Source organism: Pogona vitticeps, chromosome 5, assembly GCF_051106095.1.
Source record: "Pogona vitticeps strain Pit_001003342236 chromosome 5, PviZW2.1, whole genome shotgun sequence".
NCBI lineage: Eukaryota > Metazoa > Chordata > Lepidosauria > Squamata > Agamidae > Pogona > Pogona vitticeps.
In genome coordinates this window covers 75,833,763-76,078,003 of record NC_135787.1, presented here as the reverse complement: position 1 = coordinate 76,078,003, position 244,241 = coordinate 75,833,763, and the positions used below count along the sequence as shown (strand labels likewise).

General features: G+C 41.1%; 1 protein-coding gene and 4 long non-coding RNA genes across 19 annotated transcripts; 2 read left to right on the top strand and 3 right to left on the bottom strand.

Annotated features, from left to right (window-relative positions):
- Positions 1 to 6,652: 6,652 nt before the first annotated feature.
- Positions 6,653 to 120,953, top strand: TBC1D1 (TBC1 domain family member 1). Of its 15 annotated transcripts, none has more exons than XM_073001130.2 (22): positions 6,653 to 6,706; positions 23,754 to 24,222; positions 55,979 to 56,509; positions 58,556 to 58,645; positions 64,280 to 64,384; positions 66,538 to 66,670; positions 68,478 to 68,569; positions 70,142 to 70,252; positions 70,645 to 70,773; positions 73,079 to 73,165; positions 78,861 to 79,138; positions 81,404 to 81,556; positions 82,561 to 82,680; positions 91,365 to 91,504; positions 99,621 to 99,806; positions 102,443 to 102,604; positions 104,657 to 104,818; positions 107,059 to 107,303; positions 108,777 to 108,936; positions 114,568 to 114,737; positions 116,276 to 116,446; positions 118,250 to 120,953. In XM_073001130.2, exons 2-22 carry the CDS (start codon positions 23,806 to 23,808, stop codon positions 118,451 to 118,453), a joined length of 3,846 nt encoding a protein of 1,281 aa, XP_072857231.2. In that variant the 5' UTR covers positions 6,653 to 6,706; positions 23,754 to 23,805; the 3' UTR covers positions 118,454 to 120,953. The 15 variants fall into 15 exon arrangements, with proteins under 15 accessions (XP_072857231.2, XP_072857240.2, XP_078250140.1 ...); XM_078394014.1 differs by lacking the exon at positions 6,653 to 6,706 and adding an exon at positions 6,872 to 7,302 and having other exon boundaries at positions 78,861 to 79,099; positions 81,407 to 81,556; XM_078394013.1 differs by lacking the exon at positions 6,653 to 6,706 and adding an exon at positions 6,872 to 7,302 and having other exon boundaries at positions 78,861 to 79,099.
- Positions 40,771 to 47,337, bottom strand: LOC144589421 (uncharacterized). The gene is made up of 2 exons (XR_013545512.1): positions 47,089 to 47,337; positions 40,771 to 45,165 (listed from the first exon to the last, which is right to left on the bottom strand). It is a non-coding gene; the product is annotated as an uncharacterized LOC144589421 (long non-coding RNA).
- LOC144589420 (uncharacterized) lies at positions 81,541 to 90,223 on the bottom strand. Its single transcript, XR_013545510.1, has 2 exons — positions 90,055 to 90,223; positions 81,541 to 84,830 (listed from the first exon to the last, which is right to left on the bottom strand). It is a non-coding gene; the product is annotated as an uncharacterized LOC144589420 (long non-coding RNA).
- Positions 120,954 to 128,563: 7,610 nt separating the features above from the next.
- LOC144589422 (uncharacterized) lies at positions 128,564 to 181,842 on the bottom strand. Its single transcript, XR_013545513.1, has 2 exons — positions 181,735 to 181,842; positions 128,564 to 129,116 (listed from the first exon to the last, which is right to left on the bottom strand). It is a non-coding gene; the product is annotated as an uncharacterized LOC144589422 (long non-coding RNA).
- On the top strand, positions 153,901 to 156,898 carry LOC140707758 (uncharacterized). The gene is made up of 3 exons (XR_012087932.2): positions 153,901 to 153,988; positions 154,152 to 154,201; positions 156,814 to 156,898. It is a non-coding gene; the product is annotated as an uncharacterized LOC140707758 (long non-coding RNA).
- Positions 181,843 to 244,241: the final 62,399 nt, after the last annotated feature.

Sequence of the window (244,241 nt, the reverse complement as noted above, 5' to 3'; positions counted from 1 at the left end):
AATAAATCAATGTTGATTTATAAATATATGTTGATTTATTAAGTTGCATAAGAGTAGAATTACTAAAACAGACATTCTTGACCACATGAAAAAGCAATAGTTGTTAGTTTTCATTTCAACCACAGATGTGTGTGTGTGTGTGTGTGTGTGTGTGTGTGCAGAAATTATCTGAGATCTACATCTAGAAATAAAAGAACTATTGGACTTGTTTCTATGTGTTGAACAGCTGATATATTTACTACATAGACACAAGAGGTGTTCCCTCAAGTGTCTGTCTTGGCATTTTCGTCACCTGTGTATCTTGCAGTTAGTGTCCTTAGTATTCTATGATTTGTCATTTCAAGGTAAACACCAGCTTCATTTGAAAGTTTGATTGTTGAGACATACATTTCTGAGAAAATCTCAGTTGGGGAAGAGAAAAGGGATTAGTTGGCTGATCAGATTAATCACATGGAATACACATCCCTTTAAAATTTAGTTTATTAATGGTATAATGAAATATGGAATACAGCTATAAATGATAAACTAACTTGTAATTTAAAGGTTAGGAAAGGAGAGTTGGAAAAGAATAATTTTTATGAAATATGGGGCAGAGTTTTGGAATATGTGTTAACAAGAGGAAAAGGGAAAGGTCCAAATCAAGAATCAACACAGTTCTGGAGAAGAGGACAATAAAAGAAGAAGAATATAGATGGAGGAAGAAGAAGATTATAGCAAGAGGTCCCATATATGGCAGTGGGGAGCATGATTAAATTGTATTTTGTTTTGTGTATTTTATGTTTATGTTATAGTTATAAAAATAAAAAAAATCTAGTTTAACCTTGTAAGAACTTTGTAATATGTGTGCCAGGGTATTCTAGTTTTCCTTTTTCCCTTCTCTTCCCCTTTTTTTCATACCATCTCTTTTAGACCCTAAGCCAAAGAGAAGAAACTATCTTGTATTGATCTTGAAGCTGTTGTAGGTGTTTCTTCCAATGATGAAAGGAACAATACATTTTATGATATTGAAATATCTGGCAAGGAAAACTGCTATTAAAGTTGGACACTATCATGCATATGTATTTTTCCTTTTACTCATAGTTAACTTACATAAAGAAGCAATAAAGCAACAAGCAAACAAAATGTGGAATGAAGAATGGGACCACCTTGTTCTGCATAATCAGAATATGAAAATCCTGCCTTTGTAATAATCGTATCTATGGATCTAAAGTTGCAATATTTTGACAGAAAATTGTGTTTCAGTAAATCTGTTAATTAATCTGGCAACACATATGTGTGATGCATCTCTTAAACGTATATTGTGATTATATATAGTTATACTTTCTTTTGAGGTTGGGGAGGTTCCTATTTGTATGAACTCTACTGATCAGCCTCTGAATTTTGTATATTTACATATCTACCTTTTGCTTGGAAATGTATCTATGGTAATCAAATATGGTGTGGGACGTGATGGCGCTGCGGGTTAAACCACAGAAGCCTCTGTCCTGCAAGGTCAGAAGACCAGGAGTCGTAAGATCCAATCCACGTGACAGAGTGAGTTCCCATCGCTTGTCCCAGTTCCTGCCAACCTAGCAGTTCGAAAGCATGTAAAAATGCAAGTAGATAAATAGGTAACACCATGGTGGGAAGGTAATGGCGTTCCATGTCTAGTCGCACTGGCCACATGACCACAGAAACTGTCTATGGACAAATGCTGGCTTTACGGCTTGGAGATGGGGATGAGCACCGAGCCCTAGAGTCGGACATGACTGGACTAAATGTCAAGGGAAACCTTTACCATCAAATATGGATTCTTTGTGCCCTTATGGTGAGAGAATAGCTGATACTGCAACATTGGAAGGGAAAATGTCCACTTTTAACATCCTCAGTAGATTCAGGATTTCATTTCCTTAAACATTCAAGTGTATGCTATACAAATGGCAAGTGTGTACGAATGTGTACCTGGACCTGCTTGTAATATTCTTTGCCTAATATAGGTTGAAGTTAACCACCTTGGCACTTCAGGGTGACTGTAAAGAAATGCAGAAGCAGTTATAGAGTCCAAACCTATGTCTTTGGTTAAATTGTCGGACCAATTTTACTTTGCTCCTTTTGTGACAATCAAATAAACATCAATGTACTTGAACACATGACACAGAGGTACTATATTATTATAATGGGCATTTCCAGTTTCAGCTTAGTTTCTGTCACCAGCTGCTGGAGAAATACGTCTTGTGTAACATAAGAACTTGCATCATTCAAAACAATCTCGACAAGGATTTGCCCTTTCCTGGTAGCTGAGGAATGGAAATGTCTGTACTGTACTGGCAATTCTTATTGTGCCAGCTATTGTACCTTCTTTCTGTTGACCCAAACAATTGTAAAACAAAGGAAAAGTACTCACTGAATCAGTTTTCTTAGTTTGAGCCTATCATTAAGTACAGTAAAAGGTGCTGGGGCAACAGAATGGTAGCAGCAGATTCTGTCTGCAGCCTTTGTCTTTTTCCCTGAGGTGATGCCCATGTGGCTGCAGTGCAGGCCAGGCATGGTGGGATAGAGTAGTCATATCCTCCCAGCCCATCAAAGAAAGCACTAGTTGGATAGGCCCCAACCAGGTGAACAGTTCATAACCTGAACTATAGTAGAGGATGCACTCTGTATATGAATGTTGAAGTCCAGTTGAACTGCATGGCTAAGGATCAAACTATACATATTAATAAATATTTGGCAGCCATGCCCGGGATGCAACTATACTAGTTGAATGTGTGCAGTAGGAGATTGTTATTGGTTCTTCATAAATGCAGAGGGATACTTTAGCTCTGTCCTCCCCAGCCACAATTGCAGCAAAAGTCCTTCCAACCTGCAGCAGTTTCAGCAAAAATAAAACACCCTTTGGTGCCACGGGAACTTTCTTCTATGCTTGCAAATTGTACCTGTGCAAGGAAGGGTTTGTCACACCTTGCTACACTTTATGGTCCCAGTGAACACTCAGTCTTATGGCTAGTATGAAATCTGTTGAAATCCTCTCATGCACTTGATCACTACATGGTTAATGTATCTAATCTGACCCTATTTTCTGGATGTTGAGAAATGCAGCACAGCCACCTCTAACATTATGTAGAATGAAGCAACCATCTCAAGAAGCAGATTTCAAACATAATGAAAGGACAGTAAATTATTACTTCTTAAATTCATTATGATTTTGTTTGTACCACCAAGGTGAGCAGAGTTGCTTGTGATTTTTTCTGCCTCTGCCAAAATAATATAGCTAATCTCAGCGGCCTTTGATACCGTCGACCGCGGTATCCTCCTGGGGAGGCTCTCTGAGTTGGGAATCGGTGGCTTGGCACTTGCCTGGCTCCGTTCCTTCTTGGGGAACCTTCCCCAGAGAGTGCAGCTTGGGGAGAGTGTGTCGGCCCCATGGAGCCCCAATTGCGGGGTTCCGCAGGGGTTGATCCTCTCCCCAATGGTGTTGAACATCTATATGAGGCCGCTGGGCGGGATCATCAGGGGGTGTGGGGCATCGTGTCATCAGTATGCGGATGACACCCAGCTCTACGTCTCCTTTTCAACAACTGCAGGTGATGCCGTCCTGTCCCTTCAGCGCTGCCTGGGGGCCGTACTGCAATGGATGCAGGAGAATGGGCTGAGGTTGAACCCGGACAAGACGTAAGTTCTGAGGGTGGGTGGCCCCGTGGCTAGTGGCCTGGGTGACTCTCTCACATTTGGGGGGGGTGACCCTGGCTGCAAAGAGTGGGGTCCGCAGCTTGGGCATACATTTGGACCCGATGCTCACCATGGAAACACAAGTGGCGTCGGTAGTCCACTTCGCCTTTTTCTATTTTTTGTGGATTGCCCAGCTGTGGCCCTACCTCGACACGGGGGCACTCACCACCTTGGTACATGCGCTCGTAATCTCAAGATTAGACCACTGTAATGCGCTCTACATGGGGCTGCCTTTGAGGCTAATGCGGAAAATTCAGGTGGTGCAGAATGCGGCGGCCAGACTCCTTACTGGAGTGAGAAAGTTTCATCATATTTCTCCAACTCTGGCCGCATTGCATTGGCTGCCCATCCGTTTCTGCGTCGACTTCAAAGTTTTAATGCTTACTTATAAGGCCCTAAATGGTTTAGGACCTCGATATTTGGCGGAACGTCTACTCCCACCTAGGTCTACCCGGATCACCCGTGCGAGTCAGGAGGTGAGGCTGAGGAGCCTGACGCCGAGAGAGGCCCGGAAGGAGAAGACACAAAACCGGGCCTTCTCGGCAGTGGCTCCTCGCCTTTGGAACAATCTCCCTCCAGTGATTTGTGCGGCCCCTACGCTGGGCATCTTTAAAACCCAATTAAAAACCTGGTTGTATACCCAGGCCTTCCTTCCAGTTAATACCTGATTTTCTTTTTATTTGTTTCTCTTAATTTTCTCTCTTTTATTATTATAATTGTTATTGAAGACTTATGTATATTTTTGTATTTTACTGTTTTAATTTATATTGGAAGCCGCCTAGAGTGGATGAGTAGTCCAGACAGGCGGGGTATAAATCAAATCAAATCAATCAATCAATCAATCGACCTGTTTTTGTTGTGAGCCTTTCACCTAGTCTTGGCCCTTCGGTGGCTGATGTTCTCTCCAGCCCAGCCTCACCCCATTCTAGCCCTGCATCTTCAGGGCAGGCAACAATGGTTCAACTTTCCAACTCGGAGTCTTCTCCACATCGATCTCCTCCTCGCAGACATATATTGAGAGACGTCACCTTTCACCTGACTTCCAAGATCCTCCACATGGGGAGTTCTACTATATCCAAGAACCATATGCCAGTTCATCCTATTATGATGAACCAAAGAGAGTTTGATACGCATTCACCTACGCTATCACCATCACCACCCCAACATCAACATCGAGTTCATATATCCAAACCTCAACCCATACTGCCAGTTCGACTCCATTCTAAGTCAGCTCTTAAACGCAACTCCTTGTGTTCCGCCAATCAACCTATTTCCAAGAGCTCCCACACATCTTCTACTTCTCTTTCTCAACTTAGTGGTACTCTCCCAGGTCCATGCTTCATCCCTTCAAGTCACTACCACCTACAAGGGACCCCCCCCCCAGCTGACACCAACAGGGGTTTATCAGCACTCACTGCCATGACAACCTGAACCTCTGCATCTAGACCTTGACACCGGTCACCCTCTTCAGATTCAGCAGCTTTGGACACTCACAAGCCTCCTTTGGAAATCTCTCAAAAGTCTTCCTCTCACATGCCCACCCCTGATTCTGATGTGACAGATAATCACCCTCCTTCATGTTCTGAAGGCTTTACATTAGTGCTTCATATGGCAAAATCCCTCAAGGTCGAGCAACCTCCACCTCCAAAACAAGATGGGGTGTTTGATGACATCAACCAAGATAAAACCCCACCTCTCGACCTGGCCTTCATACCAGCCATACTCGACTTGGTTAAAGAATCTTGGGATAAGCCATAGTCCTCCCTTCAAATATCTAGACAGGTAGAGAACCATTATAAAACTCAGGGTTCAGATACATCGTTTCTTGTGAAGCATCCAGCACCCAATTCGATCATTGTGGAATCGAATCAATCCTAACTTTTAAATAGCATCTTGACATCCACAGGTCTGCCCCCTGTGAAGAATGACAGATAGGAGCTGTATGTCAGCCTTCGATCCTTCCGAGGTCGGTAAAATGAATAATGTGTAGCCTGCATAATTAACTTGTAAACCGCCCAGAGAGTGCTTGAAGCATTATGGGGCGGTATATAAGCAGCACGCTTTGCTTTATGTTGTCTTGAACATACAAATTTTGTAACGTGTACAAAGACTCAGTTGTATCTGTTTCCGTGGCTTGCATCAGTTTTTTTTTAATGCAAGCAGAACTGAAAAATACCGAGTCCCGCTGAACCAGGAAGGAGAGAGAGCTATTCGAAATCAGCACTGTGCCAGTTTATATCTATAGATGAGATCTGCCACCATTTGGTGGTTGCTACCTGATGAATGTCACAACAAGGGAACCCATTCCAAAAAATTGTGTTTACGGGTTGGTAAGTGTCATGAAATCCCTCGGAGCAACGTCCAAGTCGTAAAGTTTAAAGGTAACCCGAGAGCTCTTTGAGCGTGACTTCCGTGTCAACCCTGTACTTCAGGACTGCTAAGTCACCTCAGAATTGCTTTTAAAGGTATAGCAATTTTAAAGCAAGAGTATAGCTATCTCGTGAGCGACACCAGAGCGCCTGTCACACTTCGCAGCGTGTTCGGCTTGGAGCGGGGAGAGGAGGGGGGGGCGCGCACAGGGCCCCTGCACTGCAGCTGTTTTTCTCGCACATGACCGGCCGCCGCAGGAACCCCCTTCTTGAGTTCCCTGGTGCCGCGCCACATCCCGCCGGGGCATGCCTGTGCTGCTGGGGGGGGGGGGGGGAGGCGGCAAAAAAAAGCTGCCTCCCTGTCCCACAGCAACGAGAGAGTGCCCGGTCACTCTTTCCACAGCCTGGCTCGCACAGCCTCCTTCAGGCGACTCGGCCCGTCGGCTCTTCTATTTTTACCGCTGCCCTCTCCACCACCCTGCTTCTTCCCGACGCCCGCGTCCCGTCCCTCAGAGAAAGGGCGCGCAATCACGGCCCCCTCCGAGACCGTCCCTTCCCCCCCCCCCGCTTGGCTCTGCCCTCTTGCCTCCCCCTCCCTCCCTCTCCAGAGAGGCGGAAAACAGCGGCAGCAGGTAAGTAAGGCGGGTGCCGGCGAGTGCATGTGCCGGCTTGTTGCAGTTCTTTGGCTGGCTCGGTGAGGGTGTTGCGTTTTGGGCTGGATCCCCTCCCCCCGGTCCCCTCCTCCGCCTTCTGGGCACCGCACGCGGTGGGGGGGGAAGGGGGAGGAGCGCGCGAGCGAGCCGGATGGCCCGGAAAGCCGTCGAAGAAAAGAGCGGCGTCCCCTCAGCTTGTCGTCGTCGCTGCCCCGCGCTCTCTTGCTCTGCCTTGGGCAGTCCCTTTTAGGGCGAGCCGAGGTGGTCACGTACGAAACGAAGCAGCCAGAGCTCCGGAGGCAGACGAGTCGCTTTTCTCCCGCCCCCTCGCCCCGCGCCCTTGTCCCCGGGCTGCTAACTTCCTAGTCTGGGCTTCTTGCGATGGGTTGACCCGAGGTGGGTCTCATGTCGTGGGGTGGAGAGCCTTCCTGCGCCTCCTCTGCCTTTCTCCTCTTCTTCCTCATCCACCCACTCGGCTGACAGCCCGCTCCCTCTCAGGGAGACCACGCCGAGCACTTCCTTTCAGGGAAGCGCCGCCGCCGCCGCCGCCGCAGTCATCATCCTGTGCTGCTCGGGTAAGCAAGTGCGCGCCTTCATCTCTGTAACCACCGGGGAGCGTGGAGAGAGGGCAGGTTGTTTCGCTCTTGCGCTGAGCGCCGCGCCTGTGGGTGTGATCGGGCGGCGGGCTCGCAGGCGGCTGGGGACAGGCAGGCAGCGGGGAAAGAATACGTGCAAGGAAGCACTGAAGTTCTGGGGATTTTCGCCCTGGGATCCGGCGAGCATCGGTCACTCTCGGTGCGCATGCGATGCTCTGCAGAGTGTCGCCGGTTTCTCTGTGGAGGAGCCTCGCATCGCAGCCTTAACAGGGCATGGAGACAACAGGGGCTGGAACGGAGGTGGATGATGGAAAGAGAGAAGCCAAAGCAAAACACACACACACACACACACACACACACACAGGATGAGTATAGAAAGGCTCAGGTATACATACACAAAAGGGTGGCCTGGAATGGTAGAAGGGTGACCATATGTCCTCCTTTAGGGAGGGCAGACCTCCATTTGAAGAGCTGCCTTCTTTTTTTAGGGACACATGTCCTCCTTTCTGTAAGGACTATCTATTAGATTCTGGCACAGAACTGAAATGTGGTATTTTCAGCTTGTGTAAGTGGCTACCCTATCCCTCAGTGAGTTTCCCTGGCCTAGTTTAGAAAGTGGTGGCTTTGATTGGTAAATGTATCTAATCAACCCTCTCTCATTTCTTTAGTAAAATGATTCAGGTGGGGGTAGGGGAATAATTCTGTGAGAAAAGATGCAAACCAAACACATTAATATGATAAATGACAGAAAGCCAATGGCATGGTATGCCAATGCTGTGTGAACCTCAGATGTGGACTCAGCACCCTGCCCCCCCCCTATTGGACATTAATGATTCAGATACTTCAACCAAAGTGCAGTGACCTCTGTTTATTTTCTCGCTCTATAGGCTTATTTTCGATAAGCTGCAGAAAATATAAGGCATTTCAGAGAGTTATTAAACACTATGCCTTATTTATTTGTTTGATTTATATCCCATCTTTATATCCCAACCAAGGTTACCTAGTCATAATCTTGTGCAGTATAGTGAGCAGTAGTGCATTAAATTACCGAAATTAAAGCAATAATGACTCACTGTGATGATATTTGCTGAAACTATATTAGGTTAGTATATTCAAAGGATATCAATATGACTGCCATGTCATATTGATATCCTTTGCATAATGCAACTAAAATTAGAAAGTTGTGAGAACTAGGTCAGTTATATTTAAAATGAAACAATGTTTTATATATTTAGAACATAATTGAGAAGGCTGTTTTAAACAAGTGTTTAATTATAGTTGTATTTTAAAAGCCTGTAAAGTTCTCATTATGGCTGCTGTTACTCAAAAGTAAGTGGGCTCCACTTTGCTGTCACCTCAATATCTCAGTTGGCCAAGCACAGCATATGAAGTATATGGAATTTTTTTCTTTTACATTTTGTGAGTTTATACCCTTTTAACTAGTTAATTTAAAAGTTACCATTATCTTAAACAGAAAGAAGTTACACTAATAATATATATATATTCCTTTACTATTGCAAAAGGGGGTGGGGTTAAGTGCAAGTAACCAGTTACTTTGAAGATTTGATTAAACATCAGTGCACGTCTGAATTGGCTAATCTTCTGACACTTTTTCTTAAGCCCTATTTCCCTGTTGGTGTGAGCAGCTGGCTGTTGATATCTGGTTGGATTCTATACAAATCCCATAGATAATTGGTTCAATTTTTTTTTTTTGATACAATTTCTGATAAATGTGGTCCCCGTCACTTTCTTTCACAAACCCACTGCTCTGCTTTTGAACAAAAACAAAACCCTGGTACCCAAAGCTGCTTACAGATCCATCATTAATGTAATATGCTATGCAAAAATAGCACATGTTTTGTTTATTTTTATCATATAGGCATGTCAACTTTTGGATTAAACTCAAATGGCATTGTAGGCTTTCCACTTCAATCCTCCAATTTCTACAAGACAGATACATAGATTAAAGTGGTACTTCAGCTATTTATTGAGATTAAAATCCTGCTTCAAACTTTGCGGTTGTAACTTGTGCCAGCAATAAATTATAGAACTAGGGTTGCCCAGTTAGTTCATAACTCCACACGTTCCACCTACATCTTGTTTATATGTGATGTTCTGTTCTGTTCTGGGATCAAGCGAGAAGGATAAAATTTCAGCCTCAGGCCATACTGCAGGTTTGAAATCCCAGTGAAAGTTTGCTTGTATAAGTGATGATGGAAGCAGTGATGATGGAAGCAGAAGAAACCTAGAGTAGTGTTGTGATGTGTAGGCCAATTTAAACTGGATTATGATTATTATTTGTTTATCCTTTGCCCCTTCCGTCCCTCTTTTAAGAGGCTGCTGAAGATGCTTCTCTTTCAGGAGACTTTTGAAGTCAGCCTGTTTTGAATGTTCCTGCCCCTGATCCACTGCTCTAATTTTAAGCACCATTAATAAAAATACTGTGCACTAATGGGGCGGTAAATAAGCCCTAAACGGTTTAGGGCCTCGATACCTGGCGGAACGCCTATTCCCACCAAGTTCTACCCGGATCACACGGGCGAGCCAGGAGGTGAGGCTGAGGAGCTTAACGCCGAGGGAGGCCCGGAAAGAGAAAACAAGAAATAGGGCCTTCTCGGCAGTGGCTCCTCGCTTGTGGAACAACTTACCTCCTGGTATTCGCGGAGCTCCCTCACTGGGCACCTTTAAGAATCTATTAAAGACCTGGATGTTTCGGCAGGCCTTCTCACCAGATTATCTTTGATTTTCTTTTCCCTTTTATTGTTTCTTTATTCTAATTCTTCTGTAATCTGTTGTTTTATTTTATTGTATTTTATATTTGTTGTTGGCCGCCTAGAGTAGTCCATTGGACTAGATAGGCGGGATATAAATTAAATAAATAATAATAATATAATATAAAAGTACTGTAAAACAAACAAACAAACAAATAATCCTTAAACAACAAATGCTGTAACTATTTTTAGCAACACATTATTGCTACATGTTATGCAAGATGTGCTGGTTGGTCATGTTTACATGGACAACAGCATATTCCTTTGTAGTTGCACTGTACCTAAGGTGTGTGTTTGAAACACTATGGGTAAAAATAATGTCTTGAAATTTTTGTTTCCTTATTTTTCTCCTTAAAGACATACCATCAAAGCAATAAATTTCAATATGTGCTTAAAATAAACCATGAAAAGTAATTTAATGCATAGCACAGTATTTTTATGCCTTTCAAGCATGATGTTTTAAAGAAGTTTTGAATGTTTTTGGCAAGACTATTACAAGAAAGAAAAAAGGGGAAGTCATTATAACAGACCAGATGGGCATGATACAAATGAAATAAATAAATAAATAAATAAATAAATAAATAAATAAATAAATAAATAAATAAATAAATAAATAAATAAATAAATAAATAAATAAATAAATAAATAATAACCTGTATATTTTGAGGATTAGTAACCACGAGTCAAGGAATAGTAGCTGTTTAGTTTAGTTAACAGCTGTTTTCTGTTTCTTCAATAACACAAAACAATAGAATTTTGAGTTTTGTTAGGAAATTAAACTTGAGATTAATAGCATGCCCAGATACAGTGGTGCCCCGTATAGCGACGTTAATCCATTCCAGGATTAACGTCGCTATACGGAAACATCGTAAAGCGAAATAAAAAAGCCCATTGAAACGCATTTAAACCTGGTTAATGCGTTCCAATGGACTAAAAACTGGCAGGGACAGGGTGGATGGGGGATCCCGAAGGCTTCCAGGCAAAAGCCTGGAAGCCTTCGGGACCCCTCCACCCTGTCCGCGCCGCCCCGCGCTGCCTTCCCTAGCCGAGATCGGACTCCCAGGAGCCCGATCCAGGCTGGGGAAAACGGCGGGGGTGGCTGCCAGCGAAGGGGACAGGGTGGGTGGGGGGACCCCTCCACCCTGTCCCCGCCGCCCCGCGCTGCCGATCCCAGGATGCCTGACAGGCATCGGGTCTCCCCACCTTCCCCCCACGGCTTGGATCCGGCTTGGATCTGACCCGCGGGGGCTACCCTGGGCATGGCTGGACTCGTGGGAGTCCAGCCATGGCAGGGCTAGCCCCCGCGGGTCCGATCCAAGCCGCGGGGGGAGGGTGGGAGAGCGGGGGGATCCAAATGCCTTTCAGGCATCCGGGGCTCGGATCCCACCCGCCGCCGGTTACCCAAGGCTGGGTAACTGGCGGCGGGTGGGATCCGAGCCCGGGATGGCTGACAGGCATCCAATCTCCCCACCTTCCCCCGTGGCTTGGATTGGACCCGCGGGGGCTAGCCCTGCCATGGCTGGACTCTTGGGAGTCCAGCCATGGCAGGGCTAGCCCCCGCGGGTCCAAGCCAAGCCGCGGGGGGAGGGTGGGAGAGCGGGGGGATCCGGATGCCTTTCAGGCATCCCGGGCTCGGATCCCACCCGCCGCCGGTTACCCAAGGCTGGGTAACCGGCGGCGGGTGGGATCCGAGCCCAGGATGCCTGACAGGCATGGATCCCCCCACCCTCCGCCCGCGGTGGCCTCAGAAGGACCCTTCGGAAGGGTCCTTCGAGTGCCCCTTCGGAAGGGTCCTTCGAAGGCCACCGCAGGCATTTTCCCCCAGCTGAGTGGCGGGAGCGCTCCTTTGGAGGCTCCCGCCGCTCAGCTGGGGGAAAATGGTGCCTATGGGGAAAACATCGCAAAGCGATTTTTCCCCATAGGCACCTTCGTTATACGATCGCAAAAGCGATGGCATTTTTGCCATCGCTATGCGAATTCGTCGTTAAACGGGGCACTCGTTATACGAGGCACAACTGTACCAGATTTTATCTTTTATCTAGAACCCCTGGGTTTTTTAAAGGATATTAAGGGATTTTTCTGTTGCATAAGCCATTCTGTCTGTCTGTCTGTCTGTCTATCTATCTATCGACCAGTGTTGAAAGACTGAAAATAGTTAGTTAACAATTAATAAAACAATAAACACCTGGCTTCTAAGTTGATTGGAATGTGATCTAATCATTCTTAAATGCCTGGGTAACAATTAGGCTTGCAGCCTGGCATCATAATATCACTATCATATCACTAAATATCAGCCATACTTCTTCAGAGAGGGTATTCAGATACTAAGGTATTACAGTGGGGACAGCTCTATTTCATGGCATCCACTGTATCTCCCAGTGATGGGGAAACCTACCATCTCAATCTGAGAACACAGCAGAAGAGCACAAATGGATAGCATTTAAAGCAGGCTTGTCCAACCTGCGGCCCGAGGACCACATGAGGCCCAGGTCAGACCGTAATGCGGCCCAGTGCAATTTTTTATTTTTTTTTTAAATTCCAAAGTTTCAAGTATACTGCCGGCGCCTGCGGCCAGACTGTGGCCGGGGCATGACACAACAGTAGAGGGGGAGAGAGGGAAGGAAGGAAGGAGTGGGAGGGGAGGGGACAGGGGGACTGTGTGACTGCATTGCGCCATCCCCGTCAATAGGTGGACCCCTTCCCGGCCCCATAAAGCCGCTGGAGTCGAAGCTGGCAGCCTCTGAAGTCTGAGATCGCAGCTGCTGGTAAGCGCGCTTGGAGTGGGGCTGCGGAGGACGGCTAGGGCTGCCCCTCCATGCGGCCCAAACCAAATGTATGTGCGGCCCAAACCAAATTTTCATCTTCTAATGTGGCCCAGTGAAGGTGAAAGGTTGGACACCCTTGATTTAAAGCAAAGAATTTTTTCATGTACATAGCTCCTATATACTTTAGGGCATTGTAGGCTAGCAGGAGTACCTTTTTTTAGCTCAGAAGGAGAGTGGCTACCAATGCAACTCCTTCAAGATTAGTATTACATATTTTATTTCAGCTGTTCTTGTCAGCACCTTTCCACGACATTTTCCACATGCTATAGTTTCTGCTTCATGGCAATCCCACATAAAATACATTACAATAATATAAAAGTACAAAATACGTGTCGATCAGTGTGTCTTTTGTTGTTGTTTAGTCATTAAGTCATGTCCAGCTCTTCGTGGCCCCATGGACCAGAGCATGCCAGGCCCTCCTGTCTTCCACTGCCTCCCGGAGTTGGGTCAAAATCATGTTGATAGCTTCAATGACACCGTCCAACCATCTCATGACATCCCCTTCTCCTCTTGCCTTCACTCTTTCCCAATATCAGCGTCTTTTCCAGGTAGATTTCTCTTCTCGTGAAATGGCCAAGGTATTGGAGCCGTAGCTTCAGCATCAGTCCTTCCAGTGAGCACTCAGTGTTGATTTCTGATAGGTTTAATCTACTTGCAGTCCAGGGGACTCTCAAGAGTGTCCTCCTGCACCACAATTCCAAAGCATAAATTCTTCGGCAGTCAGCCTTCTTCATGGTCCAGCTCTCACTTCCATACATCGCTACTGGAAAAACCATAGCTTTGACCATGCAGACCTTTGTCAGCAAGCTGATGACTCTGCTTTTTAAGATGCTGTCTAGGTTTCTCATCGCTTTTCTCCCAAGAAGCAGGCGTCTTTTAATTTTGTGGCTGCTGTCACCATCTGCAGTGATCATGGGGCCCAAGAAAGTAAAATCTGTCACTGCCTGCATATCTTCCCCTTCTATTTGCCAGGAGGTGATGGGGCCAGTGGCCATGATCTTAGTTTTTTTTTTTTATGTTGAGCTTCAGACCGTTTTTGCACTCTTCTCTTTCACCCTCATTTAAAAGTTCTTTAATTCCTCCTCACTTTCTGCCATCAGAGTGGTATCATCTGCATATCTGAGGTTGTTGATATTTCTTCTGGCAATCTTAATTCCGGTTTGGGATTCCTCCAGTCCAGCCTTTTGCATGATGTATTCTGCACATAAGTTAAATAAGCCGGGGGACAATATACAGCCTTGTCATACTCCTTTCCCAATTTTGAACCAATCAGTTGTTCCATGTCCAGTTCTAACTGTTGCTTCCTGTCCTACATATAGATATCTCAGGAGATAGATAAGGTGGTCAGGCACTCTCATTTCTTGAAGAATTTACCATAGTTTATCTCTAGTCCACACAGTCAAAGGCTTTTGCGTAGTCAATGAAGCAGAAGTAGATGTTTTTCTGGAACTCTCTGGCTTTCTCCATAATCTAGTTCCTTAAATCTGTTCTTTACTTCCATTGTGTATTCATAAGATATTTGGTTTAAATTATACCTGACTAGCCCAGTGGTTTTTCCTACTTTCTTCAGTTTAGGCTTGAGCTTTGCTATAAGAAGCTGATGATCAGAGCCACAGTCAGCTCCAGGTCTTGTTTTTGCTGACTGTATAGAGCTTCTCCATCTTTGGCTGCAGAGAATACAATCAATCTGATTTCGGTATAGCCCATAGCCTCTTGTGTTGTTGGAAAAGAGTGTTTGTGATGACCAGCTTGTTTTCTTGACAAAAGTCTGTTAGGCTTTGCCCTGCTTTGGTTTGAACTCCAAGGCCCAACTTACCTGTTGTTCCTTTTATCTCTTGACTCCCTACTTTAGCATTCCCCCATAATGAGAAAAACACCTTTCTTTGGTGTCAGTTCTAGAAGCTGTTGGAAGTTTTCATAAAATTGGTCAATTTCAGCCTCTTCAGCATTGGTGGTTGGTGCATAAATGTGGATTATTGTGATGTTGAAAGGCCTGCCTTGGATACGTATTGAAATCATTCTATCATTTTTGAGATTGTATCCCAGTGCATCTTTTCCTACTCTTTTGTTGACTATGAGGGCTACTCCATTTCTTCTATGGGATTCTTGCCCACAATAGCAGATATTGTAATCGTCTGCATTGAATTCGCCCATTCCCGTCCGTTTTAGTTCACTGACGGCCAGGATGTCAATGTTGATTCTTGCCATCTCCTGTTTGACCACATCCAGCTTACCAAAGTTCATAGATCTTACATTCCAGGTTCCTATGCAGTATTTTTCTTTGCACCATTGGACTTTCCTTTTACTTCCAGGCACGTCCACAGCTGAGCATCCTTTCAGCTTTGGCCCAACCACTTCATTAGCTCTGGAGCTACTTCTCCTTGTTTTCTGCTCTTCCTCAGTAGCATGTTGGACGCCTTCCGACTGGAGGGGCTCATCTTCCAGCATCATACCTTTTAGCCTTTTGTTTCTGTCCATGGAGTTTTCTTGGCAAAGGTACTGGACTGGCTTGCCAGTTCATGCTCCAGGTGGATCGTGTTTAATAAGAACTCTCCATTGTGACCTGTCTGTTTTGGGTGTCCCTGCATGGCATAGCCCATAGCTTCTCTGAATCACTCAAGCCCGTTCGCCACGACAAGGCATCAATCAGTGAAGGGGTCAGTGTATCTTACATGTCTATAAGTTTTTCTGTACTGTTGGAAGCTGGAAAAGCAAACTGGAGGCTTAGTATTTTGGAGGTTATTCTCATAGCCATCTAGGTTCAATTTCAGATTAGTTTACACAATAGTTGCATTTGTTTATGAATTTTTACACAGTCAAAAAATGAAACCAAAAAAGTGGAAGCACAAACTGAAGAGAGTGGTAAGCGCATGGAAACAAAACAAAACAAAACAAAAAACCCCAACAACACCTGCTTGTATAGCCATGGGCTGTTTGATAAAGCTGTGGTTTATCACCTCTGGATGAAATGATAAAGCACAGCTTTAGCTATATCATCCTATCAGGGTGGCAGCTTAGTTAACACCAAGGCCCATGTAGTGTGCGCATTGTAGACCAGAGTTCTATAAGTAATTTGCACATTAGTTGCATGTACTTTGTAGGCAGATCTATAAGCAGCTTTTTAAAAAAACCTTAAACAAAAATGTAAGAGCAGGAGAACATAATTCAGTTTTGAAAATATGTAGGATCAAGCTGGAAACAAAGATTTTTTGTTCTTATTTACCTGTTTCTCTCCTTGGCATATTTGTCCTTTTTTCCAAAAGATGTATGCAGCTGAACAGAGACAGAAATATAAGTTTAGGAAAAGAAAAGCTAGATTCTTAGAATTGTAAGAAGCACCTGCACCGTGTCCACTCCTTGGGTCTTGCACTATTCAGGATACTTAGCCGCATAGTCATCCCAATGCTGGACACAATCCTTCTGTTCTGGTTACAAGAATGTTTATCCTTTGTGTGAAGGTGGGCAGGACTGTGAGACCTAAAAGTGTTTCAGAAAGAAAATACATTCTGGTACCAAAACATGAATATTGGATGTTCTTCCCCCCTCAAGCCTTTTAAAATGTTAAAAATCTGAACTGGTATGTTCTATTCTAGTCTAATTGTAAGAGACTGTTTATGTACTATATGTTATTTATGAAAAAAGGGTTAATACATTTGTGCCAGTGCTTAGGAAGACTCACTGCAGTACAGATGGAGGGATTTGTGATTGCAGCTAAGCTCGGATATTGAAAGGAACATTACTGTGCAAAATGAAAAAAAAAATACACTCTTTGCAATCTCTGAGTTCAAAAGGCTGTGAACTGTTGACAGTTGCTCTCAGTAATATTAATGATTTACTGCACACATTTTGATTTTTTGAAGTACAGAAACTCCCCTTGTATCACAGGTGAGCACTTGAACAGAAAGCTGTTGTAAAATTGGTAGATTAAATGACTCACCACCTTTGCATTTCCTAGATAAGTGAGTTGCTAGTGGTCCAATTTGGTTGTGAAGGAAAGAATGATCCCTAGGGAGACCAAAAGGGCAGTTCCAATTAACATTTTCCTCAGCCTAGTGCACATGCATTGGATGCCTTCATAAAGATGGCCAGGAATATTATAGAATGAGAAGTCATATTTCTTAGAATTTCCAGTCACTTTCTCTCTTTTCTGCCTTTCAGATTAGCCAGATGTTTAATGCAAAACAGACAATGCAATGTAGTAATACATTTAATTTGGCCTAGTGAGCTAAACCGCAGAAGCCTGTGCTGAAGGGTCAGAAGACCAGCAGTCGTAAGATCGAATCCACGTGATGGAGCGCCCGTCACTTGTCCCAGCTCCCGCCAACCTAGCGGTTCGAAAGCATGCAAATGCAAGTAGATAAATAGGGACCACCTCGGTGGGAAGGTAACAGCGTTCCGTGTCTAAGTCGCACTGGCCATGTGACCACGGAAGATTGTCTTCGGACAAAACGCTGGCTCTATGGCTTGGAAACGGGGATGAGCACCTCCACCGCCCCCTAGAGTCGAACACGACTGGACAAAAATTGTCAAGGGGAACCTTTACCTTTACCTTTACCTAAGGCTTCCACATAGCCCTTATTTTTGGTGTATATATCATCCTTAGCATTTTAATTATTTTCCTCCTCTTTAGTTCCTAGATACTCTCCTCTCCTTTCTGCTAGTTTTATGCTGATTATTCAATCTGTTTCATTATATGCCCCAAATAACAAAATGCACTGCTTGTTATTTCTTCTCCTAGGAGCAAAGTCAGAATCATGGGTTGGCCCTGTTGAGCACCTGTTGTTATTTATAGCTCTCAGCTGATGTGCTCATCATTTTGTCAAAATCAACTGCTGGGTTTACTCCTTGTTCTCCCACTTTTGCCTTGCACATTTTACTCACTTTTAAAATGCCTCCCCCCAAATGAACACATTAACTCCTCTTCCCTTCCCTGCTTATCTTTCATTCAGATATAATATCCTAGTCATTTTGGTTCTTCCTCATCAAGGGCTCAAAGATTTCCACTTTAAAAGAAAGATTGCAACTATAGGTAAAGCCATTTTGTATCTTCAGGCTTTATTGTTCTGCAGGATAGATTGCGTTTTGCAGGATAGACTGCGTAGGTTTCATGCTTTCCTCTAGTTGTCTCTTTCTGCTTCAGTTAATTTGCTCTCTACTACAGTGATCTTTCTCTGTGTTTGATATGATCATGCAACTGGTTCCGCTGCTGACTGTAGATTACCGGAGCCTAGACAAGCTGTTCCCATGTCCTTCTCCCATATGGCTGACAAATGCAAGGCCAAAGGGGCCGGAGTGTTGTTTCCATACAGCTGAACTAGCTGATGTTATCAATGTAATCATACAGGCCCTGTCCTGCATCTGCTTAAATTCTGTCTGCTTTTAATTCTTGTTATGAGCTGCCTCAGATATTACACTGGAACAAGAATAGAATATAAATAAATAAACTTCCACATTTAAAAATAGCCATTTGCTGTCAGTGCTAGATATTTTAAAGGTATTAAAAACCTTTCCACCTGCATACTGTAGAATAAATTTTATTATTTATTTATTATTAATATTTATTTTATTTATTTGGCTTCTTTACCACTCTTCTGGCTACTAAGCCACTCTGGGCAGTTTACATATTAAACATATAAAACAAACAATGAACATAATAATATAAAATCAAAATAAAGATAAAACAGCCAACAATTTAAATAATAATAAAAATAATATAAAATAATATAAAAGAAGACAACAGGACTGATAGTATAAATGTTGAGAACACTGAATGTGATTAGGTGTTGTAATTAAGACTGGATGTTTTCATTAAACATCTGGGAAGGCCTGTCAGAAAAGCCACGCTTTTAACAGTCTGTGGCAATCACCCTGCTTTAGTTCATGTAGATTATTTGCATGCACCAATGGGAGCTGTTGGGAGGCGGAACCAGAAAAACCAGAAGGGAGGGGTGAGGCAGAGAAGGAGCGTTTTATCAGTGATGGAGACAGCTAGTCAGTTGCAGTCAGAGATGAGAGTCTGAAGTGAGAAGTTAGTCTGTGGAAGTTAGAGAGTGTGGTAGAGTAAGGAGTTAAGGGAGGCAGTTAAGAATATGGAACTTATAGAGAGTTAAGAGTGAAACAAGTTATTACAAACTACTGAATACCTTAATGTTTTTGAAGAACCTGTTCATGAACTGTATCCAATAAACCTTTTTTGTTGTTGTTAAACTTTACAGTCAGCATGGACCTCAATCTTTCTAATTGAACATTGTTGATAGTTATCAACTGGTGGCAGCGTAAAGGAGGAAATGTGGGCCTCAGGCTAGCGAAATAATCTGGGGACATGCTGGGGCATGTCACATAGTTGCTTAAAATTCCCAGTGAAGGAGGCCAGGTGGATTTCAGTTGTTCCAAAGCTGAGGAGTGACTGCTGAAAAGACCTAGTTTCTGGTTCTCTATTTCTGGGCCTCTCTCGGGGTCAGTACTCTCAACCACCTGGCATGGGACGATTGTATGGGGCGGGCAAATATCATCGGGAGGAGGCATTCTGTCAGATACTGAGGTCCTAAACTGTTTAGCACTTTATAAGTTAACATCATCACCTTGAAGCTGGCACAGAAATAGATGGGTAATCAGTGCAGGGCAAGCAAGGTGGGATAAATATGTTGATGTTTATTGACACCACTCAGTAGTCTGGCCAACATGCTCTGAACCTGCTGAAGTTTCTTTAACAGCCTCGTGGGCAGCCCCACATAGAGAGCATTACAGTAGTGTATTCTCAAGACTACTTGTGCATGAACCAGCGTAGTGAGGGACCTGGTGTCAAGGTAGGGACACAGCTGGGCAATCCATCTTCGGTGGGATTACAGTGGGGTCTTGACTTGAGAACTTAATCCATATTGGAAGGCGGTTCTCAAGTCAAAATGTTCTCAAGTCAAATCTGCATTTCCCATAGGAATGCATTGAAAACCATTTGATCCGTATCTGCTCTTTTCCGTCCATAGAAACTAATGGGAAGCTGCTATTCCGCCTTCGACCACTAGAGGGGGGTATTTTGTTTCTTTTTTTCTTAGGTCAAGAAAGGTTCAGGGAAGGCAGGGAAAATACAGTCCAGGCAGTACAGTACCAGGCCGTCCGAAGACTGTCTCCCAATCTACTCTCTAAATGCTGGGAGGAGTGAGGGAGCAGACAGGCACCCTTTTCACTGGCCAACAGTTAACTGAAAGTTCACATTTTGCACTTTCCCTGCCTCCCACGTGGCTTTTTTCAGTTCTTAACTCAAATCTAAGTACTTAAGTCAAGTCAATATTTTCCTATGAGAGTGGTTCTTAAGTCAAAAAGTTCTTAAGTCGTTCTTAAGTCAAGACCCCACTGTATGTGGAACAGACCACAGATGCTACCTATAGCTCCATTGACAGCCCTGGGTCTAGTAGTACACCCAAGCTGCAAACCTCATCTTTAGTGGAGAGAGCAGCTCCCCCAAAGGAAAGGAAGGCACCCAATCCACAAACACTAGAGCACCCACCCGCAGGATCTCTGTCTTGCCCGGGTTCAGCCTCAGTCTATTATCCCTTACAATAGGGTGGAAGGAGAGATAGAGCTGGGTGTCATCTGCATATTGGTGACATGAAGCTCCAAAACTCCTGATGACCTCCCCCATAGGCCTCATATAGATATTAAACAGCATTGGGGAGATGATTGACCCCTAAGGAACTCCACAGTTAAGGGTCCAAGGGGTGGACATCACTTCCCCAAGCTGTACTCTCTGAGGATGGCCCTCGGGGATTGCCTCCACTTTATGTTTTTAAAAGGCTGCAAATTGGTCACAGGAGATATTACTGGAAGGGTTGTCACTATGACTAACCCCAAATAAAACACGTACTATATGAAAGAGTTCGTTTGAGCTTCACATATCCGGGTAGCGAAGTACAGTATGTTCTCCTAGTGGCCTTCACCTTAGCTAAGTAGATGCTTGATGTGTTTTAGAGTAGATTCTGTTGGGGTCTGTCTCCAGATGCTTTACAGCCTCCTCCTATTCTGCTTCTCCACCTACAGGTGTTGGTTATACCAGAGAGCTGGGTGGGCTCAGTGGTGGAGGGGGCATTTAGGTTTGATTGTGTCAACAGCCCTGGTAGTGGCAGCATACCATCCATCAACCAGAGCCTCAACAGCAGCACCAACCAGATCAGCTGGTATTCCCCGCATTGCATCTTGGAAACCAATTGGATCCAATAGCCTGTGGGGGCGGGCCATCTTAATGGGTCCCTGCTCCCTGGGGGGAGTGCCGCTGAGAGGCTGCATTTTATCAGGTGGTTATCCTGAATGCTATCATTTAGTTAATTTTTCTTTCATACAATGCCATGTGCTTATATACCGTATATACTTGAGTATAAGCCAACCCAAATATAAGCCGAGGCACCCAATTTTACCACAAAAAACTGGGAAAACTTAATTGATTTAAGTATAAGCCGAGGGGGGGGGGAAATGCAGCAGCTACTGGTAAATTTCAAAAATAAAAATAGATACCAATAAAATTACATTAATTGAGGCATCAGTAGGTTAAGTGTTTTTGAAGATACTGCCCTTCTGAGCTGCGAGACACACTTCACTGCCTGCGGAGGGAGGACTCATATCAGATGCTGCACTTATCTGCTGCTCTACTGCTGCGTAACAAGATGGAAGGAGATGGAGGAGGAAGGTAGGAGGAGGAAGTTGGGTACATAGAATATGCAGAAGGAGGAGGATGGGAGTGTCCTGGAAGCGGAAATGCAGTGTACTTAACCTGGGTCATCGGACCACCCACAGAGGCCGCAGGAGCCCGTAGATGAGCGGGGGAGTCCAGAGAACACCCGCACTGCAGGGGAAAACATGTAATTTTGACACTGACTTGAGTATAAGCCAAGGGGGGTGCTTTTTCAGCAAAAAAAAATTGTGCCAAAAAACTAGGCTTATACTCGAGCATATACGGTATACGATTCTGGACCAAAACAACAACCAAAGAAAAAGATGTAATATTTGTCCTCTCCCTGCTTATTATATTTTAAAACAGATGCAGCTAAAAAAATAATGTATGATATTAAAATACTAAATTTGTGTACCCTATTAGGACAAATTACAAACTACAGACTGAATCAGCCTGATTTGGACCAATTTGTAGGAGGTCTAGATCAAAGCAGAATGCCAGGTTTGATTCCTGGGTGAAGCAAAGCAAAACTGCATGTTTATTTGGAGCACAAATTGAATCCCATGGGGAACAAATCACTTCAGGTTCTTTCTTTTTCTCTCTTTAGACAAAAAAGCAAATTTTAAAAATTGTATGCAAAGTCCTGATGGTTTAAGATCTGTTATGCCTCCATATTTTACATCAATGTAAAGAAATTTGTAAGAATTTCACCAGTATTTCCATATTTAATCCCTGGTAAGTGTTCATGGGATTGCAGCTGGACAAATTTAATTATAATAAGCTATAATCCACTTTTATATTATAATAAACTATAATCCACTTTATTACAACAAACAAACCTATATGCATAAGCTTTCCAGTCTCTAAAAGTGTCAGAGGATTCTGTTCTTGCTGGAACAATACTAATGTGATACAAGAATTGTCTCTTCGGAAGCTTTTGTATTGCTAGCTCTTTCTAGGGGAGTGACCATGTGAATCATCCCAGTTTAAATATCTTCTTGAGGTCAGAGGATGATTCTGCTCCAGAGGCAAATGTGTTCAAATTAAATTATCTTCTTCAAATTAAATTATCCATGGGAGAGTGGAAGCCAGTAGGTTTCAGTTGTGTGAATATTCTGTGGGAGTGGTGGGGTGGTGTCCGTGACCTCAATAACATGCAGGGGAGTGAAGCTGATAAATGAGGAGCACACCTATAGTGTCTTACTAAAGAACATATGAAAATCATGTTAAAAATAGAAGCTCTATAAAGACCTAGTGTTTCTGTTATCCACTGTCATAATTAAATACCGAACAGTTGTAATTTAATTATTACTTCATGTTAGGTTTTAAATCACCAAATGTGGTTTATAATGCTCTGAGGATCACCTGGGCTTTAATAGGATTTGTCATATGTTTCCCCCAGAGCTGAATCACTGCTGTCAGTGCTAAGTAAATAACATTTTAAAACACTGGACTGAAGCAACGATGAATTAATAGAAATGTTATTGTGCATACCATTTCCTAATACTTTTCAATTTTTCCTTGTGTTCCTTGCCACATCGTCTTCGAAGAAGACTTCTTATTGTGTACAAGAGAATGGAGATAGCGTCTTTTCAGAAGGGGTGCTTTTCCAATTTTAAATATAATGATTTAAATTAATTAAAGACAAAAACTGTCCAATTAATTGAGAACAACTTTTAAGGTACTTTCTTCATTGGTTAACATAACCATTCAGTTGATTCAGCCCTCACTGAGAGGTTGAAAACAATTTCTTTTTGGAAATAATTTTCTTGAATTGTTGCATATCTTCATTGTACTCACATTCTCTTTGTCATTTCCTTTTTTCTCTCTGCTCGTTTGGCCTTTTCAGCAGTGCCAGCACTGATTTTCATGTATTGCTTGGCAATGTTCCCTCCTTGCTTTTATCTCTGTATCTTTCCTGTAATTAGAATGTGCTGAGTTACTTTGCTCTAAGTTCCAACTATTCCTAAAGGACATATAGAAATTCTCATGTGCTGGTTCTTTTGCTTGCACAGTACCTATTGTAATTTAGTGCATTAGTCATGCAGATATGTAAAGAAGGCATTATTTCAGGAATACAATTAATCTCTTGTATGATTCTTAAAGATTAGTTGAAGAAAGAGACGGTATTGGTTCATTATGTTAACTGCATGGAAATATCTCTCGTTTCAGGATTCCACTTCTCTGTAATTTATCTGGTTGACTTCCCCTTGATGACTCAAAAATGGATGCCATATCATTCAAAGTTAAAAATCCTGAAGCAGCCAATGATGGCTCAGTAGACTTCAGTCTTCAGCTAGTAGGTTCTCTATCAGTGCACTCACTAACCACCATGCCAGTGCTTCCTTGGATCGTGACAGAGATTAGACGACTCAGCACTCAGTCCTCGAAGGAAGAGAATAGCAGCAGCCAAATCCGGCTTTATGTCTCACCTGTGATGCTGCGATGTGAGGCAGACACGGGGAAAAATCAGCAGTGGGACCCGTTGATTTGTTCCAGCGTGTTTGAGTGTAGACCTCAGCATGTCCACAAACTGATTCACAACAGCCATGACCCAAGCTATTTTGCCTGCTTAATAAAAGATGGAGCATTAAATCAGCAAAGTACCTGCTATGTGTTTAAAGCTGATGATCAAACAAAAGTAAGTGGAGTATTTTTGTTCGTATTCAACACAGAATAGAGTTATACTGTTTTACAGAACATGCAGATCATGAAAAGATTTGTTTACATTCTGAGTAGATACTGCTCTTGCTATCTCTGTTGATCAGAGCTTGGAACTCTTACTCTTTCTGGACAACAGTTCCCAGAATCTCTTTGTTAGCATAATCATTGACCGTGCTGGCTGGGGAGGGGGGAATTCTGGGAGTTGCAGTCCAAAAATAACTTTTCCAAGCTCTGAAACTGACCATTTGATACATACTCATTATAAATCCCAATTTTGAGTATATGTATGGTTGTAGAGGTTCTTTTATGTCTGATCAATTTGCTCATGAATGTGATGTCGGTATGTAAAAGCAGCCATCAGTTCTTATATCAAGGGCTCCCCCTATTTCAAAGATATTAAGATTTTCAAGTAAAATCAAATTAGCACTCTGAAGCTGAGAATTCAATCAGTACCAGTATCCAAAAAAAAACAAATGCTTCCAAGGAATTAGTGCAAACAGGACATTAATAAAGGGAACCTTCACTTGTCTTTCACTTTAGCCTCTGCCATCAAGGGAATAACTTCTAATACTATTGCCATCATCCATTCACATGCCAGAGCATTATAACACCTATTTTAGCTTTTGGCCACTATCTTATCATAATCTCTTCTCAAAGGAGGATTCTGCAAACTGTAGTTTTAGGATGGAGGTGGTGCCAGGATCACTATCAGAAAGTTCTCAGTAAAGTCATCAAGTTACATCTCTTATGATTTATGGGAATGGTTTACTTCATATGCCCTTGTATATTAACCTGCTAGAGAACATGAGAATGATTGCGATTGCCAACATGTTTCCCCTTATGACTTCATCTGATGACTAAAATATGTAATGCTATAGCAATCTACAGCACCAAAAAATAAACAAATACTGTACTTTTTATGCTCTACTTGGATGCTTCTATAGTATAAATCTATATTTGTTTGGTTAATATTAATCTAATATGTACCATGCTTGATCAGAACAGTGGCTTAGCCAGTCCAGCATGTCTTTCAAAGAATGGCCAACCAGATCCGGAACAGAAGAATCCCAGTTATACCGACTCATTTAATCCCTCTGTTGTACCAATGCTATTTTCTGCGTTCACATGGTATATGTATTGGCAGGAGTGTTTACATTGTTTTTAACTGTATTTTAATTTATTCCTATTTGAACCATTATAGCAGGCTACACTGCTCCTTAATTTTGTGTGGATTCATTTTCTCGACTGTTTCTTGGGGCAATCAGGTCCCTCGTCCTTTTTAAAAAAAAAATACCAAAGGTGATATATCGATTAAGTGGTACAAGCTTTCTCTTCTCCTCTCCTTTTCTCTTCCCTCCTTTATTCACTTATTTTCCTTTCCTTATTTTCCTTCATATCGCTCCCTCTCAGTTCTTGGCATTCCTTTTTCTTTTCCTTTTTGCACAGCATTAGAGAAGGGGAAGGGAAGGAAGAAAGAGAGAAGGGAAGGAGTTTGTGGTTTTTTGGGGTATTTTTTGTTTGTTTGTTCCACACTCCATTTTCTTTAGCTTTTTCCACCCACTGGTACCTCTGTCAAGAATCTCCTCTTTTCCATGTTCTGGACTTTTGTAAGGAAGCAGCAGGGGTGCTTCTTCAGTAAGAAGAGGAGGAAGAGACACAAACCTCTTGTAAATGATTCGCTAAGGGCTGTGCGTCATGTAACTGCCAAGCTATGATATGAACTTAATGGAGGATAGGAAGGCAACATTTGGTTCATGTGTCTGCAGCTTGAGTTGGCGTATGTCCTCTTTTGTACTGGAGACTATGTGTTGCCTTTCATTGTTAAAATGGACTTCTTGTTTGGAGATATTGCCAAAAACAACTGGTAGCAAACATAGGCCATAATTTGAAAAACCCGAACAACGTGCCTGACGTGAAGGGTGGCTACGTGACCAGAAAAGTACAAAATAGGGCACTTGTTTGCATATGTTAGTTTTTATTAGCATATTAGGATTTTTTTTTTTAAAAAAAGTTTAAACAGAATCATACTATGTCTCACTGAAGTAGGGAAGATAGTGATCAGGTGGCTTCTGTGTTTGCTACATCTGCTGTCCAGGAGCTAAGTGTGAATGACTGACTTCAAAGTTCTTGATTTCCTTCCTTATACATCTCTGTCTTTAAGTCAAACCTGGACAATGGAGAACACCTTCTAGAGTAGGATTGTTAACTGGCAGCCCTTCAAATGGACGACAGTCTTTCCTGAAAGATGGTATGTGGCCACTCTACTGAAGGGGTTGTTGGCTTGTGTTATTTTGAATAGTCGTCCCTTATGCCTTTTGGTCGTGAAGGGAACATCTGATGGAGTGTGTGAAGAAGAAAGTGGTCTGCTGTTTAACAAAAGAGAATGAAACGATCCCCTTGGCCAAGTGCAACCACTGAAATACACTTAGCCTTAATAAGAAGCTGATAGCATATACCAAAGTCCAGATCTATAGAGCCTGTGTCCTGAGTGCACTCCTGTACTGCAGTGAGTCTTGGACCCTTTGTGCATGGCAGGAGAGGTAGCTGAACACATTCCATATGTGTTGTCTCCGATGCATTTTCTGTATCACCTGGCAGGTGGTACCGAAATAGAGTAGTCCTAGAACGAGCTGGAATTTTTAACATGTAGACATTATTGAAACAGTGACATCTACATTGGAAAGGCAGAGAAGAGAAAGAGGAGTCCTTCTTCACCTGCAGAATCAGCCTTAGGATCAGGTATACCAAAGTAGTACCTCCCACTAACCGCATTTCCATTATGAAGGAAATTCATTACTGGGAACCTTGTTATTTCCCTAGGAACATCAAGTTTGACTCTTGAAGCCCAACGTTTTGTATTTTAAATGAGGATGTAGAAGGTTGAAAGCTGAGAATAAAAACTATTTTTATTTTAATATGTACAAATACATCTTATTGCTTCTACAGATAGTATAAATTTAGTTAAGTGGGGGATTGGAATGGTTCATACATAAGCATGGGTGAAATGCTTGGGAATAAGCATCTCTCCTTTCCATCTAATGATTGCTAGTGATCTAGTATCCTTTTTGTACATCCTCTGTTGCCTCTTTAAATGTGAGGTTACGCTACATGTGTTTGCAGATGGTCTTATTATGCTGCAATTTCTAATAATAGCCACATGATGGGGCTTGTCATATATGAAAGAGCTCAACAAGAGTTCACGCAGAAAAGAGATTATCATGTTACCATTAATATAGCTGTTGTAAAGAATTATAATTTAGAAATGTTCACATTAGAACAGCATAATTTGAATGTCACTTTTCAAAAAATATACCTTAGTAACTGTACTGTATCTCTGGTAGCTGTCCCCATCTACATAAAACTCAGTGTGGAATAATCATTGAAATATCTGTCTCCCAGAGAACAGTAATGGCAAAAACTAAAGTGGATGTTGTTGCTAGGCATCACACATGCTGCTTGCTTCTTTGCTAATTTTTGGAAATGGAACTAAAAATGTATTATGCAGAATTTGAAAAGAAGGGTATTTGCAAGTAGTTACCTTATCCACAAACATGGACACTCAAATATGTACAGAAGGGGCACCGAGACTGTGGAGGTTATAGAAACAAAACTAGAGCAGTACCAAGCTGTGGGCTCTTCTAGAGGAGTACAAGTGCTATCCCAACTGGTTGCAGTCCATCATTATTCATTGTGAACAAAGGAGTGCTTACAGGGATCAGTCTCCAAACTTTTAAAAGCAACTTATTAGAAAGCCAGTTCTCTGTAATCATTACAATCCTTGCAAAAAACAAAAGCAAAGAAGCAAACCCTCAAACCCCATAGGAGTCTACTCCTTTCCTGTAGCTTCTCTTTTTGTGCGGGGGTGGGTGGGAGCTAATTTAAAAGCTGAAGAAGACTACTTACCCATCTTCACAGTCCCAAGGGTTTCTGGATGAGATGGATTGCCTAGATCCTAGGTTTTTAACCTGTATCCATGGACCCCCCTGGGGGCGGGGTTCGCAATGTCTTGACAGGGAGTCTACAAAGGCTTGAAGAAATGTTATGATCTTTTGTAGTTAATACAGAAAGGAAGGAAGGAAGGAAGGGAGGGAGGGAGGGAGGGAGGGAGGGAGGGAGAGAGAGAGAGAGAGAGAGAGAGAGAAAGAAAGAAAGAAAGAAAGAAAGAAAGAAAGAAAGAAAGAAAGAAAGAAAGAAAGAAAGAAAGAAAGAAAGAAAGAAAGAAAGAAAGAAAGAAAAGGAAATGAATAAAATCTGAATTTCCCTTTCTTGTTTGTATAAAACTTGGCTTTTCTAACCTACTGCCTCCATTAAAAATAAACAGAAGTTAAAATTGGTTATGAAAAGAACTGTTTGATAGCAAATAACTGTGTGGCTATTTCTCCACATGGTGAGAACATGCAAGTGAATGATGCTGAGTGGCTGAGAGAAGGTACATGGCATTTTTTTGTTACTGCACAGAGAGTCAGAAGCCACGGGAAGAGAGAGTTGGAGTCAGTCGGTGTCGGTGTCAGTGTGTTTAGACAGGCTTCATGACTGAGTTTCTTCTTCAATTTCTGCTAATGAAACCATTTTATTATAACCAGTATAAGTTTATTCTTCGTGGAAAAGCAATTTCACCTCAGTGATTGTTCGATAAATTTTTCCTGGTAAGTCAAATTAGCATATCTGTCAGATAAATTCACCCATTTAAATATGTTCAACTTAAATCTTCAAGGAGAAAAGGTTACCATTTTCAATTTGCAGACAAGATCAAAGTACAGTGGTGCCCCCCATGACGATGATAATCCGTTCCATAGAAATCACTATTTAGTGAAATCATTGTCATGCAAAATCCGTTTCCCCATTGGAATGCATTGAAACCCATTTAATGCGTTCCAATGGGGAAAATACATAGTTGTCCTGTGAAGATTGCCCATAGGGAAGCCATTTTGCATGCGCCGATCAGCTGTTAAAATGGCTGTCCAGCAAAGCATGGGTCCCAAAAACACAGGGAAGCAATTTTGCATAGCGGCAAAGGGGCTAGAGTAATTCAGAGAAGCTATGGGCTATGCCATGCAGGGACACCCAAGATGGACAGGTCATAGTGGAGAGTTCTGATTAAACACGATCAACCTGGAGCAGGAACTGGCAAGCCACTCCAGTATCTTTGCCAAGAAAACTCCATGAACAGAAACAAAAGGCTAAAAGATAGGATGCTGAAAGATGAGCCCCTCAGGTCAGAAGGTGTCCAAGATGCTACTGAGGAAGAGCAGAGGACAAGTACAAGTAGCTCCAGAGCTAACAAAGTAGTTGGGCCAAAGCCGAAAGGATGCTCAGCTGTGGACGTGCGTGGAAGTAAAAGGAAAGTCCAATGCTGCAAAGAAAAATACTGCATAGGAACCGGGAATGTAAGATCTATGAACTTTGGTAAGCTAGATGTGGTCAAACATGAGATGGCAAGAATAAACATTGACATCCTGGGCGTCAGTGAAATAAAACGGATGGGAATGGGCGTGGGCAAGAATCCCATAGAAGAAATATAATAGCCCTCATAGTCAACAAAAGAGTAGGAAAAGATGCACTGGGATACAATCTCAAAATGATAAAATGATTTCAATACGACTCCAAGGCAGACCTTTCAACATCACAGTAATCCAGGTTTATGCACCAACCACCAATGCTGAAGAGGCTGAAATTGACCATTCTATGAATTTATTTATTTGTTTGTTTATTGTATTTATATCCCTCCCATCTGATCAATTGATCGCTCTGGGCGTCTAACAAAACTTAAAATAAAACAATTTAAATATACATCAATATATAGCATCAATAATTAATTGTTCAAAATGGAAAGGAAAAAGAAAAAATATAAATAGTAGCTGGAGGGAAGGCCTGCTTAAACAGCCAAGTTTTCAATTGGCTTTTGAAAATGCCCAGGATAGGGGCCATACGAATCTCAGGAGGGAGTTTATTCCAAAGGTGAGGAGCCACTGCCAAGAAGGCCCGGTTTCTTGTTTTTTCCTTCCGGGCCTCCCTTGGCATTAGGCTCCTCAACCTCACCTCCTGGCTAGATCGATTGATACGGTTACATTTTGGTGGGAGTAGGAGACTTACACTTTCTAGAACTGACACCAAAAAAAGATGTTCTTCTCATTATGGGAGATTGGAATGCTAAAGTAGGGAGTCAAGGGATAAAAGGAACAACAGGTAAGTTTGGCCTTGGAGTTCAAAACGAAGCGGGGCAAAGGCAAATAGACTTTTGTCAAGAGAACGAGCTGGTCATCACAAACACTCTTTTCCAACAACACAAGAGGCGACTCTACACATGGACATTACCAGATGGGCAATACCGAAATCAGATTGATTATACTTTATTCTCTGCAGCCAAAGATGGAGAAGTTTGATACAGTCAGCAAAAACAAGACCAGGAGCTGATTGTGGCTCTGATCACCAGCTTCTTATAGCAAAATTCAAGCTTAAACTGGAGAAAGTAGGAAAAACCACTAGGCTAGTCATGTATAATCTAAACCAAATCCCCCCTTATGAATACAGAGTGGAAGTGAAGAACAGATTTCAGGAACCAGATTTTGTGGACAGAGTGCCTGAAGAACTATGGATGGATGTAACATTGTACAGGAGGCAGCAACAAAAAACCATCCCAAAGAAAAAGAAATGGAAGAAAGCAAAGTGGTTGTCCAATGAGGCCTTACAAATAGCAGAGAGGAGAAGGGAAACAAAATTCAATGGTAGGGACCTAACAGAAGCAGAAGACATCAAGAAGAGATAACAGAATAGACAGAGGAATTATACCAGAAAGATCTGGATGTCCCAGACAACCCAGATAGTGTGGTCACTGACCTTGAGCCAGACATCCTGAAGGGTGAAGTCAAGTGGGCCTTAGAAAGCATGGCTAACAACAAGGCCAGTGGAGGTGAAGGCATTCCAGTTGAACTATTTAAAATCTTAAAAGATGATGCTGTCAAGGTGCCACACTCAATATGCCAGCAAGTTTGGAAAACTCAGGCGTGGCCAGAGGATGAGATGCCTGGACAGAGGACTGGAAAAGATCAGACTACATCCCAATCCCAAAGAAAGGCAGTGCCAAAGAATGTTCCAACTACCGTACATCTGCACTAATTTCACACGCTAGCAAGGTTATGCTCAAAATCCTACAAGGTAGGTTTCAGCAGTATGTTGACTGAGAACTCCCAGAAGTACAAACTGGATTTTGAAGGGGCAGAGGAACTTGAGACCAAATTGCTAACATGCACTGGATTATGGAGAAAGCCAGAGAGTTCCAGAAAAACATATACTTCTGCTTCATTGACTATGCAAAAGCCTTTGACTGTGTGGACCACAGCAAACTATGGCAAATTCTTAAAGAAATGGGAGTGCCTGACGTTATCTATCTCCTGAGAAATCTTTATGTGGGACAGGAAGCAACAGCTAGAACTGGATATGGAACAACTGATTGGTTCAAAATAGGGAAAGGAGTACAAGGCTGTATATTGTCTCCCTGCTTATTGAACTTCTGTGCAGAATACATCACGTGAAAAGCTGGACTGGAGGAATCCCAAACAGGAATTAAGATTGCCGGAAGAAATATCAACAACCTCAGATATGCAGATGATACCACTCTGGTGGCAAAAAGTGAGGAGGAATTAAAGAACTTTTTAATGAGGGTGAAAGAGGAGAGCACAAAAATGGTCTGAAGCTCAACATCAAAAAAACTAAGATCACGGCCACTGGTCCCATCACCTCCTGGCAAATAGAAGGAGAAGATATGGAGGCAGTGACAGACTTTATTTTCTTGGGCTCCATGATCACTGCAGATGGGGACGGCAGCCACGAAATTAAAAGACGCCTGCTTCTTGGGAGGAAAGCGATGACAAACCTAGACAGCATCTTAAAAAGCAGAGATATCACCTTGTCGACAAAGATCCGCATAGTCAAGGCTATGGTTTTTCCAGTAATGTTGTATGGAAGTGAGAGCTGGACCATAAAGAAGGCTGACTGCTTAAGAATTTACGCTTTGGAATTGTGGTGCTGGAGGAGACTCTTGAGAGTCCCCTGAACTGCAAGGAGATTAAACATATCCATTCTGAAGGAAATCAACCCTGAGTGTTCACTGGAAGGACACATCCTGAAGCTGAGGCTCCAATACTTTGGCCATCTCATGAGAACAGAAGACTCCCTGGAAAAGACCCTGATGTTGAGAAAGAGTGATGGCAAGAAGAGAAGGGGACGCCAGAGGACGAGATGCCTGGACAGTGTCATTGAAGTGACCAACATGAATTTGTCCCAAATCCTGGAGGCAGTGGAAGACAGGAGGGCCTGGTGTGCTCTGGTCTATGGGGTCACAAAGAGTCAGACACAACTTAACAACTGAACAACAACAAAATGCTACACTGTTGACCAAAAGACACGATTGTTGCTATTTCTGTAGAGGTGCCTTTTTAAAATCTACAGTTTTGTTAATTTCCTGTTAAAATTATTTGGATAAAATATATTGGAGCAGCCAGAAAAAATGTAGTAGTAAACAAAAACTATTACCGGTATTTTTTAGATTGTGGACATGGGTCAGAAAATGAGCTACAAAGTAAAATAAAAAATGTGAAACCACACTAGTAAGCATGTATGGCATTGTAGCCTCAGGGAAGTCCTTTAATTAAACATGAAAATACCAGTATGACATAATCTTTCACACTGCGTAATCCAGGATCTAAAGAGTTTGGCTTCATTCATCATTTTTACTTCTGCGATGATTACTAAGAATTTCTCCTGCCAGTAAAAATAGTGTTGCTTTCTTCATGGGTCTCCAATTGCGATCCAAGTCTGAGATATTTCTAGAAGTCATGTCAGGAAATCAGAGCCTGTTTATTTTGTCTTCACAAAAACAGCTCCACACTTGTAGAGCAGTTTAGCATAGCTGTATAAGTCAAAATTGTTGACAAGGTTAATGACTGGGCAACCTCCAGTTATAATTACAAGAGCTTTTAAGTGGGTGTGTTCCAAGTGTTAAAGTCCCTCCTCCAGTGATATCTGGCATTCATAGCAACAGTCAATTTCTATACAAGTTTTACACTAAAATAAATGAAACAAAATGTATATTTCTATATAAGCAGCACGCTTTGGTTTTTTTTGCTTTTTTATTGTTCCAGTCATGTACAACCATTTCTCAGCTTTATTTGAGGAAATGGTAAAGTATCATTTTGTGGCTCAGAACAAATGCAAGAGGCAGATACGGACTAACACGACTACCTATTCCAAACCTGCAAGAGGCAAGGTCACTAGAGGAATTGAAATAAATCTTGCCATAGGAAGATCAAACACTAGGCAGAACCTGCACTACTGAATAATCTGGTTTAAAGGTCAAATCCTCCCCCTCAGACAAGTGTGGGATGATTGTGACAGTGAGGACCATAGAATCTCTCGTGGATATAGAATTCCAGGGATTCTTTGTATAAAGTCATAGCAGTAAAAATTGATATAAAACTCATAAAAGTATATCAGGCAAAAACGAAAATAAAATGAACAAATTAAGACAAAACATTGTGTCACCTCAGTCTGAAGAAATGGACTTGTCTATGAAAGCTTACATTAAAATATAACAGTCTTTGAGTTGCCACAATGTTTTTGTCTTCTTTATTTTTTTTTCATTTTTCTTTTCTTTTTGCCTGACATGCTAACTCAGACTAATATGGCTACCTCTTCTAAAACTACAATCATAGAAGTATGTAACCCTAATCAAATAAAATTATTTTAAAATCTCTTCTCAGTATGATAAACAAGCTAAAATTAATGTCTTAAATCTATAATTATACAAGAAAGAATACACCTGCTGAAGGAATGTGTATGAATTTCATAGGTAATGAATGCTACAAGTTTGGGGATTTTGAAAATGAGTCAGATAGGACAGTAATGCTAGCAGGTCTCCTATGTTTCCACCATCCCAGTACATAGTGAAGTTTTCTGGTGTTTCATGTGGAAGAGAACATGCTTTTTGCTCCAGTAACTGTACCATAATTGCTGTACCATCACTGTACCATAATTGGTACATAAGAAAAGTGTTTTCCCTTCTATTGCCTCAGACTTGCTTTCTTGTTAATGTTTGTAGAAGGATGGGCAAAGGAGATAGTGTGTTCTGCAAGCATGCTCATACTAGTTAGTCACATCAGCAACTTCATGGGCTGTGCTGAGGTCATGGCTGAAGCAGTTCAAGGCAGGCATCCTTGGTATGTGCTTCCATGTGGGATGGTAGACATAGTTGCTAGGAACTGTATGGTTGCTTGAGTTTGGAGTTTGTGTGTGTGTGTTTTTTTTAAAAAAATCTGACTTCGAATGATTTGTTTTAAAATACAGCAGAGAAGAAACTGAAACACATCTAACAATTCAAGGATGACATTGTCATTCAAAGTGACTTCTGCCCAGAAATAACATCAGGAGCACCCCCTAACTTCTCCTAGGTGAACATAAGGTCACAAGTATAATTCTCACCAGCTGAGAATGATTTACTATCTTCTTCCACAAAATGGGTTGTCACCTAGGATCTTCCCTAACCCAACTTCTTAAGGACTGGTCAACCTGTAGTGGTTGCTGCATAGTAGCTCATGATCGAAATCTAATCCCTGAATAACTGTCAGTGGGCCCACTGTTCACTTCTAACCTCCTTAGGGACTAAAACATATTGGCTAAAGGAAACTTCGAGATGCACTAGGAAAAAGGGAACTACCAAAAGGATGAAGACCGAAAGGGTCATGTGTGTTACAGAAAGTCTTGGCTAGCCAGTGTTTATATTGGCAAGTGAGGAAAAGGAATAGGTAGCTTCTTAATCCTTTGCCTGTTTTGCCCTCAGTGGCCCCACACAGACAACCAACTCCCCATAAAATTAAATGGGTTCTGGATATAGGGTAGTGGCATACCTATCTTCCCTTCATGTGCCCAAATCCTGCCTCGAATGTCGGAAAGTGAAGACTTCTTGATTGTTCTTTCTTCTTATCTGTCCACTCTGTTTTAAGTTTGCAGAATGATCCAAATCATGGAAGTTAATTAATCTGGAAACCCTGGCTATGTGAACAGACAAAAGAAGAGAGTTAAAACAAAGTTCATGTGCACTGCTTCAGGCCTTGCATGTTTGTTGTAGTAGGAAGTCCTGTGAGTCTGTCTTGAGAGGAGTAAAAGGAGCAGAAGTCCTGTGATGTGGTATTTGAAAGAGTGACAAAATATATCTAGCAACTATAGTAGCTGTTCCCCCATCTCTGTTAGAATTCTCATTTTGCACAGATTTACATACACCTGTAGATGATACTGGAAGGGTTTTGTATGACCTGCAATGCTGCTGGAACTTGCAATAGCCTGACTACCAGCCCACAGGGAACTCCCCCCCCTCCAGACTCATCTTTGCTATCTCCAAGGCTTATGCAACAAGAGTGTTCCACTCCTTGCCTTGCTCTAAAGGGCATAGTGGGCTTCAGTGTGACCACCCACCACATCTCTCCTCAGTGCCATCCTCACTGTTCCTGGCTTTTTCTTGTGCACACACAGAACAAAATATAAATACATTTTACTTTTTGCAATCAGCCATTGAGCCCTGACATCAGCCCAGAATGTATGGAGACAAGTGTCTAGGCTTTAAAGCCACCCCCCCCAAAAAAAAACTTCTTAATGTTCCAGTATTACTTGTCCTGAGATTTGTCTCTCCACATGAGGACTTGGTGAAACATAGTAAATTCTGTGAGGTTTTAGCCGTGGTGACCTGGCAACCCTATCTGTAAGATATGTATCATCTGGAATGCCTCTGCCCCATACAAATCTATACTGAAGGCAGTTGCAAAATGAAAAACTTGTCTAGAAGAACCCATATCTTGTATGTTTGCTGGTTGTCAAGATGATGTACGTAAAGTGCTTTCGAACTTATGAGTTTTTGTTGGGTAAAATGGTTTTTGACTTCTGCCTTTACTAACCCCTTGGAAAGAGAGCCTTTTAACTTAATTTCAGAGACTAGGCTTACAAACTTGAATTGAGGGCGGTTCTGTACCATAACACACACCCATACAGGTACATGAGTCCTCTCTTCATAGAACTTAATTCAATAGAAATCTTGTCAGTGTGTGATGTTTTTCAGTGGTCTACCACAAATCACTGCTTAACTGATAACAGTACAGTACCTCTCTATTTTATGTGTGAGTGTATGAGAGAGAGAGAGAGAGAGAGAGAGAGAGAGAGAGAGAGAGAGAGAGGTGAGTCTTTAGTTAATTGGTCACACACAGAATTAATTGTGATTTCTCTTGTGATTCCTTTTGTTGTTTTCTTTTATTGCAAGATTGTTGAGAAAAATGAGCATCCCAAAACTGCCGCTTCAGATTCAAATGTGTTTTGTTCACAAAAGGGATGCTATAATTTAAACAGAAGTGAAGTTCTACAGCATCCATACAATTTTTTTCCACATGAGTTGTTGCTGTTATGTTGCCTTCTCAGTTTCTTGCAGGTAACTGTTCTTGCTTTGAAACATGAAAAGAAGGCAGTACTGAGAGAAGGATTAATGCACACTGATATACATATACAAAAGTTGGAAAAGTAACTTTTTAGTGTTGGCTGAGAGATTCTAGCATTTGTAGTCCAAGAAAGAAAGAAAAACATTTTCTAAGCTCTGTATGCACAGTGTAAACACCATCTTATAAAAAGTTTTTGAATACCATTCCCACATAGCTGTAAGACCATCCTATTTGCCTGATATCACATTATGTTCTAGTTAATTTAAGAAATCAGTGTTAATTAATTTAATGGTAATTGGTAGGATGATTTTTAGAAACCTCACCACTTGCCATAGATCTGATGATGGAACATTTTGTATTGCTCATAGAGGTTACCTGTTCTGATTTCTTCATCCAGTTTTATCCAGTAGTTATGTATGGTGGTGGTGGTTGGGGGTGGCATGCTGGCAATTTAACAAGAAAGTATTCATGTGTGCTATTTATGAAGAAAAAAGCCAGTATCTCTTCAATTTTAAAACCACGGAAATTAATTATAGATATTTTACAGCATACACTTAAAAATAAGGTAGAGGAATTACAAAAGTCCATTTTGTATTTCATGTTTATATTAGAAAAGTTACTGCTGCTGTAATATTATATTCTCAGTCTTTAACAAAGGGACAAACATAGTTTAACTGAATTTCGTGTTTTGTTTTCATTTTCGATCAGCAGAGACATTATTTATTTGAATGTTGGAATATTTCTAGAAAACCCTATTAACGGCTTGGACTTTTTAAAAAAAGTTGTGCTTATGAATACTCTCTTTTATTCAGAACGCCTTACAAGTTGTTAGTATATGTTCGTTTTCCCCCCCTCTCTCTTGGCATGTTATTGCAGTTCTCTTATACATAAGCGGCTGCATTTCACAACTTCCTGAGTAATCTACAGAGCAGCACTTTGTTGGTACTTTCTTCTCTCCCCCTCTCCCTTAGAGGAGGTGGAGTCTTCTTTTGAAAGCAGCCTATAGAAGAATCCCTTCTGCTCTTAACCTACCCAGCCTTTTCCTTTCTTGCATTGAATATCTGTGATAGACCTTGGAATTGTGTCTGAGACGAATGACCTCATAGCTGCTCCCGGACCTAGAAACGAGCATGTTTCTTTGCAGCATGAAGGGAATGCTCTGAAATAAGCAGTTTCATGTCTCCCGGTAAAAGGAGCTTCCTGCTTGAGGCAGATGTAGGAAAGGCTGTTTTTATGAGAGAACAAACACTGGAAGAGGATAAAGGAAAGTGTCTAGAATTACAAACTGCCACACACTGCTTTATCTGTCTTTCTGAGGATGTCACCATTGTTCAACTGGGTGGCAAAGGTAGGAAGAGATTGTAACTAATTTATTATTTTTCATATTTCTCTAACTGATGTAAATAGCACTGTTTTGATTTGGGGGAGTGGCTGAAGACAAATCAAGATCAGAGGCTAAATTCATTTCAAAAACAATCCATATACTAAGTGATATGTGAAATTGAACCTCAGCAGTAAAATCTTCCTTTTATTGAGTTGGGCTTTCCTCCTGGTAGGTATGCTTAGGTTTGCAGCCTACGATACACCTCTTCCTTCACAGCAGATTTTGGAAAGGGGGGATTTTTTTAAGTAACAAGTAGTAGATTAAGTTTTGCTTTAATTTACATTTGTTTGTTCCGGATGATATGATACCCGTCTCTGCTTTGTTTGATTCAGAAATGTGAAGAGACTTGAGTGACAGCTCTATAGAGTGTAGAAGCATGCATGAAGACAGCCCCAGAGCAAAAGTGGAAGGCATTGTTTATATTTTAGCTATTTGGCTTGATAGCAGCTTCTACTGAAATTCTGTGTTCATCTAAGTGCTGGCACTGTGTAGTACAGGAGGTTAAATGATACAAGAATACAGTAACGTACTCATGTGGTGGTGGCTTTTCCCCCCACTGAGAGATTAAGAAACCTAAAACAAATTCCCAATTGTGATTCAGGATGGTTGAACCTGAAATTTAAAATTAGAAAGAGCTCATTATGGCCAGGCAATATGTGAAGAGTCAGCCCATGTTTGTAATTTCCTTTATCTTTCCTTATGTTTATATTCCTTTTCTGGTTATTCCCCAGATAAGCTAGAATCTTGTTGATGATCACATGTTATCTGCATAACTTGCAATAGCTTATTTCAGCTAATTGGTGTGGTGCCAGAATTTATGTCAGTTGGGTGCTTTGGTCATGCACCTGACTGCCTAACCACAAATGCACCCTGCCACCTCATCAATTAGACATAGTTAGCCTCTATGAGTTAGACTGTATGAGAACACCAATAGAATTTCAGCCAGTAACAATAATATTGTAAAACTCTTTATGGCAATGGGGAAGGGAGGACCCAATCACTGGTTGAGGTTCATGCTATTTGCCTCCTTATACATACTTATTTTATCATAGAACATGTAGGTGGAATATATGAGTAATGTAATTCATGTATACTAATTTACTTCCGTTCCTTCTTAAAGCCAGGATGTTCCTCCTATACTGTATGTAGACTATTTTGGTACAAAAATACATAATCCTCCCCAAGAAATAGCAGCGATTAGGGCAACTATTTATTATTGTCCTCCTCAGTACAGTATCTCACTGCTGTGTCTAATGTAAGGGGTATGTTGGGTGATTTAGAGTAAGCAATAGCTTATTCTTCTTCTTAGTTTTATCCTGCACTCATATTTCCTGTCCTGGATGGGACTGAAAAGTCTGAACATTTCTGTTGCCCACAGAACTTTCCCTGTTTCTAACCGAGCAATGAAATCTACCCACTTGCATCCTTTTTTGTCTGGCACATGGACTTAGTTGGTTAGCTGTGGTTGTCTCAGAGGGAACAGGAACGTTTCTAAATATAATGTCATGATTGTGTTCTTTTTGCCAGAAATAGATTACACAATTTATAGAGTGCAATGGCATTTTAGAATAACAAAGTGGGATTAGTGTGTTATCTTGATTACCTGAACATATTAAGCTTGTTAAAATCTAGACTAGGAACATTACAAAATAGGAATAAGAAAATGTAAACACATACTTGTGTAATTATGTGTAGTGCTATATAAAAGTATCCTTATAGGTTTTTGCTTCTAATAGCTACAATATTAGTTAATAGCCCTGTGGTACACTAATTAAACTGCAGTTCTGTAGCCAGGCAGTCATGACTTGAGTTTGATCCTGATGGATTAAGGTAGCCAGCTCAAGGTTGACTCAGCCTTCCATCCTTCCGAGGTTGGCAAAATGAGTACCCAGCTTACCGGGTGGGGTGGGGGTGGGGGCAAAGTGTTGTTTGGATAATCATGTTGTAAACTTCCCAAAGATTGGTTCAATACTATGGGACAGTATATAAGTCAAAACAGCAACAACATTACTGTTCCAATTTATAGGTAAGATCTTATAATGAAAATCAGGAATTTAACCAAGGCTGCCCATTGAGTCATCATGCAGTTCGAGGTCCGCAGTCCGACATCAATGTCCTTATCTTTGTTCAGTCTTTTCATCACTATAATCATAAGGGCCCATTTCTAACGTTTTAATATTATAGTAGCTTTTACAAAAAAGTGCTGACATCACACATACATGTTGACTAGACATGGGGGCTTCGTATTTGTCTATGACTAGCCCGATTACAACCTACCCATAGAACCTGCTGGACCATTTACTGCATGGTGTGAGGTGCACATGACTGGCGTCATCTCCTGCACCCCAATTGTAGCAGTAGCCGGGCTGCCACAGCCCCACCTCCCTGCTGGCCTGGCCACTCCAGCAAGGGGATAGGAGGATGAGCCTCCCTGCTCAGCTGCAGGGTGGCTGGGTGAGCAGGGAGGTGGGGCTGCGGCAGCTGGCCTACCGCTGTGATAGGGGCAAAGGAGATGATGCTGACCACGTGCACCTCGCACCGCACAGTAAGTGGTCCAGCAGGTTCTGGGGAGTGGGTGGTAATCAGGCCGACCACCTATGCTCAAAGAGTTGTAGACAGATACAAAGTCCCCAAATCTAATGTTGGCTGTTTCAAAATGTTTTCCTGATTTATTTTTTATTTTATTTTATTTCCCCTCCTATTCCTTATTTGGCCAGAAACTTGTTGGTATTGTACAAATAATGTGCGTTATCTTGCCTGGCTGGCCAGTGTGTAGTACAGATTCTGTGGCACATCCCTGGGAAACATTGACGGAAGTGCTGATGTAGTAAATTGTAATTAGAGTAGGCTTATTGAATCAGTGGGAATTTGATGAATGAACTCCTCTGTATGTTCCACTGATTCAATAGTCCAGTTGTGATTTGTTATACTAAATAACAGGATTCCAACCACTGTATGGAGAAGGATGTAAGTGACTCATTGTTAGAGATGAGTGCACATCTCTGCTGTTCAAAACTGCAAGAAGCTTTCACCCTGATGTCATCTCTCTCTCAGAAGTCCTTCATCCTCAATATATCAGTTCTCTTCTCTTTTGACAACATACTTTTTGACCTTTGTTCATATGTAAGTTTGTCAGTTGCTGCATCCTGTTACCTACTGGCTAGTACAGCCATAAACACAATATGAAAGAAAGGCTGAATCAGGATTGTATAAGTCACATAATGAATCTTATAAAATGGTGTGTGGAGAATTGTTTCCAGTCTGCGGCCCCTTCAAATGTGTTACGGCCTCCCAGGAGGTATTATGACCCCCGTTGAGAATGGAAGATAGATTTTTGTTACATCTTTTTTCATATACAGTAAAGATGGTTTTGGAAACAAATGTTGCTGAGGAAACCAAACAATTGTTACAGTCACAACAGGGATTTTTAGCTTTTATGTTGTCTCGTTTTAAAATGCACATATTCAGATGTATACATCACTTCTGCTGGTTCTGATTTTGGTCTTGTAGCTTGGTTGGTGTGGAAGTGTTCTTCCCTGTCTACCCCTGTGCCTCCCATTCACAATAATGACACATATCAACAAGATCTGGATTTAATAATCATGGTTGGGACAAGTATCCCTCTGAGGTTATTGTTTGTCAAGGTAAACTGGTCTGTAACTCTAACATGGAATTTATTGAGCACTTTCGTGCTTAACGTGTCTCCGTGTATGTTCTGTATCAGAGAAAGTAGAAGATGCTTGATTCGGTTACATCCTCGAACTAGCAGCGATAGAACTCCAGTGCCATTATGGCAGACTCCAGGTGAATGATCCCTCTCTTTTACCACTGGACATTTCTAATTGGGTTTTATCTAATCAATTATTTTACACATAAGGATGCAGATAAGGTGTCTACAGTATAATATGTGATATAGATTAGTAGAGCATGGCCAAGTATGAGAAAACTGTAGTCCATGGTAGTGATGCTAACCAGGTATTAGTTTGTTCATTTGGGGTTCAATACAGATATAAAAGCTGCTCCATTGAAGAACTCACTCTGCTATACTTAAATGAAAGAAAGATCTTGAAGATAGGAGCATGCCTTGTTGAAATGGACTGTCTTAAAAGCTTCCTAATTAGAACGTTACTGGAAAGAAGCAGTCCATATGGTAAGAGAGGTAGTGGATGGTAAGAGCAGTAATGAGCAAGAGCCATAACTGCAGAGTGCCCTTAAAGATGATTTAAGATCTAGCAAAAGATTTCTCATCAGGAGGAGAACTCAGTTCTAATCTAGCACACACTACTTGTGTATGGCAATTACTTTGGTGAGTAAGTTTTACTGAGCTCAGGCTTATGTTTATATAGACGTGTATGTATAAGCTATACTTTTGGAAGGTGTTTAGCATTTCCTTTATTCAGATGAGTCTGCTTCACTTTTAATCTTATGGGTGTGATTCACATCCTTAGGCAACTGTCTCACATTTTTTAAAAAATCGCTCTAATAGTCTGGTGAAAATAGTTTTTATTGAAGCTATATTTACAAAAAAGCACAAACATAAAGGTAGAAGGTCTTTGAGGCAGAATGTGATCTATTTGAATAATTAGTAAAGAAACCTGTGAAAGGAGATATTAGAAATAGTGTAGTAGAGGCAAGGATAACAAGCCCAGAGACTTTCTCAGTATCAGGAAGTATGACGTCATCTGCTACCACCATCAGTGTCCAGTTCCTTGTGACCTTAGCTGCAATCCTCACAGTATCAGAGAGAGAAATAGATTGCCCCAAATATATATATATATATACCTTTGAAACTGGACGTTTGATTGGCACCCACTTTATCAAGAATGAAACAGACAGTTTGCTCTTGTTCTGTGCTAACTTTGGGGAAATTTGGGCAAAAGGTTTTTGAATTATGATCTTTTGAAAAGTAAAACTGTTTCCCTCCTCCCTGTGCAAAACCAAGCAACTGTAAATGTCCCCATATTTAAAATAGTTCATACAAATTGAAAAGACCAATCTTGCTTATCTTGAAAGAGAATGGTTGTTCCACCTCCTTTTTTTTATTTGGGAAGAATACAGCCAAAAAAGAGAGAGGCCTTTCAAAAGGATAAAATAGTGACTTTCTTATAAGCTGAGCATGTGTGGAACAGGCAAAAACTTTCCAAAGTAGATACATTGTTGTCCATCACAAAGGAAAGACAGGGGCTGAGAAGGGAGATGTTTGGAGGTCAATTAAAAACCACAGAAATATTTGGCATGTCTGAGGAAGTGGATTTAATCCATGAAGGTTCATATTAAAATATAGCAATTAGTCTGTAAAGTGCCACAATGCTTTTGTTTTCTTTAATTTTTTTAAAAAATTCTTTTGTTTTTGCCTGATAGTCAAAAGATGTGTTTTCTTTGAAGAGTTAAAAACACCCAAAAAACCTCCTTGCTTTAAAGGAAGTAATGGAATGACAGACCTCCAGAAAGGGATATTTTGCCATATACCTCCAGGGAATTAACATACAGTTTCATAAGACATATGTAAAGTATTTCTGCATTACAAAGGCACAGAGCAGTTGTGTTTGTCCACGTTCTGGATGTTTTCAGTAAACATAATCTGAAGATTTCTGACACAAGTTTTCAAAGGGGAAATCAGCTTCATGCTGAGACAATCCAAACTTTTGACCCTGTCAGTCAACACTCAGTTAGCTGACTCTCAGAAGGAGAACTTATTAACTCAATCCTGGCCAAACAGGCATTTCTCCAGGCAAAGGAATTCTGTGTCTGGTTATAAACATATTTTTAAAAGAATAGAATAGAGAACAAATATTTAGAAACTCACTTGTTTAAGCTGTGAAATTATGTTTTTTTCCCCTTTGTGGCTATGGATGGTCTTACTCAATGTTAGCAGAGCTTTGGTGCCTATATCCTGTCATAGTTTTCAGCTATTCCACCTGTCTTGTCACTATATTTGCCTGGTAATTAAGAAAAAAAATATCCGAAGATGTTATGTGCCATCAAGCTAATTCTGATGTGTGGTTACTATATGGTCAAGTGACCTCCAAAACGTCCTGTCACTAACAGCTCTGCTCAGATCTTCCAAAACAACATCATCTCATGTTAGGTTGTTCTCTCTTCCTAGCAGTCCCCCTCCTTTCTAGCAATATTGTCTTCTCTTGTAAGATCTGTTTAGGTCTTGACACCAAGCAAGGGAAAATCCCAGAACTGGATTCCCTTTTTTTATCAGTTAACCACTCCTCACAGAAACACAAAGCAGTATTCTGTTTATTTTCAAGTGGGGGAAGCCAGACTTTTTAACTCCATATGAAACTATCCTTTAAGAGAAATCACACAGAGAACACCTGTTGTCAAGTATTTAGACTGGGACACGTGCATCCTCTCCAACACTAGGGGCATTTCCTGTTCTAACTATAGAACTAGAACTGCAAAAGAAGCTGCATGGTGCAACTGAACATTAAAAAACTGTTTCTGTTAAATGGCACAGCAAGATTATTGTATGTCATTCTATCACACACACACCAATATCACTGGAAAACATGGGTAACAGATTTACTACTGGGACTAAATTTGTCCTATACAACAAATTATTTAATGTTTCCTCAATATAATGAGTTCTGGTGGCTGGAAGAGATTTTTTGTTTGTTTGTTTGAGTTAATGAATTAGAACACACAGTTTTCTAGCTTGTAACCATCCTAATCCTCAAAAGGGCAACACTTTCTAATGGGTTTCAGGACACACGTTAAGTTCCTAGCTTCGTTATTTGCTGGAAGCAACTCTTTAGTATTTAATGTGCTTTGCTATGCAGGTTCTCCGGAATTTTAGTCTAAGGGTATGATAAGATGGCGAGAAAGGATCATGTCTGAGCATACTAGAAAGAGTTGTTTCTCTGGGCACAATCTCCCTTAAAGTGACTCTTCCATCTGTACAGGAATCACAAAATAGAGTGCAGTAGGGATGTGGTGGCGCTGCAGGTTAAACTGCAGAAGGCTCTGTGCTGCAAGGTCAGAAGACCGGCAGTCCTAAGATCGAATCCATGTGACGTAGTGAGCTCCCGTCGCTTGTCCCAGCTCCACCAACCTAGAAGTTCGAAAGCATATAAATTTGAGTAGATAAATAAATATCACCATGGTGGGAAGGTAATGGCATTCCATGTCTAGTTGCGCTGGCCACGTGACCACAGAAACTGTCTATGAACAAACGCTGGCTCTATGGCTTGGAAATGGGGATGAGCACCGCCCCCTAGCATCGGACATGACTGGACTAAATGTCAAGAGGAACCTTTACCTAGGTCTACTGATGCAGCATAAAGGTCCCCCTTAGGTGCAGAGCAGGATCTGGCTGGTTCACAATCTTCTGTGTGCTATATGCTCCTGGGAACCTGGGAAATACCTCACACCAGATTGTGTCACAAATGGTCCAGAATGCAAGCTGTTTCCCTGTCTGACCATACCCTCATACTTAGAAAAAAGAGATGCCCCTGTATTGCAAAGGATGTACCTTCTTCATTCTAAATGTACGGATGTATCTGAATAACTTAGCTAAAAGGGCAAAAGTGTTAGTATGATGTGAGATAATTTTGACACTACAATTTCAACACTACTCAGACTACAGTTTTATTTAAGGTTAGGATTTATTGTTTGGCATACTCAAAAAACATACAGTAGTTGCTCTTGCTATTTAGGGTAATTGTTTGCCATGCATGACATAACAAGCAGGCTGTTGTGGATTTTTGGTTTCAGTTTATCCTTGTAATGAAGCAGTCTTTCCTAACTGAGAAATCTAAGACTCTCTTCCCACTTAGGAGAAAAGTGCAGTGTCTGTACCACATTAGCTCCTCCTAAATAAGGAACTCCATGACTAGGTCCACGATTTAGGAGTCCGTAGTCATAACTTTGACCACATTCTTATAGGGGAGTACAGCTGGGAAACTATTCCTATGGTAAAATGTGATACAGTGAAGGGGACAACAGGTCAGAGGACAGAGATGTTTCTCTGTACAGAATAGAAAGCAGAGCAAGTTTCTGCTTGTCCTTTCAGGAAACTGTACACCTAGTACTTTCTGGAGTTCAGAATACCTGTTTGGATTATTTTGATACTGGATTTGAGATGGTAAACACGCAAGAATAGGACATTGATCAATACAAGCACAAACTTAAAATGCCATTGTTATTGACTCTGGGAACTTAATGCATTGTATTAGTGCATTAAAGCATACTGAATATTCAAACTTTCTTCCGGGAAATTGAAAATAAAGTTAAGAACAGAATGCATTACCTGTTGCTAATGCATTTTTGAGAGCTACAGACATAGGGCAGTAGCAAGTGTGTGAATAGGTTTTCAGGTTGGGAGAACATTAAAAGAGATTTCTTGAAAGCTGCTCTCCCGGGGGTTGGGTACATACCTTCTGTGCATCTGTGCTAAACCTATACTTGGCATGGGTTTTACTGGGCACTTTAATATAGTGGTGCTGTGCATCTGACCTGATATTTCTCAGTTCCCACAATAAATGATTGCATGATTTCAAATCTGATTTCTCACAGCAATTAAATCTAAGAAAAATGATATGTTTTGAACAGAGCAGAGTTTTTTAAATGTGGAGGGCAACGGATGAGGCAGCTGCCCTAGGGTTCATATATGAGGGAGGCTGACACCATTAAAGCGACCATATCAACATCAGTATCTACATGCATTATTGCTAGCTCTTTTCTTTCTGAACTTGAAGTTTGTAAACTTAAAGGAAAAAATCATGAAACAAACTCTGATAGCATACTTTCATAATGGCAACATAAGCAACATGGTAGCAGTCCCTTGCTGAGCTAGTACAGTAATAGCAATTTAGTCTCAGTCCAAACACAGTCAGACTTTCTAGTCTTTTTTATATATATATCCATCTGTTTTCTACTCCAAATAACCCAAAACTGTTCCAATCTTCCTCAAAGTCCCCATTTTCCCCCAATGATGTACTGGAAAGAAAGTGCAGTAGTTTTAGAGAGAGCTTACCGAAATAATCTGCAAATTTCTCCAATCTCTGAAACATTTATTCATTTCTTAAATACTGCAGAGCACTGGTTCCCAAAATGGAGTTCATGAAGAAATTCTGAGGGTTGTATGTGAAAGTCTGGACATGATTAAGAAAAGGTGGCTGAGAGAACAGAGGCATGGTGGAGATCAGAAGCGACAAGGTTCCCTCTAATCCGGGCGCGCATGTGTACACTTGCACCTCTTTCTTCCTGCATGCAGTTGTCTTCCTCCTCTGTGCAGCGATTGCATTACGTTCTGGTCACGATGCATACGAGGGGGCAGAGTCGCATGCGTGCGCATAGGGGGGCAAAGTCACGTGCGAGAGAGGGGCACAGCCCCACCCAATTGACAGGTTTTGGGCAACCTGAGGAAATTGTTGAATGCAATTCTATAAGTATTTAACAGGATCGGAGCAGCAGACACATGTATAATCAGAGCTAATACAGCTGGGCTGATTAGAACAGCTGAGAGAAGAATCTCTGGATTGGTAGATCCAGGAATAAAGCTGGCAGAGCCAGCACACACAATCTGTTGGTTGGTGGTGTGGGATGGTGAATACTGTGTCTTGTTGCTATCGTCAGAGTGCTGTTGGAGAGATCCTGAGAGAAGCCTGTCTCCGTGTTCCTGCATATTGGTGAAGAAATCTTGGCTTCGGGACTGCTTAACTGGTAAACGAACTCTGGACAGATTTATATGGACTTTGACTGTGATTTGTGAACTGAATCCTGTAGAACTGCTGTGTATGACCAAGGACTGGAAACCAAGACTAAGGCTGTATATATGTATATAACTACTGTAAATAATACACGTAATTCTTCTAGCAACACTACAAGTTGTTTTGGTGTATTCATCTCGGGGAAGTTTCTCTACAGCTAGCATCACCTTGTGTAACCTGGTAAAACTGCACCTCTGTCACCAGTGGAACTGAACGTTAGAGGGTACATTGGTGGTGACAGAAACAACAGTTAGACTAGAGATTTCATGGAGGTTAGAAGTGTGAGCAACAGAGGAAGGGCATGGCCCTCTCCAAAGGGCAGCAGAGTTTACAGCAAGCAGAGGCAGGCATTTGAGGAATGGAGATCTGCTGTTTCCTGTTGCTGCTGTGTCTTTGGGTGAGGCATGTGGAGGAGAAAAGCAGCAATGGAGAAGAGCCACTTCCTGCTCAGGTACTGATGCATGTGTTGCCCGTTCATTCCACCACCAGAGATGATCTCTGAAGTTACCCTTTAGCATTGTGCACTGACAGGGAAGACTCCCCTCTTGGAGATAAGTATTGGGACATGCACAAGAGCGAAAAGGAAAGAGTGCAGCATCTGGCCACTGTCATAACTCATTGTTGCCTCCCATTGCTGTTTGTTTTCATTTCTCACTCCTTGTTTTACTCATTCCAAACATTGGAATATGTTTCTCTCTCTTCCCCCCACTCCGTCCTCTGGTGCTGTGAAAGATAGAATAGGAACCTAGGTGTCTAGTTGTGTCTCTGGAGTGCCTCTTTTCACGCCGTGGAAATATATTGCAAGTCTGCATGGCCAGTGAGGGTGGCATTAATGTCACTGTCCTGTGCATATTAATATGGGAGTAAGTCCATGCAGCCATCCTGGGAGAGAAGCCCCTTTACCCACTCATTATTTTTGCACCACCATCTAACCTTGGAAAAGTTCCCTTTTTGGGACTCTAAATTCCACAACTGCCAGCCAGCATGGTCTGTATATTTTTATGTATAGCAGGCAACACAGCAGATAAAGAAAAACAAGATGGTGATGCAGGAGGAAGACAAAAAGAAATTTCTGTCCTTCAAAAATCCCCTCAGTTTTATGAATATGGGATATTGTGCTTTTGTACCTATGATTCAAAAAATCAGGAAATGGCCTGATATTGCTGCACAATATCATGCCCACGTTGCCAACAGGAAAAAGGATGCAAAGCTTTATATAGCAAAGGGCAGCCTGAATGTTGACTACACCAATGGCAGCAGTCAAGATGGTCTACAGCAGTGATCCCCAACCTTTTCTGAACCACAGACCCGTATAGAGTCTGGGCAGCCAATTTCAAATCATATAAGATAATGAGTGTCCTCTAAGTTATCCTTTATGTTACATTCAACAGTGTTTCAGTCAAGACAGCCAGTATTATCTGTTTTGTCTATTGAATGGGGTCTGTATCTTTGCATAATCCCATCTCTGACTTTGCTGATAAAGTAAAAAAAAAAAAACATGAGATAGCTTCTAAAATATTCTGAATATGGTTTATCATTATGTTTAAATATTTTCATTGTCTAGTATCCTGTTCCTTATTTAGGGACAAGGAGTTCCAACTCCAGAATCTGCCACAGCAATCTGAAGCGCTGAAAGCTGCTTATGGGTTTCATGCCTGATCAGCATGACCTGGGTGTGGGCCTGGCATGCCACTTGCACCGTCTCAGGTTGCTGTAACAATTTCCAGAACTGGAACTCTATGCACATAAATATAGAACAAGATACTAGCATTTAATCTCAATCATCAAGTCATAACATTCTGATTGCATTTTAAAATGTGTATAGCTGCATTTTAAAATGTGTATTTTATATGTTTATTTACTGTTTCCCTGTGACGGAAAAAAATGATAAAAAGCAATATGCTTTAAAAAAAGTGGTGGCAGGGAGTGGCCTGAAATTACTGTTCTGCTTTGGGCCTCATAGGGTGCAACTACCACTGTGATATGATTTGCAGCTTTATTATGTTCAACATTGCAGTCAGTGGGCTGCAGATTGATTTGGGAGTTCATTATTCATACTGGGCGTGATGTAATCTGTATTCCAGCCCACAGCTCCCACTTCTTTCCTTCCTTCTTTTGGGCCCACCTCTGCTGATCTGATGGGGAACTGACAAGGGCATAAATAGAGGAGATAATAATGATGATCCAGGAATAAGGTGATAGGGTGATCTAGCACTAATTTCATGCATGTAAGAAATGTTAAAAAAAAAAAAAAAGAAGGAAGACAATCAGGAAAAGGAAAGAAGGTGGGGTCATGTTCTCCCATCCTAAACATCACACCCCAATGGCCCATATCATTTAGATAGAGCCTACACACACCCCTCCCCATCTTTACAAGAACAGATCACAACTAACCATGTGAGAAAAAGCCAATTTCAGCAATCCCATATGGAAAAAGTAGAAGTTCCCCAGCAGCAAAGAAAACATCTATTTTGGGAGCAGAAAGGGCTTGACTGAATAAAATCAGCCTTTGCATCATGTAGTCAGTAAAAAACTATTTCATATTCACCCATTCTATATAGGCAAAGCAAATCCTGCAGTATTTGACTGTGTCATTGCTCACTATCTTAAAAAATACCCAATCTCTGTTCTCTTTTTGAGAGTAACATAGAGACCACTGTGCCACTCATCTATGTTGTGCTTTCCCTGTATATATAGATGAATTAATTGGAGGAGTGGCACAATCCTTTGTGTTTTCTTCAGCCTTCTCATGCTGTGGTCCCTATTCTTTGTGGTCTATTTATCTTGGATGTGCAATAAGCAAGATTAATTCTCCTCTACCCTTGGCAACCAGTTTTGTGTAGGGCTCAGCTGGCTATCAAATCAAGCAGTGACTTGGCATTGATTCCATCTTTCACCCTAATGGAGCCTGTCTCTTGCGACACTTTCTTGCTGAAGAACCAGTGGGAGCCTGGTCAGGGAGACTTCACAGGCTGTGGACCAGATTCACCCTACAGGCCAGGGGTTCTTGTCTCCCACTGTACTGCTTCCAACCTAGACATTCCTATCCCGTATGCTATCATTTATCTAGCCACCTAACCACACTGTGCAGTAGCTGGTTAACCACATGAAATCTTGTTGCGCTGCTGCGACTGTTCTGCACAACCGGAATGACTTGATGGTACATACAGTACACCATCTTCCCAATTCTTTCAGTTCAAATGTATGGTATGTGTGGAGAGGGATCATGTGATAGAAAACGTCTTAGTGTTAAAACCTCCATGCCTATGGAGAGCTAGAATAACCAGCACAAAATATTCCAGCTTGTGCAAAGTGTTGCATGTTGGTCTTCTATCAGCAGTGGAGGAGCTCCCAAATACTACCTGTTTTGTGTTAGTGGAATGATACATGTTGCATTGCTTCTTAACATAACCCCAGATCAGCACCCACTGTAGCTTGAATCTTGTTAGTGCTCTGATTTTTAGCCAATAAAAGAGAGGAACAGACTATAAACATGCACTGGCCACAGGAGACTTGTGCTTTTCCCTTTTAATAAAAACAAAGATAACTCTCTAGAGAAGATGGTCTGAGCAACACAGAAAGCTGCTAAATTGTAGAAGGTCATTTTATGCTAATATATCTTGCAATCCTTCTGAATTTCTCCTTGTTTTTAGAATAAGGTATTTTGTGTTACTTGGTGTGAACATGCTGGAATGAAAAAGCCAAGGGCTAACTAACACCTCCAAATTCAGGAATGTTCCATAATTCATTGAAGTAATAGATGGGTAAATTGAACATAGTGTCTATGTTTTTTACAGTGTTTTAAAGATGACAGCACAAAAGACTCACCGTACCAATGAGAGGTTTAAAACACAAATCAAGTTGTACTTCTCCAGAAGAACACTGAGTGCAGAGCTTTGTTCTGTTTCTATTTTGCTTATGATAGGCTCTAAACTGTAACATGGGAATGCTGTTTGTTTTAGAAACAATAGAAACCATTGTTTAAGTTTTAAAATCAGGTCGCAAATGCCCAATTGACTAAGTAGAGAAGATCTATTTTGCAGGGATATATGCACAGGAGCAGTAATATGAAACATACTTACATTTCAGATGTTCAATATTAGTGATCTTGTTTGAACGATCTTATTTAGATACAACTGAAGATACAGTAGTTCAAAATTTGATTCCTCTTATGTATATGGTTATAAAATGCTTAGTTTGAATTGTGGATCTTATGCCTAGATATGCATTTTTTTCCTTTTGGCCTGGTGATACTTCTTAAAGATGTTCACCTAAAAATGTAATAGGGAAATGGATCAAGAAGGTCATTGGGAAAAAAGGCCAACATTCTCTTGTGCAATTTATGTCACTTTGAGGTGAAAGATGTAGCCTTCAACATCAAATTGCCGGTAATTAAAATATTGCTGCTTGAATTCCTCATAATTTAAACCTAATCTCATTGTGCACAAACTGGGTGGTTTCACTTGCATCCTAGAATTGAAGTTGGAGGCTTTTTAATTAGATAGTCACTAATTAAAGAATACTTGCTTTTATTTCAGGTTGTCTGTGAGGCCAGCTACTCATGTGCAGTGATACTGAGTTTAAAGAAAGAGGAATCAAAGCAGAGACTCTTTAATTAGTGTCAATTTGCTTAGCAATTTCAAATAAATAAATAAATAAATAAATAAATAAATAAATAAATAAATAAATAAATAAATAAATAAATAGCACAGCTGCACAGCGAGCAGAATCACTTCAGTAACCTGAAATTACCTACAACAGCATAAATGATTCATCTTGTTAGCACCTAAAGAAACAAACAGTGGCCTGGACCAGATCAGTATCACTGTACATAGAAAAGAGTGGATTAAAGGTTTCTTCTGGCAGTTTTGCCTCTTAAATTTGTAGTTTCCCCACATATATGGGTCAGTCCCAACTCCACTCATGTTAATGGAATTTTAAAATTAAAATATATACATATCTTTTAGGCCTGAGCCTGGTGGCCCTAATCCAGATTGGACTCCTTGAAATTACTTGGAAGTAAGGAGGAGGAGAAACATGAATTTCACACTAAGTATTTAAAGTATCATGTAGTTTGCCCCAAGTAACAAATCCAGGTTTGTTACTTAATGCGTAAATCCTTTCTTTTTATAATACTTATATACTGAAATATAAACATTTTAAGCATTTTACATTAAAATACACCTGTAATGTATAAAACACTGTAAAGCCAATGTACAAGAAGTAAAAACATAAAACATCCCAACAAGAATGGCAGAGAGTATCAGAAGAATTATAATCAACTATGGAAAGTCTAAATAGACATGTACATTTCAGTATTATTACTATTTTTATTTATATGCCACATCTCTCCCAACAAGGGACCCAAAGCAGCTCACAACATTAAAATTCACACAATTAAAATACAGTAAGTTAAATATTAAAAGACAAATTTAACAATATATGATTTAAAATTAAATTAAAAGATCAAAACATTAAAACATGGAAAAGATTAAAATTCAGTTGTAATTGTTAAAAGTCAGTAGGCATTAAAAACTTAGTAGTTTCAGTTCCCAGACCAGTCAATGGAAGATTTTCCAAGGATGGGTATAGTTATTAGCCCAGCTTTTACGAAGCTTTGCATTGCATTCCAATGGATGAAGAACAGTCAATATGGCCTCTCCTGAGGTTTTGGTCAACTGTGAACATATAAGAAAAGTCAGTGGCTTAAACATGTTGGCTATTACATGTTTCAGCATTTGTATACCTGTAACAAAACCATGAATGTTGCCTAATCAATGAAAGGGAGAGAGAGAGAGAGAGAGAGAGAGAGAGAGAGAGAGAGAGAGAGAGAGAGAGAGAGAGAGAGAGCTGGGACAGAATATATCTGTGCCTATAAGATATATTCCATGTGCCAGCTCTTCAGTTCTCTGAATATGGCCATCATAATGCCCTTCAGTCTTCTGCAGGCTAAACATACCTGACTTCCTCAACCATTCCTCATAGTTTTTGGTGTGTACAAAGTACAAGGCAGCAGGGACTATCATACTTATTTTTTAACCTTCTTAATACTAGTTCAAAGTACAACTGAGCAATATGAGTCATACACTATGCTCAGAAAATGAAGTAATTCTTCCTGTCTCACTTTTAGATCATTCTTATTTCCTTATTGTAACCCTTTGACTAATGGTATTGTGATATGTCCGGTGTAAAAATGGCTTTACTGAGGACTTCGTCAAATTGTAAAGTAAATTTTTTCTTCTGCAATTAAATTGAAATATGTTTGGGGGGTGGGGGTGGGAAAGCCAGCAAAAGAAGTATACAAAGGCAGACAACTTTCCAGAAAGAGTTAATTTTATGCTCTCTGCAGTACCATTTCTCTACTTTTGAGGGGTGATGGCTTTCTAAAAGTAGAAGGTTTGCATTTTATGCCTGAAATGCTTGCTTCATCTATGACCCATCACATATTTATTCTTTCTCAGTTTTGGTTGAAATAAGCCTCGATTTTATGAGATGGGAAGTAAATCTGCACAAAGAATTTCTTTTTATTTCATTGGTCAGTACCATCATGTATTGGTTCTGGAAAAATAAATTTTTTAAATACGAAGTTTGACCCAATTTCACTTTTTACCTATGTGGTGTGAGAACGTCGTCATATCAGTAACATGGCTACACTGGAGTCATATGGGTGACTGAACTTCCCATACCATCCTGTCATCACCCTGCCTTCTCATATTGTTCTTCATTATATCAGTTATTCGACTGGCAGTCCCAGCATTTTTCATTAAATTGGGTCCAATACTGGAAGAGTAATCTTTGAATTGACCCTTTTTATACAGAAAGGAGCTGCCTGGATAGCTCAGTGAACTGGAACACCTGGGATTTTGATTCCCTGCTCTGCCTTGTAGGAAAAAAATCAGCCAGCATGGTTCTGCATGAACTCCACAGTCCCCAAGTGTTCCCAGAAAAGGAGAATGCTAAACTTCAGTTTCTGAGGGCTGTTTCCCTAGAAACCCCTGTAAAAAGTCTTTAGTGGGAATCCACATGATAGCATCATATTGTTGTTGTGCTTCATGTTGTTGTTGCTGCTGCTGTTACTGTTGCTGCTGTTGTTATATAGAAAGTTAAAATAGACTACATTTTACCTGCATAGGGTCTTATACTGGCAAAATAATATTTTGAGTTGGAAAGGTAGAATATTTGTATTTGCTAATCTGTATTATGGTTTTAGCACATATGTTCCTAAAGCTCAATTTTTCCAGCATATGCAGTTACTTATATTTATCCAACCATTGTCTCATGTGCATGCCAAAAAAATGGCTTGCTTATGCCTGTACCCCTATGTATGCCCTTAAATGGTGCTCAAAATGATTCCCTAACCACCACTAGCAGCTTTTTGGGAAGGGGCTGCCTTGGCCACAGAGGGAATGAAAGCCCTGTTTGTGTACGTAGAATACTGCACAAGATCTTTTAGAGCCTAGCCTTTGTATTCCACCTACAAGTCACTTCATATTTCTTCAGTAATTGGTTAATGATGTGGGTAACAGGCAGCTGAATGTGCCATTTGACTGAACTGAAAAGACATAGGTTTTAAGGTATTGTGAACATTGTTTCTATACTTTTATATATAATTGTACCTATATCACTATAATCACCTGAATATGAGTGATCAAATAGTGTGAACAGGTTTGAGTAAACAAAATCACTACAGCTAATTTGTACAAAGGATTTTCAGAAGCAAAATACAGCAGAACCCTGATATCTGCTGTGGATTGGTTCCATGTCCCCCTGTGGATACTGAAAACCATGGATAATAGTGAATGCTATATACATAGAATGGCAGAAGAAAAACCAGAATATAATTTCCCCATGCATTACCAGAACTGCCCACTAGAGGGCATCAGAGATAATGCTATGTATTCTTCACTAATAAGTATTCATAGCATGGTCTCTGGCTCCCTCTATTGGCTGGTTCTGGTAATACATGTGGAAATGTTTTTTTTTCAGGATTTATTTTCCTTTAATATTTTTAATATTTTCAATCTATGGATAAGTGAATCAGTGGATACTGAACCTGAGTATGAGGGGGTCCTACTGTAATGCATTGTAACATACTGCATCACATTTTTATCCCAGATTTCTTCCTTAGCACTGATACTCATCATTTTCTTACAGGTGCCTGAGATCATAAGCACCATCAGACAAGCTGGGAAGATTGCAAGGCAGGAAGAGGTTCAGAATAATCTTTCAGATGTTGAAGATCCTTTTCGTAAAAAATTTGAGGTGCTGTTCTGTGGCCGAATAACAGTAGCGCACAAAAATGCACCCCCAGCACTTATAGATGAATGTATCGAAAAATTTAATGATGTTAGTTATACCAAAAATTTGGACTCTGGTTCATTTTCCCAACAACATGAAACTGCCAACCAATCTGGAGGATTTTCCATACGTGATAAATTCCGCTCTGTCTTCCAACCCTTGATTAACGAAGAACAGGAGAAAAGGCCAATGAGGAAATCCTACTCTCAGCCTGGACTGCGTTCTTATGCTTTCAAGAAAGATTTGCAAGCCAGCAGCACAAGGAGTAACAGCTTTGGCAGATCTTTTGATGATGATGTTGTTTCTTTAAACTTAAAAACTCGATTTATCCAAGGGCAAAATGTGCAGCCTACAGATATCGCTGCAAACCGGATTATGTTGTTTACGGTAACAATTTGCTTTTGCTAATATTTCTGACTACTGATGAGTTTATAGAAACATACTCACTGGGGACATTACTACTACAGTGGTGTCCAGCTAGACGCTTACCCCGGTAAACAAAGAAATTGCTTGACAATGACTTTTTTGCGATCGCTATTGCGATCGCAAAATGATGGTTCCTATGGGGGAAATCCACTTTATGTTGATTAGGTCCTTGCTTCACGAACCGTTTGTTCACAAAACGATGTTTTTTCCGGCTCCGTAAAATGGCTGTCCTTCGCAAAATGGCTTCCCTCCCTTTGCAAAATGACTGTATTCCGGACAGAAGCTTCGGAAGACAACAATTTTAAACAGCTGATCAGCGGTTCTCTATGGGCGATCTTTGCTGGACGATGAGGTACTTCCTCATTGGAATGCATTAACCGGTTTTCAACGCATTCCAATGGGGTTTTTTCGCATGACAACAATTTCGCTATACAGCAATTTTAACGGAACGGATTATCGTCGTCATGCGGGGCACCACTGTACTACAATTAATTGAGATCTCTCTGTATATGCTAGATGTATGCACATATATACAGTGGCTGAAATCCTATTTGGTAACTTTGGTGAATTGTGGTAAGTTAATAAATCTTCAGAAAGGTTATCTGTTGCATACTATATCATGTGACTCATTGTGCAACATATATGATCTGTAGAGATTTCTTAACATACAGCCACTCACTTCTAAAACTCACGTCATTTGCATAGCTGTGCAGCATGTTTTCAGCCAGTGAGTGATGAAATAAATACTGTGTAGAGTAAAATAGACCTAGTAAACCTGGACAGTAGATATGGGCTATTCTTATTCGTATCCCTGGAGATACAAATACCTACACCACAGGTGCCAGGAAGGCCCATTCCCTATCCCCAAAACCAACCAGTCCACTTCACCGCCTCCCCGCACAGCTGACCACTCATCACTGAACAGGCAGACACCCTGTCCTGCCTCCTCACCAGAGTGGTTGGCTGTGCTGGGAGGCAGGGAAGCACTGGCTGGGTTTCTTCCCAGTGTCACAATGACAATGAAGGACCCCAGAACTGCACAGCAACTGATGCACCTTAAAGCTGAACATAGCCTACAAGCCAGTTATGACTGTGGCTAGTAGCTTGCTTGCACTCCACCCAACTGTGGGTGGGTACATGCAAAAGAATAAGCTTCTTCCTCCTCTCAGGTGACTGAGATTTGATTGTACAGGAGCTCCCTGTATTTACTCAACATGTGGGAGAAGAATGATAATTCGGTAGGAAAATATGTGTTTTGCATGCAGAAACTGAGAAAAAGATCAAATATGAATTGATGGGCCTATGAGTGGACAGTAGTGGGCCAGAACCAGGATGCAATGAATACTCACTTTTCCCCCCTTTGGTGGAAAAGAGTATATTGGTACATCAAGATACCCCTTTTGAAAAAGAAGTCATCTAATGTGAAAATTTTTGCTCCTGCACAAAAGTAAAAAGACCATGATTTTTTCTAAGCAGCATCATAACCAAAATCAAACAAACCAAAAAATCCTCTTGTTTACACAAATTACATGCATTTTGCAATGAAAACATGTATTTTACATTAAAAACCCCTTATATACAACTTTATGCAAAAACCACTTTTGTGGATTTTTTTAATTGCAAAAAGGGCCCAAAATGCAAAAAATGAACAAAAGTTTTTGGAAACTTGCCCTACATGGCCTTTTTATTCTCATTTGCAGAAACAAAATAAGTAAAGATTTATACTCAAATATAAGGCAGCTTTGTATGTTCTGTATGGGCAAGGGCTTGCTGGACTGAGCTAAGCTCCTACACAAGTATCCTATGCTTTTATCAACAAGACACCCTTAGTAAAAAATTTGCAGCATTATAAAATTAATAGCAAAATGTAAATCCTACTTAAGTCCTTTTTCTGCAAACTAGCAATGCGCTGTAGATAATCTCGAGATGCAGAAAGTACAGGTTAATATTTTTGTCTATGAACTATTGGTAGGGCAGGTAACTAATGATCTCTTTGTTCTTTTTCAGATTGGGCAATCTGAAGTTTACATCATCAGTCCTGACACCAAAAAAGTAGCCATTGAGAAAAGCTTTAAGGAAATTTCCTTTTGCTCTCAGGTAGCAAAATTTTGATTCCTTCTTGGTTTTATGTCACTGATTGACAGATGTTGGTTTTCACATAATTTCTGTGTTAGTAAGAATGCACCAAAGATATGTGCACAATTTAATCCAAGATGTGTGTGCAGGTTAATTGTATAACTGCATTATTGTATCTTTGGATATAATTGGTAGTTCATAGAAATTTCCTCCTGATCATAAATTTATAAGAAATTGTAAGGAGCACAAAATAACAATCCCTAAGAGTTTCTGTAATTAGAATGATTTCGTTTTATTTCTGTTAGCTCAGAACTTGTTGGTAGCAAATACATCAGACCAAATTTAAAACAAATTCTCTACTTTTTGTACAGAATACATTGGCTAATATCTTGTTGGCCTAAATTGGAGTGGAAGGGAAATCATAAGTGTCCTCCCCTGCTTCAGCAAATGCCTCATCTCATGCCCGTTCTTGTGCATGTTGCAACATCAACCATGCAGCTGGTCATGCAGTGGGAGTCTACCAAGGTAGATAAGATTCTTATATGATTTCCCTCCCACTTGGCATTTAGGTGACAGGCATAGCAACTCACACTTAGAGTAGGGCCCTTTGAATCGTTAGACCTTATAGAGAAGTCTAGTCACAAAATCCCCATTGAGTCAGTGGGGCGACTTTAGTGTAATTTGCTATGCTAAGCAATGGGATTTTGGCCACTGTGTTGTAGAACTATATTCTTTGTTCACTGTGTGACAGTGCAGGTCTAACTAGAAATATAGCATTCATATAAATTATTTTCCATTTTACTTTCAATTCTGTACTGACATGATTCTGGTTCATTTTCCTGCTTAAGTAACATAAAGCCAGAGTTTCACAGTTTGAATTTAACAGATAATTCTGGCTTAACGCTAACGAGATAAAGTCAATGCAGAAAGAAATTAGGAAAGGAGTAAAGAAGGAAACAGCCATGGGGCTGAACCATTGGTTAATTTAAAAATTGTTGCCTTACAGTTCCATCTTAGATTGTGCTGAAACCATTTTATTATTAAACCTCATGGTTGATTAAAAAAAAAAAAATTCCCCAACAAGTCATGGTGACATCTGCAGTCAGTGCATACCTATTATGGGTCAGCACATACCTATTATTTCTGTGAAATGTCATTCGGTTTCTTTGTTTTTGCTTTCAACAAGTAGAGTCTTGTTTTGCAGATTCTCCAAAGCAGAGGTAAACATCCAGGTTTTGTAGGAATTGTGTTTTATATAGGAATTTTAGGTCCTTATGGGTGAAATCTAAATGAGTACAGCTGTGGTGAATTATAAATGGGGCTACAAAATAAGCTAGCACAAATCCCAGAAATCCCTTTTGTAAAGGAAATTTGTCAAACTTAAAAATGATCTCCTTGGAACTTTTCTGAGTCAGCACTTACTAACTTGCCCTTAAGGTCAAATTCTATCTTTCTCAGACTAACAGGAAATAAATTCCAATGTAATAGTCCAGCTCCCTTTCCCAGTCAGTGTAAATGCTTAGCTCATGGTGTAGCAGTTGGAAGAAAGCTGTACACATGCTGCTTTTCACTGTTTCGGGAGAAAGAAGGGCTTTTGCTACCACTCCTTGGGGACCAGCCACAGAATCTATATCCATGGTGCTTATTGGCACTGATCCCTTACTCTGTTTAATGCTGCAGCATTGAAAAATCATTCTGTTTTGTTTCTGTCCTTAGTAGCCAAAACAGTATTCTCATTCAACATACGGTATTGTGCTTTAAAAGGAAAAAAGGAAAGGAAAAAAGAAAAGAAAAGAAAATTAAAAATGCACTGCAGATAAAAATTGTGTTATCTGGCAAGCCAAATGAATATTAAGGCCTAAGCAGCTCGGCATCCTTTATGGATATTAAAATATCCTTTCTAGTTATTAAAATGGAACATTTTGGGCATATGAAATTATCTTCTGACTCTTTATTAGTATTGTTTATTTTTTTAAAAAAAAATCACTCTGTATTTCTTACTGTTGACTCCAACTTCCAAGACCGTGTGGAAACAGCATTTGTCCATAAGCACCAAATTATAGCTAGGAAGATAGTGATAGCTGTGTTTATTGCTGAATTTTCGGCAATTTCATCAGCCTTTATTTACCTTATCTTGTGTGTAGGTACATAATATATTATGGGTTTTCACAGAATCCTCATTATGTACATATTATTATTTGTTGCTTTATACTCATTCATATTTGGCTCATGATCATTGCTTTTTGATGGACAATAATATTCCCCACAATGCTGCCCCATTTAGTGCTGTTTCAGTTAGCATTCCTTTTTGCTAGGGTCATATCCTGAGCAGTAAGTGGGGTATTACTGTATGTTTCGATTGTTCTAGTTGCTCTTCTTACCAACTGTGTTGTGTTTTGTTCAGTTCATGGATATCTTGGAATTAAAGCCACAAAGTGGCTAGAACCACAGTGATCCTGTTTAATCCTTTTATCCCATCTTCAGTCTAACCTGGTATTTGATTGGTTTTTCTCAAGAAAAGTACAGGCAGGGAATTTTTGTCGCTCACTTAAAAATTAGACATGGAGATTACACCAGCACTTGTTGAAAAGGAAACCCCCATTCAAGTATTCCCTTTGAATTAAACAACCTTTGCTCAAGCACATTGTAAAATGTTCTCCAAACATTAGTAGAGGGTTTAGTTTAGTTATTTTCTTCATTATTCTTTTTTTTTTCTATTTCTGTTTTTGTATGTTTGAATTCAAATTCAAATTTTAAATTTAATTTAAAAAAAAACTCAGCCACTTTGCCAGCACTGTAAACACCTAGCTTAATTTGTGGTTGAGGACATTAATATATGTGCTTTCTCTATTATTTAAAAATGATTGGATGACTGCTTTCTTTTTAATACTTTGCAACTCATAAGAATGGTTGCTGAAATAGGCACTGGGGCTCACACCAAATAACAGAATGTGGGCTTGTAAACATTCAGTTATTCCTAAAGCACACATAATATACATAAATATAACTGATTTTATCTGTCTGTCTGTCTGTCTGTCTATTTTAGGAAGGTATCAGTGTTAATGTGTTGCTGCAAAAACAACTTCTGCCATTTCTAAGGCTAAGAAATTTTATTTGGCATGTGCTTTCATGGATATACAGTAGTCCACTTTCTGCGATACCTTGGGCACAGTATTCAAGCCACAGGTTTATATGCACATTGATGCAGATGTGACAGAATTAGATGAGATATAGGAAATAATGTTTTCATTATTATTAGTGGTTACGATGACCAGTATTCAGAATACAGTTAATATTTTTGATACCGGATGTCGGTACTGGATCAGAAATGCAAACTGCCAACTTCTTGGACTCTTATGTTTTTGAAAAGTATTAAAGTTAATCGAAAGTGACAACTCTGAAACAGTGGGGTCTTGACTTGAGAACTTAATCCGTATTGGAAGGCAGTTCTCAAGTCAAAAAGTCTGTAAGTCAAGTCTCCATTGACCTACAGTGCATTGAAAACCGATTAATCCCGTAACAGGCCGTTTTTGTTCCATTTTGGTTTTTTTCTGGTCTGTAAGTCAAATCTCAGTCTGCAAGTCAAACCTAAATTTTGCGGCCAGAGAAGTCTGTAACTCAAAAAGTCTGTAAGTCAAGCTGTCTGTAAGTCAAGGGTCCACTGTATTTGATTGATTCTTAGTCTTTTCAATCAAATGTGTAGAACAGGAATGATTCCTGAAATTTGATTGAGGTCAACCATTATGATGTTATCTGAAAAGGAAAATGCCAAAGCTTGCACAGGATATGAAATGATGAGCTTAATGAGCAAGATGCAAAATGTTTCTCAGATAATACATGGTAGAAATGTGAAGAAAGGGCAGAAGCCATACAATTTCCATTGAGAGGCAGATTTGGAACTATTCTGCTTACATGTGCTTGTGAAGATATGTCATGTCATGAGTGGAAATATATACTTGCTTTATTGACTACAAGTAAGTAGAGATGGACATGATTTAAGTCACACTGCATTGTATGACTTGCACCACATGGCACCACAGCTACCATGCATTCCGTCCGACTACCCCCTGGCCGGCTGCCCCACTTGCAAGCCTCAGTGTGGCATCTGGTTTGTCCTCCATCACCAGCTGCTCAGCCCAGGAGGGAGCTCAAGCTTCCCTTTCCCACCTCCTCTGGAAGGTGATAACTCTACCGCCATTATTTTATTTATTTATTTGATTTATACCCCGCCTATCTGGACCACGAGTCCACTCTAGGCGGCCATGCAGAGAGACTCCCAGTCCTGCCTTCTTGCCTGAATGGTCAGCTGCTGGAGAAGGTACTGTATATGATGCACTTACATCATGTCCAACTCTACAAGAAAGCCTTTGACAACGTTCAGCATGGGAAGTTGATGGAATTGTTGGTAAATACAGGTCTTGATTCAAGATATATTTATAGAATAGCCTGGATTTTGGCTGAAACAAAAAATAGTCATAGAAAAAAAAACCCAACCTGCAGTAAAAGTTGAAGATCAGATGACAAGAGGACATAGAGGTATGAAGACAAACATGATGAGGATGTAAATTGTCACCACTGCTTTTTAATTTGTATTTGAAGAAAATCTTCAGAGCAGAACCTGTTGTTGTTCTCTATCGTTGTCAATAGAGAACAACAACATCCAGTATGCTGGTGATGCTGACAACCTGGGAGCAGCCACAGGAAGACCCTCTCTATCTTCCTACAAATGGGCCTGTCAGGGCATGGGGCTTGAGAGAAGGGCATCCCCTAAAGATCTTAGGTGCCAAGAAGACTTAAACAATCCTCCAGATAGCCTAGACCCCCTTGTGTAGGGGCATCTCAAGTCTGCTGCACAACTGGATCCTTTGATGCAACTGGTTTACTGAGATCAGCCAGCAGAAGAGCCAAAATGGAGAGGGGGAAGTGGAAGCAAAGAGGAAGAATGTGGAATATTTAAATTACTCTAAATTTAGACTCCCCTCAGCCCGTATAATAGCCACAATACTGGCTCAAAGTTAAGCCAGGGTCAGAATGGTGCTAAGTAGTTTCCAACTTCTTTGTGCTGGGAGGGGTTTAAATCCACCCCAGCCAGCTTGGTGTCAGCTGAGCCTGCCCTAGGCCATCCTGGTTAGTTAGATTTGTGGCTGAAGTCTTCAGCCAGTCACACTGGTGCAGAAAATGGAGAAAGAAGGGCAGAAGAGTCTTGGCACTTCAAAATTTGAACTGTTTAAACTAACTTTTAAAACCATCCTATGATGAATGAATTTTGAGACATTATGGCTGGATTGCTCCTTGCCACAATTTTTATTAAATTTAGTGTTTTTAGAGGTGTTTGGAGAGAATGGATCAATACTCTCTTAATGCATTGAAGAGTTACTGGTGAAGGAAAAGAAAATGAACGAACTGACAACCACCAATATAGCAGGTTCTTCAGAATTTAATTTCTGAAACACTTGTTGGATGTCCATTTTTATAATGAAAGGTTAGCACAGAAATGAAGTACTGCAGTGAATATCGGATGTTGGAATATCAGGACAAAAACAGTTCCTTCATTGCAGTTAACATATTTTGCACACCTGTAACTAAACTTTGTATGTTAGAATGCTGCTTACTGTGAACTAGATCCATTCATATCATCAACCTTTTTTGTTACAGGGAATCAGACATGTAGATCACTTCGGATTTATCTGCAGAGAATCTTCAGAAAATGGAGGGTTCCATTTTGTCTGTTATGTGTTTCAGTGTACAGATGAGGCCTTGGTGAGAGTCTCTTGGAAAATGTTATAAAATGTATTTACAGCGTTACTAATTACCACAAAACATTTTACCAATTTAATCACCTGCAGAAGGTACAGCTGCTTTAAAGGCTGAGGATTGTTACCTATTTTTTAATAGCTAAGAGAAGCTTAAGCTCCTGTACTGTAGTCTTTTTCCCTGTAATTATTGAGACATTGTTCCTAGTATTGAATTCCAACAGTTACATCTCTAATTAAGATTAAACTAATCCACACAACCATTTAGTGGTGAGATGTGTATATTACTGGATAAATCCAGTGACAGTCTTAGGGTTCTAGACTAGATCTTGTGCAAGGATCAGTCTAACTTCAGAAGCATTGTGGCTCTTCAGCAGCCTACTGCATGGGGTAGAGGAGGAAGAGAGGGAAAGAGTGAGCTTCGATGGCATAAGAAATGGGCTTGCTAGTTTTGGCCCTCAATCTGTCCACCCCTAGTTTCAGCTCCAACAGACTATCCCTGAGAGAACTGGGAATGTGAAGAACTTTCATGGAATTGCTTGTTCTTGCTAATCTAGACTGTCTCAATTCGACAAGACAATGTGACAAGGAATGTTTAAGCCCTGCAAGATTCTTGGTTCCAGGAGAGAACAAGACAGAGGAGTATTGTTTTGTGCATCAGTGTCTTAGTAGTTTGTGCACACTGTTTCTGTGCAAAGCTAATGTCTTTTCACTTCAAGAAGAGAGCACACACACACAAAGAGTAAACACAGAAGATTGGTTGATAGTTTTAAAAGTACAAAGAGTGGATGTCTGTCATCTTTCAACATTCATGCAATAAAGCAGCTGTCTTTGTGCAATTTTGCACAATTTGAGTTACAATATCATTTGTGTTGTATTATTTGTCTACACTTCTTTAATATGCCCCAAAATTGTTCTCAGTCATTCCCTTCCCACAAATACTTTGTCCTTTCATGGTTTAAAAATAACAATTCTATGCTTGAACTCAAGGAGAAAACAAATGATGATTGTCCATTAACAGAAACAACAAAACCCACTCCAAGGGTAATGGGTGACACTGAATGTGCAGCAAAGAGATACAGTTTCGCATATCCTGTGTCACTGCCCCAAGTTTAGAGATCTCCGAGACCGAATTCTAGGACCAATCATCTCGGGCTTCTCTGGTCCCCCCCAGCTTCTGACAGGCTTCCTCCTCCACGACTTTTCTCTGGAAACTACGACCCCAGTAGCTGAGTTTCTTGCTAAAGTGCTCACTCTCCAAACTTCAAAAAAACTAACCAAACTTCCCCCACTATTTTAATTTATTTTTGGATTGTATGTTTTAACTGTTTTATGCCAATAAAGGTTGCTTAAAGAAAGAAAGAGATAATCTCTGAAGGTCTCAGGAGACAGGGGTTCAAATATCTGCTTCTCCATTGAAAGTCATGGAGAGGTGGGTGTGGCAGTGGTAAAACCACTCTTTACATATCTCACATACCTTGAAAACTCTATTAGAATCACTTGAATTTGGAAGTACTTGATGGGACATAATACATACTCTATTGTTGACACCAATTTTGGGAGTTCTGTTATGTTCTAATAAACAGTCAGTTGTATCATTATTATTACTCAGAATTTATCTAGTGATACTATCAACAATAAAACATGAGACGTTCCCCAAGCAAGAATAATCCACAAAAACAGCAAACATAATAAATCAGATCTGATTTGCAAGATGATATTATAAAAGATGTTCCAGTTTGGGAGTAGATTTAGAACTCATCCCGTAGTCAAACATGTCACCTAAGTAATATGTATTAGTGAATTCAGCAATGTATTTACATCCTTACATAATATACTTTTCAGAATAGTGTTCTAAAATAAAGCAAACCTAAAGTAATGCTACATGCATTAATTCTACTTTTTGTTGGCTAGTAAAGACCTGGATTCATGACTATTTTGAGGCAAATTGTAGGCATGTTTAAATTTAAGAGCTTATTCTTGTACTATACAAGCTTATAAGCTACATTTCTAGTCTAAGAGAGGTAGGGTGAACCTTTTAAACAATGTTTTCAATCACTTGATTGATGCTGGCAATTGTTGGGCTCATAAAACAATTGCTGATTTCTTAACTACCCTTTCCAAAGGTTGTAGCTTCATCTTTCGTTTTCTTTCCTTTAGGTTGATGAAATCATGATGACTTTGAAACAAGCGTTCACAGTAGCTGCTGTCCAACAGACCTCCAAAGCACAACTCCAGCTCTGCGAAAGCTGTCCTATGCAGAGCCTTCATAAACTTTGTGAAAAGATAGAAGGTACAGATTGTGCAGTGTGGTACCTACTTAGAAGTGTGTTGTGGAGTACTGCTAAGTATAGCAACAAAAATAAAGTGCTTTATCATTTGTTCATGATCCTGTTATGCCATTTTGCTTGTGCAACATTTGTTTGTGCAAGTGGAGCTGCTGCTTCCAACATCAGTGTAAATTTTATTCAATTTCTACAAGTAGTTTTCACAAGAAAGGCATCACAAGGGGGCATTATCTAAGGCTGGAAAAGCAGGAGAGCATTATATAGGGCTGAAAACAGAGTGGGGGGCTTCCCATTTCCATTCTTGGCTTTAGAAGGATAGAGAGGATACAGTTGTTCTGTAGAATGTGGGCACCAAGGAGTCATTTACAAGTGTGGCTGCAGGGAATCACAGCACTGGTGGGAAAGAACTATGGCTCCTATCACAAGAGGGACATGATTGTATTTACATACTTTAGCAACTTTTCTGGAAACAAAGCTAACAGTGTTAGGTGAAGGTGGGCAGTCCTTCGTTGCCCACAAGCTGAGGATTGAAGGAATGAGAGAGTGGATGGGCCACTACACTTCATCCTTGGTAGCAGACAGGTGTTCCTGGGTTTATCAACCACAACCCATCTGCCACTACTGTCACTCCTTATGTTGGAAGGATAAAAGGAGATGAACCTCCAAACAGTGGGCCAATGTCTTCTATACTGCAGCCTGCTGTTGATGTATCTTCTTTTCTGAAGGATATGCTATTGTGTACTGGGCATACTTATGGTCATGCATCACAAAGGGCTGTGGGTCATCCTCATAGTTTCCTGGAGCTATTTTTGTGGCACAAGAGATAAGGGGGAACAGGCATTACTGTCTTCAGCCTGTTGTTGAATTTGGGGCAAGAATTCAGAACTGAAATAGAGCAAGGTTTTATTCATAGCACCTACATTAGTCTTACGGGAGATTGTACAATGGCATACTTGAGCAATAAGTCAAGAAGTCTGGTAGCAGTTATCACTCAGTTGGCATGTACTAAGACTTAAATGCCCTTTGTACTTAAAATTAATTCTTCATCTTGAGCAGTTTTTGAAGTTTGGTAAGAAATCCTGGCTACCCAAATGCCAGTAGCTGTAATGATACAAATTTGGAGTGGAGGTTCACACCTATCTTTTCCACTGCATGTGTGCTTGTATAGTACAGTGGTGTCCCACATAGCGACGTTAATCCGTTCCGGATTAATCGTCGCTATGCAGAAACATCGCTAAACGGGACGGGAAAAGCCATAGGAACGCATTAAACTTTGTTTAATGCGTTCCTGTGGCTCCCAAACTCACCGTTCAGTGAAGTTCCTCCATAGCGCCGCCATTTTCGCGCCCTCGGTAAGCGAGGGCAGGGCACGACAACACTTGCGGCGGCCATTTTGGGCACCTGGCGGCCATTTTGGAATCAGCTGTTTAAAAAAACACCACAATGCGAAGATCGGTAAGCGAAACGCTTACCGATCATCGCAATGCGATTTTAGGCCATAGAAAACATCGCAATGCGGATTCGTCGTTAAACGGTGCACTCGTTAAGCGAGGCACCACTGTAATTTTAACTCAGGAGGTTGTGGTGACCCGTGTATACCTGGACCTTAGTTCACTATCGCTGCTTGTGCTGCTCATCTTTGAGTGACAGGCAAGTCTGTTGTTCTCATGCCCTGCCGTTGACCTCAGTGTGCTGACAGAGTTGCAGTTGAGATGCCTTGTCTGAATTAGCACAGCTTGAGTAGTGTGTGATTAAGTATCTGCAACAGGATTTTTTTTGCTGTTGTTTACTCTATATGTGTTTACTTGCTAGGGATGCATCCTTCCAAAACTAAACTAGAACTCCAAAAACATTTATCAATACTGAATAACCAGGAGCAGGCCTTGGTGTTTGAGGAAGTTCAGGTAACCCTCTTTTCAATATCTTGTTGTCAATATCTTTTCAATTTCTTCTTGTCATCTGGGAAAATATGCCATGGATTTTTTTATATTGATATTGAATCTTCACTTAGCAGCAACATGCATAAATTAATGTTTACTTGGGTTTAAGAGATAAAATGATAGTTTATAATTTATTGTTTATAAAACTTCACACAATAGCAACAGTGTTTGCATTTTTTAAAGATGTGTTGGTGTTTGTTCTCTTAACACTGGATTTTCTTATTTATTATTTATTTACTACATTTATATCTTCCTTTTCCACTAATATATAGCACTCAAGGTGACTTACAGACTTCTTAAAAGAAAAAAACAAACAGATAAAACCACATTTAGCTAAAAGTCATAAAATCTAACCAATCTCAGTGTAAAAGAGTTAAAATAAGTAAATACATTAAAAACAGTTGGAATGTGCAAAAGATATAATTAAAACAACCCTGCGGGCAGGATGCACAATATAAACCAGTCTAAAAATATGTGGTTTTACTTTTTTCTTAAAATTAATCAGAGTGGAAAGAGATTGTAACTTGGAAGACTGTATGTTTCCTCATCTGCTTCTCCAAGCAGGAGAAGGCCTTCTCTCATGTACTTTTTAAAATGTGTTGGTATTTTTAAGGGCCTCTCTTGAAAATTCCAGTCAGGTTTATAACAAGATAGACAGTCTCTTAGATATCTACCATGTTTCCCCGAGAATAAGACAAGGTCCTGACCCGACCAGATAGGCGGGATATAAATAAAATAAATAATAAATAATAAGAAATAATTTTTCCTCCAAAAAACGCATCAGGACTTATTTTCAGGGGATTTTTTTTTATGTATAACAATCTACATTTATTTAAATACAGTCATGTCATCTTCTGGTTGCTGCACATCTGGTTGCTGAGGGCAGGGTTTCACTTAACTAGGGCTTATTTTGGGGTAGGGCTTATTTTCGGGGAAGCACCAAGCCATTTAGGGCTTTAAAGGTGAAGACCAACACCTTGAATTGAGGTGTCCTGTGCATCTTTAATATCTCTATTTCTCTAAAGCAGCAGTCTCCAAACTTTTCAGTATGAGGGCCACATCATATATTTTATACATTTTCGAGGGCTGAAGGAGGGAAGGGGGATCGCTTAGGTCCCTCTTCCCTCCTCTTCCTATCCCTGGGCTGGATAGAAAGGGAAGGTGGGCTGGATGTGGCCTGTGGGCCATAGTCTGGAGACCCCTGCTCTAAAGCAATGGTTCCGAACCTTGGATCCCCAGATGTTCTTGTAGTACAGCTTCTGTAAGCCCTGACCAGCACATCTAGTGGTGAAGGCTTCTGGGAGTTTGAGTCCAAGAACGTCTGGGGCCCAAGGCTGGGAACCACTTCTCTAAAGGCTAAAAACATGTGTATATGTTTGTCGAAAGCTTGGCATCTGGGCCAGTTGGTTGTTTAAACAGCCATTTCTTTTTCTAGCTAACTGTATACTGTTTGGGATGTGATTGCCATCTAGTGGCATTTTATTATACAAGCACCAATTCTATTATCTAGTTTGGTATCTTCTTTTCTTTTTATAGAAAATGAGACCAAGAAATGAACAGAAGGAAAATGAGTTAATAATCTCTTTCCTACGACATGTTTATGAAGAAAAACAGAAAGATCACACTCACCTCTATGAAGCCAAGCATGTAGGCAATTATAGCTACTTATTTTCCTTTCTTATTGGTGGAAAATGCTGTGTGGAACTGAGTCAAATTCCTCCTATGACACACGCAATTAGCCCTTAACAATTTGTCTCTTCATTTGAGACGCTATCTATAATTTCTGCTTTGTTAGAAATGGAATATTAATTTTATGCATGCATGCATTCTTATGGAAAGAAAAATAATAATAAACTAATCCATATAGCAAATAGTTAATTATTCATTATTGCTGTGGGTAAGTTCTAATTTTAGAGTAGTAAACATGAATACCACATGATGGGAAAGATGGGAAGATGCCACAATAACATGACTGCTCTTTTTAACCAACTTTTGTTCTGTTAATTTCTATTTTTTTAATTCTTATCTTAACTTCCTAGACCTCACAACCATCAACAGAGACCACAGGAAATGAGATTCCAAGCAGCACACCCCGATTCAGGCTAGATGTATTAAGGAGCAAAGCTAAAAGGTCACTTACAGAGTCATTAGACAGCATTTTATCTCGAGTAAGGTTCTTGCACTTCTCTCATATTGTATTTAATGGAATGATTTTCTGTTCTAAATTCCCAGTTGAAATAATTAGATATCAAACCTGTTACAGTGGTGCCTCAACTTACGACCATAATCCATTCCAGAAGATGGACGTAACTCGAAATGGCTGTAAGTCGAAGCACCATTTCCCATAGGAATGCATGGGAACGCAATTAATCCATTCCAGCATTTAAAAACACACACACACACACAAAATAAAGCACACAGAAAGCCCTATCGGAAGGCGCTGGGGCTTTAAAAACAACAACAACAAATAAACATCAATCCCCACACTGGGACTGAAAAAAAAAAAGCACAGAAATATAACCCCACCCTGCAAAACCCACCCAGAAGTTTTTAAAAAGCAAAAACAGCACCTTACCAGGCAGTCCGAAGCCTCCTCCAATGGCACTCACTTCCCGGCTGCAACTGAGCCACGGTGGATTGCGGCTGGCAATGGGTCCTGGCCGGCAGCATAGGCCAACCGAGGTGGTGGCGGCGGGGCCAGCTATGGCGGAGTGAGAGGCTGGGGCAGAGTGCCCCGGCCAGGAGGAGCCTCTCCTTCCAGCACCTGGCAGAGGGGGGCGGGCACAGCCATGATGGCAGCCCAGGCCAGGCTCAGCCTCCCGGCACCAGGCTGCCGCTGCCCTGTCCCTTGAGGAGCCCCTCTGACCCACGCGCTCCAACCCAGCCCAGTCCAGGGCCTTTAATGGCCCTTACTCACGAGTTGCCAGGTTGGGGATGGGCAGGGGGTGCACCGGCTTCTTGCACCCGGTGGCAATCCAGAGCCGCCCCCGCCTCTCCTTCCTCCTGCATCACTGATTCCGCATGCCCCGTCCCCAGAGGAGCCCCTCTGATCCGCGCACCCCACCCCAGCCAGCCCAGGGCCTTACGCGTGAGTCACCGGGTTGGGGCTGCTGACCCTTCCCTCAGGCCGCCCATCCAGGTAAGCAGATCGTTCCCCAGCACACCCTTCAGCCGGATGAGGCCCCCTCAGTCAAAGCTGGGGCTTGGCCTTTGGGGAAGGGAGGATGGCAGGAGGGGTCTCCCCTCTTTTAGGGGGGTCTGCGAGCAAGATGGGGAGGGCAGACCCGAGAGCCCCCCTCCCCCCTGTGTATGCGAAGGCAAAGGAGAAGAGAGAAAAGGGGATCTTCAAAGTATCCTTACCAGTACACTTTAGTTACCCTCATTTTCAACTATTACTTATTTCTCATGTGTTGAATCTTTGCTAATTGCCATTAAATGCATATTTAGCAGTGGTAGTACTCATGTAAACAGCTGTGTTTGAAAGGTGTGTCTAAAGAAGAAGAAAAAACAGAACCATGTGTAGAAAAAGCTGTTGACTCTCTTAGAGTGAAAGTTATTTTTTTACACTAAGCAACAGGTTTTCAGCCCCCCCAAAAACTTACCACAATTTTGTGTGCCTAACCATTAAATCAAATTCCATTTGATTTGATCTGTGCTGGCCACTGGAGTATTCTGCTGCCAGTTAGTTTGTATATTTACATTATATTTTATGCTTGATTTTTTTGAATTCATCAGTAGTTTTGAATTATATTGAACACTGCTTAAGAAACAAATATTGGTGTAAAGGTGGGCAGAATTTTTTTAAAGTGGATATTTAATCATCGGTTCAGTAGTTCAAAAAGATCCAAGCTCATTTGTTTCAGGATAAAAATTAGTGATTATCTATGAATCAGACATTACTTGCCAGTTGGTTGTTATTTCTTAAATTATTCATAAATGCTGAACAGTTCCCTGTGAAGTCAACAACTGCATGTACATAAATGTAGAGGGCCATTCTTGATAAAACTGGGTTTTAACTGGGTTTTATTCAGTTTGATTCCTGGTTTTCAGGAAGGAATACTGCTTAGATGGCTTGAAATGTGCTTGTTGCAATGATAAATAAAGTATACTGATAATAATTGTGAATATATTGCAGGTATTCATTCACTGATTGGCAAGTTCTTAAAACAGCAAAAAAAAATCCACCAGTTCTATAGCTAAGAAAAAGGAGCACTTAATAAATTTCAGGTAGTCATGTTTTGTTAGTTTCCAAGTTGTTCTCAAAGGTCAACACGAGTGTCGTTTCTGCAAGAGTCTGTTATTTCTTATACAGAGTAAAGCTATTCTTAGTTCATACAGAAATAATTACCCCAATACAGTGAGTCTTCATAGTTTAATTCCCCCCCCCCCCCCAGCATTGTTGCAGGCAAACCAATTGTGTTGGTTTATAGATTCCTTGTCTATGCCAATCTAACATGATGATTTTCTTGTTAGGGAAATAAAACAAAAAGTCAAGCAGAATGTTCTGGAAGTATTGATTTGGATAGCTCGTTATCTAGCACACTCAGTACCACAAGTAAAGTAAGTACACTGCATGCTAAATAGGTAAGGTAAAAAGTATGCTAAATACCGTGTTTCCCTGAAAATAAGGCAGGGTCTTATATTAATTTTTGCTCTAAAGAAACTCATTGGGGTTTATTTTCAGGGGATGTTTTATTTTTTTCATGTACAACAATCTACATTTATTGAAATACAGTCATGTCATCTTCTGGTTGCTGCGCAGTGGTAAAGGGGTGGGGTTTCACTAAACTGGGGCTTATTTTGGGGTAGTGCTTATATTACGAGCATCCTGAAAAATCATACTAGGGCTTATTTTCAGGCTAGGTCTTATTTTTGGGGAAAGAGGGTAATAAACAAAAAAAAGACAGTAAATGTAAATAGACTCTTGATACTCTTTCTAGAATACCTTTAAAGAGAGTGTTACATTTTATTTTTAAAGCTATAAGCATTCTGTTTTATTTACTATATACTTGATAATAAGCCTAGAAACAATATTATCCCATAAAATGGGACCACTTACTGCACGTTCATTAGATTCTGGTATATCAATTATTTGAAGGAAAAGAGAAACCTCTCTTTTTTATGTTGGAAAAGTGTCCTGCTTGATCATTTAAGGGTGCAACTCCACAGCGGGGAAAATGCCAATGAATCCACTATGAAATTGTACCTCCTCCTGGAGGAATTCATTTCAGCTGAACACACAGCCATCAGCAGAGAGAGGGGCAGAGAGTGGCTTGTTTGCATTTTGTTAAGGTAGCTCTGCTATAGCTGTCCAGGTTTTTTGTTTGTTTGTTTGTTTGCTTATTTGTTTAAAAAATTTTTAGTCTGCCTTTTCTTAAAGGACCTATGTTGGCTAACATCATTAAAATGCAATATTAAAACTAAAAACAATGAATTATTCAAATAATAAATGAATTAATAATATTATATAATTAAAGTTAGGTAAAGCACTACTCCTTCATGGATTGATGCCTTGTCGTGGCGAAGGGGCTTGAGTAATTCAGAGAAGCTATGGGCTATGCCATGCAGGTACATCCCAGACGGACAGGTCATAGTGGAGAGTTCTGACTAAATGCGATCCACCTGGAGCAGGAACTGGCAAGCAACTCCAGTATCTTTGCCAAGAATACCCCATGAACAGAAACAAAAGGCTAAACGATAGGATGCTGGAAGATGAGCCCCTCAGGTCAGAAGGTGTCCAAGATGCTACTGAGGAAGAGCGGAGGACAAGTACAAGTAGCTCCAGTGCTAATGAAGTGGTTGGGCCAAAGCCGAAAGGACGCTCAGCTGTGGACGTGCCTGGAAGTGAAAGGAAAGTCCGATGCTGCAAAGGAAAATACTGCATAACCTGGAATGTAAGATCTATGAACCTTGGTAAGTTGGATGTGGTCAAACAGGAGATAGCAAGAATAAACATTGACATCCTGGGCGTCAGTGAACTAAAATGGACAGGAATGGGCGAATTCAATTCAGACGATTATCATATCTACTATTGTGGGCAAAAATGCCATAGAAGAAATGGAGTAGCCCTCATAGTCAACAAAAGAGTGGGAAAAGCTGTACTGGGATACAATCTCAAAAATGATAGAATGATTTCAATACGAATCCAAGGCAGACCTTTCTACATCACAGTAATCCAAGTTTATGCACCAACCACCAATGCTGAAGAGGCTGAAATAGACCAATTCTATGAAGACCTACGACACCTTCTAGAACTGACACCAAAGCCGCCTAGAGTGGTCTTTTAGACCAGATGGGCAGGGTATAAATCAAATAAATAAATAAATAAATAAATAAATAAATAAATAAATAAATAAATAAATAAATAAATAAATGTTATTCTCATTCTAGGGGATTGGAATGCTAAAGTAGGGAGTCAAGAGATAAAAGGAACAACAGGTAAGATTGGCCTTGGAGATCAAAACGAAGTAGGGCAGAGGCTAACAGACTTTTGTCAAGAGAACGAGCAGTTAGAACTTAGGCTGCAAAGAATATAATCAATCTGATTTCGGTACTGCCCATCTGGTGATGTCCATTTGTAGAGTCACCTCTTGTGTAGTTGGAAAAGAGTGTTTGTGATTAATCACAAACACTCTTTTCCAACAACACAAGAGGTGACTCTACACATGGACATCACCAGATGGGCAGTACCGAAATCAGATTGATTATATTCTTTGCAGCCTAAGATGGAGAAGCTCTATACAGTCAGCAAAAACAAGACCTGGAGCTGATTGTGGCTCTGATCATCAGCTTCTTATAGCAAAACTCAAGCTTAAACTGAAGAAGTTAGGAAAAACCACTGAGCTAGTCAGGTATAACATAAACTGTCACACACCCCCAGTTCCCCTGTTTGTTCTTCCACACAACCCAAGTTCACCTTCGGGTATGACATTTTTCAATCCTTTTCTGCTGCCACCAGAGGATTTCTCCTCACTCTATCAAATAGAACTCTTGAATCTGTGTTATTCAATTAAACCACTGGTTCTTAACCTTGGGTTACTCAGGAGTTTTGGACTGCAACTCCCAGAAGCCTTCACCACCAACTGTGCTGACTGGGGTTTCTGGGAGTTGCAGTTCAAAAGCATCTGAGTAACAAAGGTTAAGAACCACTGAATTAAACAATGTTTATTTAAGTGTTCATAAGTAAATCATGTAAAGTAAATCATGGATGGTCTTATTTTATTCATTCAATCAACTGTGCTTTTGTAACTTATTTGCCTAGATAGAATCATATTAATCAAGGTATTTATTCATTTCTTATCTTGTTCTCTATCTTTCTATTCTTCTCTAACACCAGGCTGGTCCTAACTGCCTAAACTACTTTACTCCAACTCATATCCCTAACTCATCCCTAACTGACTCCAAACTCTTAACTGCTCTTTAACTCTCATCCATTCTTCTTATATTTCCTTAGTTCCCCCTTTTCTGTACAACCATTGGCTCCTGAAACAGGGTTGCATTGTGATGGACAGGAGTGGTCCCTGACCTGTCCGTCACATACAGCTTCTAATAGCAAAACTCAAGCTTAAACTGAAGAAGTTAGGAAAAACCACTGAGCTAGTCAGGTATAATATAAACCAAATCCCTTATGAATACACAGTGGAAGTGAAGACCAGATTTAAGGAACTGGGTTTATTTTCAGGCTAGGTCTTATTTTTGGGGAAAGAGGGTATTATGGATTATGGAGAAAGCCAAAGAGGTCCAGAAAAACATCTACTTCTGCTTCATTGACTACGCAAAAGCCTTTGACTGTGTTGACCACAACAAACTATGGCAAGTTCTTAAAGAAATTCAAGTTCCTGACCACCTTATCTATTTCATGAGAAATCTATATGTAGGACAGGAAGCAACAGTTAGAACTGGATATGGAACATCTGATTGGTTCAAAATTGGGAAAGGAGTACGACAAGGCTGTATATTGTCTCCCTGCTTATTTAACTTATATGCATCATGTGAAAGGCTGGACTGGAGGAATCCCAAGCTGAATTTAAGATTGCCAGAAGAAATATCAACAACCTCTGATATGCAGATGATACCACTCTGATGGCAGAAAGTGAGGAGGAATTAAAGAACCTCTTTATGAGGGTGAAAGAGGTGAGCACAAAAAATGGTCTGAAGCTCAACATCAAAAAAACTAAAATCATGGCCACCGGGCCCATCACCTCCTGGCAAATAGAAGGAGAAGATATGGAGGCAGTGACAAATTTTATTTTCTTGAGCTCCATGATCACTGCAGATGGTGACAGCAACCACGAAATTAAAAGACACCTGCTTCTTGGGAGGAAAGTAATGACAAACCTAGGCAGCATCTTAAAAAGCAGAGGTCCGCATAGTCAAAGCTATGGTTTTTCCTGTAGTGATGTATGGAAGTGAGAGCTGGACCATAAAGAAGGCTGACCATCAAAGAATTGATGCTTTTGAATTGTGGTGCTGGAGGAGGCTCTTGAGAGTCCCCTGGACTGTAAGGACAATGAACCTATCCTTTCTGAAGGAAATCAACCCTGAGTGCTCACTGGAAGAACAGACCCTGAAGCTGAGGCGCCAGTGCTTTGGCCATCTCATGAGAAGAGAAGACTCCCTGGAAAAAACCCCAATGTTGGGAAAGTGTGAAGGCAAGAGGAGAAGGGGATGACAGAGGACGAGATGGTTGGACAGTGTCACTGAAGCTACCAACATGAATTTGACCCAGCTCTGGGAGGCAGTGGAAGACAGGAGGGCCTGGTGTGCTCTGGTCCATGGAGTCACAAAGAGTCGGACATGACTTAATGAATAAACATCAACAAAAGCATTACCAAATCAGATTTAGAGACAACAAAATGCAAACCATCCCTTTTTAAAACCTCTCCTGGACAGTCTGTCACTAAGGGAAAGCCTGCAGGAAGAAAAAAGTCTTCTCTTGCTGCAGGACAGCAATGATGGCACCAGCCTAACTTGGAGGGAATTCCAGAGTGTGGGAGCAGTGACAAAGAAGGTCCTTTCCTGTGTTCCCACCAAGCACAGCTATGAGCATGGTAGGACAGAGAGAAAGGCCTCCTCTGATAATCTTAACATACTCATAAATGGCGATATGGTCTTTGAGATAACTTGGACCCAAGCCATTTAGGGCTTTATAGGTTAAAACCAGCACTTTGAATTGTGCCCAGAAATGGATCAGCAGCCAATGGAGCTGCTTTGCAGGAGGCACAGCAAAAGCAGAGCTATCTTAACAAGTTGTAAACAAGGCTGCTTTATAATTTCCTCATCTCTCTGCTGATTCCACACTCTTCTTTTGCTTTATTCACCTAGCTGTCCATAGCACTAGAACAGCATGCCTTTAAAGGAAAAAAGAAGGGAAAAGAAATAGAAGAAAAGGGAAGAAGAAATACAAGCATCCAGGCACCAGGTTTAGGGGAGAGAGAGGATTCAAATGACAGTCAATTTCTCCACTGCCATGCCTCTCTCACTGCTGTTATATCTAGGTAGAAGTCACTTCAAATCCCTCCACATCAGCTCAAGTCGTCAAACTGCTTCAAACAATGCAAATACATAAGATTCCTGAAAAGCAGAAGTCCTAGCAGTTGAGGAGAAAATTAAAGCTTGCAGAGGGAAGTTAGAGACTTATTCATATGGAATTGCATGTCATGTAGTTAATGGAGAATAATGTGAAACTGACTGTACCAGACCCAGAGGATTTCCCACATGATTTCTCAGTGTAGTTTCCTCCTCAGTCAACTGTTGACATCAGCTGACCGATTGTTTATATGTCTTTTCATCTTTGACTTTGGGCTGCAGCTTTCTGTTTTAAACTTCCTGTAATTCTCCTCATCCCAAACCAGATGTACACTTTTGCTTGGATGTTCTGTAGCAAGAATTTATTCATCATTCAGTTGGTGTATCAGACAAGCTTATGATTCTGTGACAAGAATGATAAAACAAAAATTGCATTTTTGGAGGGAGGGATTCTGAGTAAACCCTTCCTGGTTTTCCAGTGTGTGCCTGCTAAATTCAACTTAGTCAGAATATAGCCATCAGATTGCAAGTAGTTTTTGGTGAATTCAACACTTCTCTTACCATGTGTGTTAAGAACACACTAAGGAAAGGGATAATGGATAAAATTGCTACGGAACTTTGCATGCACACTGTAAAGAAATGAAATGTTTGTTACTTACAAAATGGTTTAAAGTTACTAGTATGCCTTAGGTGTTTGTTTGTTTGTTTGTTTGTTTAATGTTAATAGGAAACATCTGTATGTGAGGGAGAAGGCCTTCTTCCCCCAGAGAGCCCTCTGAAGGTGAATGGATCAGTAGGCAATGCCTCAAATGAGCCAGAGAGCCTACCCCTTGAAGTGCCTGAAAAACCAGCTTACCATGGATTCAGACGGCGATCTAATACCCTGACCCATGTGCCGATGGAAAGCCAGCAGTCTTTGGAAGCTGCTGAAACATCGCCATCTGTCCACCAAAAGAAATTTATGAGGTATCATTCCGTGAGCACAGAGACTCCTCACCTGCAAAAGTAAGATTAAGCTTAAAGCAAGATGCTGTTGGGGAGAAATATGGGGATACTTTTTCAAGGTATGTTAATTTCAGGGAAGGGAAATTATTTTTTTTAATAAGTTGGTTTATTATAACCGAACAGATCATAGATATAAATTTTAAAGTTCTTGGACAATTCGAGAAAATATTCTTCCCATAACTACATGCTCTGTGAATGAAATCTGTGGAAGTGGGCGGTTGATCAACCACGTAGTCACTTGCAGCTTTGGAGCCTCTCTCACCTTAGTGTCCTCACTTAGCAGCTCATTTATACTGCGGTTAATGACTGAGAGTGTAGAACTCAGACACAGGTTTGTACTTGCTGGTATTTGTCTGTTGTGATCTCTGGGGAGAGTGCTTGTCCCCAAAATATATGTGCGGGATTTCCTAGTGAAGCAGCAAATGGTAAATATCTGCATAATCAAAGGCTAAATGTCTAGCCAATTCTAAATATGTTAAAAGGGTAGAAAATACTTTTTCCAGCTCCTGAAATTGAACTCTGTCTCTGTCCTCTCTCTCTCTCTCTCTCTCTCTCTCTCTCTCTCTCACACACACACACACACACACACACACACACACACACACACACACACACACACACCCCATTCTGCTTTCACTATGTGGCTTTAATTTTTTTTAACAGAAGTGCGGTATTTTTTTGCTGACACTTCTCATGCCTTCTTCTTGTGCTAACCTAAATCTCTCATTCTTATTCTTTTTATGCTCCTCTCCCCCAACATTAATGTGCACTCTACCTAAACTCTTCTACAGCTGTGCTAGAAAAGCTGCTTTATGATAATTGTAGGATACTGCACAGTCTATTAGAAATTGTAATTTGTACCAAATTTATGTGTCTTACTTTTAGTAGACTAATAAATAAAAAAACCCAGGCTTGTCTTATGGTTACTGAAAGAAAGAAAGAGGATGAAGAGTAAAAGAGCAATTTCATGTCCAAAGTTTCCTCTTCTGTGTTTGAAGCCTTGGAAAGAAACCACTGCTTGCATCTAAGGGTCCGATTTTGTCTATGATCATGTGTCGGAGACCTCAGAATCCCTGTAATTTTAACTATCCTTCCTGTAGCACAGTAGTGGGCAACATATTGCTTATGGGCCACATGCAGCCCAGGGACATTTTGTGACCATCTAGTACTTTGATGGTTAAATTATTAAAATGAAATTCAGTTTGCTTGGTAAGTCCCCTTGTGCCCTTCAGAAGTCATGGGGAAGTTCTGCTATGTTTTGTGGGGGCCCTCAGCGCACTTTGGGGTCCCATGCTCTCCCCCTCAGTTTTTGTTTTTTAAATTGATCACTAGAGTACATGCAGTGGGGCCTCTCTAGTTAATAAAAAGGCTTTTCTAGTTAAATCCATTTTCCCCCCAGTTCACAAAAGCCCACTGTGTTAATCCCACTGCATTAACTTTTTTTCAAATTTAAGAATTAAATACATGAACTTCTTTCTTTCGCCACATCCCTCCCCTTTCACTCTTCCCTCTTGGGAGTGCTACTTCGAGGTTCCTGGCAAATCTGAAAAAAATGGCTGTCAGTGCATCTAAGATCAACTGCCCTACTGTAGCACAAAACCTTTGTAAGGTGTTAGAAATGGAGCCCTCCTTGCTCTCTCAAGGATTGAGAAAAGGAGGCAGGCAATCTTGGCTGTTTTAGGGGCAGAATGCAGCTAAGTAGCAACATTATATTCTGCTGTTTAAATTATTGTTTTGTTGACCTATATACCTTTCACAGTGGTGGCTGGTACGCATTAGTGGGGCAGAAGCACAACAGCAAGTGGCGGACAAAGCCAGGAATTTTGGCATATTGCTGACTGCTGACATTTCCGTCTTCTTTTCTCCCACCTATACACTGAAATAAAGCAGAGAGTTGGGGAGAAAGGACTTTGACTCACTCACTGTCTCTGATAAGGAGGCAGGAAGAAGTGAATGGGCTGGTATTAAATTAAACCTGCGGTATGGAATACCCCAGTTGCCCTTGTGGGCCATCCACCACTGATCTTTCTATTAAGGATCTTTGAATTATACCAGGACTGATTCAAAGATATTTATATTTGTGCTTGGGCTGTTGCTTATCCATGTATCCATGACACTCTTAATAAAAAGGCAGGGACCTAGATGACATTTTTTTTTAAAAAAAATCTTTTTCTTTGATTTATCACATTTCTTCTTTCTTTCTTTCTTTCTTGGCTTTATTTGAATCTTCCATACTGGATCCCTCCCCATAAACTTTGAACACAGCAGCTCAAAAACTTCTTCTGATCAATCACCACCAGCTCTTGCTCCTTCTTCTCCTCCAGTATGTCTTAATCCCTCAGGCTCCTCTCCTAATCTATTAAAACGTTTTAAATATAATTCAAGTGAAGAACAAAGCAGTCGTACTGGGCAAAAGAGGTGAGAGAAGAGATACATGGCAATTGTGTGTGGTTGACAGTAAAACAGTTTATATGCATCTGTCTTTTTAAGTACATAATGTAGATGGTGAGACTATCAAAAAGTATGGTATTACACACAGGAAAAAATATACTGGCCCGTAAGAATGGGAAATAATTTTGTTGGATTCATTAGTCTCAACAAAATTAGTCTTTCATATCTTTCACCGCTTGTTGAAAAGGAAACACACCTCATCTCGAGAATCTACTTGTTTAAAAGAGTCTAAAAGTTGGTGGAATAAAGTATGCACAAAAGAAGATACACATTTTATAATGTGAATGGCTGAAAATGTGCATGGTTGACAAATGCAAACAAACTAGTCAATGGGAGAATGCAAAATATGTAAATAAATGCGTGCGAGAGTAAAAATAAGTAAATTATGCTTATCAATTTTTGTAATTAAAAAAAACGTCCAAGGACAACAGGACAAGGAAAGGAAGAAAATGCAGGTGGAATTCAGAACAACTCAGTGAAACAGAGACTAAGAAATGTTCACACCAGTATTACGCTGTCATGCTACTTACATCTGTTAGGCTTACATGATCTAAAAATTGAATCAGAGTTAAGGAGAAGGAAGATGTAAAGCCAACTTAATTAAATCCTCATTTTATAATAGCCTGGTGAAGGTTCTTACTTCACTGGGTAAGAAAATAACAAATGACAATTTACAAACCAATATACTTTTTAAACTACTGGAAACAATGATTTCCCACTGCCACTCCCTGAAATAAACTGCAAAAGTCAGAAAGATTTCTGCTGAATAAACCTCTAGGAGGTGATCTCTAAATATGTGTATCTGAAATCCCTTGCAATGTTAGATTTAGATTTTTGTTGTTTGTGCGCTTTAACACTTAAAGTATTGTTCCTGATTTGATACTAACTTCTTTCTGTTTTGTGTTTCTGATTTTATTTGGCATGTTTCTACTTCCTCATTCTGAACTGCCCCCTTTCAACTGCACTCTCAGCACCTCCTACCGTTCTGCTTTCCGGAAAAAGCTTCACTCTTCCTCTTCTGTGCCAAACTTCTTAAAATTTCTGGCTCCTGTAAATGAAAATAACGCCTCTAACTTTAGGAACAAAAAAAGGTACGATTGGTTTAGAAGCGTTGTTTCATAAGCCAATATTATAGCCTACAGTTGGAATTATTGGTGAAATCTAGTTGGTGCTATAACAATGGGGATTTCATTAGATACCAAAGCTGTTCACTTCAGTGTCTCTCATTTCTGTTTATACGTAATCATCATAATTTGAAGACCATGACGGTTACATGATGATGCTGATAATGTAAGCTGCAGACCTTATTAAATAGCTTTCAGTTTGCATGTTTATGATTAAAATTGCTTTGAAAATCAAAGGTGTAATATTTTAAGTTGTCCATCACCTTGTAGATTCAGCTTACCTCACAAAAATAAATGTATTGTATATTTTTCATCAGCTGTGCTAGCTTTTAAAAATGCACTCTGCATGCCACTACTTTTATTTTGAAGGAAAATAAGCTGCTGAATCCTGATTTGGTGTCATGTTCCCAATGGAAGAAAATGTGTATGGGTTTTCTAATAACCTCCTCTTCCATACACACACTTAGTTGCTATTTTACCCTGAAGTGTTGTTTCACATGAAGAAGAAGAAGAAGAAGAAGAAGAAATAATAATAATTGACTCACATGGTGCTCAGCAGAAAATATAGAAATGTACTTGGAAACTGTGAAGTAGAACGAAGTGTATCTGAAAGGGAAGTTACCAGTAGGATGCAATGGCTCCTAAGATTCTCATTAACACACATCTGTTCATTGCAATGTTGTTGGCTATTTGGAAAAACGTTATTCTGTGGAAGTGTTTAAGACTTTTTTGCAACACTAACTAACTGGGCTCTTCTTAGAAAATGAAGGGAGTGAAGAGAAGTCTTTTTGCCACAGAGATTGGAATATAAGCCTGAAAGGAGAAAATTTAGGAGAAAGCCACCTGCCTTTTCAAGAGCTTTCATACTGCCTCACTCTCAGTGCTCGGTTTTAAGTTGGTTTTAAGTTATGGCCAGAGGCAAGAAACTTTTTTTTCATGGAGGATCTGGGGGGAATACAGTGGTGCCTCACTAGACAGTTACCCCACATGACCGTTTTTTCACTAGACCTTGACTTTTTGCGATCGCTATAGTGATTCGCAAAACACTGATTCCTATGGGGGAATTTCGCTGGACAATGTATGGTCCCTGCTTCGCAAACCGATTTTCGCTAGACGACAATTTTGACAGCTTCCTCCGCGCTCACAAAACAGGTGTTTTCGGGACCTAAGTTTTGCAAGACAGCAATTTAAACAGCTGATCGGTGGTTAGCAAAGCGGCTTTCCTATGGCCGATCTTCGCTAGACAATGACGATTCTTCCCCATTGGAATGCATTAAACAGGTTTCAATGCATTCCAATGGGGAAATGCTTTTCGCTAGACAATGATTTCGCTAAACAGCAATTTCAGTGGAACGGATTATCATCGTCTAGTGAGGCACCACTGTATTATTTTTGAGTGATATTCCCATGGTCTCATCTATGGTAGTGAGCAAGTGGTAGTCACCATGGGGGAACTTAGATAATCTGAGGGCAGGACCAGGCTGAACTCAATGGCTGTGTTTCTTGAATGTACCATGTGAAATGAGCTAGCAAAAGACAGGAACTGCTCTAAAACAAAATATGAAAATAAACCTTGTGCTGGTTGTGCTGCCACTGCTGAGAGAGCGCTTTGGCTTATGCAAACTGTTGTACTCTGGCCGTGAAGTCGAAATAATGAGGAGTGTGTTTCCTAATGGATAGTCAGCACTAGACAGTCACCCCACTCCACATGAAAGAGATGTCAGTGGGATCCTGGAAGTGAACCCAACGTGCACTGAAAAGCAGAACAGCAAATAAGAGGTAGCCAGCTTTGAGCACTTTCTCATATATATTGCTGAGTAAAACCCTCAGAGTAGCAAGACATGTTAGTTGCAGTGCTATGTTTTGCAATCCCACCCAACCCATACAACCTGGTTATACAACTGTTGTTCTGAGAGAAAAGCAACTGGAGCAGTTTCCCAGGCCCTGCAAAGCAAACTGGTTCTTTATTTCATTTCCTGTGCATACCATTGGCCTCTGCCACACTGCTCAACAGAATTCATGGTGTTTTGTTTTTAAAAATCCATAAAAAGAGAAAAAAATATGTATGTGTTTTAGATGCTACTGAATCTCAATGCATACTTGTGACATTATGGAACCTCTTGTGACAAACCCAGACCTACTAGGATATGCCACAGTTTCACTAAGCTGCCACCAACCATTCCCTATAAGAAGTCACACAGACCAGGGATGGATTTTCAACAAATAAAAGAATAAGGTTTATTAAATAACACACAGGGAAAAATAAAATGATCAGGTGAATAAGATACAGTAACGTGGCTTAGTCTCAATCATACATACACACAGTTTGGTTCACACAGAACACTTAACTTGAAGCACAGACCCTGAACCTATCAGTTCTGGCTAACCATACAGACACCTGAACCTATCAGGTTGGTACTGACTGACACACAGTAGTACCCTGTCTGACACACAGACTCCCACACAAGCTTCTTCTCTCAGCTTCTCCAGCTTCTCCTTACACGCTCCACATATATATACAGTACAGCCCCTCCTCCTGATGTCCCGCCTTCCACTCCCCATAGGATGGAACTTTCCCTCCAAACCCATGACAGACAGGTAACATCAGTGCTGTATGTAACACCTCCCCTCTTTATAAGTTGTTTTGTAGGGGGAAGCTAAGGTGCTTTTCACCAAAAAACAACCTGGACCCAAAACAAACAAAAACAGTCATATAATAACATACAATACCATACTTACTTATACTTACACTCTATTAGGCATTTAAACATTTACCATTAACAATACATCAAGTTACCTTTATTCATACAAACCAACATGTTTAATAAACAGACACATTTGACTTTTTGTCATCAAAATATATACATAGTCCATGTTTCTTTCGCCGTCTTCATTCTTCAGGTCTTCTTGACAAGGCGTCAGCAACACAGTTCACTGACCCTCTGACTACCTTCACTTCAAAGTCATAGTCTTGCAGATTTAAAGCCCACCTCATAAGTTTACTATTGTGGGTTTTCATTGTCTTTAACCATTGCAGTGGTGAATGGTCAGTGCACAGAATAAAATGTCTTCCCCAGATGTAAGGCTTGGCCTTCTGGATCGCGTAGACTATGGCCAGGCACTCCTTCTCCACGGTTGCCAAATGTCTCTCACCTTTCTGGAGTTTCCTACTCAGGTAGGACACTGGATGCTGGTCACCATTCTCATCCTCCTGGCAAAGAACTGCTCCTACCCCGCTGTTAGACGCATCGGTGTAGATGATGAACTCCCGGTCGAAGTCTGGAGCACGCAGCACTGGATAGTTGATGAGCGCCTGCTTCAACCTCTGGAACGCCTCCTCACAGTCGCTGGTCCACGGGATGCGGTCATCAGCCTTCTTCCTCGTCAGATCGGTCAGCGGAGCCGCAATCTCGCTAAACCTCGGGATGAACTTTCTGTAGTAGCCCACCAACCCAAGAAATGATTTGACTTTTCTCTTGGTGTTGGGTCTAGGCCAATCACGAACTGCTTCTAACTTAGCCTCTAGGGGTTTTATCACTCCTCCCCCTACTATGTGACCCAAGTATTTTATTTCTGGGCTACCCAGCTGCAGTTTGTTCTCTCTGCAGAGCCTAGGCCAAAGCACTTCCTCCCCTGGGTCAAAGTGCCTCTCCCTGCCTTCCTGGTCATCCCAAGCTTTCTTTCTGACCTTTTGAGCTTGCAGGGTCTCTGCTGCTAGCTCTAGGTTTCTCTTTAGGTCATTTATCAAGGTGTCTATGTATGTCACAACGTCTTGTGGGTCATCCTGGGTGATCTGCTCCCAATTTTGTTTGATTAAATCGAGTGGCCCTTTCACCCTTCTCCCAAACAAAAGTTCAAACGGACTGAACCCGGTACTGGCTTGTGGCACTGATCGATAAGCAAACAAAAGGAATTGCAGCTTCTGGTCCCAATTGTTTGGATTCTCTGCCAGGTAAGCCCTAATCATGCGCATTAGAGTCCCATTGAACTCCTCAGTTAACCCATTACTTTCAGGGTGATAGGCAGTGGTTTCCTTGTGCTTAATTCCACAGATTTGCCATAACCGTTTCATGAGCTTCGATGTGAACGATGCGCCCAAATCTGTGATTATTTCTGAGGCAAATCCCATCCTGGACATATACCCCACCAAGGCATCTGCCACTGTGTTAGTTTCAATGTTAGTCAAGGGAATGGCTTCAGGGTACCTCGTGGCATGGTCCACAATGGTGAGAATGAACCTGTTCCCCCTCTTTGTGGCCTTGGGCAAAGGTCCCACAATATCCACCCCTATGCATTTGAACGGAGTGTCAATCACAGGCAAAGGGCACAACTTTGCTTTGGTCCTGTCGCGGCTATTCCCCTACCTTTGACACACATCACATTGTTTACAGAACTCCCTGATCTGCTTCCCTATGTCAGGCCAGTAAAAATTCTGTGTGATTCTCTGCTGTGTTTTGTTCACCCCTAAGTGCGCAGCAAACATGTCAGAGTGCCCCCTTTGTAAGATCATGGGGCGATACTTTTTAGGTACCACTAGCTGACTTCTGATCCCATCTCCCCCTTTTGAGATATTCCTCAGGGTCTCTCTATATAAAATCCCCTTTTCCTCTCGAAATCTCACTGGGGTTTCAGGTGTTAGCTGGGCGCCTGTCACCTGTTCAAAACATTTTTGGAGAGTGGCGTCTGCCTTTTGCTCTTGGCCAAATCGGCTGTCTGTGGTTAAGGTTTCCACCACAGCTTCTGAACTCCCCTCTGCTTCCGTCTCTGGCTCATCATTACCCCCCTGAACTGTCCCCGTGGTGGCTTGTGAATGTGTAATCACTAGCACCCGTTTCACATGTTCAGCCAGGTCATTTCCCACGAGCACGGCTGCTGGCAGAGTCGATGAAATCGCTAGCCGCCAAACTCCCCTCCAGCCTTGAAAGTTCACAGGTACCTCCGCTACTGGCAGTGAGATCACCTGCCCCTCAATCCCTGCCACCTTCATGCTCTCATTTGGGATTATATATTCCCTAGGAATAATATCTGGATGGCACAGGGTCACCTGGGAACAAGTGTCCCTCAGCCCCCGATACTGATGGTCAAGTATTCCTACATCCACCCCTGCGGTTTCAAACAATTGAGAATCTGTTCTCACGAGCAAGCAGCGCTTGACCTCCACAAGAGGACCATTTTCCTCAGCCTGATCAGCAGATGTAACTGTTCCAGATTGAGTAGCCATGGCAACAGGCTCCCTCATTGACAAGGAGCTTTGCTCTTTCTGGACACAGAACACAGCTTTTGGCTTGGTTCCACTCGAATCCTGAGGCACAATTCCTTTTAGCTGCTTTAATTTCTCACACTCTGAGATTAGATGGGCCTTTCCCTGACAGAAATAACATTTTCTGCTATATTTTGAGTCTTTCTCATCTTGTTTTGGTTTTCCCTCCAAAATCTGAGGTCTTGGTTTCATGTCTGAGGGCTTCCCTTCACCATGGGCCCCTCCCCCTTGCTGGCTTTTCCCTGGTCCCTGAGAGTACTTGCTGTAGGTTTCTTTGGGTTTTCCTACAGATTTCTCCTCACCTAAGGGCTTTCTTATCTGGTAAATAAAATCTGCGATCTCGGCTGCTTCTGCCACAGATTTCGGTTTCCTTTCCCTCACCTGGAATTTCAGTTCCCCATGCAGGACTGAATAGAACTGTTCCAGCGCTATCAGGTCTTTGAGCTGCTGGTAGGTCTCTGTTCCCTCCTGAGATAGCCATTTCTCTAGCAGCCTCACCAATTGGGCCCCCACTTGGGTAAAAGTCTGCTCTGGTTTCTTGGTGATTGACCTGAATCTTTGCCTCAGCTGTTCCGCATTTATCCCATGTCTGGCAAACACCAGTTTTTTAAACTCTGCAAAATCTTTCATCAGTTCCTCTGGCATCTCTGAATAAACCTCAGCCAGGCTACCACTGATTAAAGATCGCATGATGGTCATCTTCTCACTTTCCCTTACTGAGAAGTCCACAAACGCTCTTTCCACTAGGGAAAAGAACACTTCAGGACAATCTCCCTTGTGGTACACAGGGAATTTCTTCAGGTCAGCTTTAGACAATTGGCCTCCCTCAGAATCCCTATTGTTATTATTGTTCTGATTCATCAGTTCCAATTTTCTCAACTCAAACGCCATTTTCTCTCTCTCCAATCTTTCTTCTCTTTCCATTCTCTCTATTTCAAAATGTCTCTGTTTCTCTCTTTCCCTTTCCTCCATTTCCCTCACCCTCAGTTCATGCTGTTGGGCTATGAGCAATTTTCTGAGTTCTGGGTTCTGTTCTCCCGTGCTGTCACCTTGCACTGAGCCAAATTCATCCTCAGACCCTTGGTCTACCTGGGGGTCTTTCACTTCACCCATTTCTGCCATTTGGCTTCGAGTCAAGGGCATAATCCCCCCCCCAGAACAGGCTGCTTTCAAAAGTCAAGCCTCAAAATAAAGCGACCACTTTTTTTTTCTTTTGCCTCAGAACCAGCTTTCTATAGATTACTGCTGTTCTTCAGCACTAACTTGCAACAGTTGCGAGCCAGAGTCTACCCCCCTCTGCTAGGCCTCTCAGCAGGCAGGCTGGATCACTGCTACTACACAGTTTTGCCTCAGCTTTTTTCCCGCCAAAACAGGCTGCCTCAGAGCTCCCTAATCTAGTCTCCCCAGTTGGCACGTTCTTCCACTAGCGCACCTCCCCGTGAGGTACACCTAGAAGATTACCTACGCGCCTCAGATTGTCCCTGACTAGACCCCCCTTGCTCTGGGCACACTTGCCAAGGCTTTGCTGTGCCACTGGACAACTGGACCAGTCGTATCCCACACGCTGGACACCAATCAATGTGACAAACCCAGACCTACTAGGATATGCCACAGTTTCACTAAGCTGCCACCAACCATTCCCTATAAGAAGTCACACAGACCAGGGATGGATTTTCAACAAATAAAAGAATAAGGTTTATTAAATAACACACAGGGAAAAATAAAATGATCAGGTGAATAAGATACAGTAACGTGGCTTAGTCTCAATCATACATACACACAGTTTGGTTCACACAGAACACTTAACTTGAAGCACAGACCCTGAACCTATCAGTTCTGGCTAACCATACAGACACCTGAACCTATCAGGTTGGTACTGACTGACACACAGTAGTACCCTGTCTGACACACAGACTCCCACACAAGCTTCTTCTCTCAGCTTCTCCAGCTTCTCCTTACACGCTCCACATATATATACAGTACAGCCCCTCCTCCTGATGTCCCGCCTTCCACTCCCCATAGGATGGAACTTTCCCTCCAAACCCATGACAGACAGGTAACATCAGTGCTGTATGTAACACCTCTCTCTGACCATAGTGACATAAATATTTTATATAGTTGTTATGAAACGGAATAGACGCTAGTTTGAAGTAAAACAGTTGTTTAAAGCATTGGTATGTGTTTAGTTGGAAAAAGCAGATTAAATGGTTTTTGTCCATTCGATCAAATAAGATGGCTGTAAAATGCATCCTAGGAGAAGGAAAACTCTGATTTCAAACCTCCACTGCCTTGTGGCTATATCCACTCATGGAAAAGGCTTCAGGAGTTAACCTCGAGGCAAAATCCGGAGCTGGAGTCCCGAAGGCAGCATGTCTCGTTCTGCCAACTCCTGTGACATTGCTGGAACCAGTTGTATTGGCTCTTGCCTTTCCAGTGGACCATTTCAGCAATGTGGAGAGGGGGGATCTGCTGCTTGGGTAACAGCCTATCCTCCATATTACCTTACCTGGGCTTCATGCTCTGGAGAGGACACTCCTCGATTCAGAGCATGTTACCATAGTCTCTCGAGACAGAAGGATGTCTATGCCTATGCTGAAAATGCATCCTGGAAAGCCTGGAATTGAGGGAGAAGTTTGCTCATTACCTTGACTTGTAACCTAACTATAAGGGAGTTTAAACCCCTTAGTCAGGGAAAACCTTTCTTTATATCGAGGCAGCAATAGAAATAATATTGTTTATGCAGAGTAATATTTATCTGGGGAAAAGATTGTTGCAGTGGGAGAAAGAACAGGGAAGACTTTCAGGCCAGCAGCAGAACACAACCAGATGACCAATGAAATTGAGAGGTCCTGGGGGGGCAGGGGGAGGTGGAATTTGGAGGAGGTACTAAAGAGAAGTCCAGCCTAATCTGTATACTCTTATTTACATGTAAGAAAAACAAAGTACATGTATCATTCTGGGTGGTCCCAGGGCAACAGGGAGCTGAAAGCTAAAAGTCTAACATATAGTCCATGCATGGGATAATTCTCACATTGGGCTCCAGCTTTGTACACAAATACATGGGGCCTTTTAGGGGGGCAGCAGTAGAGCCCCAGTATTACAGCTGCTCCATAAAATCTCTCATGCACAGGCTACTATTTATTCCAGGGCCACTCCTGAACTCAGTAATTCTCTCAAGGGCCTAGTGGTTACTTACGAAATTAAGAACTGTAGTGCATGTGTTCCTCTGTATTTAATGTGTTTTCATTAATATTGTTTTTTAAATTTTGTTTATTCATTCCTTTTGACTGAACACAAAATGTACTAGAAGGGAATTGGAGTTCTGTAATTGACAGTTTTACAGTTATTGCAAAAACTGGTTAAACATTCTCCATGCTTCTATTAATTTCAGTGACTACAAGTTCAAGTCAAGTGACGCAGATTCCATCCATGAAAGTCCTGTGAGGACCCGCCGGCATTCATGGAGACAGCAGATATTTCTAAGAGTGGCAACCCCACAGAAAGGATGTGATTCTACCAGTTGGCATGATGGTAAAGAAGCTGCCTAAGCTGTGTTGTGTATGAAGCAGTTGTCTTGCTTTTTGCTTTCTAGTTCAGATGGGTGGCAGCATCTTGTATTTCCAAGGATGCATGTATATAATTGCCAACCATTCTTTCTCCTATCATGAATTAGCAACTGTTTTTCAATGTCATTGCTCTTTCACACCTGCTCCACTCCTGTTCTTTCTCCATTAGAGTAACATTTTCATTCTCCTACTGAAGAGCAATTATAATTGCATTATATTGTACCAACAAAATCAAAATGAAGAGGTAAAGTCAGGAATCTTCTGAAAATATATTTTTATATCTATTAGAAACAGGCTCAAAAATGTCATTCAAATTGCACCCATATTTTTCAGGATTTCCTCATTGTTCTTAAAATAAAGACTACCTGATAAAGAACCATCATCTTTTGAAGCTGTCAAATAATGTACAGTTAATATTAACTGTACATTATTTGACAGCTTCAAAAGATGATGGTTCTTTATCAGGTAGTCTTTATTTTAAGAACAATAAGGAAATCCTGAAAAATATGGGTGCAATTTGAATGACATTTTTGAGCCTGTTTCTAATAGATATAAATAAATAAATAAATAAATAAATAAATAAATAAATAAATAAATAAATAAATATATATATATATATATATATATATATATATATATATATATATATATATATATATATATATATATATATATATATATATATATATATATATATATATATATATATATATATATATATATATATATATATTCAGAAGATTCCTGACTTTACCTCTTCATTTTGATTTTGTTGGTACAATATAATGCAATTATAATTGCTCTTCAGTAGGAGAATGAAAATGTTACTCTAATGGAGAAAGAACAGGAGTGGAGCAGGTGTGAAAGAGCAATGACATTGAAAAACAGTTGCTAATTCATGATAGGAGAAAGAATGGTTGGCAATTATATACAGAAGTACAAGCTGGATTCCGAAGAGGCAGAGGCACTCGAGACCAAATTGCTAACTTGCGCTGGATTATGGAGAAAGCCAGAGAGTTCCAGAAAAATATCTACTTCTGCTTCATTGACTATGCAAAAGCCTTTGACTGTGTGGACCAGAACAAACTATGGCAAGTTCTTAAAGAAATGGGAGTGCCTGACCACCTTATCTATCTACTGAGAAACCTATATGTGGGACAGGAAGCAACAGTTAGAACTGGCTATGGAACAACTGATTGGTTCAAAATTGGGAAAGGAGTACGACAAGGCTGTATATTGTCCCCCTGCTTATTCAACTTATATGCAGAATACATCATGCGGAAGGCTGGACTGGAGGAATCCCAAACCGGAATTAAGATTGCAGGAAGAAATATCAACAACCTCCGATATGCAGATGATACCACTCTGATGGCAGAAAGTGAGGAGGAATTAAAGAACCTTGTAATAAGAGTGAAAGAGGAGAGTGCAAAAAACGGTCTGAAACTCAACATCAAAAAAACTAAGATCATGGCCACTGGTCCCATCACCTCCTGGGGAAATAGAAGGGGAAGATATGGAGGCAGTGACAGATTTTATTTTCCTGGGCTCCATGATCACTGCAGATGGAGAAAGCAGCCACGAAATTAAAAGACGCCTGCTTCTTGGGAGGAAAGCGATGACAAATCTTGACAGCATCTTAAAAAGCAGAGACATCACCTTGCCAACAAAAGTCCGAATAGTCAAAGCTATGGTTTTTCCTGTCGTGATGTATGGAAGTGAGAGCTGGACCATAAAGAAAGCAGACCGCCGAAGAATTGATGCCTTTGAATTGTGGTGCTGGAGGAGACTCTTGAGAATCCCCTGGACTGCAAGGAGAACAAACCTTTCAATTCTAAAGGAAATCAACCCTGAGTGCTCACTGGAAGGACAGATCCTGAAGCTGAGGCTCCAGTACTTTGGCCATCTCATGAGAAGAAAAGACTCCTTGGAAAAGACCCTGATGTTGGGAAAGTGTGATGGCAAGAGGAGAAGGGGACGACCAAGGATGAGATGGCTGGACAGTGTCTGCAAAGCAACCAACATGAATTTGACACAACTCCGGGAGGCAGTAGAAGATAGGAGGGCCTGGCGTGCTCTGGTCCATGGGGTCACGAAGAGTCGGACACGACTAAACGACTAAATGACGACGAATATACTTCTGTTACTACTACTACTACTACTACTACTACTACTACTACTACTACTACTACTACTACTACTACTATTAATGATGATGATTGATGATCATGATGATGATGACTTGCCAGCCTCCAAAAAACCCATGGGAAGATCAGGTAGAGAAGGTGTCAAAAAATGACAGAGTCATTATCTTGTGGGATTTCTGGAGTCAAACTGATTGACCCTTTGAACATAACCCACCAGACAGTAGTAACAGAGCGGAGAAATGTCTGGATAATTGACATTGCAATTCTGGGAGATGCTAGAGTTGAAAATAAAGAATTGGAAAACTAACAAAATATAGAGACCTGGCAATTGAAATATCTTGTTTATGGATACGTATCTCCAAGCATTGAAGTGACAAATGGTCCAAAAAAAACAAAAAGCCACTTGGTAGAAGTGTAAAAGGCCCACACTTAATGTTTTTCAATCTCATTTAATATAAACACATATATGCTTTTGTAGATATTGGAAGCAGATGTCTTACCAGCTACCCTCTTTGGCCCAGTTTTCTACAGTTAAAGTGGTTTGTCATTACTTTGGCACCAAATAATAAAATACAGGTGAAAATGAAGACCTTTATTTGCCCCATTGTTAAGTCAGAAAGTCTCAGACCTGCACTGTTTTTTTAAGAGCCCTTTAGACCTTTATAGATTTCTAGGAAAAATTAGAAGCCTGTGTTCATTACAACTAGCATTTATCCCTAGAAAAGGGTCCTGGAGCTGGTTCTTTAGCTTGCTGGTTCTTTAGCCACTCCAAGCCTGAAAACAAAATGCTGTACTCTCTTTATGGAATCCCCCATCCACCTAGAATGCCACCCATTATGCCCTCCATCATACCAGCCAAGCCCTGAAACATCAGGATTCCCTAGCTAAGGATGGCTATCTCCCCACTAAGGACCCATGTAGCACTCTCAAAACTTTGAATTATTTTTGTGGTAATGGAACATAGAAGCAATGTAGATGAATAAGGTTTATAGAAATAATCAAGCTGATGTTGCCTGGCGTCATTCCAGCAACTTATTTTACCTTGATACCCAAATGAATTTTGATATGATTGGAAAGTCTGGTTCACACACCGAGATTAACCAAGGATGAGCACTTGGATTCAAAATTTTTGGAATTCACTGAATAATGTCATATTTGGATAGCTCCAAATATATTTGAATACAAATTGGATTGTTCTGAATATCTGTAATAATAATTTTTAAATATTCAGAGTCCCATTTATTCCTATAGATTAGACAGTAAAAGGCTGGATTTCTGCTTGCTAGAGGAAGAAATGAAATGAAACTTAAAAGTCATTCTGACACCAAGCGTAGTGGGAACAGAGAACTCAGTGTCTCCTTATTGGGCTCGTCACGGGTTTCACAGGGGAGGGGGGGCTGGGGTGAGAGCAAAGGTGGCATCAGCAGTGCTACTGGTGTTGTGGTTGGAAAAGAGATTTATGAAAACAAGAGCTCCCTCAGGACCTTGGTGCAGGCGCTGGTCATCTCCCAGATCGACTACTGCAATGCTATCTACGTAGGGCTTCCCTTGAGGCTTCTTTGGAGATTACAGTGAATCCATAATGCAGTGGTCAGACTGGTGGCTGGTGCGAGTAAGTTTGGCCATATCACCCTGGCTCTGGCTCACCTCCACTGGTTACCCATTGCTTTCTGGATCAGGTTGAAGGTTTTGACAGTACGTACAAAACTTCCCACAGTTTGGACCCATGCTACTTGTTGGAGCATCTTTCCCTTATGTCATCTGCTTAATCCACAAGATCATCTCAGTTGAGGCTCCTCTGGGTAGCCACCTGGAGGGATGCCCCTAAGTCATTCACTAGGAGTAGGGCCTTCTTTGCAGTGGGCCCAACCTTGTGGAACCAGCTTCTGGAGGAGCTTCACCTGGTCCCCTCCCAGTGGACATTCAGGAGGCGACTGAAGACATGGCTTTTCAGAGAGGCTTTCCACATGAAACCTAGCTGACTGCATTTTGTCAGCTATTTTGTTGTTCTGTAGTCTGTGCCTTCTGGTCTTATTGGTTAGTTGTTCTTTATTTTAAAATAGTTTTCATTTCATTTTGTTTTGTTTATTATAAACCGCCCAGAGTAGTGCTTCGGCACTAATGAGGAGTGGTATATAAAGTGAGTGAGTGAGTAAGCGAGAGCACCCAACATTGCCTTGCATATTCATATCATGCAGCTTGCTCATATTCAAGGAAGTATTTACCCCCCCCCCGCCTCCATTCCCAGCAAATCTCTCCTGTGCAAAGCAGCATGGAGGTAGGTGGGAAGTCCCTTTGAAATACATACACATCTGATGAGGGGGAGGAGGAGACTGAGTGGACTTTGGTGAGCACTATTTCAGAAGCACGTTACACTGAAAACACCCTACTTTCTCCAGCTGCACTTACCACACCAGTTGTGAAATGCTGATGAACAAAGTTGGTCAGGTACCAATTTGCTCTATCTGTATTTTGGTGCTACCAGTTTTTTCCTCCTCTTGTATTTATTTTCTTATCATTTTGTACACACGTTCAGCTTTCATCTAGTTTATGAAAGATTATTTGAAAGGCAGCATTATTTTATATTGATCTTGCTTTCAGACTTTTTGCACTTTTAGTAAACTGTTAGTCAAACCTTAAGCACAGAGTACATTTTCAAGGTTTCATTTTTGCAATCTCTTTAATTATTTTAGCACTCTATATATACAGTTTTTCAAATCTTGACACCAGTGGGCAAAAGGTGTAACCAGAAATAATCTGAGGCTACTCATAGGTAGAATTAATTTAATATTTATTTAAATCACAGAAAATAAACAGGGAATAAGATCCATGAAATGAAAGCACAATATAAAAGTAATCAAATGAAAATCAATGAATATCTAACAATATTGATGAAATGAAAAGTGTAATGCAGAACAATATGGATTAAAATATCAGATTAAATTATAATTATGCAAAATCAGACAGTTAACCCTTTGTAAAACACTATATTTGTCCCTAACATTTCACCAGTCCTCCAGTTAAAGCTCACTATGTTCCCAGCTGTGTAGTAGTCTTTGACCTAAAGACTGAAAAAGAAAAATACGCAGCTGCTTATTCCAAGGAACAGGCTTGTGAAGACTTGGGGGAAATGTGCAGGAAAATTGATCCAGGAAAATCAGAAGGAAAAAAGTAAAATAAAGTAGTGAGATCACTGGTGGGTGGGTGGTTGCATGTTTGTGTAAGGAATAAATAAGACATTAAGGGAGGTGTAGACTCTTCCAGAAGCCGTAATCTCACTCATTGTAAAAACAGAAGCTTTTCTCAGAATCAAGGCAATCTGAGGTTTAGAGGCCCCCACACCAGTCAAAATCTGCAAAAGTAAAAATCACATGAGCAAAAGCAATACAAAATGCATGTGTGTGAGAGTGTGAATGAGTCTGACTCTGAGTCTCCTTGTCCCAAGCAACAGTTGCTTTTTGTTCCATTGATGACCCTAATTTTCCTCTATTCTGCTTGGCTTTCTTATCTTCATCCCTAAACCCTTTTTCCTTATTCCATTGTGCAAAAGTCTAGACTGGGAGAAATCCTTATCCCTTTTTGCCAACAGGAAGTGGTTCATTGTGCTGTTTATGAAACAAACCAGGGATTTCCTTGATGCTGCTCAGTAGGCAGGCCATTCCTTAAGTCAGTAATCCAGTTCATATGGCATGTATGTGTAGGCCTTTCCAACCCAGATGTCTACATGCCTTTTGCCAAGTGAACCCTTAGACCCTAAAAATAATATTCAATTAAAAATGGACTCCGCTCGTTTTATCTGTGTTGTGTTTTATTTATGTTGTTAGCCTACAGTCCCCCTCAACCCTAAACAGCCAGTAGCTGGGAAAGAATTGATGTCCAACATCATCTGAGAAGGAACAGTTTCAAGCCCATAATTAAAACATCACATAAGTTAAAGGAGAAAAATAGATTGCTTTCTTTCTACCATGTACACTAGATGGTACTGTTTCCCTGCTTCTAAATATTGAACATTCAGGTGATTTAGTTTGTCTCCCTTGTGCATTTTTACCAAAAATTGCAAATGTGATATTTGTATTATGATGTTCTAGGTTGCTTTTGAGAACTTTTCCATTTTTTCTTTGTCTACACATTGATAATTTAGATGTAAGTTTAGATTCTTATTTTGAAGAAGACACATTTCTAGAACTTCTAAGGCTAAAAGATTATGTGTGCAGAGAAATTGGCCATTGGCTCACTTTCTTTTCTCACCACTTACGGTATATTTCCAAAAAAGTCCTGTGATATTTGGAGGGCATTTGAGGAGGCTGCTGTTGAACAGAATTTCAAAATAAACATTTAAAAAGTGTGCATGTGTGTGAGAGTGCGCGAGTGCATGTGCATCATGTATAGCATTTTGTTAATATTTTAAGAACTACTGAAAATAAAGTTCAAATAAGCTTGATAACCTCCGTAGGGCAATTTTTGTAGGAACTATGTGATTAATCACAGAACGTACATGCAGCCATGATTTTTATATCAGGGATCCTGAAAATCTTTTTCCATACTTTAAAAAATGAGTTTATCTTCCTTATAACTGCTGAATGAGCATATTCTTATATATTCTGATATAGGTCTTACATACATCATGTATATGTGTCTAAATTAAGCAGATTTTCAGATACTTGCTAATTTTGAACAATTTAGTCTCTTGTAGCTACACAGAAGTAAAGCAATAGAAAAAAATAAAGCAATTTTACTAAATTAGCAAACTATGGTAGAGGGAAGAGGGTCAGTAAAATTTACTTTGCTGCTTTCTATTTTACTGACCCTCTCCCCTCCACAAACAAAATCTTGCTAACAGTTGTGTCAGTTCTGAATGGAGGTTCTAAGAAGTACGGTATCCTAAAACAAGTTATTAGGTAGTAATTTCTGGACTGAGATACTTTACAATTTTTTATGAAAGATTTTTAAAAATCATCTGGCTGAGAGCCAAACAAAATGCACAAATTGTTCTATATGCCCAAGATAGTTTCTAAAAATGGAAAGTTTTCTTGAACAGCAGACCCTGGTGTCATACAACCAACTATTTTTGAAAACAAAGAGGCTCTCCATATGAGTTTTCTATGCAGAGCTGAAGACAACTGTTCAAAGTGAAGAGTGAAAAATCCAATTGAGTGTAGCCAATGAGTCAGGCTCCTTTGCATGACAAAACTCTCAGTATAGATTTGTTTTATTCATCCTGTCACAAACATTCAATACTTCATTGGAAAAATTGCCCCAGAGGGAGACCACAGCTGTGATACAAGAATATCTGCAAGCGGGATCTGAAGGCCTTGGAAATGGATCTCAACAGATGGGAAACCCTGACATCTGAGCGTTCAGCCTGGCTGCAGGCGTTGCATCATGGCCCTCCCAATTTGAAGAGACCCTTGTCCGGCAGGCCGAGGCAAAGAGGCAGTCACGAAAGCAGCAAAATCAGGGAGCAAGACGGGGCACGGATTGTATTTGTCTTCAGTGTGGAAGGGATTGCCACTCTCGAATTGGCCTTCTCAGCCACACTACACACTGTTCCAAGTCCTCCATACAGAGCACAGTACCATAGTCTCTCGAGACTGAAGGATGCCTAATCTAATCTAATCTAAAATGATTAGTATAAAATGTTTTAATCCACATAGGAGGGCATTGGTCTCAGATAACTTGTCATGTGAGCAGTCTGAAGTGATCAGTGGTCTTTGTGACAACCTTATTGTGTTCATCAACAGCACGAAAGTCACAATGTGAGAACAATACTTTGTTACCACAGGTTTTTTTTCCTATGTGCATTTAGGAAATTGATATTTTACAGTATAATAAAATTCTTACATAAGGTTGGGTGGTGTGATTTGGAAGCCTAATACATATTTATACACATAAAACAAACTTATGACTGCTTCTTTCGTGTTTCATTATCATCTTAAGACTGTTCTGAGTTGGGAGAACTTCCGCCCAGGTCACCATTGCAGCCGGTTTGTGAAGATGGCCCTTTTAGGACAGTACAAGAAGAGAGGAAAAGGACATCTAAGGAGCTTCGGGAACTGTGGCAAAAAGCTGTTCTGCAGCAGATACTACTACTTAGGATGGAAAAGGAAAATCAGAAATTGCAAGGCAAGTAGATGGAAACCTAGGGACAGGGCTGGGGAACCTACACCACTGCAGTTGTGTCTATGGCAATCAATAAGTGCTGTAGAGATATGGAAGATAGCATTTCTCTCATGTTTATTCAGAGTCTCTTTTCCCAATAACCTGTTCTGTTTGCTTTCCCTCTCTGGCTGTACTTTACCCATAGCTTGTTTACTTTATCTTAATAGCCCCTTTGCTTGTTTTGTCAATGGCAGTTCTTAGCCTGGTTCCTGGAAGTGCTGATAATATGTTTAAATTCCATCTCCTTTGAACTGTGTCTTTGGTTTCTTTGGCTCCACCTGTTTATGTTTAAAGCAATGGTCATCATGGTATCTATCAGCATCCTCTTTGGTCTTTTTGAGCAAACTCTCCAAGGATTTGTCCTTGTGCTCTAATCCACTGTTTTAACTAGACTTACTGATGGAAATTGCATATCATTTACAACTATCATAAAAATGTCTCCTTTCGTACTACTATGAATATGACCAAACACTAACTAATTTAAAAAGCAAAATCGGAGATTGGTGAGCCATGCAGTCCTTTTTGAAGCCACCCTTTTCAAATGCACCCTTTCCCCATCTTCTGTGCCTGTGAACAGGCACAATGATCTGTGTCTCTGCTGCTCTTTGGTGCCCCTTTTTGTTCTTCTTCACATGTAGGATCACAAATTGAGTGAGATGGTATCACAGTTATGCATTGGCCATGAAAAGTGTCTTCATGACCTTGGTCAAGTGAAGTTGAGGGAAAGGACGTCTCAGTGATTGAATGGCTTTCCTTCTGTTCAGGGCTGCAGCATAGTCTAGGAGAAAAATAAGTAGGTGATATGGGGGTACTTCCCTATCATCCTCTCCTGTGTTGCAAAGCTATGGCATAGGTCTTCTCCATAAACAATGTTAGCCCTGTTCACAGTCCTCAGCAGAAATTATTTTTAGGTTGCTTATTAGTGAAGTGGTAGTGGTGGAGGGGGGTAAAAGAAAAAACTCCTGTACTCAGAACTGTAGGAGAAGAAATCTAAGATGTGGGATGCAGTAATTAATATAAATGATGTTACAGAATATAGCATTTTCCATTATATTGGGTAAAGCTATGAACTGTTCAGTGAACAATTAATAAGCATAGAATGACTAGACAAGTATCATAAAATAATGGCAAAATGTCACCTGAAATAGTTGATGAGGTGAGGAACTGTTGTATGTATCTTCTCACAAGTACATTGGCACTGCAATAACTTAGAGGCAATCGAAATAATAAAAAGAACCCTAAATGTCTCTCATGCAAAATATTTCAAAATCTGTTCTGACCTTGTGAGTTATCCTGTTACCATAAATTATTCTATCAGAATCAGCAGCAAGGAGGGGGAAAGATCCTAATTCTTGGCCCACATGTACCTTTCAGCATGCCAGTGATTTTGGCAGAACTGGCAAAATCCAATTAGAAAATAGGCATTCTTCTTTGTGTAAACTGATTTGTGATGAATGACTAAGCTGTCCAAGGCTTCACTTCCTTGCAGATTATCTCAGTGCTATAATAATGGAAGTGCTATTTTGATTATACATTATGCTATTAAATCATCAATGTGACAGCTTTCTTATGACGTATTGGAATAGTATGTCCCAAAATGACAATGTGCTAGTAATGTATCTTCAGAGAAATGGCTTGTTACCCATATATCAGACTAGACATCATTAAAGGAATAGTTATGGTCTTGTCCATTATTCTTCTTAAATGTAGTTCCAAATTATGCTCAGATCCAAAAAGCCCTTTTAATGCTGCCCTGTAAGAAAAAAAGAAAGGTCCTTTAACTTCCCTTGTTTTATTTCCATTTCTCTTTTCCTCAGTTCTTGTGTTCTCCTTTGGCAGATGATAGTCCCCATGCCTTTCCATCTTCAAAGCTGTCTCCATTTTTTTGTCTTTGAAATTGAAGTTAACCTGTGTGGCATTTGTCCAAGAGGCCTTAAAGCAAAACCTTTCATTCCTCCCAAGAACTGAGAACCTCCCAACAGGCAGGCGTTTGAGTATCTGTCTCTTAGACTGACAAGACTTCACAGATACAGTTGGGAGGCTCAAGAGCTCTTTCCCAACATAATCCCCCCACCAATTTTATTTCTTTATCTAACTTTGAACCCACCCAGAGCCTACCTGCCCCTGACACACTTTTCTGACAAGAACACTGGCCATATGGCCTGTGTATGACAGCTGCCAACATGGCTACATCATAACCCATTTTTCAGCTTAAAATGACTTTCAGCTCACCAAAGCACTATGTGCCATGCCTGCCTGTATCATTTTCCATGTGCAAACTGTACAGCTAATGCAGGACAGATAGGTGAGTCCTCTCAGTAACTTACATGCAGTAAATGATTGGTAAGGACAAGCCCTGTGATGTCATGTCTTGAAATGCCCGTAGTGAATCTTGGCTGTAAAACAGCACACTGAATATGAATCACTTCTGTTGTCATGGTTCTGTATCATTCTTTCCCTTTCAAAGTTGCTGAAACATGTTTATCTTCTTTTTCCCTTGTCACAGTTCATTAGGCTGATGTTTTCAGTTAACTATCTTAACTATCTAAGAGCCATTTATCTTATGTTGAATGTAATGTGCATCTAAAAATTTTTTCCAGCTTCTGAAAATAATTTGCTGACAAAGCGCCTAAAGCTTGATTATGAAGAAATCACCCCATGTCTCAAAGAAGTAACGTTGGTCTGGGAGAAAATATTAAATACACCAGGGAGATCAAAGATTAAGTTTGACATGGAAAAAATACATTCTGCTGTTGGAAAAGGTGAATATAATTAATTATTTGATGAATCAGATATGCCTATACAGTATTGGAATCAGAATATTTACTTAGATAACAGGTGATAATTGTGTGTCAGTATGTAACAGGTGACATAGAGTTGCTTGAGCTATAGCTATGGTCTTCCTAGACTAGACCAGGAGTATGGAGGTAATATGGACAAAGCCATTTATGAAGGAATTATTCATTCTTACTGTTACATTCATATAGTGGAATAACTATATGTTCAGACTCAATTCCATCTGCAATATGGGAAAAATAATACTGTTAATTTATGCAATTGTAAGGATTGCAAATACATAATGCATGTGAAGAGCATAGAGCTACAAATTTACATACAATTTTTTAGTATTATTATTGTGAATATTAATACTGGGATCAGTTAATTGATTTGTAGTATTAGTTCCATAGATCATATGCCTATTCATAAAGCATAATGTACTTTTTAAGGCCATTATAGATAGGGTTGTTGCATTGATTCAGTTTTCTGGACAGAGGAGAAAAATCTATGGAGTATGTTCTCTTTTCTGTTCAACACAGAGCTACAATTTTATCAGTTGACAAGATGATAACCAAGATTACCAGAACTGTGCCAGCATAATAGATTAGTAGCCTCTCACCACCTAGTGTTAGAGAGTGAGAGACTTAGGGCAGGGGGAAGTGTTTTGAAACCAATAAAGGAGCTTACAGTTCCCATAAAGAAGCCATTGACTGTGATACTCTGCTGCCCATCATGACATTCCTCTAAGACAATTAGGACTTCATGTCAACACCTGTGCTGCTGGCACCAATTAGCTGTGTCTGTCTTTCTTTCCTTCCCCTCTCTTCTTTTCAGGGAGAATCACTGGATGGAACAGCAAACTTCCCCTGTTTTGGACATCTGAGCCCATAAAGCCATGGCTCAGTGGTCTAGCATATTGCTGAGCAGGAAGAAGGAGGCTGTGCTTTGTTTCCACTCCTCCAAAATGAGCCCACTCTGACAACCTTTTTTTTTCCCCACAGCCTTTTGCAGAAGAGTGCAAATCCCTTTATAGGTGGCATGGGTGGTGTAGATAGGAGACAGAATTCATCACAACTGCTGAGCCAAATGAGTTGGCACTTCAAGTCAAATCTGTGGGCTTCTGTTGATATGAAAGTGATTAGTGGTGTACATTCGGAGATGCATCTGATTATACCACCAGCCTCAATTGTTTGAAAAGGGGCCAGTAATTTGAAATCTTACATTGCAATTCAGGGGGACACAAGTTTTAATCTTATTCCTCTTGGGTGATAGTTCTTATTAGTCAACTTATTTGTGACAGATCAGGTCTGATGCACAAGAAGGGGACACAAACATTTAAGAAAGAAGTCCAAATGAACAGACTTAACCATCGTCACAGTGCATTATATCCCCATACTAAAAAGTGAGGGGCATCAGTTTGGATCTCTGTTCTGATACATATAGCCTGTTTACCTCCATCTCTATAACAGATATCTATTTTGCTGGTGACACAGTACACAGACCTGGTACACAGAACTGGTAGACAGGTCTGTGAGCATAATCTTACACATGCTGTATGCTGTTTTATGCAAGAATCCCATCTCTGGAGTGGGTTAATAATCCAACAAAACATCTCTAACTTCTCCAAAACGAATTAACAGAGGAGCGTTGTTAAAACAAAATTGTGTCTTTTGTTTAACCATCTGCTTCTCAAATAACATTGGATAATGGGACAATGGGAAATTAGGCTCCTTTTAAAATCTGTTTTGATTTTGTAAAATCTTTTTCTAAAGTGTATCCAGCCTACATTTCATTTGGATAATTCAAGAGGGAAGGCTTGACTACCTCAGAATCCCGTCTCTGCCTGACTCTCTGATCTCAATATTTAGTAACCCCGAACATATATCTCCTTCATTAATAAAAACTTAGTTAGATAACTTACATGAGTTAAGGTACAAATGCAGTTATGTTGGGGAAAATTTGTTTATGCAGTAATAGACAGAGTGTAATGTTCCTTCTCAAGTTCCTTCTTATTTTCCCTTGTTTCTTTGGAAAAGGAGTCCCTCGGCATCACCGTGGTGAGATCTGGAAGTTTTTAGCAGAGCAATACCAGTTTAAGCATCAGTTTACAAATAAACAGCAGCCAAAGGATATCCTACCTTACAAAGAACTCTTAAAACAGCTGACCTCCCAACAGCATGCGATACTTATTGACCTAGGTGAGTCTGGGGGGAGGTAGAAATAAAAAGCTTTTTCTTGGTGTTGGTATGAAGAAGTAACATATTTAGCTTTAACGCATTGCTTGTGAGTTTTGGTCTTGATGGTGTTAGTTCCAAAAAAAAACTAGTGTCAAATTGTAGAAACTGCATCTCCTATAGTTTCAGAAGGGAACTTCTGGTAAGTGACCATTGTCCCATTTTTATTAATTTATGCATATAGTTAGGATAACAGCTCTTTAATCTTACTTATTATGGGATTTCCATTTTGGGAACTAACCACCACCAATACCACTATGCAGTTTCTGCTTTCAAAGTGACTTTCAAAGCCTTTGAGCCAAACAGGAACCATTGAATAGGCCTGTGGGGTGTCTCTTGGAACAGCTCCTGCACTGGGCAAGGAAATAACTGTAGACCAACACAAGCTTCTCTTCCAGTTGGGAAGCAAACTATACTATTTATGCAGAAATACTAGGTCTCTTGCCAATCTTGGTAGTGAGCAGCCAGATGTAGAAATCAAACACAGCCTGCCTTCCTAGTACACGATATATAAAGCTTTAATCTACATTCAGGAAGACTTAGCTTATGGCTTTGACTTTGTGAAAATATGGTCTCTGATAATATCTGACAAGGCAGCAACATCAGGAGGGCAGAACATTCCCCATCTCTACTATATACAAAGTTCATTGGACCACCCTTTTCTTTGTTTTTACTAACATAACAAGATTTTCCAACTTGCTTCATTTCATAAGTTCGTAAACTTGGTTATAAGGAAATGGGGATTTCAAGTGGCTGTTTGACTGGTGTTAAAAAACATGTCATACAGCAGTGCAAGTAAAACTTTTCTAGTGGGTAATGGAAGAGCATATTTGTCTAACTAGGTGGTATGATCAGGAAATGACTCTTCTCTTCAATGATTAGATTTATTAATCTGTGAGCAGTTTTTTAGCCTCATGCAACTCTGTTGAGCTGACCTTATTAACCCTTCTGGTGCTGAACAGGGTCCCTTTTTTGTAGTACCACTGAGGGCATGGAAGCAGTGACCTTGGTGCAGTCCAGAACATCATCTCAGTGAGGCTGAGCAGAGTTGCTTGGATGGCAGAAAGGTGAACACTTCCCCATACACAATCCCGAGCCTCTGTATCTCTCCTGTATATGTGCGCACCCATGTACATGCAGTCCCCTGTCACCACTGGATTCTGCCCATGAGGCTGAGAAGGTTGTGCCTCTTTGGTATGCACCATGAGAAAAGCCAGAGGCTTAAAGTAGAAGAGACTGGCTTCCCACAGACAATTTCTATTCTGCTTCCCTAGATTCCCAGTTATGTATGTGCAACAGAGATAATGAATGGATTCTAAACTGCAGGATTTATTTAGAATTGTAAGCAAAAGCTTGTAAACCTATTTCAAAGATGAAACCAATTTCCCTATAATGAAACAATGCTATGCTTTAAGATTAACAATTTCTGTTTTAACCTACTGCCCAAAAAGCTACCTGCAGAGAGCTTTTCAGTCTCACAGGTAAAGCAGAAATGTGAACAGCCACCTAATCCTGCTTAAATAATGACTGCAATGTTTGTGGAGCAATTCACAGCACACTGTGAAAGAATCCAAACACTGCACCTGAGAGTATTTTTGTTCTGCTGATGATGATTGGCAGCAAGCCTCTGCATGCATAGGTGAGGGGGGAGACAGAGCAAGTATAGTAATAATAGAGTATAATAAATCTAATAATCAAAGAGAAAAATCATTTTCTGATCATGCCACAAACATGGACAAAAGTATTTCAAAATGTGTCCAGCTATACCTTTGCTTTAACCTTCTGTTTCTGCACCTGTTCCCAAACCCCATATGTTGTGTCAGGGAAGTGGATACAGAACCTCCAAGGGACTTGCTCTGTTGGAACTTTGTTCACTTAATCTAGAATCTGCTTTATTGAAACAGATATCATGTTTCTATCTGGCAAAGCAAGAATTGTTGTATTTCTGGAAAAAGTTACTTTTTTGGACTACAGTTCCCACAGTACTGCAGCCATCAAGGCCAGCAGCTGTGCTTGCTGTGTGTTATTCTTGAATTTATAGTCCAAAAATCAGTTTTCCTCATGTGCGCTCTACAGTAGCAAGAAAATATGACTTTATGGTTTCTTAGATAAGATAACCTGAAGTTTCTTCTTTGTGCCATATGGCAGCATGGCACAATTACATTCAATAATATCTGTTTTTCTAACTTTGTTCCCCCCCCCAGGTCGCACCTTTCCAACTCATCCGTATTTCTCAGCCCAGCTTGGAGCTGGACAGCTCTCACTCTATAATATCTTGAAAGCCTATTCACTCTTGGATCAGGAAGTAGGTTACTGCCAGGGCCTTAGTTTTGTAGCAGGTGTGCTGTTGCTTCATATGAGTGAAGAAGAGGCTTTCAAGATGCTCAAGTTCCTTATGTTCGACATGGGCCTCAGGAAGCAGTATCGACCGGACATGACAATTTTACAGGTTTGAGCTCCTGCTTATGTTTCATTTACATTTTTGATGTTAATACAGTGACAGAAGAGGTTTATATTATATTTTCAGCATTGAATGATAAAAAGGGGATGTTTATGATTACCTATATGTTCAGGGATTAAAAGGAAAGACGCAAAATTGTAGTTCATCAAAGCTTATACCAGACAGATCTTTCTAGTCTTTAAAGTCCTGCAGAGCTGTTTTTACTGCAACAGATTAACACAGCTACAGCTACCCCCTCCCTAAAAATTGTCAGTTGCATTTGATGAAGCTGAGACGATTCAACACTGGATCATCTTGATAGATCAGTAGGTTACCAGTAGCCACTGTTTATCTCAGGACAGGTTTTCGCCAGAGAAGGCTAAAATTTCTCTGGTAGAACTGTTTTAGAAAAATGCTGGTGATCTTTGCACAACAATACTAGATTATGCAGAGGTTACTTTCTGCTTGGGAGTAAGGTAAAGGTAAAGGTTCCCCTTGACATTTAGTCCAGTCGTGTCCGACTCTAGGGTGCAGTGCTCATCCCTGTTTCCAAGCCATAGAGCAAGCATTTGTCCGAAGACAGTTTCCGTGGTCACGTGGCCAGCGCGACTAGACATGGAACACCTTCCCACCGAGGTGGTACCTATTTATCTACTCTCATTTTTACATGCTTTCAAACTGCTAGGTTGGCAGGAGCTGAGAAAAGCGACAGTAGCTCACTCCGTCACATGGATTCGATCTTACAACTGCTGGTCTTCTGACCTTGCAGCACAGAGCCTTCTGCAGTTTAACCCACAGTGCCACCACATCCCTGGCTTGGGAGTAGGCAATATTAAATGGATATCTCTCTTTCTCTCTCATTTTCTCTCTGTGTTTTGAGTTTATAAGTGCTCATTTATAGGTCTGAATATTTTGGATGATGATCTTTAATATGCTTTTTAAATATATTTCTGCATGACTGCAGGGGAACATTTCCAAATTGACTGGAGAATTAGACTATGATGAATGAAATTTGTAAACTTTGTTGTGTTGTAGGATGTCATTCTGAGCTACATCTTCTTAGTAGACTATCAAGTTGTCTTATTCTATGACAAGGAAGAGAGTAAAGGGAAGCATTTGAAAGTCTGCCAAACCAGAACTCTTTCTGCATTTGGGTTCAGAATATTGAGTATGTAGGATGAAAGGAAGAACTGGCCCTGAACTGTTATGTCTGAACAAACATTTTGGCAGCATAGAACATGACCCTATCTACTAATATCTACCTGAAACCTCATACTTACCCTTTCTCATCAATCCATGCGGTTCTGCACAGCTACATAATGCATGTATGTGAAAGATTTAATTCAGCAGTGCTTTGTCATTTGTGCATCTCTTTCTTGTGGTCATACTAACTATGGTCCACTTATAAAGTGTTAAGGATCACATGCAACTTGGAGTTCCTATTTCACTAACATTTAAAAAATCTTTTATTTGCCCTTGCAGATTCAGATGTATCAACTTTCTCGGCTCCTTCACGATTACCACAGAGATCTCTACAATCACTTTGAAGCACATGAAATTGGGCCCAGTCTATATGCTGCTCCCTGGTTTCTTACAATGTTTGCCTCTCAGTTTCCCCTGGGGTTTGTAGCTAGAGTGTTTGGTAAGTCACTGTTACTCTTAAGGATAAGTTGGAACCATATTTTATATCTTTTTCTCGGTGACCATTAAGGATATAACTTGTTTGAAAGTAAAGAATGAATGAATTTATTTATTACGGTCAGGTGACCAGCTCATAAAACATATTTATGGCTAAAATATACAAAATGCAGTTTAAAAATGTACAGCCAATTCATAAAACATATTATGTGGCTAAAATATACAAAACACAGTTTAAAAAAGTACAGTCAGTTCATAAAACATATTATGTGGACAACAAATAATTAATTGTGTACTGGTTGTAAAATATGGGGAGAATCAAATACAGCATTTTTATAGCTATCCTTTGAACCATTGGATCATCTAGGGCAAACTGATTTGGAGAGGGTTTTTGGGTTATAGGGAGTCCTTCCAACGTATTTGTAAAGATCTGTAAATATTTCCTCCCTTTGGTTGGGACCACAACATTTCTCTACGCTAGACAATAAACCACCCTCATGCTAAAACCAGTCAACCTGTGAACTCAGGAGACTATAAGGGAGTGCTGTGCCATTGCTGCTGCACAAAATTTTGCTGCAGAGCTTGTAATAAGGGAGTCTTGATCGGAAAGAAGTAGCTTGATATAAAATTCATCAGGTTTCCCTGGATATCTGAGAATGATTTCACTCAGGAGGTTGATGTGTAGATCTCTATAGAAAAGACAGTGCAGTAAAACATGACCTACAGTTTCCACTTGGCCATCATTACATGGACACAGGCAATCCAAGACAGGTATATGTTGAAATCTTCTCTCCATGAGCTTATAGGGTAAAACATTAAGTCTCACTAATGTGAAGGCTCTTCTGGTCTTTGTTGACATTGTGCTCGTCAAATATGAAGATATTGTAAAGGCATTATTAGTGACAACACTGTATTTGTCTGAACACTTTGAAAGTAAAGAGGTTTTTTCCTTTTTTATGACTGTGAAAATATTGGCAAAGAGATGGATAGAAACACTATTAGGAAACAGAGACAGATAAATTATGGTAAATGCAGATACTTGCATTCCACCCTGTTGAACTCTTTATTGGCATCTGTTGATAGAAGCAAAAATGATTTATTTTGCTGCTTTGCCTAAATTGTATTTTGTGTCCTTTGAAACCCATCAATGAGTTGCCTTAAGGAATAAATCTACTCAGGAAATTCTGAAAACAATGTATGTATGTATTTGCATTGTGGTTAATGCATCTGATTTTTTGAAATAGCAATATTTGTCTTGTTTGTAAAAATGGACTTGTTTTAAGCAAATCCCAACAAATAGCCAATTGTTTAAATAGTTCACAATCATTAGAGTGCCATTGTTTTTTATCAAAGAGATTTGAAATGACCAAATTTCTCAAGGCCACTTTATTAATTTGTGATTAGCATTCTAATCTGAAATATTTTGAATGATTTGAATACCAATTTTGACTCCATTCCATGATTGCCAAAAATTTGATGGAAATCCTAATCTCTTGCTAAATCAGTTGATTTCATCACATTTTAGTATGAAGTTAAGTTGAAACATGAAGTAAATAACACATTGTGATTATATTCCAACATTATACTTCATAACTGTTCATAATAAAACATGAACTTTGGCATTGCTTATTAGTACTCTGGTTCAATGCAAATAAAGTAAAGCATGTTATTGGGACGTGGGAAGATGGGCCCCTCAGGTCGGATGGTGTCCAACATGCTACTGAGGAAGAGCGGAGGACAAGTACAAGTAGCTCTAGTGCTAATGAAGTGGTTGGGCCAAAGCCAAAAGGACGCTCAGCTGTGGACACACCTGGAAGTGAAAGGAAAGTCCAGTGCTGCAAAGAAAAATACTGCATAGGAACCTGGAATGTAAGATCTGTGAACCTTGGGAAGCTGGATGTGGTCAAACAGGAGATGGCAAGAATAAACATTGATATCCTAGGCGTCAATGAACTAAAATGGATAGGAATGGGCAAATTCAATTCAGACAATTATCATATCTACTATTGTGGGCAAGAATCCCATAGAAGAAATGGAGTAGCCCTCATAGTCAACAAAATAGTGGGAAAAGTTGTACTGGGATACAATCTCAAAAATGAGAGAATGATTTCAATACAAATCCAAGGCAGACCTTCCAACATCACAGTAATCCAAGTTTATGCACCAACCACCAATGCTGAGGAGACTGATATTGACCAGTTTTATGAAGACTTACAACACATTCTGGAACAGACACCAAAGAAAGATGTTCTTCTCATTATAGGAGATTGGAATGCTAAAGTAGGGAGTGAAGAGATAAAAGGAACAACAGGGAAGTTCGGCCTTGGAGTTCAAAATGAAGCAGGGCAGAGGCTAATAGAGTTTTGTCAAGAGAACAAGCTGGTCATCACAAACACTCTTTTCCAACAACACAAGAGATGACTCTACACATGGACATAACCAGATAGGCAGTACCGATATCAGATTGATTACATTCTCTGCAGCCAAAGATGGAGAAGCTCTATACAGTCAGCAAAAACAAGACCTGGAGCTGATTGTGGCTCTGATCATCAGCTTCTTATAGCAAAATTGACGCTTAAACTGAAGAAAGTAGGAAAAACACTGGGCTAGTCAGGTATAATTGCACTCATTTCACATGCTAGCAAGGTTATGTCCAAAATCCTACAGGGTAGGCTTCAGCAGTATGTGGATTGAGAACTCCCAGAAGTACAAGCTGGATTTCGAAGGGGCAGAGGAACTGGAGACCAAATTGCTAACATGCACTGGATTATGGAGAAATCCAGAGAGTTCCAGAAAAACATCTACTTTTGCTTCAGTCACTATGCAAAAACGTTTGACTTTGTGGACTACAGATAAACTATGGCAAGTCCTTAAAGAAATGGGAGTACCTGACCACTGTATCTATCTACTGAGAAACCTATATGTGGGACAGGAAGCTACAGTTAGAACTGGATATGGAACAACTGATTGGTTCAAAATTGGGAAAGCAGTATGACAAGGATGTATATTGTTCCCCGGCTTATTTAACTTATATGCAGAATAAATACATCATGCGAAAGGCCAGACTGGATGAATCCTAAACCGGAGATAAGATTGCTGGAAAAAATATCAACAACCTCAGATATGCAGATGATACCACTCTGATGGTAGAAAGTGAGGAGAAATTAAAGAACTTTTTAATGAGGGTGAAAGAGGAGAGCACAAAAAATGGTCTGGAGTTCAACATCAAAAAAACTAACATCATGGCCACTGGGCCCATCACCTCCTGGCAAATAGAAGGAGAAGATATGGAGGCAGTGACAAATTTTACTTTCTTAGACTCCATGATCACTGCCGATGTGGACAGCAGCTATGAAATTAAAAGACACCTGCTTTCAGGGAGGAAAGCAATGACAAACCTAGACAGCATCTTAAAAAGCAGAGATATCACCTTGCCAACAAAGGTCTGCATAATCAAAGCTATGGTTTTTCCTCTAGTGATGTATGGAAGTGAGAACTGGACCATAAAGAAAGCTGACCACCAACTAATTGATGCTTTTGAATTGTGATGCTGGAGGAAGCTCTTGAGAGTCCCCAGGACTGCAAGGAGAACAAACCTATCAGTTCTAAAGGAAATCAACCCTGAGTGCTCACTGGAAGGACAGATGCTGAAGCTGAGGCTCCAATACTTTGGCCATCTCATGAAAAGAGAAGATTCTGTGGAAAAGACCCTGATGTTGGGAAAGTGTGAAGGCAAGAGGAGAAGGGGACGACCGAGGATGAGATGGTTGGACAGTGTCATTGAAGCTACCAACATGAATCTGACCAAACTCCAAGAGGCAGTGGAAGTTAGGAGGGCCTGGCGTGCTCTGGTCCATGGGGTCACGAAGAGTCAGAAACAACTAAATGACTAAACAACAACTACAACAAATGTTATTGGGATATTCACCCATATGTATTTCTATATACTTCTAATGTAGGGTTATTTTTAATGATCACACTGTGGCGTTCACCCTTTGTGGCACCTACATGTTGTGCCCTCGCAAAGGCTCACCTTGTGTTTTCCTCTCGCTGCCACCAGTGGATTGCCTCAATCCACAATATAAATGACTTTGGCAGGACACTTGTCTTGTGAATACAAACAGAACTTATTTATTGAAGTAATTCAGACTTAATAATAACAGAAGTTCTTCAGATAATTATTGTACACAAGCAAATCATTAACAGTACTCTCAGTACATACTTTTCTCTTGCCATATAATTACCACCTTCTCTTTTTATCTAAATCATCCTTTCCACTCTGTATCTGTTCCTTCTCCCTCTGACTAACTTAACTCTCACTCTGACTCTGACTCTTTGATTCTGACCTTCTCTGATTCAGGCTCTGCCTTTTAACATCTCTTCAGCCCCACCTCTGAAACATGCAGTGGTGCCCCGCATAGCGAGGTTAATCTGTTCCGGATTAACCTTCACTATGGGGAAACATCGCTATACGGAACGGAAAAGCCCAAATGGGCCCAAAACTCACCGTTCTGCAATGTTTCCCCATAGCGGCAGCCATTTTCGCGCCCTCGGTAAGCGAGGGCAGGGCGCAAAAACGCTACGCGCGGCCATTTTGGGTCTTCCGGCAGCCATTTTGGAACCGCCGATCAGCTGATTTAAAAAAACCGCTATGCGAAGATCAGCAAGCGAAACGCTTACCGATCGTCGCTAAGTGATTTTTGCCCATTGGAACCGTCGATATGCCTTCGCATTAGCGATCCCAAAAAATGGATCGCTATGCGAATTCGTCGTTATACGGTGCGCTTGTTAAGCGAGGCACCACTGTATTAGCATAGTACATGAATAATACATTACTTATTTTGCATAACAAGGGGTGAATGCTACACACACATTTTTCTATTTTGTTTGTTCCTTAAAGGAAAGCACATATAACTTTCCTTTACAAATGCATGTATTTAAAAGAAACTGTCAATATGTAATAAAATACAGACAAGCAAAGGGGTTTACAGGAATAAGAAAGGCAACAAGTAGAGATAAAGCATGACAAAAATAAAAACCCTGCTACACTGGAGAGCAGTGCTTTGCAACCATTCTTGCACAGTTACTCACACAGCAAGATTGCTTTGTCTTCTGGAAGATGATTTCCAGGGAGTAACAAAGCCAAAGAATATAATGGGCTCTGCAATAAATTTTTTGGGTCTATTGTACAAAACAATAACAAAACTATACATTTGGTAGCATTTATAAACAGCATCAGATAATTTGCTGATTTCACTGAAATATGGTTTTCTTGAGGAGAAGAATATTTTTATTTGAACTAATGCAACAAATCACATTCATGTAGCAATCTTGTATAATCCATTTTTCAAGGGTTGTTTAGAGGGGTGCTGGCACCACCAAACCTGTGACATAATTAACCTAGAGAGAATGTAGCTTGGTTACCCCATCAGTATTATGACTGGATAGAGGTTTGAACTGCTGTCTCCCTGACCAAAACGGTACATTCTGTTGAACAGGCTACAGTGACACAGAAAGAGGTACATTGTGGCCAATGTATCAGGAGAACAAATTATGTGATTCTAATAAAACATTACAATACATACTGTGAATTTATCTAATATTCTTTTTCCTATTTTTCCTCTCTGATTTTCAGACATGCTACTTCTTCAGGGGTCAGAAGTTATATTTAAAGTAGCTTTAAGCTTGCTTGGAAGCCACAAACCTTTGATTCTGCAGCATGAAAGCTTGGAAACTATAGTTGATTTCATTAAATGTATTCTCCCAAACCTAGGCTTGGTACAGATGGAAAAGACTATTAACCAGGTACGAAGATGAATACTGTCAAGGGAGATGTGAAACTATGAGCTATTTTAGATGTAATAATTACCTTTGTTACACAGAACCAAAGTATTTTGGGATGTCCAGATCTGTGTTAATGGAACCTTTGTGTGATATTATAGCTAGATTTCCTACTGTGTTTTCCTAGTAAGTTTTGTTTGTTTGAACAGTGGAAATGCTTTGGATGCTTGTGCAGTAGTAATATATCCTGTGGGCAGGAAACAACACTGATTGTGAGACTTCTGTCCAAAGAATATAAAGCAGTACTTCCTGAAAGTGAGAAATGCCATACCTCCATAAACAAATGGGACTTACAGTCCACTCAGCTTTGTAGCAAAATCGCTAAGAAAGAGAAAGAAATTATTGGCACATTATTAGTAGTACCTGTAATTAGATTACTATTTCACTTGTTCAAATCAACATTTGGAATCCACTTCCCCTCCATATCAATTCATTATTTGAAAGTACCACCACCTTTCTTTAAAACTTTTTTTTGTTTCCATACAGCTTTCCTGAGGCCTTCAGTCTACTATATGCTGTGTTCAACTCACATCAAACCCTTTCACTTTTTACTTCATCTCTGCCCAGATTCTCAAATGTCAGGCTTTCTGCAAGCCTGATGCTCCATTCTCCCAACCCCCTTTTCTGACCTGCGTACAGCAGGGATACAAAAGCTCTAATTAGATTCCAGTTTCCACAACCCCCAGATAGCATGTCCAATGGTCAAGGTGATAGGAGTTGTCATCCAACAACATCTGGAGTTTTATAAACTCCCCAGTCTGTTTAAGCTTCCTTTATTATCACATAGCATGTGGTAAACTAGTAATTTTAAATGCATGACAACAGCCCTGTAATCTATGCATTCTTAGCAAGGTGGAAGGTCATTATGAGAGCACCATGTCTGGTTTTACTGTGTAACACCCAGCTGGTTATCTCTCTGACAGGAAATAAAATTCTAAATGCTCTTTTTCATAGCATTCTTCAGAACCAAAAACTTTTAGGATCATAGCTTCTGGATGTCTAGACTTCCTCTCTAATTTTGAAAATCCTCTGGTAACTTTTAAAGTTGCTGTGTTAGCTGGGCGGATATATTTTAATGTCCTGTTGGTATCTCAATAGGCTTATAACATTGGTGTAACTCCAACAAGAGTAGACCCATTGAATAAACTGCTGAATGGTCAATCAACACTTATGTAAGACCCATTTATTCAGTAGGTCTACTCCACTTGGAAGTACCAGCTGGATTACAGGCCATAGTCAGTAATAAGAACATGGTTATTATAATGAGTGAGTCATAGAAATTGAAACATTCAATCACACACAAAAAATTACATAAGAAAATTGGTTAGTAAGAATTTTAGCTAGAATGGTCACACTACTATTGAATAAAGACCAATAAAGATTCAATGTAAAGGAAAAATAAGAATCTGATAGATATGGATAACTGTCCATGTCAGGTTTTCTGGGTTTCATGTTTTTTTGTTTTTCCTGTAACAAGACTTTTCTATTTTTGTATGTGCCAGGTATTTGAGATGGATATCTCTAAACAGCTGCAAGCTTATGAAGTTGAATACCACGTACTTCAGGATGAATTGATAGATTCTTCTCTCAGTGACAATCAGAGGATGGATAAATTAGAAAAAGCTAACAGTAGTTTACGTAAACAAAACTTTGGTCTCCTTGAGGAACTGCAGGTATTGTATTTTACATTTTATACTACAGTGGTGCCTCGCTTAATAGGCGCCCCGTTTAACGACGAATCCGCATAGCGATGGCTTTTTTGCGATCGCTTTTGCTTTGCGATTTTTTCCCCATAGCCCCATTTTCCCCCAGCTGACCAGCGGGGGCTTGGGACAGACCTCTCAAAGCCCTAGCCGGCATTTTCCCCCCAGCTGAGCGGCGGGAGCTTCCGAAGCCACTGCCGCTCAGCTGGGTGAAAATGCCGGCGGTGGCTTCGGAAGGACCGTGGGGGAGGTTTCCCTTCCCCGCGGTCCTCCCAAAGGCCCCATTTTCACACAGCTGATTGGCGGTTCCAAAATGGGCGCCCGCTGTGTTGCCTCGCTTTAGAGGCACCGAAAATGGCCGCCCCTATGGAGGATCTTCGCATAACAGTGAGTTTCCCCCCATAGGAATGCATTAAACAGGGTTTAATGCGTTCCTATGTTTTTTTTTGCCCCGGATAGCGACGAATCCAGATAGCGACGATTTATCCGGAACGGATTATCATCGTTATGCGGGGCACCACTGTACGTGTTAAATATAATTAACAAGCAGTGGTTAGTATCTTACATACTTACACATGCATTATTTATATTTAAAATAACATTTCCACAACTGATTCCATAACCATCATTGGTAAATGGTAGGAAATAGACATATAATTTTATTATCATTCTAAAAATGAAAATCTTCATATAATATTTAATAAGAGACTTCCTCCTACTGCAATTTCTCCTGCAGAAGCCATGTACTATGCATATAAATACTAGACTGGTGTACTATATGTATATTGAACAATTTCAAGGTAAAAAGAAAGATGAGCTGAAGGGATTACAGTTATGACCTGCTTAGTTGATAACATAACAGTTTCATAAATTATAGCATCAATAGAGATGCTTGAAACAGTGGAAACAGTGCTCACCAAAGCATACACAAAAGAATAGTGTCAGTTGCTTCCCTTTTTTGGAATTCTCTGCCATTGTGACCAACACTCAAAACAGGAAAAAATGTGCAGAACATGCAGGTTAATATTGCTAGCTCGAAACGTGCTAGGTACAAGGAGGAGAAAAGATAATTTCTCAGTCCTTGGCAGACATCATTCTATTTCATCTGAGTTGTTATTTGCATTTCTTTACCTCACTATCAATAAGAGTTTTACTAAATGTAGCCCTGCAGTAAGAACACTATACTTAATTAAAGGGCCTTGGTTAATAAATTTAAACATCTATTAGTCATTCTGGCTCAGATTTATTATCTTTAATGTTTTTTCTGCTCTCTATTATGTTATACAGGCTCCACTTTTCCAGAGCTTAAATAATCAAGATTTGGCAGGGAAGAAGAAAATATATCATAGACAAAAATGAATTTATTACTAAGTAGCAAATCTATATTCCTGTCGGTGTCTTCCTGCTGAGTGGCATTTGTGGGAATTTAACACACACATTCGAAATTGTCTGTGTCTGGGGATAGAGCCCCACTCATCCAGATTTCAGCCCAAATCTGTACTGTAGATCCCAAAGAGCCACTGAAAAAACAAACTTCTTTTATATTGCTGTAGAAGCATTAAATTTTCCTTGGCAAGTTACTATATGGCATAATGGGATTTCAGAAATGACTGATTTGCGTGCCAGTTGTACTTCTGCATTTGATAGGTAAATTCCAGTTTGAAGCATGTCTAGTTTCACACAGGATGGTTGCAAGCCTGCTGAACAAACAGCTGTATGTTCTTCCTACTGTCTTCACACAATGTGTATACGTTTCCTGTTTTATTCTTTAAGGTGGCAAATGGGAAGATCCAAAACCTAGAGGCCATGGTTGAAAGTTTGCTCAACAGTGAAAGCAAGCTGAAGCAGATGATCCTCAGTCTAGAGCTGGAGAGGAAAGCATTGTTGGAGAGAGTAGAGGAGTTGAGCGTGCCGTCGGCAGAGCCCAGTGGCAAGCCTCTGCTTACCAGGCAGAAGCATATGGATGGTGCTAACTGACAGCTGCAGACATAGTGGAGGAAATGTCTGCAGAGGAGAAAACAGAAGAAATTTTCTGAAGTTCCCTTTTAGAATCTTTCACATTGTTCATGCCTTAACTTCAGCTGAAAGAAGCAAAGTCTTTGCACAAAGGAGAAGCACATTACTAGTAGAGGACCCTGTTATTTGTTTATATAGAAAACATAGACAATTCTTACATATATGCAATATAAGAAGCAGAAAAACCTTTATGCTGCCTTTTTTTGGTTTTGACTGAAATGTTGCCAGTATGCTGTAAACATCTGCAGTTTAAGACTCTATAGTAAATGCTTCTGCACAAGGGCTTCTTATTGCTTACATCTTAAGCATTCAGGAAACTCCTCCTTAATCATCACCCGTTCCAAGGGTGCTGGGGAATTACAGCACCAAAACCTGAACTGATTTATTTTCCTTATTTAAGGAGCTACAGTATATTCGTCAGTGACTGGAATTTGTTGTTTGTGACATTTCTTTTGAATTGTTCTTTGCTGAAGCAGGCTCCACTTATTCCCACTCAGTTTTTTAGAACTTTTCATTGCCTGAAAACATTGACATATCAAAAACGATGCAGTTTTTGAAGTTATTACTGCTATTAGAAATGTGCTTTTTGTTTTTAATATACAACAATAATTGCATGGTTTAATGCCCTGAAAATAAATATTCTTTTCTTCCTACTTAATAATTTGCATATTAACAAAGTCTGAAGCTCATGTCATTATAGTGGATCATGCCTTAAAATATTGTTTTATTTATTTTGAATCACTGTATGTTTTAATTGTTTGGTTTCCAAGTGGGAACCTAATGATGGTTTGTTTTAAATTTAATATTTAATTGGACAACCAGCCTACTCTGAAGAAATTTTGTTTTTCAAACATTATCTCCTGAAGTTATAAAAAATTGTAAGAGTTCGTTGAATTACCGATAAACTTATGTCACTATCCTATAAATGTCTTACTTAGAAGTAAGTCCCAGTGGGTTTACACAAGCAGCTAATATTTGAATTAAGGATATAGGTATCCTCAAACAAATCTTTTGGGATTGGCATATGCCTTTAAAATATCTTTTCCTTCCCATTGGTGAAAGTAATAGGATAGAGGCACAGTTCCAAACACTAATAGTGTTCAATAGTGTGCATCTTATTATTAACAATATAAAAGGATGAGTTGGCAATGCAAGTTTTCAAATTTGCTAACTTGAAATGTATAGCTTTTACCTAATCTAGTCATGTTACAATTCATAAACAATTGATATGTTAGTATTTTTTCTCTTATTGGTGGTTGATAATTATGATTATATTACTTGGAATAGAGATGCCAAACTATACACGGGGATCTTTAATGTTTTGTGTGTGCTTAAGTCTTAGAATGGGTTTCGAGAGGGGGAAAACCAAGAAAGGGCTCATCTACATGGGCTCTTGTGGAGCACGCTAGTGCAGGTTAAAGAGGGTTGCTTGGGGTCAGGTGGAGGTGTGATATACCATTTGGTGTGACCCTTGCATCCCAGTGGTATATCAGAGCTCAGGCAACCCTATATGGTGTGGCTTAATAAGTGAGAATTTTTTAAAAAAAGATTCTGGTAGACTATAGTTGAGGCATTGCATCACTCTAAAAAAAGTAATGTTTTCTTTGCTTTGTTTGAAGGGCTGGATGTAAAGCTGACTGCAGCCAAATCCATGAAACTGCTATTTATTGACCAGTCTAAGAGAAAACAAGTGACACTGCATATCAATTATGGTACATCAAAATCTTTTTTAAAAATTCACTTTCTCTGCACCTCCACCAAGAAGCAGATGAAATGTACAATCAGTTGATGTCCTTAAGTGGCTCACTTTTGGTCTATTCCCAACAATCACACATGCTGGAAATGGATCAAAACAGAGTGACCATCCCCTCACCAAAGAAAGCAGAAGCCCAGGGGCTCAGAAAGGTGTGGGTAAGACTGCTCTGGGGATGGTTTAGTTTAATCCAGTAATTATGTTATGTGATCAGCAGAAAAAAAGAGCAAACAAACCCATCCCTGCAGTAGACCAAACAGCATGATAAAGTATTTGAGCAGTCTTGCCAAGCTAAATTCACAGGATTCTTTAGGGAAAACAATTACAAATGAATTGCTGTAAAAGAGCTGTAAGTTATAGCGCACATATTTAGCGCAATATGAAGAAGGCAAACTATTCTTTGCTTTCTAAATCCCTTAAATTAATTCCTTGAAAACATGGTCTTCATACATTTGTTACCAGGTTTTGTACTCTTAAACATTGATAATGACTGTCTAATAACTTCTTGTGTGTTTATTTTGGAAGTCAGCTTTTAACTCTTCACATGTTTATTTTTAAATGGTAGCTTTATTTGAGTTTCTTAGATAGTTCATTTTATTTGTTCTTTAGAATGCCCAGCAGTATTGTATTTGGACAGGCAATAACTGATATACATGCTTTTAAACACTAAAGAAAAGCAATAAAGAAAATATGATGCACACTGCCAAATTCCTGTTGTGAAGCTTCAAAATCCAGAATAGTGTTTCCTATGGGGCTACTAAATACAGAAATTAAGAGCCAATGAGCAGATAAGCCCAGAAGCCTATAGGGTACATTTGTGAAGCTGTCAGTTTAGCAAAGTGGTGAGCTCGTAGATTCTCACAGTCAGGGTGACTTATGAATAACTTATTTTAAAGAGATTAGTTCATCTCTCAGCTTAGAGTTGGCCAATTGTTACTGTTAATTAAACTATTATATTACAATTTTATATCTACTTAACTGGTTAAGACAAACATTTCTGAGATTTCTTATGAGGATGGGGTGTGTCAGCCTGACTAGTGTTCATTATGACTCTTTCAAACCAGAGAGAGTAAGTATCTGAATTCTGACTTTCTTAAGAAACCTTTTCCCAGATAGCATCGGCCATTTTACAATTATTTGCCATAGATATTTGAATGACAGTAGTATTTCTCACAGCAATAATATAGAGTTTAAATGACAAACGCACATAAGCAGTATGCATGAACTAGAGGATTCGCAACTATATCACAGCTTCAGGGCACATCGTCACTATCATCATCATCATCATCATCATCATCATCATCATCATCATCATCATCATCATATTTAATTAATATTTAACTGATACATAGAATGTTGGTTAAAACTTGTATCTGTCATGTAATACCAGTCAAAGAATGTATCTTGTATTTTCTAATGACAACAATAATGATGGTGATTATATGCCATTAGATTGATTCTAATTAATGATGACAGGTCTAGGTATACAGTAATCAAAAGTAGTTTACCATTGGCACATTCTGGGATGATACAGCTTGCCAAGGCTACACAGATTGGCTCTTTTCCTGAGAGGCACAGTGGGGAATTCAATTGCCAACCTCTGGCTCCACAGCCAGGTACCAACTCACTGAGCTTCCCAACCAGGATACAGAAATGTGTGAAAAATTAATAATGTATACCTGTCATTCATACTTTTGTATCTGCCGTGGGAAACACCAATTTACCTCCACCAGACATTATTGTGGTGTAAGTATGAAGATAATTTCTGGTTAGTGAGAGCTTTGAGGATAACTGGTTTGGTTAACAATATTTCAGGACAAGACTGTTTTCTGTCTGCCATGGATACTGTGATTCTTATAGTAATTTATCCAGCTCTACTAATTTGCAAATCTCCATCTGAAGAAAGGATTACATTTGTGATTTGCTTACCCAGAATTCTGTAGGCTGGGTAAATTTTCCATTATGGGTAAAATGTCCTCCTATGGCCTCCGATTTTAAGATTAAAAAATATGTGAGCTGGAGACATTTATTTCTTTAACTGAATCCTGGAATAGCAAGAAATTCCATCTGAAAAACGAATAGGAACAAAGCAATATAGGTGAAAGTTCCTTAGCTCAACTGTGGTTATGTTGCTGCTCACACTGTTCACAATTCACAATGAGTTACCAATTCTGGTGACATCATTTGATTGTTGATTTAATTGGTAATCTCTTGGAAGCGACCTCAACATATCCTATTGATTTGCAGTGGGATTTTATCTGGTGAATTATTTGGCAAATGAACAGGCAAATAAACCAAAAATACTGTGGTAATTCCTCCTCACTAAGGGTGTGACTACAGTAACAATGCAGGAAATGCACCAGGATGAGACACTATTTTTCATTGACTACATGACATAAATGTCAATCATCCCAGAATACTCCCCCAGAAATCTAGTTTTTTCTTCTGCTGCTGGGGCTTTGGCCTTTTTATTCCCTTCAGGCAGTGTGATTGAGCCAATATGGAGGGAGGTGTAGCTGTTATATTTAAAGGCAGTCCAGCCAGCTCCAGCAACAGTGAGAGAGGCAGGGCTGTTTGAATCTTCTCCTCCCCACAGCTGGTGTCTGGGTCTGCTTTCCTCTCTCTTCCTATTCAGTTACTTCCTTCCCCACTTCTCCCCTCCCCCTTGAAGGATTGTCAACCCAACATTGGAGCAACTGGCTGACCAAAGAAAAGAAATGGGGAGAGGAAATTTTAAGTCAATTCTACTCTGCTTCCAGCAAATTTGGGCAGGCAGAGCAGAGCTACCTTATGAAGCTAGAATAAGGCTAAAGTAAAAATGTTCTCCTGTCTCCCTGATGACTCCATGCCTTTTCACTGTCTCTTTGGTCACCTAGCTAGGCTATCACTAGGACAGCAAGTGGAAGGCAGAAACAGGGGAGGGGAGGGGTAAACAATCAGACCAAGGCAACTGGTGTGAAGAGGATTCAAATGGTTAAGAAGCTGCAAACAAGACTGATTCTTTCTGTCTCTGCTGACTCCTGTGTGGTTGGCAGAAGTGAATTAACCCCAGCAAGCACAAGTTCCTGGGTTCACAGCAGATCCATTTGCTTTTTCCCTGCAGTGTAACTGCAGTTTAATGCAGCACATATTCCGTACCTTATATGGTTTAAGGGGAAAATTTGGCCTCTGCCTTGTCAAAATTAAAGCAAGCCACTGTGAAGGCTATACGCTAATCAGACTTTGTATTTCAGGGAATGTAGTAATAAGTCTGGAGGAATGTTAAGTTATTATGGACTTGTGGTGAGGATATAAGGTAGAGAGAAAATTTTTCATTGTCTCGATCTCACAGCAGTAAAGGTGGGGTATGACAATAATTAACTAAGAAGTTTTTTAAAAATAATAAATCTTGTGCTGGCTGAGTCCCTATGGGGTACTGGATGCAGAACAATGGTGGCAGCACAGTTTGAAGGGGAAGTGCTTCACTCACGTGTGGATTCCAAGAAATGCCTGACACACTCATGAGCCAGCAAAGAAAACACCCAGAAGAACCAAAAAGTGCACAGGGATCAGTGCCTTCTTCCTTCAAGAGATTTCACTGTGGAGGGAAAAAATACGCAGCTGAAAGCTGACAGTAAATAATATTACCACTCAGGGAGCATTTTATATAACCTGATGTAGGAAGAAAGAAACAATTTGAAATAGCAGGATCCAGTACCTCAAAGCAGGCCTTTTCAGTCTAACCCTGCAGGCAGGCAAGAAATATTTCATAATCATAATGCATCTACAGGTATAAGCTCCCGTTTATGTCACTGGGATTTTAAAATGTTATTGTGCTGATAAATGAAGACAATTGGTTATCATGTTGACAAGAAAAACAAGGGTAAGTAACTTACTGTTCTTGGTTTCTAATAAAGAGCCAAGCTGTACAGGTTCCTGAAAAACTGGCATTTGAAATGCCTTATACTTCCAAAATTCCAGAGGGAAACCTTCACACAGACTCTACACCAGTGATCCCCAACCTTGGGCCTCCAGATGTTCTTGGACTTCAACTCCCAGAAGCCTTCACCACCATCTCTGCTGGCCAGGAGTTCTGGGAGTTGAAGTCCAAGAACATCTGGAGGCCTAAGGTTGGGGACCACTGCTCTACAGCATACAGTTATGAGAAAAAGGAAGTACATCTTTGGATTCTCTGGTTTTACATACCAGGGCATAATAAAATCATATGTTCCTTAGCAGACCTGAAAATTAGGTAAATGCAACCTCAGATGAACAACACATGACATATTACCATGTCATGATATATTTTACAAAAATAAAGCCAACATAGAGATGCCATGTGTGAAAAATTAAGTAAACCTTTACTGCTTCGACAGGAATTAAGAGGCTAAAGAGTAGCCAGGAGCTGCTAACCAAATGCCCTTCAGTAACTGACCATCAGTAAGTGTGACCGCCTCTATAAAAGCCAAAGTTTTAGCAGTTTGCTGGTCTGGAACATTCCAGTGTGTGTGTTAACACTGTGCCAAGGAGGAAACACATCAGCAGGGATCATAGAGAAGCCATTGTTGCTGCCCATCAATCTGGGAAGAGTTAGAAGGGCATTTCCAAACAATTGAAAGTCCATCATTCTACAGTGAGGAAGATTATTCACAAGTGGAAAACATTCAAGACAGTTGCCAATCTTCCCAGAAGTGGGTGTCCAATCACATTCACCCAAAGTTAGACAGTGCAATGCTAAGAGAAATTGCGAAAAAAGGGGAAAAACCAAAAAATACACAAAAAACAACCAAGAGTTACATCTCAGACCCTACAGACCTCAGAAAGAATGTTAAATGTGAACGTTCATGACAAAACAATTAGAAAAAGACAGAACAAGTATGTTTTGTTTGAAAGGGTTGACAGGAGAAAGCCTTTTCTCTCTTTTTTCTTTAAAAAAGAAAATGGCAGCATGGCTGCGGTTTGTGGTTCTGTTAGAATGATTATTATTAACCTTTGATCCAGCATATGTTTTGGAGTTCAATTCCAAGATGACCCAGACAACATAAACCACAGGCAAGGATTACAGAACACCCAAAGTGAGAACCATTGTATTAGATGATCACAGTTGCTAGAGAAGGGATGAGGTCCTGAGGAGATTGTTTATGATAATGAAGAGCTTATCTAAATGCTGGTTTTCTGCAATGAATATTTGCTGTAGGCCAGCAGCATTGAGTCAAATTAGTTAGCAAGTAACCAGCAATGCTTGCTCTGAAAACATATCCAGTTGAGTCTGGATGTCAGTAGACACTGAGTTGTCATAGTCCAAGTTGCATCAGTTTGAAGAAAACCAAATGTTCCTCTTAAAATGTGAACACAATATAAATATACCAAAAGGTGGAAATCCTCTGTTCTAATTCAGCTAACTCAATGTCTATGGAGTTGGTGCTCCCATCAATATATCCATCCAGTAGCCATTCACCTTGTGGGGTCAGAGAATACATTCACAGAGTCCCCGTGTTGCTTTTATACCACAAGCATGGATGAGAGCCACAGCACATATCCTGCTTCCTAACTGAGAAGTGCAGTAACCCACATGGATATGTTTGCCATCAAATGCAACAAAAATAGTCACTAATTCTACAGCAGGGCAGGAATAGAGGATGGTTCAGTTGGTGGTGCCTTTGTGGTGCCTTGGAATATAAACCTCTTCTACTTGTTTCCTTTGTTTCCTTTTGAACAAACAGCTGGAAGTCTTGTCGAAGAACATGCTACAGCTAATATGATAACGCCATGGCAGCCATGACAACCATAATTTGTACTTTTCTTTTGTCTACCGTCAGCAGTTTTTAAAGCTTCTTTTCTGACTGGATTTGCTCTCCTAGTTGTGCTGTGCTGGTTTATCACTCCTCATCACCTTACTCATTGTTGCTTTTCATTGACCATACAGTGAAGACATGCCTGAAAGGTCTTAAGAATTCCATATCTGAAATTTGCTTACCCCTCCCAATTTGGTCTTTGTCCATCATTTTCTTGCAGTTGATGCCTAAACACTTTGAACCTATGATGCCTTGTGACCTCTGACTCTTAACATGGAAGACAGTCTTTCTCATTCCTATAAAATCTTCACAAAGGGCATCTGAACTGTGTCTATCCTCTGATTCTCCATTTTGGCTTTCTGCACAAAGTGATTCTCCATCCTGGCATTTCCTTTCTCCCAAAGGTCATGTCCTCCTTTCACCTCAGTTTGAATCTTATCCTTCCTGCCTTTTTTTTACACTGGGCCTGAAAAATGCCCTAACATTTGGATGTTAAGAGGCTAGGGCACCTTCTAAATATCTAGAACTGTATCATTATGTTAGTTTCCACACCTTTTCCTCTGTTATGCTGGATGATGTGAATATTTTTCAGTACCTCCTCAAGGTTTCACATATTGGGTTATTAAATGCATTAACTTTAGCTTACAAGATAGCTTGCATCCCACTTCCCACTGGTGTGAAGTGCCACTCCACTAGATCCCTGGGTAGTTTGACTTGTGCCTTCTGTGGTATTCTTCCACTGAAAATATGTACAACTGCTTCATGGTCTCACTGGTCAACATTTTTTCCATCGTTACTGGCTTGACATGTGGGCTCATGTTGATGCTGTTTTTGTTTGTTTGTTTGTTTGTTTGGAATGGCAGTCCTCTCATCTATTTTGAAGGGATACCATCATCCTTCAGTAAGACAGCTTGTTAGTCTCCCAGTTGACCATGAACAAGAATAATAGGTTGCTTACTGAAGCTGTGGTTCTTCAAGTGGTTGGCATGCACTCATACATTCCACATTCCTCCCCTGCCAGTGTTTCTCCTACCTGTGTACTTCTTTAGTAGCAGACAGGAATTAAGAGGCTCAAGCTGAGATATCCCTACACATGCAGCTCTGGAGACTCTCTGCAGGTGCAGAACCCAGTTATGTGAGTTCTCAGATAACCACCAAAAGAGGTGCAGTTAACAGATAAGCAACCTGTCATTTTGTGCATGGCAAGCACTGACCAAATTCATCACTGTACTGTTTGCCTGTTCTATCTTGTCCTAGACATTTTCCCCACAATACCCAAGGGACGGAAATAGATTGTTCCACCCACAAACAGGCAAATCTGCATTATTTTGCAACTGCACAGTTTCTGATTGATAAGAATGTGCAGTAGAAAATTCCTGAGTTTAAATGGATATCTAAAGGTCTTTTTGAAAAGGACCATTTATGAAGATAGAGGAAGAGGAGGGAAGGGGACCCACGCAAAGGGGGACCTAAGCAAAGACACATTTACTGTATTAGTTTGAAAGACTTGGGCAGAACTTACTGGAATAGACAATATTGCTGAGGATGAGGCAATAAGAAGAGAAAACAACTTAACAAGTGTCACACACACCCAATCTCCTCTGTATGTTCTCCCTAACAAACAGATTTGCCTTCAGGTATGACAGTTTCTCTTGTCTCCACTTCCACCGCGACCAGAGGAAATCCTTCCTCAATTACCAATTAGGACCACAGAATCAATCGGGTCAAATATAATATGGTTTATTTTATAGATTAACATATTTGAGAATCAAAGAAATCATAGATTGAATTGCATTTGGTATTCATTAAGCTTCATTTACTTCAGAAATATGCTGGTTACTTTGTATTTATTTTCAATCACTTTATAACAGTTACATTCAGTTCTCCTATACGTTTCTTTCTCTTTTTTTATTTATCAACTACAAACAAATATATAAAATACAATACAAACACCCCAAAGCCCCCCCCCTTTGAGGACAGAGATTCAGACCTCATTGCATCCCAACTTTTCCAAATTCCAGAGAGCATTGAAAGCGGGGGGGGGGAGGAAAACAAAGCCCATCAATCATTTTGCCCTATCTTCAGATCTGTCCCTGGGCCCAAACATGTATTAAGTTCCAGCTTTGTTTTGCATAGTCTCTTGGTTGGTCTCGTAGTGCTTCTGATAATGTATCTAATTCTGTAATGTCCAACAGCTTCTTCAGGAACTCCTCCATTGTAGGTATGTCTTCACTTTTCCATTTTTGGGCCCAGAGTAACCTAGCTGTTATCAATATAGTATACATCAAACAATATTTGATTTTCTTATCAGTAATTTCTGGCATAATATTTAATAGTGCTATTTCGGGTTTAAAATTTAATTTCTTTTGAATGATTCCTTTTATTATTTCCCACAACTGTAACCAATAAACCCTGGCTTTTTCACATGACCACCACATATGGTAATAAGTTCATACTTTTTTTTTTTACATTTCCAACAGATATTGCTGCTACCTTCTGACATTTTTGCCAGTTTGGTAGGAGTATAATGCCATCTGTAAAACATTTTGAGGATATTTTCTCTTAGATTTACTGGCTTAATCATTTTATAACAGTCTGTCCACATCATCGTCCAGTGATCAATGTCAATATTATAACCGAAATTACTTGCCCATTTTATCATTGTCTCCTTTACCCTCTCGTCCTCCAGTTCATATTCCAATAAGTATGTATACATTTTCTTTATTATTTTCTCATCAGTGTAGATCCACAGTTTATCTACCTGTACTTCATCTTCAAAAAAGCCCAAATTTCTATCTTTTCTATATCTTGATACTAATTTATTCAATTCAAGTTTTCCTTACATGTATCACCATTTTTATTATTTATATCATTACATATTTAACATTACTTATCATTTATTCATATGTACCATACATTTTTATTCATTTTACATTTTGCTACAGTTTTATAACATTTAATTATAACAGTTTCTATATTCTCCAAGTTACATACTACAGTTTTTTCTTTGTTCTTTCTTCAATCTTCTGTTCTTCTGATAATACATTTCATTGCATTCTGTTATCCATTGGGTCTTTGACACCAAGTCAGACCATCCCTAGCCGCAAAGCAAAACAATAATTTGTATTCTTTTTTAAATACATTAAAATATTTTCAGTATGTCAATTTAAAATATATATATTTTAAATTTTAAATTTAAACATATATATTCTTTTTGCATCTCCATTTTTACAACCAGACACAGAATTCCCTTGTGAGCATGATTCTTATAAGCTTGGTTTGCCAGGAAGAAGTTAGAAAGTTAGAAAGTTAGCTAATTGTGTCCTTACTGAAAGGGTCAAAAGCACTAGCTGTGGAGCTGATTTCCACTAAGAAAACTTATGTGAGAAGACTGTTTGGTCTCAGAAATCCTGAGAAAATATTTACTGGAGATATATGGAAAAAATTTCCCCATTTCTGGAGAACAGTCTGTTCATTACCTTCTCTAAAGCAACGGTTTTATTTTTATTCTTTAAAGAAAACCTGTCTTTTCAGTCTGTTTCTGTGACTTTTCTCTCTAAATGTCTCTCTCCTCTCACCTACAAATGCCTAAAATGTTTCATTCTGTGAATCTTTTGCTGCTCAATCTTATAAAAAAGACTGAGCAGGAAACCTTTTACCTTTTGAATGCCTTTACTAAGAATTAATATTTCAGCCCTGGATTCTTTAAAAATAAATAAATGGGTGGAGCCAACCATTTTCTTTCAAGATAATCAAGATTGTTCTCTCTCTCTCTCTCTCTCTCTCTATTGTTGTTGTTGTTGTTGTTGTTGTTGTTGTTGTTGTTGTTGTTGTTGTTGTTGTTGTTGTTGTTGTTGTTGTTGTGTGATCTGTTTCAAATCTGGGGATGATTAGAGCCATCTGTTTCTCAACAGAAGGGAAAACACTTTTATTGTTTAAAAAAGCATAACTCAAATCCTATTTCCAAACTTCCCCAAATTTGGTTCAGAGGAATAGCAGACTCTCTGCTACAACTATTTAATTTGCTGCTGATCTGAAGCCCAATTTAAAAGTTACAATGTTGTGTTTGGGTTGTCCCCTATTTTTAGAATTGCCTTAAAGAATGTTGATTTGCTCTGTCAGCGCATGATCACTGCTGTACTCTCATACAGCAACAATAACATGCAGAATAACTTGCAGACTATTATAGTATATACTGAATACTGAATATTCAGTATGTACTATAATATTCAGTATATAATGTACTTTATATATAGTAGATAAGCTTGAGGTAAATAAACAACCAAAATCAACTTAATCTTGCCCTGAAAACATTCAAGAACTGCTTGCTTCAGAGCACAGTACAGAATTTTTTTAAAAAAATCAGTGTATTTGGAAGTTAGCTGTGGCACTATAAATCTGGCACTGTCCCTCTAAAATGCAAGAGCTGCCTAAATGTGGATGATGAAATACAAATTTTCTCTTAATCTAAACTGTGGGCTGAAATATAGGTGTGTTGGCTCTCAGTTTAATTTTCCTCAGGCCTGGGCACTGTTAATCAGGAAGTAACCCCATAAGGGCAATGTTCCCAGTTTCTGTCTCTTGCCTTTCCAACATGTTTGAGCTACTGGTTGCAGTTTTCCTTCAGCCAATGAGCTAAATAGCACCTTGAGCCAGGCCACCTAATAATGGAATAGAGGATCTTTGCTGTGAGACTGATTCACATCCTCCTCTTCCATGCAAGATTTTAGAACCTAATCCAGCAGCTAAAAATTCTCCTTGGTTGCCAGACACAGCATGACTTGCCGTGTTTCTCCAGGTTTATTTATATAAGTTATTCTATGATGAATGAACGTCTGCTGTTACTCTCACCTGGATGGATACTGTTTCTCATACATTGCAGGGATGGACAGAACTTTCTGTTCTACAATATTATGGTACATTTTCCAACAGAATGGCCTCTGTATGCAGATTTGAGGGATCAATGGCATAAACCCTTAACAACAGAGATAAAGAACGATCCCCCTTTATGTACAGTTTTATTTCTGCTAGCTGGCACTGACTACTATATATCCTATAGGACCTCTAAATTCGTTAAATGAGCCATAGAAAGACAGAACTCATTGCCTGCTTCACAAGCTCTTCAAGTTAATTTCACAACTTGATACTGGTTTGAGAATGCTTATTTTATCATTTTATTATTATATCCTTTTCTGATTGTTTATATGTGCATTAAATGTCAAATACTATTGTTTAAGAGTGGCTCAATTTCTGTTTATGCATACAGCCTGATTGCTATGGAGCAATACAGTATTCATATTTGTGATATTATCCCTAGAATAATTTTTATCTGCCAAACATAAGGTTTTTTTTTTTAGTTCTGATCATTGCCTAGACCTTATTACAGGTGCATTGTGCTAGATTGCACTGAAGAGATTACTAAATCTGGTTTTAAAAAGTGGTTATTTTGATCACTCTGTTTATCCAATCATTTACTATGAAGCACAGTTTCTCCCAAAAAGGAATTTCATCCACTTTGAACATCTCAAGGTACTCTGCTCCAAGGAAACAGGTACTAAAGCCTTTTGACAAAATGTGTGTGTGTGAGGGGATATTTGGTTTCGGGCATTCCACAAGTTGTAATCTCAAAAGTAAAATTTCCATTGTATACAAGATGATATGAATGGTATAAAGGTGAATGTTCTGAACTATTCAGGTGCTTCATTACCTCAGGTCTGTGCTTTCATCATTTCTACTAGAGTGTCACAGATTCATGGAACTGCCTTAGACGGAGTAAGAATCACTGGTCAATTAAGCAATAATTGTTTGCTGGGTTCCAGGCAGAGATTATCTGATCACTTGCATTTGGTGATATTAGAGACTGAAGCCATGACCTTAAGCTTGCCACTATCCTATTAGACCCCGGTGTTATCTTATTTTCATTCTGGGTAGCAGTAGCCAGAAATGGGAAGTAAATAGCAGAGTTTGAGGGGGCCTCCAGCAAAGTGCTCTCTGATAGGTAGGCCTGCTGCAGTCATGAGCCTCTGGTTTTAGGTTTACCTAACAGTAGTGGGCAATTGTTTAAATTACTCACAATGCCCAGAATAGTATATGTGGGGCATGATGAGAAGTTAAAATGGCAGTCTGCCGGTACTACAGCTGTTATCACTACTGACATAAGGCACCAGGGCCCCATGGTCAAATGCCCACAAATGCCAAATACTGACAAGAGTCTGGGAAACAGATTACAATGACATGACATTGGGTGAACAATAATAGGTGTTATGCAGGAAAAACTGGGAAGGAGGCCTTAATAAGGCATTGAATTGTTGCTTTTCTTCTCTCAACAACAGCCTAAAGTTCCCATGTTTTAGTTATTTTAGAATCTTCAAACATTTTCTCATACAGTTGTGTGGGTCCTTGAGTTAAAAAGATTACAACTGATTCATCATACAAGCAGTATATGGTGCAGAAATAAAAAACAGAAAAGCTTTTGTGGATTAAAATGTAAAATAAGAAAAAAACTGAATACTGGCGTTGAGAAAATCAGGTCAGGTTGAGAGAGTTTCATGGGAGAAAGACATTACAGATCAGCAAAGTGATTAGAAGCAAAAACAAAAACAAAAAACCCACTCTTTCTGCCTTGTCTTATCTTTTTTTAAAAACCGCCCTCAAGTTCAAAGCTTAGTGGGGAAAAACTGCTGTCAGCTTTTTCTTTAAAAATCAAGTAGGAAGTTCATTAGTTAAAGGAAGTATTACAACAAAAGCATATGATAGGGAAGGAAAAAATTAGAGTAAGTATTAACAAAGACAGCTAGTTTCAAAAATAAGAAATAATATGCTGTCACTTGCAGATTTAGCTGGTGATTCTTTAAACCGTCTAGATAATAATGGAAGACAGCATGAATCAACCCAAGCCAAGATCTTCAGAGACACCATTTTAGATTTCAGTCACATGGTTAAGAGACTGGGCCAGAGAAGAATCACTGCCAAGAACATTCTCATCAAGACTTGTTTTTAAGGGCATTACTGTGGTTACATTTTATATTTCACACTATAAAAACATTTGTTTATTTAAACATGTTTACCCCACTCCTTTGTGTTTCTGCTCCCAGGTCAGGTAAGAAGGAAAGCCTGCTTGATTGTTACTAATATTTACAAAGGCCTGAGAGAATTAAAAAATATACTTGTCTGTCCCAAAAGAATGGTGCTAAGCAAACATCACTGTTTCAAAGATGGGCTACTGAAACTGCAAAAGGTTTTCTCTCCAGTTGCTAACTGCCTCAACTCATAAGGCAGAAATGACTAGCAAAAGGTGTCTGGGGATGTACCTCGGTGTACAGGCAGCCTCTGCAGGATGCCCAACAAGACAGGTCAAACTGCACTTTCCCTTTCTTAAAAGCCAAGGGATATGTGTCTTTGGCTTGCATTTTTTCTGTAGAGAATGCAAAAACGAGAAAGCATCCAAACAGAAGTCATGTATATAAGAGACACATTTCAAGGTACTATGAAATAATGTTTATTATTAAAATGAGCATAATCTTTTGGGCTTTCTAATATTTCCAAGAGTCTAAAGAAATTTCAGTTGGCAGAGTTTCTGATATTTTACTGGCAACTAAAAACAATTTTAACAGAATGAAACAAATTGGTTGTTGTGGGTTTTCCGGGCTCTTTGGCCGTGTTCTGAAGGTTCTTTTTCCTAACGTTTCGCCAGTCTCTGTGGCCAGCATCTTCAGAGGACAGCACTCTGTGCTCAACAAAAGAATGAAACAAATTGGTTATTTTAATAATAAACATCACTTCAAAGCTTCCTAAAACCATATATCACATAGGCTGCACTTTTTATATGAAATTCCATGTAAGTGCATGTAATAATAACCACTCGGTATATAGAATGAGTAAGCGGTCAGAAATCTAGAACATTTACAGAATAAACACAACTAGACTGGCACACAGGACATGCGAGGACATGGCAAATCTTGCATCAGCTCCCTATTTATTTATTTATTTATTTATTTATTTATTTATTTATTTATTTATTTATTTATTTATTTATTTATTTATTTATTTATTTATTTGTTTATTTGTTTGTTTGTTTGTTTGTTTATTTATTTATTTATTTATTTATTTAATTTATATGCCGCCCACTCTACTATTCATTACCAAATACACAAGTTCATTTCCCAAACTGCACAGAGAGTTTGCGCAAAGCCTCCTGAGAATTTGAGGAAAAGTCCAGTAAATTCCATGAAGTGAAGGCTGAAGTATAAACCAAAATTATTGTGTGAGATTTCACTGTGGAAACCCTGTAAAAGGCCTACTGTGTCCTAAAGCAGGGGTCCCCAACCCCTGGTCCATGGCCTGTGCTGGTCTGTGGGCTTCCCAGGACTGGGCTGCAGAGACGGATCTCCGCCGCCCCCCACACATGCACACGAGGCATGTCACACTCGCAGGGGGAGTGTTGAGCTCGCGGAGCGGTGCGACACCCCCCACAAGCACAGCACACACCCCACAAGCATGACACACCCATCCACAAACATGGGGTGCCCCCGCCACTCCCCGCATAGAGCCCGCCACCCCCAACTGGTCCGCGGTTCCAAAACAGTTGGGACCGCTGTCCCAAAGGATGGTTGCTCCAAATACCTGATTAACATAATGCTCCCAAGAGCTGACTGGAAGAAGATAGCCTGTGTGCTGTAGTGGTTAGACTGTTGGACTAGGCTCAAATCCCTAGTGAAACTTACTGGGTGAACTTGGACAAGCCAAATATTCTCTGCCTAACCTACTTCACAAGGTTGTTGGGAGGAAAAAGAGGGGAGAAAAAGCATCCTGTAGACTAGCTTTTCATGTGAGGAAGAGTGGCTATAAATATATCCACTGTCATTTGATATTCCATCACAGTAGTCCCCTACCTTGGATCCCCCATTTTTGTAGGACTGTAGCTCCATTAGTGCAAAAAGCATAGCTAATAATGACAGGATGGTGGGGGCTGTAATCTGGCAATATCTGGAGACCCAAAGTTTGGAAGCATTGTTCTAATGATGTTGGAACTAAAAGGTATGAACTGACTCCATTAGTCAGACTACAGAAACAGGCTCCTTTACCAACAGATATCCTTATGTAAGGCTAAAGCCTAAAGTGTCTGTGGCATTCACCCTTGTGCCCCTTTCTTGACCGTCAAAACTCAGAGCACACGAAGGCAAACAATCCCCTCTTTTACACTGCTGCCACCAGGTGATCACTCAGGAAGATGAAGATTCAGGTCCACACTTCAAGGTCTTTTAAATAGAACTTTTGTTTATTGATTACAGAACTTGAAATTGATTCATGAATATCTTCTTTAGGTAAATTTATTATTAACCACCACCTTCTATTTGATAATACACTTCTAACTTTAATCACATCTCAGAATTCCCCAAACTCCACACTCTAACTACTTCTCTCTCACACACTCCACTCCAGCTCTCTTCTCTGACTGACTCTGGCTCCACCTCTTATCACCTTTCTCTCAGCTCTGCCTCTCAGCAACATGAATATGCATGAAGAATTAACAAACATGAACCATTGAAATAATAAAGGGGAACACTGTCTTGTTCTGTAAGGTACTTTTCTTAACAATTTGAAATGGGGGGGGGGGGAAATGCCTTGAAACTAATGCAAAAGTACATATATTTCACCATGTCTCACTAAATGAAAGACGAATATGTAGAACACCTTTAACTGAACTAGGGAGATGTAGCTGGTTGAAAGCCACAGTGTGCCTCTGCAAACATTTCTCTTTGAGGACATCTGTACGTGGAAGGACATCAACTCATCTGATTTTAAAGATTTCATTGTTTTAGGTGGCAACAACTCCCTTGTGCTGCCTGGGTGGGGCTGTTCTGGCAACCTGCCCGGTGGAGCCAAATTTGGAATAAGTTTGGAAATGTTCCATGTTGTGATCCAGAGACAACTGATACTTTGTAAGGTAGCTGGATACTTAGAAGCCTTATGAAACCAGGCTTACAATGGAGACAGTATTAGATGTTATATGTATGTTGATAAGCAACTTGGTGTTACGTAATTCATGGGCTGCAATTTTTACCAAATTAATCCCTTGAAAAACTTGGTTAACTACAAAAACACATCAGCATGTTTACGAAAGTGTATTTTTGTATGCATGGGCACATTCTCCTGTCCTTCATATTGCTGATGTCTTTTCTAAGATAAAATCTAGTGAAACTTCTGAAAGCATTACCTAAAAACAAAATGAATCTCTCCTTTTCAGTACAATTATTTCATTCATATGCAATTATATGTAACTTCAACAGATTCTAAGACACAACTGAGAGATTAGACAATTTTGTCAGTTTAGCTTCTGTCTCAAGTTCTTTCCATGTTGTTTATGAACAAATTGGGAATGTAGAGGATACCTATCAAGCATGCAAATAAAACATGTTCAAAGACATGTTAAAACAGCTTAACAGAAAAATTAAGACAAAGAACATCCAACAAAAGGACACCTAATTCATGGTTTCTCTAATTACTAAGTGCTTGAGTAATTAGCCAGGTTTTAAGTAGGCACTGAAATAAAAGCAATGTTGGCACCAGTTGAGTCTCCAAGAAGAGGACATTTCACAACCAGTGTGCTACAGCTGAGAGCCCTCTCCCACATCTCTGTGTAATCTATCACTACTAATTGTGGGCAATGAAGGACCCTACGCCCCCACAAATATCTTGATGATCATGCAGATATATGGGGTGGGGAAGAGAGGTTTTCCCTCAGACATCTATGTCCCAGGCTGTTTAGATTATTGTTTCTTTCCCCAGCTGACAACCACCTAAAGCAACTGTGTGTGTGTTTTTCCCTCTGCTCGAGCTTTGTACCGTGCATTTGTCATGTATTGTCAAATTAATCACTTCTTTCGCTCCCTGGAGGGGCAGAGGAAGTGAAAAAACACTTTTCATGTTAGAATTCATCTGTGGGCAGGTGCTTGAGCCAAGGAAGTATTTAATTTGACAATATCCTGAAGTGTTTCTCTTTTCTTAAGTCTCTCCATGATATGACAAATACAAAGAGAAAGGCTTGCTTTGGTTCATTTCCAGTGACTGCACAAAATAGCGTGATCCTACCTGCACCAAAAAAGTAGAAGCCCCAGACAGGGCTAGAAAGATATGGTTAGGAACATGCTAGGGATAGACTGGTTTGCTCCAGCAAATGTGTTGTCCGATTGCCAGCTTTAGAAGCGAACCAGCCTGTCCCCACAGCAGACCAAACAGCAAGCTAAATGCCCATGTAGTCACCCTCCATGTGACCAGAACCCAATGTTTATAGCCATGCAGATTAGAAATTTATTGGTTTTGTTTGGTTTGGGTCTTTGCTTTGTTTCATTTTTTGAAAAGTGAAGTTTCTTGGGATGCTAAATTTTTCTTGTTTGGCATGGAGCTGGAGAAGATATATAGCCTAATTATGATGGTTGACTGGGTAATAAAAATAGTAAAATATAGTGGCTTTAAGCCAGGAGTGAAGAATGTGTGCCTTCCAGATGTTGCTGAAGAATGATAGGGATTGCATTCCAATAACAGATGTTCCCCACCCTTACTTGAAGCACAACACAGTTATGTAATGTGCTTGAATGACTGTAGCCCATTTCAGGAAATGCACCAAGTCTACCTTTCCATGATGAGGGGAATTTCAATGGCAAACTTACCTTCCCACTAGATGGCAGTAATGTACCAAGCAGGTCATGGAAACCAGCAGCAGGTCTTTTGTAGAATGCTAATATTAAAGGTAGTGGATAATGTCAGAAAATGCTCTTTTCACATTGCAAACCAGGAAAGTTAGAAGGAAGTGTGTAACAAGGAGGCCACCAAAACAAAACTATGCATTCATAGAATGCCCACAGACATAGTTCACATCAGGGCATGGAATGTTACTTTTAAAAAGCAATTACTTATTATTACAAGTTCCAAGCCTACTCTCAAATTCTGGAGGTTTTGATCTATGGTACAAGCTACTCTCCCCTCCCATCCACCTTGTCATCATCTCCATATCCACAACAAATTATAAGGCACTGTAGCAGAGCTTGTACCATAGTACAAAAAACTGAACTTATATTAGAAGGATGAGCTGGACATGCTACTATGGGTATTTGAGTCACGTATAGCCAAATGAGGTCAGTATTCAGTCAGGCAAGTAAGTAGGCAGCCCTCCCCCCCAACACACAAACAAGCATACACTTTTCTTCTACTTTTTGTGAAGAAAGAACTAGCCAGCTTCAGATGACAACAGCCATGCCCAGGGGAAGATGCAGAAATTCTGTGGTTGGGCTGTGGCAGAAACCTCCCAGCTACATACTGTGCTGGCAAAGACTCTTATCTGCAGTTTACAGGTTGCAAAATGGGGAGAGTCAGAGGTGAAAAGAAGTAAGTGCCACACCTATAGATGTGGAGGAAGAGGAATCATATTCAAACGTATTTCAAGCCTATTTTTATAAGTCTCTTAACAGTCTTATAATTCACTAACTAATTAGCAACACACATACACACACACACCCTTTTGAAATACTTTAGGAGAGGATAGTCCACTAGAATTTTTAGAGTACAGTCCATCTCCTTACTGAAAGAGATTGTTCTTCAGTTCAGTTAAATGTTAAGGAGTTATACTGCAGTGTCACCAAAATGAGGAAGAGCGAAAAAGCAGAATTAATTAGCCTCACCTATTGTTGATTTTGGCTTCCCTTACATTGGCTATGCTGCCTTACCAGTTCTGACTAGTCACAGGATTTCTGCATGCAGGGACGGGGCTTCTCCATGTTTTGAGGGGTTGGGTTTCTGTTTCTGTTTTGAACATAAGAGAAGCATTAAAATGGAGTAGTTTGATAATGCGTGTGTCTATAGTCATGCTGAGAGCTGTAATGTGATTATCTTGAATGGAAAGATCTTAAAAATCATCCCTCATATTTTGTTCATTTTTCCAATATGTGACCCCTAACACAAGGCATATTGCTGATCCTCCTTTCAACTAGCTAGTGATATAACGTGAATTTAAAACCTGACAGTGCACTCACATACGAAATTCTTCCCTCATTGGACTCTCAACCATTCCTTTGCTATCTTCCCTTCACTTGGATTTGCTCATCTATTACACAAAAGTTTCAGGAAAATGAACCACATCAAATCCTCTGAAAGAGAGGAAAGCAGCTGTTGTGTCACCCACACCCTTTTGTACACTCCCTTGGCATAAACAAAACCACAAAGAGCAAAAGAATTGAAGGCCGGGTGTGCAGATATTAACACTGCTCTTTTTGTCTTCAACCACATCACAAATACAGTCTCTCTGATGTTGTAAAGTTAAGGTCTATGATGGGCATGTAGTGAAACGGGCTGAAGCCAGTGCTTCCCCATTACATTTCTCATGTTTTGCACATGTGTGTGTTTTATCCATATGCTTACATCAGCACATACATTTTCTGTAGTACATTTATTTGAATCAGCCACCTGCCATACAATTCATACACCAGAGGAAGCAAACTTTGGTCCACAAAAACTCACTTTAATCTTTAAAGTGGCACAGTATTTGTCCCTCCCTTTTCTTTTCTTTTCTTTTCCTTTTTCCCTTTGTCAATGTGGTGAGCTGAAGTAACCCAGCATTGTCCTTGGAAAAGATCTAAATAAAGCAAATGCCCAAATTAAACATTCTAACAAATGAAGACTTGACCCACCATTGCGGGCCTTAGCTAAATCACCACAAAGAACAACCGGTCTTTCCCTCCACTAAATTGTCTTGATCTGCAAATGGATAAAAGAAATGTCCAAATCAGAATAAGCAGAATAATACCTTGGCAGAGAGATAAACTGAGTCTTTACCTATTTCCACAAGTTTTTTTTCACAGAACAAAATAACCATATAAGCCATTGTTTCTTCACATTTCCATCTTCACATGGAGTGAATGTGATTTTGCAGTGGCACATCCCTAAGATGGTCCCTGAAATGTGCCATATCACTTCCTCCGGCTTGCTCACATCAACTTATCACGAAGTCAGCTGAGACTCTCACAGTTTGAGGACTGCCTTCTCCCCAAATCTATTTCTTGGGATTTTTCCCCCCTGCAAAGGTAGCTGAGGTTGCTGTATAGCAATCAAGCTTACATGATGTCACACCACATGACCGAAGATTAAATCTGGGTGAATGCTAATGTGAGCCATTGATCAAACAGTAATGTAAACAAAGTGCATGTAACCACTTGACAGACTGGTTTGTCTTTGTCCTGTCCAGTGGAGAGAAAAACCTTCTGCCCTTGATCAGTGAGTGACTCATATTAACAAGCAAATGACCCTACTATCCAGGGTGTGTGTGTGTGTGTGTGTGTGTGTGTGTGTGGTAGTATGGATCTTGGCTGTATTGCAGTAGGCTGCTGCTTCATTGGCTAAGACCTGTGTCATTAAAATAAATCCGAGACAAGTCCAGCCAGGAAACAAGTAGAAGGATCAGATATTGGAAACATTATCTTTTTGGAGGACGCCTTCCAAAATCTTACTGCTGGCTGCAGGATTCTGGGAGAAGGAGGAGGCCAAAGAAGAAGAAGAGGAAGAAGAAGAGAAGGAGGAGGTGGTGGTGGAGGAAACACTTCCATTCCCTGCATATTTTCCTTTGCAGGACAAGACAGAAGACTGGTGTATCAACTGATCACAAAGTAGGGATATTTGAAGAAGTCAGTCTTTGAGTTGTGAACTGGCCTGATCTATACTTTCAGATAGGGATTCGACATGCCGAATTTGGCCGATGGCCCGACAGATATTCTGCGGCTTGGTGCCCTGTCCCTTCTAGCGAGTGTCCACTCTGAGGCGGGGCAGGGAAGCCGAGATGCTGCCTCCAAGTGGGTGCGCGCTGGAGGGGGTGGGGCGCTGAACTGTGGAACACCTGTTGGGCCATCAGCTGAATCAGCACAAACTGCTGAACTGATAGTTTGTGTCCATCTCTACTTTCAGACTGATGTGAGAATGACAGCATTCTTATCCTTCAGATTTCACCTTTCCCAAAATTTTGCAATGTCATTCCCAGCTCAAAAGATGATACAATGCATCGAAATCAGTATTTTGAGAGAGTATATGTTCAAAAATAACTATTTCAATGCAACTGCATTACAGATTAATGCAGAAATGAGACAGAAAGGACTTAAAATATATACAAAAATGATAACTTGTGATCTACAGTTGAGGACATTGGGGTAATTTGCCACTACGTAAATACTCGCAGCCATCTGTCTCTCCCCTCATTATCTGCACAAGGGACTTACATTATTAGACCACTAAATTTTATTTTATTTTATTTTATTTTATTTGAAATAGCTAGCTTTAAAATCGCTAGCTGAGGCTTCAATACTTTGGCCACCTCAAGAGAAGAGAGATCTCCCTGAAAAAGACCCTGATGTTGGGAAAGAGTGAAGGCAAGAAGAGGAGGGGACAACAAAGGACGAGATGGTTGGACAGTGTCATTGAAGTGACCAACATGAATTTGACCAAACTCTGGGAGGCAGTGGAAGACAGGAGGGTCTGGCGTGCTCTGGTCCATGGGGTCACGAAGGGTCGGACACGACTTAATGACTAAACAAAAAGCTTTCAACCTACACTAGACCTCAACAGGTTCTGCACCAACAAATTATGGGTAGTGCAGAAAAAACATATGAAAGCCCCCAAAGTCACATCAGATTCTGTGTCAGGATTGTTTCTTAAAGATGAGTTTTAAAATGCAAGCAGGAAATACAGACCAGGAGTGAAGGTTTCAAATTCTGCTCTTAGTGGACATTGGTTCAATTTTCTCAAACAAAGGGCTGCCACATATTTAGCATTTCTCTCTCCCTTATTGCCTTCTTTTGAAACTCCTTGTTCCTATTTATTGGGGGGAAAGGTTACAGAGAAATGTGGCAAAACCCCACCATAGAATTGGGAATAATGGGTTTAGTCTGCCCACCAGGTGAAGCCAATTGAAGCCAAATTAATAGTATTACCTTATCAGAAGGGTGGCCATACAATAAAGATTGTACTGTTGTAGAGTATCACCTAGTGGTTGGAAGCATATATTTTCTTCAATTTGCAGACCTTCTTGCCTGTTGTTATGTGCCCATGTCGCCTTCTCCTTTGTCTATTTTTAGTGGTCTAATAAAGCTATCACCTGCCCTTGCTTTTGTATTTTAAAGCTTTATTTAAGAGCCTCCAAAGGAGCGACTGTGCTTGACAGTCTCACTGTCTCTCCTCTTGAAGGCTGTTTCCCATATATGTATCTCTGCCCATTTTATTATACCGTGTTTCCCCGAAAATAAGACAGGGTCTTGTATTAATTTTTGCTCCAAAAACGCATTAGGATTTATTTTCAGGGGATTTTTTTCCATGTACAACAATCTACATTTATGCAAATACAGTCATGTCATCTTCTGATTGCTGCACAGTGGTGGAGGGCGGAGTTTCACTGAACTTATTTTTGGGGTAGGGCTTATATTACGAGTATCCTTAAAAAACAATACTAGGGCTTATTTTCAGGGTAGGTCTTATTTTGGGGGAAACAGGGTAGCTGCACAAGAACAATGAGGATATTGTGCAGCAGACCAAATCAACATTCTATAAGACAATTCCAAAAATGGGAAAAGCCGAAACAAAATATTATAACCTTGAAACTGATCAGAACCAAATCTGGCACAGTTTCAGGAAACAGTCTCTTCTTGCTCTGTACCAAATTTGTGGGTGTTTGGACAGCAGCTCCATTGTCTGCTGATCCATTTCCAGGTACAATTCAAAATGCTGGTTTTAACTTACAAAGCCCTAAACAGCTTGGTTCCAAGCTATCTAAAAGACCAAATCTCCCTTTATGAGACTGTCTGGGTGTTAAGATAATCAGGGGACGCCTTTGCCTTGGTCCTGCCACTCTCACAGGCACATTTGATGAGGATGTGGGAAAGGACCTTCTCTGTTGCAGCTTCAAGACAGTGGAACTCCCTTCCATGGGAGGTCATGCTGGCCCCATTTCTACTGTCCTTTCACAAGCAGATGAAAACCTTTCTCTTCTTTTCTTTAAATGGCTGGTTGGTCAAGGACATTTTTCAAAGCAAAAAGCAAAGCAAAAAAGCAAAGCGTGCTGCTTATATACCGCCCCATAGTGCTTCAAGCGCTCTCTGGGCAGTTTACAAGTTAATTATGCAGGCTACACGTTGCCTCCCCCCCCCCAAGGGAGCTGGGTACTCATTTTACCAACCTCAGAAGGATAGAAGGCTGAGTCAACCCTGAGCCGGCTACCTGGGATTGAACCCCAGGTCGTGAGCACAGTTTTAGCTGCAGTACAGGAATTCAACCACTGTGCCACGAGGCTCTGTAAAGGGATTGTTTTATTCTGCTGTTTTCCTTGAGCATTTAATATTGCTCTCATTTATGAGTTTTAATATGGCGTCTGTTTAATGCTTTCTAAATATTACAGTAATTTATTATTTTTGCTTTTCACTTTATTTCTTCTAATACTATAAGCCACCTTGGATCCTTTAGGAGAAAGGAGGCTTGTAAATATTTTAAATTAAATTAAATTAAATAAATAAATAAATAAACAAACAAACAAACAAACAAACAAACAAACAAACAAACAAACCTCTCTTCATACACATCTGCAATCAGTTCAAGGGCCAATTCACTCATGAGTATGACTGATTATTTGGATATATAAACCCCTTCAATTGTCCTCACCTGCAAAGCTTTGAATCATGGATCAAGTATCCTACATTCAGAGGCCTTTTTGAAGAAATGATTCCCCCCACCCAAATTCTGGAGCATTTGAGTTTCTAACCAAGAGATACTCAAATATGCATTTAAGCACACGGTGGCTGAAATTCCCTTGCCTATTTTAATAGGCCACACAAGAGTAGACCCACTGAATTGCTGAGGATTTGGTCAGTCAACTCCTCCGTAAATTCCACTGATTTTATATGAGTTTAATCTAGTCGCACTTACTGTGCCAAAGTAAGTTGCAACTAAAGTAAGCCCATTTGAATCAAATTCCCACTGGTTATATAGGCCTACTGTAGTGTGACTGATTATACTGTCCACATTGGGATATAGATATATGAATCACTGATGGCACAGGCTGGATTGGTGGGGGGGGAGAGACCTCATTTGCAATTGTTTCTACTTAGAATGATCCATTCTTCCCCTTAAAGAACTGTTGTGTACTTTTCTGGCCCAACAGTAGGGCATGCATTCTTTTTGGCACTCTCATTGTTTAGTCCATAGGTCGGGGAACAGGGGTAAATTACCCCAAATGGGGTAAAAGTGAAAATCCTGGCGGTAATGAGCAGGCTGCTACCTCCTCCCTCCCACCCACCCCCACCCTCTGCAGCCAAAGCTTTAATTGTAAACCACCTCATCCTGTTACTTCCTTCCTTGCAGCAGGGCACTTCTAAATGCTCCTTTTGTTCAGAGATCGGGGAGATAAGCTTCCCTAATTGGTTGCAGCTGGGGATTAGCCCCGGGCAATCAGCCCATCCCAGGCTTCTGAATGACTGCTTCCTCTGGAAGTGACTGCAAAGAAGCAGCAGGAGGGAAAGGAGCAAGCAAGGGAAGGAGGGAAGAAAGAAAGGTGAGAGAGACTGAGGACTTCATCAAGCTTATTTAAATGTACAAAATGGAGGGAGGGAGGGAGGGAGGGTGTGTGTGTGTGTGAGAGAGAGAGAGAGAGACTACTCAGAACTGAAAATGAACAGGCAGGCAAGCAAAAGAGAAATTAAATTAAGGCAGGGGGAAGGGTGGCTTTTTAAGGTGCTGTCTAGGTTTATCATTGCTTTCCTCCCAAGAGGCAGGCATCTTTGAATTTCATGGCTGCTGTCACCATCTGCAGTGATCATGGTGCCCAAGAAAGTGAAATCTGTCACTGCCTCCATCTGTTCCCCTTCTATTTGCCAGGAGGTGATGGGACCAGTGGCCATGATCTTCCTTTTTTTGATGTTGAGCTTCAGACCAATTTTGCATTCTCCTCTTTCACCCTCATTAAGAGGTTCTTTAATTCCTCCTCACTTTCTGCCATGCTTTTGCATAGTCAATGAAGTAGAAGTAGATGTTTTTCTGGAACTCTCTGGCTTTTTCCATAATCCAGCTCATGCCCCTTCGAAATCCAGCTTGTACTTGTGGGAGTTCTTGGTCCATGTACTGCTGAAGCCTGCCTTGGAGGATTTTGAGCATAACTTCGCTAGCGTGTGAAACGAGTGCAATTGTATGGTAGTTAGAGCATTTTTTGGCACTGCCCTTCTTTGGGACTGGGATGTAGACTGATCTTTTCCAATCCTCTGGCCACTGCTGAGTTTTCCATTGATGATGATTTAAAAAAGCACACTGGTCCTTTGATATTGGGCTGTGGCACCAGGGTGGGTGACATGACCTTTAGCCTGGTTTGTTCCTTTTTGCACACCACACATAGAATGATTAACGTGGTAGGGAAACACACACCCCATTCTGCGTTGGCTGTCTCTAGCAAGCATGTCATTGCTAGCACCACTCTGGCAGCCACTAATGATCCTCTGCAAGCTAGCAAAAAATTAATGCACGTTGGACACCTTACTACTACCTATACCACACCATGGCTGGAGTGCAATGTGTTCCAGCAAAAATAGTGAACATCTTTATCAGTTTTGGTGCATCCTGCTAGTTTGGTACACAACCTGTGTAGGTTCAATAATATTTTTAATTCAAATAATGTATGATTTCCTTCCTTTAGAATCAAGGGGGTAATGTCGGCGTATATACATTTTTTGGGGATTAAAAAGTAAAAAAGTTCCCTGACCCTTGGTTTAGTCTGTTTAGCTAGGAGACCGCACCCTCCAGCAGCCTCAGCATCCAACTGCCATTGTGGCTGCAGATTCCTAGGCAGAGTGTGAGAGAAAACTGGGGGGAGAATGATGGAAGAGAAGCAGGGAGAGTGAAAGGAGAAAACAAAACACCACCAACAGCAAAGAGATGCAAAAAGCTCTATTTCACTCCCCCTGGCCCAGTGCACATTATCAGGGGAAGTGTTTAATTGACAACTGCTTGGGCTACAAAGGGTCATTTGCTGTTCTAACAGATGGAGCACACCGAATTGCACATCATTGCTCCCCCCAACCTCAACAGACCCTTTGTAGCCTGATCAACCCCACACCCAAAACAGCCATTCTGGACAGGTCCTACGTTACAGAATTTCAGCCTCTGTATTCCCATTTCTTTGAAAAAAAAATGAATAACCTTTAGTTTGCATCAGGGTGATGAGGATTGCTCCACTGTATGGCAACTTTTTTGAAAGATTGTGCAACATGCCCAGGGAGTCTTGTGTCTGATTAATAAATCTGCATCAGTCACATAAATGTGAGTCAGTGTTTTATTATCTATTTATTTTTACCGTAATTTTTATATGAGCTTGTTTCAGTGCATTACTCTGAAAAGATGTATACACTGGAAAAAATAAAAACAAATAATAAGTAAATGCAGCAGTCTGCCTCCAGAGCCTTCTCTAGAACTTACCAAGACGAAGGTTACTGTACTTGTTAGTGCTGGTACAAAGCATTTACATGCCTTGCAGGATATTTTAAATAGAGTCAGGTTAATCCCATATCAAGCTAGTGCAGTATACTAAGCATATCTCAACTAGGGTTTCCCTTTGCATTGGACAACATGTGACACAACCTGTCCTGAGACTCTTAAACCAGCTTGTTGCCTTAGGTGTGGTGGAAGGGAGCATGTAAACCTTGTTTGTCTTGTTCTCACAAAGGAGAACAAGAACCTGCACAGTTTTGTTCCTTGCTTGCAAAAGAGCCAGAGGTTTTCTGTTGATTTGATCCAGTGTTTTCACACCTGCCAGAAAAAGAAATTGGGGCAAATAATGCAAATCATGAAAAACTACATCTGTTACAGCCCAGTTGTGAGGATTTAAAAACTTTTAAAAGTCAGAAGTATGGATAGGTTGGTTGCATTATTTTTCATCAATTTACATGCCTTTTGATAATTCTTTCTCTCTCCCCACCCCCACTGTTGCACATGAAATGGACAAAAATATTTCTCGGTTCTCAAAATTTGCAGAGATTCATTTTGTGTTCTCTTACTACTATTAATATTCATTGTGATTCACTATTATTGGAGGGACCAAAATGGCCATTTATCTGAGACATTTAAGGTCTTATATTAATTTTCTGAGAATTAGGTGCAATAACCTATCTGCTCTGAACATTTAGCATTTTGCTTCATTTCTTTTACACTCATAGCAAGCACATTTGATTTTAATGCAACAAAGAGACAGAATTTCACAGGAGGTGATCTCGGAAGACAGAGAAGTCAGTTCTGGTTATGTTCGTCTCCAGGGGGGGAAAATCGAGTGTGAATTTTGTTGCCTGCAAATAAGAATTTCTCTCCCCACATGTGGGGGCAGGGAGTTTAGTGCTGATACGTTTTGTGAGAAATGCAGCCGCCTGGAGGAGGAAAGTGCTTGTTGTTGCTCTGAGGAAAAGGAACATCAGAAGACTTGAAAATTCCTTGCCAATGTATTACATTGTGTTGAGACAGTTTAAACCAGTGAGAATAAGTAATTTAGGGGTAGGATTTTTTTTAACTCTAGGACTTCCAGTCCCAGACATAGCATGGAATCCCCCAGGCAGAGTTCTGGGACTGGGTGCAAAGCAACCAGAAGGCAAAATAGATGTCTCTCTAACCACCATTGTCTGCTTCATTTCATGTTTTTCAGCTGGATAGAAGAAGGGAATGCCTTTGAGTGCATTGCTTCCTGGGATACTTCCAGGGAAGGATAGCCTTATTACCCTTCGACTGTAAAGCAGGGGTTCTCACTTAACCACCCTCTTATGGAGCAGTGAGACCACTCTCAGGAAACAATGCAAATGAGGGGGTGTACCTTTCTTCTTTTCAGCTGAACAGTTGGGGGTGCAGCAGGCAATGGCAGTAGAGAAGCATCTTTCCTGCCTTCTGGTTTCTCGTCTTGTGGTACCAGAAGTCTCCCTAGAGGATGTAGATGACCTCCAGGGCTGGAAGTTGTAGAATTATGAAAATCCAATTCCCTAATGAAACATACCTCCCCCCTTGGAAAGTTTGTATCATGGGATAACACTCATGAGATAGCTTACCCATATTTTAAACATCTTGTTTAAAACATTGCTCAGTTAAACATATACCATATATATACTCTATTACATAGTTTAAAGCATATTAATATTATATATTTATATTTAAATTATATTTCTCAACAGTTTTATTACTTATAATACCAACCTTACTTACCATTAATTCATATATAACATACATTTTTAATTATTTTTCAAATTAATACACACTTAGAACTTTTAATTAGAGCAGTTTTTATCACATTAAAGATCCATATTACATTAGTCCCTTTTGGCAGTATTCTGGTCTTCTTGTCACAGCCTCGCCCCCTACATTTTGAGTTCCTTTAACACTCTGGATCCCGAAGTCACAGTCTTGTAGGATTATGGCACACCTCCTCAACTTCTTATTATTCTCTCTGTTAGTCCACAACCCCAGCCATGGGGAATGGTCAGTGCATGGAACAAAATGTCTTCCCCATATGTATGGTCCAAGCTTCCTCAAAGACCATACAATTGCCAAAAAATCACAATCTGTGGTGGAAAGGTGACTCTCACCCACCTGCAGCTTCTCACTCAGGAACGTCCCTAGATGAAGGTTCCCGTTGCTGTCCTCCTAGCTCAGCACGGCTTGCAGTCCGATGTGGGATGCCTCTGTGAAGATGGTGCCCCCTTGATGGAACTCTGGTTCTCTCAGGGCAGGACCGGTCATCAGCGCAGTCTTCAGCCTCTCAAAGGTCTCCTCAGAGTCGCTCGACCATAGGATCCCACCAGCTTTTCTTTTAGGGGTTAGGTCCGATAAAGGGGCCTCTATTTCACTGAAGCTCTGGATAGAACACCCCTCATAGCTAACTAACCCTAAAAAAGATCTGACTTTCTTTGTTGTTGGTTTAGGCCAGCTACTGATTTCTTTAATCTTTGATGTAAGGGGTTTGATTATGCATCCCCCCAACACTATGGCCTAAATCTGGAGTTACCCAGCTGGCATTTGCTAGCCTTCATTGTTACTCCAGCCTCATGTATTCTTAGTAGCACTTTTTCACTATGGTATATGGGATCTGTCCACGTCTGACTGTAGATCCTTATCTCATTTATATATGCTACCATGAATTCTCTGAACTTGATCAAGTTCACATGGACCACTCTTTGGCCTTCCTCTCCTTCCTCCTGAATTATGTAATTTATTTCATTCATCTTGGATTTTATTCTAAAAGGACCTATCCAGTTGATCTGCATTTTATTCCCTTTTATAGACCTCAACCTCAGGACTTTCTCTCCCGGACTGAATGATCTTTCCCTGGTCTTTTTTCCTCGACATAACTTTTGCTTCCCTTGCAGGCTCTGCAAGTTTTCTGCATCTGACTTCAGAGATTGCTGCAAGGATTTCATTAACTTATTTATATATTGGATCACTGTCTCAGGATCTTCACCCTGTTGCTGCTCCCAATTTTGTCTAAGTAAATCTAAGGGTCCCCTCACTTTCCGTCCAAATAACAATTCAAATGGACTGACTTCAGTGCTTTCCTGGGGTACAGACCGGCATGCATATACCCAGGGTTGTATCTTGTGATCCCAGTCATTGGGGTTTTCTGCTGCATACGTTCTGATCATTCGCACTCAGGTCTCATTACATTTCCCCCCTAATTCATTTGTCTGAATATAGTATGGGGATGGTGTAATATGAGCTATGTCACAAAGTTGCCCCAGCCTTTTCATTAATCTGGAAGTGAGTGATATTCCCCTTCTTGTTACTTTAGGTAATGTTCCCACCTTCTCCAGGCCTATGCGTAGAAATGGGGTTGATATAATTGGTAAAAGGCACAATTTTGCTTTAGTTTTGTCATTTGCCAGTACCTTGCCTCTGACATATGTCATCGCTTTGACAATATGATTTTATTTGCTTTCCCATCCCAGGCCAGTAAAAATTTTGTGCTATCCTCTGCTTTGTGTGCGTGATCCCCAAATGAGCTGCAAAGATGCCTGAATGTCCCTTTTCTATAATCTTTTCCCTGTACTTAAATGGGATGACCAATTGTCTGTGGATGCTTTCCCCTCCCCCTTTGGATTTAACAGGACCTCCCTATATAACAGATCTCTGTCCACAAAGAATCTTTCAGGGGACTTAGAGGTTATTGGTCCTTATCTGGCCAACTTAAAGCATTGTTGTAATGTAGAACCCTGTCTTTGTTCTTGTTTAAAACTGTTTTCATGAGGATTTCCTAGATTCACTACCTCAGCTAGTTCATTTGCTTCATTTTCTCCTATTTCTTCATTAGAGATCTCACATTTTTCTTCAGGTGTTCCTTTCTTTTCTATCTGGGAGCTAGCAGTCATTAAAACACTCTTAACATGCTCAGATAAATCTAACCCAATCAAACAAGGGGTAGGAGTTTGATCTGTGATGGCTACCTTCCACATTCCATTCCACCCTTGATATTTTATGTGTACTTTAGCCATGGGCAGAGTAATTAATTCAGTCCCTATCCCTTTTATGGTTCATTTTTCATGATATCTCCCCGAGGGACAATATCAGAATGACACAGAGTTACTTGAGAGCATGAGTCTCTCAAAGCTAGATACAGTGGTGCCTCGCTTAAAGAGCGCCTCGTATAGCGACGAATCCGCATAGCGATCCCTTTTCCGGGATCACTAATGCGGAGGCATAGGGTCGGCCCCAATGGGCGAAACTCACATAGCAAAGATCGGTAAGCGTTTCGCTTACCGATCTTCGCTTTGCGACGCACGAAAATCAGCTGTTCGGGCGCGAAAATGGCTGCCGGACCCTGGAGACTTCACTAAACGGTGAATTTTGTGCCGATTTGGAACGCATTAAATGATGTTTAATGCGTTCCAATGGCTTTTTACTTTCCACTTAGCGAAGTTTTCACATAGCGAAGGTTAATCCAGAACAGATTAACCTCGCTATGTGAGGCACCACTGTACTTAATTATTTATATAAATAGTTTCCCCAGAGCAACAGAGCAGCTTCATTTTGTTTTCAATAAAATAACATTTCACAACATTGGCTAAAGGTGGCAGTTCTTCCTGGATTTCTGCTCTAGCAGTCACTGTGCCATTTTTAACTGTACCAGTGGTCTCCCACTGTGGTTGTATACAGTACACGTTCTTAGGTACATTTTCCCCTCCTTTCTGTAGACTAAAGTCCTTATCCTTTGATGTTTGGCATTGAGAAATGAGGTGCCCTATTTCTCCACAGCCATAACATGCCTTTGGGGCCCTTTGTTCAGAGAAAGGGGGCTTGTCTCCCTTCCCTTCACTGCTTTTATACTTCTGTTGATTTTGCTCTGAGGGTTTGTCCCTAAAATGGCTTCCAGTTGCCTGTGTGTTTCTGGGGTAATCCCTGGTCTCTTTCTTTCTGTCCTCCCAGCTTCTCCCACCAAATTTTACCTCAGAAAAATTTGGGTTTTTGATTTCTGAAATATAACCAGCCATCTCACTTGTCTGCTGAACTGTTTTAGGCTGTTTATCTCTGACTAAATACCTTAGTTCTCCCGGCAGAACCAAATAGAATTGTTCTAGCCCTATAATATTTTTCATATGTATGCCTAGTCTGTTCCATGCTGACCATCCAGGAAGCAGGAAGTCAGAGAATGGCTACATTTTAAAAAGTATTTGACTTGGGTTTAGTATGTTTTAAATTGATTTTTAAAAATCATGATGCACATGACTACATGATGCACATGGAAGCATAGATTCTGGTAGAAAAGCAAGATATTTTATTGAGTGGCAAGAAGGTCATTTAATTTAATTCACTTGTGAAATCAGTTGTTTTGGCATATGAGAACACCTTGCTATTTAGCAAAAGATGAGGGAGGCAAATGGGAAAGCCTGAGGTGTAGGGTCAAATCAAGCGATGGATGAGATGTGTAGTCTAAGCGAGGAGCAATGTGCTGTCTTTTCAGTGAGGCAAAAGGAGGCACATATTCTCATGGAGCCACATGATTTTTAGATAGGATCATCTTCAAACTACTCTCCAATCACAGACACCATCTCTGCTCAAACATTGGGCAGTGACTTGGGGATGATACTACATAGAGATCACGAGAATCCATGCCTTGGATCAGTGTTTTTGTACCACGACAAAGCCATGCACCCAGGATTTCTTTGCTGTAGTCTGTGGGTATAAATAAGACTTATGATCTGACAGTGGTTTGGGGCAAATCAAGTCTCACAAGGTCCTCTCCTTGCCTGTTTGCAAACATCCACAGTCCATCCTGGGTTGGTGTTATTTGGAGCTGAAAAGGGTCAGAATATTTTCAGGAACCATGCGCTGGGCCCCCAACGGATATATAACACAGCTTAAAAATAGATTAAAAGTTCTTCCAAGAGGGTGCACACACCAGTGTAAATATCATGTGACTACTATGTGACATTAGCCCAATTTCAAAAACCCAGATATCATAATGTAACCATGTGCTCAGTTGAAGCAGCTCTGCCAAGAGAATGGCAGCTTATAATACCATTATTTGATCAAATAAATAAACCAATGCATATATATAATTATAAATTCCCATAACTCAGTGGTATAGTTTGCGTACAGAACATACAATTTCCTCCTCAGGATCTTCAAAGGCATCACTAGAAATTCATTCAAATTACAAGGCAGATTATTTGTGACACCGTCTTTTTCTATCTCATCTAATAGGAAGAAAGAAATTCACTTTGCCAGGCTATTTGCCTTTTAAGTAGCTGGGTATTGTTTATTTGGGCTGGCAGTGGCTCTTGGATTAGATCTTTTCTACCATCTACTACCTGATATTTTTAATTAGAGATGCTATTTGGTATGCAAAGCATGCTCGATCCCTGAGTTAGGGATTCTCCCCCAATAAGGAAGTGAACTGAAGAGCATCAATGCACCATTCATACCCAAATAGCAGCTTCTGTACGCGCACTGGGGAGTTAAAGAGTTGATCTTGCCTGCCACCTTTCCCTCCTATCCATGTTAAGTAAACAAAAAAAGGTGTGTATTCCTTTAAATCAGTCAAGCAAAAGAGAGTTGGAATTAGATCACTGGTTTGCATAGTACCAGGAATCAGACTGGACCTGGCAGAAGCGCCTTAGTGAGAAAAGGAAGAGGCAAGAAATGCCTTTCTCTGTGTGTGTCCCATGCTGAATATCTTGCTTTGCCAACGCAGTCAGAAAAGAGTGTTCTTAATAATTAAGCGGAGGAGCTTGTTTAACATAAAATGTTTCTGGCTGCCTTCCAACATCATTTAATATACTGTATTCTTTCTATATTAACAATTGTGAGGGTTAAATTGATGCTATGATTTCACAGACGCTCAGACGTGATCTTAGGCACAGAATTCTGTTTCCTGATGATATTTGGCTTTTCAGGAAGAACATGTTCCTAGATCTAATAAGTGTATGAGCTCTGTATATCAGACCCGAATATCTGAGGATTTCTGAAACAGGTTTTTAGTGGTCCCCACATTTACTTTTAGTAATCAAAAAACACACAAGGAGCTACATACTACATAACTTCTTAAATCCAGTAGCAAGTTGCAACTAGAGGAGACCATTGAACCAGTAGGGATTTGGTGAGTCAACTTCTCTGTAACCTCCATTGATTCAATGGCCCTGCTCTAGTTGTGACTTACTATTGGATTTCAGTTGATTTGCAGTTTGATCCTAAAGGACATTACTGTCGCCTTAACCATAGTTAAGATTTCACTGTTTAACACAGTTGAGACAACAATGCTTTTGCAGTCTTCCTTGCTTGGGAGCTGAAGTAATCACATTCCATACCTAACAAATTCCTTGGCAGATGACACCAGACCTTACAAAAGATCAGCAGCTGTTTCAGTAAGGTTGGATGACAGTAGCTTGAGAAGAACAGAAGGCTAGAGCCACCCTCAGGGTTCTACAGAGAAGGACTAATGTACGTAAGAAGCAACCTAAATCAGTAAGGAGGGGGAATGATAGACAGACAACTAAGAGGACCCAGGTGTCTTTTCTTTTCTTCTCTTCTCTTCGTGTGTAACTACTTGTTGATAGATAGACTGCTATTTCTAGGTTCACTTCCTTCTCTTTATTCTCCAAAGGTGTAGCATGTTGCAGTGGCATAGCATGGGTGGCCAGCACGTGGAGTAAGGTAAGGCCTGAGAGAAGGAGAAAACTGTGGGGGTTGTGATATAAAATATGTTGTTTGAAACTTCCGGTGAAGACACACGGAACAGTGCAATATATTTTCAGAGCAATTTCCATCCAAGCTAATTTAGTTAGCCCTCTGTTGAATTAAGCAGCCAAACATAATGAAAGTAAGACTTTAATTCAGAAATATTAGATATTCTGTCATAGAAAGTCTCTTTTATTCTTTCCAAATGTTTTTGATTAACTGGCAGTCACTGTTTTCTAGAAAAAATATTTGTTAAAAACAATGTCTACATTGAGAGGTTGAGAAGGTAGCAGTATCATTTTTAAAAATAAACAATACATTGATCCGTATGAATGCATTCCTCTTTACCTTACAAATAAACTAGAATAAATAAAATTAATAGTTTCCAAATTGGTCCACTGTCATATGCAGGTGATATTTCACATACTAATTAATTAAAATAAAAGAAGTTTTTGCAGTGAGATTTCTATTTGTAAGGGGTTTTCTCCCCTGAAAAAATTGTTCCATCCCCCCTTTCCTGCCAAAGAAATAGCATTCTCTGCAGAATTATTACAGTTCCTGCACAAAATGGCATATTTCCTGTGGCACGACAAAGAGCTGTATAGAATTTGGTAATTCAGATCAAAAGAGCAGGCAGAAAGCAAACAAGCAAAGGTGAACTGGAACAAAAACGAAACAACTTTCTAGGAAGCTGGAAAATCTTGCTGGTATAGGGGGAAGTCTCAACGAGGAAGCCTGGTATAGTGAAACTCAGAAAATTACTGAGAATGAGACTTTTTCAAGTACTCTCCACATTTCTAGCCTACTGTAATGGACCATCCAGACTTTTACCCTTTACTCTTTTGCACATATGCCCTATCAATCTTTTGTTCCTATCATTTTGAGGTAATCACAATGTTCTTAGAGCCCAAGGCATTGTTTTTTCCCCTGATGTAGGTATAATTGTGCAGTTGTTGACCCCAATGCAGAACTTCGCCTTTAGTTCTCCACTGGAAGCAAGAAGCAGTTTGCTGCGGTACAGAGTTCTGGCTAGGTGTGGCTGGAGGTGGCCACTAGGGCTGGCCCTCATTCGCAATGCTAGCATGACTGGAAATGTAGCTCCTGGTGGTGCTTCTGCCACCACACCAAAACAGTGGCAAAAGGAAAGAGGGTGTTGGCGGCTTTGGGTGTGGGACAGAATCAAGTGAGAAGGAAAGCCGTGGGGGTGGATGAGCTGGGAGTTGAATTGGGGTCAGCGATGGGTAGAGGAAAAAACCCTGTAACACCTTCTGCTGTGGATTGCAAACAGGAGGCAATGTGAAAGAGAGAAAAGGAGACAATGGATTAAAGGCAATGAAGGTGGTAAAGCAGGAACAAAACCATCCTGGCCTTGTCTGGGTTTTTAGTTTTATTTTTTTGGTCCTTGTTGTCATGATCTATTTTTTGGAAATGTTCTTTGCATGTCTCCGCTGCAAATTTACATAAATTCTGTACCTTTCCATTTTACATCAATTCTATATTAGTCAACTTTGCTTCCTTCAGAGACTCCTGGAAAAGAAAGTTTGGTGAAATCGCTGTCATTCTTATTTGAAATTCCCCTTTCACTGCACTGTGGTTCTTTGCAAAGATGTAACAGCTATGAACATATTAAGCCACCTAGTACAAAATCAGATGAGGGGACGTGGTGGTGCTGCGGGCTAAACCGCAGAAGCCTTTGTGTGCTGCAGGGTCAGAAGACCAGCAGTCGTAAGATTGAATCCACGCGACGGAGTGAGCTCCCGTCGCTTTGTCCCAGCTCCTTGCCAACCTAGCAGTTTGAAAGCATGTAAATGCAAGTAGATAAATAGGTACCACCTTGGTGGGAAGGTAAACAGCGTTCTGTGTATAGCCGCGCTGGCCACGTGACAACGGAAACTGTCTTCGGACAAACGCTGGCTCTATGGCTTGGAAACGGGGATGAGCACCGCACCCTAGAGTTGGACATGACTGACTAAAATGTCGAGGGGAACCTTTACCTTTACCTTACAAAATCGGAACTTCAGTCCGTCTAGCTCAGCATGACCAGCATTGACTGGTTGTCTAAAATTTCAGATTAGAGATGGGCACAAACGGAACCATGAGCCAGGGAAAAAAAACATGAACTGGGCTGGTTCATGGTTTGGTTTGTTGTTTGGTTCAGGGATCCCATTTTACCAAAATGAAATGAAGCACCATTTTTATTTACTTATTAATTTATTTTTATTTATTAATTCATTTATTTTTGCCCTTAGAGCTTTGTTTTGCTTTGGCAAAATGGGATGCCCGCCTCTCCCGCCACCTCCCTACCTTGTCTTGCACGGAAGCCAAGCCTGCTGCCTCTGCACATGCACCCGCCACTCAGCTGACAGACAGGCACATGTGCGCACGCGCGCACACACACAGGCCTCCTGCCTCTCAGGATGGCATCAACATCATCAGCAGCTCCAAGACAAGGTAGGGAGGTAACATGAGGAGGGGAGGCATGGGCTCCCCTCCAGCATAAACCCATATAATAGTTTGTGGTTTGTGGATAACCACAAACCTCCATGAACCACTATTTTTCTGGTTCGTGTGCATCTCTATTTCAATAGGATTTTCCAGCCCTGCCTAGAAATGGAAGCATTTGAACCTGAGGCCTTCTGCATGAATGAAGTTGACCGGCGAGCCAGAGCGCCATCCCATTTTAAACCTACGATGCAGCTGGAAGTGGTCTTCACCAGACTGCCAATCTTTGCTCCTTCCTTGAAAGCTCAAAGGGAGCAGGCAGAGATGACTAAATCATCAATAGCTGTTTGCTGCACTAATGGTACAAAATTTCTATTGGAGCTTCTGCAGAATATGGGCCTCAAAGTCATGCCCTTTCCCAGGCTAAGATAATATTTAATTATAGATGAAGAAAGTTAGCTTTTAAGGACTATAGTTTCCAGAAGCTTCCAACTGGTATGGCTAGTGAACATGCTGGCTAAAGAAACACACAGAAATATTTTGAAGCTCATTTCTAGCTGATGTGTAGAGGTGCCTTCCTGCCCCCATTGTAATTACTGGTTATCATATTCCTATGAACTTTAAGGAACATAGGTTGGGTTCTCCAGACTAAGTTAGCTGTGCTTTAGCTAGAATGAAATTAATGTGACAGGTTAGTCCCATTGATTTCATTTGGATTACAAAATGATTAATTTGGGTTGGTTCCAACCTAAGGTGCAGATGGGGTGGGGGCTCTACACAATTGCCAAAAAATAATAAAATAAAAATAAAAATGCAGAAGCAGCTTTTCCCAGGCTTGCTGTCTTATTTTGCACTGTCTGCTGAATTTTATGTGCCATTTATTAAAACGTGACAGTTGAAACTGACAGCAAGTTGCTGTCACAGCCTGTTCGAAAGCGTGCTACTTGCTGTTTGTCTCTTCTTAAGGCAGGATATTGGGTGGAGTCGGCTACACCATTTCTTTTCATCTGATGAACCAGATTAGCTGGGTCTGTTTCAACAGGGTGTAGTCTTACAGGCTGCTGAAGAATCCCAAGGCAAATGCCCCAAGTCATACACTTTGGTTGTTCAGCTCTTGACCTAGGGCCAGATGCCTTCTATTGTGCTAATCTACTTCAAACACACCCTCACAAACAGATTTCAGCACCAAACCAGACAGATCTATTGGGATAAAGAATCATATTGAAACATCTGATCAATAGCCTCCTCCAAAACATAGCTAATTAGTTTCTAGAGCATAGCCTGAGAAAGTTACTTTTTGGGCTATAACACCCAATCAGCATGGCAGCTATATTAATTTGGGAATTCTGGGATATAATTTTTTTCAAGCTCTGGGGAAAACATAGAAGTAACACGTGCATAAATAGTGTGGGGGGTATAATTCAACAAAACATTTTTTCCAAACTCTGGCCAGCATATGTGCACATAGTTTGCTTCTGCACAAAGTAGGGCTGGATTTCTCTACAAGCTAAGTAATTCGGACTCTCAGATTATGTGAAAACTGAAAATCTAAAAGAAAAGACTACCCCACCAACCCATCAATACACAAAAACCCCACTTTTTAAAAAAGATAGTTCTGTGGGGCTTTTCAAACTCCACACAGCTTAGACCCTCAAATATATTAACACTCGACACTAGCAGTTTAGTCTGGTATTGCTATCCTTAATTCATTCAGCTTTGACAGAGAAACCAGGTGGCACAATTCATAGACCATTGTCTTCCATAGTCACCTGTTGTCATCTTCCTAATTTGTATCAGCTTTAAAAGTAATAAATAAAAAAATGGCAAAGCCAGTCTGACCAGTGTGGGCTGGCAAAGCATGACTGAGGGTTTTGTTGTCTTTAATACAAAGATTTCTCCTTGCAGTTATATTGCTTCCTGTTGGGTGCAGCTGGGTTGTTAGGGATGACGAGTCTGCCCAATGATCTCTCTTAATTGTGACTTACTGTCTGTTTTTCTTCCTATATATGGTCCTTAATTACTGTTGCTGTCTTGCTATTTAATTTTCAGATTTTTTTTTTATAAATCATGCTGCATCCCAAGTAGCGCTGCACAAAAAAATGGCTTCACCCACTGTTATGTCTTCATTAGGAAGATGAGAAAGGAGTAGTCTTTCTGGCAGTTTTCAAAGGTGTTGACACTTGTTTCAGTGAGATCCTACTGGTTACTGTGGTGAAAGCAATGTCTTCCTCTTCATAAACACTTCAGGGTTGCTGGGCAGAGGATGCATTCCTCCTCTTAATGACCATGACTGGTGGCTTCTTGAAGAGTGATGCTGGCCATCATTTCACTGCATCATTCCAAACAAACAAATAAACAAACAAAAAGGTGGCACCAACAGGAGCCCTCTTTATGTCACCATTTAATATCACTTCTCTGGACACTTCACAGAATGGTGACTGTAGGCAGCTGGCTAGCAAAACTAATTACACTGTTATTATCAGAGGATCATGCAGGGAAGTATAAACTGGTACTGAATCAGACACCAAAAGTTTGGACTGGGTTTTGCCACTCCAAAATTGCTCCAATCTTGTATGTTTGCCCACCTTGTGGTGATCTCTAACCCAAATGCGCTGTTTTCTGATCGTTGTTAGCTAAATGGCTACAGGATGTTGTCAAAGCATAAGATGGCATCGTAGTCTTGGAATAGGTGGCTGGGTTATCTGGGAGCAATGAAACTATGTAACTTCATTTCATAATTCAAAATCTATGGAAAACGTTTTTAAAAATTAAATACGTTTTTCACTTCAGGTGAGCATCTTCCTGATTCCCTCTCTAGAATCACCATTCTGGTAAGTTAGCTGCAGTGATGGACAGCCGCAAAGACAAAAGTAAAATAAAAACCCAAGAAATAGAAAACCAGTGACTTCTCACTTCCTATGCACAAAGGGGTTCTGAATAGAAGCAGGCATGATATTTATAGTGTAAGTCTTATTTCTTTCAAACGTGGTTGGTGGCACTGAATTTCCAAAACTCCCCAATCCTGTCCTAGTTCTGGCATGCCCAATCCTGGAAGGCGTTAACTTTGGCCTAATGTCAGTACCATGTTAAAATGTGGCTGTTTGGCCAAACATTTAAGGCTTAGTAATCATGGCTTGGTTTTGGTCTATTGGATTGTGGGCTCTAATTTGGTTTGATTGCATTGTCCTAGAATTGTCCGACTAGTTCAAACTATTTCAAGTAGCCTTAAACTTGTTTTACTCAATTGTATCCCTCACAGATTAGGGATGTGGTGTGCTGCGGGTTAAACCTCAGAAGCCTCTGTGCTGCAAGGTCAGACCAGCAGTCATAAGATCAAATCCACGTGACGGAATGAGCTCCCATCACTTGTCCCAGCTCCTGCCAACCTAGCAGTTCAAAAGCATGTAAAAATGCAAGCAGATAAATAGGCACGACCTTGGTGGGAAGGTAACGGTGTTCCATGTCTAGTTATGCTGGCCACGTGACCACGGAAACTGTCTTCGGACAAACACTGGCTCTACGGCTTCAAATCGGGGATGAGCACCATGCCCTAGAGTTGGACATGACTGAACTAAATGTCAAGGGGAACCTTTACCTTTTACCTATCCCCCACAGAGATCTTCAAATATAAGACAGTGTAGGACTATTTTAACAAAAAAAAAAAACAAACACACACACCACAAATGTCTGGCCATCCATTTATTTATAAAAAGAAAAAGAAATAGTAATAGAGGAGAAAAGTCTCATCCTTTATAATAGTAGCTAAAGATAACTCACGTCACATTCTGAAAATCACTGCTGCTGGTAAAATCGTTCCACGAGCAATGATTTTTAGAAATTAAAGGCTCCCCTCTCATCCCATGACCCCCAACAGTTTCACCAGCTTGGTTCCCTTACCAGGCTTTGTGTGACATGCCCGGTCATCATTCGAAACATCTCCCCAATCACAGAAGTAGCCCACCTGGCACTTCCCCCACCTCCCTATGCTGCTGTCGACTCTAGTAAGTAGGTGAGATGAGGAGTTTCCCCCGCTCAACTGCTGAGTGGTCAGCTCAGCAGCACAGGGAGGTGGGGAAGCCCCAGTCTTTCTACTTCCACGATTGGCACAAGCTTTTCTTGCCACCAGTCCTTCCATATTATCTTGCTTTAGTTCACGACTGGTCATGGGCGGGGGTTAAACATGTGGTTGACTGAAAATCAGACAGGCCTACAGGAAGTTTTGCTACTGAAGAACAAATGTGATATCAGTTTCCAAATCCTAAAATCTTGTAGTCTTGTTTGACCATCATACAAACCTTTTCTCCAGCAAGGGGAATATTCCCTCAAGTTTAGCGATAAGCCAGTCCCTTGTCCATAAGCTGCTCTCACCTCATGCTTAAAGAGAAACATGTATATAATGTACATACTTCCTCCAGCCCTTGCTTATCATTTTCCTACTCACAGCAGCCTGCCACCCTTCTAGGCCCCAGGGGCCCTCACTTGGCACTTTCAGAATTTGGGCCTTTCAGATAAACACTCAACTTTTTGCAATATACATTAATTCAGAACTTAAAAGGTCCCCCCCTCTACTGAATAAGGTGATGTATTTTTGAAGCCACCATACATTAAAGCCTTTTGTAAAATGGTCCCATGACTACCTAAATAATTTCTAAATCCTGACATGTAGAAATAAATATAAATAATTTACATTACAATCCTACTCATGGCTACTCATCAGTAAGCCAATATGTTTCACTTCCATATCAATATGCAGAAGATTGCACCTTTAAAAACACAATATTCTCATTCAATATTTCTGTTGCTACATTCTTCACTGGAATGAAGATTGACAAGATGAGTTAGTATAACTGGATTTCCAGATCACATTAATTCTCACACTCTATCTAGTTTATGGATAGGCCTGGGAAACCTTGAGAGTTCAAAATTATTATGAAGTCCTACAATCATCAACATGAATACAAAAAACAAAACAATGAATGATGCCTTTTGCCCTTAGGCTTAAGGGGAAGTTTCTTTTCTGTGTTTCAAGAGAACAGTTCACTTTGATTCTTAATTAATTTCAATTAAATCTAATTAGCTCATGTTGAAATCATGCATTATTTACTCTTCTGACTGGAGCTAGGAAATTGGTCTCAAGGTCAAATCCTGACGCCAATTAATTCATTAGAAGTTTTACCGATAAGTGAAAGTAATCTGATTTTTCCCCAGAGAGCAGTCCTGACGCCACTTAGGCCAGTAACGAAATTCCTTCCAGTTTTGATCAGATTAGAACACTAGTTTAAATCTTTCATTACTCTGGGTTACTCTTACTGCTGTTGGCTCTGCTTTATCACATTTGGAGAGACTATGTTTCCTATATTTCAATTTGATTTGTACAACTGTGTTTTAATTTAAGAAGCCAAGGACAATGATAGTGTCACTACACAATCACAGTTTTTAAAGGCTATTAATCCTTGAGGAGCCATGTTTGTTCCCATTATTATAAACCAAGCTGGTCTCTAAGCAATAGATCCAAACAAACTTTAATAACTGCTGTGTTCTGTTTCAAAAGTATGTGTGATAAAAAGAGGTTCTGACAGTATATTTTAAGATTGGAAGAAGAAGAAGAAGAAGAGCAACACTACCAACCACCACTACAACAACATGAAACACAAGAGGAACAAGGACAACATTTTACCTCATCCACAGATTTTTTTTTAGGATTTGATTCCTAATTTTTAGGCTTGACCCTTTGGTCTACCCCCGTGAACCAGCAATGCTGAGAAAAAAGAAATGCAATATATTAGTAGTAGCAGGTGTTGTAGAAATATAATTACAGTATTCCCTTTTAGTTAGCAGAGTAAGAAATGTGGCGGGAACATCCCAGTTTCATCATTACCACCCTTCTCACAGTGACTAGCACTTTATATGTTAAAAATCACTCTAGAAGCATTCAAAGTAAAGAAACATTTCTTTACTTCCAGGTGTGATCTATAATTACAGTTAGAAGGAGAAAAAGAAAAAAAAATTAGGAAAGATGAGTCTCAACCATGTGGGAAACAGACCCTCCATGCTGGAGTTCTTCTGCAGTCCTGCTTTGGCAATTTCTTCTTTCACTTTCACCAGAAGTCATTTCAAGACATTGCTATTTTCTGCCACTAAGATAGTGTCATTTGTATATCTTAAATCATTGATATTTCTTCCACCAATGTTCACTCTTCCTTCATCTGAATTTAATCTGGTTTTTCATATGATAGGTCCTTCATATAGACTAAACAGATAGGGAAATAAAATGGATCCTTGTTTGACACTTTTGCCTATACGGAACCATTTTTGCTTGCATGAGAATTTTTTTAAAAGGTTCATATAGTTACTGCATTCCTTGGCATCTCAACGTATATTGAATGTTTCCCATCTGTGGGCCATTGTTTTGTTTTCCATATTTGTTGAAGTATATTGGTTGGACTGATTCAGTCTCTGTGACATGAAATAGTTCTATTTTTACTCCATTTAACTCTTGTGATTTATTTCTTCCTAGTGCCTTTAGAGCAGCTTTCACTTCATTTTCTAGAATTACAGGTTCATCATTATAAGACCTCTTCAAAAGAATCTGCCATTCTTGTATCTTTTCTTCAAAGGTCTTCGGTGTACTGTTTCTACTTTTTTTTTATTATATCCTGATAAGATAGTGTGCTTCCCTGTTGGTCTTTCAGCATTACTAATCCAGAAAATTACTAAATTTCCTTAGAAAATTTCTTAGATCTTCTGGAAGAGATTTCTTGTTTTCTGCCACTTCTTGTTCTCCTCTTCTGTTATTCTCTTCTATGGCACCGGCCATTATAATAGGTCTCTTTTTCTTTGGCAGTCACTGAAAAATTGCATTCAAAATTCTGACCCTACTTCTGCTACCTTTTACTTTTGCTTCTCAATTATCCTTTAGAATTTTTAGTGTTTCTTTTCTTTTTACTACAGGAGTGATCGTTCACATTCTTCCCTAATAATATCTTTGGTTTCAATTTACAGTTCCTGTGATTTACTGTCAATTGTGTTTAGGAATGCAAATCTCTTCTTTATGTGGACTTTAAATTCAGTAGAAATGCTGTTTTTATATTTTCACACTAGCACACTAGTATTCTTTTAGTGCTCTTCAAATTTACTCTCATGTTGGACATGAACAGTTCATGATCAGTACCACAATTTACTCCTGGTCTTTTTTTTTTCCTCTTCCTCTTTTCCATTGCAGCGAGAATAGAGTTTTTCCTTTTTATACTTCCAATTACATAGTCTATTTAAATTCTATATTGTCAATATAGTGACATCCACATGTACAGTCATCTGTACAGTTGTTTGAAGCATGTACTTGCAATAAGCAGATTATGGCTTCACGGGACTCTATAGGTCTCTAGGCCAAAACTTCCAACAACATTTGGTTCTGTTTTGTTTCCTACTTTTGCATTCCAGTACCTTATGATTATAAGCTTGCCTTGTTTTGATGTGTGATTTATTTCTTCTTTCTTTATTTCTTCTTTATGGTTTATTTATTTATTTTTAGACTTATATACCGCCCCTTAGCGCTACAAGCACTCTCTGGGCGGTTTACAATTTAATTATACAGGCTACACATTGCCCCCCCAGCAAGCTGGGTACTCATTTTACCGACCTCGGAAGGATAGAAGGCTGAGTCAACCTTGAGCATAGACTTGAATGATAGTTATCTTGATAGGGTTTCCCAGAAGTCTGATGGACTACAGTGAGGATTCAAACACAGTGACTAGTTTCCAAAAGATGCATCTCCTCCATACTGCATCTACTGCCTATGTTTTTAGGATAACTTCTCTGTATACCTAGCAAATATTATAAAGAACTAAAAACTTATGGAGGGTTCTTCAACATCACATATTTCCCTAAGTAGGATGCAACTTCCTGTGGTTGGATTTGTGTTTCCAGATCTTTATTTCACCAAGCCTGTCTGTTTATCTGTGCCAGCCATTGGAACCAAGATTTGGTCCTGCTATCTCTAGTGCTTCAGATACTTTTCTGGAAGCACAATAAATATAATAACACAGAGTGTTGGGAATAAATGGAATAATAAACTATGTAATCCTATTTTGTGAAATCAATGGACAATAGTTTGGTCTGTGTAACATCTGAACCCGGACAAGATGGTGGTCCTGAGGGTTGGTGGCCCCTCCATCGGCAGCTTGGGAAACTCCCTCTCTTTTGGGGGAGTGAATCTCACTGTGAAGAGTGAGGTTCACAGCTTGGGAGTACATCTGGACCCGGCGCTTACCATGGAAACCCAGGTGGCGTCAGTGGTCCATTCTACCTATTACCATCTGTGGCAGATTGCCCAGCTGCATCTCTATCTTGATGGTGGGGCTCTCACCACTCTGGTCCATGCGCTTGTAACCTTGAGATTAGACCACTGTAAAGTGCTCTATGTGGGGCTACCTTTGAGATTGATGCGGAAGCTTCAGATGGTGCAGAATGCGGCAGCCAGAGTACTTAGTGGAACGAGAAAACACCGGCATATCTCTCCCACTCTGGCTGCCTTGCATTGGCTGCCCATTCGTTTCCGCATTAATTTCAAAGTATTAATGATGACATATAAAGCCCTAAATGGTTTAGGACCTCGATACCTGACAGAACACCTTCTCCCACCTATATCTACTCGAGTCACTCACCATAGCCAGGAAAGACAGCTGAGGGCCCTAATGCCAAGAGAGACCCAGAAAGAAAGAACAAGAAACTGGGCCTTCTCGGCAGTGGCCCCTTGACTTTGGAATAGCCTGCCATCAGAGATCTGCCTGGCACCCTCGCTAGGTGTTTTTAAGACACCAATTAAAGACTTGGCTGTTTAGGCAGGCCTTCCCTCCTGTCAATACTTGACTTTTACTTTCTACTTAATCTTTTGTTTCATATTTTCCATCTTGATTAATACTAAAATTATCAATGTAAATTGTTGTTTTAATTTTTGTATGAATAATTTTATTGTGAGCCAACCTGTGTAGACATATGTCTAGAAGGGTGGGATAAAAATCTAATAAATAAATAAAGGGGGGGGGGCAAGTTACCATAGGAGAGTGGGACTTGTTAGTAAGTGGGGGCTTTGGAACCACCGAACCTCAGATGGCAGTCTGTTTTTTGGAAGAGTTCCCTTCCTACACGCAATCTGTCTCATGAAGTTGCCATGATGGTGAGTTAGCTGCTCAGAGAGGGGAGGCTTTGAAATTTATTATCTGACTGCAGAACAGAGATTAACGATCTGCTGCTAAACTACAGCAAGTAAAAGATCAAATCTGCTATTTGAAAGCTGATGAGAAGGAGATCTCAAGCGGCATAACTTTGTTGATGCCAGTAACATTGGAGTTTTCCTTACTACGCCACAACTCAGAAACGAAACCAACTTGTTCTTTTTCTCTATTAACCCTCACCCCCAGAGAAACTGGCTTCTCATAAATTTATAAAGTCAGGACTTAAGAACTCTAAATGACTCTACATAATTTAACCTAAGAGACTCTGTATCTGGTTACAAGGTGGTCTGTAAATCTGTAAATCACCCCCTCATAAGACTTTAAGTGCAGTCAAGCTAATAAATCATGTGGGAAATGTAAGTAATTAACCTGCTGACTGCTACAGCCATGGAAGGAGGGGGAGAATCATCTTCGCAACTTACTGCTATGGCCATGGAAGGAGGGGGGAATCATCTTCGCAATTTATAGTGGATTATATCAAGGAACTTCTTCAAGAATGTCAAATTAACATAATTAATTACTTGAAGATGCAATTTGAGGAGACTTGAAAATGATTTTTTCTGCTCTGCATGAAAAGATCGAAAGCAAGGACAAACAACTCAACCAGATCTTTAATGAACAGTCTTTAATGTTGGAGAAACAGCCACCGTCGTCAGAGAGAGGTGAGGGATTTGTACGATCTGAAGAGAAACCAGAGTCAGAGAGAGAGAAGAAAAAGACTCCTTCAAAGGATGACTAAAAAAGACGAAAGGGGGGGGCGGGGAAGGGAGAATGTATCTCAAGATTGTTCCGAAAAGAAAGGGGGGGAAATGGGCAAGGCTGAGGGCAGAAATTTACGATCAGAGATCACACACTACTGTATGTTGCTCCAAAAACCAAACTACTGACTACATTGGGATGAAATTAATCAACCGTATAGAAAATGTTTTAAACAAATATTATAGATGGCATTTCAAAACAGGAAAATACTTTGTGAGGCATGCATATTGAGACATTAAATGTGTGGGATTATAATAGTGACAATGTTGACAAGATTAAAGAGGCCAATCCTGGTTTGATGACACTGGAGCTAATAAATAAAATCAGAAAGGAGGAAGTTACTTGCTGAATAAATAATAGAAATACTATAACCAAATCTGGCCAGACATGAAATTTAAGGATAGACAAGCATATGTGATTTATGAATTTTAGAAATGATGATGAATAATAATATTGGATGTTTTGTTCTAAGGCATGTATATGAAAATACCAAATATGTGTGAACCATAAGAGTGATTATGCTGACAAGATTAGATATATAGTTTTCTGTATATAAGAATGGAGATCATCGAGGAATGAATAGGCCTGTGTGGATATTATGGTGGATAAATAATTTTAAAGTGGAAATGAGGAATGTTTATGATGAGAGCAAGATGGATGGAAATGCAGATGAGGGAATTTACAAAATTTATTATAAAACTAGGATGTTAGATACTTAATTAGATACACAAAATAGGGATGTGGAATATAACATGTACAGATGCACATGGATATGTTATTTCTGTAGTCAGAATTTATATAATAGATAAGCTGGTATGGGAAATGCCTCCCCGCCTGTATGTTTTGTTAGTCTTGTATGTTTTGTTAGTTTTATGTGTTATTTGTTTGTAGGTATTTTTGGTTGTTTTTTTGGTAGGTAGGTATGTTATAAAAAAACAATAAAATGTAAAAAAAATCTAATAAATAAATAAATCTATCTCCAGCTCTTAAATTACAACAAAAACCGATGCTCAGTTTGTACCGGACTCCAGAACAATGATTCAATAGATAACTAATGGTGTTGCAGTGTCTTTGAAGTATCTCTTAAACATATGACCTAGTTATGTCTACTTGTAGATCCCCTTTGGAAAACGGTTATTTGCTCAGTTACATTCGAAGAAATCTTGGGACTCTCAGATTCTCAAGTACTGTACTTCTGAAGAATCTACCTACAGTTTGCAAGCTAACTTATGGTCATCTGTTTCTCCTATTTTTCTACATTTTCCATCACCTGCAGTATAATTAGATATGTCCAACTAGACATTTTTACTTATGTGAAGAAAGTAGCTGGTTGCAAAGCTGCATTAAATTCATTTACTGTATGGTGTGAGTGTAATTATGGAATGCAGTGATGAAGTATCTGTTTTTAACCTATAAGAATAGATACTACAATTACTCATAGCCAAAAGGCTGAAAAGCAGTTTCTACATATTTTATATAGGCCTGGCTTAAGAGATTTAACTTTTGGCTACCGCTGAATTTAATTCCTTTTGGCTCCCTTCATTTTGTTGCACAGGATTCCCAAGAGAGCATGTGAATGAAAAATATTCAAAGAGATTAATTTTCCTCCATAAGTTCAATCGCTTCCATGGACCTAACCCACTTCAACCATTAAGTCCAAACTATACACTTTCGGATGTTCACCTCAACACCTATTGACCACTGGTTATGGCAAAGCGAGAAAGTTGCCAAAGCAGTACTTGTAAGATAATATACATCAAAATAATTTATATGCCACCAAAAAACCATGCCCTTTGTATGACTTCATTCTAGCAAGTCACCCAAATAGAATGCACAGTACCCTCAAGTGCTAACAGTTTCTAAATACACAAGGGCCTTTTCTCGTACATGACTTAACATCATATATTTAGTATTACTTTAGAAGAATTCCAATACAAAATTGTGGAGATAGTATTGAAATACTTGCAGTTTTGTTCCTTTCATTGAGATGTGTGGAATACTTAACTTGCCATTCATTGGTTAAAACACTCATCTCACTTTTATGTATCATTTCTTCTTGAAGACCAAGACAAGCAGGTTACAGTACAGTACCAGCTGCCACCGGGACCATAATGTCCCCATCTTCCATATTTTGCTCCAGAGAATGAGACGTTATATCATTCGAACAATTTTTTTCCTAGACCCTACAGACAACTTCTCAACAGGATAAAATTCCAGACCTGTAGAACCAGCTCCAAAAATTTTCTGCTTAAGCACAAGTCTTTTATCTGGCTTGTGGTTCCCCTTGGCTTCCAGGCAGAATCACTTTCAGCAGGGGTCCTACATAAGCTAGGCAAGGGGTTCTGCAGCAAATATGACCTGTACAACCCCACTGATGGGTGGTAATCCATCTCTCCTTCCTTTCCCTATTCCAAAGGCCAGGGGATGTTGACATCCCTCTTCTCTGGTATTCTGCTGGGGGGATTAGGGGGAATGCAGAGTTCTTCTTTGTTTCTCCCTCTGCTCTCCCTCTATCCCCAATAGGAGGGTTTTCAAGAGGGTTGTGGGTCATGGTACCTTTCAGTTTCTACATTGGGTGCCCACAATGAGAAAATCACCCCAGTCGATGGCCCTCCTTTAAGATATATCCCCAGTCCTCCTCAGGTTTCTCTTTAACATGGTGTCTACCTCTGCTAAGCAAGCTTCTCCCACTTGCTCTTTAAGGGGTCACTCCAGTTTTCTTCTTCTTCCATCATATCTTCCAATGAGTTTGTTTCCCTTCTTTTCTGGGCTTTCTGGGCAGAGTGATCTTTGAAAGTCAGCCAGTCCCAAGGAGAAGCAGGATAGCACACCTACAGGGGCTTTATCATCCCTCACGTACAGCCTGCAATATTGTTGGTAGCAGCAATTAAAATTAGGTTCAATGTGGTTTCTGAATTGTATTTCTCTGTAGACTTGGCTATTTATTCTTGCTAAATATGTATGCATGTCTGACTGATTAGGTACCTACCGTTCTGATTCTTTAGTCTGTTGGTCTTATAGTACGGTAATATTTTCTGTGCAATCTGCAAAGTGTATGGATCTGTTTTTAATGTGGATTTTCCTTTCTTATGGTGTTGTGATTGCAATAATCTCCAAAACTGAAAACAGCTATGAATATGGAAATTGAAATAATGAAATATATTGAGTTCAACAGATATTCAAAATTGAATGTTGAAGTATTTCAGCTGAAATCAATTAAAATGGGTACTGAGCCTCACATGACAAATCGTCTGTGGAAAATAAAATGGAACTTGATTTTTCTAGAAGTCAGTGAGAGGCATAATATTTCTAAATCTGGCCTGTTACAGCAAAAACATTTGCATCCATGGCACATGAAAGTTTTTATCCTTCATTCTGTGTTTGGTCTCCTTTCTATTAACTCTGTGCAGACAGCTCTGCAAAACATACCTCAGCTATCTGCCCTTCAAGTAGGTAGGCTTTCCCATAATTGTACTTTACCCAGGAATTGGGAGAAGACAGACGTCTGTGCATGATAAATCTATGATCTGTTCAATCAAACTGCTTGGCTAACTATATTGAAAGGCAGTAGTAGGTCCATTTCATAGAAAACAGTTGGACAGGGAAGTGTCCAAATGTTTTGTCTTATATCCTGCTTCTTTTAGATTTGTTTTAAATGACTGATTGGGAACTTGAGAATCCCACCGAACCAAAGAAGAACGCAAGTTTCTATTGGGCATTGCTGGGAAATCATAGGAAAATAGGATGTCAGAAGTGTGTGGGTTTCCCCCTTAGTTTGGGGGGAAATTTAGAGCCTTGGATAATCATGGACATCAGTGGCTGCACTAACAATCAAGAAAAACTCATTCCATTGTTTGTCATGTCTCTTTAAAGTCAGATGTTGTTCTGTGTTCCAGAAGACATCTGTGTGTAGCACTTGTTTCCCATGTTTAAAAGTTTATTCACCTTGCATGATCTGCATGTGAGCACTTCACAAGCATCACAACAAAAGAACAGGTCCAAGGAGCTTCACATAAAATTGCTATCACTCCAAATTCTCCCCAAAAGCCAAATAAAAATAATGTTGTTGTTGTTTGTTGTTGTTTGTTGTTGTTGTTGTTGTTGTTGTTGTTTATTTAAAAACACCAAGCTCAGTCAAAATTATAAAAAATTGACTGGTATTATATAACAGTATGTGTCCTGTTGTTGTTGTTATTATTGTTAGTAGTAGTAGTAGCAGCAGCAGCAGCGGTGGTGGTGGTGGTGGTAGTAGTAGTAGTAGTAGTAGAGTGGAGATTTAGGGGAAAATTAGGAACCATTCCTGCTAAATAAAGCATATGCTTTTAACATGTAGAAGAGGAAAAAAAGAAACTACTGACATCAGTGTCCAGGACTAGTTGCTATGTTTGCAGAACATGAAAGACTCTGGCCCTGTAGTGTTCCATGTCATTTCTGCTTTCAAAATTATAACTTTTTCCTCCAAAGTAGAGATGGGCATGAACTGCAGGTGCCGTGCATTCCCTTCATCTGCCTCCCCAGTCAGTGACCCACTCACCAGTTGGGAGTGCCTACCTCTCCTCCTCCTCTTCGGCTCTTTGACCAGACTCCTGCAGGAGCATGGGGCTGCCTGTACTGCCTCCTTGTCTGACTGGGCAATCAGCCAAGGAGGCAGGGTAGGGAAACCTGGGCTCCTGCTGGAGACTGGTTGAGCAGCCAAAGAGAAGAAAGGGGAGCAGTGTGTATCAGTTGGTGAGTAGGGGATCTAGCCAGGGAGGTGGGGGAGGGAACGCTCAGCACCCATGGTGCCACGCATACAAACCACCACAAACCTCTGAAGCAAAGTTTGTGCCCATTTTGACTAAAGCTGTGCAACTTATTGCTGTGCTGACCATTATGTTGTTATTGGGATGTATCTGTCTAGCCTGCTACATGTGAGAGACAACTAAGTGACATCATTTCTAGAGTCCATCAATTGATATGGTTTTAAATAAATTTGCACATTATCATAATTGTTGGATTTAAAATAAATTGGCATACTGTATTATCTAAACCCTAGTATAATTGCTTTTTAAGAAGATGTTGAAAGAAATGAATATAATTTGGTATGATAAACATGCAGATGCTATCCAGATGTCCTCTTTGGATAGAGGGCTGGGCCTCTGTCCCAAAGACATTGCACGCCGTAAAAGAGAGTCACAACTTGGCCTGGACTACATTATAACACAAGATATGACCCACACCAGGAGAAATGTAAAGGAGGGAGTCTTGAGTCCATTCTTAGAATGACTCAGTGATGCAGTGGATTAACAGGACAATGTCTCCCACCATGTGCTTACGTTCACAAATACATCTCCACGGCTTTCGTTCTTTTCTCACTTCAGCATGCTACTTCTATATATGCCTCAAAAGTCTACCATTGGGTGGGTGGAAGTCTTTGATTAAAATCTGACTGTGAAGGCAAATGGCTTCCTTACTGTGAGAGGTAAGAGCCATTGAAAGGCAGATGTTGAGCCACCAGCTCAGGAAAGCAAGGAAGTAGAGGTGCAAATGGCAAGAGTTGGGAGGCAGCAAGTGCAAGACCCGTATCTCAAAAATAAGTTCCTGGATGTGTTGGGGGGCAGGGGCATGCAGGGGAATTTTATTTATTTATTTATGTAAAAAATTAACCTGGAAAAGACCTACTACTAATGCAAGAATGTCAGGATTACTAGAAGACTTTCTTTCTTTCTTTCTTTCTTTCTTTCTTTCTTTCTTTCTTTCTTTCTTTCTTTCTTTCTTTCTTTCTTTCTTTCTTTCTTTCTTTCTTTCTTTCTTTCTTTCTTTCTTTCTTTCTTTCTTTCTTTCTACTGCCCCATTAGTGTATAGCACTATTCTCCATGGTGATGACAGCCCTAGATGACCAGGCATTCTCTCTGGTGGAGAACACTTCTTTCTGTAGGCTTGTGGCAGAACTGGCACCCTATTACCAACTGCAATCCCAAACAACCCTTATCCATAGAGTGGTGCCAGATTTATACTGAGGTGTCAGGCAACTGGTGCAGAGGCAGTTGGTCAGAGAACAGGTATTACATTTTACAAGTGACATCTCAAGCATCCAGAATGCAAAATATGCCTGTCACTCCCTGACGGGACACCCATGGGAGGTGGAGGCATCAGACATAAGGCAACACACAAGGGCAGGATACAAGTGGGCCCTGGTGAACGTGGTGGTGATGGAGGGCAGCCACACAGTCCACAACATTCAAGAGTCTCTGAGGGACATGCTGCAGCAGTGGAGTTTAGCTACAGAAAGGCAAGGTCTGTTTGTCACAGACAATGAGGCAAACATGGTGGCAGCATTCCCGGCTGGGAAGATGAAACGGGTGCAGTATATGGCCCACACTCTCAGCCTACCCATTCAGGGTGCTTTGCAGGGTATGGAAGACCTATGCATACCTAATTGACTGGGCTAGAAAGGTGGCAGGGCATTTTCACCACAGTGTCTGGGGGAGTGAGCCGTTGAAGCAGAAGCAAGAAAAATAGGGGTTACCACTGGATCACCTAATCCAGGATGTGGCAGCATGTTAGAACTCCACTTCCTGTCTGCTTGAACGTGTGCTGGAGCAACAAAGGGAACTCCAAGATTTGGCACTGAAGACTTCCATCAGTGAGGCTGCTCTTCTGGGCACAGCATTATGGGTAGAGATGGGGGTATTCATATATGAATACGAATATCCCCACACAGCTGGACTTAATGAGGGTCTGACCCCTGGCAATGGGAGGGAGGATGCGTCTCCCTGCAAGGCCACTGAGTCGCTAGCTGAGCAGGAAGACGGTGGCGCTCCGGGAGTGATTGGAAGGAAGACTGAGGCTGCCACCAGTGGAGACGTGAGTGGACGGTCTGGCCCTAGGGGCCGGACCCTCGTTAAGTCCAGCTGCTCAGGGATAGTCGAATGCAAATACCCATCTCTAGTTATGGGTCAAGTGGTCTATGTCCTCCTTTGAGAGGGCAGCACAGGTCCTTAGTGGGGAGTCAGCCATCTTTATGGTTGGCATAATGAGGGGACAGTCCAGGTGGATACGGTATTCCATAGGAAGGAAAAACCATTTTTTTCTGCCTGAAGTGGTTGCCCTGGCCAGCAAGCTAAAGAACCTGCTCCAGATTTGCCTCCTTGTGGAAGGAGGGGGAGTATGTCCTAGCAACCCTCGTGTGCCCCCAAATTAAACAATGGACAACAGATATTAACCAGCAGCAAGAGGTTGGAAGCAGTGCCACCCAACTTTCCATCACATGCAGTAGCAGCTAGTGAAGAAGGTCTGGCTAGCTATAAGGAGCCATACAAAGCAGGAGGAAACCAGCAATGTTCATACCACCCTAAACAGGAATACCTGCAGTTGATACTCCAGCTCTGTACTCCAACTCCCTCACTACTGCAACAACATGGCAAGCTTTCTTGGACATTGTCCTTCAAGCTTTCTTGGACTGTCCTTCAAAGACACCACCCCAACAGAAGGACATGGCAGAGGCAAAGGTATAGGCAAACATGCAGGAGCCCTGCAAGCCAAAAGAGACCAATCCCCTGTCTTATTTGGCTGAGGAGGAGTCTGTTTGGGAAGATCTGGCCTAGGTGCCTAGGGGTCTGCTATTTTGCCCACCAACTAGTGTGCCAAGTGAGAGAGTGTTCTCTGAGGGAGGGGAAATTATCGGTCGACATACTCATGCCTGGATCTCTAGAAAACTTACTTTGACTTAAAGTCAACCAACCATTGCTGAGCTGCCCTGAAGCCCAACTTATCTAAGAGAGAATTTCACACTGCTCAGCATTCTAGATATGCCATGATTCTGTCTGCTGGCCTCTCCTTCTGCCATTTTCATTCTTCCAACTGCTACTCCAAGATTGTGCTTACTTACTCAACTATGGGCACAGTTCCCACCCAACACAGGATATCTGCTGCTCCAATCTGCCTTCCTGTGCCACCCAGGGTCTTTGCCCCCTGCTCACTGCAACCTGTCCTCTGCTTTCTCAAGGGGAAAACAATGACTGTGTAGTATTCATATTGATTGTAACAGAGTTCCAAACATCTGGAAAATCTGAATTTTTAAAATTCCAAATTCCAAATCAGAAGAGCTGTCATTGCAAATTGTGAATCCAAATTCTGAGTCCAAATCTTGGTGCTAGGGAACTGCTGGATAGCTTCAGTGGCAGAGGTGGGGTGTTCAATTCCCCACCGTGCCTCATTGACAGGGGCTTGACTTCATCTACAGGGACCCTTCCAGCTCTGCAGTTCAATGGTGGGTTCCCCTACTAATTTTTTTAACAGAACTGTATTAAAATAAAGGCGATATACTAATTTTCAAACACTCAGTTTGATGACATCATTGAAGCAAGGAATTTAAGTTCTAAACACTTGTAAGGAACAATTCCTAACAGTCATGGAAGCTACACAATTAAATGAGCAATTCAAAAGACTGTACAGTTCTTCCCAGCATGGATTCTGGAAAAGCAATGAAGATTCAGGCAGTGCTGTGTGATTTATTTACGGAAGAAGTGCTTTGAAAAGTTGCAGTCACAGGGATCCTGTTGCCAGTATTCACTGTCCATGTGAAAGTACCACCATGTCCCTGCTAACAGCACCTTCACCTGAGGGCCTCTATTTGCTTCAGAGTTCATCATACAGTTGCCAACATCATGGACCAACTATTCCTTCTGGGGAGAAAGTTGTATGCTTGTTTCACAGAGCTCTGCCACCTTAGCATAACAAGAAACAGGACTGGGAGGACCAAGAAATGCATAAAATATGTCAAAGCTATTCCTGTTTTTAAAAAGTTTAATAAAATATATTCTGTTCATAAGGACACAAATAGCCGCAGACCCGATGAACAGTCAATGGAAGCCACAAGTGTTAATGAGGTTTGTTCAAATTCAATTTAATTAAAATGTTACTGTTTGCAAAGATCAAAGAGTGGAGTCTTTTAAAATTAGCAAGCAGATCTTTGCTAACCAGCTCATAAACACTGTATATGAACAGCCTAGCAGCATCTGGTTTTTCACCGGTTATAATTTTTTTTAATATCTTGGCAATAAAACCAGACACAATTTCTAGTAAAGCTGCACCTAGCATCAATTCTCTACAGAAAAGCAAACAGTTCTATGACTGTACATTGGGATCACACAGTAGTGGAGTGGATTCTTAATCCACTGTACCATCAGCAGCCTTGTCATTGGTTTGCAATTGATCTGGCTGCAGCCACTGTCTGAAACCCACATGCTAGGATATTGTCATCTACTAATTTTTTACCTATGGCCTTTCCATCCTTTGTGTTTCTTTCTTTCTTTCTTTCTTTCTTTCTTTCTTTCTTTCTTTCTTTCTTTCTTTCTTTCTTTCTTTCTTTCTTTCTTTCTTTCTTTCTTTCTTTCTTTCTTTCTTTCTTTCTTTCTTGTTTTAAAGGCTTATGTGCTTCAAAACAATCTACGTTCTCTTGAGTTGGAGGATGAACTTCCATAAGAAACCACATACATACATATTATGTGCTTCCTTTTGGAAGAGTGCTAAAGAGTGCATGAATATACCCACACACTTTCATCCTTCATTTTAAAAAGAAAGCTAAAATTAACGTCAAAAATAATTTGAGAATATTCTTAGAATATGTGTCACAGTCCTCCAGGGAGTGTACCATCTCACAATGCCAACAAAAGACAAGCATATCAAATTGCCTCCTCCCACACAGAAATAAATCCACAATTTCATTTGAATGAGATAGTTCATCCTGTTTTTACAGCAGTTACTTAGGAAACATGGAGTCAAAGAAAAAACAATAAAGATAACATTGTAAAAACAAGACCATCATTCAAAATATTCAGTTCATCAACAGCACTACTAAAAACCATATAGATATTTTTGTTTCTTAAGTATCTTGATGCTTCTTGTAAAAGAAAATCAAGTGGAGAACAGTCCCAACTCTGAAAGAAGGGTGTTCTACAATTTGGAAATCACACAGGAGAAAATCTTCTCACCCATGCCCATCAAGTGGGTATTTTGAAAACAGCCTCTGCTGCTGATCTTAATAACCAGACAGGTCATCCTTAGATAGCCAAGCCCTATGCTGTTCAGTGCTTTAACAGTTAAAAACAATGTCTTGAACTGAGCCCAGAAAACCAGCAATCAGCTCTTTCAATATTGGAGCAGTATGATCTCAATATCATGCACTACCTGAAGGACTCATTGTCTGACTTTGTACCAAATGAAATAAATATTCAGAAGCTCTCCAAGAGTAGCACCACATAGGCTGCCTTGCAGTCTCTCTGTGACACAACTGAGGCATGGATAACTTCAACCAAATCAGACTCGCTCAAGGAAAAATGCTGCTGCTTTATTGAACATAATTGTGCAAATGGGCTCCCTATCGCCAACATTAGAATTGCGGGACAGAACACCTAAAGAGACATCCCTGTGCCACAAATCTGTTGTTGTTGTTTTTTTTTAAAAGGGAATACGATCCCTTTCAATTACCAAAGACATCTGAAAGTTTTAGTCAAATGGTGTTTGAATTGTATGTCTTCTGGGGTGGTTTCATCTGTTTGTGTGTTAATCAGATTTGATGCTAACTATACTATTAAGTAATTGGTAAATCTTTTGGGCAGTTCCTTTGATGATAAAAAAACAGGAATTGTCAAACTGTGAAGCTTTTACGTCAACATATACTGGGAAGAAATCTCCCGTTGTAACATCTCCCACATTTTAAGCCCCCTATGGGTAAAATGTTAACCACTTGTCATCATTGTCATTGTCACAAATATTTACACTTGGTGTTTTCTGTCAGTGAGGTTGAAGAAGCTTTTACCGTCTGTACATAAAGCTCTTTTGTAAAATGCATAACAACACTAAATAGAAAGCTAAGGAGGTGCAGCTGTTGATTGACATCTTGCATACCACAGCAAACACAAAGGGTAAGGTGAGTTTATTCCCGCATGGGTTGGTGTTGAGTTACTTCTCAGGGCCTTCAGACGTCATCAAAGAAAACAGGGTTTTTTATATAAAGAAACAGCAATCCTTAGAATAAACTTATGCTTAAAAAAAATTCTCCCATCTGATTTTCTCTATTCAAAATATGCAATGCAATCACATTACTGAGGGCTAGGAAAATATCACCATTACAGAGAAGATAGAATTCATAATGTCCAAGAACAATTTCCAGGTCGGATCACAAAGTTTTCCCTTCAGAATAGGCTGAGACCAGTGCAGACCTTAGGCTTGCTGTTACCCAGTTACCCTTTTTTTCCCTTTGGTTTCATTATTAACAACACTCTCTGTTGGAACAATGTCCCATTATTCATTTTACTAAGACTTGCCCTGATAGAGTACGGTATATTCAGGCTCAGAACAGCAATCTGTTATTGGGAAACACCCATCCAGCTAAAGTCAAACCAAGTGAAAAGTCTTTCCCTTGGGTCTGAGTGGGGTTTGCTGCACATTTTCATTTTGTACCATGTGTATTTGGAAACCTATATTAGCATAAACAGATCCATAAATTAACCTTTCAGAATAATAATACTTGATAATACTTTACACTGGCTAGCCTATGAATAGATAATCCCAGTTTCATATCTTATAGAGTGTTCAGTGAGTTAATATGAATAGACATTACTATCTAATTAAACCGACTACAAGCTAACCTGGAGATGATCAGCTACTGGAAGCCAAGAACACATCTCCACAACCTATTAATAGTTACCCTCTGACAAGACCCACCCCCAAGCATAAAGCAACAGTGTGGGGTGCAGACAAATGGAGGCAAGAGGACATTATCATCTATCACAGCCTTTTTCATTGTTCTATGTCTGATTCTGATTCTAGTTTACAAGCACTGGTCTGCCACACTTTGCTTTAATCCTTGATGCAGAAGCTTCTTGTTCAATTTTTCTTGCCTCTTGCTTCCATCTACAAAGGCCTATCGTTAGTTTGCATACTAGATCTAGCGGCTTCTGACTAATGAATGGTGATTGTTCCATGTACTATTCCTCGTCAATCTATGTAGGAATTTGGTTTTGATGTCTGAGTAATTTGTTGTGACTGAGATTCTGGTTTCTATGAATCTTAATTGGGGGGGGGATTCAGACAATGATAAGAGACTAATTCTATATATATTTAACTTAGTATTTGTCTCTGAACTGCTTATTCAGACATATGTCCTGGTAAATTAAATGAGTCTTACACTTCAGTAAATGTGCAAAGGGAATTGATGTATCCATACTCATTACAAATGGGTTGGGGGGAGCTAGGAAGCAGTTGGCTTACCGGATTGGAACTGGCTTTTGTATGTGTGTGTTTCTGAGTGTGAAAAGTCAAATACAGTGATGCCCCACAAGACGGCCATGAGTAGCACTGTCTTGCGAAATTGTGAAAAGCGGTTTCCCATAGGAATGCATTGCAATGCATTCCTATGGGAACCTCGCAAGACAAATGAATTATTTTCGTCTTGCGAGGCATCGATCTTGTGGGAAAAATCATCTTGCGAAGCACGGCCATAGAAGAAGCTGTCTTGTGAGGCACCACAGCGATCGCAAAAACCATTTGTCTTGTGGATTTTTCATCCCGCGAGGCATTTGTCTTGCGAGGCACCACTGTATAACAAACTTAAGCTAGGATTGTGGAGGATTCCTATGGTAGTCTCATGGATTTGTAGCACATTGCCATCAGTAAAAACTGAAAGAAAATAGTAATAGTCACTGTATGGAAATATTACAAGCCCAGCATATGCAGCAAAATGTATTTATTTATATGTAGCAATGTGCATACCTGCTTTATATCAGGTAGGGTTGACTGAGCTGTACTGACTGAGCCAAGATACCAAGTAAGGTTTGTGACTGAGCAGGGATTTGAACTTGTATCTCACTGTTCCAAATCTAACACTCAAACCATGACACTCTATACTAATTCCATCAGATAAGAGGTTACTATATTAATTATTCCAAGGCTAACATATGTTGGCCAGAATCCTGTTGCATAGTTATAGTGGTGTAGCAGAAATGATATCAGCAACAGTGACAGATTACTGTGAATTAAAGAGTCCCTGTTTTGATTCAGAGGTGCATGCAATCTCATCTCAATGTCCAGAAGTCATTCACATTTCAAAACTGCATCAGGGATTCTTTAATTTGTGGCAATTTGCTGCCACCACAGAAGTCATTCCTACTAGGGTGGCATAATTATACAGTAGGATACTGGCCATTGGTAGAAAAATAATGCAAGAACTAATGTATAATATGTAAAAATCTGCATTAATTAACATAGTTTGCAAATTTGTATGGTTTGCAAATTGGATGCTTGAATTTGCCTAACATACAAAATAGATTGTCCAGGTTTGAAGAGCTAGGATATGACAATCCTTCCAGAGGTAAGAGTTTGGCCTCCAGTCCAAACTTTCAATGGAATTATTGAAATTCCACATCCACTTTCAATGTTCCTGTGAGACAGAGTAGGCTGACAGACCTGACTGGTCCAAATTTCCTCACTTAGCTTCAGACTAAGAACTTAGATTCTTCTTTATCCACACAACACTTCTCTCACACACATTATAGTAGCTGCATTTATTTCTTCATTCTTCATCAGAAGCAAGGTTGTACTTGTTCTCTTATTTGCTGTGTCTTGTCTGCTAAACTTGATTCCTTCCTTTTTATTAACAGTTCCGATAGAAGGGTGTCAGTCCGATGGTCTACTGTAAGACAGTCCTTGTTCTTCCTCTGCTGACATATCAAAGATTTTGTTGTGTGCATGTATAAAAGAGCCCCTACTGTGCCTCCTTGATAGGGGCTGGACTCAATGAGGTGCTCTTTTGGAAAACAATGAAAGAACACGAACATTTTAGAAAGAGCCTCTCCGCACAATACATGTGCTGTGACCATGACAGCATGCATCCTGAGCAAGCTTGCAATGTGAACTGAGAAGGAACTACGTCATATGAAATTTCAGAGTCTTGGCTTCCTCTACTCAAGTAGGTTTCTAGGCTTTATGATTGCAGTGGAGAAGTGTTTGGACATGTGTGTACAAGTCAAGAACTTGTATTGGCACCAGCACTCAGCAGAAGTTCTTGGAGTGCTTGGAATTACTGGTAGGAGCAAGTCCCAGCAGGATAGTGGCTGGCATCATAATGGCAGGAGAGACAGCATGGGAGTGCCAAAATGTGATGGAAGAAGCAGGTTAGTGCAGATGTAGCAAGGGCAGTCCAATAAAAGGTCAGTCATAATTTAGAGTGAAAGCCAAGAGTCCTTCCTAAGGAGATTGTTAGAAGAGGCAAGAAAGAGGAAAGCAGGCAGACAAGCAGGCAGGCACACATGCACAGGAAGTCATAGAAACCAGACAGACAAAACAGACACTGCCCCAGCAAAAGCTGGCCCAATTGTCATGGGACCAGATTGGTTCGGGGCTGGTTTTCCCCCTTTTGTACCTTAAACAAATCAAAATTTTGCCACCTACTGCTGCTCACTCCTCCTTCTTTCTGTATGTTATTGTGGTGTGCTCAGCGAGAAATAATCATTTCATTATGACAAGAAGAAGAAGAAGAAGAAGAAGAAGAAGAAGAAGAAGAAGAAGAAGAAGCAAACACTATCTCTTCCTCACTCTTACCCACCCTCACTAAATGTAGGTCATTTGGGTGTAGCTTTATGGGACACACAGAGCCAAATCAGACACTATAGTTAGCATGTCATTAGAAGAAGAAAACAGGCTAGTATTCCAGCCATGCAATCCCCTCCCAGCATCCTCTCTGAAGAATCAAAATGATCCTGATGATGGATCGCAAAACAAAGCAAATAAACTTGCAAGCCTAGAAAATGAAAATTAAAAAAAACTCTGGGATTATAATCAGACATCTCTTCTCACTTTTGAACTTGCTACATATTTCTACAAGCTCTTTATAGTTTCTAGTTCATTTTCACAAGATGTCTGATAATCACGTTATTTTTCAAAAGTCACCTAGCAGATAATAGTCACTGGCACTGCAGCATGCAAGGAAGAGAGTGTGGAGCCTTTCCTTTCCAGTTATAATCACAGTAAAGCAGGGATGGGGAACCCTGGCTTTCCAGATGTTAATGAACGATGACTATGATAATCTCTTACCATTAATCAGGCTGGCACAGGCTGATTGGAATTGGAGTTATGATCCTAACTTTCAGTATTCCATACAATCTGTATCCCTGTCCCTTGGCTACCATCTGCAGTTGTATAGTGGTTAGAATGTAGGCAGGGACTTAGGAAATCCAAATTCTAGTTCCCACTTAGCTGAAAAATTCACTGGGTGACCTTGAGCTGATTACACTGACTTAGCCAGAGCTGCTTCACAGGATGTTGGGAGGGTAACATGAGAAGAGCCATGCCTGCTGCCTTGAGTTCATTGAGTGTTCAATGGAAGTTGGGACAGGAGTGTAGCTAATAAACAAATAGATCCTTATATATCTTTGCCAATAGTCTACATGCCCTGCATTATCTAAGCCCTGCACTATTTGCTATCAGTGTTTTTGCTCCAGTTTCTAAGCATGTTGGAAACCAGTCACATGAAAGCTGAACACGTTTTTGGCATCATATATATTTTTTAAAAAAACAAATATATCTGTGTGCAGGAGACCTCCAACTTAAAATAGCTGACTTTTTGAAAAACCCTACTCATATGATTGCTCCGATATTTGTAAATCCCCCACCAGGGTCCAAAACTCATTTTTACAACCAGTGTGACTGGTGCTGTAACTAGCACGCTTTCATCGCCAGTCTTAGAACTGCAAAGGGACCCTATGGGTCATCAAGTCCAGCCCCTGCCAAGGAGACTCAGTGGGGAATTGAACCTCTGGCCCCCACAGCCAGATACCTAGACCACTGAGGTATCCAGCAGTTCTAGTGTGATAGCAAGAGACTAGAGGCATGAGGGAGAAGGGAGGACACAGCAGAGGCCAGCAAGCAAATGAGAGGGAGGAGGCGATGCGGAGAAGCAAGAAGGCAATGGAATTTAGAGGGCACCCAATTAAAGCATTAAAGAGAGGAGGTATGAAGAAGACGTGAGAAGACAGAGATGCCTAGTAAAAATGTGCACAGTGGGAACTTCTATTTTCAGTTTGGGGTTTTTTTGGGGGGGGGGTTGTTTGTTTGTTTTTTGGTGGGGAGACATCTCTTCCATTGTCAGTTCTTGTGTACATCAATCAATCCTTCTATTTGCTATGAATGGGGATGCATCTTTTGGGTCCTTTTAGTTTTGTTTTCCCCATTCAGTGGAGCTGGTTAGGGAAGAATATGCAATGGAGGCAATAGGTGGACAGAGGAAACAGCAGAAGGGATGGCTGGGCAAGAGGATAAGCAGGGTAGAAGGAAGGAGAGGAAGGGGTGGGCTAGCTGCTGGGCAGTGTCTGGAAGAAGGGGAAGGGAGAGCAGTGGGGCTGGATGGGCAAGGGAATGACATCCATGGCAGTGGCAGTGGCTACACAAGTAGAAGAAGGGAAAAGAGTGGGGGGAGGTGGGTTGTCTCACAGTGGAATAGCAGCGTGAGACAATTTTATGTACATCAGGTTAATGAAGGCAAGAGAGGATGGGGAAACAATAACAAGAGATGATTGTGTCCCTCATATTCATCAAAATGGACCATTAGCAATTCTGACACTTTCTCTCAGAAAGCAACAGAAACTGATGAAAATGGATACGATCACCTTCACATGCTTCCCCCACCTCCATTTGTTATGACCCTAAAGTCCCATGCCAGAGGGGAGCAAGGGGGTGGAGAAGGCATGTGGGAAGAGGCGTGTGAGAGAAGTGAGAAGACAACCGAGGTTTCATTTATTAGGCATTAAAATTCTCCAGGAACCAAACCCTATTTTAATGAGAAAATAGAGTTTGACTTTCAATGATTTTCTCCACAACTGTTAGAAGGGAATCAATTAGGTGGTAAGTGTAGCGCTGTGCTGTAAAATGTCCCCATTCCATAGTTGGATGGAAAGATCATGTTAGTATACATATGCAAAAGCATATACAGAGAGATGCAGTAATGGTCACTGAACCATAACTAAATTCCACCAGCATGTTTGAAAATGCTGTTCAATGCATCATATTAGATATTAGATACCAGAAGATGTGACCGAACTGGGCTTAAAAAAAAAAAATAGAAATCACTTGCTTTCTTCCTTTTCATTTCATTTGCAACTTCTTTTTTATTGCTGTTATTAGCACATGGTTGTACAATACCCTCTGGGCACAAATTATTGTTCTAATAAGGATTATAAAACACGGAAACTTCAAAGGTATTGGGCAAGGGCTTGGAAGTATGCCATTCTCTCTGCAGCAACTTTCTCTGCCCATAATTCCTCAGAACTAGACTTATTCTGCCCTGTGCTGCCTTCCTTACTGAGAAATCTCTGGGCGAGGTGTATCCCACACTCCTGCTTTGGTTGACCTACATTGTTCTTCAGCAGGCTCTGCCAGAAATGTTAAACTCAGCATTGCTATAAACACCTCAGCCCAACAAACAGAAAGAGAAAACGTTATTACTTGATATTGGCCAGGTGTGTAAACACGATGACTTGCAGATTCAGCTCCTCAAAGTACTCAAGAGAACTTGGTGCAGTTAAACTAGAGCACCCTTATTTGACAACATGCTTAATTGAGCTTCTCCTCTTGTTAGGCACTGGGGCAGGACTGCCCTTATCTTGATGCAGAGGGACATGGATGACACAAGTAACATGTCTGTTATTATTTGGGGGCTGTTTTCACCTGCTAAGGAAAACGTACATTTTCAACATCTTCAGTCAGCCCCACCTCAGGCATTCATTCCAGATTTCGAGCCAAAGATTTATTCCATTAATGTCTTAGTGTTCTGGCCCTCCAGAATCAATCTCCATCACTATGCATCACTAATTTGAACCCACAGCAGAGCTTGTGAAAGTTACTTTTGTAGACTACAACAACTGTTCTGGCTAGGGGACTCAGAAAGGTAATTAAAAAAAAAAACTACTTTTCCAAGCACTGGCCAACAGTTACAAAGACAACAATCTAACAAAAACTTCTGATTTTTCCCCTCATCAATGTCACAGCCCTAGACATCTTTACCTGAGACTATGTCCTGCTGAACTCAGCAGAACTTGTATATAGGCATGCATCATAAACTTCCGGTTACCACAATTAAGCTTTGTGGGTAACCTTGGACTAGTCACTATTTTTCAGCATAACCTACTTTTTGGACTGCTATGACAATACAATGAAGGAGGGTAGAACCACATATATTTATATTTATTTATTTATTTATTTATTTATTTGATTTATATCCCGCTCATCTGATACATCTGTACCACTCTGAGCGGCTAACAACAATATTAATACAATTATAGGAACATAAAATAAAAATATCGGTTAACAAAGGTAACATAAATCATAAATAACAAATAAAGAGAAAAATAACTTAAATTAAATTAAATGCTGGCAGGAGGGAAGGCCTTAACATAAAGCCATGTTTTTAGCTGAGTTTTGAATGTGCCCAGGGAAGGGGCCGCGCGGATCTCAGGAGGGAGATTGTTCCAAAGGTGAGGAGCCACCGCCGAGAAGGCCCGGTTTCGTGTCTTCTCCCTTCGGGCCTCCCTCGGCGTCAGGCTCCTCAACCTCACCTCCTGGCTCGCGCGGGTGATCCGGGTAGAACTTGGTGGGTGAAGGCGTTCCGCCAGATATCGAGGTCCCAAACCGTTTAGGGCCTTATAAGTGAGCATTAAAACTTTGAAGTCAATACGGAAACGAATGGGCAGCCAGTGCAGTCTAGCCAGGATGGGAGAGATATGATGGTATTTTCTCCCACCAGTGAGAAGTCTGGCTGCTGCATTCTGCACCATCTGAAGTTTCCGTATCAGCCTCAAAGGTAGCCCCACGTAGAGCGCGTTACAGTGATCTAATCTTGAGATTACAAGCGCATGCACTAAGGTAGTGAGGGCCCCCGTGTCGAGATAGGGCCGCAGCTTGGCAATCCGCCAAAGATGGAAAAAGGCGGAGCGGACCACCGACGCCACCTGTGTTTCCATGGTAAGCGTCGGGTCCAGGTGTATGCCCAAGCTGCGGACCCCACTCACCGGAGTCAAGGTCGCCCCCCCAAACGAGAGAGAGTCGACCGAGCCACCAACCACGGGGGGCCCCACCCTCAGGACTTCCGTCTTGTCCGGGTTCAGCCTCAGGCCATTCTCCTGCATCCATTCCAGTACGGTCCCCAGGCAGCGCTGGAGGGACAGGACGGCATCACCTGCAGTTGGTAAAAAGGAGATGTAGAGCTGGGTGTCGTCAGCATACTGGTGACACGAAGCTCCACACCCCCTGATGATCCCAGCTAGCGGCCTCATATAGATGTTAAATAGCATTGGGGAGATAATCGACCCCTGTGGAACCCCACAATTGGAGCTCCACGGGGCCGAGACACTCTCCCCAAGCTGAACTCTCTGGGGACGATCCTCCAAGAAGGAACGGAGCCAGGCTAACGCCAGGCCACCGATTCCCAACTCAGAGAGTCTCCCCAGGAGGATACCGTGGTCGACGGTATCAAAGGCTGCCGAAATATCGAGGAGGACCAACAGAGACGTTTTGCCCCTGTCAGCCTCCCTCAGCAGGTCATCATACAGGGCGACCAATGCCGTCTCTGTACCGTGGCGCGGCCTGAAGCCCGACTGGAACGGATCCAGGGCATCTGTTTCATCCAGGAGAGCCTGAAGCTGGTCTGCCACCACCCTCACATTGAAACTCCTTGGAAAAAGGACTGGCTTCTATTTTATTGATTTTTTTAATGCAGTATGATAGATATGCAGGAACACTAATGCTCCATGTAATAGGAATATTCCCACTTCGCTGAAGCTGCTAAGGAGGAGTAATTTCAACTATGAGAACTTCAGGTACAGGACTATCTTCTGTAAATTGGGACATGTGGCCACCCTAATATGCATTCAATAATGGGTCATAGGGGGTTTAAATAGTGACCCAAAATAGGGACAAATTCATGTGTCCCTATTTTGCCTGTGAATTGTGGGGATGAATGGGCAGTATGGATTGCCAATAAATTTGACAAACTGTAATTTACAACAGAGATCCAAAACATTTTGTTGCCTAAGGCATAGCAGATAGCATGCCTCCCACTCTTCAGTCAAGATATATAGATCTCTAGGCCAGATGAATCTAAGGAAGCAACCAATGGTGGGTTTTCTTAGATATAGTTTCCCCCAAAAAATGAACTTTAAAATAACAAGTAACTTAGTGGAAAAGTAGATTTAAAAGGTATTTTAAAAGCTTAGAGCAAGTAAAGTAATATTCTTTTTACAAAATTGCTTTCAACATCTGTGGCAGCTCTGCAGTCCAATCCTGTCAGTGAAATTTTGAAACAATTTAGATTTGTTTGTATGAAGTGGAACAGCAATATTTGGTTCAGGAGTGAGGTGAAATGACAAAGTCTGAAGTGATTCAGATTGATTCAGATATGCGGATGTCAAAATGTGTGGGGAAAAGTCAGGCAGTATACTGTATACCACATAAGGAAAATGCCAAGATAGAATGATCTGGTTGGAAAGGCAGGGAACTGGGCTTTGTTTGTTGACAACTCTAACATGCAATCTGAGGCAAGAATCTCACCCCAACTTTCCAATCGATGCTTGTTGTAGGTTTTTCAGGCTGTCTGGATGTGTTCTTGAGGTTTTTCTTCCTAACGTTTTGTCAGTCTCTGTGGCTGGCATCTTCAGAAGACAGGAGTCAGAACTCTGTCTGTGCTCTGGTGCAGTTTGTGGGATAGTTGAGTATTTATAGCTGTGGGATCAGCTTTTTGTCCTTTCCAGGAGATTGTGTGATGATGGTGAGCAGTGTGTTTTTGTTGTGGGTGTATTGTTGTGATAAGGGGGAGATATGATCTGTCACTGTGAATGATGGGTGTCGTTAGCTGGTCTTTTGTGTGCAGTGATCCCTGGTCCTTGTGGCTGGGTAGAGATTATTGACCTTTTGAAGGCTGTGTTTTTCAGTGCTGGGAGCCAGGCTTTGTTGAGTTTTAGACTTTCTTATTTTTTGTTGAAGTTCTGCTGGTGTTTATGGATTTCAATGGCTTCCCTGTGCAGTCTAACATAATAATTGCTGGTGTTGTCCAGTACTTCTGTCTTTTGAAATAGAATTTCATGTCCAGCTTCTTTCAGGGCATGTTCAGCTACTTCTTCCGATTTAGTCTGCAGTGTCTCTCATGTTCTTTGATTCTGGTGTGGATGCTGCATTTCGTGGTTCCAATATATACCTGGCCACAACTGCAAGGTATCCGGTATACTCCTGCAATGGTGAAGGGGACCCTTTTGTCCTTTACTGACCATAACATTTGTTGTATTTTTGTGGTGGGTCTGAATACTGTTTATAGGCTGTGTTTTTTCAAAAGTTTCCCCATGCAGTCTGTGACCCCTTTGATGTATGGCAGAAATATTTATTTGTGGGTGGCTGTTTTTCCTCTTCAGTTTGGTGTTGTTTTCTTGGTTTGATGGCTCTTGTGATTTCATTCTTGGAATAGCCATTTGCCTGTAGGGCCCAATTCAGATGGTTGAGCTCGGTGCTGAGAAACTGAGCTTCACAGTTCTGATTTGCACAGTCTACCAGTGTTTTGATTATGATTGGAAATGTTGGAAAACATTTCCAATCAACGTTTTCAGGAAGAGATTGACTGAAGTCATTCAGGTTACAGAGCCAATGATCTCACATAGCTCCTGTCATTGTTTAGCTTTGCAGTAGCTTGTTAGCTGTAGTCAGATTGAAGGATCTTTGAGAACACTGGTAATTGTGAGGTTAATCTTGTTTTTTGTTTTGTCTTGTTAATGTGATTCCTATAGCCTTTTGCCTAATCCTCCCTTTGCCTTTCTGTAAACTGTTCGTTTCATTGGTAATCTATTGCATGTGAGTCTATTTATGCTGCAGGTAATGAATCTGATTCTTTCCCATCAACTTTTGCATTCACTGTTGTTACTTGTCCGATCTGAATCCTCACTGAAGCAAAACACATAATCACCATCATCATTATCATTATTATTAGCAATGTTTAATTTATATGGAGAAGCACACTGTGAACTGAAGCACAGTGATTTGTATATTTCATTAATTTCAGTTCACAGAGCAAAATATTGAATTTAATTTCTTTCATATCTGCCTGTTAAACATATATATAATTTAGTTTCAGGATTTAGTATTATTAACCTCATATTTATCATTAGTTTAACTTCATCAAGAGTCATCTGTGCAGCAGCAACACAAATGGTACCCACAAGATCAGGGAGAATCACACTGGTTTGTCCTCGCTCCCAATAAAACCCTTAGGATTTCGCCAGCAGGTTCAGCAAGGTAGTAATAGTAAGGAGGGCTCAGTTTGAATGTGAAGATCAAAGGAAGATGAGAGGTAGCCACACCAGCATAAAAAGGCAGCGGCTGGGATGAAGTTACCACACAAAAGGACCACTGTGAGGTAAGAGAGGATCCCAGAATTGGTATCTGCCTTCACCACAAACAGCAAATGAGCAGGAGTAAATTGTCAAGGTATTACAGCATGAGCAGCCTGCTGAACCATCTCAAGAGGGTGCATTAAATAGTGTCTGCAACAGAGACAGAAAAGTCACAGCAACCAAGCAACAGGGGCAAGGTCCACAGGGCAAAAACTACAAATGCTGGATCCACTGGGACTAGCTATCAGTCTTTCCCAACCCACAAGAGGTTTAGGCAGGCAAGCTATGGAGGAGATGAGGTGGGGGAGTAGGGTGCCACAAGATGGACATTTACAATGCCAGCGCAGATCACCAAATACCTCAGTGTGATGGTGGCACTGCATGACTAAAAGGTATTTGCTCTCCCTTCAGTACAGCAACTGAACTTGGGGCACTCGAATGCCTCCAACACTATGCCAGCCTGGGACTTATCTCTGGGGAACATGGAAACTGGGAGTATCCTCACGTCGGGAGGCACTTCCCCTGTCATCCGAGTGGGACGTAGTAGTCCACTGCAGGCATTTCTGTCAAGTAGGGGTCTGGTCCAGGAGTATTCATAGACCTCAGACACTGCTTCTCTGTTTAAACAATCAGTTAATACAGTCTTCTGTTTTGTAATATTAGATTGGAGCCATTCTGAAATGCATCTCATGCTTTATAAAGTTTCTATTCATAACACAGCTGTATCAGTTTAGTTCCACTTTAACCAGCATCGCCGCACCTTAAGGAACCTTGGGAGTTGCCATTGATTGAGATACTTAGACTTGCCTGCTATAGTTCCTTGGACCTCTCTAGCAAACAATTCCACTTATCCCACAAAACTACAAAGCCCACAATTCTTTAGAACGGAGCCAGAAAAATTAAAAGTAAGACAACTGTGTAGTGCAAACATATTCTTAATGAAGTTATTTCTGACCTCAGTAGCTGATTGCTGGTTGGACAGCTCAGTGAGATAACCACCTGTGGAGTCAGAAATTCAGTTCTCCATTGTAACCCCTAGGAGAAGAGCCAGCCTGTGTGGCAATGGTCTTGGACACAGTCCCAGGGTGCACCGAAGAAGGCGGCACTGGCCAATCCGTTCTGAGCACTTTATATCTAGAGAACCCTGAGAAGGGTCACCATGTATAGGAAACAACTTGATGACATGCAATTAAATTAATTATTAGTATACCTAGCGGTTCGAAAGCATGCAAATGTGAGTAGATAAATAGGGACCGCCTCGGTGGGAAGGTAACAGCGTTTCGTGTCTAAGTTGCACTGGCCATGTGACCACGGAAGATTGTCTTCGGACAAAATGCTGGCTCTATGGCTTGGAAACGGGGATGAGCACCGCCCCCTAGAGTCGAACACGACTGGACAAAAATTGTCAAGGGGAACCTTTACCTTACCTATCAATTAAGTGCCTCTCTCAAGCCTAGGAGGTTTCAGAAGTTCACTGTAACCACTCTATGTTATTTATAGGTGTTTCTTCTCTGCTGCTTTCTGCTCTCTAGTGAACTGGAATCACAGCTCCTGCAGCACAGTTGTTATGAAGGTTGGGCAGGAATAGCTTGGAATGCGTACTGCCAGACTGTGAAGCATGATTGTGCAGATATGCACCACCCTTCATTACAGCCAAGGATAATTCTTCACACCCTGTCCTACCTGGCAGAGGCAAGGTTGCACGTATGCATCCAGACAATGAGGCTACTGCAGTTTTTTTTACTCTAATTAAAGTGATTAAGAAGGAGTGGGGCTGAAGCGCATTTTAGGATGTGCATGCAAGGCAGCTGCAAAGATGGAGCATTCGGATGCACATTGCTAGTTGCTGCCAGGTAAGAGATTTATGTATAATCCTTAACAAAGCATGCTTGCCCAATCTGTGGACTGGAAACCATCACCAGACAAAACTGAACAACTTTAAATGCGTTCTGATCCATCCACATTGCTCCTAGCCTACAGTATGTCTGAAGCTGAGATCCACTCCAGCTCTACAGGAAATTGAGCAGCCACAACCTTTCTTCCTGATGACCTCACTATGAAGTATTATCCCTAAAACCATCCTGGATTGGTATGGTGATGAAACTGTGGTTGCTCACAGTACCATCTCTTTGCCCTGATTGAAGAAGAATCGCCCTTTATCTCAATGGAGTCACACAGAGAAAATCTTGGAAAAGGAGAAACCTGGTGGCTTATAGTGGTCATGGGTCTCATAACACACCAGAAAGGAGAGAATGTACAGTACTACCAAAAAGACAAGAAAAGGAGACAAAGATCTAATGCATACATGCTGACCTATGTATATTTAGAACATTTAGAAATAATGGCAAAAATCCCTGTTGATTAGTCACACTGACATAAGGGCAATGGCATAAACTGCACTGGTGAATTGGAGCTGTACGTTGCCACATGTGCATGCCGGTTACATGAGTGGGTGCACAAGGGCTAAAAGCGGCAGCTTGTTAAGAAGAAGCGATTTGATGCTGTAATTTATGCCCCTGCAATTACATCAGCATATTTAACCAACAGAAATCTGGCCAAATAGAAATCCAGTAAGTCTCCCCCAAGTGGGCAAGATTGCAACCACATGCCCTTATTCTGCTGCTGGGAGTCTTCAAGATACAAATAAAAAGCAAACCCTCCTTCTGAGTACTTGGGTGTAGTATAGCAACCCAAATGATCTTCCATTAACACATGAAGCCAAACTGCTCTCAGGATTTCAGATATGAAAGGGGATTGGGGTTGGGAGGCAAGTAAGGATGACTATATGATCTTAGGATGTGCATGCAAGGCAGCTGCTGAGATTGTGCATTCTTATGCACATTGTCACCTGAAGAAGGGGAGGCTTGGTGGTTTGTTTGTTTGTTTAATTTAGATCCCGCCCATCTAGACCAAAGTCTACTCTGGGTGGCTAGTTCAGGTATGGAGTCTCATGTGGAATGCTTATTTATAACAGAAATCATGGGAGCTGTAGTTCCCAGTGCCTCCCAATATGGGGTTTGCAGAAATGAAAACTCAGGCTCAAATTAAATGGTATGCTTAGATGTGGTGCTTCCTCAAGTAGTGAAAGGTGTCTGTCATTACACTGCATTTTTCACTTCTTTATCTTGAAAATTAGTGTGCTTATTTTGCAAGTCTAATTACCAAGGCACACAACTCTGCAACTACTAACCTACTGCAAACTAATGATTCAAACAGACGTTAATTTCTTTCTTGCTTGCTTGCTTGCTTGCTTCCATCTGGCCACGAAACACAAACAACATAGTTAAAATACAATTTAACAGGACAGAAAATAAAAACAATACAATACAAATAAACAATGCAATCAAAAGCATAAAAATACATTTGCATTGAACCACTTAGGGTTTTGAAGCATATATATTTGGAAGTTGCCAGTTGGATGGAGGTTTCATGACCAGGCACGTGACTGGAACATCACCAAATGGCCAGAACTGGTTCTGCAGCTTGTGTGTGACACGTGTCAGTTCTTGACAGGATACTAGCCCAAGGAAAATAGCCTCACTTGGAGGGAACTTACACTAATTAGAAGGAATGCAGCTGTCATTTAATGCTAGCTTTGGCCCTTATACTCCCCTGCTTTTTGAGACAATAGATGCTCGATGTGAGTGTCTATTCCTTAAAGAAAAGGGTGTAAATCTAATTGCCAATATTCAGTAGAGCAGACCTACTGAATCAATTGTGGAATGGTGAATCAACACTTCTGCAAAGCTTACTGATTTGGTGTGTCTGTTTTTATTTGGGACTACCAACTGGACTCAGATCATATCTTTGTTGGTCCTCCTCGACATCTCGGCGGCCTTCGATACCGTCGACCACGGTATCCTCCAGGGGAGGCTCTCTGAGTTGGCTATCGGTGGCTTGGCTCTGGCCTGGTTCCGTTCCTTCTTGGAGGACTGCCCCTAGAGAGTGCAGCTTGGGGAGAGTATTTCGGCCCTGTAGAGTCTCAATAGTGGGGTTCCACAGGGGTTGATCATTTCCCCAATGTTGTTTAACATCTATATGAGGCCGCTGGGTGGGGTCATCAGGGGGTGTGGAGCATCGTGTCATCAATATGCTGATGACATCTAGCTCTACATTTCCTTTTCACCAACTGCAGGTGATGCCATCCTGTCCCTCCAGCACTGCCTGGGGGCCGTACAGAAATGGATGCAGGAGAACGGGCTGAAGCTGAACCTGGACAAGATGGAAGTTCTGAGGGTGGGTGACCCTGTGGATGGTGGCTTGGGAAACTCCCTCATGTTTGGGGGGGTGGCCCTGGCCGTGAAGTGTGGGGTCCGCAGCCTGGGGGTACACCTGGACCCGATGTTCATCATGGAAACGCAAGTGGCGTCGGTAGTCCGCACCGCCTTTTTCCACCTTTGGCGGATTGCCCCACTGCAACCTTACCTAGACACGGGGGCGCTCACTACCTTGGTACATGCGCTCGTAATTTCTAGATTAGACTACTGTAATGCGCTCTACATGGGGCTTCCTTTGAAGCTGATGCCGAAACTTCAAGTGGTGCAGAATGCGGCGGCCAGACTCCTTACTGGAATGAGAAAATATCAACATATCTCTCCTACTCTGGCCATACTGCACTGGCTGCCCATCCATTTCCGCATTGACTTCAAAGTGTTAATGCTTACATATAAAGCCCTAAACGGTTTAGGACCTCGATACTTGGCGGAACGCTTACTTCCAACTAGCTCTACCCATGTCACCCGCGCGAGCCAGGAGGTGAGGCTGAGGAGCCTGACGCCGAGGGAGGCCCAGAAGGAAAGAACTAGAAACCGGGCCTTCTCGGCGGTGGCTCCTCGCCTCTGGAATAACCTACCTCCAGAGATTCGCACTGCACCCTCGCTGGGTACTTTTAAGAACCAACTAAAAACGTGGATGTATAGGCAGGCCTTCCCTTCCAGTTAATTCCTGTCCTCTTTCCTTTTTTTTCTCTTTATTTCATTTATTTTGTATTTTTCCCATTGCAAAATCGTTTAATTAATTAATTGTTATAAATTTTTCTTGACCTTGTTATGTTTTATGTTGTAAGCCGCCTAGAGTGGTCGAAATGACTAGATAGGCGGGTATAAATACAATTAATAATAATAATAATAATAATAATAATAATAATAATAATAATAATAATAATAATAATAATCATCATCATCATCATCATCATCATCATCATCATCATCATCATCATCATCATCATCATCATCATCATCAAAGTTTTCTCTCTCCACTGGCTTCCACAGCTATTGCCAGCCCTCCTTATCATTATCCCTCTTCTTTTATCAGGATAAGTTGTAGGAAATGGGGACAGTAGTGAGTGCTGATAGCTCCCCATCTGTTTTTAATTCTCCAGGAACTGCCCAGGAAACTTTGTGATTTCTCGAGGTACCTGCCAAAACTCAGAATGTCAGTTACAAAGCAAACTAGAAGCAAGTTACCATAGAGAGCCAGCCCAGTGCTGCAAGAAGTAGGAAAAGCACTTACTTGCCCCATGTGGCTTATTGCCCTTAAGTTACTTACGCCTGATACAGTATAATAAAATAAGACCAAGCAGCAGGCAAAGCATGTTTCCACTTGAGGCTTTTATGATCTCATTGCCTTGTCTCATTCACAGAATTTCATGGGAGGTCCAGACATTGTCATCTTCAACTTGTGCGTCTTTCCACTTCTACCTTTCACCCCCCACCCCCACCCCCCCGTCCACATGTACTGGCAAAGAAGGAAAACAGTTGCAGGAACAGAGGCTGAAATATTTTGAAACCCTGGTCAGGATATGACATCGGTGCCCTTCAACACCACTGCTGTCTTGAGGGGCACCAACACACAGCGGCTGAGTTAGTTCCTCAACAGCATTAGGTAATATTGCAGTCTGTTTGGAATAACAAAAACAATTAATTACTCTTACAAGTAAATTCCAACCTCAGTGGCTAGTTACCATCCACTAGACTGGCCCTCTCTTTTACAGCAGCTGGAGACATCTTTGTTTACGCAAATGTCAGTAGTCTTCCATGCTGTCTGTATCCCGTTTGTATCACGAGAAGGAGGCAAGGATCTCTGTCTCTGCCTCCCCCCACCCCATAACAACTCTCTTTGGACACCCACCTACTAAATCTCATTCTTCCGTTTCATTCAAACATGTTTCGGAATGTTTGGCTTCTTCTCCTACCCGCTTCCCATGGCAATGTCCCTACAGACAGGGATGACACAAAACCAATAATTAGAGGAATAAGGGAATAAAACACTGGAGCAAAACCTCAAAGCGTTTCTTCTTGCTTGGGTGAAAGGTGTGGTTTTGTCTGAGATGATCAAGGCAATTTCTAACTCATTTGGATCAAATTCACTGTATAATTAAGGAGTGGCTCAAGAGTAGAATCTAATTGTCAGCATTTCCCCCCGAGGGTGGGGAATCCATCAACCTTCTCATGTCTATAAGATGCCAAAGCCTTCTGCAGAACTCAAAGCTAACTGCAGAGGTGTGGCTGCAGATTCAGGCAACCCAGAGCTCCTGTCTGAGCAAGATAAAGTAGAACCCATCATATTCTCACTGTTTATTTGATGCTTATCTTGTAGCTACGGGTCTTGATCTCATGTTCACACTTTGACCACCCTGTCCAAAATGAAAGGTAGAGGGAAGCATTCTATATCAGTGGTAGATCCCATGCTTTGCATGCAGAACATTTTGGGTCTAATTCTTGGCATCTCAAAGTGGGATTTTAAAAAACTGTCTCACTCCAAAACCCTGAAGAACCCTGTTTGCGCTCTTATCCCACCCTGAGCTTGGAGACAGAGTTACAAGACACATTTTAAGGGGAGAAGAGAGGAGTGGTATTTATATAATATGTAATGTGACTCTGCAAATGTTATTCCGATGAGGTAGTTTGGAATTTTTTATTATTTTAAAAGTATGTTTATGTAAAAATAAGGAAAATAAAAGAAAAAGAACACGATTAGCATGTTTTTCCTAAAGCAACAAGTAGTGACCAAGATGTCAGAAAGTTTTACAATGTTAATGTGTTGCATTTTAAAAATAGCATTCAAAATGTTGGTCACAATATGGGAGAAACTGGGGGATATTTTCAGCTCTCATATTCCTGTAGCTGTTCAGGAAGGTACTGAGACTGGGAGCCCACGCCATCAAAGGCTTACAAGCCCAACTCTATAAACTGTAGGGCTAATATACAGTAGAGTGTAATTACCATGATGAGCTTCTCTTCGGTGTTTACCCTGTAGAAACCTGTTATCGTGCTGCTCAGGTGGGTTGCTGAGAAACACAAGTGGGAAGGGGAATGTTATGCTCCTGTCCTGGTTGTAGGTTTCCCCTAAACATCTGGAATGCTGGACTTTGATCTGATCTGGCAGGGCTCTTGTGTGATCATGAACAGGTGACTCTAAATCACAAGCCCAGGATTCGTGGTCCAGCAAAGCAATTTCAGACACAGAGGATTATGTATATCTCTGTGAATTTGTACGTACTTTGTACAGTTTAGCATCCTAAGTCAAAAGTCAGATGCTGAATTCACACTTCCTTTTCTGTCCAGTTTTTCAGCAAAAGGCCCTTTGATACAATTCTGCGTTGTGAAGAGATACCACACATCTACTGACACATACCAATAGGGCAATCTATACAGTCCATACCGCCATAAGTCTGCGTTAAACATTGATGCAGTGTTCATCTCTCCAGATGTCCCAAACAAGGGAGCAATTAGCACACAAAACCTGAAATTTTTAAGAGGGAGGAGGATTGAAGCATGAACCTGGAGTGTCATCAGACAGGTGCCTTCCAGAAGTTTTATATGACAATGCATGTCATTCATGACCATTGACTGTGGAGTTGATGGCTGGGCCAAAACATAGGGAGGACACCAGCAGGAAAGATGATGGTAGAGACTATGAGCAAGCACTTGGCAGCACTGTGATGCATGCTCAGCTTATTTTTCTCCTCCTTTTGACTGGCCCTTATAGTTTGGCTTCATTTCTCTCTGGAGCCAGTAACTCATCAGGAACCTTCAATGACAGATTCATCATCCTGTGAGCACCCCCACCCCAGTAGGGGCAGCAGGGAGGCTCTCCTCAGCTATGGCTGATTGCATCCCATCCCACCGGTTCACAGGGAGACTGAGTTCAATAGCTACCCACCTATTCAACTTCTTGCCCAAATCTGAATTCCGCTCACTGGGTTCAGGCTACCTTGAGACCGTAATTGGTGCTGAGTCATCCAAACAGTCCCAAGTCAAGTCACTCCTTTCAGAGAGGGCTTGTATTGCCAACTTCTCACTGGTGTCTGAATCCCTAAAGTCCTTCCTCCTGGCCCTCAGCTTCCTCGCCAAAGTGTGGCTCATCTACCCTCAGCCTCTCCTCCCACCTGGTGCCTTTGTCTCCCTCTCTGCATCCTCCTGACTCCCAGCAGCTGGAGATTTCATCAGACCTGCCAATGAGAATGAGTTGAGGGTAGATGGACCACTAGGGATGCCTGGAGCCTGTGTGCCCCTCACACATTAGAATATCTTTTGCACTGGTTAGCGAAGGGGGGGTATTAACTATGGAAGCAACAGTGGGATTTAGGCTAGGCAGAAGAGGGAAATGCTCAGCTGGGCAGAAGAGGGAAATGTTTAATCTGATCTTTCCCAACTAGACACTCTCCAGAGTTGTTGGATTATAATGTCCATCATCCCCATGACCATGCAAATGGGGGATGCTGGATATAAGAGTCTAACATATGCAGAGAACAACTGGTTTGTCCCTCTCCCCACTTCAGCATTTTCCCAGTTTAAACTATCCAGTCCCCAGTAGCAAGGCAGACCACTCCCATATTTATGGTGGAATGTGAGATATGTGGAAGGTAAGAGGGGTCAGATTGACTAAATGTTGCAAAACTATTTTGCAAATCCTAATTTGGGCCAGGTACCTGAAAAGCAGGGGACAATTAAGCTGCCCCAATGGTACTTTATAATGGGGTGTCACACCTGCTTTGGAGTAGGAACCTCATTCCTAAGGCAGAGAGGCACATTCCCAGAACCCTTACATCTTTAAATATGAACATAAGAAAGGTCATGAGAACCTAGGTAAAGGTAAAGGTTCTCCTTGACAAATTGTCCAGTCATGTTCAACTCTAGGAGGCAGTGCTCACCCCTGTTTCCAAGCCATAGAGCCAGCATTTGTCCGTAGACAATTTCTGTGGTCACGTCGCCAGCACGACTAGACACAGAACTCTGTTGCCTTCCCACAGTAGTGGTACCTATTTATCTACTTGTATTTTACATGCTTTCAAACTGCTAGGTTGGCAGGAGCTGGGACAAGTGATGGGAGCTCCCTCAGTCGCATGGATTCAAACTGCTGATCTTTCAACCTTGCAGCCCAGAGGCTTCCTGCATTTTAACCCACAGTGCCACCATGTCCCCCATGAGAATCTACCACTGCCTTATTATTCTCAGGTTTGCTGATGGAGCCCAAAAAAGATACCAGGAGAACTGTCTGTCATTTGAGCTTCTAGAACCAATGTAGCAGCAATGCCATAATATGAAAGTGTGAAACTTTTTGCCCTGCAGGGGTTTTTTTTGGACAACACTTCCCATAGTCCCATACACTGGCCATGCTGGTGGGGGCTGATGGGACTTGCAGGCCAATATTATCAAGCAAGCGCAACATTCCTCAGCCTACCTTAATAGCAGCACCAGTTTCAAAATTATTGTTAGAATTGTCTGTCATATTCCAGGTCTTGGAATCTATGCAATCTAATTTGCATATTATGGTATTGGTATATTATGCAAATTTGGCAGTAGATTGTTGCATTGTTTGTCACCATTTATAAAATAAGCACTAATCTCAGAGAACTTGTTGTAGGTGGCTGATTTTGGACCAAAGAAATCTTCATTCAGATCCTTGCTAAGTCACAAAGCTTATTGGGGGACTGTAGGCCAACCGCTGCCTCTTAGGCAAACCTATCTTATCAGACTCTTCCAGAGATCAATTTTCTTTTTATTACATTAATAAGTAACATCATTTCGATGCATAAAAAGGCTTCTAGTGGCATTCCTATTGGATTTCTGTACTTTTTAGCTATCCGTTTTTGTAGATCGGAACAAAATGGCAGGCCAGTGAAAATACCACAGGGCGTCTCAACAAGGAAAGCATTGTCATCTTATTTGTAGAAAAGAGGGCAATGAAAGGAAACAGAAGGAACTGCTAGGAAAAATACAGTGGCTGAAATCCTGTTGCTTAGCATAGCAACTCACAACTGGAGTAGGCCTATTAAATTAATTGAACCTATGGAGGAGTTGCCACCTTCATGGATTGCTGCCTTGTCATGGCGAAGGGGCTTGAGTAACTCAGAGAAGCTATGGGCTATGCCGTGCAGGGACACCCAAGACGGACAGGACATAGTGGAGAGTTCCGACTAAATGCAATCCACCTGGAGTAGGAAATGGCAAGCCACTCCAGTATCTTTGCCAAGAACGCCCCATGATCAGAAACAAAAGGCTAAAAGATATGACGCTGGAAGATGGGCCCCTCAGGTTGAAAGGCGTCCAACATGCTACTGAGGAAGAGTGGAGGACAAGTACAAGTAGCTCCAGAGCTAATGAAGTGGTTGGGCCAAAGCCGAAAGGACGCTCAGCTGTGGACGTGCCTGGAAGTGAAAGGAAAATCCAATGCTGCAAAGAAGAATACTGCATAGGAACCTGGAATGTAAGATCTATGAACGTTGGGAAGCTGGAGGTGGTCAAACAGGAGATGGCAAGAATAAACATCGACATCCTGGGCATCAGTGAACTAAAATGGACAGGAATGGGCGAATTCAGCTCAGATGATTATCATATCTACTATTGTGGGCAAGAATCCCGTAGAAGGAATGGAGTAGCCCTCATAGTCAACAAAAGAGTGGGAAAAGCTGTAATGGGATACAATCTCAAAAATGATAGAATGATGTCAATACGAATCCAAGGCAGACCATTCAACATCACAATAATCCAAGTTTATGCACCAACCAGCATTGCTGAGGAGACTGAAATTGAACAATTCTATGAAGATTTACAACACCTTCTAGAACTGACACCAAAGAAAGATGTTCTTCTCATTCTAGGGGACTGGAATGCTAAAGTAGGGAGCCAAGAGATAAAAGGAACAACAGGGAAGTTTGGCCTTGGAGTTCAGAATGAAGCAGGACAAAGGCTAATAGAGCTTTGTCACGAGAATAAGCTGGTCATCACAAACACTCTTTTCCAACAACACAAGAGGCGACTCTATACATGGAAATCACCAGATGGGCAATATCGAAATCAGATTGATTATATTCTCTGCAGCCAAAGATGGAGAAGCTCTATACAGTCAGCAAAAACAAGACCTGGAGCTGACTGCGGTTCTGATCATCAGCTTCTCATAGCAAAATTCAAGCTTAGACTGAAGAGAGTAGGAAAAACCACTGGGCCACTCAGGTATAATCTAAACCAAATCCCTTATGAATACACAGTGAAAGTAAAGAACAGATTTAAGGAACTAGATTTGGTGGACAGAGTGCCTGAAGAACTTTGGATAGAGGCTCGTAACATTGTCCAGGAGGCAGCAACGAAAACCATCCCAAAGAAAAGGAAATGCAAGAAAGCAAAGTGGCTGTCCAATGAGGCCTTAGAAATAGCAGAGAGGAGAAGGGAAGCAAAATGCAAGGGAGATAGGGAAAGTTACAGAAACTTGAATGCAGACTTCCAAAGAATAGCAAGGAGAGACAAGAGGGCCTTCTTAAATGAACAATGCAAAGAAATAGAGGAAGATAACAGAAAAGGAAAGACCAGAGATCTGTTCAGGAAAATTGGACATATTAGAGGAACATTTTGCGCAAAGATGAACATGATAAAAGACAAAAATGGGAAGGACCTAACAGAAGCAGAAGACGTCAAGACGAGGTGGCAAGAATACACAGAGGAATTATATCAGAAAGATTTGGATATCCCGGACAACCCAGACAATGTAGTTGCTGACCTTGAGCCAGACATCCTGGAGAGTGAAGTCAAGTGGGCCTTAGAAAGCCTGGCTAACAACAAGGCCAGTGGAGGTGATGGCATTCCAGTTGAACTATTTAAAATCTTGAAAGATGATGCTGTTAAGGTGCTACATTCAATATGCCAGCAAGTTTGGAAAACTCAACAGTGGCCAGAGGATTGGAAAAGATCAGTCTACATCCCAATCCCAAAGAAAGGCAGTGCCAAAGAATGCTCCAACTACCGTACAATTGCACTCATTTCGCACGCTAGCAAGGTTATGCTCAAAATCCTACAAGGTAGGCTTCAGCAGTATGTGGACCGAGAACTCCCAGAAGTACAAGCTGGATTCCGAAGAGGCAGAGGAACTCGAGACCAAATTGCTAACTTGCGCTGGATTATGGAGAAAGCCAGAGAGTTCCAGAAAAATATCTACTTCTGCTTCATTGACTATGCGAAAGCCTTTGACTGTGTGGACCACAGCAAACTATGGCAAGTTCTTAAAGAAATGGGAGTGCCTGACCACTTTATCTGTCTCCTGAGAAACCTATATGTGGGACAGGAAGCAACAGTTAGAACTGGTCATGGAACAACAGAGTGGTTCAAAATTGGGAAAGGAGTACGGCAAGGCTGTATATTGTCCCCCAGCTTATTTAACTTATATGCAGAATACATCATGCGGAAGGCTGGACTGGAAGAAACCCAAGCCGGAATTAAGATTGCCGGAAGAAATATCAACAACCTCCGATATGCAGATGATACCACTCTGATGGCAGAAAGTGAGGAGGAATTAAAGAACCTTGTAATGAGAGTGAAAGAGGAGAGTGCAAAAAACGGTCTGAAACTCAACATCAAAAAAACTAAGATCATGGCCACTGGTCCCATCACCTCCTGGGAAATAGAAGGGGAAGATATGGAGGCAGTGTCAAATTTTATCTTCCTGGGCTCCATGATCACTGCAGATGGAGACAGCAGCCCTGAAATTAAAAGGCGCCTTCTTCTTGGGAGGAAAGCGATGACAAATCTTGACAGCATCTTGAAAAGCAGAGACATCACCTTGCCAACAAAAGTCCAAATAGTCAAAGCTATGGTTTTTCCTGTCGTGATGTATGGAAGTGAGAGCTGGACCATAAAGAAAGCAGACCGCCGAAGAATTGATGCCTTTGAATTGTGGTGCTGGAGGAGGCTCTTGAGAATCCCCTGGACTGCAAGGAGAACAAACCTATCAGTTCTAAAGGAAATCAACCCTGAATGCTCACTTGAAGGACAGATCCTGAAGCTGAGGCTCCAGTACTTTGGCCATCTCATGAGAAGAAAAGAGTCCTTGGAAAAAACCTTGATGTTAGGAAGGTGTGATGGCAAGAGGAGAAGGGGACGACCGAGGATGAGATGGCTGGACAGTGTCTGCGAAGCAACCAACATGAACCTGACACAACTCCGGGAGGCAGTAGAAGACAGGAGGGCCTGGCGTGCTCTGGTCCATGGGGTCACGAAGAGTCGGACACGACTAAACGACTAAACACACACATGGAGGAGTTGACTCACCAAGCCCCCACTCATTCAATGGGCTAACTCCAGTTGTAACTTACTACACTAAGCAACAGGATGTCAATCGGTGTGATTTGCTTCATACATATGTCCAGGTGAAATATTTTATTTATAGGCAGAAAATACTCCACTTTAACATACTCAATCCTGTTTGACTACTCAGCAATGTTCTTCTTTTTATTACAACAGAATAACAGATTAACACAACTAAAGACTTTGAAAAGCATTGAAGGGTATTCTGTTGTGTTAATATATGTGACAGAGGAGTGTGTCCTTCTTCGTTCTGCTTGGTCCTCTCAGTGGCTTTTGATACCATTGACCACGGTACTGTTCTGGGCTGTCCGTTTGGGATGGGACTTGGAGGCAGTATGTTATGTTTGCTCAGGTCCTTTCTTGGAGGGGAGAACTCAGACGCTGGTGCTGAAGGACTCCTGTTTAACTCCTTGGCCACTGGCCTGTGGTATCACAGGGGTTCTGTTTTTGCTATTTAATATCATGTCAATCTCATCAATATATGGACTCCATCTCTTCTTTCTCAAAACCTCAGTCCACTCATAGACCCCATTCGTGCCCATAGGCTGCAATATGGAAATCATGGGTCTCCAAGCACATGGTTTTGCAGTGGTGCAAAAACACCAATCCAAGGCACAGATCCTCATGGATGCACACAATTTTTACATAGGACCATCCCTAAACCACTATCAGAGAATATGGCCCTTCTCTGCCCACAGATTACATCACGGTAATTATGGGTCCCTTAGTGCATGGCTTTGCGGTCACACAAAAACATGGATCCAAATCACAGCTCATCAGGGATCCACATGATTTTTCTGCAGGGTCCTCTCCAAAACACAGTCCAGTCATAGCTTCCCATCTCTGCCCAGGTGAAAGTAACTTTTAATACTTTTCTTTTAATAGTGTCTTGGATCCTTTTCAGGAGAAAATTGAAGTATAAATACTTTGAATGAATAAGTACATTTTTGAAGCTAGGGCCAATCTAATGGAACAGACCAATCCAACCATTACTTCCTCCTTTCTACATGCTGTTTCCATTCATTGGGATGAAACAATTCATTTCATTGCTAAGGCCTGCACTGCAGGGTTCTAATAGTTTCAAATATATGAATGCCTTCTGCCCATTGACTTTGCTGTAAGACACATTTACTTGGACATGTGTCGGCATAAGCAGTTCTGAAAGTCTTTGTAGCAGGGAATGGGGTTCCTAACAGAGCTTGGAACAGTTACTTTCTTGGATTACAATGTCCAGAATTTCCCAGCCAACACAGCCATTAACAATACTGAATGGAGAGTCTAGTAGTTCTAATTCATTCAAACATAGCTTCATAATAAGTACAGTTAGATTTATCTCCTATGCACATTTACTTAAGTGGGACATACTGTATATCCAAATAAGTTGTTATAAGGGCTACACCATATTCCAAACACAAGTAAATGTTCCGTTCATATTTCTAAATGGATGCTATAAAATTCTGATAACTGGCCAGAATCCTACTGGTGTTTGCATAACTTGTGGCTAATTAATGAGGTACTGGGGCATGCCTTGGTCACATACCCAATTGCATAACCATGATGGGCTGCAGCACCTCATCAATTGGCCACAATTAGCAGTGAAAGGTTACACAAACCTTATATTAGCATTCACAGGATTTTGGTCATTGTTTCAAACTACTTTTGATAAATCTTGGAATTCACAAGCTTTAGTTCAATAAGCTTGTCTATCAAATCCTATTGCCTTCCCACAATTCCTTATTCCCCCAGGATAGCACCAAGCTGAAACTTTTTTTCTGTAAGCTCCATGAATAAGATGCATAGAAGCAGACCTTGAACTTTTTGGGATAACAGTTTTCAGAATCTCTTCAGGTAAACAGGAGGTGGAGATTATAGTTTTTAATTTAAAACTAACCTTTCCAAGTTCTGCATAATATTGCAGCAAAAGCAACACAGTCCATGGCGCCTTAAATCCTAAGATTTTATTGTGGCACCATCAACTTTCATCTGGGCCCTTAGTTTTGTTGTAACCCTCCTCTCTGTTTTCATCCTCCAGCTTCATTGGGTTCTATGAAGCATTTTCAAGCAGTTCTGCAAAACAAGTATTTGTCTTTAAACAAGTTAGGCTCTCTCAAAATAGCAACATTTATTCAGGAAACGGGAGATGATGCATCATCTTTTAAATCTACAATCACCTCCTGTCCTTCTTGGCCCCGCCTCCTGTCTTGCTTCTCCCCCCCTTTAATGATAATTAGGAATCCCCCACCTCCTGTCTTGCTTCTCCCCCCCCCTTTAATGATAATTAGGAATCTAGACTAGCCGCCTAGAGTGGTCTTAACCAACCAGATAGGCGGGATATTAAATAAATAAATAAATAAATAAATAAATAAATAAATAAATAAATAAATAAATAAATAAATAAATAAATAAATAAATAAATAAATAATGATCTAAACATTAGCTGGGCAGTGCTCCCAAACCATTGGCTTCCAGCAAGAATTCTGGGAGATATTTGTTCAATGTGTGTGTGCATGTGTCTATGTGTGCATGCACAAGTTTCTGTATGTGTTAAAGGTAATAGTTAGAACAGCAGTCCCAGAATTGTGTATTATAGTATGAGAGAACCTGACTGCAGCATGGGAGGAAACAATGAAAAATTCTGATAGGGCCAGAGATTAAGTCGTTTTGGAGAAAGAATCCACATGACCCACCACTCTGGCCTTGCCACTTTCCAGTTAGAGCAGGATGTCTCTGGGCACAATGTCTTTATGCAACCAAAGGTTCCAATGACTGCTGGATAACTCAATGGCTTAGACAGGTTGGGAGTTTGATTCCACGCCTTCCCTCTTTGACAGGAGATGGACTCGATAATCTAGAGCAGGAGTCTCCAGACTTTTCAGCATGAGGGCCACATAATTTATTTTCCACATTTTCGAGGGCTGAATCGCCCGCGCACACACACATGCATGGGCTGAAGGGAATGGACATGAGCCTGCAGACCTGAGCCTGCGACATTCACCTGGCCAGATAAAAAGGCAAGGTGGGCTGGATGTGGCCTGCAGGCCGTAGTTTGGAGACCCCTTGATTTAGAGGGACCTTTCCTGCTCTGTAGTTTTAAGCCTATTATTTACTGCTGGATAGCTCAGTGGTTTAGGTATTTGGCTGAGGAGCCAGATGTTGGGAGTCTGATTCCCTACTGTTTCTCCTTAGCAGGAATTGAACTCGATGATCCAGAGGGTCTCTTCCAGCTCTGTAGTTCTAACATTATCTTCATTTTTATTTTTATTATTTTCCTTTGATGAAATTTGCTTTCATTCAGGTGATTTTTCCTGGACAAAATCACCAATATAAAGATTTTCTGGAGTTGCAGCAACCCTAAAAGTGACCCTTAGAGAAGTACATTCCTGGATGAATTTCTGAAGTTCAAGCAACCACAACAAAACGTCAAGTGCCCTGGTCTTGAACTATTTCAAACTTATAGAAGGCCAATAATTAACTATTCTAAATCAGAACTTCTATGAACACCCCACTTCCTCTAAAGCACATAATTCAGGATATGCCCAGATGTAATGCTACACTTTTCTAGTGTAAATATTTACAAGTAATTTTGACAAAAGATATAAAGCAACTGTTTTGAAGAAATTATAAAATATTAGGCAACTGGGAAAAACTAAAACGAGAAAGCGGAAAGGTCTTAGGCAGTCACAGCTTGACACAATTTCAATTATTAAAATGTTTATTCTGCCAATATTTTTATTTTTATTTCAAACAATACCTGTTGAGCCAGATAGTACTCCATTTCATAAATGGCAAAGGCAATTAGATAATTTTGTGTGTGGAAGAAAACAAATCAGATTTTCTTTAAAAATGATATACACTTCAGCATTTAGAAGAAGACTGAAATTATTCTTTCAGGCTTCTCAGTTAAAATAATTAGTCCAGGTAATTAGAAATGATAATTCCACAGCATGGGTTGATATGGAAAGTGGAGATCAAAATCAGATACAATATTCTCTTTCTCCATTTCAGTTTCAAGTTTTGCATTACTAAGTTAGAAAATCTCTTTCTAGGTGCTCTGAATAATGAACAGGGGCACTGGCTTAAATTATTGGCTTCATCTCCTTCTTGTCCATCCCACAAAACTTTTCTGAAGAGGAAATCAATCAGTATAAAACTTGGAGACCACATGGTGTCTTTAGAATGTAAGGTCTCTTTTACAATGGATCACTAATCAGTAACAATGCTGTCCAAATAACACTCCAATGTAGCAATTTTACATGATATCAAAAGTTCCATAAACAAAGTTTTTTAACACAACACTCAGGGATAACCAAAATCACTAATACCATAAAAAGAACTTTGTGTTTCATCCACCAATGCAACTAGGGGACAGAGATGAAAAATTTGGGAATGGTTATTAGAAAAGCATATAGAAAAGCAAAGGGAAAAAATAGTATGGAAAATAGATCTTACTTCTTCATTATTGTACTCTGGTTGGGAAAAGATTTGGTCCATGTTCCCTTTGAAATTAGTTTTTGTCCAGTTCTGCAAAAATATATTAAAGGTAGTATGCCAGGATTATTTAATACCTGCTAAAATAGGCAAATTTGACAGGACACAGTCAGCAACATGCTGGAGGGGATGTGGTCAGTACAGCTTATTTATTCATATATGGTTGGATTGCCTTTCTGTAGTACAATATTGGAAGCGTGTTGTCTTAATTCTAAGTGAGATAACTAGCCAGACAATACATAACTGTGGTCAGCGCTTACTTTTATCAATTTTTACCCATAATAACAGCACTTTATTGCATAAGGAACTGAGTACAATGCTATTAGCAGCTACAAGGATGGAAATTTCTGAAAAATGGGGAAAAGTTTCTTGATAGATACTTGGATGAGTTGGGTATGGTCAGTAGTACTCAATGAAAGACAGACATGCAAAAGGAGAGTAGCAAAAGGAATTGAAAACAAAGACCAATTTATAGAAATCTGCTCAGCATTTTTTATATTTATCAATAACAACTCTACTTTCAAGGGACTGCCACAAGACCTGCTTGGGTTCTGAAAAGGTATCATGTAAACTATTATGAAAATACATTTTCCCCTAAGGATGACAATTATCTTCTACCAAGGAATAGACTCTGGGTTGAAAATGTTTTAATTTCCCCCACTTTTCCAGCTAATACAGAATGTTATCAATGGTTATTGCTGTTTTTGTTACTTTAATATGTTTATTATTTAAGTATATTTGCACTGTAGTTTGTTATTAGATTTTTTTAAAAAAATGTTTCAAAGTGCACTAGCCTTCACCTCTTTGCAGTCAGGAGTGTGCTAAGAACAGAGGTGGGGAAAAATGTGGTTACTGCATCCTCCTGTCCGTGTGGCTATTGTCTTCCTAAAGCTCTAGCTGAGAATAATGGCTTGTGGAAAAATAAAGAGGTGTGGAGCTCCACCAGGGGCATGTAACTGTAATACTTACAGTCTTTTTTTTCTTAGTATGCCAGTCTTTCTTCATTGTGAATAACAGGAATAACAACAACAACAACAGCAACAGCAACAGCAACAGCAACAGCAACAGCAACAGCAACAGCAGCACCTGCTCTCTGAAGTTTAGATAATACAGTACAAAGATAGGCTTTCTTGCAAAAACATTTCCTTTGTTTGGTGGTTTGCTGGAGAAGCACCAAACTGAATTATTAGGCGTCTGAAGAAAATGGGGCACTGGGACTCATTCAAAGGGGGAAGACACTGTCACCATTCAAAATCTTCCAGCATCTGCACTCAGCATGACCTCCTCACTTACTCAACTAGAACCAGCTTGCAGAAACTTTTTCCTATGGTGTGTCTGGAATGAGCCCCTGTGGGAAAGGCTTACAGAACCTTATTAAATCAAAGCACACTCTGGTGCTCGATTTCATGTGATTTAACGGTTTCACAGCAACACCCAGGTGAGCTTTTATAGATTTTCCTCCATTCAAGTAGCCTTCTGCTAGCAGGTCCAGGCAGAGAGGGAAACAGCCGGCATGTTTGTAGCACTGACGCTAGTGTTTTGAAATGCAGCCAGCATGCCACCCCTCCGATGCTTACAAGTCTCTGCTGTTCCCTTAATAGCTTAGAGTTGATAGATGGGTAGAAGGAAAGACAGCTTTGTTTGATCGCCTAAGGCGAGGGAGCTGAGAAACAAGTATCAGCAGCATAATTTGTGCAACAACCTGCTCAAGAGGATAGGGTATTATTATGATTAGATTGTGGTCTGCATCCTAAAAGACCACCACTTGTTTCTCCATGTGCCATTCATGACTCTTAAGCAAGAGACAGCACCATCTTAACTTTGCTTGGCTTAGTACTGCAGTCATCGTTGCAGAAGTCCTTTCCCTCAAAAAGTTACCCAAACACAAGCCTGAACATTGTGGCTAAGTTCCCAAGACTCCCTCACTCTTATTTGATATTTGATGACTGGAAAGGAGAGATTGTCCGAAGTTACCATAAATAGGAGAGTTTTGTTTTTTCAGTTGACAACTCTCAGAGGGCCACAACATTCAAAGTGGAAGTGCACAGTAGTGTGGAAATACCAGGTGATGTCCCATGGTAAGAAATACTTGAAGAGAATTGTCTATGATTTTCAGAGTCTATGATTTTCAGATAAGCTAAGATTTTTAAAGGACATGTATAGGAAATGGAAAGAGAGGCAAATCATCAAAAAAAGAGTACAAATGAGTAACCAGTATCTCCAGAGAAAAGATTACAGCTCAGAATGAGCTCAGAATTGCAAAAGAGGTTAAAAATAGCGAAAAGGGGATTTTGGCTGTGGTTAGAGCAAGGAAAGGAACAAGGAAATGCTAGGCAGAACTACTGGTGCTGAATATCTACTTTGCCTCTTTCTTCTACCTTCCCCCTTGCTTGAGTGGCTGGGCGAGCAGGGAGTTGGGCCATGCTCTGGAGATCAGTGCCCACTTTGTAACGTCCAAAAACTCTAGGTGGATCATATCAACCCCGAAAATAAAGTCTTTTTTGTAGAACTACTACTACTACTACTACTACTACTACTACTACTACTACTACTACTACTACTACTACTACTACTACTACTAATAATAATAATAATAATAATAATAATACTAATAATACTAATAATACTAATAATACTACTACTACTACTACTACTACTACTACTACTACTACTACTACTACTACTACTACTACTAATAATAATAATAATAATAATAATAATAATAATAATAATAATAATAATAATAATAATAATAATAATACCCTGTTTCCCCGAAAATAAGACCTAACCTGAAAATAAGCCCTAGTGTGAGTTTTCAGGATGATCCTAATATAAGCCCTACCCCAAGAATAAGCTCCAGTTTAGTTAAACCCTGCTGTAAACCATTTTGCAGCAACCAGAAGAAGATGACATGACTGTAAAATAAAGCATTCCCTGAAAATGAGCCCTAATGCATTTTTGGGAGCAAAAATTAATATAAACACTATCTTATTTTTGGGGAAACATGGCATCATCATCATCATCATCATCATTATTATTATTATTATTAATCAAAATTATAAAAACATGGACTGGTACTATATCACAGATACAAGTTTTAACCAAAAATCTAAGTATCTCTTAAATATTGGCACACTATGTATGCTGTTCCAAATATTGCTGTTTTTGTAGCTCTGATGGTGTGATTTCTGAGATCTGCAACTGCTTATAGTACTGCATGAAAATTCTTGATATTGTTCCCAAAGTCCCAATGAGTACGGGGACCACTGTAGTGTGTTTCTTGCAGAGGTTAGATGTTTTGATTGCCAGGTCTCTGTACTTTGATACTTTTTCCAATTCTTTATTTTCAACTCCGGCCTCCCCTGGAATTGCAATGTCAATGATCTGGACATTTCTTCATTCTATTACAGTGGTGCTTCGACTTACAAACGTAATCCGTATTGGAATGGTGTTCATAAATTGAAATGTTCGTAAGTCGAATCAGCATTTTCCATAGGAATGCATTGAAAACTGATTAATCCGTTCTGGCTGTTTTTTGTTCTTATCTCGAGGCACAGTTTGTAAGTCGAAGCATTCATTCCTATTGGAACTAATGCGAAAGCATTTAATCCATCCTCTACCACTAGGGGGAGAAATATTTTTTTAACCTAAGATGACCTAAGGTTTAAAAAAGGGCAGGAAAGGAGGGAGGGAATGAACAGCTTTTAAACAAAACTCCTTTAAAAACAAGCAGCTTTAAACCAAACTAAGTACCTTTTAAACCAAATTTTGCATTTTAAAATTACAGTACCAGACAGTCCAAAGTGCATTTTCCACTTTTTCCGTGTTTTTTTCTTTGTTCGCAAGTCGAAGCAAAATTATGTGAATTGAGGTGTTAGTAAGTCGAATTGTTCGTATGTAGGGACATTCGTAAGTTGAGGCATCACTGTACTACTATGGTGTGCTATGTTCAAGGTGTCTGTCCATTTGGATCCGGAAATCCCATGAGATCTTGACTTCCTCATTTTCTGACACCTTCTCTACTTGATGTTCCCATGGGGTTTTGGAGGCCAGCAAGTTTTTTTTTTCTTTTTCTTTTTGGCATAATGACCAGTGCACTAACTTTGCTACTCTATCATGTCTAACTTTGTAATCTGTCTGTGCAATCTTTGAACATTCACAGATGAGGTGTGACACAGTTTCATCTTTATCTTGGCAGAGTAGACATTTGCTATTAGCACTAATTCCTTAGATCTTGGCTTTCATCATGCTGCTTTGGAGTGCTTTGTCTTGTGCAACAAAAATCAAGCCTTCAGTTTCTTTCTTAAGGGTCCCCAGTTTTAGCCATGCCCATGTTGAATTATGAATTATGCTTTCTATCCGTATTTCTCAGGTATTGTCCATGTAGCGGTTTATTTTTCCAGATGTTTAATTTCTTTTCAAATTGTTGTTTCTTATATTGCGGCTTTGATTCTTTTGTTTCAAAAACAACTCTTTTATCCTGACCTGTGTCACAGGATTGCTATGAAGCTACAGAGAGGAAGAGAGCCTTCTATGCTGTCTTGAGCTCATTGGAGGAAAGGGGCAGCATAAATGTGACTGAATGGGGCTGCTTTATGTGTACGTGTGTAAGAGGAGAGAGAGAGAACCAGACTAGAAAAGAAACAGCAGCAGCAAAGGAGGACGTTAGAAAGTGAGGCTTAGGTTGGGAGGGCGATCATTTGTATGCCACCCTACCAGTTTCATTGGACACCTGCTATCCCCAGTTGGGTCTGGTTTTGCAAAGCTCCTTGCATGCAATGGAGGTAGAGGAGGAGAGGGAAGAGGTGGGGGAAAGGCACACTTAATCTTCTTTTGTGTCATAGGCTTCTGGGACCTGATCTTGATGCTTCCAGAAAAGGAAGAATTGGGAAAAGACAAGAAAGATAGAAAGACAGGTAGAAGCTTATTGTTTATTTTAAACCAACTTGGCCAGCTTAAAAATTAGAAAGTTAGACTGGATACAAACAAAGGTGTGTATATGTGTGTGTGTGTGTGTGTGTGTGTGTGTGTGTGTGTGTGTGTGTGTGTGTGTGTGTGTGTGTGTGTGTGTGTGTGTGTTCAGAGAGTTGTAGACAAGATGAAACAGTGATCATTATTTGTGACATGAATGATCATTCATTCATGAAGTGCATACTCTTGACATGTTCTGTGGTGCTGCCAAATTGCTAAAGCCTTCAAAAAATGATGCACCGGAGATATTAATGGGACTAAAGCAGGGTTTCCCAACTTCTTCTCAGTTGCGACCCCCTTTTGTAATAGCCAAGTAACCTGCAATCCCCCCGTCACATTTGCATAAAAAGGTATTTTTAAGGGGGTAAAAAAACACACACTTTAAAATAGATTTTTCAGAATATCCTTCAATCTTCATATGTTAATATTAATGTAATAATACATACTTGTGGGGGGCTGTAAATCTGCCTCTACTAGATAAAATTTGAGAAGAAAAGGTCAGTAGACTTTGAGTTTAATGTACACTTTTGGGTGAGGAAATGACCCTTCATATCTCCCCCCATAAAAAGCCCCCCTCAGTTGAGAGCCCCTCCCCCTGAAGCCCAAATCAACTCCCCCCCCCACAAGGGCCCTGCTTGTTTCCCCCCCACACCCTGGTTCTTCTCCTTCCTCTTCTTGCTCCTCGTGCCTTCCTCCTTCATGAGTCGTGTGGGGCCCAGAAGCATCTCCCTGCCCAGGTCCCCTCTCCCTTCACTGCGCCACCATCGTTGCACCCAGAAGAGCCAGAGACTCAGGGGGAGGGAAAGGGTCCTCTGCTGTGTTAGCAACAGATTCCAATCCTGCCACCATCTTGGGTGCCCATCTTCCCAGCAGGCACCATTCAGGCCTCTTTGAGCCACCTAAGCACTCTCATCCAAAGAGCTGACATCAGTCCTCCAAAGGTGGACATCAAGGAGCCGATAGAAAGGAGCAAGAGGAGCAAGAGGACATTGTTCAAGGGGGTTGGGAATGAGATGCATCCATAAAAGGAAAACCCACCCAAAGGGATACTTAAAATAATTGCAACTAAAAAGAACCAGGTTCCCCAGAAAACAAGTTGTGACGCCCTTGGAGGTCCCAAGCCCTAGGCGGGGAACCCATGAATTAAAAAAGGACCTTGACTAATAAAGCCTTATGGACAGACCATTTTAAAAATACACAGAACGAGATGATTGAATAGATTTTACTGTACATTATGTAGGGCATTAACTTTTTAAAAACATAATAAGAGAATAGATATAATATATAAATACAAAATACTGGCTAAATAATTTTTTTAAACACAGAATAATATAAAAAACTTAACATTAACTCAAAACATTCAATATCTCTTTGGGCGGGGGTTGAACAGCATCTATTTTTTCCAAAAACAATATGCCAATCCAGCAAGGCAGGCTCCGGAAAGGAGGCAGGAGGTGAGGGAGAGGGAAGGGAAGGGCAGGGAGGAAGGAAAGACAGAACGGACGGCCTTCCTCAGCTTGCCAGGTGGGTTTGGTGGCGGAGGGAGAGGCCAGAGGGCAAGGATCTTTGGCTGAAGGTGATGGGATGGAAGGCTGTTGAGGGCATATCTTTGGGTCAGGGTTCCTGTGGGGAAAAGAGAAACTTCATCAATACGAGAATAAACTCCCCTTTCTCCCATTAGGGGACATCCATGTTAAAGAATATTTTGGGGATAAGCCCAGAAGAGGAAGTCATCTTACTTCTGGTCAGCCTACATTTTCCAATGATCATAAGACATAAGACATAAGACATAAGAAATTTATTTGTCATTGCGCTCACAAGTGGGTGCAACGAAATGAGGTGCTCTTCCCCAAGGTAAAACTGGACAACACTACAAAAAAAAAAGTTAAAATATACACAACTTTCACCATCCAAATATAGATACCCCGTTTTCTCTCAGCAATTAAAATTCCATCAAAAACCTATGGCCCCGCATTTAAACTCAATACTGCACTTGGGTAAAAACTGTTCTTGAATCTGCTTGTCCTTGCTTTCAATACCCTGAATCTCCTTCCTGATGGTAATAGTTTAAAGAGCTGATATCCCGGATGAGAGGAGTCTTTCAGTATGTTAAATATCTTCCTCTTACATCTGTTCTTATACAATTCTTCCAAAGAGGGGAGTGAACAGCCAATGATGTTTTGGGCCGTCTTGATCACCCCTTGAATTGCCTTTTTCTCTGCCACTGTGCAGCTCGTGAACCATACACAGAGACAGTAGGATAATATGCTCTCAATCGAACTCCGATAGAAGGTGATCAACAAACTCTCAGTCAATTGTTGCTTTCTAAGAATCCTTAGAAAATACAACCGTTGTTGTGCCTTCCTGATTAACGCAGCGGTGTTTGCACTCCAAGTCAGATCATTTGTTATGATAGTCCCAAGAAACTTACATTCAACCACCTGTTCCACACAAACTCCATCTATATACAGTGGCTGAATGTCTGCTCTTTTTTTCCTATAGTCCACTATGAATTCCTTGGTTTTTTGGATGTTAAATAAAAGATTGTTTTTTTTGCACCAGCGGGATAGCTGTAATACCTCGTCCCGATACGCAGACTCATCATTCCCAGAGATAAGTCCTACTAGTGTAGTATCATCTGCAAATTTGATAATCCTATTACTGGGATGCTTATTGGTGCAATCTGATGAATAAATGGAGAACAGTAGTGGACTAAGGACACAGCCTTGTGGAGTGCCAGTGCTGAGTATCTTGTCAGTAGAGATGTAGTCATTCAGTTTAACCCTTTGTGGACGATTTGTTAAAAAATCCAAAATCCACAGACAGATAGAATCTGGAAAATCAAGATCTTTAAGTTTGTCTATTAATCTGTGGGGTATAATGGTGTTAAAAGCAGAGCTAAAGTCCGCGAACAGCATTCTTACATAATTCCCTTGTGTTTCCAAGTGGGATAAAGCCATATAAAGCACAGTATTGATTGCATCCTCGGTTGATCTATTTTCTTTATAAGCAAACTGAAGCCCATCGAAGGGATCAGGAAGGCAGGAGATAATATATTTCCGAACTAACTGCTCAAAGCACTTCATTAAGATTGAAGTTAGTGCCACCGGCCTATAGTCATTCGGACTGTTTGTAGGCAACTTTTTAGGCAGTGGAACGATGACGGAAGCCTTGAGACAGACGGGAACTGCGCATAGTGTCAGGGATCGATTAAAAATTACAGTCCATATCCCGGCTAGCTGATCAGCACAGTCTTTTACCACCCGACCAGGAATTAAGTCGGGTCCAGCTGCTTTTCTGGAGTTAACTACTTTCATAGTCTGTCTCACATCCTGCTCATTCACAATGAAGGGGGGACTCTGCTGAGTAAATGATGGCAAACGAACAGTTTCAGTTTGATCGATCTCGAATCGAGCAAAAAAGTTGTTCAACTCCTCAGCCACCTCCACGCCTCCGCCCGAGGAAACCCTTTTTGCTTTGTAGTTTGTTAGTTGTTGAACCCCCTGCCAAACTTGCCTCATGTTATTGCTGAGAAAGCAGTCTTCAATTCTCCTCTTGTATTCGGCCTTAGCTTGCTTAATGCCTCTCCTCAAGTTCGTTCTTGCTGCACTGTAGTCTAGATCATCCCCAGACTTAAAAGCCTTATTTCTAGCATACAACAGGCGTCTAACCTTCCCGGTCATCCAAGGTTTTTGATTGGGATAAACCCGGATACGTTTATCCACTGTGACTGTGTCAATACAGTGTGCCATATACCCTAACACTGCAGCTGTATGTTCTTCCAGATCAGGATGATCAAAAACTTCCCAATTCGTTTGTTCAAAACAGTCCTTTAACTGCTCCATTGCTCCCTCCGGCCAGCTTTTCACTGTCTTGACTACTGGCCCTGACTGTTTTCTCAGAGGAATATACTCCGGAGCTAAAAACAGGGACATATGGTCAGACTGGCCCAAGTGTGGCAATTGTAATATCCTGTATCCATTTGCAGTATTCGTGTAGACCTTATCTAAGGTGTTCAGCCCCCTAGTAGCACACCTTACATGTTGATGGAATTTGGGGAGGACTGCACGTAGATCTACATGATTGAAGTCTCCTGCAATAATGTATACAGCATCCGGAAATTTACTTTGCAAGTTGCCAATTTCATCGCCCAGATGACCCAGTGCCAAATCCGCATTTGCATCCGGCGGAATATAAACAACAAGAATAATTACAACGCTGAATTCCCGTGGAAGGTAAAAAGGTCTGCATTTAACAGACAGATATTCCAGCTCCAAAGAGCTATGACGTGTTATAATCTCTGAGTTTGTGCACCAGCTCTCTCTAACAAACACGCACAATCCTCCTCCTCTGCACTTCCCCACATTCCTGTCTCTGTCCAAACGATGTAATAAAAAACCTTCCATATCAATAACAGTGTTTGGAATAGTGGGGTTCAGCCAGGTTTCAGTGATTAACAGCACGCAACAGTTTTTCACAAACTTACTTGAGGAGACCTGTAACCTTAAGTCATCCATCTTGTTTGCCACTGATCTGGCATTAGTCAGAAAGAGACTTGGGAGTGGTAGTCGCTTTGTCTGTTTTTGCAGCCTATACAAAACACCAGCCCTACAGCCCCTTTTCTTCTTCCTCTCCTTACGTTTCCTTTTCCTTCTCACTCTCGCTTTTGCCGGAATTACAGTCCACAGAGAGCCGGGGGACCTTGCAATCTCTGATGGTATGCCATGTTTCCAAATAAACTTAGCTGTTATCTCCTGTTTACATTGCAATCCAATCCTCATAAGTTCACAATTGCTGTAGAGTATATTCACTCCACCGGAGGTATTCACAACACCAGATAATACACACAAAAACATCCATAAAGAACGCCAAGTCGAAGAGCACTGAGCTGCAGCACCTGAATGCGCGGCCATTTCCAACTGTCATCCCATCATATCCACAAACATTCTTTATGCTAAAGCAATAGGTCTACGTTATGTTCACTGGACTATTGTGTAAACCAGGGCAGACCTTTAAAACTAGCTTTTGATCCTTTTAAGATCAAGGACTTTCGCCACTATCCTATCAAATGGGAGAGCAGTAAATATTCTTAGGATTCTGCTGAAGAAAATGTATCTAATTTCGAATAGGACTGATTGTGAACCCTGTAAGAAAGAAAAACAGCCCACTAGAGGATATGATATCAATGAAAAGCCCCTCACCTGGGAGATGTGGGTGATGGTGGTGCTCTTGAAGTACGGGAAGCTTGAACAAGGGGAAGGGCAGAAGGGAAAGCGGAGGGGGTGGTTTGGAGCAAGGGGCAAGAGGAGGATTTGAGTCAGGGAGAGGGACATGAGCAGGATCTAGGTCGGGGAAAGGGTCAAAAGGAGGATTTGAGTCGGGGAGAGGGACAAGAGCAGGATCTAGGTCAGGGAAAGGGGCAAGAGGAGGATTTGAGTCAGGGAGAGGGACATGAGCAGGATCTAGTTCGGGGAAAGGGGCAAGAGGAGGATTTGAGTTGGGGAGAGGGACAAGAGCAGGATCTGGGTCGGGGAGAGGATGAACACTGGGTTTACGGGGTCTATGGGGATTATGGGTGAGAGGGCAAAGGGGGCGGGTTCTTTCAATCTTCAGGTCCTGCAATCACAAGAAGAGAAACAAGGTTATTCAATAGGTATATCGACAAATCCTATTCAGATCCTGTACAGTTAAACCTGAAAACCCAGTCTTTTGGGGATGAGAATTCTGTCAACTGCAACTCCATTCTTTCCTTAGCAATACACTAAGGGGAGGGGAAATATTTACCCGTATCCATGAGTTGCAGAGGACAGTTCTCCTTGGGCACACAGACACACCCAAAAACAGAGAATCCCAACCCAGGGCAGAAGTGATGGAGAGGCCAAACTGCTGATGGACCTGCAGTCCTCGTTCAGAGTTGTCCTCTTGTCAAAGTGGGAGAATCCACCCCATCTCACCTTCCTCCTTCTACACCACAGTTTGTCTCTTGCTGTCTCCCGGCGTTGTTTCTTAAAATTGTTCTCCTTCCTGCTGGCTCATCTTAGACACCAGTGGTCAAAAGGTGGCCTCTTAGCGCCTCTTTCCATTCTGATAATCGTCCCCTGTGTTCAGCAAGACAAAGTAAGAGATACATTGCATTACTTTGCAGGTCATTGAGAAAAGTGAGTCATAGAACCAGAAAAAATATCCACTATGACCTTTCTAATATGATCTTGACATTTTCTGACAAAGTAACTTTGGTAACTCAAAAATGTGATGGATTGTGCTTAAATATATATACATATATGATCACTTGCTGCACTTCCACTGGATCTGGGTAACTCAAAATAAAGCCTGTGACAGGGGCTGATGATTGATGTCGCTCATTCCTTGCAAACTAGATACGAGATCCCATGTCTGCCTCCAAGTCCAAGAGGAAGAGCTATTCCCAACCAGAAGCTTTCTGCAATTTGTGCAAAATATCACAGGTGTTTTTCCCCCTTGAAGAAGGACACATCCAGGAAGAATGGATGGACAGGCTTTTTGTTCAAAAACAAGCCTTCGTTCACAAGGAAGAATGATTCTTGGAAAACCAGAGAGTGGCTTTTGACCCAGCACGGCATATGGACCCTTAGTTCTCCTATCATCTGTCCACAGTTGAATAACTTGTGGGATTTTCTGGTTCCTAATCATCATTTAGTCAGTATTGTTTTTGTTGTTATTTTGTGCAAATTGCTTCTGGCTTAGGGTGATTTTATGAATTTTGGAGCACCAGAAGTTCTTATCATTAAAGGTCTTTAGCTGACATTGTATTTAATAATTTTATCTGTTTTGAAGAAGAGGTGCTAAGAGTCAGACCTTTACAAAGAAGTTTTAATTCTCTCTCTAGGGCCAGAAGGAACACACAGATCCACATTAGAGAACAACTTTGAATCAAGTAATTCATGGGCTGTTCTACAAGGGTGGGTCCTATTGGGCTTACCACCTCCTACTGGTGGCACACACTGATGATGTTTCACAATGCCACCTGGCATCGGAGGGTTTTCTGGGAAGACAAGGATGACTCTAAGCTGCTTGGAGGAAGGGCTCAAAGATGCCGCTGCTTGGAGGAGAGATGCCCATGGACTTTTGGGCCATGCTGGAGTGTGTCTGTCGGGGCCAGGGGGCTCCCAAAAGATGATCCATGCAGACATTGGATCTGCACAATGACACACTTTTTAGTTTTTGTGTTCAGGAACATTTGTGTTTCTTTGAACCACAACAGCACAAAAATATGTGGAGACAAAGGCAGACAATGGACCCGACACTTGAAATGAACCCATCAACAAATGAAGAATAATGATTCAGGTTTTACAGACCTCAGTGGGTTGCAGAGTTGGGGGCTGGTAGTTGAATGCCCCCCCCACTGTGCCTCTGAAATGAGGAAGGGAATATGCTAGTGCGAGGAGGATCTCCCCCAAACTTGGACAGACGCAATGGACTACAAAAAACTTTATATCAACATGAAAAATCCACGTTTGGTGTCTTCTCTCTCCCTTCCTCACCCAATTCTTCTTTACTGTCGTATTAATTAATTTTTGCTCCAAAAAACATATTAGGGCTTATTTTCAAGGGATGTTTAATTTTACAGTGATACTGTATCATCTTCTTCCGGTTGCTGGGCAATTTATTTATTTCATTTTTATTTTATTTATTTTTTTGGACTTATATACCGCCCCATAGCGCTACAAGCACTCTCCGGGCGGTTTACAATTTTAATTATACAGGCTACACATTGCTGCATAATGGTGGAGGGCGGGGTTTCACTTAACTGGGGCTTATTTTGGGGGCAGGGCTTATATGACGCACATCCTGAAAAATCCTACCAGGGCTTATTTTCAGGTTAGGTCTTATTTTTAGGGGAACAGGGTAAATATTTAGAGGCGTGATGGGATCTTCTTTTGATAGAATGACTGTTTACACCATACCTGGGCAAAGTATGGCCCATAGGGCCACATACGTCCTGTGAGCCGCTCCTGTCTGGACAGTGGACAGTTTTGAACATCAAAACCATTTATAGCTTTTTGTCTAAAGTTGATCAGTTGCTTATCTTTAACATACCACAGAAAACCTCTTCTGAATTTGTGAAGATTAAGAACTTTAAAATAAAAATAATCATAACATCACTGTTTCATTTTATTTTTAAGTAAAGTTGATTTGGCCCCAAACACAGTTCAGAGTTTTCATGTGGCCTCCCTATAGAAATTAATTGCCCACCCCTGGTTTACACCTTTCCCTACTATTGGCTGCTCTTACCTTTAATGTCACCCCTTCTCCTCACGATCCTCTCAGACTGCTGCTTTCTTCCACAGAGGTTCTGGCAGCCACAGAACCTGGCCTGGCTCTGAGCCCAACGGTCTCTCGGAGCATCTTTTGAATCCTCTGACCTCAAAGCCCATGGAACCTTGGCACTGTGACTCCATTCTCTTGAATTCCGTGCAATGCCCCATGGGCTGGTTTCTGTTTTCAGGAGACGAAATTAAGGAGGAAGATCGTCTGAGTGGCAAGCACTGGCTTTGCATGCTGAAGATCGCACCTATGATGTAGTGACCCAATAACTGCTGGGGGATAATGCTTGCAGGTTGAGACTCATGTTTCCTATTATCTCCCACTATATGGATAGATTGGGGGAGGGGGAGTAAGCACTTGAATCCTGTCAAATCCTTAAGAAATGCAAGTAGAAAGCATGAAGCTTTTTAAAAATTATTTCACATTTTACTTGTTTGGCTGCTCAAAAGCACAACATATGAGAGCTGAGACTGATTACAACTGTGCAGGTGACCATTTTCCTCTTCTCAACCAACCAAGCAACAAATCAACTAACCAACCAATTGAGTGCTCATGATTTTTCAAAGGAAGGTCATTTGATCATCAACAATGTGGATTTCTCTTTCTTTTTCATGAAGACTGTCAAAAAAGCTGCTGAATACAGTAGAGTTTGTGGAATTCCATTTCCTAGGATAGAGGAGAGTGAACTGCATGAGAACTGCATCCAATTGCTATCTCTTCAGAGGAGATGAGCTGACTGTCCTGCATTTCCCACTGTTTAACAAGGCGCACTGTTCAAGAAAGAAGCGAAGGGGGTCATCAATTGGGCATTTTCCAATTGATGAGGTTTTAGGGCCAGCATGATTAGGCTGGGAGGATGGAGAGGATCTTCTTGCTATGACCACTGAAGTCTTCTTTCTTCTTTGGCATTCACCCTGGAGTTAATTTCTGTTAGACTCCCTGTGCTTTGCATTCATGGGCACCTACCGTCTTTCTGACTTCTGTACTTTTCCAGAATGCAAAATGATCCCTTCCTTAAGCCTCCTTTTTAGCTATTCAGAGCTGCATGACCTGTGGTCCCCCAAAACAAATAATGATAACAATCCTTTAGCAAAGACTGATTTACTAATCTTGGAAGAATGGTAAGACTTTTTTAATGGTCCTGCAGAGTTAAAGAGGTAGTACTCCTCAGTAAAAATACAAAGGGGATTTACATATTTTAAAATTAGACATTTTATTCACTGCATCAAGATAACCCTGAAAATGGAAGCAAAATAGCAGCACCTGGGGGTATAGGATGCAGAAAGCTTTCCTTGAGAGGTAGTGAATAATGCAAAGTGAATCAGAAAGCCTCCCTGACTGAAGAAGGATTTGAACCTGGCTTGTCCTGTTCAAAGTCCAGCAGTGTAACTGTTATGAGATACTGGCTACCTCCTAATCAATGCTCACTATATAAATAATGGCAAAGCTGAAATGTAATGGGAGACTCTACCTGCTAGACAAACAGTGCAATAAAAGTCTTATGTGCATATTATACAGATTAACTCAAATAATATGCATTAATTTGCATACTATGCAAATTATATTTGAAAACTCAAATATGGCAAATCTGTGTATAGAACTGCTCTGTTTATTGGTTTATTAAAAAGAAAGTAAATTTATGGCAAAGCTGTGACTTTTTCTCCACATAGTCGAGAGACAATTGGATGTCAGGGCCATTTGTGAAAACAGAAATCATCATATTTCTCAGATCAAAGAAATTCTACTAACATGGTGTTTAATTCTATTTTATAATGCTGTTTTTATATGGTGTCATTATAATAATAACACTTAGCATTTTAAAAGGGGTCATGAGGACACAAAGCATTTCCCCACATCAACTGTAATCTTTACAGCGGCCTTTACCCTGAAGCAATATGATTGGCATAAAGCTCAGCATAGGTGTAGCTACACAATTTTCAAGTTAATGGTCATGAAGGAAAGAGAGAATTGTTGCTGTCAGTGGCTGAAATCCTGTTGCTTAGCATAGTAAGTCACACTAGGGCAGGTCCACTGAATTAGCTAGGGATTTAGGGAGCCAATTTCTCCATAGGTTCCATTGATTCTAGGGGTGACTTTAGTTGCAAAAACATGAGCCCAGCTAAAGCAGTGGAACACCAGAAGGAAAGTGCAACCTTGCTCCTCTTCTGGAGGGCTTCCACCACACCTCCACTCACCTCCCTCCCTCCCTCCTCCTCCTCCTGTGTGCCTTCTCTGTGTCACCCTGCCTTTCCTTGCTCCCAATTCCTTTCCTCCCCTTTCCTTGCACCTCACTTCTCACACTTCCCACCCTGCTTTCACTCCTTCCTTTGCCTTTGCTTCAAGTGTTATCATGCATAGCGATACTATAGAACTGCTCTACCTCCTGCATTACACCTTGTTCCATACCGGGGTCACATTCTCCTCCACCCTTCCTTCCTCTCACTTACCTCACCTCAGACACCAGCCTGCCCAAAGCAGCATGAGCAGTACAAAGCAGGCAGTCATGTATTAAACAGAGCTTAGGTATGTAGGCAGAATGAGGGCAAGGATGTAGCAAGGATCTGGCAGTTCCAGTGAGAAGAAGAAGAAGAAGCAAGGTGGAACATGGGAAAAAGCAGGGAGCAATGGGGCAGGAACTTCATCTTTGTAGATAATTCACAGTAAGATTTCTACTGCATGATACTCACAAACAGGTGCAAAAGCACTGGAAACATGCATCTTGTTTTAATCCAATTCCTTACATTAAAGCAGGATATGTAATTCCAGCAATCAGCCAACCAGTGTTGAGAGGCTTCCTGGCTATTGACAGCACCAGAGTTGAGGTAACAGCTGAGAGTCCTCGTCCACTTGCTATGTGTAAAAAATAGAGTAACTGGAGCTGGGGATGGGAGGTAAAGAAGAACAATGTCATTGGCCAGTGCTGGCCAAGTGGCAATGATGTTCTTGCCCAAGGGGCAGCTCCATTTTCCGTGCATGTTGAGTGGGTAAGGACTCTGCTTCCCTGGCATACTGTCAGAAGTAGGGAAGCCTCCTAACACTGGCCAGCTAGCTCTATGGAAGCCTAATGTGATTTTGAAAAAATATGGTTTGGTACCGTTTTTTTTAACCATGGGAGGGCTTACATCATGAGCAACAGTAGAAGTTACTGTAAATTCAACTTGTCGCCCCCCCCCCCCCCCGAGCATGTTGTTATGTCCTGGGATGTAGCTCTCTGGTGGCTCTTTTTCTCCCATCTAAGGTGGGAGGAAAGCCTTGGCCAACATTGTCTACTTCACTCTCTTCGTAATTATTTTGGAATTTTTCTTTGTTGATAGGCTTGCACATTCTGTTTGTGCCTGGGGCATGCTTCAGCCCTCTATATAAGGAAACTTTCCCTGCTTCCAAATAGATGCTTGCAAGAATTTTTGTTCATATCATTGTTCATTTGCTTGGCTGTGTGTGCCTAGAGTATGTTGAAGGACGCAGGCTTTAAAAGCTTTTCTAGCTGTGAAATGCATGCTCACAACTCTTGCAAAGATTACTACAACTGTTGTTCAATTGCTTTCACACTCTGTGCATGCCTTGGGCGTGTAATTTTGAAATGTATGTTTACAAGTCTTTGTTTGACATCTCTTGCAAATTTAATAAATGTTAATACGGATCCCTCAGCGGGATCCCAAATTAACAGAATCCTTATTTCCTGGGAAACGGCAGGCACTAATTATCTGCTAATTATCTGTCCCCACCAAGCACATCTATGAGGGTGGCAGGACTGAGAGAAAGGCCTCCCCTGATGATCTTAATGCCTGGACAGGCTCATAGAAGGAGATGCAATCTTTCAGATAGCTTAGATCCAAACCATTTAGGGCTTTGTTGGTTAAAACCAGCCCTTTGAATTGTGCCTGGAAACAGACTGGCAGCCAGTGGAGCTGTTGTAACAGGAGGGCTACATGTCCCCTGTAAGCAGCCCCAGTTAACAATCTGGCTGTGGCATTTTGGATCCTTTGGAGTTTCTGAACACTTTCCAAGGCAGCCTGACATAGAGTGTGTTATAATAATCCAACTGAGATGTAACTACGGTATGTGTCACTGTAGACAGATCAGGCCTCTCAAGAAACAAGCGCAGCTGGTGCACTAGTTTTAACTTTGCAAAGGCACTCCTGGCCACTGCTGAGGCCTGGGCATCCAGACTCAGAGATGAATCCAGGAACACCCTCAAGCTGCATGCCTGTGTTTTCAGAGGAAGTGTAACTGCATCCAACATAGGCTGCATCCCTCTTCTTTGATCTGCCTTTTGATTGATCACGAACACCTCTGTTATGTCCAGTTAAGTTTCAGTTTATTCACCCTCATCCAGTCCATTACTGACACCAAACACTGATTTAGAATCGAAATAGCTTACTTGGGTTTAGATGAAAAGGAGAGATGGAGTTGGGTGTCATCAATGTGCTGATGACACCAAACTCCAAAACTCTGGACGACCTCTCCCAGTAGTTTCATGTACATTCTTTATGCAGCGTAGGTGGGCCTAGGGATTCGGCGGGAATGACAGTCGGGGTAGACGTTTTTGTTCCAATCAACTCAGGTTTATTAACTTTAACATCAGTTAAATCCGGACCAAATGGGTCCAACAGCTCTGCATCGGTTAACAGGGTATACTTCTTGACAACTGTTCCAACATTCCCCACTCTTAATGTCTCTTCACTCCAGGGAGGAGGGTTGTGCCCGAGTTCATTATGGGAATACTCAGCACTGCACATGTCGTCCCACAACAAGGATGCTTCACGACAGTACCCTCTAGCCTTGTTAGAAAGGGGCTGGTTCCACAAGGGGTCCCGCAAACCTCCCAGGGCTTCCTTGTTCCATCCCTTCTTTTGCTCAACTGCTCCCTGCTTCTTTAATTCTTTGGGCAAGGGCAGCAGTCCATCCTCCTTCATGAGGTTTGGAAAGCTTTTCACCAACCTGGCTATTCTCTCTCATTCCGCTCCTGTTTCATCCGTCTGCACCCCTCTTTCCACACTTTCCGTTCTGCCTCTACCTCCCTCCTCCTCCTCTTTTATCTCCTTGTCCCATCTCCATACTCCCAACTCCTCCCCCCAATCTCTCGCTCTTTCCGCCAGGAACACTTCAACCGTTTTATTTGTTCCGCTGTCATCATCATCCAGTTTTATTAGTTCCCCCACGACACATCCTTCACTTTCATCTTTTGGCTTTTCAAGTGAGGACGGCTCACTCCTGTTCCTCCACTCACAACATGTTAAATAGCATCAGGGACAAAACAGAACCCTGAGGAACACCACAGGCCAACAGCCAGGGTATCAAACAAGAGTCTCCCAGCACCACCATCTGAGTCGTCCCCTCTAGGAAAGACTGGAGCCACTGTAAAACAGTGCCTCCAAGTCCCATCCCAAAAGTTTGTCTGCATAATGCTGTGCAAATTTTTCACATCAGGCTACCAAGCAATCAGCACTATCTCCCTGTGGGCCATGATGTCACAGGCCGCTGACCACTTGGAAGAGCTCTGCTGGGTGACTCTGTGCAGATGCAATGGTGGCATAGAAGAATGACTTTGTTGCCACTGCCACACAAAGGGCTCTAGCCCATGTTTGATTGGATTCACTCCAAGTTTTCCTCCATCATTGCTCTAGACTCCATCCCACTCATTTCATCATCACCAGCTCCCCAGTTAACTGGGGGGGGCAGTTTGGCTCTATTTCATGGGAGAAGGCACTTGGGAGCAATGGTGTCAATAGCTCAGACCATTTCCTCATTCCAGAGCTCAATCAGGGCCTCAACAGAATCGCCTGCCAAGACAACAGGAAACTCCCCAAGAGGCTGAGAAGATCCAAAGCATCATAGAGTGAAGAAACTATAACGTTGGTCAACCCTCACAAAGCCATTTTCCCGTTCTCCCCCACTTGTCCCTTTTTTGGTATTTTTGTTTCTTCCTTTTTTGCTCAGTACGTCTTTACTGTATTTGAAAGTAAAAAAAAAATTAAAAATTTAAAAAGAGGAAACTCCCCAAAAGCCATCAGGAAACCATTTGAATCCATAAGCCTCCTGGGACGGAACATCTTAGTCAACCCCCCACCCCTGCAGAGGTTTTGAGTACCAGTGAGTCTAATCCCACCAGATGATAATCTGTCCATGACAGCGGAACTACAGAGAGTTCCTCCACACCCGGATCAGTAACATCTACCCCAATACAGAAGCAGATACCATTTGGGACAGACCCATGGTTGTTGTGGAGGACATGATGTCCTAAGCCACTCCTGACAAAGCTGCCTCGGCATGGATGTTGAAGTCCCTAGGAGACTCTAACACCACCCCTGAGGCCAGCTCAGCTACTCAGGAAGGAAGACTGTTGAGCAGCAGGATGAGCAATACACCAACAGAATCCTTATTCTGTCCCATGCCTTCACTTTCAAATACACCCATTCAAACCCAGAAAACTGGGGGAAGTGGCACCTAGTGAGGTGGATAGTATCATGATAGACCGCTACAATTCCACCTCCCTTCCCTCCCAGATCTCACCTGCTGCTGCACAGAGAACCCTGGTGGGCAAAGTTGGGTGAGATTGACACCCCCAGCCCCATCCAACCAAGTCTCTGTGATGAAAGCCAGGTCAGCCTGCTCATCCAGGATCAAGTCCTTGGTGGCTGTTGTTTTGCCATTGGCCAATCTGACATTTAGCAGCAGCATTTTCAACCCAGGGGGGGGCAGTCACCAAGGCTACCCAAGGCTACCAAGCCTTCGAGAATACATTGCTATCCAAGCTATTTAAGATTGGGAAACAGATCAGGGACAACCAATATCCTTTTCCCCCCCTCTCTCTCACATGGTACTGTGAACCATATCTCCCCATGCCCTGAACATCTCCATGAGCTGCTCCCGGATTCCACCCATTATTCTCTTTCCCCGTTAAAACATATCCCTCCACAAGCAGACAAAAATCAAATGAGCAACTTCTCCCCACAGTTGGCTTGGACAGGGAGCGGGATTACAGAAGAACTCAAAGGAGAGGGGATAAATTAGGAAGGCTGTGGTAATTTAAACCCGCAGGGTGGAAGGTGTACAATAATGTAGTTGTTGAAAGAGTCCTCATAAAGATCTCTTGGAGGCTGGGGCTCAGGTTCCGCAGTTTGACTCCTGCTGCAACTCCTCCTGCAATGCCAACTGCAGGGATTCTTTCATTCATTCATTTTTGAGAAATGGCCATGTGAATTCCTCCTTAAAGTTTGCAGTGCAAGCCTGGACTTGCCATTAGGCAGAGTCAAGTGGCAGCAGTAGCAAACCATTGACTTACTTTTGGAAGGGATTGTGGGGATTTTTTGCCACTTGTCAAAGTAACTTAATTGGTTCTGGGTATTATGCACTTTAGCAAGTATGAGGGAGACACCCTTTGCTGCTCTGCCTTATATAACAAAATGCCATGGTCAAGGCCTAAGGAAAGCATTACAGTCCAAATTTTATAATCTGCTTTTTTTCTGAATAGTAGGTAATAGCTGATTCCCAATGTGTTGTGGTGGATAGTGTGATGGACTAGGACTCTGAAGAACAGGACTCAAATCCCAGCTCCACCCTGGAAACTTACTGGATGAGTGGAACTGCTAAAACCACTCCTTAAATATATCACTTACCTTGAAAGTCCCATTAGTGTCGCTATAAGTTTATTTATTTATTTATTTTATTTATTTATTGTATTTATACCCCGCCTATCTAGTCATTTCGACCACTGACCTGACAGTTTACACACACAGGTAATACTTACATTGAACTTTATATTTAGATATGAAAGGTTTTAAAGTAACATCTGTGACAAACCCAGACCTACTGGGGGATGCCACAGTTTCACTAAGCTGCCACCAACCATTCCCTATAAGAAGTCACACAGACCAGGGATGGATTTTTAACAAATAAAGGAATAAGGTTTATTTAAACAACACACAGGGAAAATAAAATGATCAAGTGAATAAGATACAGTAACGTGGCTTAGTCTCAATCATACATACAACAGTTGGTTCACACAGAACACTTAAAAGTAAAGCACAGACCCTGAACCTATCAGTTCTGGCTACCCATACAGACACCTGAACCTATCAGGTTGGTACTGACTGACACACAGTAGTACCCTGTCTGACACACAGACTCCCACTCAAGCTTCTTCTCTCAGCTCTTCTTCAGCTTCTTCACACAAGCTCCACATATATATATACAGTACAGCCCCTCCTCCTGATGTCCCGCCTTCCACTCCCCATAGGATGGAACTTTCCCTCCAAACCCATGACAGACAGGTAACATCAGTGCTGTATGTAACACCTCCCCTCTTTATAAGTTGTTTTGTAGGGGGAAAGCTAAGGTGCTTTTCACCAAAAAACAACCTGGTTAAAACACACAAAAACAGTTATACATTAACATACAATACCATACTTACTTATACTTACACTCTAAGTTAAACACATCAATTAGGCATTTAAACATTTACCATTTACAATACATCAAGTTACCTTTATTCATACAAACCAACATGTTTAATAAACAGACACATTTGACTTTTTGTCATCAAAATATATACATAGTCCATGTTTCTTTCGCCGTCTTCATTCTTCGGGTCTTCTTGACAAGGCGTCAGCAACACAGTTCACTGACCCTCTGACCACCTTCACTTCAAAGTCATAGTCTTGCAGGTTTAAAGCCCACCTCATAAGTTTACTATTGTGGGTTTTCATTGTCTTTAACCATTGCAGTGGTGAATGGTCAGTGCACAGAGTAAAATGTCTTCCCCAGATGTAAGGCTTGGCCTTCTGGATCGCGTAGACTATGGCCAGGCACTCCTTTTCCACGGTTGCCAAATGTCTCTCACCTTTCTGGAGTTTCCTACTCAGGTAGGACACTGGATGCTGGTCACCATTTTCATCCTCCTGGCAAAGAACTGCTCCTACCCCGCTGTTAGACGCATCAGTGTAGATGATGAACTCCCGGTCGAAGTCTGGAGCACGCAGCACTGGATAGTTGATGAGGGCCTCCTTCAACCTCTGGAACGCCTCCTCACAGTCGCTGGTCCACGGGATGCGGTCATCAGTCTTCTTCCTCGTCAGATCGGTCAGCGGAGCCGCAATCTCGCTAAACCTCGGGATGAACTTTCTGTAATAGCCCACCAACCCAAGAAATGATTTGACCTTTTTCTTGGTGTTGGGTCTAGGCCAATCACGAACGGCTTCTATCTTGGCCTCTAGGGGTTTGATCACTCCTCCCCCTACTATGTGACCCAAGTATTTTATTTCTGGGCTACCCAGCTGCAGTTTGTTCTCTTTGCAGGGCCTAGGCCAAAGCACTTCCTCCCCTGGGTTAAAGTGCCTCTCTCTAGCTTTGTGGTCATACCATGTTTTCTGTCTGACCTTCTGAGCTTGCAGGTTTTCTGCTGCTAGCTCTAGGTTTCTCTTTAGGTCATTCATCAAGGTGTCTATGTGTGTCACAACGTCTTGTGGGTCATCCTGGGTGATCTGCTCCCAATTTTGTTTGATCACATCAAGGGGCCCTTTCACCCTTCTCCCAAATAAAAGTTCAAACGGACTGAACCCGGTCCTGGCTTGTGGCACTGATCGATAAGCAAACAAAAGGGATTGCAGCTTCTGGTCCCAATTATTTGGATTCTCTGCCAAGTAAGCCCTAATCATGCGCATTAGAGTCCCATTGAACTTCTCAGTTAACCCATTACTTTCAGGGTGATAGGCAGTGGTTTCCTTGTGCTTAATTCCACAGATTTGCCATAAGCGTTTCATGAGCTTCGATGTGAACGATGCGCCCAAATCTGTGATTATTTCTGAGGCAAATCCCATCCTGGACATATACCCCACCAAGGCATCTGCCACTGTGTTAGTTTCAATGTTAGTCAAGGGTATGGCTTCAGGGTACCTCGTGGCATGGTCCACAATGGTGAGAATGAACCTTTGTGGCCTTGGGCAAAGGTCCCACAATATCCACCCCTATGCATTTGAACGGAGTGTCAATCACAGGCAAAGGGCACAACTTTGCTTTGGTCCTGTCGCGGCTATTCCCCTGCCTTTGACACACATCACATTGTTTACAGAACTCTTTGATCTGCTTCCCTATTTCAGGCCAGTAAAAATTCTGTGTGATTCTCTGCTGTGTTTTGTTCACCCCTAAGTGCGCAGCAAACATGTCAGAGTGCCCCCTTTGTAAGATCATGGGGCGATACTTTTCAGGTACCACTAGCTGACTTCTGATCCCATCTCCCCCTTTTGAGATATTCCTCAGGGTCTCTCTATACAAAATTCCCTTTTTCTCATGAAATCTCACTGGGGTTTCAGGTGTTACCTGGGCGTCTGTCACCTGTTCAAAACATTTTTGGAGAGTGGCGTCTGCCTTTTGCTCTTGGCCAAATCGGCTGTCTGTGGTTAAGGTTTCCACCACAGCTTCGGAACTCCCCCCACCTGCTTCCGTCTCAGGCTCATCATTACCCCCCTGAACTGTCCCCGTGGTGTCTTGTGAACGTGTAATCACTAGCACCCGTTTCACATGTTCAGCCAGGTCATTTCCCACGAGCACGGCTGCTGGCAGAGTCGATGAAATCGCTAGCCGCCAAACTCCCCTCCAGCCTTGAAAGTTCATAGGTACCTCAGCTACTGGCAGCGAGATCACCTGTCCCTCAATCCCTGCCACCTTTATGCTCTCATTTGGGATTACATACTCCCTAGGAATAATATCTGGATGGCACAGGGTCACCTGGGAACAAGTATTCCTTAACCCCCGATACTGATGGTCAAGTATTCCTACGTCCACCCCTGCTGTTTCAAACAACTGAGAATCTGTTCTCACTAGTAAGCAGCGCTTGACCTCCACAAGAGGACCATTTTCCTCAGCCTGATCAGCAGATGTAACTGTTCCAGATTGAGTAGCCATGGCAACAGGCTCCCTCAGTGACAAGGAGCTTTGCTCTTTCTGGACACAGAACACAGCTTTTGGCTTGGTTCCACTCGAATCATGAGGCACATTTCCTTTTAGCTGCTTTAATTTCTCACACTCTGAGATTAGATGGCCCTTTCCCTGACAGAAATAACATTTTCTGCTATATTTTGAGTCCTTCTCATCTTGTTTTGGTTTTCCCTCCAAAATCTGAGGTCTTTGTTTCATGTCTGAGGGCTTCCCTTCACCATGGGCCCCTCCCCCTTGCTGGTTTTTCCCTGGTCCCTGAGAGTACTTGCTGTAGGTTTCTTTGGGTTTACCTATCGATTTCCCCTCAGCACCTAAGGGCTTTCTTATTTGGGAAATAAAATCGGCGAATTCGGCCGCTTCCGCCACAGATTTCGGCTTCCTTTCCCTCACCTGGAACTTCAGTTCCCCATGCAGGACTGAATAGAACTGTTCCAGTGCTATCAAGTCTTTGAGCTGCTGAAAGGTCTCTGTCCCCTCCTGAGATAGCCATTTCTCTAGCAGCCTCACCAATTGGGCCCCCACTTGGGTAAAAGTCTGCTCTGGTTTCTTGGTGAGTGACCTGAATCTTTGCCTCAGCTGTTCCGCATTTATCCCATGTCTGGCAAACACCAGTTTTTTAAACTCAGAGAAGTCTTTTAGCAGCTCCTCTGGCATCTCTGCATAGACTTCTGCCAGGCTGCCACTGATTAAAGATCGCATTATGGTCATCTTCTCAGTTTCCCTTACTGAGAAGTCCACAAACGCTCTTTCCACTAGGGAAAAGAACACCTCAGGGCAATCTCCCTTGTGGTATACAGGGAATTTCTTCAGGTCAGCTTTAGACAATTGGCCTCCCTCAGAATCCCTATTGTTATTATTGTTCTGATTCATCAGTTCCAATCTTCTTAACTCAAACGCCATCCTTTCCTTTTCCAGAGCAATTTTCTCTCTCTCTAATCTTTCTTCTTTTTCCATTCTCTCTATTTCAAATTGCCTTTGTTTCTCTCTTTCCCTTTGCTCCATTTCAAATTGCCTTTCCCTTTCCTCCCTTCTTTCTCTCTCTAATCTTTCCTCCATTTCCCTCACCCTCAGTTCATGCTGTTGGGCTAGGAGTATTTTCCTGAGTTCTGGGTTCTGTTCTCCCGTGCTGTCACCCTGCACTGAGCCAAATTCATCCTCAGAACCTTGGTCCACCTGGGGGTCTTTCACTTCACCCATTTCTGCCATTTGGCTTCGAGTCAAGGGCATAATCCCCCCCCCAGAACAGGCTGCTTTCAAAAGTCAAGCCTCAAAATAAAGCGACCACTTTTTTTTTCTTTTGCCTCAGAACCAGCTTTCTATAGATTGCTGCTGTTCTTCAGCACTAACTTGCAACTGTTGCCAGCCGGAGTCCAACCCCCCTCTGCTAGGCCTCTCCGCAGACAGACTAGATCACTGCTACTTCACACAGTTTTGCCTCAGCTTTTTTCCCGCCAAAACAGGTTGCCTCAGTGCTCCCTAATCTAGTCCCCAGTTGGCACGTTCTTCCACTAGCGCACCTCCCTGTGAGGTACGCCTAGAAGATTACCTACGCGCCCTCAGATTGTCCCTGACTAGACCCCCCTTGCTCTGGGCACACTTGCCAAGGCTTTGCTGGACCACTGGACAACTGGACCAGCCGTATCCCACACGCTGGACACCAATCAATGTGACAAACCCAGACCTACTGGGGGATGCCACAGTTTCACTAAGCTGCCACCAACCATTCCCTATAAGAAGTCACACAGACCAGGGATGGATTTTTAACAAATAAAGGAATAAGGTTTATTTAAACAACACACAGGGAAAATAAAATGATCAAGTGAATAAGATACAGTAACGTGGCTTAGTCTCAATCATACATACAACAGTTGGTTCACACAGAACACTTAAAAGTAAAGCACAGACCCTGAACCTATCAGTTCTGGCTACCCATACAGACACCTGAACCTATCAGGTTGGTACTGACTGACACACAGTAGTACCCTGTCTGACACACAGACTCCCACTCAAGCTTCTTCTCTCAGCTCTTCTTCAGCTTCTTCACACAAGCTCCACATATATATATACAGTACAGCCCCTCCTCCTGATGTCCCGCCTTCCACTCCCCATAGGATGGAACTTTCCCTCCAAACCCATGACAGACAGGTAACATCAGTGCTGTATGTAACAACATCTTGGATCAAAATAAGTCATAGTTATAAAGATAAACTTAGTATTTTTAAAAAATAGTTTTCTTTTTTTGAGAGAGGATTGTATCACTGCATCATCTGATACTGTAAGTAAATAAGAAAGAGCTGAGGTGAAATAGCCAATTCTGCTTTGTAAACACAGCAAATAGAGTTCTCAAGTTAACCAAAGCTCATCCAACATAATTGCAATAAACTAGTTATTTGCTTATGAGAGTGAACAATATTATTTACACAAGCCCCACCCCAAGAAATCTAAGGACACAATAACTGAGTATGTTGACAAAACTGAAGGGAATAAAAGAAAAAAAGATGGGTTGTGGGCAAAATATTTTACAACACGGAAAACTAAGAGCCTGCCCAAACTGGCATATACATAGATTGGTATATGGACCACTGTTGGCACAGTTTGGATCAAGCCATATGACAGCACCCACATGAATTTCCACTTAGACCAATCCGTCCTTCCCCTTTAAGTGCTCTCATGCACCTGTCTGGCACAGCAGAAGGGCAAGTATTCTCTTTGGCATGATTCAGTGTGATCCTAATTAACTCTTTGTTTAGCCTGTAAGGACAGTGAGCTCACACCAAAATGGAACCATGGGCAGCAATAACTGCAGTGGCAATATGGTGAAGTATAAGGTGGGCTGCAGCATTAAAAGGGAGGGCAGTGAAACTCTATTTTCATCATCTTTTTAAAAATATTTCCCTAAGCAATGCAGTGAAATTCTAATACCATGCTAGGTTAATAAATTGCTATTTCAATATGCCACGTGCTTTATTTAAAAAAAAAACAAAAAAGGAGAGTCACCCCAGCCCCCTCAATGATGGCTGTGAGGGAAGGCAGGGAAAGGGCTATGTTGACTGCCTAGACTCCACTCCACAAGGAAGCACAGAGCCAGGTGATGAGAAAGGCAAGGGGGGGGAGTTACTTCCCTTCCATCTCCCCAACCTTCATCCCAACATTTTTCCCTTGCAATGCAGCGATCCATAGTTGCTGTTGTAGCTGTCACCTTATAACCCAAGGAGACTTACTTGCAAATAAACTGGTTAAACCTTGTTTGCAAGTAAACAAGGTAAACTTAGCTGGTTTATCTCTTTTTGTTTCTGTCTTGAAAGATTTTCTTACTGTTGTTAAATTGATATTATTTGATTGTTTTTATTCCATTTTATTGTGAGCCACCCAGAGTAGACGCTGTCTAAATGGGCAGGATACAAATTTAATAAATAAATAAATAAATAAAAATAAATAGCTCTCTTATATATATATATAAGCAATGGAGTTAGATCACCCAGTCAGATTGCTATAGCTATTGTACCGTATTTGCCGGTGTATAAGGCGACTGGGAGTATAAGACGGCCTCCCAACATTCCCACTCAGAATGTAGAGTTTGTTATATACTTGCTGTATAAGACTACCCCCTCTTCCGCATGCGTGATTCTGCTTTAGCTGCATCATGGGGAGAGTTCCTTTTGCCCCTTTTGGTTCCTTTTCAGAGGCAGCAGCCATTTTGGAGAGGAGGCAGCCATGTGGTCGCATCTCAAAATGGCTGCTGCCTCTCTGCTATTCCGACAGTCAGGTATTCGGCGCTAGAGTCAGGTTGTTCCCAGGCTAGGAGCGGGGCTCTACTGGGTCTTACTACGAGGTAAGTGACTTCGCTGGGAGAGAGGGAGGGTTTGCTAGACATGCACCCGGCGTACAAGATGACCGCCCCCCACTTGGAGGCATGTTTTTCAGGGCCAACAAGTCATCTTGTACACTGGCAAATACGGTAGCTTGGCATTTATCAAGTGCAGGAAAGTCAGTTCTTGCAGTTGCTGGATATTCTGGCTTTTGAATCCTTATTGCCAATAACATATAGTCAGGAACCTTAAACTGCCCATACAGCCATATCTTCACGTCCAGCATCAACTCACAGAAAGTGACAGCAAAGGGAAAGAAGACTGAAAAACAGTGTGAGGCCATGTCCCTTGTGAAAGTTTCTAGCTGCAGCAAATTGAAGACTGCAGTATGTTCAGTTGATGCTCCTTCTGGAGAAAACTGTTGTTGATAAGGAAGAGAAAAACAATGTATTGGGCGAGGCAGGAGTGAAATATGAGGAAATATAAAAGACATGGAAAGCACAAGCAGTTTGCCCAGAAGCTTAAGATTCTAGTTGCATGACACCACATCAATAATGCTCCAGTGCTTCCTTTTAAGATTTACGACATAATTTATTACTATAAAGAGCATGGGGAGGGAAAGTCAAACAAAAGCCCATTTTCTGCTAATGCAGTGCTGCTCCAGGTATTACAGCAGGTATAATGAAAGAGACATGAACTGTACCTATAGTCCATCCATCATTCATATTATCACATCCGTTCTTCATCCCACCCATCAAATTCTCATAGCCTAACTTACCATACATTGTTGTTGTTATTTATCTGCCATCAATTCAGAATCAACTTATAGCAACCCTAACAGGGTTTTCAAGGTAAGTGAGATATTTAGGGAGTGGTTTTCCCGGTTCTGTACCTCCAACAGATTTCCATGGCTGAGCAGGGACTCGAACCCAAGCCTCCTGAATCCAAGTTCATCATTCTATCCACTGCAGAATGCTGGATATCCCAATGTACTATGCATATCTATCCACTAAAAGAAGGGGAGTTCCAAGATATAGACTCTTGTTGAGTTCTGAAACAATACCACATTGATAAACTGCAGTCCTTTGCATGCAAGAATGTATATTTTACCATAAAGTTTGTAACCTGAAAACAATTAATTAATTAATTAATTAATTTATTTAAAATATTTCTGTCCCACCTTTCTCTTCAAAAGGGACCCAAGGAAGCTCACATCATTAAAACAAATACTACATTTCTTTAACACGGACAATTTTCTGGTTTCTGATAAATCAGAAGAGTTGTAAAGCTCTCACACAGCTTTACACGCTTCCCAAAGTTTTGAGTGCTGCTACTGGAAATCAAGGAACTTACCTGTTGTTTTTTTTAATTTTTGCAGACACAGATTTCTGAAATATGATCCATTCCAAAAGGTAGATAAGGTATCGGGAGCGATATTTTATCTTAGGTTGGATCTAATTCTTACCATGAGTAAGGAGGCATTATGCTCCAGAATTATCCAGATGGATGAAAGAAAGAAAAACCTTGGTATCAGGGATCTGGAAAAAATTTTGTCACACTAAAGATTTATTTATTTAATTATTTACAAGATTTTTTAGCCGCGCCATTACCAACGGTCTCTGAGCAGCGTACAACAATATCAAAACTTTAGAAAAACATTAAAACCATTAAAAATATTATGGTATTTAATAAAATTTAAAAGGAAATTTGAAGCTCCGGAGAAGCTCCGGAGGCATGATTGGCGGCGGCGGGGGGACCTCCGAGATGCCCCCCATGGTGGCGGAGAAGTCCTGGAAGGCATCTGAAGGCACGATCGGCAGCCTATGGACTGGAAGGGGGAGGCGGGGAAAGCGCCAAATTTGAATTTTATGCTTTTCCCGCCTCCCCCTTCCGGTCCATAGGTTGATTCTCCGCTCACAAGTCAATGGGAAACTTTGCGGCCGGAGAAGTCCAGACCTCGAAAAGTACGCACGTCGAGCCATGCGTAAGTCGAGGGTCCACTGTACAGGCAGGCTCATATGGAAGAAGGCGGTCCTTTAGGTCAATGATCCCCAACCTTGGGCCTCCAGATGTTCTTGGACTTCAATTCCCAGAAATCTTAGCCAGCAGAGGTGGTGGTGAAGGCTTCTGGGAGTTGTAGTCCAAGAACATCTGGAGGCCCAAGGTCAGGGACCACTGCTTTAGGTAACTAGGTCCTAAGCCGTTTAGGGCTTTATATGTCAAAGTGAGCTCTTTGAATTGGGCCTGAGCAGTAACCAACAGCCAGTGTAAATTTTTGAGAACCAGCGTGATATGAGTTCACACGGTAGCACCACTTACCAGCCACACAGCCTGGTTCTGTGCCAGTTGCAGTCGTCGGACCGTCTTCAAAGGCTGCCCCACGTATAGCACATTGCAATAGTCCAGTTTGGTTGTTACCAATGCATGTGTGACTGTTGTCAGTCTCCACTCATCCAGGTAAGGGTGAAGCTGATATATTCTCCACCGCTGTAAGAATGCACCCCGGTCATGGAGCACCCCCAAGCTGCGGACCCTGTCCTTTAGGGGGAGTGTAATCACATCTAGGGCAGGAAAATGGCCCTTTAACCTATCTGGCAGAGCACCTACCAGCAACATTTCCGACTTGTCTGGATTGAGCCTCAGTTTATTGACCCTCATCCAGGCCATTATTGAGTCCAGGCACGAGTTCAGTGACTGCCACACCTGGATTGGTAGAGAATGAGAGGTAGTGCTGGGTGCTGTCAGTGTACGTATTGTTGACTTCTCAGCCCAAACCTCCTAATGACCTCCCCCAGTGGTTTCATATAGATATTGAATAGCATAGGGGACAGTATAGAACCCAGAGGAACCCCATGACACAACCGCCATGGATCAGAGCCACTGTCCCCCAGCACCACATTCTGTACCCGATCAGCCAGGTAGGAGCAGAACCACCATAAAAGAGTGCCTCCCATTCCCATCCCAGCCAATCTGTCCAGAAGGACCCCATGGTCGATAGTGTCAAAAGCCACTGAGAGCTCCAGGAGTATCAACAGGGATGCATTCCCTGTGTCTCTCTCCTGGCAGCGGTCATCAAACAGGGCAACCAAGGCAGTCTCCATCCCATAACCCAGCCTGAAACCCGATTGAAATGGATCTAGATATTCTGTTTCATCCAGGAGAGCCTGGAGCTACTCAGCCACCACATGTTCCAACACTTTGCCCAGAAAAGGGAGGTTTGCCACTGGTTAATAGCTGATCACTAGACCTGGGTCCAGATTAGGCTTTTTTAGGTGTGGGCGAATCACTGCCTCCTTTAATGGGGTGAGGAAAACTCCCTTTCATAACGAGGAGTTGATAACCTCCAGGACCCAGGTGCGAACCCCACCCCCGGCAGATTCCTTTATTAGCCATGATGGGCAAGGATCGAGTTTCGTAGTGGTGGCATGAACCAATCCAAGTACCCTGTCCACATCTTCAGGTCGTAACAACTGAAACTCATCCAATAAATTATGACATTTAAGTCCGGAGCACTGGACACAACCATAGGCTCTGCATCAACAGTGGAGTCCAACTCTTTGTGAATCTGAGGAATATTTCCCTCAAAGTGTGTAACAAATTCATTACAGCAAGCCACTGAGCAGTCCAGGACCTCCACCGAACCATTAGGCTGTAGAAGGTCCCGGATCACTCAAAATAGCTCTGCTGGATGACACTCCGAGGATGCAATACGACTGGAGAAAATGCTGACATTTCGCCAGCCATATCACCACAGAGTAGGCCCAATAATGGGCTCTAAGCTGTGTTTGGTCATAGTCGCAGCGATATTTCCTCCATCTGCGTTCAAGCATTAAGATATAAAGATATACTTAAACAAGCAGTTTGCAGTTGTGTGTGTGTATTGAAAGGTTTTGTATAAAATAAAGAATTATATAACATTCAGGTAGAATGTTACCCATAGGCCTTAGGTGCCAATACAGGAAACCTATGGCCTATGGGTAAAATTCTACCTGAATGTTATATCATTCTTGATTTTATACAAAAATCTTCAATACATCATTTTGCTGCATGCATTTGCTTCCTTTAACTGATACTACAGTTCAAAGTCTGACTGATAAAACCCTTTAATATTTTTGTCACTGTTCAACAATCAACTTTATATGCAACTCATTTGGGACATTTTCCTGGACTGGCAGGTATGAATCTGACGAAGGGTGTGGGCATTTTCACAAGTAATCCCACTAGCCATCTCAAAACCCACTTCTAATAATGGTTTCTCATGAAATGAACCACAGTTAATATTAATGCAAACATAACATTGTATCATATCAGATCCATAAAAAGAGAGAGAGGAGAATTAATGCATGTGGAGAAACAAGGATAAAGATCGAACTAACCTATTGAGCATTTCCTAAGAAGAAGGGAGGGGATATTGTTTGGCACATGTTTTAATGCAAACCAACTTCTTTCTTACTTCCTGAATCAGAACACTGAAACCAGAACATGTTTATCCTTTGGCTTTTATGCATATATGTTATGCATATTTTGCAATACAACTCTTCTGTTTAAAAAAGCATGTAACGTGCATGCATTTGAAGAAATTGTATATAACAATTTATACATTGGGGGATCATGTACAAAAATGCATGCACTGAGGAAAACTACATACAAAAATGCATCCAAGTTTTTGTTTGGGCTTTTAAACAAAAATGTTTGCAACTGATGTGGAAATGGAACAGAACACATTTGTGTTTTTAAAAAATTCAAATATTGCAGAAAATAAAATAGACAGATTTGTCCAGCCCAAGAACTTTCAATTTTCTCATAGTTGTAGATTAGGAACATTATCTCCCTATATCAACTACCCCAAGAAAGAAGATTCTATAAATTCCAAATTACTGTGCACCACTCTTTGAAAACAAGGTTCCTGTTGCTGCAGTGGACAGGAGGGCATAACCAGAAATGATACTAGGCTGCTTGCAACTATAGCTAATGGAAATATTTATTTAAATCACAGCAAGTAAACAAGGAATAAGATTTGTGAAATGAAGGCACAGTGTAAAAGACATAAAAGGAAAATCAATGTATTTCTGACACAACACCATGCAAAAATGAAATGAAAAGTGTAAAGCAGAACAACTTGTATTAAAGTATCGGGAGAAATCAGAAATAGTTAGCCCTTTATGAGGCACTGTATTTGCCCCTAACCTTCCACCAGTCCTTTTGTTGAAACTCATTATGTTCCAGTTCTTTGGCTTAAAGATTGAAGAAGAAAAGAAAAGAAAAGCGTGCTGCTTAAGAAAGATGTATAGCTACCTATCCCAAGGAACAGGTTCTTGAAGAATCAGGGAAATGTGCAGGAAAATTGTTCCAGGAGAATCCAGATAGGAAAATCAGAAATTAAAATGTAAAATAGATTAGTGAAATCAGAGAGAGAGAGCGAAAGAGAATACAGTGGACCCTCGACTTACAGAACTAATCTGTACTGGAACGGTGGCTGCAGGTCAAAAAGTCTGTAGGTCGAGGCTCCATTGACCTATAATGCATTGAAAACTAATTAATCCGTAACCGGCCGTTTTTGTTCCATTTTTTTTTTCCAGTCTGTAGGTCGATGCTCTGGCTGTAAATCAAACCTAAATTTTGCGGCCAGAGAAGTCTGTAACTCGAAAAGTCTGTAAGTGGAGCCTTCTATAAGTCGAGGGTCCACTGTAAAAAGTAACAACAAGGGAGGTGTAGAATCAGTCCACCCCATTGTAAAAATTGAAGCTTCTCTGAAAATCAAGGCAAGCTAAGGCCTAAAGGCCCCAGAGCAGTCAAAATCTGCAAATTACATGAGGAAAAGTAAACTGAGAAGCATCTGCACATGCGTATGAAAGAATGTGAGGCTGAGGCTGAGACCCAAGCAACAATTGTTTCTTGCTCCACAGATGCCCCTAATTCTCTTGCATTTTGGCTAGCTTCTTTACCTTCACCCCTAAAATTCAGTTCTGTGTTGGTAGATGGCAAAACTGGGAGAAAAAGTGCATTGCTTTGCTTTATTTTATTCCTAGAAAGTTAATCACCCCTTTGTCCTGTGGTACATGTGACCATAGCATCTTATCAGGGTACACTCTGGGCCTGGTATTCGACCTTGTGCCCTGTCTATACTGTTTCATTGTCTTCCAGCTCAGCCGGAGCCTTGTTGCCACAGCAACAGTCTTTCTTGCTCATTCCATCATGCAAAAGTCCAGGCTGGAATGCATCCTCAGCCCTTTTTGCCAACAGGAAACAGTCAGTTGTGTTGTAGATAAAGCAAACCGAAGATTTCCTCAGTGCCATTTCATAGGCAGGCCATTCCATAGGTCAGTAGTCCATTCCATAGGTCATCCATCCATAGGTCAGTTCAGTCCATATGTTCACAGGCCTTTTGTTCAGTGTACCCTTGTAACATAAATGTAGGACCTGATTAACACTCTTGGCTGAATTAAAGAATAGAAAAGCGTATGACAAATGTTTTATCTCTCTATTTAACCAAGACTGGATCTTCCTCAGCTGTATCATGAATGAAAATTCAGCATAACAGAATCAAAAACACAGCTTTTCCACTATTTGCACAACTGAATCACTGGATTCAATGTGGGGGTTAGGAAACTGCAGCTAATGAACATTCCTGATTTCTCTTTGGTTAATACAGAAGTGAAGAAAACAGTTTGTGCATTTGTTTTATATGTTAGCAGAAATCTGGCTCTCAATCCTCAGTCCTCAAGAACATTTAACCATGTGAACGTAAGAATGGACATTTGACTCTTCAAGTATTCCCGGACGGCCCCCTCCATCGCAAACTGCTTGCAGATTGCAGCAACCTCTATTATTTTTAACCTACAGCCATGATGGATTGGCTTGGAAGTTCTTTTGCCACAAGCTCTAAAAGAAAGGTGAGGAAGGAGGTGGTGGGGACATAAATTTCCACTGGTGATAAGCTCACATCTGTTTTAAACTATAAAAATGGCAAAGCCATTGTGAAACCATCCAAAAGGCTCTCTCTTGGATGCCAAATAAGCACAGACCTGAAAAGCACATAAAGAAATAATTGAAAGACACTGGAGGGAAGCCAAGGGAATGTGGCTAATGTTTCACCTAATCTTTCTCTTTCTCTTTTCCTGTAACAGTTCTGGCCACATGACATGAGCTTCACGGCTTGATTGGACAGCTGCTCCTTGTACTGTTTGCACTGTCTGCTTGCCTGCTGGCAGGAGAACAGCAAAGCAAAACAAAGCATAGAAGCCCAAAGCTTCAAACACTCTGGGATGAACAAGAGTGTGGTGAATGAGAGGCTAGCAGAATTCACAGGGACAAGGGTCAAAGGTTGTCTCGGAGAACAAGCTTGGAGCGGTATTGGTTCAGCAGCACTGAAGTCTATGCCACTGCAGTACCAATATATGCAACTGAAATCGACGTGCTGCATGCTGAGGAAAGGGTAGAAACAATCAGCTGGCAGCTGAAATGCATGAAATGTCGTTGACAGGAATAATAGCAGGACTGTCAGGTGGCACTACTTCCAAGAGGAAATAAAGATATAGAGTGGAACAGCCTATGGTGGCAGAAACCTAACCCTGGCTGCTTTGGCCATGTGGTATTTAATTCAGAACACACATTCACTTTGACTTAAGCTAATTCGATGTATTTCTCGTAATTAAAATCAGTTTGGGAATCTGCACTTGAATATCAGTTCACCTTCTTGCACCTCAACAGCCCCTTTGTCACTTTCCTCACCTTGCTTATGCCTCCCCTTCACCCCGCCACTCTGCCCTTGGATTGCAACCCTTCCCATCTCCTTCCGCACTGGTCCCCCACCACCTCCCCCATACTCCCTGGTTGCCCGCAGCCTCTGCACCACTTTGTTCCAGTTGACAAAGCTGCCCTGAGTCTGTTGCTCCCTTTGGCTTCACCTCCGACATCTGCCTTAAAGGAGCATCAGATGTGAAATTGGGTTGGTGGGAATTTAAGGCCATGTTGCATTTGAGGCTTTGTCATCCATCCACCCGCCCTCATGCTGGCTGCTGCATTCCCCACGCCCCGGGGGATATGATAGTCTAACATAACTGTGGAAATTTAGGAGCCAGCAAAGAGATAAAGCAGGAAGGCACTTCCTTTCCCTTCACAAAGTGAAAATGCCAGAGAAATTAACAATATCGGGAACTTCTTCACTTTGCAAAGGAGGGAGGGAATGATTTTCCCTGGTTCCTCAATTTCAGCTATCCCCGTTTGGGGGGGGGGGTTGGAATTAAAAAATAAAGCAGCCAGCGCAAGGCAACAAATACAATTTATACCAACAGAGGCATTCACATATGCCAAACCAATGACAAATAAATCGAGTTTACATCCATGTTAAAATAAACAACTCTCTGCCAGCCCAATAAAATAACTCACTTCTGATTTTTTTTAAAAAAACACATGATTCCTGAGCAAACAAATCTACACTCCCATTTGTGTTGTGTAGCCAGGGTTTTTAAAATTTGATTTTATTTAGGAAACACTTGATTCAATAGCAGTTCTTCTTGCCAGTGTGACCGAGCTTTTATTCATGTAGCTGTAGACAGGAGACCCTGTCCAGGCATATAATTTCCTCATTAAATATTTTCTCTTAGAACAGCTTTGATACAGGTTCCCAGCAGCCAATTTCCATACAAAGCCAGCATCACTGAGCCATCCCATTCTTTGGCTTCCTTCCTACTTTGCTTCCCTGCTCCCTGTTAAATTGAACATGCAAACTGCTTCTCTCCTGTTTAGTAGGAGAAGAAAAGAGGGCGCAGGAGGAAAAAACAGAGGGGAATTAGCAGATCATAAAGAAGCTGCACTAGCATCTCACTGCCTCCTTTTGGTTTCTACGTACATCAGTACGTATCAGTCATGGAATGGAACCCCTACATTTTTCTTCAAATCCTCCAGTTGGTAACCCTCCAAATAGATGGTAATGTGTGGAGGAAACTGATGGTGCTTTATGAACTGACATTTTCTGGGTGTCTCTTTACTCCTCCCCTCCCCTCCAGCCATATGCATTTGTAACTAACCTGGCAAGCCAGAAATACCTATTCTCACAACAAAAGAAGCTTTTTAAAATATCTGCCCCAAGA

Bases quoted from the DNA above. Each gene is read 5' to 3' on its own strand.
- TBC1D1 (XM_073001130.2), top strand. From the start codon at position 23,806: ATGGATGCCATATCATTCAAAGTTAAAAATCCTGAAGCAGCCAATGAT. The intron at 79,139-81,403 runs GTAAGATTAAGC...CTTTGAACACAG, and splicing joins GAGACTCCTCACCTGCAAAA to CAGCTCAAAAACTTCTTCTG. The intron at 81,557-82,560 runs GTGAGAGAAGAG...CTGCACTCTCAG, and splicing joins AGTCGTACTGGGCAAAAGAG to CACCTCCTACCGTTCTGCTT.